At 36.4% G+C, this 227,662-nt stretch overlaps 2 protein-coding genes across 3 annotated transcripts; both read left to right on the forward strand.

Moving 5' to 3' along the window:
* Positions 1 to 8,843: 8,843 nt before the first annotated feature.
* Positions 8,844 to 219,682, forward strand: RP1 (RP1 axonemal microtubule associated). 2 transcript variants are annotated; one of them, XM_070747755.1, is made up of 59 exons: positions 8,844 to 9,026; positions 35,327 to 35,983; positions 39,167 to 39,338; positions 55,937 to 56,100; positions 58,787 to 58,873; positions 59,964 to 60,096; positions 60,365 to 60,516; positions 64,008 to 64,086; positions 66,158 to 66,233; positions 68,094 to 68,170; positions 69,743 to 69,774; positions 71,476 to 71,605; positions 72,641 to 72,744; positions 74,123 to 74,296; positions 74,742 to 74,954; positions 77,033 to 77,210; positions 78,609 to 78,740; positions 82,304 to 82,506; positions 87,226 to 87,312; positions 88,946 to 89,078; positions 89,807 to 89,958; positions 91,103 to 91,257; positions 95,346 to 95,404; positions 98,143 to 98,187; positions 99,782 to 99,945; positions 107,386 to 107,611; positions 114,240 to 114,394; positions 116,223 to 116,301; positions 117,134 to 117,221; positions 119,501 to 119,556; positions 119,666 to 119,698; positions 126,391 to 126,557; positions 138,256 to 138,475; positions 142,617 to 142,771; positions 147,213 to 147,426; positions 148,164 to 148,354; positions 149,294 to 149,504; positions 156,736 to 156,890; positions 159,000 to 159,078; positions 162,325 to 162,456; positions 164,524 to 164,705; positions 165,188 to 165,274; positions 170,595 to 170,727; positions 178,326 to 178,477; positions 182,658 to 182,910; positions 184,185 to 184,411; positions 185,796 to 185,922; positions 189,360 to 189,508; positions 193,792 to 193,999; positions 196,162 to 196,221; positions 196,436 to 196,614; positions 198,474 to 198,690; positions 204,596 to 204,753; positions 205,475 to 205,550; positions 209,407 to 209,485; positions 211,300 to 211,543; positions 216,424 to 216,502; positions 218,766 to 218,841; positions 219,423 to 219,682. In XM_070747755.1, the coding sequence occupies exons 2-59, from the start codon at positions 35,339 to 35,341 to the stop codon at positions 219,475 to 219,477; spliced, it is 8,448 nt and encodes a 2,815-aa protein (XP_070603856.1). In that variant the 5' UTR covers positions 8,844 to 9,026; positions 35,327 to 35,338; the 3' UTR covers positions 219,478 to 219,682. The 2 variants fall into 2 exon arrangements, with proteins under 2 accessions (XP_070603856.1, XP_070603857.1); XM_070747756.1 differs by lacking the exon at positions 162,325 to 162,456.
* On the forward strand, positions 39,403 to 48,456 carry LOC139163447 (oxygen-regulated protein 1-like). The gene is made up of 2 exons (XM_070744247.1): positions 39,403 to 46,609; positions 48,223 to 48,456. Exons 1-2 carry the CDS (start codon positions 41,543 to 41,545, stop codon positions 48,454 to 48,456), a joined length of 5,301 nt encoding a protein of 1,766 aa, XP_070600348.1. The 5' UTR covers positions 39,403 to 41,542.
* Positions 219,683 to 227,662: the final 7,980 nt, after the last annotated feature.

The following is a 227,662-nucleotide window of genomic DNA, read 5'->3' on the forward strand; positions in this document are numbered from 1 at the left end:
TTTGTTTGTGAGTTGCATTAAAGATGATCAAACTTTGATTGCCACCATCTTTCTTGTTTAGAGTTTATTCCATCTTTATTATTTTATAATTAAGTTGAGCGAGAAAACATATGTAATATTTCTTCATTCTCCCATTTTCCCCATAACCCTGTGAGGTGGCTTGGTTTGAAGTCACCCAGCTGACTTTTAAGGTGGGGATAGAACTCATGGTCTCCTGGTTTCTAGGCCAGAAAAACATCCTTGTTAGCCCCTGGGTTATTTTTATCTGTAAAATAAAAGCAAAATGGGAGAGTCATATCTAATTATTTCAATTAGGTTTTTTTATAGAAAAAAGGAACGGAATTTTAATTTAGCAACATCAGAAATAGGAAAAATTAAGTTTCACATTTCTGTTAGCCCACCTGTCTTTGCTTCCTACTTTACTGACCTCTGTCTGCCCTTTAAATGATAGATTAGCTGCGAACATCCTTTAAAAAAGGAAATAGTGTTCTATAAAATTCACACCATCATTTCAAATTTAGCATCAGAATCAGGACATCCTAAAATAAAATCTGTGTCAAAAATAGATTTGTGCATGGGGAAACTGTCAGGTTGAAAGCAAGCAATTAATCTGTGAAAATATGTGAAAAAACATGTATAAAAGCAGTTACGGTATCTTCTTTCTTTGCTTTTTATTGTGCTGAGAAGAAGGAAAGCAAAACAATGGCAATAATTTTGATAAATCAAATTAATAAGAGCCGAACAAAATAAAAGCTGGAAGTTATATTAGTCAGAGCCTATAAATAGAATAGAATAGAATAGAATAGAATTTTATTGGCCAAGTGTGATTGGACTTGTGGGCGTTCCTCTCAGGGTCCCTGCTGGCATGGGGCGGTGCCAGCAGGGACCCTGGGAGGAACACCTGGAAAGCCCCCCGCCGGGCAGTTGAGGCGGGGCGCATGGCAGCAGCTTCCAAGAAGCAGGTGGGCATCCCCTCAATGTATCCAGCCAGCAGAGGAGCCCGCAGGGCAGCTTCGATCATCCGGCTGGACGGGGCTCGGCTCCATCAGCCTCCACCCTAAATTCCCACCTTTGGGAGTCCCTTTGGGAGGGTGCAGCGGTTGACAAAGGCACTCCAAGCAGAGGGCGCCAGCTGCAGAATTCAAAAGCTGAGGCAGCTTTTCCCGGAGCGCCTTCACCTACTGCTGCGCCCTCCCAAAGGGCCCCCGAAGCAGGAAATTGGGGTGGGGGCTGATGGAGCTGGGCCCCAACCCATCGGATGATCAAAGCTGCCTCATGGGCTCCTCCACCGGCTGGATGCATTGAGGTGATGCCCACCCACTTCTCCAAAGCTGCTGCCACGCGCCCACTCATCCCTGGGGCCAAGCCACCGGCCTCCAGCCGATGACTGCCAGGCACCCTAGGGGATAGCCCCCGCAGGTGCTGACCCCCGCTCCACATCCAGTGTATAAGATGCACCCATTTTTTGACACGCCCACTTAAACAATTAAAATATAATTCTAAGTGTTAATTTAATATTTTGGTTTCCTCCAAACTCTTATTTATGAATTTCTTAGAAGAAAAAATAACAGAGAGAATGCATAGAATGCATAGAACATCATGATTCTGCCTTCCCCTTCCATTAAATAATTCTGCCTTTTCAATGCATCTTGGGTTTATTTTTAAAATGAAGTTGAAGAATGTACAGTGTACGTTGTGATTTATGATGAGTGAGATACATTGAGCAAATGTTTATATATACAGTACATTGCAATATAATGGGGTTTAGATTTGTAATGGGATATGGGTTTGGACATAATGTTAATTATTCAGTAGGCATATGCATGCAGCATGACTGTTTTAAATAAATCCCAACAACATAGGCAAAACCTAGTAGAATTCCCTGAACCACTTTTCCCAGTGTGTTGCAACTCAGCATCTTTCAGTTTATAATTGAATTGGGCCTTCCAGATCTGTGCTGTAAAATTCTGGATAACCACTAGATGGATGTTTTGTGCAGCAGCGAAAACAATAAAGTTTTGTTGCTACCTAGTGCTTGTTTTCAATTTTGCAGCTGATAGCTCTAACTGTATAATGCTAGAATTCTGTTAGCTATAACAGTTTGCACTAAATATTTGACTGACAATCCTTGTTCCTTGGAACATCTGTTGCATTTCTCAATAACACAGAGAAAGTGCCAGGGTTACAAACCTAGAACTAGACTTTTTATATTTTTAATTGTCTGGCAGTTTTACTCAATTTATACACACACCCACACCCCTACACAGAGAGAGAGACACACATCTTATTTCTAACCTGTTCTAATTTCTTAGATCTCAAGTACAGTTGTGGAAAAAAATGACCTTGTGAACTCTGTTTAATCAGATGATTAACTATCCTACTTTATTTATTTACATAGTATACCCAGACAGGAAATCTCTCCCTTCTCCACTGCTGCCTTGTTTTTGTGATTGTGTAGGTCATAGACGTTGGCTACATCTGTTTCCTGTAGAGTAAGTTCATGCTACTTTTGCCCAGCAGGGGACAGACTTGCTGCAGTTTTGGTTATTCCTGCAATAATAACAGAATGCCAAATATTTAATTTACGGTACTTATTTAGAATAAAATATCTATATATGCAGATGTAAATCAGATATTTATAGTTACTGAGCCTATGATTGAATCTAGAAAATAATTAAATCTGGAAGATATTTCTTTAAATTGTAGACTTGGAAGAAATGCCTCAATTTTATCTCTCTGACTGTACTTTCCATATAAATAATTCAGACAATCTCATGGTATATTTGACCCTATTACTTTTATTTGCACAAATTAGTTAACCTGAACTGAACTAGTAGCAGTTTCTGAAATGTTACATTTTCAGGTCAAATGCTGAACATCTGGCTCAACATCTAGGTATAGTAGTGAGAATGAAAATTGGGAGTTCCTATTTGTTACTTCTGTGACAGGAGACTTCCTAGTTCCTTTCCTGTTCCCTTTTTGAGAATCAGAAATATACTAGATAACCTCTGCCCTGTTGGATTATTGTTTCAGAGAAACAGGGTGATCACTGGTGGGCAAAATGCCTGGGAGAGCAGAAACAACTTCAAAACTTCTTGTTGATTTCATCATTGAATTTCCTTGTGGAAAGTTGGGAGGGAGATTTTCCTCCCACCTTCTTTATTTTCTTCCCTCTGTGTTCTCCTTCCTTCCTTCCTTCCTTCCTTCCTTCCTTCCTTCCTTCCTTCCTTCCTTCCTTCCTTCCTGTTCTTTCCTTACCAGGTAAGGTGGTAAGTAGGGAAGGCAGAGAGTCATTATAAGACTAGCTGGGAAATGGCCACAGAACATTGAAAATGTGGCCAATGTGACCTCAGCAGCAGCCCATCACACCAGTAATAGGCAGTAACACTGATGTAGCCCTAATTTCTCCAAATTTCATTCCCTTCTTCAGGCAGGAGTACTGGATTTTGGACACATTTGTTTATTTGTTTGTTTGTTTAGTTAGTTAGTTAGTCCAATACACAATGAGGGTTTTAGTGGGTATATATATATTTGATACATACAGAATATAGTTGTCGGCTATGAATAAATTAACTGCCTTGAAATGGTCCTGGGTTGGGCCTAGAGGCAAAAAGGAGCTGTGACATTCCTTCAATATACCAGGGTGATCCGACATAAAAAACATATAGCTCCTCCCTGGTACAGAGCTGGAGGGATCAGGTCTGGTGGCTCAACTGTTAATTCTCTGCCTTACAAGGCAGAAGCTGCCAGATCGAATCCCAGTAAGGAAGGGTGTGGCTAGCTGATGAGGCCAGAACAAGGCCGAAATGGTACCATCCTAGTCTCCCTTAATTTTAAAATTTCAGCTAAAAACATTTATATGTATGTATGTATGTATGTATGTATGTATGTATGTATGTATGTATATATATGTCAAATGTTTTTAGCTATTCAAGGCAGTTAATTTATTTGGCTATGAATAAATTAACTGCCTTGAAATGGTCCTGGGTTGGGCCTAGAGGCAAAAAGGAGCTGTGACATTCGTTCAATATACCAGGGTGATCCGACATTAAAAAAAACAAACACACACACACACACACACAGAGTAAAATACATAATGAAGATTATAGAGGAGATACTCATAGTAAAATATATCTAAGAAATAATAGAAAAGAAGTTATAGGAATAGAACATATCAATTAAAGAATAGAAGAAGAGATATAGGAATAGAAGAAAGGTATAGGAGATATAGGAGAGCAATAGGACAGGGGATGAAAGGCACTCTAGTGCACTTGTACTCGCCCCTTACTGACCTCTTAGGAATCTGGATAGGTCAACCATAGATAATTTAAGGGTAAAGTGTTGGGGGCTTGGGGAGGACATTATGGAGTAATGAGTTCCACTCTTGGACAACTCGGTTACTGAAGTCATATTTTTTAAAGTCAAGTTTGGAGCAGTTAATTCTATGTTCTATCCCTATATAGTTTTCTGTGATCTTACCTGACAGCTCTTCAAGCTAGACTGGACTAGGAAATCAAAGTTATGAATCTGCTGCTGCTGTTATTATGCTATAGTAACAGAAAATTCCAATTATGAATGCATAATTGAATTCTGTTAGGAATTCCGAGTCTGCGGAGAGGGGCGGCATACAAATCTAATAAAACTTAAACTTAACTTAAACTTAATAAAGAGTTGGGGAATCAGAGAATCATTATATGAGATTCTTTCTCAAATTATACTTCTGTCCTCAACTCATATTTTGTTTGTCTGAGGGTTGCTTTGGGTGTATTTTTTCTACCTGTTTTTCAGAGTTACTCTTCCTTCTGATTTCATTATCTGATCTGTTTAATGGTTATGACTGCAGAAGTCAGGACATAAGAAGAAACATTTATGGAAAATGGAAAATATAATTTAAGTTTTCCTGTATCCTTTCATTGGACCTGAATCATACCAACATCAACCTTGACATAAGTACAGATCGAAAGTACTGTATTAAAGTACCATCTATAATGTATGATGATGAGAAAGCAGTAACATGAATGGTTAGTTCTGCATTCCTTTTGTACAGTGATCCCTATTTCTGATGTGTCTTTTATTAATGTAGCCTCCGGAAAGCATGATGCTCAAATTAGAAATGTTTATTATGCATCATTTCCAAGTGCAGGTGGAATTATAAAAGGATAAAACAGATGTCTGCTGCTAAATGAAAATTTCAGCAATTATTTCTGTCTTAAAATTGGTCTTAATTGGATGCATCCTTCAGAAGTCATTGAACATTCCTTATGAGCAGCATTTGAAACATACTGTTTAGATAATGAATTATTTGTGAATACCACGTATTTTACAGTTATATGATAAGTGTGAAAAGTTTAGAATACTTATGAGTGTCTTATAATTTAGGATATGCAAAGGACTTCATATTGTGGATTTTGTTATTTCTTAGTAAACCTGGTTTATGAAATGCATATAAATGAGTGTATATTTGGCAAGACCTCGAGGTTCGACTACTGTAATGCTCTCTACATGGGGCTACCTTTGAAAAGTGTTCGGAAACTTCAGATCATGCAAAATGCAGCTGCGAGAGCAGTCATGGGCTTACCTAGGTATGCCCATGTTTCATCATCACTCTGCAGTCTGCATTGGCTGCCGATCAGGTTCCGGTCACAATTCAAAGTGTTGGTTATGACCTTTAAAGCCCTTCATGGCATTGGACCAGAATATCTCCGAGACCGCTTCCTGCAGCACCAATCACAGCGACCGATTAGGTCCCACAGAGTGGGCCTTCTCCGGGTCCCGTCAACTAAACAATGTCAGTTGGCGGGCCCCAGGGGAAGAGCCTTCTCTGTGGCGGCACCGGCCCTCTGGAACCAACTCCCCCCGGAGATTAGAACTGCCCCTACTCTTCCTGCCTTCCGTAAACTCCTTAAAACCCACCTTTGCCGTCAGGCATGGGGGAACTGAAACATCTCCCCCTGGGCATGTTTAATTTATGCATGGTATGTCTGGGTGTGCGTCTGTTAGCATATGGGTTTTTTTAAATATTTAAATATTCTTAAATTTGTCTGTTCACTTATGATTTGTTTCTACATGTTGTGAGCCGCCCCGAGTCTCCGGAGAGGGGCGGCATACAAATCTAAGTAATAAATAAATAAGTAATAAATAAGACGATCCTATGATTTTAATTCCTTTCTTTCTCACTGCTAACATATATTGAAAGGTATTTTTCAGCTTCTCAGGTCACCCTTCAATATACAAGCAACCTGCTTAAGAAATTCATGCTGGGTCTGTAGCAATGGTAAGGGATAGAGAACAGATTGAGCTATAAATGCTGGGCACTTTGCTCTGTGCCTGTACTCAGGCATCCTAAAATAATATTTTAGAATAGGGCTGTCCGGCTTGTGACCCTCAGGCCAGATCCATCACACTCTGGCCATGCCCGGTTTTGTGAAAAGATAAAAAATCCTGATACACAGTGATGGGCTCCTATGGGTACGGTCAGGTACTCAGTACCGGTAGCAAAATTTTGATTCCCCCCCTTCCCCCCCCCCTTCTGGGTTCTGGGTATGTTTTTCCTATCGCAGTAAATTAGGTTGAATGTGTATAATTTTAGAAGAGCTGTGTGTGTGTGTGTGTGTGTACATACACTTTATATAGTAGATAATCAGGGGTGGGCTATTGCCCACATGGGGGGGGGAACACAGTAGGATAGCGAAAATGGAGCTCCATCCCAGAGCACCCAATTTGCACTGAAAGTTGTTGAAACAAAATGCACAAGCCACGCCCAGAGTGTGGTAGTAAAAATGTTGGTAGCCCATCACTGCTGATATGTCACGTGATGCTGTGATAAGGGTAGTTTGACATCTTGGTTTTAGAAGGCCACCACTCCTCGAGGGAGATTGGAAAAAAAAACCACTCTATGCATGTGCAAAGATGATGAAGATGATGATGATGATGATGATTATTATTATTATATTAAATTAAATTTATATGCCGCTTCTCTCTGAAGACTCGGCGTGGCTTACAACATAAAAAAACAGTATACATCGAGATATGATCAATTAAAATTAAAATTAAGAATTACATTTAAAAACTAAAAAGCCTATTAGCATACACACATGTCCATTCAAACAAAAAAAAAGCATTTGCAATCAAATAAAAGCAGAATGCCTTAACTACTACAGCAAACATGAGGAAAACCTCCTACACACCAAATCTAATAGAGCTTTCTATAACTTTGTCAACAATAAACTCAAAGACTCTAGACCCATCCCACCTCTCAAAGGACCCAACAACAAAGAAGACCATGATGATTCATCCAAAGCCAACCTCCTCAACTCTTTCTTTGGCTCTGTCTTTGTTAACAGCAATGGCTCATCCCTCAATTTCATCAATCGCACCTCAAACTCCCTCAACGACCTAATCCAACACAAACAAGCCCATTATACATTTGTTGGCCAGGGGGTATAATCTAATGACACCAAGCTTGGCGACATAAATGAGTCTTTAGACTGTTACAGAAGGTGGGCAGGGGTGGGGGCAACATGAATCTCTGGGGGAGTTGATTCCAGAGGGCTGGGGCTTTCACAGAGAAGGTTCTTCCCCTAGGTCCCGCCAAGTGACATTGTCTAGTTGATGGGACCTGGAGAAGGCCGACTCTGTGGGACCTAACTGGTCCCTGGGATTCATGCAGCAAGAGACGGTCCCGTAGACAATCTGGTCCCATGCCATGTAAGGCTTTATAGGTCATAACCAACACTTTGAATTGAGTCCAGAAACCAATTGACAGCCAGTGCAGACCGCAGAATGTTGGAGAGATGGGGACATGTCTGGGTAATCCCCTGACTGCTGGTGCAGCTGCATTCTGCACAATTTGTAGTTTCCGAACACTCTTTAAAGAGAGTGTAGAGAACATTGCAGAGAGCCCCATGTAGATATTAGATTAGATTAGATTTATTGGATTTATATGCCGGCCCTCTCCATAGACTCGGGGAGGCTCACAACAATGGTAAACAATACATAGTAAGAAATCTAATATTTAGCAATCTAAATTACAGTTTTAAGTTAAAAAATCCAAAAGAAACCCCAATATATAAAAAACAAGCACACAGTCGAATCATACACAGAAACTACATGGGCAAGGGAGAGATGTTTCAATTCCCCCCTGCCTGACGGCAGAGGTGGGTTTTAAGGAGTTTCCGAAAGGCAAGGAGGGTGGGGGCAATCCTAATCTCTGGGGGGAGCTGGTTCCAGAGGGTCGGAGCCACCACAGAGAAGGCTCTTCCCCTGGGTCCCGCCAGACAACATTGTTTAGTCGACGAGACCCGGAGAAGGCCAACCGGTCCCTGGGATTCATGCGGCAGAGCATTGCAGTAGTTGAACCTCGAGGTGATAGGGGCATAAATGACTGTGAGTAGAGTCTCCCTGTCCAAGTAGGGCCGTTAACTGGTGCACCAGGTGTGTCCATGTGCAGAGGGCTACTTCTCCAAAGTGACGTAGGGGAAATGCACTTCCGACAGGATTTGTACCAGTAGGGAAGGTAAGTGGATCCTACCTGTTGGCAGGCATTCAGCAAGCTAAATATAATTTTCAAGAATACTCTCCCTCTATGCATTTCCATTATATCTCCCTAATGGCACCTCTCTTCCAAGGTCATCACTATATCTTTTTAGAGGGTCTAAGTGGATATTATGGAACCATATTCATGCAGTGTCAACCTTCTCATGTTTTAATTCATGTACCACATGAATGTCAAGACTGCATAATCCTCAGAAAAAAAAATACACAGCTCCTTTGTTGTCAAAAGTTTGTTTGTTGTTGCTATAGTACCCATATAATAGGTAGTGCTGTGATTGGTACTAAATCAATAGCAAGACTCTTGCTCAGGAGAAGAGTGTTTGTATGTAACAGCAGCCTAATTATGTTGACAGCAGCAGACCACATCTTTAGACTTGGATTTTAGGGGAAGAGCCCTCCTACTCATTATTTTCGTCATCTGAAAGACCTCTAGGAACGTGGTTCATCCTTCAAGCGCATCCAGGAAATGCCAGGTACAATATTGTTTATCCCAGTGATTTTTTTCAACATATGAGAAGTTGGTTATTCCATAATTAATTTGGGTGACTGTGATAAATAGTATGGTAGCAGAAGTTCCAGGGATTTCTTCACAGGATCAGATTACACAATTCTTCAGCATTTAAAAGTCTTGAAATTATTGAAAACCTGAAAGATTAAAATATAGCGAACAAGCTTTCAATTATCTTAAACACCATAATTCTCATTTGACAGAAAAAAACAGTTTTGTGGCCTGACAGAGACTATGAAAAGCAAGTGTTTACAAATTTACCAAGGCATTATATGTATTTGAAATATGTATGCTTTGTTTCAGAATTACATTTTGATGGTATTGATTTTATTCAAAGTCATATGCAAAACCAGGGACCATACAGACTTAACTGATAATTAGCTAATTGGTATAACTTTTCTGTTTTTAATCCATATGATAAGATTTCTAATGAAATGGAGCTTGGATGGACTATGGACAATGAACTACCCTTAACATATTAGGAACCTGCTTTGGAGAGAGAGAGAGAGAGAGAGAGAGGGAGGGAGGGAGGGAGGGAGGGAGGGAGAGAGAGAGAGAGAGAGAGAGAGAGAGAGAGAGAGAGAATAAATCCCTGATATGTGTATTAAGTTTCTTAACTTCAATAGTTAGATTTGAAAATTAAAACTACCAAGATAATGTATAATTTTAACAACTCTCAACCACTCGTATTTTGCATACAGATCTACACTCATCCAATATAGAGAGAGGGTATAGACATAAGCAAAAGAGGCAGTGTTAACCTATAAAGACGTATTGCTTGTAGACAAGAACTGGGAAAAGTAGAGGTCACACCTCATTCAGTGATGTGATATATCTTCAAACCATAAACTTGCTGTAAAGAAACGCCTTTCCCCATCTACTGGGGAAAAGGAATCCTCAATCTGAGTATTGCATTGGTAGTTCTGTGTTAGCAAAAACTTCAGAAGAGAAGGATTTAGGGGTAGTGATTTCTGACAGTCTCAAAATGGGTGAGCAGTGTGGTCGGGCGGTAGGAAAAGCAAGTACGATGCTTGGCTGCATAGCTAGAGGTATAACAAGCAGGAAGAGGGAGATTGTGATCCCCTTATATAGATTGCTGGTGAGACCACATTTGGAATACTGTGTTCAGTTCTGGAGACCTCACCTACAAAAAGATATTGACAAAATTGAACGGGCTACAAAAATGGTGGAAGGTCTTAAGCATAAAACGTATCAGGAAAGACTTAATGAACTCAATCTGTATAGTCTGGAGGACAGAAGGAAAAGGGGGGGACATGATCAAAACATTTAAATATGTTAAAGGGTTAAATAAGGTTTAGGAGGGAAGTGTTTTTAATAGGAAAGTGAACCCAAGAACAAGGGGACACAATCTGAAGTTAGTTGGGGGAAAGATCAAAAGCAACATGAGAAAATATTATTTCACTGAAAGAGTAGTAGATCCTTGGAACAAACTTCCAGCAGACGTGGTTGGTAAATCCACAGTAACTGAATTTAAACATGCCTGGGATAAACATATATCCATTGTAAGATAAAATACAGGAAATAGTTTAAGGGCAAACTAGATGGACCATGAGGTCTTTTTCTGCCCTCAGTCTTCTAGGTTTCTATGTTTCTAAGTTGCTTTCCTCTTGGAGGCTATTAAGTAACTGCAAAAATCAAGGAGTAATTGGAGGCAGGCTCAAACAACATTTTCTTTTTTTCTCATTCTCATTTTCTCTCCCTCTCCCTCTCCCTTCCCTCCCTCCCCCCCTTTTCCTCTCCCCTGTATTTCTCTCTCTCTTGCTATCTCATAAAATAGCCTTTATTTAGGGGTAAGGTCTAAAGCCACATTGACATTGGTTTAGCATTGTCAAATTTTAAGGAGAGCTAAACACATAACAAAAAAGTGAAAAACTGCATCCACTTGAGGGTTAAACAAATTTACCCCAGAATAAATAGTGAAAATGTCTGGAATAAATAGAGTAAAAATGTCCAGAACTGAAAATTGTCACTATAAAGTTCAAACACTGGAAGAAATAAGAAGAAGAAACAAATGGGTGTCTTTTTGAAATTCCCTAATAAAATCAGCAGATGACCCAAACCAAGAGGGTGCCAGAATATAATTTTGCCTGGGGCGCCAACATGTCTAAAGTCAGCCATGCGTTTACTAGAATTTTGAGTTGATCTGCTGCTGGGAATTTTTGGATTAGGCTGAGACCACATGAAAGTAGACTAAAGGCCACCCTAATTCCAGAAAAAGACATTAAAGCAGCCAACATATTTTAGATTTTATGCTAGTATAATGACAACAGTGAAGCATTGGCTCAACTACTAATAGCAGCTATTCAGCTTAGTTCAATTCATAGTTGGACTTTGCAATAGCTTACAGTGAAGCAATTTATTTTTCAAAGAGTATCCCTTATTTACTTATGCAATGGAACATTTATGGTCCTTTTTCGTTTTCTTTGTACATGTGTCTAGGAGAGATTTCTGTTGACTTTGTGTATCATTTACACCATGGCAATACTCTTGGGTTTTGTTGATATGAATCATACTGCCTTGGTATCATACTGAGTAAATTAATAACACATAAAAATAAACAATGTCCTTAGAAACTGTAACCTGATTGTGAAATTGTTTAGGCTTCCTGGAATTTTCCTTTTTAATTGACTTTGGTATCCTGATACACCAGAAAAGTCTCTTGAGCATGATAGGGTTGATAACAGTTACATGAAAATTATTGTTCTCAGATTAAATACCCAAGGAGGGAATTAATTTTTTCTGTACTAAGGCATACCAAATTCACATTGATGCTTAGAGTTTTGCATTTACAAAGTCATTGTAACTCTTTATAATGAGATTTAAGTTTTAGGGCAATGTAGGAAAGTTCAAAGCATATTTGTAATTCTACATGGGCCTTATCTAAATCCTGTTTTTGTGCACAGGCATCTACAGATTCTAGGTGCTTTCAATCCTCTGTTATGCTCACAACTCCTGGTCAGCATAGCATAATCTATTAAAGCAGAAAAGCCATTCTGAAACATTATTCCTTGGTAACTTTAGATTTAATCATATTTAACAAAACTTCAGATCATGCAGAATGCGGCAGCGAGAGCCATTGTGGGGCTTCCAAGATTTGCCCACATCTCTGCAACACTCCATGGCCTGCATTGGCTGCCGATCAATTTCCGGTCACAATTCTAAGTGTTGGTTATGACCTTTAAAGCCAGAGTATCTCCGGAACCACCTACTACCGCACGAATCCCAGCAACCGATAAGATCCCACAGAGTTGGCCTTCTCCGGGTCCCGTCGACTAAACAATGTCATTTGGCAGGCCCCAGGGGAAGAGCCTTCTCTGTGGTGGCCCCGGCCCTCTGGAGTCAACTCCCCCTGAAGATTAGAACTGCCCCCACCCTCCTTGTCTTTTGTAAATTACTCAAGACCCATCTATACTGCTAGGCATGGGGGAGTTGAGATACCTTTCCCCCAGGCTTTTTTATATTTATGTTTGGATATGTATGTGTTGTTTGCTTTTTAAATATGATAGGGTTTTAATGTCCTTTTTAATATTAGATTTGTTTTTTCTAGAATATTGTATTTATTGTTGTTGTGAGCCGCCCCGAGTCTTCGGAGAGGGGCGGCATACAAATCTAATAAATTGAATTGAATTGAATTGAAATATTAAACAGGTTTGATTGGAGCTCAAGGCATAAAAAAAAGAATACATCAAGAAAAAGATCAGGAGCAGTTTTCTTCAAATGCTTTATAAGTTAGTAAATATGTATTTTTCTGATAACAGTATTGCAAACTGGGGGCCCTTCTTTTAAAAATAAAGGCAGGAGAAGTATAGAGAAAAATGAACACTACTGTTCTGTATTGACACGGTGCAGTATTTTGAGATATGTTTTTCGCCAACCATACATAGAAGTCATAACTGGATATTTCATGCAGAGAAGGACTAGATCAGTGAAAGGCCACACTTACCTTTCTCTACCAGATTGGTCCTGGACGCCGGCGTGGGGAAACGTGGGGGTGGCAGCAGGCTGCGCACCCTGAACAAGAATTTGCTTTCGTGCATGTGTGGAAAGAAATCTCGCATGATGATGTTCGCCCACGTCAAGATTTCGCTGATTTCTTTGCCCCGCGAATGCTCAGAAGCAAATAAAGGCTGAAAACCGCTGGTTTCTTTGCTTCTACGCATGCACAAAGGCAAATTCTTGCACGGGGGCATGCGGGGGGCATGGCGAGGATGCACAGATGTGCACGCATCTCTGTTTCTGCTAACGGATCAGCAATCCCAGGCGTACCGGAGGCAGCCCAACACTGCACTAGATGCTCTCTGGATAAAACACTTAAAGATTAGCTTGCAATATAATGATTAAAATCTTTACAAATAAATATTCTGTTCACGATACAGCACTGATTTGGCACTGCGTGGTTTATAGGTACAAATCTTTGGAAAGGGTATGTGGTTCTAGCCATATTGATTTTTCACATATAAGGGGTTACTCTATAGCCGGAAATTTGGCAGATGAACAGAGAGTTGAAAAGAGTCTCAGGAATACATTTTTCCCTTCCAGAACCAGGGATATTACACTAATAGATAAAAATTCAAACAATACAGTAATACCTCGTCTTACAAACTTAATTGGTTCCAGAAGGAGGTTCTTAAGATGAAAAGTTCATAAGACGAAACAATGTTTCCCATATGAAGGACGTCTTCATAATGTCAAAGCTCCGCCCATGGAATTCCCTATTGGGATTCCCCACCTCAGTTTCACCCTCCAGATCAGCCGAAAACGCCGCCGCTGATTGCAAAAACAGCCCTCCACCGGGCGCCGCCACCCAGCTGTAACCTTCTGAAACAGCCGGGTGCTTCTCAGCAGCCTCCGGAACCTGAACCCGAACTTTTGCCGAACTTCTGGGTTCGGCATTCAGGAGAACACCAAGAAGCCCCCCGGCTGTTTCAGAAGGTGACAGGCAGGCGGCAGCGCTTCTCGACAGTCTCCCGAACCCGAACCCGAACCCAAAAAGTTCGGCAAAAGTTCAGGTTCAGGAGAACGCCGAGAAGCCCCTCGGTTGTTTCAAAAGGCGCCCAGCGGAGCGTCATTTTGCGATCTGCGGTGGGTTCGTAAGTTGAAAAAAGTTCATAAGAGGCAAAAAATTTCCAAACCCCTGGTTCATATCTCGAAATGTTCACATCACGAGGGGTTCGTATCACGAGGTACCACTGTAATTGGAATTGGTGGGGGTTTATTGCTCATGAAGAAGCTGGTCTCTCCTCCTTTTAATTTTGGGGAGGAAATTAATCTAGGAGGATAGAATGGTGTTCAAGGAGGGCAGGGTGCTGAGTGAATCCAGCCAGTTTTGCATTAACATCCTTCTTTGCTCCCATTCAAAGAATAACCTAATCCAGGAATTTCAAACTCACATTGTCATGGTGGCATCACGTGATGTATTGTGACTTTCCCCCCCTTTGCTAAACTTTGTGGGCATGACCAGAATGTGATGCAACTGGTCCATGGCTCATGAGTTTGACAGCCCTGATCTAATCTACTCGAATCAAGTCCAAACTGGAGTTTTCTTTCTTTCTTTCTTATGTTTAATGTTTCTTTTCCCTTGACTTTGTCTCAAGAGCTAGCTGAAAATAGGGTTGCTGTGGTGATTTGTCCTACTTCTTTGGAGGAAAGTGAACCATGGACACATGACTTCAACAACTAATAATTGACTCATGCAGCCTTGGTATGGCTGTTGAGTATCAACTTTTTGGCACAAATCAACTTTTAATACCTCTAATGGCATAAACAATAAAAATACAGTGGTACCTCTACTTATGAACTTAATTCGTTCCGTGATCAGGTTCTTAAGTAGAAAAGTTTGTAAGAAGAAGCAATTTTTCCATAGGAATCAATTTAAAAACAAATAATGCGTGTAATTGGGGAAACCACAGAAAGGGTGGAGGCCCTGTTTCCTCCCAGGAGATTCCTAGAGAGGCCCCACAGGGGCTTCTCCCTGCCTTTTCCGACCCTGTTTCCTCCCAGGAGACTCCTAGAAAGGCCCCATGGAGGCTTCTCCCTGCCTTTTCCAGTTACAGTTTCGGAGGCTCGGGTTTGTAAGTGGAAAATAGTTCTTGAGAAGAGGCAAAAAAATCTTGAACACCTGGTTCTTATCTAGAAAAGTTCATAAGTAGAGGTGTTCTTAGGTAGAGGTACCATTGTATATATATTATCTTTGTGCCTAATTTAAAATTGTTTAAAAAAATTATATCCCTCAAGTCACTCTTGACTCTTAGCAAACGTATGCTCTTTCTCCAAGATGATGTCCCCATATCTAGCTTTTGAGGTCTCCCACTGGTGTTTTATCATCCTTGCTGCTAGTTGTCCTTCCTTTCCTTCCACTTTTCCAGCATTGGAGCAATATCCTGTTATTCAAGGCTTCCTGGAAGGCTACTGAAGACAGTAATATATTTAAAATTTAGAAATAAAAAAACTGAACAAAATTAGATGCATACTTTAATTATAATCAGCCATCAGGACATTAACTCTGTAGGGACATATCAACAATAAAAAATATTGACAACTGCAACAAATCCTGGTGCCTTTATTATTATTTGTGTCTGGACATCTAGATAGCTTCATCTTTAATTAAAAGGAAAAGAGTCTGCTCTTTCAGATTTAGCAGCATACCCCCAATTATCTTGTACAAGAAGCAATTAATTTACTATTTAGTTCCCATGGAAACTAAATTGCTGTTTAATAGAATCTATTCAGACTCTTTATTTTAACAGATTGTCTGGGCTGCCTTTGTCCAACACCCTTCTTTTCCAGACTCTCATTAGAATTTGATTTACTTTATTTTTACAATGCTTCTCCTGTGCATAATTTAGAGTAACATGGTTATTTTCCATTTTAACCTCATAACAACTCTGCTGGAGTAGATTGAGAATTTATAACTTAGAAGATCATAAAGCAAAACAAGAGTTCGCTTTCTCCTGTGCACATTCATTTTTTTAGGTCTTAAATAAGCCTTGAAACCAACAGAATAGATCCTGCACTCTTCATTTAATCTTACATTTATATATGGTTAGGTACTATATCTCATTAGCAATACATTAGTCACAGATTAGACTCAAGGGACTACTGCTGCAGTTAAATTAATGGTAAGTACAAGAGTATGTGTTGTATTAGTCTGCAATTTATCAGAACAGAGGCTTTCAGTATTATCAAATTGCAATAAAGCCTAATCAATAGGGATTAGTCTTGATGCATTATGTTATAGAACAGGGGTGGGCAATTAATTTTGCCATGGGGCCGCATGAGAAATTGGGATGGTTTTAGAGGGCCAGATTAATATAATTAACTCAGTTCTACTCTCTTCCTTGTTTTCTTTCTCCAAAATTACCCCTCCAACGCGCGCACACACACACACACACACACACACACACAAAGATCGCAAACCTCTCCCTGTTCCTTATTTATTTATTTGCCCCTCCGCTCTCCTCCCCTTCCTCCCTTCACTTCCGCACTTGCACTGCCCCTCCCCAGCAGCTCACACTCCCACATTATCACAATAACACTCACTTATGACACAATAACATCCAGTATGGAATGAAGTCATCCACCTGCCTTCCTCCCCTCTTTGTCGGCCCGCCGCCACCTCCCCCAGCAGCCCTCTGCCCTTGCATCCTATCCTCTGGGCTGTTGGTCCCCCCCCTCATCTCGGCTGCCCAGCCTGTTCCCGCTGCAGTTGGGCTGCTGCTGCTGCCACCCTAAGCCTCAGCAACTGCCCCCCCTCCCAACCCGCTGCCTTTTGTCTGGCACCACAAAGAGGAGAGAGCCATGAGGAAGGACGGATTGTTGCTTTCTTGCAGCAAAACAGGACTAAAAAGAGTGATCCCAATTTGTCCCGCGACGGTGGGGCTCTAAGAGAGCCTTGTTGGTGGGTGCTTTTTTGTCCTGTTCATTCGAGGCGCTTGTTTTCCCCCCCCCCACACTTCATGGCTTCCTCCTCCAGGAAACCGGTCACGGACAGCGGGCAGGCTGGATGCGGCCTGCAGGCCATCCCTTGCCCAGGTCTGTTATAGACAAAAACAGCTTCAGTAAAGATCATTTCTCGAAAGCAACAAATCAATTCAGGAAAATAAATCCATAAGCCTATTCCCTGCCATAGAATATGTGACACAATTTCTAGCTGCTTTACTCTTATTTTTCTAAAGCTGCTAAAAGATTGAATGGTGTAATTTTGTAAACATACATCTTGCAAATTGTTCTACTTTGAATTGTATTTTGTGTTTTTCAAGAATCAAATTCTTTTGGCATTTGCGTTTAAAGACCCCCGTTTATGTATAAGCAATTTCCACTTAATGGGGCATTATGGGTGTCCTAGCATATGTCAGCCCATTGTTCCTTGATGATTACTACTGGTGTTTGACAATCATTTTTGACAATCATTTTTGCATTCATAAGACACAACTTAATAAAGTTCATAGAAAGTTGTCTAGCCTGGAAAAGCTAATTTGAGGGCAGATCAATATCAAATCTCAACAGTTTTCAGAACACACATAACTTATTTATACCTTATTTAATTTATAACTTGTATTTATAAAACACATTTCTAAGGCTGCCTGGCATCAAAGTGGCTTACAAATTAAATATGACAGCTGCCCAGAGGAAACAAGTAAAACTGTCTTTTCTAAACAACAGCTAACTTAATGGAATCTGCCAACCATCGTAGTTCAAGGCCTAGAACAGGTCTGTCAAACTCTTGGTCCAGGGAGCCAGATATGTCATGTGCTGGCCATGCCCGTGCCAGGTTTAGTGAAGGTGAAAGAAATCCTGACACTTCATGTGATACCGCTGCGAATATGTGAGTTTGACACCCCTGACCTAGTGAGAGACAGAGAGAGACATATTTAAAGGCTCATTTAAAGGGAACAGGATAGAGGCATTTGGAAGCCCTTGAAGGAGGAGAAGGTGCTGCAACAGAGAAGACCCTACTTCCTAGCTTCCATTAGATGACACTGTCAGTGAGGGGCTGCAAAAGGTTTTATTACCACACTGTGGGCGTGACTTATTTTGTGGGTGTGGTTTGCCAACCATGTCACCAGGTTTGAGGATCATGTGACTGAGAGGATGCCTTAAAGGTCATGCGATTGGCTTAACGGTGGCCAACTAGACATCACTCATGTCAAGGTTTGGGTTAGGGTTAGGGTGCCTGGACTCTCCTAGCCTCAAAGAGATACAATTTCCTATCTATTTAACATTACTGAATATTCAAAATGTACTCTTTAATTCTATGTATATATGCCATATGTGTACATACATATTACACACAGGCACACAAAAATATGTATTATCTACTATATAAACTGTATGTGTACCCTATGTAGTGCAACTCTTCTAAAATTATACACATTCAACCTCATTTACTACGATAGGAAAACCATACCTGGAGGAATAAATGACATGAATAAATGACATGAATAAATGACATGAATCATCCAGCCGGCCTGAATCCTGACGTTTCCAGGAACACCCCCCCATGCCATTTATTGCTCCGGCTTTCCTGAATCCTTATGTTTCGAGGACCCTTCCCCATGCCATTTATTCCTCCACAGGCTCCCTTTCCTTGCCTCTACAAGCACTCCACTAGCGTTGCTTTATCCACCCGCCACTCCAGAGCGGAGAGCTCCTCTTCTCTGACACGCCATTTTCTAGCAGATGGGATGGGAGTAGGGGGAGATCCCATATGGGAAAGCCTGGCTCCAGTTCCGTTTCGATTATCAGAGCCTGCTAACTTAAAATTGCTTGTTTTGCGCCAACCGGGAAAGAAGCAAGGGTCCGTAAGACGAAAATGGTTCGTGAGAAGAGGCAAAAAAATCCTGAACGCCCGGTCAGGAAAAGTTCATATGAAGAGGCATTCGTAAGACGAGGTATCACTGTATATCACTTACTAATTTTGATTTACTAAAATGTTAGTTCTCAACCCCTTCAATCATCTTCTACAGAATGCTTCTCACCATTTGCCATTTTTCTTTTTCTGGTCATATAGGCATGTTGCTAAATAAAATTGCAGGTTGCTATCAATTTCAGTTTTTATTTTCTGAAAAAGCTTAAGAGACTTTAGATCAATACAAGAAAATCTGATCTTCCTTGTATTGACCAAACACAGATCAAGAATGTTCAGGTTAGTTGCAGATTTTTTTTTCATCTTGTATGATTTTTGATTTTGTTAGCCTCTTTCATTCTGCTTTTGTAAAACAACTATTTCTCCCATACTTCCCCAGTTAGTGAGATCTAAATGAACAGATAATATAATTCACGGGATTGGGAAGAATAATGTTATCCACTTTGAGAGTAGTCAGGAATAGATATTATGCTAATGAGAACAGAATTAATTGGTTATCGACATACTACATACAAGAAATAATCAAAGCTCAACAGACTAGCATAAGGAAGATTTAATACAAACATTTTTTTTAAAAAAAACCTAAACAATAGTAAAACAAAAACTACACAAAATTAAAAAATATAAAAGTACCTTAATATTCATAATTACAGTTTTTAACCAGTCTTGTACAGAACAGGGCAACATATGTAGTGGCAGGATAGGTATCTGTAAGTAGCAAAGAAATATGAAATTTTGCTGTAAGCCCTAGTTATTTATATAATAATGCTGAAAAGAGTCTAACATGAATGTAGTAAAGGTACTGGAGAAACACATGTGTAGGGATATATGTTTCTAGGGGTTTTGGGGGTCTTGACGTCTCTTTAATAGTTTTTGATAATTGAATTACATTTTTGTTCTTGTTCAACATCCTTGCATATGTAAGCGGCCACATACATTTGTTTTATTTCATTCATTCTTTTTTTTTTTTTAAAAAAACTTGCTACAATTTTAGACCAGAGATCAATTCATTCATTTCATTTATTCATTCATTCTTAGAAAATATTCATATCTGAAAGTTCAGAATATAGAATGCACACTTTTATGTGTCTGCTGTAATAAAGTAAAATGGAAAAAAAGATGAAGTCTACAAAGGAAAAAGAAAACTTATGACCTCTGTGTGAAAAGAATTAATCCCTTCCCACCATTGTTCATGAGATTTAATTTCATAGATAAAATAATAGAAGCTTTAATACAAAAGAACAAAAGCCTTCTAAAGGATAATGTTAGTAAGCTATTTTAGAACAAAAAATTGGAACATTATGTTTGTCCTGATCAGTTTATTTGATAATATTAACTTACTGCATAAAAATAAATGTTGCGAAATCATGAGAACCAGCTAGTAGAATGGTAAAATTAAGTTTGTTTCTATTATTCCGTCCAGGAAGTAGTCTCTGTGATGTCAAAGCCCCGCCCCTGGAATCCCCTCGTGGGATTCCCCACTGTCCTCCCGGGCGGCGATGTTTTGCAGTGTTCGGCCAAACAGTGAACCCGAACCTGAACTGTACCCAAACTTTTTAAAAATTCGGGTTCAGGTTCGGCATGCTGAACTTTGCAAAATTTGGCACGAATCTGAATTTTGCAAGTTTAGTTTGCCCAACACTATTAGTAAGCCAATTTATAGATGGGGTGGTGGTGTGAGCACATACTTGGTAAAGTGGCACAGTGAGGTATTTATATAGAATATTTTTTAAAAAACAATTTGTTGGAAACTTCAAACTTTTTATGCCGTATTTCTTGCACTAGGAATATTTGTCTCAATGAGTATCTTGAGTTGTCTCTAAGAATGAACTATAAATTTGGAGTAATCCAAAACTCTATATCATCATAATCATGCAGGAATTTCTGTAGTTACTGAATGTTACTTTACAATTGCAATATGAAACATTAGCTGTGTGATGGGATTATCTCCAGCAAATATTGTGTTAATGTCTGTACTACATATTTTATTAATTTATTAATTTGTTATATTTGTATGCCGCCCCTCTCCGTAGACTCGAGGCGGCTCACAACAACAATAAAACAATTCTAATAATTTAAAAACATTAAGAACCCATTATTAAAGCAGACATACCCACAAACATACCATACATAAATTGTATAGGCTCGGGGGAGATGTCTCAATTCCCCCATGTCTGACGGCAGAGGTGGGTACGAAAGGCAAGGAGGGTGGGGGCAGTTCTAATCTCTGGGGGGAGCTGGTTCCAGAGAGTCGGGGCCGCCACAGATAAGGCTCTTCCCCTGAGACCCACCAAATGACATTGTTTAGTCGATGGCACCCGGAGAAGGCCTAATCGGTCGCTGGGATTCGTACGGCAGAAGGCAGTCCCGGAGATATTCTGGTCTGATGCCATAAAGGGTTTTATAGGTCATAACCAACACTTTGAATTGTGACCGGAAATCGATCAGCAACCAATGCAGACTGCGGAGTGTTGGTGTAACATGGGCATACCTTGGGAAGCCCATAATTGCTCTCGCAGCTGCATTCTGCACGACCTGAAGTTTCTGAACACTTTTCAAAGGTAGCCCCATGTAGAGAGCATTACAGTAGTCGAATCTCGAGGTGATAAGGGCATGAGTGACTGTGAGCAGTGAGTCCCGGTCCAGATAGGGCCGCAACTGGTGCACCAGGCGAACCTGGGCAAACGTCCCCCTCGCCACAGCTGAAAGATAGTTCTCTAATGTGAGCTGTGGATCGAGGAGGATGCCCAATTTGCAGACCCTCTCTGAGTGGGTCAATAGTCCCTCCCAGAATTATGGATGGACAGATGGAATTGTCCTTGGGAGGCAAAACCCACAGCCACTCCATCTTATCCGGGTTGAGTTTGAGTCTGTTGACCCCAACAGCCTCCAGGCACCGGCACATCACTTCCACTGCATTATATACATTGCTGCAAAAGTACAGAATAATACAGAATAATATTCTGATTGAAAACAAGGCTTGGTTTAAGAGGTAGTTTTACAATCATAGAGCAATATGATTCATCCAGTAGATCATTTCATTATCAACTATATGAAGATGAAATCCACATTTGTTACATGCTGATTTTATTGCCGCTTTGATTCAATTGATAGGAATAACCTATGAATAAAATTAGCAGTAACTCATACAAATTGTCAACATCCATTCTTTTCGCAGCATCCCTAAAAGTGTTTAAATTGATTTCCCCTCCATAAATGACTTATCTAATTTTTTAAGCAAGGTTATATCCAGACTCTACTTCTTTTTAATTTATTTGACACCCTAACTGAACCATGTTGATTTTTTCAAGGAAATCTTCTCATTTATGTTAATTACTTGATTCTTTTTTCTTGCTCCCTGATTGGCCTTCATAAATAACTCTATAAAAGGAAGGCAAAGATTGAACAAAAAAATATCTTTTTTGATAGTTTTTGAAGGTTTGTCTGAAATGACCTTCGACTTCAATTTACTATCCAAGATCTCATGAAGTTAAGCTTGAGGGCTAATGTCTAGTATAGTGATGGCGAACCTTTTCTCCCTCGGGTGCTGAAAGAGCATGTGTGCGTGCTATTGTTCATGTGTGAGTGCCCACACCCATAATTCAGTGCCTGGGGAGAGTGAAAACAGTTCCCCCATCCCCCAGAGGCCCCTGGAGGCCAGAAACGGCCTGCTTCCCAACTTCTGGTGGGCCCAGTAGTCTTGTGTTTCACCCTCCCCAGGCTCCAAAGGCTTCCCTAGAGCCGAGGAAGAATGAATTGCCCCCCCCCCCCCGCAGAGGCTCTCTGAAAGCCAAAAACATCCTCCCAGAGCACTTGTGCAAGCCAAAAATCAGCTGGTCAGTACACACATGCATGTTGAAGCTGAACTTGGGCAATGGCTCGTGTGCCAGCAGATATGGCCATGCCATAGGTTCGCCATCACTAGTCTAGTAGCTTGCAACTTCAAGAACATCTAGGCATACAAGCATTATTTTATTATGACTTCAAAAGTTCAAATTTAAGCAAGTCTATTTTATTTTATTTATATTCATCCTTTATTATTTTTACAAATAACTCAAGGGAGCAAACATACCTTCTTTCTATTTTCCCTGCAACAACTCTGGAATGTGATTTGGGCTGCAAGAGAATTACTGGCTCAAGATCACCCAGCTGGCTTTCCTAGCCAAGGTAATTTTAGAGCTTACAAAACTATTTGCCGGTTCTTTTATATTTCTTGCTATGTTTGTGTTTCATGAACATTGAGGGACTATTGTGATGATTAAATATCATATGCCTGAAATACAATGTGCTAACTAAAATATTATCTGGAAGAACATTTAAAAATAACACATTTTCAGAAAGTTCTGTGAAAGGACCTAAGTAGGCTAGATATATTTAGAGAAACTTAACCTAGATTTTCGATATTATGATACTTTGCTTTCCAGTTGAATCAGTTTTTCTAGGTCCATATTTTACTGAATGATCCACTTAAAAAAACCTTACAGGGTTAAAGGTTGTCAGAATTTTGTGATGTGAGGCAAAGTACATCTATTTCTTGTACCCCACCACGTTAACCTATTTGTTTCTTCAGCTTAGTATTTTAATAGAGTAACTTACACATTAATGAAAAGCCTTACTAATTATTGTTCCCTTGGAAAACAGGAGGAGTAAATTGGAGGATTGATAGCAGGTATTTGAAAGCGTGCTATTCTATGCTCGATGGATTTCCTGAATAATAGAATGGTTCATTCAAAATGAAAATTTAGGAAATTACCATCAATGCATTTAATTTGAAGGAAACTGAATCATAACATAGAATAACAATAAAAATCCCACTGAAAGCTTTAACCCACATTTATTTAAGCAAGATCAAAGGGTTAATTGTCACTCCAGAAATGGACATTGTACAGGTAGACATGCCTGCCAAAGTCAGTTTCTTCTATTTTTCAAAGATGATACAATTTCACTATTATTATTATTATTATTATTATTATTATTATTATTATTATTATTAATTAGATTTGTATACTGCCCCTCTCCGTAGACTCGGGGCGGCTCACAACACAATAAAACAGTTCATAACAAATCTCATAATTTACAATTTAAAATATTTTAAAAACCCCATTATTAAGCAGACATACATACAAACATACCATACATAAATTGTATAGATATCTCAATTCCCCCATGCCTGACGACAAAGGTGGGTTTTGAGGAGTTTACGAAAGGCAAGGAGGGTAGGGGCAGTTCTAATCTCTGGGGGGAGCTGGTTCCAGAGAGTCGGGGCCGCCACAGAGAAGGCTCTTCCCCTGGGGCCCACCAACCGACATTGTTTAGTTGACGGGACCCGGAGAAGGCCCACTCTGTGGGACCTAATCGGTCGCTGGGATTCGTGCAGCAGAAGGCGGTCTCGGAGATATTCTGGTCCGATGCCATGAAGGGCTTTATAATTATATTAGGACTCAGGAAATCCAGTTTCAAGTTGGAATGGGACATTTAAGGCACTGACCTTTGACCATGCCCACATTGGTCACAGTTGGTGGTGGGCAGGGTGATTGTTTGGGCTGTGGGGGCAGGCAGCATGCAATGGATAGTGTAATTGCACAGCTTCCATGATTGTTCTACTCACTGCCAATTGTGTACTATACCCCCAGAACCATTCCTGTCACCCACTGTCTAATTGGCTGGTGGCTATTTCTCCAGTGCCGCAAAAGGCCTGAAGAAAATTATACCTCAGAAAATGGGCTGGGATGAAGGGTTCAGGGTGGAAGGCTGAGGACAATTGCTGGCAGGGGGCCAGTGGAAGAGGAAAGCTACTGTGGGTCAACAGCAGTGACTGCCTGGGAGCAAAGTGGGTATTGTCAAGGGTAGGCATCTCATACCTTCTCAAGTACATTCTCAGCTACAAAATTCTCTGAGTGACTTTGAGACAGTAACTTCTCTCTTTTTCTCTGAGAGGCCTGTTGAGAGGATAAATGGACAAGGCGATATCTTATATACTTATGAAGGATGTCTAACAAATAAATAAATTTGTTTATAGGAATATATCAATAACTTCTTCCCATCGCCCTGCTTTCCACAAGCTTTCCAAGCTACAGGAGGTGGACAAAACAATGGAAACACCTTGGAAAATCATCAAAATATCTTTTAATATGATATTGGTCCATCTTTTGCGGCAAATACAGCCTCGATTCTCTGAGGTATTGATTCATATAACTTGTGAATTGTTTCCAAAAGAATTTTAGACCATTCTTCAGTTAAAGCACCCTCCAGTTCTTTTAGAGATGATGGTGGTGGAAATCATCTTCTTACTTGAATCTCTAAAATCGACCATAAATGCTCAACAATGTTGAGGTCTGGTGATTGTGGTGGCCAGATGAGATGCTGAACTTCATTAGAATGTTCCTCGTGCCATTCTTTAACAATTCTTGCTCTATGGATTGGTGCATTATCATCTTGAAAGATGGCATCCCCCTCTGGAAACAGTTCTTGAACCATAGGATGAATTTGGTCGGCCAAAATTCTTAAATAGTGATGGCTGTTAATTCTTCCATGAAGGGAAATCATTGGCCCAGTGGATTTCCAAGAAATAGCACCCCAGATCATCACTGAATCCCCGCCATGTTTGACGTTTGGGAGAAGGCAGTCTGGAAATGATTCTTTTGGCTATCTCCAAACCTAAACATGGCTGAAGGTCAGAAAAAGGGTAAATGATGATTCGTCAGAGAAAATCACATTTTGCCACTGCTTGAGGGAACATTTCTGGTGGTTTCTACATCACTCTACATCACTTGAAACATTTGCAATTAGTTTTTCTAATTGCAGGTCTTCCGTGGCATCCAGATTTGTGAAGCTCCCTTTGAACAGTTCTTGTGGAAACTGGGTTCTGTACGTGTCTATTGAGCTCTGCAATGATTTTAGGAGCTGTGGTTTGCGATCCACTCTAACAATTCGCTTTAGAGTCCGACGGTCTCTCTCAGACAACTTCGACTTTCGACCAGACCTGTGCTTTGCTTCTCTTTCAAAAGCAGTCATTACTTTTGAGACATTACCTCTTGAAACGCCAAACATTCAGGCACTTTCTGTTACACTAGCGCCTGCCATTCGAGCACCAACAATTTGGCCTCTTTGAAAGTCTGAGAGCTATAACCAATTTCCTTAAATTTCTGTAAAAAAAAAACAGATAGTTTAAAAAAAAAATCAAATAACAGAATTTTTTTAAAAAACATTAAAATATGTCAAGTTTTGATTGATTTGAACATGTTCAAACATGATGATGCCAAAAAGTCAAGTGTTTCCATTTTGTTGTCCACCCTCTGTAAGTATATTCTAAGATTAAGGAATTATTTCAAGACATATATTGTTATCAGTTAAATTATGACAATATATCATATTCTTCATTCTTGAAGTGATATTGACAGATTCTACTTATTAAGGAGATAGGTGGGCATGGTGTACAAGACAGCTGAAAAAGAAAAAGAGACATTGGAAGAATATTTGAAGAATAATGAGGAAGATAAATCTAGTAAATAATGAATAAACAAACAAACATCATTTGCATTGAGAAAATCATCATCAGTTGATTGCAAAAGGCAGTTTTACTTAAAGCAGCTTATAGCCTGCAACAATATATTTAATATTATTAAACAACACCTTTTTATTCCATATCTTTGGGAAGCAGTTGATAGTAGGGATAAAATGCTACTGGTTGACAGCAGGGATGAAATGCTACTGGTTCGGGCTGGTTTGGGCATACTGGTAATGGCAGCCACTGGTGGTTTGGAGAAATGATAGCAGCTGCAGTGCGGGGCTATGCCCACCTGCCAGGACATTGCCATTTTCTTTTTTTTAACTCTTTGCGCATGCACAAAGCCTTCTGCACATGCACAAAGGGTGAAAAGGCACATGAGACAGTGGTACGCGTGTGAGCAAAGCCCGCACTTCCGAACTGGTAGAGCAGTTAAGTAGATTTCATCGCTGGTTGATGGTTAGACAAAAAATGCCAGATCCAGTCTAAACCTCTCACTGACTGTGTGACAAACCATAATTCCTTAAAATCCAGGTGACTTAACAGTTGCTATTAGTGTTAGCTTTTTCTGTATTTATTTTTCATCTCATGATTATTTGGATTTTGTATTCCCAATCTCAGTAGTCGTATTTTTTTACAAATATTTTTGCTTGTCCCAGAAAAACCTGGAATCATTGGGAGCTTCCATTCTATTAGGAGGGCTGCATAAGGATGGATAGGACATTAGAGAAACATCTTTCGGCTGTGGCGAGGGGGACGTTTGCCCAGGTTCGCCTGGTGCACCAGTTGTGGCCCTATTTGGACTGGGAGTCACTGCTCACAGTCACTCATGCCCTCATCACCTCGAGGCTCGACTACTGTAATGCTCTCTACATGGGGCCACCTTTGAAAAGTGTTCAGAAACTTCAGGTCTTGCAGAATGCAGCTGCGAGAGCAATAATGGGCTTTCCCAAATATGCCCATGTTACTCCAACACTCCGAAGTCTGCATTGGTTGCCGATCAGTTTCCAGTCACAATTCAAAGTGTTGGTTATGACCTATAAAGCCCTTCATGGCACCGGACCAGATTATCTCAGGGACCACCTTCTGCCGCACGAATCCCAGGGAACAGTTTCTCCAGGTCCTGTCGACTAAACAATGTCTCTTGGTGGGACCCAGGGGAAGAGCCTTCTCTGTGGCGGCCCCAGCCTCTGGAACCAACTCCCCCCAGAGATTAGAATTGCCCCCACCCTCCTTACCTTTCGTAAGCTTCTTAAAACCCACCTCTGCCGCCAGGCATGGGGGAACTGAGATACTCTTTCCCCCTAGGCCTTTACAATTTTATGCATGGTAGGTCTGTATGTATATTTGGTTTTATAATAAGGGTTTTTAACTGTTTTAATATTGGATTGTTTATATGCTGTTTTTATTACTGCTGTTAGCCGCCCCGAGTCTATGGAGAGGGGCGGCATACAAATCCAATAAATAAATAAATACAATAAATAAATATCTCCAACTCACTTGCTTTCTGGTAATCAGTGTTCTGCGATTGCCTTGCTCACCATAAAAACCATATTGTGAACAGGAGAAAAATCCATCCATGGCAGTCATCTTGTGGGAGCATTATTTTGTGGGAGTCTTCAGAAAAGGGTGGCATACAAATCTAATAAATAATAATAATAATAATAATAATAATAATAATAATAATAATAATAATAGCAGCATACATTCTTAAAGTTCTAAATGCACACATCTCATGAAAAAGTTTGTCTACCTTTGACTGGATTGTATGTCAACATGCAGTTAGATCTATGATGATTTTTTTTAAAAAACCGAAAACTATTTTTTTTTTAAAAAAAATCTGAATTGTTTACACTTAACCAAAATTATTCTACCAGCTAGCATTTCTCCACACAATAGTTCAAGGCACATGCAAGGCAGATATTGAATGGGTTCAAGCAATATAAAAAAACAAAGAAATCATTCTACCTGAGTAATTTTATCTAATGCTAAGATGTAAACTGTACTTTTAGTTTTTGCTAAGCCATGATGAAATTTATTGCTGGCTTAGCATTGTGTGTCCAGTGACACCAGTTTAGGAGCCTATGGTTGTTTTCAGATGATACATCAGACCCTGACCCAGCATGCTACTTCCCTGAGAAAAAAACAAAATATGAAACTGTTCTTCAAATGATATACTAGCTGGGCAAGTTAATTTAACCTGACTCCCCATTCAGGGCTTTGGATTTTACCTTCCGATTTCAGTGCTGACTGATTACAATGCTCACATGATCTGCTAATACCAACTTAACCCAATTAAGCATGTTGCACGAGCACAACAAATGGTTGTAAGGTCACTCTGGAGATTCTTGGAACCTCATTTTCTGCAAAGGAATTAAACATGATCTAAGCATAGCCCAGAAATCATCTGCTACAACACCCTTCCTGTCAACAACTTCTTCAGCTTCAACCTCAACACACAATCACACAACAGATTCAAACTTAATGTAAACCGCTCCAAATTTGACTGCAGGAAGAACAACTTTAGTAATCAAGTGGTTGATGCCTGGAACTCACTTCCAAATTCTATAATGTCATCTCCTAACTCCCAAAATTTTACCCTTAGACTGTACACTGTTGACCTCTCCAGATTCCTAAGAGGTCAGTAAGGAGCGTGCACCAGTCTGCCTTCTGTCCCCTGTCTCATTGTTTCTTTATATTTTCATATTTTTATTTATTTATTGTCTTTTTACTAGTATCATGTATATGAATATTATTATTTCTAATGTTTTTCTAATCTTTTATCTCTTCACTGGTGTCATGTATATAAATGCTATTATATCTTCACATACCTCTATTATGTACTAGACAAAGCAAATAAATAATAATATCTTCACATACCTCTATTATGTACTAGACAAAGCAATAATAATAATAATAATAATAATAATAATAATAATAATAATAATAATAATTATTATTATTATTATTATTATTATTATTATTATTATGTCCATACAACACAGCAAACAAGATCACTATGCTGGGTTTCATATTTCATCACCAGTCGGGTGCTTCCCAAGCACCTAGGACTGCGTGATGTAGCGGCAAATTATGTTTGCCGATCCCAGTAAAGCGGCCTTTTGCAATTGACAGATGGAGATTTTGTCAATTCCGATGGTTTTCAAATGTCTGCTGAGATCCTTTGGCACTGCGCCCAGCGTGCCAAGTACCACTGGGACCACTTTCACTGGCTTATGCCAGAGTCGTTGCAGCTCGATTTTCAGATCTTTGTATTTCACTAATTTGTCTAGCTGCTTCTTCTCATTATTATTATTATTATTATTATTATTATTATTATTATTATTATTAATTAGATTTGTATGCCGCCCTTTTCAGAAGACTCGGGAATGCAGGCTCCAATATTTATCAGAACTTTCAGTGCAAGAAATGTCAGATCATCTTATTGAAAAGGAAACAATTAAAATTTGAAATCGTTCAAAAGTGGCATATCTGACTTATATTTTAAAATAATTTCCAATAGCTAATAGATGTTTTGAACATACCGAACAGAACCCAAATAGTTGCATACCATTGTCTGGGCTATTTTAGATATATTGTTTTAGATGGAATACTTTAATGAAATAGTTATGAAGTTGTTATGAATTATATACGTATATAATTGCTATCATCGTGGTTTGTTGCACAGTCAGTCAGATGTTTACACAGAATTTGGTTTTTTATCTACCAACAAGTTCTTCCCAGGATAGGCAGATGACATTGTTTGATGGTGTTAAAGATACCATTGCAGGAGGTAAGCTGTTCCAAGCTTCCTTTTGCAATTGAGTTATTTCTCCCCTCCCCTCCCTTCCCCTTCCCTCCCCTCCTCTCTTTCTGGCAATTTCATCAAACAACTCTATTATTACTATCAATATATTACAAATATATTACTATCATCAGTCCTAGACATTTATTTCATTGGAAAAATGTAACTCAAAAAGAAAAAAAAATCACATCTTGAATCAAAGCAAGCTCTACAGTCAGCTTAAAAATGTGTAAAAATATATCCTAAAAAAATGAAGGCAACCGTTAAGAACCCTGATGCATATCTGTTGTGCTTTTATTATGCCTCCTGTACAGTTAGCATGGCAGGCTTGTTGTAATCCTGTCTAAGAGGAGAAGCTTCAGATCTGATTATACATTTTGGAGTAATTAGATGGAACAGTTGCCATCTGGAGATTAGCATTTTATATATATAAAGCACCATAATCCCCTGTGCCTGCAAAAATACTGATCAAATGCAATTGCCTGGTTGTCAGCCCTTCTTGATGCAGCCTTTTCATTGACTGGAAGGAATCTATGGCAAGCTGGGTAGGGCCACAAAGAAAGGAAACCATAGAATTGGATGATCTAGACTCATTTGGTCCACTAAAAGTAAGGACACCAGAAATTATCGCTCTTGGAACAATCTTTCATTATTTTGCTATCTGAATATAATTATCAAAATAATTTATTACGAAGTTGAAAATGGTCCTCAATTTATGATTTACAAACTGGAATAATGATATTAAAAGCCAAGATATTGAAGCTCACTTTGGGAAGATAATTCACAACCAGAAGAAAGTGTGAATACTAATGGGAAAAATGTAATGCAAATAATTTTTTTCTTTCAGTGATTCTGGAATTTTTTTCTACAAAAATGTATCTATTAAGAAATGTGCTAGAGTTAAACTAATATAATATGAAATGTTTTTATTTAATTTATAGAGTGCTACTTGTTTTCTGTGTAAGAAAGCCTACTCTGAGAATTAGTAGGGAACTTTCAATTATTTGATTTATTTTATATTAAGTATATTAAGTATAACCCTGAGTAAGTATTACAAAACCAGTAGTCTAGTTATTGTATGTTAAGATGGTTTTTTCCCCTGTATTAAGTGTTCAGCATATTGTTCAGGATTTCTTATTGTACACTTTTAAACTCCAAAGACCATTTCAAAGAAGAGCTACTATTTAATATTTAGAAATTATAATTGTGGATCAAAAAGTGTCAGAGCAATATATCATCATAGTACCTTTATGACCTGCAATTATATAGTTTATATACTGTACAAGTATCAAAGTGCAATCCTAAAACCACCTGCAAATATAAGTAAGTGTATAGGATTGCTCAATTGATTATAAATCGAGCATAATGCATCTGTGTTTACAACAGCCTACTGCTAAGGCTAGAAGCAACAACAACAAAAAAATCATTTTTTATTCTTTGATAGGACGTATCTAACTTCAATTCGCATTGCTTCTTACTGTAATAATATTAGAACTTTGGACTGTCCAAAGAATCTAAAAGATGGAAGATTCTGGAAAAAAAGAGATGAAATATATATATAGTACAGCTTGATCTCTAGCTATTACCATTATTGGATGAATTTATTTATTTAGCAGATGGCAATGACATAGCATACATGGATTTGCAATATTTATTTACGTTTCACCTAGATTAAAAACACAGTAAAATATGAATGTTAAAAAGATCTATCTTAGATAGCAATGTATAGGCAATCTAACAAATGAAGTGCAACTTCATTCATGTGAGAAAAAAACAGGTACTGAACTTGTATATGTCCTCAGTTTACAGCCAGTCATTATCTAATCTATTAATGTGAGAGCCTGGAGTTACATTGAGGGGAGGATGTGCTTTATGAGGTGAACATCTTGATTCAAGGTTGTCCAGTGCTGGTATGATAGTTCAAAACTTGGCACCTTTTGCGTAGGGTGATTTATATATCTACCCATGCTGGGCTTTCAACAACCCATTTGAGAATCAATGTTAAAATTGTTAAACAGATGTTGGCTTAACCAGTGGGGGCTTCTTGGATTTGAACTTTCCAATGTTTAAATGATGAAGGTTGGTACTGATGGGAGTGAGTTGTTCATAATTGCTCATATTTTTTTCTGCATTCTCTCACTAATGTATCTTCCTTTTGTAAAGCTGGCAGCGCTATATAGCTCAGAGTAGAAAACCAGCAAGTTGAAGAGGCATTAATCGATCGACTTATAACCCTCAGTGGGACATGGTGGCTCAGTGGCTAAGATGCTGAGCTTGTTGACTGAAAGATTGGCACTTCAGTGGTTCAAATCCATAGGCTACATAATAGGGTGAGATCTCGTTACTTGTCCCAGCTTCTTTCAATCTAGCAGTTTGAAAGTAAAAAATGCAAGTAGAAAAATAAGGACCACCTTTGGTGGGAAGGTAACAGTGTTCCATGCGCCTTTGGCATTTAGTCATGCTGGCCACATGATCATGGAGACATCTTTGGACAGCTTTTTGGTTTTGAAATGGACTGAGCACTGCCACCTAGAGTCAGGAATGACTAGCACATATGTGTGAGGGGAACCTTTACCTTTACCTTTTATAACCCTCATGAAGTCATTGAGTCAGGGGTCTAGCTTACTAATATGGCAGCTGTTGAGCCATACAGGAGCACTGTATTCTACTATGGAGAGAGACCAGCCCTAGTACTGATATTCTGAGGGTGGCAGCTGAAGCTCCTCATTTAGTTCTGCTTAGCTTCTGGATTATATATTGATTTTTCTGCTGCACTCTTTAGAAGTGTCTTACAGGATAGAGTCCAACCCAATGTTATTCCAATGCAGTTTGGATAGGGACTGTAAATTGTTGTTTAAGTAAACTTTCAGGATGCCATTGGCTAGTTTATTATTGAAGTGGAAGTATGCAGCTTACTCCTAGCTACCATTGGTGCTAGGAGTCAGTGAAGGTCTTTAGATCTTTTAGAGAAGGTTATCTACCACCTGCATGTGTTTTACTTGCACTGTTTATGGCAAAATCATCACCCTATCTAAATTTGTATCTCCTTGTCATTGGTATATGTGATATACATAAGTTGAATAATGTGGGTGCCATTACAGAGCCTTATAGGAAGCCATTCTTTAATCTTCTTACCTTATTTATGTTTCCCCCCATTAGGTAAATGATGGAGGATAAAACTTAGTATTGTTAATCAAGATAGGTACATATGGTCTTAGAAACATAGAAACATAGAAGTCTGACGGCAGAAAAAGACCTCATGGTCCATCTAGTCTGCCCTTATACTATTTTCTGTATTTTGTCTTAGGATGGATATATGTTTATCCCAGGCATGTTTAAATTCAGTTACTGTGGATTTATCTACCACGTCTGATGGAAGTTTGTTCCAAGGATCTACTACTCTTTCAGTAAAATAATATTTTCTCATGTTGCTTTTGATCTTTCCCCCAACTAACTTCAGATTGTGTCCCCTTGTTCTTGTGTTCACTTTCCTATTAAAAACACTTCCCTCCTGGACCTTATTTATCCCTTTAATATATTTAAATGTTTCGATCATGTCCCCGCTTTTCCTTCTGTCCTCCAGACTATACAGATTGAGTTCATTAAGTCTTCATAAGTAACTTTAAAACCCAGTTATGGGGAACGATAGTATGCAGAAAGGATTGCCCTCTTGGCTCAGAGATGGGCTTCCTAGACATATTTTCTGACTTCTAAGCGAAATAGGTTGCTGTATTAAACATATGTAGAATGTACCCATCTGTTAATTCACTGCAAACAACAATTGATCTATAAACAATATTTGTTAATTGAGTCTTTTATTTAATATTTGGTTTGATTCTGCCAAAACATCTTTTAAGCACTCAAAAAAATTTTTTTTCCATTTAGAATATAGAGGGAATCTTGGCGTTGAAAATACACTCTTAATATACTCTACTTAAGATTAATAATTTAATAAATAAAGAGGTTGGGAGGCAGAAGGAGTAGACTCAACAAGAGATTAAAGGTTAGATAGGTAAAGGTAGTTAGCAGCAGGTAAGCTTTGGGGATAAATTATATTTGAAGAATCTTGTATATTTATCAATGGAGCCCGATTTTTTGCCTCCTTTACTGGATTTCTAAAAGTGGTTTGGGAGCACAAGTCGTTTCTCCAAAGCAAGGTGGAGTTTTCCTCTTGTCGGGTACCATTCAACGATGAATCTGTGTGCATTCTGTGAAGAACTGAACAACATGTTAAGGAAGCCCAAGAAAAATTAAATAGTATGAAATATTTAATCAGATGAATCAAAAAACAATATTTGTAGAAAGTTAAATTGGGTTTTCAAATGCACAAACACATATAATTTGCAATAAATATAATAATAAAAGCTTGAAAAAGCTTGGTTATAAATTAATTGATGCAAGTACCATTCCTGAAGGAAGTTGATTCTTCTATTTTTCTATCTTTTTGTCATCAAACAATATCGAACTTGTAATCAACAGATGAGGATTAAACTCTGAGTATCCATGAGTATATTGAGAGACATATGTATAAGCTCCTACTCCCATTCCTTCTCTCTTTCTCTCTCCCTCCATCCCTCCCTCCCCTTCCTCTCTCTCTATGGAAGGCTATGGTGAAATTTACTTTCTGGGTTGTGGTCTATATTTCTTTGCAAAGCTTTGATTTGCTGGATTCATCAACCTTGAACAACATGAAAAAATAAAAGTAAAAATCTTCGCAATGTAAAAATAGGAAATGTTGCAGTTATGATTGCTGTTGAAACAAAATCCCTGTAATTGTTATTTTGGTGTGACTAAGTACCTATTGCCAAGTAGAAATATCTTTTGTACCAAAATAAATTCTGTGAAAATATGTTGGACAATTCTGTTTAAATCTGCAAGTGAAGACATCAGCTAGATCCTACCAGCCTTTGTGAAACTTGGAGATAACAGCATGGACCTATTTAAATCATTGATATTGGCAAGCATTACTGTTACTGCTTTTGTTGAAATCTCCTTTGTTGGCTATACATAAATTAGGAAAATGATTGTGAGACAAAAAAAATTGACGCCTTATCTCTTTATTTCCAGATTGTTTTTAGAATGAGTAAAACATCTTCAACCAACAACTCAGTGACCCAACCGTGCAGTTCTCAAAGTGAACAGTCTTTATCTGTGCACCCATCCAATGTCATCGAACCTAGTGTGGCCAAACGGATCTGCTTTTATAAGAGTGGAGACCCTCAGTTTAATGGAATTAAAATGGTTGTCAATAACCGCTCTTTCAGATCATTTGATGCTCTGCTTGACAACTTGTCAAAGAAAGTTCCCCTGCCTTTTGGAGTAAGGAATATTACTACACCAAGAGGAGTGCACAACATCAATAATCTGGAAGATCTTGAAGATGGAAAGTCATATATTTGCTCCCAACAAAAAAAAATCAAACCCATTAATTTGGAGGTGGCCAGAAGAAAGCCATTGCCATGGCAGATTAGTAGGCCCATCAGTGCTCGCCGTAAGGCTGTACAGTTAACCAGAGACAGCAAAAGGAGTACGTTCCAACGGGGTAGCACCATACAACTGAGAACCCCTAAAAAGTTGCTTGTTTTCAGAAATGGCAATGCAAAAAGCCGGTGTATGGTTGTCTTGGATAAGAAGAACACAGAAAATTTTGAGGCCTTTCTGGACCACATCAGTGAATTAATGCAGTATTCAGTCTTGAAATTATACACTACTGATGGGAGAAAGGTAAGATAACTATAAGATAATAATCAAATATGTTTCTTTTTGTGGAATTGGGAGAGGGACTTCTTGTGAATCACACAGTTTCTCTGATTAAATGCTCTTTAGTAGAGGAACTTTTACGGTCAAAGTAGGCCATCAAAAGAAACACTTTCACTAAAGTTTTATAGCAAATATTGAAATTGAAGCATATGGAGACGTCAACCATTTTTCTAATTTTACTACCACCTTTAATATGGTAGTGAGCTGGGTGGCAAACAAATAAAATAAATTTTACTCAGCTTTTGTTCCTAGTAGGTAAAGTTCTTACATTTCAGTGTTTATATAATAGATTTCTGCCATTTATTTATTTATTTACTTACTTGCTTACTTGCTTACTTGCTTACTTGCTTACTTGCTTACTTGCTTACTTGCTTACTTGCTTACTTGCTTACTTGCTTACTTGCTTACTTGCTTACTTGCTTACTTGCTTACTTGCTTACTTGCTTACTTGCTTACTTGCTTACTTGCTTACTTGCTTACTTGCTTACTTGCTTACTTGCTTACTTGCTTACTTGCTTATTTGCTTACTTATTTATTATCTTTGTTACAAACCAAGTGACTCTACAACAAATTTATGATTATAAAAATTTTCAAGAAAAATAATCTGGCATCTTTCCAAGTCTTTTACATTTAAAACAGCTGAGTTACATTGTGCTGTATTCCCTAGTTATTACTACGTGCTTCCGTATTAAGAACATGGAAGTCTTGGAAGCACGAAGTAAGGAGGTCGTGGTAGGTGCAAAAGCCTTGTTTTTCTCTGCATCTTCCTGTTCTACTTCATCTGTGTACTCTTGTTAAGGAGCTTTTCTAGGGCATCTCTAGGATCGTCCTCAATCTTACTACTAGCAATTAACCACATCATAATCTCTTAAAGGCTATACTATGCTTAGACTTCTCATGAGGCACTACAAAGATCTGAAGCAATTACATTTCTCCTATTCACATCTTTATTTTGCCCTAGAAAGAAAGCACAAAAATAAAGTCTCTTTGTTGATTAGCATCATTTGGACTCATCTTTTAACATAGAAAAAAGATTATTTTTCAGGACAAATTATTGTTATATGTGTTGCATTAAAATTGCATATAATTCTGTGTATTCCAGACTTCTCTGCAGGTGTTCTTTTTTTAAAAGAAAGCATTGAATTGTTCTTAAAATTAATTGGTTGGAGAAAAGTGAAGGTGTTATGCCTCCTCCCATCACTATTGCATAGAAATAACAGCTTGCCAAAGCTCATTTTAGAATTAAAACAATTGGGGGATTTGTTTATCTCTAATATTTATTAAGGCTCACATTTTATTTATTTATTTATTTTTATTTATTTATTTTGTCCAATACACAATGAGGGTTTTAGTGAGTATATATCAATATACACATAGTAAAATACATGATGAAGGTTATAGAGGAGATACTCATAGTAAAATATATCTAAGAAAGAATACAAAAGAAGATATAGGAATAGAATATATAGGAATAAAATATATAGAATATATAGAATATAGTAACAGAATATATACACACACACACATATATATATATACATACATACATATACACATGCACATACACATACATACATACATACATACATACATACATACATATATATATATATATATATATATATATATATATACATATAGGAATAGAGTATATCATGAAAGAATAGAAGAAGAGATAGAGGATATATAGGAGAGTAATAGGACAGGGGACGGAAGGCACTCTAGTGCACTTGTACTCGCCCCTTACTGACCTCTTAGGAATCTGGATAGGTCAACCGTAGATAATCTAATTGCTAAACATTACCTTTTATTTACATTTTGAAAAGTTATATTGATTGTAATGCTAAACCCTAATGAGTTCCAAAACTTGAATTTCAACTGCAAACATTTTTTTAGTACACACACACACACACACACACACACACACACTGTAAACATACAATTCCTTATGGTTTCATAGGAGTGTACTTGTGCAGGCAGAGGAGCCAACTTTCTCTAAATGTTTCCCTGCCTTCTGTCTTGCAGAAAATTTCTGCTTTTCAAAAAACACAGTTGAAATATTTTAAGTTTTTCCCCCCAAGATGTCTGTAATAAAGCTTTGATGAATATTTAATATCAATATTTCTTTGTCAAACAAGAAAAAGGCTAATACTGTGATGATAGAAAAGATGGCTTTAATTATGATTTAGGGCTGTAAAATGTCTTTTAGATGTTCATTATGATTAGGGCTGTAACATTTTATTTAAAAACTTTCATTGTTACATGAACTTCTCTTTCATATTAGGAACAGATAACATGATTTTATGATACCTACCAGCATTGCTGCGTTTATAGATAACGATAGACACATTCTTGCTGAAATATACCACAGGTTTATAAAACTTTTTAAAGTTTTCAAATGAGAATATTTCAGTTACTCAACCTAGTTTTCTATAGAATATTTTCTGGTTCCCAGGGAGATTTAAAGGAAGTAGAGATGGGCTGGAGGAAGAAAACAGAGCAACGTTGATAAAAGGAAAGAATGATAGATCAACCTAAGAAACGGAAAACCTTGAAGTCAGGCTGTGGTGTGTTGAAGATGCCTCTCAAAAGCTGATGGAATTTTGGAATTTTGTGAGCTGGCTGAGAACAGATTTCACTTGTTGTGCCAATCAGTTGTCCTGTATTTACTGAGGCTGTGGTAGTAATGGAGTCACAGTGCCCTAGTTCTTATATATTTACCAGCATACCACTGTGTAGAGGAGAGGAAGTGGAGGGTAAAAAGAAGCGTCTGACCAAATAAAGCAAAAAGACTAGGGTTGCAATAGCACAATCTTAGAATGTCCAAAAGTCCAAGGGAAGGAAGCACAAAGATTGTGGCTAACATTGGAAGGATATGGTGTGCAAGCCTAACAAATTGTTAGTTTACAATTCAGGGGTTTTGTGCCAGCTTAAAGTATGGGATAATTTGGCAACTGGTTAAATCTGCTTTTTTATTTATTTATTTAATATGCCAATCATCACACTCTACAAAGTGACTATGTAAATGAAAGCAATGTATTTTGAAGATTTTTTCTATATTTTAGAAATATATTTTCTATATATTAGGAAGAAAGGTTTGGAAAGTGGTATAAAAAGAGGGTTAATGGTCACTTGCTTCTTTTACAGGTCTTCAACCTTCAGGGTCTGATCTTGTGTTCTGGAGCTGTTGTGGCTGCAGGGAGAGAACCCTTTAAGGCAGGGAATTATGATCCTCGTAGGTATTCACTGCCTGCAAGACTTCCAGGGGTCTCCAGTCGTGTCCATCCACAAGCTAACCTCAAGTCAGAGAGCAGAAAAAGTAAGTTCCTGAAAGTATCCCCAACTTTTCCCCATTGTTTTAAATTATCAATAAGGTCGGCCTTAGCATTAGGTAAAACAAATTGGTCATCTTGAGAAACTGATTTTGGGTATCATGAAAAAGATAACAAATGATTAGTTAGTTAGTTAGTTAGTTAGTTAGTTAGTTAGTTAGTTAGTTAGTTAGTTAGTTAGTTAATATGATGCTGCTGTTGCCTGCTGCTACTGTTGCTACTCTTGATTTAGCCTGGGCATTGCAGAGAGAGAGAAAGGCAGTCAACAGTGTTATTTTATACATTAGGTGCCAAAATAATTTAACTTGCTTTCACTCTTCCCTTTCAAATTGAAAGAGCGTGAACTGTCTTTTGTTCTCTTCAGAAAACAGAGCTTCTTTGGCCTGCCTTTAAATTAAAGGGGAGGGGGAGACCCAAGGCAAATTTCAAAAACCAGACTGAAAATTAGCAGTAGTCATGTGTCAATCATTTTGTTTTATCCCAATCTACTTTGCTTGTTTGCTATAAAGTACAACTATGAATACTAATTTAAGGTGTTTGACAATTGAACAGGTGAAAAATATTGTTGTTAAACAAACAAGCAAATTAATTAATATGAGAAATAAAATACATTTACATTTTACAACCTAACTATATTCAAAAGTGAATTTAAGAATTTGAAAAGAAAACCCAGAAGAACATGAAGTGTATCTCAATGCTTGGAGATTTTACTTGGTATTCAGAATCTTTCACATGTACAAAATATGACTCTGGGCTCTTAAATGCAAAGCAATGATAACATAGGGCAGTGATGGCAAACCTTTTTTCCCTCGGGTACCAAAAGAGTATCTGCATGCACGATCGTGCATATGTGAATGCCCATACCCATAATTCAATGCTTGGGCAGGGAGAAAACAGCTTCCCCTGCGCACCCCGGAAGCCTTCTGGAAGCTGGAAACAACCTGTTTCCCAACTTCTGGTGGGCCCAGTAGGCTCGTGTTTTGCTCTCCCCAGGCTCCAAAGGCTTCCCTGGAGCCAGGAGATGGTAAAAATGCCCTTCCCCACCCCCCTGGATGCTCTCTGGGAGCCAAAACGCCCTACCAGAGCCATTGTGTGAACCAAAAATCAGCTGGCCGGCACACATGCACATTGGAGATGAGCTAGAGCAACAGCTTGTGTGGCAGCAGATATGACTCCATGTGCCATCTGTGGCACCTGTACCATAGATTCAGTATCACAGACATATCAGGCAAATTGATTTTTACAAAATTTGTAACAAACTTTTACAATTTTTTTTTGTAAAGCAAATTTTTGTTCCTGGAAATTGCATGCACAAGTCCCATAGGTTTGTTTGGCAAGTTTTGTTAGAAGGGTTTTGCTCTTGTCTGCTTCCTAGGGCTGAGAAAGACTGGCTGGCTCAAGTTCATCCACCTGGCTTTCGGTAGAAATCTCCTGATTTCTAGCCTGGTGCTTTATTAAGCACTACACCAAACTGGCTCTTTAATTTGATTTTAGCTATATTTTAATTGTTAATAGTTGCATACTACTGGCATTAAGTAATATGGCTGTGCAGTACTTTGCATGCCAAAGATGCTTTGGGGCACTTAGAGATTTCAAAGAAAGCATCTGCCAGCTCTTTAAAGCAACGAGGTGATCCCGAGAATTGGTGCAGCTGTTTTAGAGACCAGTAGGCAAGCACTATGCCTATGTTCCCACACATTCTGAGTTAGATTTTTTGGATTTTTTAAAAAAATGCCTAGCTCTATTAATTAATTAATTAATTAATTAATTAATTAGACTTTAAATACTGGTAAGTATGTGCAGCTCAGGCTATGTTAGTAAATCAAGGAAATTTTTAGGTACTTTTTCTGATTCATTGATAAAAAAGTGAAAAGATAATAAAAAGAAAAGAAATAGAGTAAGTTAATGTGTTGGCAACTTCTTTCTCCATAATTGCCTAAAATCCTAACAAAAGAAGAGTTTGCTTTAAAACTTGACAATAGATGCTGAGTGAATATTCCCATCTACTTATAAGCACTTTTTCCTGAATCACTTACAGTCATGTGTATATGCGCCTGCATATTTAAATAATCCCATATTTTGATAAATATTATACAATTAGTTATTTTATTATATCAATTTATGTAGCAATCTCACAACTACTAAATTAATAAATAGGAATTTCAGTGCATAGGTAGCTCCTTTATTAGGAATGTTTGTTTGTTTTTGTCTTAATTTAATGTTGTCTGCATGTTTTATACTAACAATGATTTTTGTGTGTGTTTTCTTTTGCCTCTTTGCTACCTGTCTGCTGCTATTTTTATGGATGCTTATTCTGGATCACTATCTTCCACACTTTAATCTAATCTTGTCATGTTGGGTGCTTTCAATAAATGGCTTGAAAGTGAGTGCGATTCAAATAGATTCAAGATCCAGAAGTCAGATGTTCTCTGCTTCTTCTTATAAGGAATACAGCAATGATAATAACTCAGATTCCTCTTTTATACCTGACAATGACCTGGGCACAGTAAAAAATTGTTTGCATGCTGATGAAGATTATCCTGCAGAACATTTCACTGATGACATTGAAAAATCTGTTCATCTTAATCAAGATGGCAGTATGACAGTTGAGATGCGAGTTCGATTCAAGATTAAAAAAAAGGAAACTATAAAATGGACCACTACTGTTACTCATGCTGGCACTTCAGCAGCCATTCCAGAAGATCAGACATCTGATTTAAATATTTTGACATACAAAAATCCTACAGAGGAGTTCAGGATTGCTGAAAATGATGTCCCAATGCAGCAAATCTGTACAAAAATGATCAATCAAAATTCTGCAAATCAATTGAAAACCAGCACTTATGACATCTGGCAGGATCAACTGATGAACACAGAGTCGAGGCAGGAGAGGAATAATGATCTTAAACTTAATTTCTGTAGACCTCCTACTCCTGGACCTAGAAAAGTCAGAGAAAAGAAAGCATTAGTTGAAAGTGTTACAGTGGTATCAGACACAACTGTCCAAAAAAAGATGGTAGGTCAATTTTCCGTCAGTGAAGAAATGGACAATGGCAAAACCAAATCTAAGCACTGTATGATTACTCATGCTAGCAGCCAAATAACAAATAATCCCCAAATTAGTGGCGTATGTAATAATCATACCCTGAATCAAACTGAGACTAACCAAGAAGAGAAACAAATGTTGAACAAAAACACAATTAAAAAAACCTCCGATCTGCTTGAAGAGGATGGATTATTATATAATATTTTGGAGAAATCGGTTGTAGAGAAAGCGTTACCTAACAGTTTAACCCTTGAAGGTTATTCTAGTATTGGACAAGGACAATCTTTGGTAAAAAGGAATAATACATCTACACCATGTTTATCTAACAAATGTGATGTAGAACAAGAACTAAATTCCTTCAACCATCACTCAGAATGGTCTCAGTTAAAAACCAAAGAAATTAAATATGACCAATGTCAAATACACCATTGTTCCTCATCATTGCCTCCTAAAAGCAATAATACAATTTGTAAATATGCTCCAATGACTCCTACACTAACAGGATCTGATTGTATTACTGCTACAGTCCTCTCTGATGAAAGCCAAGCTACGTCATCTAGTGAGAAAAAGAAAAAGAGGAAGAAAAAAAATAAATTAGATATAGTGAAACAAAATGTAAGTTCCCCAAAGGATTCACATGACATTTCCATTGAAGGTACTACAGAGAAAAATGTAAACACCTGCACAATTCACAACACAAGAGAAACAATGAATCATTCTCCTATTGAGTTAGCAATTCATAAAAGAGAGCTTGCATTTCCTGTTGGAAACTCTGACGGTGCTATTAAAACAAAAAATAGCAGAGGTGACTTACCTGGTCAGGTTTCAGTCACATCTCAGCCAAATGATTTAGAAGATAACATAAAGAAAAATCTAAATAGTCAGTTATCTTCTCAAAATAGGAAATCTATGACAGCTAAAGTTCTACCACCTGCTTCACTAAAGCCTTTGACTGATTTAGGGAATGGTCAGAAAGCAGAGGAAAAAAAGGGAAAGATTATTTCAACTAAGTTGATGAAATCATCATCAAAACACAAAGAAGTGAAAAAGAAGAAAAAATCTGAAAGTGCTTCAGGTAGTATAGACAAGGTATTGGACGAAACAAAAGTGTTGGATACTTCGGGGCATTCGGACTTTACAAGTGAGATTACAAAACAGTCTCTTGAAAACTACATTCAAACCTGGTTGCAAAATGTATATCCAAAGGCTGTGAGGACCCCCAAACACCGGGCTCCTATAAACTCAATTAACAAGAAATCACATCAACCAGCAGTAAAATCATTCTTAGATAAAGGAAGTAAAGAAACTGGGAGGAATAATATTCCTGAAGATCAACTGAAGTGCACGTTAAATAATCTCAGTGAAGTGAGAGCTTTGGAAGAATCATTTAAAGAATTATATGAAGCACACACAGATAGTTTAAGAAATGTTGATGGGATCTTGAAAGATGCAGACAAATATTTAATGCCATCAGATACCCAGGAAAAAGCAAAACTTTCCATGTATGATATCATACAGAAATATAAAAAAAAGATTCAGGAAGAAACTGATCATGCAAGATGTAATTCTGAAATAAGTGCTCAAGTTGATCCTAAATCTGACCCAGGTACTGAGGCGCAGAAATATTGCAAAAATAGTCTTCTGTTACATAAGTTGAAATCAGCAATTTTCAATCTTGAAAAAAACAAAACTGGATGCCTCCAAAATTTTAATTGTCTTTCAGATGTTTTTTCTTCTTCTCTCCTTGGATCTCCATCCAATCTCCTGCTAGTTTGGCTTCTACTAAACCTGAAAGAAAGTTTGCCCTTTATAAATAAAGATGATATGGTGGGAACTAATTGCAGTTGTTCAGAAATCTTTATGCTATCGCAATATTTGAAACAGGTTGCAACTAAAGAAGAAAATGAAAACTTAATGGCAGCTGCATCTGACGTGCAGGATTGCACAGCAAACTGCTTAATATTTTCTGGGGTGACAATAGAAAAACAGGAATTAACACGTTGCCAAGAAAATATTGCTGCGATTGAAACTAAAAATATACCAGGCACTGAAGAACAAGAAAAAACAAATGAGAATTTAATTCTGAATGACAGTATAAATTCTAAAGAAGTTTTAGATGTGAAAGAGGTAGCAGAAGAGTTACAGAGCAACTGTGAAGAACAGCAATCATGCAGCAGACCACCAGAATATTCAGATCAAATGGTTGTGATGCAAAATTTAAACTACAGCAAAGCAGAGTCAGTAAATGTTGTTTCAAATGAAGACTTTCTTGAAGAAAATGAGGCTATTCCATTGCAAGAATTAGAGGGGGAAATCCCAGATCCATCATTAACTAATGAAAAACCTGACCTATTTGAGGAATCTAATATCACTATTTTCAACAATAGTGATCATACTAATGGGCAGATTTTTGATCTAGAATCATCACAATTAGATGATGAAGAATTCAGTAGCTTAGAAGAGCAAAAATATATAGCATCAATATGCAAAACAGAACATTCTGATGAGACCCTTACTTCAGCTATTAAAAATTCTATAAAGGAGAACCATATAGAAACTTCTTCAACGGATAATATAGAGGAAAATGATTCTTCAGTGGAAACTTCAGAGCAATTATCAATAACATCACCACCACTTTTCCTTTGTGAATCTAATCAAATTCCAATTAATACTGAGTATAAGAAATCCAGAGTTAAATTAATAATAAATAAACTTGAGTGTGGATCTCATTCAAATGCTTCTTCGGAGCTGAAAAAAACCATGGCAAGTCCTGGCACATCTGATTTGTCTGATTATCGACCTGAAACTGATGAAAGTGACAACAGGTCTAGGCCTTCTAGTGACTTGTCTGATGAAAGTACAGATGAAGCAATATATGAAAAAGGCTACAACACAGGCTATGTAAAAAGAACTATTGAACGTCTTTATGGTAAAACAGAAACTGCATTTAAACCCATGTCCATGCCTGGCTCTCCATATTTGGGTCAGAGGCTATCCAAAGATACAGAAGTTCCCTTACGTGTAATGAGCGATAAAATCCCCCTATTTGATCAAGTTCATAATGGGCGGCCTGAGGACAAAGTAGCTTCTTCATTAATATCATGCAATAACCATGATTTAAATACAATCAGTGATGATTATGCTATTTTGCCAATCCCTATGTTCAGCCTTAATGGGGAAGAAACATATAATGCTGATTGTTCACTGCAAAATGCTAAACCACACAGTGAGTTTAAGGCCCAGATTGCTGAAGATGAAGGGATCCTAGTTGATAAAGGAAAATGGCTTCTTAAAGAAAACCATTTGATAAGAAAATCACCTCCTGAGAACAGCGGGATGTATGACAATATGGATACGACGTCAGCTGATACTGTTTTTGACAATCATAGTAGCGACGCTCCGTATTCTCATTTGCAGACTATGGAGTTAAGATCAACATTGAAAGAAATATCATCTTCTGATTTGGAAGATATGGCAAAGCCTTGTGGCAATGCAGGCAGTTACTTCAGCATGCCTCATAATAGTGATTCAGAGCCTTTTCCTCTCATTCCAGATATAAAATGCAAGAACAACCCAATTGAGAAGGAACACAACACTTCTTCAGAATGTTGCACAGAGCTAAACAATTATTCCCCAGCATTCTCAGTGGTTGATTTTAAATTATCTAACAATCGCATACACCCTCTAGATCAGGCTACGGATGATGCAGTAGTTCAGACCCAGCCAACTAGGAATGCTACTTCAAACAGGAATAGACCCGAGACTCAAGATTCTTTAGATAAACTCCATGCTATTTGTGGACAACATTGCCCCATATTGACAGCTCTCATAAAACCATTGAATGAGCAGATCAGAGGATGTGCTTATCAAAAAGCATCTGATATTGAGAATCTAATCTGGCTACCATACTTAATAAATAAATCCATAGGGAAAGATAAATGTTTAAGTAATCTCAGCACACCCCATGATCAGCTGAACATCAGATACATGAAAAAAATTTCAGTTAACATTTTTGGAAGACATTACACTGAGAACATCTTAGATATTACAAATTGTAATAATTTCAAGCTACTTTTATCTCTAAATTCTTTCTATGATATCACAAAGGTTACTAAAGCAATGCTATTAGAGCCAGAGGTATACAAGCATCATGAAAGTAGCACAAGAAAAGATGGTGGTCTTGATGGAATAACTGTAGAACACAGCAATAATGTATGTAACTATCAAAGCACCAGAAGCAATGCTAATCAATTTGTTGGTGGGAATTGGACTCCTTTATTAGAACATTTTATAGCAAGTAGCCAAAATGTATACTATAAAAGAAATTTCATAAAAATGAGTTACTGGGAAATCACTGTATATCTATATATAACATATATAAGTGTTCAGTCTTTGCAACTTTTATTAATATTTAAACAAAAACCACCATTCAACAAAAATTATTTTGGGTTGCTTGTTTTTCTCAGTATTCTTACCTTTTCTGTAGAAAATGCAAACCTTTTACCTAAGAGGTTCAAGTAATATTAGAATAAAGATGTGTTATTTGTGTCTATCTCAAGATTAAATTTCAAAACTCCATAATTTTTGAGCATGGAAGAAAAAGAACTGTAAATAAATATAAGGTAGATAGGTACGTAGTTAGATAGATGGATAGACAGACAGACAGACAGACAGACAGACAGACAGACAGACAGACAGACAGACAGATATCCTAGTGGTAGTTGAGAAATAGCAAGTAACAGCTGAATTGATGGCAATTGATATCTGAATAATCAAACACCAAGACAAACATTCATCTTATCATGTTAACACTGCCATTTCCAGATTAAATCAATCTTGTTGTGTCATCCAATAATATTTAATGTGATGTATGAATATATATTAGTACACATGTATTTATAATATTTATATTATTATAAATATAATATATTTAAGAATTGGGTATTTTATCAAACTGTTGACTAAAATTAACCTCTATAAAATAAAATAAAATGAATTAACCTCTTTCTGCAGATACCAACCATTCTTTTATTTACACACTGTTTTTATTCCTTCTTTGAGGGAAGAGACAGTGGAGATAGGTTGAAGGAAAGTATAGCAGCTGCTTTTTGTAAAGCAAGAAAAAACTAGATAGAGAAGAAGAGCAGAACAAGATAGAAATTAGGTGATGGCAAGAGTGATGGCAACTGAAAAGGTGAAGAAAGGTGAGAAAGAAAAAACACCCTTCTTAGGTATTGGCAGCTTCCTGAACTGAAATTAATTTCCTCCGAGTGCAAATGTAATTATCTGTAGCAGATTAATTCGCTGAAAAAGCAGTGGTACAAGTATTTTAGCAAGTGAAATAATTTTCAAATTAAAAAAATTATATAACAGTGATATTAGGGAGAAGAGTGTTTGTGTCTTTTACTCAGAAAATTACAATGCACCAGAAGGAAAGTGGTTTATTTTCCTTATAACTGGGAGTCTGCAGTTGGTTCTTTACATAACTGATTGAATTTTAGTAGTAAAGAAACAACTCTTACTGACATTAGCTGAAAAAAAGGTGAAAATCAGTGTTAAATAGCCCTTCCTGCAGATCTTCCAAAGCAATCATGCTATTTTGAAATTCTCCCTCATTCCTTTGCTTTCAAAGCTTTTCTTAACAGCAAGTTTAAGAACCCCAATTCACAAGTAATTGTTGCAAAATGTATCTGTATTTGCTATTAGTAAATATAATTTTTTTCTAATAAAGCACTACATGTTTATTTTGTGGAAATTCAAACTAAAGGGGGAAAAGTCGTTGTTAAATTGTCTCTGTCTCTACCTATGCAACTTTATTGGTAAAGGACAATGTTCTCATATATCAAATACATTTCAGAAACAAGCAACAACTTGTTGGCATCGATGTAGCAAACAAACCAAGCAAACCCCTCCAAAACATCTTAAATAAAGTAAAAGAACCAGTATCCCCACAAAAGGAGAAAAGAGGTATCATCTACAATATCCAATGCAAGACTGCAACAGCCACCATAAAAGCTTGTGACAATATCATCGTACTAACATCCATAAACACCAACTAGTAGCCAGAAAACATGGGCAGATTCAAAGACAGACAGACAGACAGACCGACATAGGCAGTAACCTCACATTCATTCATACTGATAATGTTAGTTAGGTAATGAAATGTTTACAACCAGAGTACCAACAACTCCAGAACTCTATTCCTGAATGACATATATTTTCATGTATTAAGCTGTTTGTGTTATGATATTCAAGATCAGAAACATCTGAAACACTTTGATATTTTGATGTTTATGGAAGTAGCCATTTTTGTTCTTTAGACATTAACTGCCTTTATTCGTTGGCATCTTCCTAAACTGAATGAGATGCAAATACTTAAGCCTTTGTACATATGAATCTTAAAAATAGTTCAACCCAGCATTGGACTATGAGCTGGAATGCTAAATTGCGCTCGCCGCCACGGCTCGTAAGTTTTTGCAGGGCCAGCGCAATTTTGCTGCTGCATCTGTAAAAATCGCGCACGGTGCCACAGGTGTGCCCATGTTTCGGTGAGATTTTACCTGTGGCGCCATGCACGATTTTTCTACCTTCACAGGTACAGCAGCAAAATTGTGCTGGCTCCACAAGAACATACGAGCCACAGCGGCGAGCACAATTTAGTGTTCTGGCTTGTAGCCCACCGCTGGTTCAACCCCAATATTATGTATTCTTCAGAGTTTCCTTTTAAGCATTGAAAAAATATTGAAGGGGAATGGGATGAGGTCAATTAACATTTTTGGAATAAATAATACTCTTTAAATGATTAAAAGAATTAACAAAACAGAATTTCTGAATTTCTATGAAAGCTTGGGCAACTGAAGGAGAAGTTCATTCATGATTCTCCTTCACCATGGGAAGATCTGACAAATAGCAGGACCATGGAGCTAATCTATATTTACCAACTGGTTCCCAGCTTCAATTCCCACATAAGCAACCAAAAACATGCACGCATGGTGTTTTTGTTATACCAGAAAAAATGCCATTCTTACTGATTTTTAAAAGTTAAATATATGATTCTTACTAAACATTCTTAAATAAATAAATTTCTAAAGTTGGATACTTACATACAGAGAACTAAAATAAGCTGCAAATGAGTATTCATTTTATTTGCAAATTCTGAAAATATAGAAATATTATTTTCTTCATTATTAAATATCAATGAAATACTTTGGACATTTGTGTATAGGACATCGTACTTCTATTCAATAAATTGTATATGATCTTGAAATACAGTGCTGAGAAAACAATAGACCTACTTTCACTCAATAGCTCCCTTTCTGGTCATCTCCAAGATCTGCTTCAAAAGTTTCTCAGTTGTCTGGAACAGATTTAAATGAGAAAAAGCTCAATCAAAAAGAAAGAACTGTTCCTGGTGACTAAAGCTATTTTACCAGGAGAATTGCATTATGCTAGGTTTGTATCAGATCTGCTGGATGATGCATAAGAATTGCATCATCTGGCAAACCTCATCAGTTATGGCAAACCTTCCCAATCTGAAGAAAATCAGCAATTGGCAGAGGACCTGAATGTGTTCTACTGAAGATTTGAAAGGAAACTATAGCCACCTATCTCCACAGCCTCCATCCCAGGCACATCAATAACAGCCAAATCTCCTACAACTTATCCCATCCCATTAGATTCACAAACCCTAGTGGTCACAGAAAAGAAATGCAAGATCTATTTCATAGACAGATGCCAGGAAAAGTATCAGGCCCAGACAAGATAACTCTTTCTTGTATAAAAGTCTGTGTTGACCAATTGCCCCCCATCTTCACCCAAATCTTCAACAAATCACTAGAAATATGCCATGTTCTTTCTTGCTTCAAATGCTTCCCTATCATCCCAGTGATGAAGAATCTCTCCATCAAGGAACTGAATGACCTGTGACACTAACATCTGTAGTTATGAAAACCTTTGAAAGACTAATGATGTCCAACTTGAAAACCATTCAGACCGCCTGCAATTTGTATATAGAGCAAATAGATCGACACTGCACTACATTCTACAACCTCTACACAAGGGTCCTCTTTGTAGACTTTAATTCAGCATTCAATACCATCATACGAAACATTTTTCTAACAAAACTAAATCAGCTAGGAGTACTTGAACATACTTGTAAATGTGTGTCACAAGCTTTCTAACAGACAGGAAGCAGCAGGTGAAGCTAGGCAAAATTACACAAGACACCTGTACAATTAGCACAAACTCCCTCCAAGGCTGTGTGCTCTCACCACTTCTCTTTATATACCAATGACTACATCTCAAATGAGCCATCTGTTAAAATACTGAAGTTTGCAGATGATACAACAGTGATTGGCCTTGAGACAATGGTGAAACCGCATACAGATGGGAAGTTGAACAACTAACCTCATGGTGCGACTGGAACAATCTGGAACTGAATACACTCAGAACGGTAGAAATTGTGGTAGATTTTAGGAGAAATCCTCCCATTCTATTATTTATTTATTTATTTATTCAATTTTTATGCCGCCCTTCTCCTTGGACTCAGGGCGGCTTACAACATGTTAGCAATAGCACTTTTTTTAACAGAGCTAGGCTATTGCCCCCACAATCTGGGTCCTCATTTTACCCACCTCGGAAGGATGGAAGGCTGAGTCAACCTTGAGTCGGTGATGAGATTTGAACCACTGACCTTCAGATTTACAAGTCAGCTTCAGTGGTCTGCAGTACAGCACTCTATCTGCTGCACCACCCCGGCTCATTATCTCTTATAATACTAGACAACACATTATCAACAGTAGAGAACTTCAAATGTCTAGGTTCTATCATATCTCAAGACCTAAAATGGTTCAAATTTCTAGGTTCTATCATATCTCAAGACCTAAAATGGTTACCTGACATCAAAAACATCATCAAAAAACCACAACAAATAATGTTCTTTCTGCGCCAACTCAGGAAGCTCAAACTGCCCAAAGAGCTGCTGATTTGGTTATGCAGATGAATTAATGAGTGTCATCTGCACCTCTATAACTGTCTGGTTTGGTTCTGCAACCCAACAACCCATACACAGACTTCACAGGATAATCAGAACTGCAGAAAAAACAATTGCTACCCTGCATTCTGTTGAGGAACTGTATACTGCATGAGTCAAAAAAAAGGCCTGTGAAAATATTTACAAGCACTCATATCCTGGACACAAACTGCTTCAACTCCTACCATCAAAACAATGCTATAGAGCATGCACACCAAAACAACTAGACACAGGAACAGTTTTTTTCCAAATGCCATCACTCTGCTAAGCAAATAATTCCTCAACACTGCCACACTATTTACTGTGTTCTTGTTTACATGCAACTGATAGATAGGCTGCCAAATTATGACTTTAACATAGATGTTATTTGTTATTAGCCATTATTGTATTCTAAACTTTCAATTATATATTTGAGCATTTTTAATTGTATTGGTCTTTGATTTTAATAAATATTTTGAATCTGAATATTATTAAACTTACTGTAGTGTCCTGTAAAATAAAAGTATGAACAATAATCTGAATTATTATTATGAAGTTGTGATATAACTGAATGAAGAAAAATAAAGAATTTCTGTTTAATTTGAGTCCTAATTTGCTTGTGAGGTGAACAATCTAAATTGAAGGCCAATTCCAGGCTTCATGACATTACAGATAACTGATTTTAGGAATGATTTTTGTAAACCAAAGTTGTCTTAATTATTTTCCCCAGTACCTGCTTTTACAAGATGTAAATTATTACTATTCTCAGTTTATGGAAAGAGATAATAAAATATATCCTTAGAGGCTAATCATGTAGTTGACTTTATATGTGCAAATCAATATTTACTAGACCAAAACTAGGCTTCAGTTGAGATTATTAGGGTTTTATATGATTGGTTTAATCAGATAAAAATTGTAATTGAGTTGAGGCCTGGTGTACTATGGGAGATGTCCCCATACAAATAGTCATGTAATTTGCAGAACAATCTGACCACTCATTCTTCTTGGGGTCATTAATTAAATTTCCTTTCAACATTTTTGACTCTATAATATTAGAATAGATTAATAAATTAGATACAGTATTACTTCACTGATATGTATAATAAAAGATTTATATATAACACTCTACAAGTACAAATCAAACTTAATGACTTATTGAGTATGTTCTATCCTACAGTTTTAATATGTATGGATTATGATGTCACTTTCCTTCCAGGAATTCAAGCCAATACTCATAGAATCCCCTCCCTCACTGTTTACAATATTAAACTGATGTATGTGTGTGGGGATAGTTTTGGCTAACGTAGTGCTGGTTCAAAGTTACTTGATGAACTTCATTGAATGGATTTGAATTTGGGTCACCATATTCAGAACACAAAACCTTGACAACTATATCAATTGCTGACTAATAATATTTATTATTTATTTATTAATTAGACTTCTATGCCGCCTTTCTCAATACAATACATATGCAGAAATGTAATTATTTTAAAAATATTACAAAACTAACAAAATGCAAACCCTATCTCAACACAGTCATCCACATTCATCCATTCCAATCACTCACAGCATTGGTCAATCTCACTGCTCATGGCCCCCATGCCTGCCGGCAAAGATAGGTCTTCAAAGCTTTGCGAAAGACCAGGAGAGAGGGAACGGTACGTATCTCCGGAAGGAGTTCATTCCAAAGGCTGGGGCCATCATAGAGAAGGCTCTTCCCCTAGGCCCTGCCAGATAATATTGTCTGGCTGACTGGACCAAAAGAAGGTCGGCTCTATGGGAGCTAGCCAGCCACTGGGGTATTTGAGGCAGAAGATGGTCCTGTAGGTAAACTGGTTCTCAGCCCTGTAGGGCTTTATAGGTCATAACCAACACTTTGAATGGTGCCCAGAGACCAATTGGCAATCAGTGCAGCTCACGGAGTGATGTTGAAATGTGGGCAGATCTTGGAAGCCCCACAATAGCTCACACAGCTGCATTTTGCATGATTTGCAGTCTCCGAACACTCTTCAAAGGGAGCCCTATGTAGAGAGCATTACAGTAGTCTAACCTCGAGGTGATAAGGGCATGAGTGACTGTGAGAAGTGACTCCTTATCCAAATATAGCTGCAACTGGTGCACCAGGTGCACCCGTGCGAATGGCCCCCTTGCCATGGTCTTCTAAGCTCAGCTGTGGATTGAGGAGGACACCCAAGTTGCGGACCCTTTCTGAGGGGGCAATGACTCTCCATAGGGTAATTGACAGACAGATGGGATTGTCCTTGGAAGGCAAAACCCACAGCCATTCCGTCTTGTTGGTTAATAACTGAATATGCAGAGAGATATTTTGGAGCTTAAAAAAAGAGACAGAGAAATAATAAGATGATCTGAAATCTGGAACATGAGAAATTTGTATGTGGTTTAGCTTATTTTTTCCTGAGTCTGATAAATACAATTCTTATATTACAGAGGAGCACTAGTGAGAGGCAATTAATGTATGGCTAGAGCTACAAAATCAGGGTTGCAAAATTCAAGGTGTTTTCAGAATATTTATTTTTCTGCATGTTTTGCTGTCATCTAGTGGAAGTCCATTTTTTTGCAGCATCTCTTTTTTTTTGCAGCCCAGATGTGAAAGACCATTTTCTGTATCATATTGCAAAGTACAGTTATGAGAACAAATAGGAAAAGTTGCTTATTTCGAGTGGTTTCTGAAAACACAAACAAGCAGAGGCAAATTTGGTCTTACATATCGGATGTACAGTACAGCATAGTGTAAATTTCTTATTTATTAGGATAGCAACAGTTTAGAACCACTTAATAAAATATGTGTGTCAGCTGTACACAGTATTTATATTTTTCAGGATTCTTTGTATTAAGACATATTAAGTAAGTGGTACCAGTTAAATCTCCCAATGATACAATTATTGTTCATCTTCAGATAACCCAAGGAAGTACAAACTGCTTGGAAAGTGTAACATCTGTTCCAAGAAATGAGGCAGAGTAGGCCCAGAATGATCAAACAGTTTATTAATAATACAGCAAGTAACAGCAAGCAGAACAAGAATAAGCAACCACAAAATGGCCGTGCCTGGCAGCTATTTATATCCCTGCTGACAGGCTGGGCCAACCAATCTGGTAACTGTATTTTCCCGCTCAGGAAATAAGGGGTGGGTAACTAAACCTAATTCTCTACCACAGTGTTTCCCAACCTTGGCAACTTAAAGATATCTGGACTTCAACTCCCAGAATTCCCCAGCCAGCATTTGCTGGCTGGGAAATTCTGGGAGTTGAAGTCCAAATATCTTCAAGTTGCCAAGGTTGGGAAACACTGGTCTACCAGACACAACAGAAAGAACAAAATATTCCTTTATCTTTGATATCAAAGATTCAAATTTTGAAACTAGTTTTTTTTCTTTAATAGTGCTATGTTGGATTAATAAATGAGCATAACACTGCATTTTACTAGTGAAGAAAATCCTTTATTAAAAAATTATTCTATGCAGATTTGTTGCTGTTATTCTTAGTAATGTAAGTCATTATTGAAGCACGTATCAGAACAAATGAACCAATATAAACCTCCTATGACAGATTTCTCTCCTGAATAACTAAGAGAGAAGATAAGAAGATAGGCCACAAATAAGTATGACTGTTTAAATTCCACTCAGGTTGGTGGTAAAAGAGATTTATGTAAGGAAAACTGTTTAATTTAACTGGTTTCAGATTCCTTCTCCAAAGGAGCAAAAAGGAGGATAACAAAGAAAAGATCGTGCAAATTTAGTTTACTTTTAAGCATATATTTAGATAAATGCTTTGTTGATACTCTATGCAATACCTGAATGCTGAATAAGAAGACATTGAATTTAGACTCCACACTCTGCATTTATATAGTTTGAACTGAAAATTACTTTCACTGTATCAACTTCTAAGGATTATTCGGTGTTCATTTTCAGCAGGTATTGATAAACATTTGGGATTGCCTTAATATGTATGCTTTAGAGACACATTTTATATTGTTTAATCTTATTTCCTAGTTATTGAAGGAAATATTGAATTTTTATGTTTTAAATGACACTGACCTTAATTTTCTTATTGTAAGTGCTGCCATTTTACATTAATTTATACACTGCATTAAGGGATTAATATTAATATTATAACTTATTGTTCTTGCAAATATAATTCAGATCCACAAACTCCAGGAAGTAATTTTTTTATGTACATTATTTTTACAAACACTATATTAAATTCACTTTGGTAAATATTGTTATAATTGTGTGTTTTAAACAGGTTTTTGTCCTCTAAAAGTATACCAAATAAAAGTACACCAAATAAACCAAAAGCAATTTTCAATATACACCATTGAATAAAACAGCCAATAATAAACCAGCTGCTGTAAACCAATATATGCCTAAATGTGTAGTGGAACCTTAAAGAAACATAAGTAATTTGAAGTTCAAGTCTCTTAGAACTGATTTAGGAAAGAGCTGATCTCACAGGGATGGAGATATTCCCAATGGTAACATAGTTTAAAATAACTTTTCATGTTTCTGTAGCTATAAAATGGAAGGTAGTAATTTTTACCAGTGACCAACCATCTTCAGGAACCAGCTCGCAAGTTTATATTACTTTATATGGGGAGCAAGGCAATTCAGGAGCTGTATTTCTATATGGAGAAGAGAAAAAAGTGTTTGAAAGAGGAAGCACAGATACTTTCATGGTAAGCTATTTATTATAACAAGAATTTAGAATAATGCCATTTAATTATTGATTAAACTCCTGGCAATACTGCATTCCGAACCACAGCTCATAATGATGTAGTTGCTTCAGTTGACACAACTCAAGAACAGGTGAAAAAATTAAGGTTCTACATTTAGGCAAAACCCCCAAAATGCACAGATACAGTATATGTGGTACATTGTGTAACAATAGTAACTGTGAGGAGTATCTTGGAGTCCTAATGGACAAACATTTAAATATGAATCAGCAGTGTGCAGCAGCTGCCAAAAAAGCTAACACGGTTCTAGGCTGCATCAACAGAGGGATAGAATCAAGATCACGTGAAGTGTTAATACTGCTTTATAAAGCCTTGGTAAGGCCACACTTGGAATACTGCATTCAGTTTTGGTCGCCACAATGCAAAAAGGATATTGAGACTCTAGAAAAAGTGCAGAGAAGAGCAACAAACATGATTAGGGGACTGGAGGCTAAAACCTATGAAGAATGGTTGCAGGAAGTGGTCATGGCTACTTTAATGAAAAGAAGAACCAGGGGAGACATGATAGCAATGTTCCAGTATCTCAGGGGTTACCACAAAGAAGAAGGAGTCAATCTATTCTCCAAAGCACCTGAGGGTAGAACAGGAAGCAATGGATAGAAACGAAACAAGGAGAGAAGTAACTTAGAACTAAAGAGAAATTTCCTGACAGTCAGAATGGTTGATCAGTGGAATAGCTTGCCTCCAGAAGTTGTGAATCACCTCAACACTGGAAGTTTTTAAGCAGATGTTGGATAACCACCCGTCTTAAGTAGTGTAGGCTTCCCTGTCTAAGCAGGGGGTTGGATTAGAAGACCTCCAAGGTCCCTTCCAACTCTGTTGTTATATTATATTATAACAGCTACAATGACTACAATTTTGGTTACTATCTTTCCTCTTTGATCCTTAGCATGGGATTTACTTGAGAAGAATGTATAAATAAATTGGTAGGTCTTGTTCAAATGACTGTTTTGCTTCTTTTTGTGAAAGCTAATTCTTACATGGTAAAAAAAATACAGCTTGATATCAGTCTGTTGGTCTGTTACCAAAAGAAGAAAAAGGTGGTAACTGCCCTGTGTTCAAAAGAATGGGGCCATTGCAAAGGTTGGGTTGGGGAAAGAGCAGAAACCATTTCAAATTTTTCTTTTACTGTAAATAGTAATTACATTTTATAGACAACAGTAATTGAAAATACATCATAATGCCTAATAAGTCCCCCCAAAAAAATAAGACTACTTATCTGAACTGAAGTATGCTTGAACCTCTATTTTAGCTTATTTTTTTAAGCTGAAGGAAATTTTGACTACCAGCACACAGTTCTATATCTGCCATTGTCACTTCCTGAATATAAATCTAGTGAAGATAGTAATAACGCTATAGCCTACCATATTTTTGGAGTATAAGATGTGCCTTTTTCCTCCCTAAAAGAGGCTGAAAATTTGGGTGTGTCTTATATTCTGAATCTAGCTTTTTTCAAAGCTTTTTTTCCAGTCTTAACCAGATGTTAGATGTTCCCAGGTAAAGATGTTCCCAGCTCTTACCAGCTTGCAAGCTCTTTCATTGTTACTCTTTGCAAAGAATGTTTTCCAAGCCTTAAGTTTTGCAGGGTTTTTTTCATTGCTCTACTTGCTCTGAATGTTTCTTTCCAGCCCTAACTAGATGTTAATGATTTTCCCAGCTCTTAATGGCTTGCAAGCTCTTTCATTGTTACTCTCTCCAAATAAGCTTTTTTAAAAGCCCTAACCATGGGATAAAATAATATGCTGAAACTGACCAGACTAAAGACGCTAGCCAGATGACTATCTGGTAAGCAGTTTCTTTTCCCTATTTTCCTCCCCAAAAACTAAGGTGCATCTTATACTCAGGTGTGTCTTATACTCCGAAAAATATGGAATTTATTGGTAGATATTGCAGTTTGTTGTTAAGGGACAAATAGATCAAATGGGGAGATGTCAGAACTGTTAGAAGAAAGAAGGAATCAGAAATGGAATATTTTTGGAATTCCATTGGTCAGATGGCTGTCTGCCTTTTGTCTATTCAAATGTATGGAACAAAAAAAAAGATTCAAATTGAAATACAGATCCTGGAAGCTTATAAGGCTATGAATTTATTTCTTGCTTTGTCAAAACAGTGTCATTTATGACTGCACAAATGTAATTGTGTAATTTTGAGTTTAATGAATATTAGTTCCTGAAAAATGTAGATTAAATTGAACAATAATTGCTATAATAAAAGAAATTAATCAGTAATCTTCATGCACTGAAATAATTCTGGCCTCTAAAATGATCATTTTAAATCTTTAAATAACTGTCAAATGTTATTCTAATGAACATTTTATTCCTTACAATTATGGTCTTAGAGTTTCTGTTTGATTGTCTTATATTGCGGTCTTCACAATATCTGAAGTTTATGATAATTAATATCCAAATATTTTTGAGGGCAACACAGATACATGATTATCTAGGTTTACTTTAGCATGAAGTAAAATTCAAAGTAACATAGTTTCATTTGAAAATGTAATAGTTTTTCCTCTGGAATTTCCCTAAAGATGTTTTAATTGGACCTTATATTGTTAAAGAAGTTATAGTAGCATATTTGTTTTCAAAAATATATATGATATACTATTTGGTTTGCTATATTATGTGAACAGATTGACACAGAAAATTTGGGAGCTCTACACAAAATACGGATAGGACATAATAACTCTGGAGAAACCCCTGCCTGGCACTGCAAAGAGGTGACATAATTTAATACTATTTATATAGTTAGGTCTATGTGCCACTCTAATGATAAATGAACTGCATATACTATAAAACCCTTGTTAGATTTGAAAAGCTTAGAAAAATGGAAATACCACCTGAAATATCAGTCATGAACATACTATGTGCTATATGACCAGAATGCTAAGATATAGTATGTTGTTCTCTGATTTTGTGATTGAAATAATGAAATAATAAATAATGACCATTCCATTAAGGAATGGTCAACTATCTGAAATAAATGTTTTCCGTATATTTTCAAGTAGAGGATACATAATGGGAGACAGTATATGATATCAGGAGCACTGAATGAGATATCACATTAATAATTATTGATTGTTTGCTTATATCCCACCAACTCATAGCAACCACACAAATAGTTGTTTTCCAGGAGGCTCTGTCCTGATTTGGTCTTTTAAGCACTCTGGTTGGAACATGTAGTTCAGAGACAGCATCTTAATAATAAACCTATTTCATTTGTTGGCAATTAGACCCTTATAAATTATTCTCCCCTCCTGGACAAAGAAAAATAAATCTTGATGAACATGCACAAACATATACATACATACATAAATATATTCATACGTACATGTGTCATCCAAAGCATGCTTTCAGTGTAAATTTAATATAGTTTCTTAGTGAAACGTTTTCACTGCTCTAGAATGTAATTAAGATTTATTCGGGAGTTCAGTTTATTGGGAGTTCAGCGGCATATAAATCTGAACAAACAAACAAACAGTTTTGAAATTTCTTTAGGATCTCTTGAATATTTCAGGGTATGTAATTAGAATATTTTGTTCTCTTTGTATATGCAAAATACCTTTCTTAGAATTCTAGGAATCAGGAAAGCATACATTCAAAAGCACACATCAACATGCTTATATACTACCAAATATATATGAAACCTTGGAATTTCATTCCACATGGAGAAGTCATACCTGTAAAATGCGTGTGAAAAATGAATCTCTTTTTAAACTTAAGCTCCTATCACATTGGAATGTGATAGCAAAACTACTCCATTACTGCAAAGATCATACAATAATCTAGATTCATTCATTTGTCTTTCAGCTGCAATTGCAGAATCTTGTTACACAGGAAAAATATGATTTCTCTGTTGAAAAGTGGCTGACACAAACTCAAGATGAAGGTGAAATCAGTCACGAACTTCCCATTATGCATCAGGGACACCCCATTCTTCCAGGTAAACTTCCAGAACATGGTTCTATGCCTGAGCCTAAAGTTCCAGATGTGGAATGGAACTTATCTCTTGGGTATGTTGAAGACTTATTATGGTTCTCCAATCACTATTTTAATTTATCCTTTTTAAATTGTTTTTTAATTGTGAACCACTCAGAATCATGTACTTTAAATGTTCAGCTAAATACAATGAATAAATATGATATTGATGCATGTTGAGACAGCAGTATAAAAGCGCAATGTTGGTAAATTGCTGTCTTTTTTATTTTCAGTTGCAATGTACAAGGTACATGTAGTAAATGGTGACCTCTGGAATGCCGGGACAGAAGCTGATGTTTACATAACAATCAATGGAGAAAAAGGTGACACGGGGTGCCGACGGCTGCATAGGTCAATGAAGTCTCAAAAACACATGAAAGGACAAGTGAGTGAATTAAAGTAAATACCCTCTTCCCACAGAAGAAACTGACAAACTATATTATATATAAAAATCCTTTTCCTGAAATCAGTATCTGGTTCCTACTGGTATGGATGAGGATGATGCACTGGTAGTAAAAATGGAGCTGGGCGTGGAGCTTTTAGTCGCTGGTGTGTGCACATGCACATCCCGGCAAAATTTTGCTTCTGTGCATGCGCACAGAAAGGGACATGTGTGTGGGTGAGATTTCGGGGATTTATTTTGCTTCTGTGCATGTGCAGAAGCAAAAAAATCACCAAAATCTCTCTTGTGCTGCAACGTCCTGCCTGTCGGAGACTACTTCAGCTTCAACCACAACAACACAAAGCACACAACAGATTTAAACTTAATATTAACCGCTCCAAACTTGACTGTAAAAAATATGACTTCAGTAACTGAATTGTCGAAGCGTGGAACTCATTACCGGACTCTATAGTGTCATCCCCAAACCCCCAACAGTTTACCCTTGGATTATCCATGGCTGACTTATCCAGATTCCTAAGAGGTCAGTAAGGGGCGAGTACAAGTGCACTAGAGTGCCTTCCGTCCCCTGTCCTATTGCTCTCTTATATCTCCTATTCCTTTCTTCTATTCCTATTTCTCTTCTTCTATTCTTTCATTGATATGTTCTATTACTATATCTTATTTTCTATTCTTTCTTAGATATATTTTACTATGAGTATATCATCTATAACCTTCATCATGTATTTTATTATGTGTATAGAAAAACATAGAAAAACATCCCCAAAATATGAACAAGCGGGATGATATCTCCCGCCTACCAGACATCTGGAAACCAGCCCTCAAACGTAACCCAGCCATAAAAACTGAAACCAGACTCAGAACACACATTGCAAAACAATCAAGTAGCCTGCAAGCTCCAACTACTCAGGATATCATGCCTAATCCACAACCATTAACTAATCAGCATACCTCAGTTACATCAACGACCCCAGGTGTTACCCCACTGACTCACCAGGAAGTTTCTACACAGCAGGCAATTGCTGAGCCATCAAACCACACCCAGCCACCAGTATTTATAGAAGGAAGGCAGCTCAGGTCTCGCTGTGTTGGCCCTAGAACAAGGACAGAAACACCAGCCTGAAGATGACGAGTGGAACCTCATCGAAACGTCACCAGAAATTTCCAAATTCTACACGGGAAGAAACCCGAATATACCAAGACCGGGTATATGCATACATACCTACATACATACATACATATATATATACCCACTAAAACCCTCATTGTGTATTGGACAAAATAAATAAATAAATAAAATAAATAAAGATTTTGCTTCATTCTCATGTGGAGAAGCAAAATTTCATCGGGAGGCATGCGTGCACATACTCAGTTCTAGGCATGGTGCTCATTCTTTCTTGACCAAGAGAACCAGCATTATCCGAAGACATTTCTATGCTCATGTGGATAGCATAGCTATAGGCTGAGGCTCATGGAACATTGTTACTTTCCTAGCAAAATGGTACACATTTATTTACTTGCATTTGCTTGCTTTTGAACTGCCAGGTGGATAGGAGCGGGGGCATAATGGAAGATCATCCCATTGCATGGAGCTCAGCTGGGTTGTCAGCTGACAATCTTAGCAACTTTAACTGCTGAGTCTTTGTTCCCAAAATGTATTTTTTGTCTTTTTTTTTCCTCTAGACATTTAGGTCCATTTGAATGGAGTCCCATTTTTGTTTTCTAATTCTTCCATTTGGCTCACCATTTTATTTATTGGTGTATTTGAACAACATACGGTAGCTTACCTGTTTGTCAGTGTTCTCTTGTACTCTGCCCAAAGTCACATTGTATAAGTTGGACACCATTATATATGCGCAAAATAAATAAAATGAGTTCGTGTGAATACAACACTTTTCACAATTCAGCAAAGGCTATGAATTTGTATAGATTGCATTACAAATAAAATTTATTAAAATAACTTCATAGAATTATATACGCCCACAGTCCTATATATTTTAAGAAGGAAGGTAGATTAAATATTATTATGTTCTCTTCCTCGTCTTTTAGTCGAAGAGATAAGACTCCCTTTGGTATTTTGCAGGAGTGGCTGAGTAACGACACGGACACAAATGAGCTGGATTTAAAACTGGGTCATTTTTATTAAAATAAATTTGCATAATTTATTTAATCAAATTAGCATAATCAACATAATTAACCAATGACCCTGACTTGGACCTGCAGGGTCAAACAATTGCTTCCAGGGCGGAAAATGATGTATAATAAACTTCCGGGGCAACATATGGGTGTAGCTCCATGCTAATCCAGGTGTGGGACCCCTCCCTCACCTGAGACCATGCCATGCACTTGCATGTGGGAGGTCCCGCCAGCTAACCCCTAAAAGGGGAATTAAATGGGCGGGACCCAAAGACAAGTTCCCCCCAGCTGCTCAGGTCGCCAAAACCACAAGCTTGGAGAGAACCTGTCAATCATCCCCAAAGATGCCCAACGGAGAACACGCAGTTGCTAAACCACCATCCAGTTTTCCGCCCCTAACCTGCCTACCCAAATGACCAAAGGTAAGCCAATCAACCTAAAGAGGGGGAAGCACCCCTAACCGCTCTGTCCGTCACCCCAGTGAGGAATAGGCGAAAAAACGGTCATGGCAAAGGGGCCAGACCGCCAAAAATTCCTATTCGGCCCCATAAGGCGACCCATAGTAGCTTACTGTAAGATAGGGAGGGCAGGTGGGTGTCTGGCCAGGAAACGAGTCCGGGTTCGAAGGGAGAGCCTCAGGCCTGCGCGCCCTTTTATAGGGCAGGCAGGCCCTGCCTGGAGATGTCACCGATCAGGCCACCCTGGCCGAGATCTCGTGAAGTCTAGCGAGATCTCGGCCGAATCCAAGATGGCAGCCGCCATGTGTCCCTGTCTCCCCAAGCCTCCAGCAAAAGGCACCGGTGAGTAAAGACCACCGGTGCTATTTCCAGCATAAAAGTGCTAAACATCTATTTGCACATGAATCTTACAGCAAATATACAGAACAGTTATTTGTGGGGGGGGGGGGGGGGGAGAAATTGCACCTTAAATTTTTAGCATGAAACAGAAGTACTTCCAGCCCTGCTAAGTCAATTTAGCTTTAATGTAGCAATTTTGTGACCATGCTATCTTCACTGCTTTAATTAGCCCGAGGCACTATAACCTTGTAAAAACTAAATTTAAAGAAAATTATAAACAGTTTTAGTGTGTGTTTTGGCTTTAAAAATGATTTACCATAGTTTAATTCAATTAATTGGAGTAAAATGTCTTATTGATTTTCTTAACTTGGGGCATTTAACAGTAATTGATTAAAAGTATTTTTCCCATTGCTCTTTTAATATAAATGGAAACTTGTTTAAGGTTTATGATTCACATTTACATATGTGGGTTACCTGAAAGAGAATGAGAGAAGACAAACACAAATTCTTAAAATTAAATGTGTGTTATTTGCTTGATTGCAGACTGATACATTCTCACTTGAAGCTGTGCACCTTGGACATTTATATAACATTGCTATAGGACACAATGGACTTGGTTCAGGTCAGAAATTTAAAAATATTTATATACTCCAACAACATAGATACAACATGTTTTTTTCATAGAACTATTTGAGTTTAGGAATAATGATTTTTGAAGAAAAAGTGAATCCATTTATAGACAGCAAATTATTATGGAAAATCTGGGAATCCTTCCCCAGCACTGCTTCAGATACCTGTGAAAAATAAACATTGTTTAACTTTTACACATTATATGCACATTTTGTAGATGATTTTTTTTCAGACTCTGTATAGAGAGTATTTTCTTTCTTCTTTTTTTAAAAATAATTTTTATTAATTTTCTTCATTTAAAAAAACATATAACATACAATAAAAAACAATACAGTACAGAAATATACATATACAAATAAAAAATAACAACAAAAAAAACCTTAATCACAACAAACACTTAAGAACAGTATATTAACTTATACATATTTTGTCCTTTGTGAGCAGAAAAAACTAATCTTTCTCTTTATTTTCAATAATATTATTATTTTCAATAATAAGAGAAAGAAACTAATCTTTCTCTTATTATTTTCAATAAGATATAGTTCCATTTCCTGGAATTAATATGTGTTATTTCTTTCATCTGGCATTGAATAATCGGTGTTCAGTCATTTATTTTGGTTTATTATTGATTTGTCCATAAATTAGCTATTTTCTTATCCCCTCATGTTAAATTTGTGTTAAATATTTAATAACTTAAAAATATTGTTTCTATCGATATGTTACAAATATATAAGTAATGAAATTAATTGTAAATTCCAAAAGTACAATAAAAAGAAAAGATATATTTAAAAAGTATTTTCAATAATACATGGTATGCTTGTATGTATGAGTGGTTCTTTAAATTGGGGTTTTTAAGATTATTTTTAATATTAGATTTGTTTTCATTGTCTTTTCATTGTTGTTAGCCGCCCCGAGTCTTCGGAGAGGGGCGGCATACAAATCTAATAAATAAATAAATAAATAAATAAATAAATAAATAAAATTTTATTTGTAAATAATTTCAGTCTTCAATTTAGCTTCTTCATATTATTCAATTCCTAAATTTCTTTAACATTGATTCTTAAGTATTAAAAAACATTTATTCTCTAATTTAATTTTATGCATTATACTTGTATAACAATAATAAACTGGCTTTCAATTGTAGTCAGCAGGATACTGTACATTCAACACTATAAGCATAAATAAAGGAAGAATAAAATTGCATCTTAGATAATTAACATAACAGTAATTAACAGTAGATAATTAACAGTAACAGTATTTAGAAAGTTGTATGTTTCTTCAGAAAAATGGATGGTAGGAGAGTTGAGATAGATAGTGTGACTCACATAGCCAAACACCTGAGCATGCTTTTCAATGCTTCACAAAATCTTTAAAAGTAGGTTGGTACATTTCTGGAGATAATTAGAGATAGTATTATACTCAAGCATTCTAGGACCATGTAAGTTAATATCTACCATTTCCCAGCAAAATCTATTTGTTTGTGACCCTTCTTCAAGAAAAATAGGCATGTAATTGCTCTGATCTTTTATAACCAGAAAATGAGCTTTAATATTCTATACTTTTTTGAGCATCTGGACTAAGTTGAAAGAAAGGCTTTAGCAGGATATATTATATAATATGTGATATTAAGACAGATTGGTACTGTCAGGCTACCATGACTTTTCCAACAAACCAATCACAACTATGTTATATGTTCTTGATATACAAGAGTTTAGAACCTTTCCTAAACAATCTACAATTTTATGGATCCGTTTCGATTTATCATCCTAAAGAGGTACAGACTTTATACTGCAAATTGTTCTAGGGTCATAGCTGTCTTGAATTAGAGATAAGAAATACAGTAAACAAATAAGCAAGCAAGTGAATATTGCAGCACTATGTGGATTATTTAAATGCAATACAAAAAATGACTAAATTTTGTGTGACGCTCTTTTAACTTATCAAGTATGTAAGTTTGCACTTGAGAATGATTCAGCACAGAGCTCCCTTGAGATTGTAGTAATATTAATAGATACTTGACTTGATTTCATTATTAAGAATGGAATATTTATATTCTCACCTAGGAACTGGTTGGTTTCTGGAGAAAATTGTAGTCCAGGATCCTATCACAAACTCAGATTATATCTTCCTATGTTACAGGTTTGTTCAATTTATTATTTTTAAAAATTATAATAGCCATTTCATAATGTTGACATTATATCTGATTGGGAAAACTAAGATAAGAAAAAAGCAAAGCACTAAAGAGATGACAATTGAAGGTCCTTTTGGCTGTGGGAGCTTTCCAGGACTAGCTGTCCAAGATTTGACGTTTCCAACTTTTTGACTTACAAACACAAAGGAACAAAGTTCCTTCAGCCTCAGATTCCTTGAAAATACTCTCACATGCCCATGAACCCTGCAATAATTGTCAAACTGAACTTTCAAACAGCTGATTGATAATGGGAAAAAGTATTCTCAGCTCAGTTTAGCATTCTCGTTTTCAATTCTTACTTAGAACATTACTAGTGAATTTCAGACATTTTTCACGTTTGCAATGTATATTAAACTTCAACCGCAATAGAATATCTCTTACATAGCTTCATGCATTCCAGGTTTCAATACCAAATTAAATATGTATCAATATCCAAAACATCTAAAGTACAGATATGTGTTCACAGAGATATGCAAACCAGTACTGTATTGCAGATGATAAAACTGTACATCTGTGATGGCGAACCTATGACATATGTGTCAGATGTGGTATACAGAGCCTTCTCTCATGGCACATGAGCCATCGCCCCAATTTGGCTCTGCCATGTATTCGCATGTGCCTCCTGCTGGCCAGCTAGTCTTTGGATCTCTGCTGAGCATGTGTGGGGGTGGGACTAATGCACGTAAGGTGCACACGCTTTGCATTTTGGGAGTTTGGCCACCCTCACTTTGGGCACTCAGTCCGGAAAATGTTAGCTATCACTGCTCTACATATTACATAAATAGTCAATTGTGGCAGCAGCCTTCTAAAATAAGATCTGCAATCTGATGTATCACATTGCCCTCTCTTGGCAGGCCAACAGCAGCCCTCTGTCATCCCACAGCCTTTGAAAATAAAGTTTGGCTGGTTGATTGTCCTTTGCTAGACAGAAAATCTGTTGTATATTTGAAATTATATATTTCAATTATGCCTGGTCTCAAGTATATTCCATGTTTCATGTGCCGTGATGGCAAAGCCTTGCCAAAGTATCTACTGTCCTGTAAAATAACCTGGCTTTAAATGAATTATATGGTGGCTATTCAAGGAATAATGTTTCCAAATTGTAACTCATTTAAGGTATTATACCTAATCTTAGATCATGTAGCTCAGCCATATCGATTTGTGGCTGTTTTATTTTTATGTATGCATATATTATATATGTATATATGCTTTAAAGTGTATATAAATATAATATGTATGAAAAAAATAAATATTTATTTATTCTTAGTAAGGCATAGGTGTGCTTTAATTGAGCATCTTATACTGCAGTATCATAAACTTAACAACACTTACAGAAATAAATTGTTGAAATGCAATGTAATTGTAGGAATATTTTGTGCATATCAATTATATATTTACTTTTGTTTAACTCCAATATTTTCATTTCCTGTCTCAATCCATTTCTGCTGGTGCTTTTTAAAAAGAGACTGTCCTCTTCTTTTCCCATACTAAAGACAATCAATTAAATATATTTTTTTCATATAGAAAATGATTTGTTTGTGCCTTTGTATGCATACTTGTATGTCTTCAGTTCTGCATTCTAAGATATGCATCAATTTAATGGATTTTCTGTTAAAAATTTTCAGCATCTCTGTCCTGTTCTTTATACAATCAGGTAGTCATGTTTTTCTCTATCATCAAGAAGTAGTGATAAGTATAACGCTGATATCATGCATCTAAAGTTTTTAATTAATAAAATATTAATATTTTTGGATTAAATAGTAGCATGCCACTATATTCTTATTACATAATATATTTCTTCCTAAAAGATGGCTAGATCAAGGAGAAGACGATGGCCAAATTGTCAGAGAACTTTATGCCATTGATAATTACACCATTGCAAGGAGTAAGTAAAAGGCAAAGTCCTTGGGGATGGATATTATCTGAAAAAGTCATGGCATATTTGTTATGTTGTTATGTTATGCCAGTTATGGCGAACCTTTTTTCCCTTGGGTGCCAAAAGACCATGGGCATGTACTATTGCATATGTTTGAGTGCCCACAACCATAATTCAATGCCTGGGGAGGGCGAAAATATCTTACCCCCTCCCCGGAGGCCCTCTGGAAGCCAGAAATGGCCTGTTTCCCAACTACTGGTGGGCCCAGTAGTCTCATGTTTGACCTTCCCCAGGCTCCAAAGGCTTCCCCAGAGCCAGGGGAGGGTAAAAACGCCCTACCCCATCCCTCCAGAGAACTCTTTTGAAGTCAAAAACTCCCTCCCAGAGCCTCTGGGCAAGCCAAAAACCAGCTGGCCAACACACACACATGCACATTGGAGCTGAGCTAGGGCAACAGCTTGCATGCCAGCAGACATGGCTCCACATGCCACAGGTGGCACCCATGCCATAGGTTCGCCATCACTGTGTTATGTTATGTTGGGTTGTTATTATATTATTATTATTATTATTATTATTATTATTATTATTATTATTATTATTATTTATATTTGTATGCCACCCCTCTCCAAAGACTTTATTATTATGATATGTATTGTATTGTATCATATCGTATCGTTTCGTTTTGTTTTGTTTCGTTTTGCATTGCATCGCATCGCATCGCATCGCATCATATCTTATCATATCATATCATATCATATCATATCATATCATATCATACCGTATCATTGTTATATTGCATCACACCACACCATATTATATTATTACATTATATTACATTACATGATAGTATATTTATTATATTATATCACATCACATTATATTATTACATTACATTACTTTGCATTACATTTTTCGTAGCATCTACATAACTAGATAGACTGTGGGTTTCCTAAAATCTCATGTATTATATGATAAGAATAATATCAATGGATATTTCCTTGACACACAAGGATTAGAAAAGAGCTCAGAAGCTGAATAATTCTAAATGTTTACTTCAAAAGAATATCTACTTTTAAATAAATCTGCCTAGGCTCGCAATCCTAGACTAAGTAAAGGCAGAACTCAAGTAGCAACACAACCAAATTCACAAAAGCCAAAGAAACAAGAAAGGAAGAGTTGTAACATGCAGCAACTTAGCCTTATTTTGATATTTTGAAATTTTCTTTATGTTTCAATGAGGGAAAAGTAAGTTAAGAGCCTGAGATTTAAGAGCTGTAAGAGCTTAAAAATGACAGCTTTTAATATAGCAAAGTTATGGCTATTCTTGTTGCAGACTCCTCTGCTGTTGGAAACCATTCAAATCACTAAATACAAACATTATTTTTCATAAATGCTGAGGGCTCCCGTGGTCATCATACCCACCAGTTAATGGAGTTAGTCTCTCTTTGTGGAAGACCACTTTTACACTATATGATTTATGAATTTTATTAGAATTTTGTTGGTTTTAAATGCATGAATGATTTTAATGGAGTAATTTACTTTTTCTTATATTTTACTTGTATCAATATTTGCTTTCTACAGAACAAGAACTAGAAATCAAGAGAAAGAACATGGTAATTTTTTCAAAAAGAAAATAAATAAATTCTTTTGAAATCTATAATAATCGCTCTCCTCCCCTCTCCTTCCCCCTTTAAAAGTTAATTTTAAATTGAATGGCTATCTCCTTCTTGAGAAGATAGGAATATCATGCCACTCAGTGGCCATTTCGCTGTGCTTTTGACCATTAAATTGCTTTGATAAAAATAAATGCAATGAAGTCAAGAATGGGATGGAAGGTGAGACACTGTCTGGAAAATATTCTTTATACACTTCTCTTTGGAGTGCTTATGAAGAATACGAATATTGTGACAGTAGAAATAGTGAGAAATTTTTAGGCTAGTTTGGTGTAGTGCTTAAGACATCAGGCTGCAAAACAGAAACTGCAGGTTCTAGTCCTGTCCTGGACACAAAATTATTTCAGTGACCATGAGTTAGTGACTTTTTCTCAGCCATAGGAAGGAGGCAAGGCAAGCCATTCTGAAAAAACTTGCCAATAAAATTTCAGAAAATTGTCCAGACAATCTCATAGATTCAGATGAGTGGTGTGATGACCTAGATGACCTAGATGTGAAGCTCACACCTCACAATTAGAAGCATGTGAGTTCGATCATAGGTAATGACAGATATTTGCTGTCTGGTTGCAATAAGTAATTGTCTATGAACTCCATGTAGATGTCAGGAAGGGCATCTGGCCAGTAAATTCTCAAATTCATTCAATTGTCCACCCCATTGCAAGGAATTACTAATAGATTCAGACCTGAATAAAAAGGAGAAAAAAAGTCAGGAAGTTTTGCCGATGACTCTAAAGTGTGCAATAGGGTTGATATTCCTGGAGGCATCTGTAATATGGCAAACGATTTAGCTTTACTAGATAAATGGTCAAAGCAATGGAAACTGCAGTTTAATGTTTCCAAATGTAAAATAATGCACTTGGGGAAAATGAATCCTCAATTTGAATATTGCATTGGTAGTTCTGTGTTAGCAAAAACTTTAGAAGAGAAGGATTTAGGGGTAATAATTTCTGACAGTCTCAAAATGGGTGAACAGTGCGGTCAGGTGGTAGGGAAAGCAAATAGAATGCTTGGCTGCATAGCTAGAGGTATAACAAGCAGGAAGAGGGCGATTGTGATCCCGCTCTATAGAGCACTGGTGAGACCACATTTGGGATACTGTGTTCAGTTCTGGAGAGCTCACCTACAAAAAGATATTGATAAAATTGAACAGGTCCAAAGACAGGCTACAAAAATGGTGGAAGGTCTTAAGCATAAAACTTATCAGGAAAGACTTAATGAACTCAATCTGTATAGTCTGGAAAAGGAAAAGGGGGGACATGATCGAATCATTTAAATATGTTAAAGGGTTAAATAAGGTTCAGGAGGGAAGTGTTTTTAATAGGAAAGTGAACACAAGAACAAGGGGACACAATCTGAGGTTAGTTGGATGGAAGATCAGAAGCAACATGAGAAAATATTATTTTACTGAAAGAGTAGTAGATGCTTGGAACAAACTTCCAGCAGACGTGGTTGGTAAATCCACAGTAACTGAATTTAAACGTGCCTGGGATAAACATATATCCATCCTAAGATAAAATACAGGAAATAGTATAAGGGCAGACTAGATGGACCATGAGGTCTTTTTCTGCCGTCAATCTTCTATGTTTCTATATATAGTGTCTTTTATGGAATGACAAGTTGTTTTACTTTATTTTATTCTAGTGGGCAGCTGAGAAATGGAAATTTCAGAAAGGCAATATACTTCAGTTTTACAACAAGATGACCCATGGATTTATATGTCTTAGACAAGATGGAGTGGTGGATGCTGTTGGTGACAAGAAAGACAAATATGGTAAATGTTGTCTATCTAGTGACATCACCTACCAATCCATGGCTACTGTACATATATGAAAATTACACATTTTCTTACAGAGGTGCGGTTCAAGTTGATTTCTCCACAGAGGTCAACATGCTGTGGAAAGGAAAGTTAATGTTCTTCCCACATATCATTCCATGGATAATTCCCCATGACTGCTTCAAGATAAAAATGCAAAATATTGTTATTTCAGGATAAAAATTCCAGAGGTTCACACAACTTTAAAATAAGAAACTCAAATTCAAAGATATAATGGCCATATATATTATAAATGACTTATTTATAAATACTAGTACAGATAGTCTTTGACTTATCACCACAACTGAGCCCAAAATTTCTGCTGTTAAGTGAAACATTTATTAAGTAAACTTTGCCCCATTTTACAACTTTTTTGCCACAGTTAAATGAATCATAATAGTTGATAAGTTAGTAACCTGGTTGTTAAGTGAATCTGGCTTCCCCATTGACTCTGCTTGTCAGAATCTCACAAAAGGTGATCACATGACCCATGATCTTGGGACATGGCAATGGTCATAAATATGAATTAGTTGCCAAATGACTGAATTTGGATTACAAGATCATGGGGATACTGCAAAGGTAGTAGCTATGAAAAATGACCATAAGTCACATTTTTCAGTACTGTTGTAATTTTGAATGTTCACTAAATGAACTAACTGTTGTTAGTGGAGGACTACATCTATATAAATAAATATTAGTTGGTAAATCACCTTGGCTGCTGTATGTATTACTTTGATGTTTTAACTGTTTGAATTATTTTGAATTGTCTTAGTTTTTTTTTTTTAGTTTTAGAATTGTAATTTGCCCAGTCAATTTGTCTGACATGGGCAAATACAAAAAACCCCCTGAATTAAATAAATATCAACAGGAAGGAAAAAGAAATGCCACATGAGGGAAATTTCATGCAATTTGGGGGGTTGAAAGCTATTCACTATCACATTGTTATGAACGTCTAAATAAGTTCTGTTTTTGTTGTTGTCCTGAATAAATTAGGTTTTTTTGAAGTGGCGGCGAAGAAAGGAAGTCTCTGTGTTCTTAGAAGTCATTCAAACCCACATCTGGCACTCGCACTTGCTCATGGATCAGTCATAGGGATGGTAACCTTTTCACCATGTCTCCTATCTTTTTTTCCATTGTGTTTGTGCCCAAGAAAGTTGCTAAGAACTGTGAGAGACGTCATAGCAAATATTGATGAAAAATATGCAGTCATCAAGGCCAAAAAAGCCAACATAATTCTAGGTTGCATTAACAGAGGGATAGAATCAAGATCATATGAAGTGTTAATACCACTTTATAATGCCTTGATAAGGCCATCCTTGGAATACTGCATTCAGTTTTGGTTGCTATGATGTAAAACAGATGTTGAGACTCTAGAAAGAGTGCAGAGAATAGCAACAAAGATGATTAGGGGAACTGGAGGCTAAAACATATGAAGAATGGTTGCAGGAACTGGGTATATCTAGATTAATGAAAAAAATGACCAGGGGTGACATGAAAGCAGTGTTCCAATATGTCAGAGGTTGCCACAAAGAAGAGGGAGTCAACCTATTCTCCAAAGCATCTGAGGGTAGAACAAGAAGCAATCGGTGGAAACTAAATAAGGAGAGAAGCAACTTAGAACTAAGGAGAAATTTCCTGACAGTCAAAACAATTAATCTGTGGAACAGCTTGCCTCCAGAAGTTGTGAGTGCTCCAACATGGGAAGTTTATAAGAAGATGTTGGATAACTATTTGTCCAAGTGGTGTAGGGGTTCCTGCCTAAGCAGGGGGTTGGACTACAAGGCCTCCAGGGTCCCTTCCAACTCTGTTCTTATTTATATAAGGCTTTTCTTCCTATATTTACATCCTTTGGTTTTTCTATCATACCATTTACTAATCAGTTCTATTCCTTTTAAGGAGGGAGGATGGAGGCAGGAAACTACCACCAAAAACCCTTTTGTAATTGTGCAGAAATGCTTTCATAGACTTGCCACAATCTTATAACACATCTGTTTAATACAGTAAAAATTGCAACAATCAGGAACCGATCAATACATGATGATGATAGTGAAAGGGAAAACACAGCAGCAACAGGAGTTGAGCTCGAAAAGCCCTTGTGCCATTGTTAAAGGAAAAACTGGGTGGTTTTACTGACAGCCCAAACCGATGCACTTTATGCTGAATTATTATAATATTAATGCTAATAGCTGAAGTTATAATTCAGTTAATCATATTCTTTTTAGTCAGAAGCATCACCCATAAAATTGCCGTAATGCCAGTAAATGTGGAAGAACTAATCTACTAATCCTATTTCCTGGTTTAGATCTTATAATATGCTTCATCTTCTTAAACACAACAGAAAGAAATCTGTACCGCTATAGGAGAGGCTAGGTTCATGCTATACAGTTATGCAAAACTGTAATGCTACAATCTAAAATTGTATCCATTTTCAAAGTGTCAATGAATGTGGACTAATCCCATTTTGCTCTTTACTAGAACTATGGGGATAACCACTGTGAACTGCAAGTTCACGTTCAGCCTAATCATTGCACCATTCTGGAATCATCCCAGAATCCAGGCCAAATGATTTCTTTCAATTTCCAAGGCAGGGTAGCCGATGATAACACAGGCTATGCAGGACTAACCAAGGAGTTTGTTGTCCACGTAAAGGTAAGAGAAAAGGAAAAAAAAACAATGGAATATGATACACAAACTGGTGCAAATAGTGAATGAACAGCTTTCCAAAGAGAAGCAATTTCTACCCACTAGATGGAGCCGAAGACTGCAATAACTTTGCAAAATCATTCTCCGTAACTCCCATTTCCTTAATTTGTTGTATTCTTGTATCAAATGAGATTATACTATTGCATCTAACATGATCAGATTTGATGTAATTGATTGCTTGGCCATAGATGGTTTAAATCATGGCTTATTGAACAAATCACAAGCTAAAAAAGCCAAATATGCTATCCACTCCTTAGGCCATGCTAGTAGGAAAATATCTAGAGAATGGGGATCTTGGGGAAAGGGGGATTAGATTGGATGCAAACAAATGAAAAATGGGAAATCTGAAAGCCAAAATTATTTAGAGATGGTTCTGTTTGATGATTTATAGGGTATATTCCACAACAGTGCCATAATTTTGCTCGCTACAAGCTACTGCCAGTTCCTCTGCCTGAGATCTGATGGGAGCTGCAGTGGAGCTGGAAATCAGGCTGATGATTGTTCCTGGAAAGTTCATAAAATCAGCTCTGGGGTTTGTATGTTTGAAAATGCAAAACACCCAAAAATGTATCTGAGGATCAAGGATGGCCAATGTAATGGAACGGTAAGAAGTTTGCCTTTTCTAAGCAAGTGCATAGAGGGATTTATTGAATAAGAGATACATTTTAAAGCTGGTTCTTTTATTTGTATTTTTTATTTATTTATTTGGTCCAATACATAATACACATTGGAGAGAAAGATATGTAATAATATAAGTGAAGAAAAGAATAGAAGAAAAGATATAAAAGTATAGGTGAACATATTTGAAAGGAAGAAAAGATAAATGAGATAAGGAGAGACAATTGGACAGGGGACGGAAGGCACACTGGTGCACTTATGCACACCCCTTATTAAATAGATCAAAACAGGAGGCAACTGATCTGGGCTCAGAAACTAAAAGAGTAACTGGATAGGAGATAATCAAAACTGAAGACAAAACTATGGAACTAGAAAAAGAAAACTCCATAGATGTTTTGATCAGGACTAAAGCTTGAACTTAAAGGAGACTTTATAAGGATAATATAAATTACTTCAGATACAGAGACTATAACCAAGAGAACATTTTATAATGAGTTTTTCTGAGAAAAAAATATATCACTGGGTACCTGTACAAAAATTTCAAATCTCGTTTTAGATTCACTAAAATTCTCTTATTAATTAGAACATCGTCACTAATACCCTGTTTACCCCCAAATAAGACATCCACTGCTAATAAGCCCAAATCAGGCTTTTGGGTGCATGGCAATAAGGCCAAGCACTTATTTCAGGGTTCAAAAAAAATTAACGGTCTTATTTTCAAGAAAACACAGTAGGTGTGAGAAATTTTGTAGTAATGATGGTATCACTAGATTGTAATGTTAAATTATATTATTAAGCAGAGTTTTAGTCATCTAATAAAAGGGTTTTTTAAAAGAACAATAGCTGCAAGTCATCTAATTATTTAATGAATTTTTACAGAAAGCGAATTGAAGTAGCAACAAGCTACAGGAAATACAGTATAACTAAAGCCCATTCTTTGTTTTCTGGTATTTAGATATATTAAATTTGAGGAAACATCATTTAGATTTTACTATGTAATGTTTCTTTCTCAGTTAAAATTGATCAGTCATTCATGATAGAATCTGGTGAGATTAATTTTAAATCAATCTTGTGTTCTCAGTTATACAGGAAATTATATAAGCTACAGCCAGATATATTTGAAAAATATTTGACTTAGAAAGATTGCTCTTTGATATTTTTAATATTAAGTTGTTGGAAAATCAGATATTATTAATATTGAATTGGTTTTTTGTATTTTATTATATATTATTTAATATATATATATAATTTCATGTATTTAATGTCATATATATATATAAATACATTAATACAATGTGTGTTGTGTAAGGATTCTGCTCTGGTAGCATTGCAAAATAGAGTAGAATCTGACCATTTGCCACTTAGCTACCCAATTGAAGATAAATAGTGAAAAAAGTCATATGGCCAGATAACTAGATATTTTTGATGTTGGTGTTTTGTATTTAAAATACAAAAACTACTGGTAAATATGATTGAAAGAAAGAGAGTGTTGTAACATCTTAATTAAAAAAAAACACAAACAAAGTTAAGTGATCTCATATCACAGAAAAAGTGAGAGATTATGTTGGGAAATACACCGAACTGGCAGGACAAATCCAGTTTAGCAAAATCTGGCCATGTTCAGTTTGTTTAGGCAACTGCCGGGGATCAGTAACAGCTGGGGACGGGAGAGAGGCTTACATTCTATGTCCTGTGAGCATAAGGTATACTGTGAGTCAAAAATGACTCCTGAAAACATTGTGAACAGTTCCATGTAGGAGGTTTTTATTTTTTGACAAGAAATGTTGATTATTTTTTTAAAATCCAATGTTTAGAAATTTATAATCCACATTCTAACTAGGTCCAACCATGCTAAATTTCTGAGACCAGAAAAAGTTAAAATAGTGGCGCAAAAAATAATACCAAAGAACAATTAGAATGGAATGGAATAGAATAGAATAGAATAGAATAGAATTCTTTATTGGCCAAGTGTGATTGCACACACAAGGAATTACTCTTTGGTGCATATGCTCTCAAATGGTGAAATTATTTAGTCCTTTTAATGTTGATTTATTACATTTTTAGGGCATAGGAGATGTGGACTGTCATTTCAAAGTACAAAAAAATTTAGAAACTGGGTCTGTAAGTCTTGAATCGGCACGGAGCCGAGGAATATATGTTGGCCTTCTGCCTAATGGTGAGACCAAGCCACTTGTCGATACTGGAGAAAGCAACATTTTGTTTTACCCACAAGTTGTCAAATGTATGTACAAAATGATCATTTGCTTTACAGATACATGGCTTGCAATTTCTTCTTTAATATACAAAAACTACTTGTAAAAGTATGTTTAAGATAATGATATAAATGAACATCCCAATTATTAACAATGATATGATAGACATTGCATTACCTCTACTACATAACTTATGAATCTGCTGCTACATTTTAAATTGAATGAATGAATGAATGAATGAATAAATGAATGAATGAATGAATGAATGAATATTTCTGCCAGATTGATTTAAAAAATTCACTATGTCACGATTGCAAAATTACAGGACTGGAATTTTCTAATTCAGATTTTAAGCAAAATATCTTGTCAAGTCCTATGTCTTTTCCAGAAGATTCTGGCAGAAATGCATAGTAGCTATTGAGTATTAGTGTGATTTTATTATAATCAGCTCTTTGTAGTCTGTGATATGTAGCAAGGATGATATAGAACAATGATATTTGAAACCCCACAAATTAAGCTTTTGTTTGCTTCCTGGTTTTCTGGTATTTTAGGCAGCAGATTTTGGGGGACAAGCCCAAAATTGACGCTGTAAATTATTTCAAAGTTGTTTTGCTTTGTACAGCTGTATCAGTGTGAAAATAGTGTGTACCCTTTCTTATCCAACACAGTTATGGCTGTGGATACAATTTGGTATATAATAATAATAATAAATTAAATTTATATGCTACCTGATTCCCAGTAACTCCGATGATATGATTGCTAAAGTGGTCAGAGGTTGAGATCTTTCCAACCTCACAGGCTATTTTAAACTCTTGTCATCTTCTTTCCAAATTTCTAAGGAAATTTCTCTTCATGACCATTTTGACTCAGACTTCAGGAGAGATGATAAAAGCATCTGTCCAAATAATGCATGGTATCCAGAATGTTTGACTTGTATCATGCAGGGTCCTTTATGAACATTATCCTCAACTTTTTTGAAAGATCACAATACGTGATCAATACATATTGATATTGATCACGCATTGTATAAAATACAATAAAAGATCAAGACACAGGACCGCTATCTTCTTCCTCGGATGCACAGAAGCTCCATTTTAACCAGGAAAGACAACTAGGTTCTATCAGCATTCCATTGATAACTCTGTCATCACTATGTGCCCAGAAGGATTTTCTCAGATTCTGCCAACAAGGGGCTTTACATGGCCAAACTTGTCAAGCCACGCCGTGACTAGGCTATTTTTCAACACCACTCTAACATTCTTACATAAGAACATCTTGCGTGCATTTCATAAGTAAATAAATGTACACTGAAGAACTATAAAGCCGGTTGCCCTTTGGATTCATGGAAAATTATCATAAGAACTGTTTTTAACTGCCTTTGGAAAGGTTGCCAATCCCACCCACAAATGATTTCTATTAAATTTTAGTTGGCAGAAAAAAGCCAATGGGAACATCTGCAACTCTTGCCCAGCAGGAAGAAGTGTTCAGAGAATCTAAGCAGCAGTTTGCAGGTACCCAGGATCTAGTGTCTGGAAGACAACCAAATCCTTCTCCTTCAGGTAAAATTCATTCATTCATTCAATACAATTCAACTCAATGTAATTCAATTTATCTCAACTCAATATTCATTCATTCATCCATCCATCCATCCATTCATTCATATCAATCACAACATGTTGAAATGGGTTTGTTTCATTTTCAAAGTATTAACCTGATCTGCTGTTAATAATGACTAATTAACTTTTTTCACTGCTTCTTAACATTAATATGAAATGTCATACTCTCACAAAATGTATTTCATTTGAAATAGTCTGTTCAAAAGATTATCTGTCAACTTACATATTTATTTATTTATTTATTTATTTATTTATTTATTTATTTATTTATTTATTTATTTATTTATTTATTTATTTATTTATTTATTTATTTATTTATTTATTTATTTATTTATTTATTTATTTATTTATTTATTTATTTATTTATTTATTTATTTATTTATTTATTTATTAATTACTTGGATTTGTATGCCGCCCCTCTCCGAAGACTCGGGGCGGCTCACAGCATGTAAAACAAATCATAGTAATCAGACAGATTTAAGATATTTAAATATTTAAAAAAACCCAGATACTAACAGACACACACACAGACACACCATGCATAAGTTAAACGTGCCCGGGGGAGATGTTTCAGTTCCCCCATGCCTGACGGCAGAGGTGGGTTTTAAGGAGTTTACGGAAGGCAGGAAGAGTAGGGGCAGTTCTAATCTCCGGGGGGAGTTGGTTCCAGAGGGCCGGTGCCGCCACAGAGAAGGCTCTTCCCCTGGGGCCCGCCAACCAACATTGTTTAGTTGACGGGACCCGGAGTAGGCCCACTCTGTGGGACCTAATCGGTCGACCTAATGCTAGAGGAATAATAATGATGTCCCTAAAATTGATGTCGACCTAATGCTAGAGGAATAATAATGATGTCCCTAATAATGATGTCCCTAAAATTGACAGACCCCTGAGAATCTTCATTTAGGTCATGGGTAGAGTACCAAAAGCTCCTCAAATATTGCTGAACATAGCTCCTAGCAACATCAAGCATGTTGACTGGGACTGCTGACAATGGCAGGATCCCCAGACTTTTTAGATCTGCCATTCTTGGTTAATTTTAAATTGATATGTTTTTATTTATGAGATTTATTTTACTACATTACATGAACTGGAGTCTATGACCGGACAGTGTTTACATAGGAGTATAAATAATTTTCTGACTAAAATACAAAGCTAAAAATTAAAACATAAAAGTAGTATATCCAAGAGTTCTTTGAAAGACTGTTTTTATTTGCTTCAGGAAGGCCATAAGGGTAAGGACCGTAGGCACTTGCATTCTTGTACGTAGAGGATTCTCACTGCTGTAATCAAATGTATAATCAAATACTGTATTTATTTTATTTTACTTATTTATTACATTTATTCTCCACCCATCTTGGTCTGAGATTACTCTGGGGAGTTTACAGCATAAACATTACATTAATGTCTTAAAAATTATGTGAACCTGAAAAGGAGAACTTTCAGAGCAGTGGGTTTTTATTTTATTTTTATTTTACTAATGGTGAAAACAATGAACAAGCGAAATGGCTTGTTTTCAGAAGTTGTGAGAGCCCCATCGCTGGACGCTTTCAAGAAGAGATTGAATAGCCATTTGTCTTAAATGGTACAGGCTCTCCTGCTCAAACAGGGGGTTGGACTAGGTGACCTCCAAAGTCCCTTGCAACTGGGTTATTCTGTGTTAGAAACTGAAGAAGAGCCTGGTGACCTTTGAAAACTTTTGCTCTGTCACATTCCTGGCCAGATAACCTGGATGGTTGATTTTTTCACCTTTCTGAAGTTAAAGCAGGAATTATCCAATTCTCAAAGTCAGGACTTCTTAGCCATGACATTAGTCATGGCAGTGCTCTGTAAAAAGTCCCAAACATGGAATTTTCTCATTATGTTTTTCCTTTGGGTTTAATTTAAGATGTGGAGATTGCAGCACATTGGAGACGATAGTCCTGCCATGACTAATTGCAGATGATTTTGCAGAGGAAAGCAGGAAATACATGCACACAATTTTGGCCATTTTACAACCAAGTGCAAGAAAGTGGCATTCTTCCCATCCAGGCTTCTTCCCAAGTCTTCCCAAATTCTGGGAAAGAACACTGAAGATAAATTCTCTGTTATCAAACCGAATAAGGAATGAATGCAAGAGAATTTATCTTGTCATCATCTATAAAAGTAGGACTTCTTAGGTGTCTGTCACACTTTCTCACCTTCATTTGCAGAATTAAGGGATGTGAGTCTTCGAAAAGTGGAAGTGCCATCTCACAAGAGGTGGAATAATTCCAGGGGAGTTTTTACTTTTCTTTGTTTCTCTCAGTTTCATTTGCTGTTACAAACACTAACGGATTCTGAATCAGAAATTCCCACACACCCTCATTTTTTATAAGTTAATGATTCAAGTAATCCATAATCAGCCTCTACAGGATTTCGAACAACAACAACAACAAAATCATTAATTCACTGTTACCTGTCTTTGTCTGTCCTTTGTTTAACATTTAGTTTTTAAAATGTCAAGTCTCAGATTTCAGATACATGCCTATCAAGTTATTGCAAGCTTGGCTGGCAACCAACTGTTTATTGCTTCTTTGGAGGAGGGAGGGATACTTTCAGGTATCCAGTTGCAATGTTTACAATGTTTTTTCTCAGTAAGTGGCAATTATATCAAGGCATCTAATTTATAGCACATGTGGTCAACCAAAACAACCTTTCTTTACCCAGTCGCGTTCCAGGTCTATTGAGATTGCTAGATGAGATTTATTCTGAATACATCAGAGAAGGATATCAGGTTAAGAGGAACCTATGGAAAGATACATCCTTTCAAAGCTATTTTTCACTGACATCTTAGCATGTTTGATTTTTTTTCTATGAAAGCAAAAAGTGCAAAGTACAAGGTGAAACATTTCTCAAAATGCTTAAATAAATCCTTTCTTTGACGCTTTTCAAAATGGGATTTTCTATGCAGTGCACAGCCATCTTTTATAAAAGTTATCCATAAATAATTAAAAAGACTTATATGTGTAACTAAAATGTCTACGAAGGATTAAACCAGCTGTGAACAATAATTTGTTAGAATATTTGCCAAATAAAAGGAACAGAAATGTTGACACTTAATAGATTTCTGAAATGAGATGGTTCCACATTAGATGTTCAAATGGCCCTTTTAGTGATGTTGGACAATTGTGAACAGTGCCCTTTTTTCAAGTATATAGAATTTATTGACCATTTAATTTAGTTATATATTAAATTGGTTTGCGACCCATTTTGCTTCAATGTGAATTGGTGTTGCTGCACCAAGAAACTTTATAATGTGTGACAGTTACCAAATGGAAGAATAGAAAAGCAGTTCTACATTTGGTAGCCTTGATGTTGAAAGTGTTCTTCACATTTGTTGCTTAAATTTTGTTTTTTAGTTATGCCAGTTAATCAGACTACTATAGCCTTATCTTAAAAAACAAATTCCTTCCTCTTTTTATCTAGTTTTGGAAAGAGATTTCTAAATGCATATCCATATTGATCTATTAACATTTTATACTTTTCAGAGGAAATGATGACTATTCAAAATGAAAAATCCCCTTTTCCTTCAGAGGATAAATGGAAAGTATTCATACTGACAGGAAATTCAGGAACTCAAGCAAAGGTCACTCTCTGGATATATGGAGACAAAGGTTCTGTTGGACCTATTATTCTTGGCAACGACAACAGAGAACAACGGTTTCTACCTAGAACTGAAGATGCATTTCAGGTAACCAGTGAAAGCTTGACTGGATTTCCCCCCCCTACAATTCATCTTCCTTTTGATGTGGAAAATACCTTCTTCAAACTTGCTACCTGAAATAAATCTATCTAATGTATTTGTGCTCAGTATGAAATCAGTTCTAAATATAGCAAATGGCAAAGATTTCCTTTCCTTTCCTTCCCTTCCCTTCCCTTTCTTTTCCTCCATACCCCACGCTATGCCACCCCTCTCCATCCCATCCCATCCTTTCTGTTGTATATACTCCTGGTCAGTTGGAAGATTTTGAAGATTTTGCAGATTCTGATTCAGATAGTGTTTATGAATTAGTGTCAGGTCCTGGTTTACAGGTGGCAGAACAGGGGGGAAGGCCAGCCACAGGACGTTGCTATGAGCCCAGACTCCAGTGAAGAAAAGACAGATAATAGATGGTTAAATCCGCATTTCAGACAGTTGCAGAGACAGAGAGAACAAGTGTCATGGAAGAAATATTAAGGGGAGGAATGGGTTAATTACTTAAGTGATTAATTCATCACGTCCGGGTGCCAGCAGGGAAGAAGGGCGGAGTTTTCAATGTTGCAATAAATTCAATGGACGTGCCACGATGCAGCTACGAAGTAAGCTAAGTCTTTTCTGGGTATTTTAACAGCGGGTTTTATTGCTTTGGACTAAAGTTGCCTAGCCATAAATCTTAAGATAAGGGAGGAGTGCTGGAGGGATGTGTTTGTGCTTTTATCATGAAGAAATGAGATGAAAGAATTTGCCTGCATGTAATGCAGTTTGATAACGGAGGAGAGAAGAAATAAAGACGGTGTTTTTACTTTATAAATCTTTGCATTCAGTAACTTTTATTTCCAATTAACCAAAGTTCTAACCAGAATCCAGAACACTTTCCATGTTTACAAGAGCAGGGACAATCAAGAAACCAGTTTTATTCTATTCAAGTTGACTCTTGGTAACTTCATTACATTATATACTATAGAAATAACTGGTCACTGCTCTTCTCCGCCCCCGCCCCCCCACATCCTAGCCTACCCAATTGACCTGAGGTTTTTCTTTCAAACTCATAAGTACAGATGGTGATGGATGCTAAGATGTTCAGCAGATTAATTTTTGAAAATAAAATTATAGAACCAAAGGGATGAAAAGGAACATTAAAAGTCTTTGGGGTGAAATCCCTGTCCAAGATGACCACCCTTTGCTTGAAAACTTCCAGTAATGGAATGTCCACAGTTTCAGAAGGCAGGTTGTTTCACTGCTTAATAGTCAGAAAAAACTTTTTTTTTTGAACATCTACTACTCACTTGAGTGAAAGCTTCCACTTGGTTTTTATCCTGTACTTGAATGCTAAGGAAAATAACCCCATGCCCTCTTCCTTGAAACAGTCTTTCAGTTATTGGAATTTTATAATATGAGACCTATATCTTAGCTGGGTCTGGCCGTTTTCCAATATATAAGGTAAATGGCTTCATTTTATGAAATGTATACTTTATTCTATGTTTTTCTAATGGATTGCAATATCTTCCATATTACAATTTATAAATGCACTTTATTTTGAGTAATGCACTGAGATCAATGGATTTCTCCCCCCCCCCCCCCAGTGGCCTAGAATCTGAATAGATTCTGTGTTGCTGGACAATGATTAGCATGTTTTTTAAAATTATGTTATTTTAAGCCTGGTACCTTCCACATCTGTTGACTGTGGAGGCTGACAAATTCTGACAGTTATGGTCCTTTCCATAACTCTCCAAGCATCAGATGCTGATGTTGGTATACAATTTAGGACACAAAATTTTGAAATGTAAACCACAGTAGTCCTGTAAGTGGAAATGCAGACCTCATACTGCATAGGAAACATGTGAGTTGAAGTTATATTTGCCTTGAAAGCATGACATAATACAAAGTATTTAGTCATGGGGAGAAAATCCTTGCCAGCATATCTTATTATAAAATGGTAAATCATCGTATTGATGGACAAAAAGATAAAAGTTGAAATTTATCAAGAAAGGCTGATCTAGCAATTGGACTGTCATGCTGTTGATTCAAATTATTCAATCAGCCTTCTGAAGGCATATAAGTACAGAGAATTCATGTACAGAATGTAATCTTTCTCTTCTTCAACATTTCAGATCATTGATCTGGCACCTCCAAATTGTGTATTGCTATTAACCAATACAAACAATCCTGAGGTTTTCTATATCACAGTCATTATTTGTTTAACCATAGTTTATTGAATATGATATACTGAAACACAACAATCCATGGATAATGATTTACAAACTACAATGTCTGGGCCAATAGAAAGTTCAAAGCTATGGCACCCAACCTTTTTTGGTTGGTGTGAGAGTTTTGAGAACATGCTATGAAAATGACTGCCTTGTTGGAAACGAGAACGTGCTTTGAGTTTTGAGAACGTGCTATGAAAATGACTGCCTTGGTGGAAATGACTGAGTTTGACACTTTGTAGCACTTTATAATGGAGATAATTTGAATGGGGATGGACCATGATGTCTTTTTCTGCCGTTTATCTTCTATGTTTCTATGTTTCTATGTTCTGTTTTGTTCTATTCCATTCTCTTCCACTCCACTCTACTCTACTCTGTTCTACCCTACTCTATTCCATTCCTCAAATATGCAAAATACATCCTTTAAATTTTTTTACTAAACAATGTGTGTAAAGTTTAACAATCAGACAAAATCTTTCGGTTTTTAAGTTAATGGAATGAGAGATAACAATTAAATATCTCAAGGGTAAAAAAGAGATGGGAGGGGGAAGGCAAATAGGTAAGAATTAAACAAAAAGCTTCACAGATAATGGGACAACTTGCTGTGGCCAACTCACCATGGCCAACTCTCCATGGAAAAATGTACCATAGGACAAGATTTACACTAATATAAAGAAGTAGTGGAATAGAATAATCAAAGAAAGGATGTCAAAGAAGGATCAAAATGAAACATGAATGACAAAAAATATTTTTTAAAAAATATTTTAAATAATTGAATAATTGTCCCTTGGTGAGTTGGCTGCAGTAAGATTCAATTCTAATTAAAATAAGTACAGAAAGATACTGCCAAAACTTCAGAGGCATTGTGGACGAGGGTCAACTAAGGCAAGAAATGTTGCAAGCTCATTATGCCACCTTGTCTTTATAAATTTTATAAACTTATCACACTTTCTCCCCTCCTCCAAAGTGAATTAGATACTAGTACAAATAAAATCTAAGGATTACAAATATATTAACACAGTCTACATTTCAAATTAAATTTCTTACTTTGTCTGGATACATTTTAATACATTTCTTCTTTATTAGTTAATATCCTAATCAAACATTTTCTTAATTTATTCCACAGCTTTGTCTTCATAATATTAAATTGACGGATCCATGCCCATTTAATATTACATTATTACATATGTAGTGGAACATCTGTTCCCTGAATCTCAAATGATACAGAAAGCAATGACTGTACTAAATGTAAATACTTCACTTTATGGCTGATTTAATACATTAATAGATCAAGTAATCACTTATCATGACAAAGAAAATGTGTGCTTGTCACTGTATATATAACTTCATGAAAAGCAATAGTGATGATTTACTGATTATAGAAATAAATATTGGTGTGTGTATGTGTGCATACATGTGTGTGTATTATAAATACACATGCATGTCTACATCTGTATCAAATAGTACTTTATACAGTTGCATGTGTGGTTGGACTTGAGAAAGCACTTTTCTTTATAGAGAAGAGACAAATTGCTTTGATGTTAATAGAGGCACAATACTTTATTCACTATTATGACCATGGAACCACTTCATAGGGGTATTTTGCTTCCCCCCCCGCCCTATAAAGCAAAGCATCTCTTAAAAGATCAACCCAGCCCTAGTGCTCCATATATATTGCAGGATCTGCATGTGGCAATGATTGTGCCACACTATTGTTCTGTCCGGTCAGGTCAACGATCAGGAATAAAAAAGCCATACAAACTTGCAAAAGTTGATCATAGCAAAAGTCTACTGGTAAAACAAGTTCATGCAATAAATTGGTTAACTCTAAAGAATTCCATGCTAGCAGTGTTCTTGGTTAATGAGCCAGAGATAAGACAAGTCCGGGATGTGAGCCATAGAATCATTAATCAGTCCTTGAAGTGTTTCTGGCAGTTTCATCAAAACTTACAATTCAGCAAAGCTTTATAAAACATAAAACTGGCAGGGATGACAAAGATCTGGAAGCAGAAAGTCCTCTCAGCTTTCATTCTCCGACCGCCATGATACAAACTTTGTTCACCATGCCCACTTTCCCTCAGACAGTCCCTTATATAATGACAAGGTGTGGCCAAGTTTCCCATAGAGCTATTAATGCCAAGAACACCTTCTTTTCAAATATTCATGTTTAGACACCATCCTCCTAACTTTAATAGGAGGGCCTCCTCCTCTGATTCCCCATTGTCCTCCTCTGACTCATTCAATACCATAACTGGGGGTGCTACAGAAACTGTTGGGTTCCCAGTCTCTAACCCCCCCCTCACTCTCACTAACAGACTCGGGTGCCAAGAACATGGGCCTAGGATACCAATACGCAACCATTTCCTGGTCCTTGAAATCTGTGACCAGCTGAGCCAGACATGGACCACCCACAACAGCTATGTTCATATAATCTTTATATTTTTATATAACATAACTATTTCTTTGTGACCTGGTGTATCTGTTTTTATTTCTGATTATTCAGGTTGAAATGAAAGACATTGGTAGCATTTACAAAATCAGAATAGGCCACGATGGATCAAGTCAATATGCAGATTGGATGTTGGAAAAGGTCAGGTTCCTGGTACACTTTGCAATGTTTCTTATTCCTTGTCACTGAATATTATATGCTAGATCAATTTCCATCTCATGTCTTCCTATCATGTTGGGCCTGCTAGGAATCCAGGAAGTTGATGTACTACAGCTAGAAAACAATAGTTTAGCCATCAAAACAGATAAATAGATGCTGTTTCTTTTTAAACAAATGAGCATTTTTTAAAAAATAGCCCAGAATTATCTTCATGCAATATGACATATTGTCCATCAAATTATATTATCATATAGTGGCAAGTCATTTGCTGAAGACCTGGCTCTGCCAGCTGGCTTGGAGCCACAATGGAGCAATATCACACTGGAGTTGGTTCATGGATATCAGAACACCTCATCTTCCTACCTGCTCCCTTGTTCCCCATCTTTTAACTGCGATTTTATTTTTGATTGTAATTCTATTTTACTGTTTTTATATTTTAATCTTTACAGTTTCTAGTCTTATAAGCTTCCTAGAGCTGCTTTGAGGTTGAGTGACAAATAAATCTAATAAGGTGAAAAATAATAATAAATAAGTAAACAGGTGTGGGCTTTCTAAACCAAGTTCATGATTAAAATCCCATTTTCATAATACATCCATATAGATTGTCTTTTACCTCTTAACCTGGCAAAATAATGAGAAGAAAGTAATTGTTTTCTTGTAAATATATGTAGGTTGACAAAATGAGGTGCATTAAAATAATGACTAGTTTTTGATCTTCTCTAAAAGTTAGGACAGGTCACAGAACCCATGCCTTCCCAATGCTATAGTGCAGTATGTGGAGGCCCATAACTTTTCCACTTTAGTTCTAAAGAGCTTTTACTCAGTGCAACCACTACATGATCCAGTTTTATTGTCTTTTGCTCACAAGACAAAGTAAATTTATTATTTCATTAGAATACTAGTATTTGTCCTGAAATACAGCTTTTGGAGAAGTTAAAGTAGATTGGTCTCTTGCTTAGTATCCTATGCAGAGATGAGGTTTTTAATTCTGTAAGCTTAATTTACAAATAACATTTTAAATAAGAGTACTCTCATAGCAATAAATGCTACTCAAGGACTTTTACTGTTAGAAATAGAACATTCAAGGACTTGTACTATTAGAAATAGAATAGAAGTGAGAATATTTTCAGTCCAACTCTCATTATTTCAGAGATTCTGTTATTTTTCTATTTTGTTGATTCATTCTTCTTTAATATCTGAATCCCAGGTTCATAAATATGGTTTCTGGATTTGAAAAGATGACCTTCTTTTAAATAAACAAGTAACTTACTGGAACATGGGGTTTTTTCCTGGCACTGTAGCTATTTTGTGTATATCAGCAAAGGGAACTGGACTAATAAGGACAAAGCATTAGAACATAAAGTGATCAGGTTTATTTCTGCAAATGTCTTTTATATCAAATTGAAAATGTTCAGTGTTAAAATTCAGTTTAAAGAAATTAAATCAGGGACAGCTTTCTGAAGCTAACTATAAGAAAGAGGTATGAATAGTTATTGGTTGCCCTAAGTTTTAATTTTACGTTCTTTTATTAATTGGGCTGCAATTGTGGCAAGACTTGGAGGTAAAAACCAACCCCACAGATTTATGCAAGTGTTTCCTGTTCTTTCTTTGATAGATAACATTACAACATCTGAAGACTGGTAGAATTTTGAAGTTTCCCACAAACAAATGGCTGTTCTGGAATGAAGGGAATGGAAATGCTGTGTGTGAACTTTCTGTTGCAGAAAATGGGAGAAGCCTTTATCCAAGTAATCAATCTATAGCTGCATAATTCAAGTCCTGTTCCTTTTATATATTAATCGCATATACAATACAGTTTTAAAAAGATGCAAGTCCTCAGTAAAGAGATCATGGCTGCCCTCTTTATGATTTTTAAATACCCTTTCTCCTTCCATAGTCGATAAATATGTGAAATGAAGCACAGTACCTTTTCATGGTATAGACCAGTGCTTCCCAAATAGTGGGATGGGCTCACCTGGGGGGGCACAGATTGATGCCGGGGGGCATGTGTGACCCCAGGGAATATGCGTGGCCCCTCTCAATTGATTCTCCTAACCGAAAACAAGGTCCACTGAGTTCTGTGGGACTTACTCCCAGGTAAGTGGGTAGTGCAGCCTGTCATTTGTGTGATAAAACCATGGCACATTTGGTATCATTTGCCTCCTTTGATCTATGCAGTTTGTATGCCTCTAATTTCAAATAATAATCATGGGACTTTAAGAGCGGCATAAAAATCAAATAAATAAATAAATAAATAAATAAATAAATAAATACATACATACATACATACATACATACATACATACATACATAAATACATAAATACATAAATACATAAATACATAAATAAATGTTAAACAAATAGCTGTATTTGACAGCAATGAGCAATCAGTATTTAAATCTAACATGGAAATGTATTCATATCATATTCATTTAAGTCATTGGTGTATTTTGAGCTATGATTCTCTTTCTCTAGTTGTGGGTTATCAGGTTGATGTATCTACTGGGAATATGGAACATGCTGAAACCACTTCTTCCATTTATCTATGCATATATGGAGAAAGAGGAGATTCTGGCTTTAGACTTCTTGCTAAATCAGACCAACCTATAAAATTTCAGAGAGGAATGGTACGTATGCTTAAATAATACATTCATAATACATAAACTATTTATCTATAAGTTAATTATAGAGAAACCAAATGTGACTTTAATGCAGAACATTACATCAATTTTGAAGGAAATGGAATCAAACTTCAGACTTTAAGTCACCATTCAATTTACCTGTATCTTGTTACTTCTTATAATATATTCTGTTCTGTACAATATCCATATCTAAATCTATTTATATCTAAATATCCTGTTTTCATAATGAAAAATTATGCCTCCCTCCTAACTACTACTATGAATAATAAAAAACCGGATTCTAAAAATATATTGAAGAAAAGAAATGTTACAGCAATAAAAAAAGAAGGAAGCATGCAAAAATCTTTGAGCAAGGCTTTTGATTTTAGATGCTTAAAATGCAGGCATGTTGATTATGGAAATGTGTTGCATATGAAATAGCCATACTTTTGACATTAGAATAAATTGTGTTGATTATTTGGTTATTGACTACATTTTTTTTGTGGTGTTAATCTATTGGAAAATATTAGGTACAGAGACTTATCTGAATGTGACATAGTTGGCACAAGAATTACTAAAGTAATTCTAGGATATTATTCATAGTTTAAAAGGTTTGCAAAATAATGCTCCTAAGTGACAATTTACCATTTTGAGTGCACTATTTGATACTCTTTCTGATGCCCTTGGTCCTTCTTTTTCAGTCATTTCTAATCCTTATAGCAATATATTACATTATTATTGGTGTATGATTTTGGTTCTAATAAGGGTTCTAAATAGCTACTTGACAGTAAGTAGAACATTTTGTCCCACTTACAGTAACTATTGTATTGCTCATTATTAATCATCTTTACTGTTCTACCCCATTATATAAATTGCAACATTTCAAGCCAGATATGAAAGGGTATTGTCCAGCTAGAGTGCTTGAACTTCAGTTATTTTAATATATTTATCTTGAACTTCCTTGAACTAGTGATTTTAGTGGTTTGATTATGATTGGGGAACAACAAATAGTCATGGATAGGTTAACTAATTGAGGAGAGATATATAAAAATATAAAGAGGTAGGAAAGATGGATTTCCTAAACACTATTTCACCACTGAACTTATGATAATCATTTGTTTATTATTGTCTGAATTAACGTCTCTTCTAGATTGACATGTTTGAAATACAAGCTGTGTCACTTGGAAATCTAGAGAAAGTACTGCTGTGCTGCAAGAGTGATAACCAGTTGCAAGATTGGTACTGTGAGAAAATAATCATCAGAGAATCTGGGAAAAACTCAGAAAACATTTTCATCTGTGAAAGGTTGTATTTGAATTTAAAAGAAAAATGCCAAATAATTTCTTGATTCCTAAACTGGCAATATCATCTCTCTATGTGGCCAGTTATATAATTTCCTTAATTTTTACCTCTATTTCTTGCAATGACACAAGAAATAGAATTAGATAAGCAAAAAAGAAAATGTATCCAAGCATGATTTATTAGAAGGACAAAATCACTGAAGATGAGAAACACTTTGCGTCCTTGTAACAGTTACTGCAGATGGGCTAAACTCATACAAATAACAAACCACTTTTACAGAATGAATATCCAAGTTGTACTTTCAAAAGTCAAAGGAAGCTCACTCTGTTTATTTCTTCCCTCCCTTAATTCTGCCTCCCCCTGTAATTGTCTTATTTTTTGTCTCTCCCAGGTACAGTATCTAGTTGCAGGATTTCATAACTTTCTAAGCCTAGAAAACAGGGGTGACTCTAATGTCCCAAAGGGTTCCTATGCAGGGGTGGGTTACACTTACCTTCCCTACTGGTTCCCATCACGTCGGAAGTGCATGTCACATCAGGGAAATGGCCCTCTGCGCATGCGCAGAAGCTTTGCACATGCGAAAAAGGTTCTTTGCTAGCCACTTTTGAGGATTGATGACTAGAGGACCAGTTCAGGGTTGTGACCAGAAGGCCATTGCTGCTGGTTCAGTTAGCAGGGGCAAATTTCTACCCCGATGCAGGTGAACTGGTCTGAAGTTGAACTGCCAGCAACCTACCACTGTTCCAATGTCTAACAATTGTCTAATAGTGGGAATATGAACAAATATTGAAGATAATCCCCTCTTCTGCTTCCTGATATCATTTTATATTTTCATTCCAAGCCAAATACTTACAACTGTTACATTACCCAGTGCTGTTAATGTAATATCAACTTAGTTTTAATTGAGGAATAACTCATTTATTTTAGAATTAGAATGATATATAAAGTAATATTACATTTCCTATTGGTTCCCTGATTCTTTGTGTAATATTGGCCAGACGGTTCCCGGTTCAAGGGATTGTTTAAGGAGCTCAGTAAAATATTTTCTAAATGTGTATCTGGATTACGTCATGTAAACAGGTATTTTTGAATACCAGAATTGGGCAAAACACCTCTTCCTCTTTTGTGTGTGTGTTCTTTTTAAAATACAAATAACAACAAGTATTCCACTTAAAGTCCAGGGATGAACAAACCTAATGGGTTCTTAATGGTCTATCAGGATTTATCAAACTTAGAAAGAAGGGGGTGGGGTTGGTAGAAGGCAACCCAATGCCTTTCATATAACTGCAATGACTAAGCAAAACATATATAATTTTAGATGCAACCAGTTTTTCAACATGAGCTTACCATCCCCTAGTAAATGAACACCCATTTCCATTTTTCATTTCCTGCATATAGTGAAAGACCCAGTGTTTTCTCTAAAATGGAATGTGAAATGTTAGTCTTAGGTTTTTTTTCAATCTATAGATGGACAATTTTTTTCTCAGTTCAAAAATGTCTGATTTAAAAATAACAACTTCATATTTTGAACATCTATTTATTTTGCTTTATTTTAGATTCATGAGGTATTTTTATTTTGGTTCTGTTGTGAAAAGAAGTACAATATTTCTAAATCTAAATAATTGCGATAGTAGAGTAGATAGTAGAGTATAGTAGAGTAGATTGATAGTAGAGTATAGTAGAGTAGATAGTAGAGTAGATTGATCTTTATTAAGATCAATCAAACTAATATGTGTTGACAAACTCATTGTGTTGAGTTTTCAGTTCTCCAGAGCTTTTGATCAGGAAATTTAGTATTAAAAAAAAGCTTGCTAATTTAGTTTTTCCTAATAATACTTTTAAATAAACACCTTTGCAGTCTTCAATCTCTATTCTACCTTCTCTGATGTTGTTAGAAGTGGTCACTTCACCTGCTACATACTGTGACCATATCTCTAAAGCAGACACAATTCTTTGCACTTCCTACTTTCTTTTGAAATGAGTCTTGACTGGTGTTATTTTTTGTTCCTACCCTGTTCTTCCTTTTGTGAAGGTGATGCTTATATTTATTTACTTTATAGTTTGTGTTGGAAAGGACCCTGTGGGTCTTGTAGTCCAACATCCTACTGGTGCAGGGGACCTATACTATCCCAGACATATGGCAGTCCAATCTCTTCTTTAAGGTCTCCAGTGTTGGAGTGTTCACAACCTCCGCAGGCAGGTCATTTCACCGGTTGATTGCTCTCATCATCAGAAAGGTCTTCCTTATTTTTAGGTTGAATCTCTCCTTGGTCAGCTTCCATCCATTGCTCCTTGTCTGGCTCTCTGGTGCTTTGGAAACAGTGTGACCCCTTCCTTGCTGTGGCAGCCCCACATTTTTGCTAGACTGTCCACACCTAGTTCCTGCAACCTTTCCTCATATTCTGGTTTCTCTCTTCTGTACTTTTTCCACAGTTTCAATGTCTTTTTTGTAGTGTGGAGCCCAAAATTGAATGCAGTACTCTAGGTGTGCTCTGACTAGGGTGTTATAGAGTGGCATTTGTACTTCCTTAGTCCTACATTGTATTCCTCTGTTGAAGCAGCTCAAGATTGTTTTGGCTTTTTAGCCACCGCTGCACATTGCTGGTTCATGTTTGGTTGATTGTCCACCAAGACTCCTAGATCTCTCTCCTAGTCACTTGTGTTGAGTGTGGTTTTACCCAGTTTGTATGTATGTTTTGGGGTTTTCTTACTTAGGTGTAAGGAATTTACTTTTCTCTATGTTGAACTTCATTTTGTTTGTTTGGGCCCACTGTATAATTCTGTCTAGAACTTTCTGTATCCTGAGCCTATCCTCAGGAGTATTGACCACTCCCCCTCTATACCATCATCTAGGTCATTGACTAATATGTTAAAGAGTACTGGGCCTAGGATGACCCTTGTGGTCCGCTGCTTACTTCTTTCCATGTGGGCATAGATCAGTTGAGGACTACTCGCTGGGTGCGGTTAGTCAGTTAGTTTTCAATGCATCTTGTTGTGTTACTGTTTATCCCACTTTTCTTTCTTATGCAGAGTAGTAGATTTTCCTCCACCTTGTCAAATGCTTTGCTAAAGTCCAGGTTTATTAAGTCCACTGAGTTTCTCTGTCAATTGATTTGGTCACAGCATTGAAGAATGATTTGGCATGATTTGTTCCTGATGAAACCATTTTGGCTGGTGGTTATTAAATTTGTTTGCCTCAAAGTGGTGGCAGATATGTTTCTTTTCTTTTTTTTTGTATTTTCTCTCTTATAGATGTCAGGCTGATCAGTCTGTAGTTTCCTGGGTCTGGTTTTTTGCCTTTTTTGTAAATGGGGACCACGTCAGCTTGATTCCAATAATCAGTAGTTCTCTTGTGATCCAGGATTTTTGGAAGATGTGGTACAGAGGTTCAGCTATGACATCTGCTAGTTCCTTTAGGACTCTGGGATGTAATCCCCCTGCCCTGGTGATTTGAACTCATTGAGTTTCAACAGGTGATCCCTTACTCTATTTTTCTTAAAGTGGAGTTTTGTTCCAGTTCTGATTTCTGCAGCTGTGTTGCAGTTTTTTTGGTTTGTGGTTTCTTTGTGAGTGAAGATAGATGTGAAGAATGTGTTGAGTAGTTCTGCTTTGTCTCTGTGGATGTTTTACATTATAAAATACATATGAAATATCTCTGCATAGGAATCTGTATTAATCCCAGGTGTATGTACCTAAACCAGACTTTAGCAATGATGAAGAAAAACCACTTAAACCTCACATTATTATCATGATGTTCTGGGTAGAAAAAAAATCATATTTCTACTTGCCAGTTCATGTGATTAAAACATATAATTTTCCCTTTTGCAAAATTTATTATAATTTTCATTACTTTTCTTTACCTTTGTACAATTGAATGATTACATCATGATACTGTCAAATACTTTGTGTAGATTTTTTATTATCTTGTGTTAAAAGCTTTGCAGAACATGGAATAAATATCATCTTGTAAGTATTCCTACTGAAAAAGGCATTCCAGTTAGATTGTTAGATGTGGTAAGACATAATAAACACGTTATATTTTTTTATCCCTTCCGTTCTTCCATTCATTTATTCTTTCTTCTCCTTTTCAGATGGCTGCCATATATGTCTCAAGGAATAATCTGTTCAGAAATAGAGCTCTTTGTCCAAGGTAAATTACATAAACAGAATTTGGAGGGAGATTGAAATTCAAAGTACAATCTTATTATGGGCCTAGCACTATTGAATTGTTATTGAACAAATGTATTGGACTGAACTGTAAATCAGTTGCACATAAATTGGTCAACCATGAAAACCAAATACTGACATAATGATCAGGATTTGCTGAATATGTAAATCCCTATGTTCCATACTACCATAAGGCTTCCAAATATGGAAGCCTTGTGGTAGTATGGGGGTCTTACAGGGAGGCCTTCGATAAGGAATTTATTTTCTGTATAATATTTGGATATTTGCAGCTCTGATCTGGTACAATAGACCTATCTTATAATGACTTTGGGACAGATTAGTGATTATAGGCTGATCTTAATGCCATTCTGCCAGTTTCATATGAAGACGCTTCATTATTTGTATCCTCATGATGTTTCTTTTAACTTTCACTAGTTTACTGCATATATATTATATCCTGCCTTGAGTCCTTGGAGATGGGCAGCCTATAAGGCAAATAAATAAAAAAAAGGTCTCAAATTAAGCTTCTCATTGCCAGTATAACTCTGAGCCAAGCCAATATAAACAATTAGGAGGGTCTGCTCCATAGAAAAAAGAATCAGTGTGTCCAGGAATAAGTTTATCATCAATAAATATATTTTAAACATTAAAAAAAAAAAATTTAAGCTTCTCACATTTATAGCAATATTTCTCCTCTTCTTCAAAGCTATGCAATACAAAAGATCTACAATGCCTTTGTAACAATTATAGTGATAATAATAAATAATAATAATAATAATAGTAATAATAATAATAACAACAACAACAATAATAATAACAACAACAACAATAATAATAATTTATTAGATTTGTATGCCGCCCCTTTCCGCAGACTCGGGCGGCTCACAACAATAATAATAACAATGTGACAATGTAACAAATCTAATATCTAAAAAGCATCTAAAAACCCATCATTTAAAACCATACAACACAAGCATACCATACATAAAACTATATAACCCTGGGAAGATATCTCAATTCCCCCATGCCTAGCGATACAGGTGGGTCTTAAGCAATTTATGAAAGACAAGGAGGGTGGGGACAGTTCTGATCTCTGGGGGGAGTTGATTCCAGAGAGCCGGGGCCACCACAGAGAAGGCTCTTCTCCTGGGGCCTGCCAGACAACATTGTTTAGTCGATTGGACCCAGAGAAGGCCAACTCTGTGTGACCTTATCGGCCACTGGGATTCGTGTGGCAGAAGACGGTTCCGGAGGTATTCTGGTCCGATGCCATGTAGGGCTTTATAGGTCATTGCCAACACTTTGAATTGTGACTGGAAACTGATCGGCAGCCAATGCAAGCCACGGAGTTTTGGGGAGACATGGGCAAATCTAGGTAACCCCACGATAGCTCTTGCAGACGCATTCTGCACGATCTGAAGTTTCCAAACACTTTTCAAAGGTGGCCCCATGTAGAGAGCATTGCAGTAGTTGAACCTCGAGGTGATGAGGGCATGAGCGATTGTGAGCAATGACTCCCTGTCCAAATAGGGCCGCAACTGGTGCACCAGGTGAACCTGTGCAAATGCCCTCCTCCCCACAGCCGAAAGATGATGTTCCAATGTTAGCTACAATCAGGGACAGGGTTCTGTCCAGATCCCGTTGATTTCATAAGGCTGCTGTGGATATCTCAACCCTCTGGCTCCTGATATCATGATCATTCTGCTTTTGGAAGCAGGAGAGTTCAATTCTTTCAAACTCCCCTTGAACCAAATAACCATTTCCTGTCACTCCTCTTCCTCACACTGTTGCTAAACTTGGCAGTTAGTTGTTAAGGCTCAGAAGGGACGGGAGGCAGAAGAAATGGAGCAATGAGCAGCTATTTTGCCACCAGTTCTCCAATCTCATGGAGCTGTTTCCCGGATCTTTTACCAGAGGGATCTATGAGATTTGAGACTGGCAAATATATAACCATAACTTATCTTGCTTCTCTTGCCAATCTGCCAAGCCCCAGGCAGCCCTGTACTTGATCCACAGCAGATGGTGCTGCTTTGTAAAGCAGAATAGCACTTCATGCTTTAGCAGGCAAAATCATCCCTATCCCCACGTGGATATCAGTGAGGAGTGACATCTGTCTGATATAGCAGCAGCTGCATGGAATAGTATGAGATTTCTGCTCAATGAAACAGTTGAGCACATCTTTCTTCTTCCATGCATCATTTGGCTCAGGACCAGGTTCTGACAGGTAGTCTACTCATCTGTCAAAACCAGCTTCTTGCTTTGAGAGAGCAATTGGTGTTTTTTTTAACCAACATATGATGCCAGTGAAACCCACTAATCCCTTTCCTTAAGTGGTCATACTCAATTAATATTTTTATTTTCTTGGTTTGTCTCGGATGCAAATAAAATTAGTATTATTGTATTGTTGTGCATTAACTCTGCGACCATGGCAATGGGACAGCTCCACATACTGTATGTTGGTATTCTTTTCAACCATCTCATGGATTGAATGAAAGGACATGAATACAGAGATTAATACAGTCCTGCAAATTATTCAGAGAAGAATAGAAAGCTGGCTGCTTTTAGATTTTTCAAGTGTAGCAAGCTGGTTTGTGAAAGTTATTTGTTTCTTCTTCAGGAGCAAAAGAGTTAATATCAACTTAGCACCTCTTCCTTTCTTCCACATTTTATTGTAACCTGACAACTCTATTATTAACTGCACTGCTGTTTTATTTTTGGCAGAAATGCAAATAAATCATCAGTTGAAAATGCAAGAGGAAGAAAATGGTAAACTGTTCCGTTGCTTTTTCTTTTAATCAAAGTTTAGAGCTAAACTGAAATGTGTGGGGGTGTAGGTTCTGTGAACATCTTTGCCTCCTTTTAACAGACATTTTCTGAAGGGAGGAACATTATGGAGAGCAATAAAGGCATTCATATAATATCTCTTTCTTCACATTCTTGTTAAGAAAGAAATACCTGCTTTTATTTAGTTATTTCATTATCTTATATCCAAGCCTGTTAACTATTCACAAAGGCAATCTGTATTGAAGACATCTTTTCTTTATCTTGGCAATGTGACTTTGGTCTCTTCCTGATGAGATTTCTCTTTGATTGGCATTTTATCACAGATAAATGTAAAGAGGAAAAATGTGGTTTATAGCAAATTATGCACCCATCCACAGTTAAAAGAATCAGAGGGTATCAACCTATCAGATTTTGCATACAAGAGGGATGAAAATTTGTGATACAGTTAATTACTTGTATCCTTTTAACTATGATCAGTATAATATTAGTCTTGCTTAGTTCCTAAACAGAACAATATTTATTAAAAGAATATTTTGAAAATGTGTATTCCACTCAAGTATCTGATGCAAGTAGATTCTGACCGATACCTTGCTAAACATCACACCTGATATTTAGCACTTTCTAAAACATTTAGATTTTTTTTAATGTATAGAAAAATATATTCATGATGGCATTCACGATATAAACACTGGCACACATTTGAAATAGTTTTAGTAATACTTTTGGAGTGCAAGTTGTAAATGAAAGAACATATTTGAGAACAGGGAGGTTTACTTAGAAATTTGGTCTCAGTTAATTCTAGCTACAGTCATCTACTTCTGTAGTACACAGTGAGAGAATCCTGCTGAGGGTGTGCCCTGTGCTATATAAGAAAATACTCTGCTAATTTCTAGTGTTAGTTTGCTTATTATAATGGTCTGATATTATAATAGTGGTTTCATAAATGATAGATCTCCTACCCTCTATTAAAGCTACCAGTATAAGAAAATGATCAGGACATTATACTATCAACCCTAGCATGTGTATATTTATTAATAAATCATTTGTGTCCCCAATAGCCTTCAAGGTGGCTTACAATTTAAACCATTAAATAATATATTTATACACAGATACTGAAAATATGAAAGAATGTGAGATAAGCTACTAATTTTTTAATTACATGACATTTTAAAACAGATATCCTCCCCACAAAAAAATGTCCTGAATTAGATCACACAATTCTGTGCATGTTCTCTAAGAATAAAATCTATTTCCACTATTTCGTATACATTTTTTCCAGGCAAATCTACACTAGACAGCATTCTGATGTTGCATTGAAGACCATTGTGTCATCTAATTCCATAAGCTCTTAAAACATCACCAAAGCATAACCTTAGTTTACAGTATTTCACCATCCAGCCATCCCATCCCTGAGCACCTGCTTTTTCTTTTAAGCATTCGATTGTTCCCGTTTCCTAGGCTTAGTGATGCATTGTTTGCAATAAAGCTGGTACTGCACAGCTCTCCAGGCACTGGGTAGTTACTGAGATAAAACTGCTCTGTCAGTGGAACTCATTTTAATTTTGTTTACCTGCAGGAGAAGATTGGAAAATCACTATAGTCACTGGAGATTTTGAAACAGCTGGCACAACAGCAACTGTGTCCCTTTATGTTTATGGAGATAACAAGGCTTCAGGTCCTCTTATACTGGGATCTGGAAAACACCAGCTGTTTAATCCCAACAGTACAGACACATTCCAGGTACAATATGACTTTATACAAACAATGAAGAGTAGCTGAGTTATTAAAAACAGGTTTATTTTAAGGTGAATAAGTGACAGACATTTATTAATGCTTCTATTGTTGTGATTTCAATTCACATTTCATTGTCTCAGTGGTTCATTGAAATAATATGTAGCATTCCTGGAAGAACTGAGTGATTGCATATTTATGGCTCCAATTGTACTAAGATTAATTACCAAGAAGATAGTTGGCATCTGGGAAGATACTATGCTATTATCGTATACGATTACCGTATATATCAACATTTCCTTTCCTTTCTGATGCATATACTGCTGTTATTTACATGCTGTAAGGCAGAGATTTAGTTGTTGCACACAATTTGGCCTGCTTCAAACCATTGATTTCAAGGTTTAACATTTTAGCCTGCCAGATAATTTTTTAAAAAAGTTTTATTGGATTTTTATTTTTACACCAATATCAATGCATGAACAGTGTGGCCTCTGGGTATAATTCCTTTTGCTAAAAACAGCAGTGATAATAATAATAGTTGTTATATTAATCAAACTTATATAATCCTAGTATTGATATACATGATTGTTTAGAGTGGTTTTTCAATATTTCAATGTTCCATTTTAATACCAATTATATTATTAAGCATACGAGTCTGCGGAGAGGGGCAGCATACAAATCCAATAAATAAATAAATACTTAGTAATAACATATTTCAACCATTAATCTTTCCATCTACTTATTACTTATATTCTATTTTATAAAAATTATACCTGCTAATATTCCCCCCTTTTCTTATTTCTACCTCTATTCTAACTTCTTGTCAGGCCACCATTAGTAATCCTATTATTAATTTATTTGTTTTATATTAAGACATAATCTTTCATTATTTAGTTGTTCAAAGTCACAATTCAAATACCAGTCATCCTATTATTTAAGCATATCTAATAATGCCATCTTTCAGTTCCAATCTTTCCATGTATCTATTGCTTTATATAAATTTCTAGCTCTATTTTGGTTTTTAATAAGGCCATCATTATGTTAGAAAAAAGAAAAAAGTAATAATAATTCTTTTCAATCCATCATCTCTTGTCCATTTTAATATTTCACTTCTTATTCGGTTTTTGGGTTACCTCCCATACTCTTGGATCTTTGTCTCTATCAGCATTTGTGTCTTCACCATTCAGTCTGAATATTTCTCCCATCTTTATCCTCCTATGCTACCAGGTTTCCAGAGTGTCCACCCAAATCTTTATCTCCCTTTCAAAAGTATTTTCCAGGTTATCCAATTCCATTTTAAAATCTCTTATAGTACTTTTCCCTTGGTTTATGTCATTGGTCATTGTTATCTTTATCGTCCCCTCCTTCTCATCTTCTTGCTTTGTTTGCTGGTTTTTCTGTTCTGTCTTTTCCTCCATTCTTTCTATTGTCTCCTTTCTTACCTGGGCTCTTTGATCTTCAATCATTATTAGTTGGAGCATATTTTCTATTTTCCCATTTATGTCTTGCATTAGGTTTTTATCTCTCTGTGATTCTTTGATGCTTTGAACATCAACAGATAATGGAACTTGTTACCCAATAAATCCAAAAGGCACAATTGCCCACCTGATGTAAAATATAAAAGACCAACATTACATTTTACCCTCTTTCAGAAATGATTATGTTCTACTTTTAAAAAATTAAAACGGTCACCTTCTCCTAGTCCAGGTGCAGATATTGATTAGAAGAAGACCTTGAATTTGAACTTTGAATTGAGTTCCATTGATATCCGAGAAATCAATGTCTCTGGGACTAAGTGACAAGCACAAACTAATGGGATTCATTTCAAGAACGGAGAAAAACACCTCCCGTTCCCAGTATTTGTCTGTTGTTTTGATTAATTGTGCAGATTTAATTGCTCCCAAAATAAAATACCTGGCATGAAAGGTACCTTCAGTTACGATTGGTATACTTCCTTTTAGTATCGGAGATTCAGTTCTGTCATCTTTTCATAAATCTATAAACTGCCTTATACTTAGTGCATTTATGTCATGTGATCTTACACAGCTTAGTTGTACAGCTGTACAAGGCTGGCTAATCTTGAGGGCCTGATTATGCCTTTTTGCAAGTCATCTGGTATATCTTCCATAGTTTACTACTCTCTAATAGCCTGTCATGAGAAAACCTAAACAGTTTTGGTTTTCCCTTTTGAAAGATTACATGAAATTTATAAGCAAATTCTCTTACTAGATTGCAATGAAGTGCATCATGTTTTGTAAAGAATGATGCAAGGATTTTCAATCTAAGCTCTTTTCTTGAAAAGCTTTAAGATGAAATTTTCTGTAAACATTCCTTTCAGATTTCATGTATATGTTGAGCTTGTTTTATGAAAAGGAGACAGGCGAATCATAAAAAACAAGAAAAAGGGAATGCATTTCTTTGAATACATTATCATCAACTGAGCTGAATATATGTGAGATTAATTTACCAGCATACAGATTTTGGGGGAAACACTTTGCCATGAACTGAGAGGGTAATACAAAATACTAATTTATATTAATTTATAAAATACTCACTAAACCATATTAGCAAACAAATTCTATGACAAAATATATTACCAAGATGAGAAAATGTGATTGGGGTGAAACTAGTGGTTAAAAAAATGTAATCATCAAGATGTCATCATTCTTCGGCATCAGTGATTAGAGCAGTGATCACAAGGCTCAGTTTGATTTGAGGGAAGACCCATCAATCACTGATTACCCCCTCCCTCCTGCTCTACAGTATGATCCTTTGCCTCAACAACTTTTTAAAAAATTGCTGCCATTGTTCCACCCTTCAAAATTTGGAGGTTTGGGAAATTGTATCAGGAATGGAGACTTGTGGAGGTCCAGAATTTGAACAGATGTAGTTGTAGCATGTTTGCTTAGTTACAAATAAATAATGTATCCAATTGTCTGTTTCCAAGCTCAAGTTCAGTAGAATCAAATGGATGCTTATTTGTGTGAAGTTGTCCAGAAGTTCTTTAGAGGGATATTTTTGAATGCTGAACATTGAACATGAAACCATTTGCATGCAAAATCTATGTCTTCACTGTGATGACAAGACAGAGTGGCTGTGGGTATTGCCTCCCAAGGACAATTCCATCTGTCTGTCCATTACCCTGGGGGGGAACTATTGACCCCCCTCAGAGAGGGTGCGCAACTTGGGTGTCCTCCTTGATCCACAGCTGACATTGGAACATCATCTTTCGGCTGTGGCGAGGAGGGCGTTTGCCCAGGTTCGCCTGGTGAACCAGTTGCGGCCCTATTTGGACAGGGAGTCATTGCTCACAGTCACTCATGCCCTCATCACCTCGAGATTCGATTACTGCAACGCTCTCTACATGGGGCTACCTCTGAAAAGTGTTTGGAAACTCCAGATTCCAAACTGCAGAACGCAGCCGCGAGAGCCATCATGGGGCTTCCCAGATTCGCCCACGTATCTACAACACTCCGTGGCCTGCATTGGCTGCCGATCAGTTTCCGGTCACAATTCAAAGTGTTGGTCATAACCTTTAAAGCCCTACATGGCATTGGACCAGAATACCTCTGGAACTGCCTGCTACTGCACGAATCCCAGCGGCCGATAAGGTCCCACAGAGTTGGCCTCCGGGTCCCATCGACAAAACAATGTCATCTGGCGGGCCCCAGGGGAAGAGCCTTCTCTGTGGTGGCCCCGGCCCTCTGGAATCAACTCCCCCTGGAGATTAGAATTGCTCCCACCCTCCTTGTCTTCCGTAAACTACTTAAGACACACCTATACCGCCAGGCATGGGGGATTTGAGACACCTTTCCCCCAGGCTTATTATAATTTATGTTTGGTATGTATGTGCTGTTTGGTTTTTAATTATGATAGGGTTTTTAGTTTTGTTTTTTTTTAATATTAGATTTGTGCCTGTATAATACTGTTTTTATCGTGTTGTGAGCCGCCCCGAGTCTTCGGAGAGGGGCTGCATACAAATCTAATAAATTATTATTATTATTATTATTATTATTATTATTATTATTATTATTATTAGCTCCCTATGTTGTCAATTTAAGTAAACATTTGCATTAGTTATTATGAAAAACTAATTCATTGGTATATAATACAGGGAAAACCATTGCCTTAGTTCTCTGGATCTATGCAAAAATCCCCCTATATGTTGCTTCTATTTTCATCCTAAATGCACAAAATATATTAATAGTTTTTAGATTATAATGTTTTGCTAACATACTTTGGATGTTCATGATAAAGATGTGAAGTGGCTATGAATGAAAAATAATTCTGCACTATACTTTCTGCATGTTGCAGACATGTTGGAAATACATTTATATAAGGTACAAATATAAGAAATGTTGACAGTGATGGATGTGTAAGCATCCTTATTTCTTGCAATAGTGAAATAAAATAGAAGACAGAAAGGAAACCTCTTATTGCATTGTACTGGCGGTAATAGTCTTAAGGTTAGTAAATACTGGCAGAATGTCTTGAATAGGCAGTAGTTGTATAGATTTCATCTGCCCCTTCAAAACACATCACATAAGTTGGCACATATCAGCACATTTGGCAATCTGTGCTTAAAGGTAGTTTGATAACTGGAGCACTAGGTGAATTGAAGATAAAGCTTTGTCAATCGGCACGCAAATGATACCTGCCATATCCTTTGGTTGCTTTCCAATAATTTGGAAATGTGAACAAGCTAAAGATTCAGAACAGTCTATTCAGTATAGATAGATGCTTATGTACATACAGATGAATTTGTGGCTTTGTGCATTTTTAAAAATATATGGGCAGATAGTCTGTACTAGTGGATGAAAATATAATAAAAACACTCCTACGTACTCTCAAGAAGCAGAGTGAACAGCCTTGGTGTAAAGAACACTACTTCTTTACACGCAAATCTTTAAATGCGAAATTGCTGCTGAAGGATGCCTGTTTTTTTAATGATGCAAGATTTGATAGGAAATATGGTATAGTAACCAGGAAAAATTGCAGTGTGTCACTCAATTTCAAGGAAGGAAAGGGATTAGGGGATGGATGGTTGGGAGTTGGCAGGATTTGGTGGGGTGGAGGATGCTGCTGACTGTAGAAATTGGGCTGGTAGGAATGATTGAAGGGAAAAAGAGGAAGAGAGCAGATTCAGTTCCCAGGAGGCGAAAACAAAGCTATGAAAGGAGTACAGTCAGCTGTGTGTCATCAGATAGTCACATTAAGATTGTTCTTGTAGCAGCTATTGTTTGAGCCTATTTTCTTGGTGTCAGGGCTGTGGTCTATTAAAATGTTATTCTATAAAAGCTGCTTGTTTAGACCTTACCTTCAGTAAGTACCTTGATTTCTCAACTCTTATCTGCAGAATTCAGTGCTAATTCTGAATTTAAAGTTTTCCTGCAAAAACTCAATTAGAATAGATCTGGAAGGGATCTTGGAGATCTTCTAGTCCACCCCCACCCACCATCTCCGCTCAAGCAGGAGACCCTATACTAATGATGGCTAACCTTTTCTAGAGCGAGTGCCAAAGCATGCATGCACAAATGCATGTGCCCGAACCCCTAAAATGTGATGCGTGCATGACCCCGTGCATGCACCCACCCTTGTACATGCATGCATAGTCCCCATGCACCCCATGCCTTGCATGCATGTGTGCCTTCTGCATGCACCCCAGTGCATGTGCATACACACCCTGCCTCTCACACATGTGCATGCAGCCCTTCTGCACACCCCACGCCCCGCACATACGTGGTAGAGACCCCAAGACCAGCTGGCCAGTGAGAGGCGCATGCATATGCACAGCTGAACTGAACTGGGGCGGCAGCTCATGTGCCATCAGAGGGCACTGCGTGTCACCTCTGGCGTGCATGCCATAGGTTCACCATCACGGCCTTATACAATTTCAGAGAAGTGACTGTCCACCCACAACTTCTTTAAAAAACAGTACCCGTGGAAATCTATTATATTTATATTTATATTTATATTTATATTTATATTTATATTTATATTTATATTTATATTTATATTTATATTTATATTTATATTTATATTTATATTTATATTTATATTTATATTTATATTTATATTTATATTTATATTTATATTTATATTTATATTTATATTTATATTTATATTTATATTTATATTTATATTTATATTTACATTTACATTTACATTTACATTTACATTTACATTTACATTTACATTTATATATATATTTACGTTTACATTTACATTTACATTTATTTATGTTTATTTATATTTATAATTTAACTCCGTCGGTAAGCCCATATTTCGTCATCACTCCATGGACTTTGGCATAATGCATTATCAGCTAATTCATACTATCCTTCCACATTTATAGCTTCCCCACTCCAATGTTTCCCTCTGTCGTTTTTTTTTCTTCCACTCAATTGTATCTGATTCTTGGGCCCCACCGAGACATGTTCTTGCAGTTTCTTGGCAAAGCTTTGAAAAGTTGTTTGCTATTGCCTGCTGCCTAGGGATGAGAGAAGTTGACTGACCCAAGGTCACCCAGCTGGGTATGGGACCAGAAGTCATGGTCCTCCAATTTCTACCTTGATGTTTTAACCACTATGCCATCCTAGATCTTCATTTCATTTAACTGTGTTCAAATGTTACTGCTTTGACCAAGCTTAATAATATATTTGTTAAATGTATTGTTTTGGGATTAATGCAGTAAAAGCAAGAAGTCTTTGATAAATTGTCCCTAAATATTTATTTACTTACTTACTTACTTACTTACTTACTTACTTACTTACTTACTTACTTACTTACTTACTTACTTACTTACTTAGTTTTCTATGTCGCCCTTCTCCTGGGACTCAGGGAAGTTAACTCTACGAATAAATCTATTACATTTATACTTAAGCAAAATGAACTTTAAGCAGGATAGCAATGATAGAATGAAAGTATAATTAAGGCCATTAACACATTTAAACATTAATCTGTTGGCTCATCTTTGAATATAAAATCTTAGTGGAATTACGGTAGATAGGATCTTCTAATCACAAGTCCCCAATATATAGAAGAGTTTCATATCGTTATGACATTAATACAACATGTATTTAAAAAACCTCCAAAATAAGCAATTGAGCTTTTCCCCAAATGTCTTTTCAGTTTCAGTTCTTTCAAGTAGTTCCAGGGGTGAGGAAATTTTGGGTAATTGTCCTTCCACTGGACATTTCATCTCCTAAGAAAAATGTCCTAAGAAAAGTTAAGCTACCCTCCTTAGCACATTTTTCATCATTGGCCTATGACCTTCTTATTGTCCCCCAGGTGTTCTAAATAACATGCTATCTTTATTTTATGTTAATGGAGAATGTTATGTTATTGGAGAATTTATTTATTAACATTTCAGTTTCATTTGATTGAATTATTTAGATTTATCTGTATGTAACTAAAATATAATGAAAGCCTTTCTTATCTATTTTACAGTTTAACCTAAAAAATATTGGAGAACCATATAAAATCCGAATTGGCCATGACAACAGTGGAACAAATCCCAGTTGGTACCTGAATGAAATTAGATTTCAAAAGATGAATTTGCCACCTGAGCAAGAAATCTGTTTTCCTGTCAACTGTTGGTTATCTGAAGACCAAGGAGACAGAGACACATGGAAAGAAATACCAATTAAGAGGCCTAAAAAAGAACTTCTACCATGTATGTCTATAATATATAATTATTTTTAATTCAGCTATAGGTATATTGTGTATTAGTTTCAATTACGTATTTTTATTATCCATCTTATTATTCATCACAGTGTTATGAAAGTAAGGAAATAAGAATAGGAAAACTTTAGCTGCTAGGGAAGTATACTTGGCTAGTATTTTTCAAAATACTAATAGCTCAAGTGCTTACTCTCCAGAAATATATTTAAAATGCCCCAAGATCAATGTATTGTTTTAACAACTTCTACATTCTCACTCAAGCATTTCCTTTAAAAAAAATATATATATTTTATTAATTTTCAAAGGCAAACATACAAACATAACATAAAACATTTAGTGGAGCTACAGTCGCTCCGCTCAAAGTAGAAGTCATCATCATAATAATAAAAAAGAAAACATGATCTATAAAATATATGAAAATATATAAAATGAAAATATCTATTTTAACATGATAAATCTAAATCTATATAAAAGTTTATAAAGATAAAGAAAAAGATTTTTTTGAGAAGAAAGAAGAATATATGTTTATATTAGTAAAAAATTACCATCTAACACAATTTTACTACTAAATTCAAATATTCAAATTAATAGGAAAAACTTTAGATGTTAGGGAAGTATACTTGGGTAGTATTTTTCAAAATACTAAATAGCTCAAGTGCTTACTCTCCAGAAATATATTTAAAATGCCCCGAGATCAATGTATTGTTTTAACAACTTCTACATTCTCACTCAAGCATTTCCTGAACAATATAAATTAATACACTCCCTTGTATAGTCCAGAGGAAATCTAGACTGATACAGTTTCAGAATTTTTTTAATAAAGTTTATTTGACAAGACTGTGAACTTTGGCAAGTTACAATTATCTAAATATTATCTGTTAGGGAAGAATTATTTGCACAGTCTTGCACAAAATGAATGAAATAGGAATGTAAATGACTTTAGCAAATGAATTAGCATTTAATAATGGTGGAAATTAGGAGGAACTGTGCAATCAGCCAGGCCCATGTTATTTAATCTTACTTATTATATCTAAAAATATTCGCAGTCACAAGACTTTAGGTTGCTTTTTTGAAGTACTGAACCATTGATAGAATCCAAAAATGTAGTCTAAAAAGGGAAATGAAGGTACTAATGGCAAGCAACTGCATTTCCAATTTAGCATAGTAGTCCTTGTCATTTATCAATATATTATGCTTTTGGTAAAAGAGAACTTGAAATACCAGAAATAATTACAAAGTGGAATGCATAATCTGAATAATATAGTCTAAAAAGACAGAATAATGGAACTATGGAAATATATGCTTTGCAAAATATTTGGGCGATGATGTTTGGAATGTCCTTCCCAGACCAAGCACACACAAATACATTTACTTATAAGGCTTGAAAACACACACACACACACACACACACACACACACACACACACAAACACAATATAGAGATACATTTCTCCACAAAGTTCAGCAACCTAGACTTATCAATGTTCAAAATCTAAGTGGTGGAGTAATCAGATATAGCCTGGGGCGTGCATGTGTATGTGTTTCAAAGGTTACAGCAGATTCATCAGCTGGTCCAGTTTCAAAATGAGGTTTGCAAGGCTCATAATTCAAGGCACACAAAGTTGAAGCTAAGTTAATCATGATTATTATTAAAGGAGAGCCCACGCTTGCTGTCCATTTTAGAAGCAAACCTTGTGGATGGTGTTGGATAGTAATTCCACGCCCTCAACTTCAGAGAGCAATGGCAGTTGTGACTACTGCTGCTATTTGCCCTATTTTATTTATTTATTTTAATTGGATTTGTATGCCGCCCCTACCCGAGGATCGGGGCGGCTCACACCATATATAAGACATAACAATACAATAGATCCAATTAATACAGTTTAAAAAATCTTTAAAAATTCTAAAACACTTTAAAAATATTCTTTAACATTCACCCAATAAATTTACACTAAAAACACTCGTTGGTCAGGGGGAAGATCCAATGACCTCAGGCCTGGTGACAAAGATGAGTTTTAAAACTCTTTCGGAAGGCAAGGAGGGTTGGGGGCAGTGCGAATCTCCGGGGGGAGCTGATTCCAGAGGGACGGGGCCTCCACAGAGAAGGCTCTTCCCCTAGGTCCTGCCAACCAGCATTGTCCGATGGGACCCTGAGGAGACCAACTCTGTGGGACGTCACCAGATGCTGGGATTCGTGCGGCAGAAGGCGGTCTTGGAGATAATCTGATGCCATGTAGGGCTTTATAGGTTATAACCAACACTTTGAATTGTGTCCGGAAACCAATCGGCAGCCAATGCAGTCCACGGAGTGATGATGAGATATGGGCATGCCTTGGAAGGCCCATAACTGCTCATGCGACTGTATTCTGCATGATTTGAAGTTTCCGAACACTCTTCAAAGGTAGCCCCATGTAGAGAGCCTATCTGCTTTGCTTGCTAAGATGACAGTAAGCTTGCACTTCATTGGCTGTCTTTCTAAAAATGACTCTGACCATGGCTGTTTATCAGTGGTCAGTGATCTCCTCTTCTGATTCCAAATCTGATCCCAAGATTGCATTCTGGAACATAAGTGAACTCATTCAAGTAGCTGCATGTGTTATGTGATGCGTGAACTGTATACTTTTCTAGTTCATTCTGAGTCCTAATAAAGACACAGTTGTTTTAAGTTGCTGAGTTTGATTTCTCACATTTTCTATAGCATCTCCAACAGTATTGAGCTCTAAATTCCATCGCTACCAGTTCACGCATGTGCAGAAGCTTCCGGTTCGCAAAACAAGGGCGAACTGGAAGCAACCCATGCTGATCTTCTAAAAATAATTTTCAGAGCATGCACAGCCCTAAATTCCATGATGTAGTCCATTTACTGTAAGAAATGGTAAAACATGCTTTGCATCTAGAACAGGGTATACCCATTTAAAGCATTTTAAAGCATTTAAACAATTAGAGTGGCATTACTCAGAAATTTAGGATACAATTATTGATGGTCAGACTGGGTTTAACCAGTAGTGTTTCTTTTTGGAGTATGCTATATATATATTGTTTTTTTCTTTTTTGATTACTTGACTTCTGTTCCTTTTTCTTTTTAAATTATTTACAGTTTGGACATTTATTATTGTGATAAGTAATTCTATTTTATTAGTAAGCTATATTCTAATCCAAAATGAGCACACCAGAAGGTAGATTCTGACTGGAACTTATGGGAGCTATTGCCCACATAGTTGTAAGGCATTCAATCAAATATAGTTTTGTTTTTATTGAGCAATGCTTGGACATGAAAAGACAACCTGAGTGGAAACAGAATTTTTGCATATCAACATCTGTCTTTTGGATGCAGCCAAATAAAAGTGTGTGTTTTATTACAGTTGTTATATGAACTACTCTTCTTGTTGGTTATAACATTTTTTCAAGTAATATATTTGTTCAACTTTATTAATATTGGTGCTCGAATGGCATATTTATCTCTGCCATCCTTAGTACACTATGATTATTAAAATGTATTTGACAAATAAAAGTAAATGGAAACTTTTTATAGCTGTTAGATACATCTTAAATTAGTACATTAATGACTTCAAATTACTTATTGATTTTGGCTCATTTAAGTTGAATATCAATAGACACTCAACGCAACTATGGATTTTTGCTACTATCCTTTACTATCACAGAGAGAACAGTTTTGGGCCATCTGCATTTCTAGTTGTAAAAAGATAATTGTATAAAAGCTTGGAAATAGCCATTATATATAGGAGTTACATCAAAGGAGATAAATGATACAAGATATCCCATTACAATAGAAGGTAATTTATGTAGCTCGGAGTTGAACCGTGACTCCCTGGAGTTCTCTAAGCTTTGTTGTTTGCTTGCAGCATTTCATTACACAGCTAAATATCGTCAGTGCAACAGGTTATTCCCCTTTTATACACAGCAGCTTGCCCTGGCAGTGTTGGTGGAGGTATAATTTTGTCTTTAGGTAAAGGGAAAAGTTTCCCTTGCACACATGTGCTAATTGTTCCCAACTCTAGGGGGCGGTGCTCATCTCCATTTCAAAGCCAAAGAGCCAGCACTGTCTGAAGACATCTCTGTGATCATGTGGCCAGCATACCAATTTCACAGGTCTGAAGTAACAGAACAAACCATAATTTCACTTGTTTTTAAATGTGTTATGCAATAAAAGTGTGATATGCTTAAGAATGGCCATGTTAAAATTTAGCTATTCCATTCTTGAAGTTTTCAAAAGGGAAGAAAATTAAGATCCGTGTATCAACCCAGGCTATGGATTATATTGGGCAATTTGTTGGTATGTTGCCAATATGTGCTTAGGTTGAAAGGTGATACATTTCAATTGATATGGGCTCATGCATGAATAATCTCAATAGATTATTATTTATCATATTTTATGCTGTTTCCTATGTTCAGGAAATGTCACAACAAGCCTGCACTAATATGTTGGGACAATTATTTTCTAGGATTTGCATCTACAGTGATACTTTGTCTTATGAACCCCTCGTCATATGAATTTAAGATTAAGATTAAGGGGTTTAAGATTTTTTTGCCTCTTCTTCCAAACTATTTTCACCTTACGAACTTGCCGCCACCACTGGGATGCCTCGCCTCCGGACTTCCATTGCCAGGTGAAGGCTCCCCTTGTTGGGAAACTCCACCTCCGGACATTCTGTTGTCAATGAAGCACCCATTTTTGCGCTGCTGGGATTCCCCTGAGGCTCCCCTCCATGGAAAACCCCACCCCCAGACCTCCACGTTTTTGCGATGCTGCAGGGAAATCCCAGCAGGGGAATCCCAACATCTCAAAAACGGGTACTTTGCTGGCAACAGAAGTCCGGAGGTAGGGTTTCCCAGCGAGGGAAGCCTCAGCGAAATTGCAGCATTTTCCCCTGACAAACCTCGTCCTGGAACCAATTAAGTTCATAAAACAAGGTATCACTGTATTTTTTTCTTATTCAAAAGGGAAATGGAGAATGCCCCAAAATGAATGATCAAGCACAGAATCTCAATTATAGAAATCTTAGCTCTAGGTAGCTAGACTTTGTGTTAAGAATTCATTTCCTATATTCACACATATAATCAGATATATTTTAGTCTTAATGTCGAATGGATAGTCAATATAATCAGAAACTGACCTCAGAATAAACCTGTCACCACACTTATACTTACGTTTTTCAGATCAATAAATCCAGTAATCAAGATTTTCTCACAATCTTTCCCCAATGTATGGCTAGTCAGGTGGAGAGAGTGAGTGAGTGCTTTCTTCCTTCTCATTTTATTTATTATTTATCTATTAATTGGATTTCTATGCTGCCCCTCTCTAAGGACTTGGGGCAGTTCACAACATATAACAAACAATATACAATATATTGGATCTAATTAATTAATTAAAAATCTAAAAACCCCAAAACCATAAAAAGTAATCATTCCATTCCCTCAACACATTCATTGGCCAGGGGGCAAGAATATAATGGCCCCAAGCCTGGCGGCATAAATGAGTCTCCAGACTCTTACGGAAGGCGAGGAGGGTGGGGGAAGTACGAATCTTCAGGGAGAGCTGATTCCAGAGGACCGGGGCCTCCACAGAAAAGGCTTTTTTTTGTCTAACCTTTAAAGGCAATATCTATTACCCAGTATTTGTTTTTTAAGAATCATGTATTTTATTATCAACTTCACTTGACAGCTGTTGTTTACTGTATCCTGTCAGCATGTACAGAACAGACAGTAAAAGATTTAAAATTTTGCATGTTTCAAAAAATTAGCTTATAGGGCTGGGCCTCTGTGAAATAAACTTTACTGGATAGCAGCTGGCTATTTTTAGAATTACTTCCTTCTAAAAAAATGTTCTTAAATTTGTACATTGATTAAAATGTTATAGAGGTTTGGAATTTTAACACATATATTTTGATGTTTTAAAAGACTCATAATTCTATATCTGTCATTCTGAATTACAACAACATAATATATTTATTAAAGTTCCTAAATACAACCAACAGCGTGATTTTAGTTTCCATTTCACACACATGCATACATATATATTTCTGAACTAACTCTAAATCATCATAAGAGCAGCAGTATTTGTGAAACTGGGTCCCCAACATGAAACCCATGGACACTAATGTGCTTGCAGTTCCAGCTAATTCATTACTGCTTGTCTTTCTCTCTGCCTCACTGACTTTTTTGTTTTGTGATCAATAAGTTCCAGTTTAGTCTGTGGACTTTCCCTTTTTTCCTCAATTTTCCTTAAATACATGGTTTTGCCCGCTCAATTCACTTGATCACCTGATGCTTTTTATTGTGAAGTTAGAATTGCAAGCTACCAATTAATTGGTAATCTTTAGAAAATAGAATAAAATAGAATTCTTTATTGGCCAAGTGTGATTGCACATGTTCTCAGTTTACATTAAAAAACGATAAATTTATCATGAATCATAAGGTAGAACACTTAATGATAGTCTGGGTACATTATAAGCAATAAAACTAGGCAGGATGTCTTGAAAAACAATTATATATTCAATATTCAATAAGTTTCTCTAGTCATAATACTCAAATTATTATACCTGCAGAGCAATGAACAATGTACAAATGCACACAGACAATACATTTTGTCTTCATTTCAGTGGTAGACTACGAGATCAATGTATGCACCGGGACACAGACTGGTGCTGAAACTAATTCGAACGTGTACATCACTCTCTTTGGAAGTCTAGGAGATTCTGGAAAACGGAAACTTCTGAAGTCAAGCACTAATAAAGTCACATTTCAGCGTGGTCAGGTAAACAAAAATATACAAAATCTGATTGGAATCAATAATAGACAACACTTGAATTAATGATTCAGGTAATCTTAATTTGAGTTATAAAGCTTGAAAAGCATATGTTGTCTAAAATCAAACACGACACTCAAGACAGATTTTCTGAATTGTGTAGGAGCATGCACAGACTCCATCCTTTTAATCTGTGCATAAGGATATGTATAATATGTACAAAAACAAACCCAAGAAGAATTTGTGATTTTAAATAGAGAAGTTGTTTGATTGTTCTTCTTAGCACAGTTTGCACCCCCCGCCTTTTCCCTTGCTTATAAAACAGAAACAGACACAATGATGTAAGAATGAAGGCAGAGTTTATAAATAGTATTCATGTTAACTTTGATTAACCAATCTTCAATTTAATAATAATGATTGTCATGTATGCTTGTAAGTATGTTGTGTTTTTAAATGATTTTTTAAAATGTGATTTTAAAAAAAGAATGAGGGCAGAGGACAAAATACTGGCCAGCTAGAGAAAATGCTGGTCAGTAAACTGAGAACTCTGTGCATAGAAATAATGCCAATGATGAGTATGTCTGAAAAGTGAAGCAAGGCTTTTTCATAAAATTTTGAGATGGCGGTGGTGTCTGTGCCTTGAATTCAAGCGGGCAGAGCAGGCAGAAATGAAGGGACAGAATGTACTTCCTGTTTCTCCTTCCAGCGATGTCTGATATCAAATTTCAGAAAAGAAACAATTCCCACCAATTTCTATTTATCAGAAACTTTAGAAAGAGGTTTCTCGGGATATCTAGATTTGGGAACTCCAGGTTGAGGGAGGCTCATCTTTTATTTAAGTAGTGTTTGGCCTGACAAATAACTGATGTCTTTCTGTTGTGCTGTTTTCTAAATTTAATTACGGTACGTTTTTTTATTGTCTGCCATTTGTTAAAAAATAAATCTGTTCTTATTTCTTGCCTTTTAATTATGTGATATGATTTGGTTATTTCATATTGTAGGTATTCTTACTGTCAGCTGCCTTCAGCGATTGTTGTTGTTGCTATTATTGAAAGAAGAGCATATGTATGTGACTAAATAAAAAAGGGCCTGTGATTGAGATATGTTAGAATTTTTGTCTGAAATCTTCAGTTACTATAGCAAACAGGTTGTGAAGTCTTCAGACTGAGATGTTTTTTGTAAGACTGCCAAAGTACCTTCTGACTAGAACCATCACAAAGTGGTGTTGCTCCCTATTTTTAATCTGAGTTCTTAGATAGGCTTAATATTTTACTTTTTAAAAAAGTTTTAAAAACTTTTAAAAAGTTTCGGAAACTTATGCCTTAAGTCCAGCTACTGAAATATTCAAATATTTGAGTAGAAGAGGCTGTACGTTCCTCTAGGTTCTTGATTTAACCTTTGTTGCTAATAGCAATGCTAACACTACATTTCTTTTCTTCTTTTCCCCCAAAGGCTTTTTTTTTTAATATAAAACACATAGCAAGGAAAAAGCAATAGAATATTCTGGTAGGAAAAGTGCTTGTTTCTTTTGTAATAAAACAGGAGAAAAGCACTTGTCTGGAAAATGAATCTAAAGAACAAAATGACATGGTATACTAAAAAAATTAAACTATTGAAAAGCTATTATGAAAAACCTATTTAAAAATCCTTGAGATGATAGTTTGTTAAGTAATTTATACATACTTTACATTGTAGCAATTTCTAACAATACATTCGCTCAATGACTATGCATTATACAACAAATAACAATGCGTGCTTTACATCCAATCAGTCACTCCAAGGTCTGCCATTCACTGTTTGGATTGTACTGGTTTCTCCCACTTTTTGTTGTTTACAGACTGATGTCTTCTCTGTGATGGCCGTATCACTTGGAGTTCTTCATAAAATTGTCATTGGTCATGATGGAATTGGTCCAGGTAGAGCTTTTTTCCCATTGATGGATACTTTTCAGGGTTTCTTTTAAAATGAATGTTGATTTTATTATGTCTTATCCCACATTTGAAGATCAGACAGGTATATTTTTTTTCTTGCAGGAACATAGAGCTTATACCGTATGTTCTGCATAATAACGTATTGTATAAGGACGCTATGTTTATGGGAGAATATTAGCAGTAGAAAGTCTGTTCATCAGTTTTCATTCGATCTAATTTTATATCCTTATTGATTTTTTCCTAATTATTGGTTCATATAATATGCAGAACTGAGTATGCTGTTCTCTTTCATATGTCACATTAAGCCCTGTGATGACATTATTTCTACTTTCCTCTCTCCCCTGGTTAGTAACGAGCTTCTGAAATTCTCTAATTCATTATTGCTACTTGCGCCTACCATATACAAACATCAGTCTTGCTAAATCTGGTACTTTCCAGATGTTCTGGGATTTATAATTTCAGAACATCTGGACAGCTTGAAATTGGAGACGCTGCATTAATCTGCCTCTTGAAATATTGCAAATCTTCCCCAAGTATGAAAATATAAATATCACTGCTCGTAATTGCTGTTTAATTGTAACTGGAGATGTAATTCAACACATCTGTAAAATACCAAACTATAGAAGGCTGAATTGCAGGTATATTTATAGAGGTTAAGGGGCAAGCATATTTATCCCATAAAATATGTACTGCATTTTATACTTCAATAGTTATATGGAATATCAATGTTGTCACTTATAAATTAAATGACACACAGTCAAGACAGAAGTGGCTCTTCTATCCATCCTACTGTACACTTGTTATCATTGAATCTCAGGTAGCGGATGGTTCCTCCAAAGGATTGTTATCAGATTTCAGGAGAAAGCAGAGGATAAAGAAGAAGTAATTGAATTTCTTTGTAACAGGTATGTAACTGATAAATGCCAATATTTTAAATTGTGTCTATAAAAAGTCCTCAAGTTTTGAGAAGGCTGTTTCGGTCTTCTTCAAAGCACATTTGGTACTGATACATGAGGTCTCCTTTCCAATAGCATCTCTGTTATCTGACATTATTTGTCTTTTCCCACAATGTGCTGCTATAACATGTTGTACTTATTTATTGTATGTATATTCCATCTTTCATTACTAGACTCAGTATACCTTCCCCTCCTCCTACTTTTTTCTGCAGCAGCTTTTAGCAAGCTTCCAGGGCTGAAGGTAGAGTAAAGTCTCAGGAGAAGGGCAGCCTAGAAATCAATCAATCAATCAAACAAACAAACAAACAAACAAACAAACAAACAAACAAACAAACAAACAAACAAACAAAGGTTTATCATGGGTTATCCAGTCCAATGTTTTAACCAATACAATGCATTAGATATATTTATTTTTATCATGTTCTTTGTTCATGTGATGGGAACAGTCAGTATAATCAATTAGATATACAGTGGTACCTCATGATACGAACCCCTCGTGATATGAACCCCTCGTGATACGAACCCCTCGTGATACAAACCCCTCGTGATATGAACCCGGGGTTCAGAAATTTTTTGCCTCTTCTTATGAACTTTTTTCGGCTTACGAACCCACCGCAGATCGCAAAATGACGCTCCGCTGGGCGCCGCCACCCATCTGTCACCTTTTAAAACAGCCGGGGGGCTCCTTGGCATTCTTCCGAACCCGAACCTGAACCCAAACTTTTCGGGTTTGGGTTCGGGAGGCCACCGAGAAGTGCTGCCGCCCGGCTGTCACCTTCTGAAACAGCCGGAGGGCTTCTCGGCGTTCTCCTGAACGCCGAACCTGGAAGTTCAGGTTCAGGTTCCGGAGGCCGCCGAGAAGCGCCCGGCTGTTTCAGAAGATTACAGCTGGGCGGCGGCGCTTCTCGGCGGCCTCCCGAACCTGAACCCAAAAAGTCTTCGTGACGTCAAAGCTCCACCCATGGAATTCCCTATTGGGATTCCCCACCTCCGTTCTAGCCTCCAGATCGGCAGAAAATGCCGCCACCGATCGCAAAAACGGCGCTCTGCCGAGTGTCACTGCCCAGCTGTAACCTTCTGAAATAGCTGGGCGCTTCTCGGCAGCCTCTGGAACCCGAACTTCTGGGTTCGGCATTCGGGAGAACGCCGAGAAGCCCCCAGCTGTTTCAGAAGGTAACAGCTGGGCGGGCGGCACTTCTCGGCAGCCTCCCGAACCCGAAAAGTTCAGGTTCGGGTTTGGGAGAACGCCGAGAAGCCCCCCGGCTGTTTCAGAAGGTAACAGCTGGGTGGGTGGCGCTTCTCGGCAGCCTCCCGAACCCGAAAAGTTCAGGTTCGGGTTCGGGAGAATGCCGAGAAGCCCCCCGGCTGTTTTAAAAGGTGACAGCCGGGCGGTGGCGCCCAGCGGAGCACCATTTTGGGATTTATTTATTTTTTTGCACGGATTAATCGCTTTTACATTGTTTCCTATGGGAAACAATGTTTCATCTTACGAACGTTTTGCCTTACAAACCTACTTCCGGAACCAATTAGGTTCATAAGACAAGGTATTACTGTATGCCTATTTAAACTGAGTTGATATTATAGTGTCACAGACAGAGCCTACAGAGGCCACCAAGTCCAACTTCTAGGTCAGTGCATCCTTCACTACAGAATCCCCAGCAAATGATCAGTCAGCCTTGGCTGAAACATTTTCAGCAAAAGAGTGTCCCCCAATTCCAAAGGAGCATCTTTGTCATTGAGAAAATGAGTAAATTTTTCCCTAAGCTTTTAAAATTTTAATTTAGGTAACTACTAATATAATTTGATGGATTTTATAAAAATAGTTAGCTATCTTTAGTAGCCTTTTGAATAGAAAGGTGGGATATGAATAAATTGAATACAAAATTAAATTTTTCATAAGTCATACAATTCCTCCATAGTGCAGGAAAGGAAAACTTTCCCTACAACCCCATCTCATATACCTGAAGTGTAATTCCTAGCAGCAGTGGTCTACATGGAAAATGATAGGGAATACTGAGAGTTGAAGTTAATTCAATGTTTGAAGGGCCACAAATTTTTCACCCCTGAAATAAAACAAACTTTTTTGTGTCTGTGAAATAAGATTTAACAATTGATCATTTGAAAGTTTGCTAAAAGGAATAAAATATAGTGTTTATATAGCATATAATTTATATAGCATTTATTATGATTTATTTTACAATGATTGCTGTCTTTTCCCCCTATGGAAGATGGTTAGATAAGTACCAAGATGATGGGAAGACTGAAAGAGAGCTAATTGCCAGAAGTAAGTACTGAAATAAAAATCCTTTGTACAGTAAATATGTCCAAATTGCTAATTAAATATAAATAGCAACTTCTGGTAAATGATAGTGCTTATTTTTTTAAAATTTCAGAAAATAGCAATGCATCAATAGCATATCCTAGAGGTAAGTTGTACATTATGTCCTCTTCTGCAGCTCAAATCAAATCAAATCAAATCAAATCAAATCAAATCAAATCAAATCAAATCATATATTACTGACTTTAACCAGCCTTTACAGTAAAAAAGAAATAGTTTGATCTGTAAATTCATTATTGGGAAAGGGGAAAAAGACCAATAGGACATATCTAGCTAAACGTTTTGTGCCATTGTATAACTCGGTGACAAAGTTATACAAAGGACAAAGTTCCAGAAACAAATTATTACTAACATTTGATAAAATACAATTTAAAATGGAATTGGAGTAAAATGCGATTTAAAATGAACTTGGAATAAAGTTGGTGAATATATTTGTCCATCTGATAAATGAATTTGGGTTTAGTATACCTTTAAAAAGTAATAAATATAAAATCATAGTTGGAAATTATTGGGGAGAGCAGAACACACATCATAAAAAAGACACTGTATGAGGACTGTTGTAGAGGGTGAATGGAAGAGGCAGACAAAATTGGCTTCAAAACAACAGTTCTTTATTTGGCAACTATTTACAGCCAAGCAAAGTCTCTGTCTGACAGCCAGCCCTTTTATAGGAAGCTGGTTATCAGAGATATTGGCTGACAGTCTTTCCAATCAGCAGTATTTTCCCTCCAGAATGGAGGACCTAACTGAAGTCTATGTGCTTCAGTCTGATAATGTAACAAGGACATAAGCAGAGTTTTTACCTCTCTGGTTTCACAAAGGGAACCAGTAGAGCTGATAGCAGGAACTCAAAGCATCAAAGGTCTTAAGTTTAGATTATATAGCTTCCCTTCAATAGAGGACTTCTGTCTATCTAACGTTGGGCATTCAGGGGCAAAGGCAATATCATTTTGATGATCAATGTCCCTAATTCTCTCTTTCAGTATTGATTTGGCCTTCTCTAGAGTTATTTGTCCAAAATATTGTATTTAGGACTGAGGCTAAAACTGCAAAGTTCTATACAGATACGTTGCCAGTCAAATTGCTCTGTGGTTTTGCTGTTGATTTTGCTGCTTGAACTAAAATATTGTTACCATGTTAAATAGATATATAAAGAAAGCAAATTGTATTTTCATGAAAAGTTATCTGAATACTAGAGGTGCAGATTATGACTCACAAAAGGGGCATGTTAAGAGATTACAGTTTAAATATTTCACTAAATTTTCTTCCCTTCTGATCTTTACTATTCTATTCTAAAACGAGTCAGAGGTTTCTCTGAGACTAGATGCAAGACTTGCTTTGTTTATGCCAGCATCACCATCCTTCATAAATGGGGACAGCTCCCCCAGCAAGTAAATGGGAACAGATTGTGCAAGGACAGCAAAAGTAGTTTCAGACTAAGATGAACAAGATTTTCTCAGAATATTCAGAAATGTGAAGATTAAATATCTCACAGAAAGATCTTTACAATGGGAATCCATGGATAAAAAGGCTTTTCACCTGCTGCTATTTATTTATTTATTTATTTATTTATTTATTGGATTTGTATGCCGCCCCTCTTCAGAGTCTCGGGGCGGCTAACAGCGACAATAAAACAATGTACAAAGTAATTTGGTATTGATGATTAAAAATCTATTAATATAAAAACCAAACATACATACATACATACCATGCATAGAATTGTAAAGGCATAGGGGGAAAGAGGATCTCAATTCCCCCATGCCTGGCGGAAGAGGTGGGTTTTAAGTTGTTTACGAAAGGCAAGGATGGTGGGGGCAGTTCTAATCTCTGGGGGAGTTGGTTCCAGAGGGCCAGGGCTGCCACAGAGAAGGCTCTTCCCCTGGGTCCCGCCAGGCGACATTGCTTAGTTGACGGGACCCGGAGAAGATCCAATGGCATTCTCTTCTTGGATGTAAATTTCTCCTTGTTTCATCAGACTGTGCTATAACATGTGAAGTATTGTTATTGTGCTATTTTTTTCCTTTTGAAAGTATTGGGCAGCTTGCTCTAAGGCAGAAATCTTCAGCCAGCTGAAGAATTCTGTGAGTTGAAGTTCACAAGTCTTAAAGTTGCCAGGTTTGAAGACCTCTGCTGTAAGGATTTGTCACACCCTTCAAGTTTGATGACTACTGAATAGTGCCCACATTCCTAGACAGCATGCTTATTGAAAATATAGGGAGTTCCTCCACATCAGCAATTGAACTAGTCCTGGTTAGCTTTATATCCACACAATCACACTGTCATTGCTATTGAGTCTCAGAGCTGGTCAACATACTGTACTTCACAGCAGGGGGTAGAAAAGAGATTACTGCATGGACAGTACTGTGCTTGCAAAAACTGAGTGAATTACACATGTCCTGCTGAGAATTATTATTCTACTGTCTGAATCCTTGCTTTTCCCTCTTCCTGAAGGATTCAGATGCCAGCAGGCTGTAATTTCTGTGGGGTTCTTTTTCTGAAAAGAGGGTCAGCTTTCAAAATGCATCTCCATTTGGAGCCATGAATGTGTTGACAACTGGAGATGAGATAGCAGTGTAGTTGTACAAATGCTGATTTCTTTACTCGTCCTTAGTTAGATGAAGAGAATATCTTTTGGCTGAACTATAAATTTCTTTAGAATGGAAATATTGGTGGTAAAATTCTCAAATCACTGCACATCAGTTAAGGATGATAAAACTGATAGCTGGAAATAAATAGCCTGGTGTTAGAGTTCCAAATAGCATCCAGAACTAAATAAGAGTCTGAGGCAAAGTATTCTTCAAATTTCCAGTTTATTATCAGAGCCATGTTGGCACATGTGGGAGAATCCCAAATCTGAAGTCCTGGGGTTTTCTCCTAGTTGAAAGTTCATGCCTGTGCCCCATACCCCCAAGTTCATCATGTTGTCCAATCTCCAACTGGCAACTTGGCAGAATGCACCCAACTCCTTCCGTGTAGATGCAGGAGAGCAAAGACAAAGGACCTTGACTATCTAGAAATTCCCCCTCCCAAATTCCCACAGCACAGAATACCATACCTTTCAAAATAGCATAAAGTGTGGCATAATGGCTTTGGCTTGACAGGTTGTTGTAGAACTAGAGGACTATTGAACAAAAGAAAAAAAGGCATCATTTCTTTAGAACAAATACTATTTTCCAAGTGATATTCTGATGTTTGAATTTAAGCTTAGTCCTTGACTGGGATGGATGGATGGATAAATAAACAGCTACACTATGTATATCTGTGATCAAATGAACAGATATACATAGTGTAGCTGTTTATTTATCCATCCATCCATCCATCCCAGTCAAGGACTAAGCTTAAATTTTGGGCTTTCTCTAGTATGTCTGTAGTGGTCATCTAAATAATAATAAAAGTAAAGTAAAGTAAAATGAATGAATATGCATACCAGTCCAGTTCCTGTTTTCTCACTATTCTCATTCTGCATGTTTTTATAAAGGCATCATGTGTTCACACAAACATGAGTACAATTTGACTGATTGTACATGTACAAATTGAAGGGATTAGGCAGTAGAGCTTCATATGCAATCCATTCCCAACTTTAAAAGCCTTTATATGCTCAAATAAATGCCTAAACATAGGTCCCCCCCCCCGTATCTTTGGCATCATAACAAAGCTCTGGTGTGTAATTCAAATATCTGAAATAAAGCCATTTTTAGCCTATGTATTTTCTCAACACACAGCTGTTGTAGCTTTGAATCAATACTATATCAATACAATACTATACTTTGTTAAGTATAAATCTTTACATTAAATATTACAGTTATAATGTTATACCCAACTATTTGAAGCTCTATGCTGGCAGGTTTCCTACCCGCTTGTGCCAAACTGGTGCATGGTGCATGGAACCTTCCACCAAAGTGGTACCTATTAATCTACTCACATGTTCATGCTTTTGAACTGTTAGGTGGAGAGCAGCTGTTGTAGGAAAAACAATTTGTCTCGTGCAGAGCTCCATTCTGGAACCCAGGCTACCAGCTTTCCAGCTGACAAGCTCAACATGCACACACACACATGGAACAGAAAAAATATCTCCTGAAATTTCAGCTCAATTATGATGTCCTTATTTTATGTATATCTTGGCAATAAAATAAACATAAACATGTTCAGGATGTCTTCTTAATTCACCGTATTACCTGTCATTCACTGGATGTCTCCTGTGCCAGAAATATTCCAGCCTGATTCTAATTCATTTCAACAAAGTTCAGTTGCCCTCTGTTGACTTTATCAACAGGTGGGGCATGACAGTCCCATATTTAATGGGTATCATGGAATGATCTGAGCATCTAAGTCTCCTTCTTATCTTTGATACAAAAAACCCTTAAATTTCCAGTCTGTAGATTATTATTTAAATAAGTAAATTCTGGTTAGCTCTCTAAGCAAAGTATATTCTTGTTACCTTTCAAAACTTGTACAATCATACTGCTTTGGAGCTTTTATCAAGGTTATTCTTGTGCCATCATTTTAGCCACAGGGATAGGCATTTAAGTTGTATGGGATGTAAGGAAAATGACTGAATCATGAAGTGACAGAAAAGAAAAAAAGCAACAGTAGTCATTAGTGAATTTCTTGTAGAGAACAGATTCCTTGGTTGATGGATAAATCTCTAGGAATAAGCTATATATTTTGCATCAAAGGATCCCCAATTCAGTCTCGGGCATCTCTGATTAAAAGAACGATGTTTCAAAAAGCTAGAAAAAAAACCTTGTTCACTTCATGGAAATAATAATGGAGTTTTCCTGCCTTTCCTTTACTCCTGCCCACACTTTTATCACGGGTGCAGCAAAACTTTTCATAATAGTTGCCTCTTAGCTCATTCTTCTGCAATATTTTTGGGGGAAGGCACTGGCTCTTTTCAGTGTACTAAATCAGGTCAGTTCAGACCTAATAGCTGAAGTGATACAGACTGATAAACTGAGCCAGTGAGCTCCTTAGCTTGTGCTAATTAGCTAATTTTGTGGTGTAACATGTTAGGCAAAATCATCTCATTGGCTTATTATATGATGTAATGTATTATGTGAATCAAGACCAAAAAATATATATCAGTAATCAGTTTAATCATGTTGTATGGACACAGCCACCCTGTCCCATGAAAAACATTTGCACCAAGTTCAGGATTGATTATACACTTCATAAATAGGGACCAATGAAACTAAGTTACAGCAAGAGCATCATGTTTCATATCTGATTTACAGCAATAAGTCTAAATTTCTTGAGGTATATGAAATTACTGATTTGTTTTTTCCCCCACCAGGTTTGTAGTTATTGAGTCCAGTAACCTACCTGAGGAAAATATATTGGTTTCAAAGGGAAGAAAGGGGAATGAAAAAGCTTTACTGTATGTAGAAAATACAAAAATAAGTGATAGAAATGAAGAAAGGAGGGGTTGCAGGTAGTGTGTAAATAGAATCACATGTAAATATCGCCACACATATTATTCAGTCATCATCACCATGGTTTTCTTCATAGTTTTGTAATAAAATCCCCTATTAATATATAACTGGGTAGGAATACAGTAATACCTCTTCTTACGAACTTAATTGGTTCCAGGACCAGGTTCGTAAGGTGAAAAGTTCGTAAGATGAAACAATGTTTCCCATAGGAATCAATGGAAAAGCCAATAATGTGTGCAAGCCCAAAATACAAAATACAAGTATTAAGGCTTTAAAAAAAAGTGGTGGCCAGACAAAGCTCAGGCGAACCATGAGTCCCTGCCTCCCATTCTTGTCCCCCCCCCCACTCTGCTCATCACCCCCACATCCTTCTCCTCCCTTGAGCTCCATGAGTCTTTTCTTCCTGTTTTTGTCCACCCCACTCTGCTCATCTCCCCCATACCTTTCTCCTCCCTTGAGCTCCACGAGCCTTTCCCTCCCGTTTTTTCCCACCCCACTGTCCTCATCTCCCTCACATCTTTCTCCTCCCTTGAGCTCCATGAGTCTTTTCTTCCTGTTTTTGTCCCCCCCCCTACTCTGCCCAGCAGAGCACCCGTTTTTGCGATCCTGGGATGCCCCTCCTGGGATTTCCCTACAGCATTGCAAAAATGCGGAAGTCAGGAGGTGCGGTTACCCATGGAGGGGAGCCTCAGGGGATCCCAGAATCGCAAAAACCTGCGCTTGGCTTGCAACAAAAGTCCGGAGGCGGGGCATCTCAGTGGCGGCGGCAGGTTCATAAGGTGAAAAAAGTTCGTAAGAAGAGGCAAAAAAATTCCGAACCCTGGGTTCATATCTCGAAAAGTTCATATGATGAGGGGTTCGTATCACGAGGTATATGGTTTTTTTCTTCTCATCCTCTCATAGCATTATGTCATGTGAGCAGAGTTGGGTTAGCACCACTTCAGACCGGTTCTATGGAACTGGTAGCAACTTGGTGGCCTGGGTTGCTGGAACCGGTAGTGACTCAGGCCTGCCACATCTCTGAACCAGTTCTCTCAATGGGCAGCACCATCTTGGTTTTTGCTTCTGCACATGCACAGAAGCTTTTTAAAAATACTGTGCACGTGTGTACATGTCCAATGCATCCCCAGGGCACGCAATGCACATACTGCCCTATAGCATCGCCCTGAGCAAACCAGCAGTGAAAAAAACCAGAATCACCCTGCATGTTAACTATAGATGATATGATCTCCATATAGATAGCAGTGATAAAATGCCTAGTAATCAGCAATACAGACAACTGCACATTTTCTTCCCCAGTGTGAAAGATACTTTGCAGTCATGATTGTTTGCTTCCTTTCCTTCACAGGGCAATGGAGAGTGGTGGTGAAAACAGATCATGATTCTCCAGAGCCACGAACATCTAAAAGAACCCTTGTAATTTATGGCTCAAAAGGCAAAAGTGATGATCTTCTCCTGTCTTCACAAAGTTTGGGATATATGTGTTTCCAACCTGGAGCCACTGATGAATTCATTGTAAGTTATTGTTACACAGAGACTGAAGTGACAGCTTGCTTTAGGCAGAGGACTGAAATTCTCCTATAAGGGGACCAAAAAAACCCACCCCCTAAGAAGCTCTGAAATATTATTTATGTTTTTCTGCATGTTCCCCTTGTTCTTTTTTCAATGTATAAATACTTTTGAGGATACTGAGGGTATAGAAAACAGTACATGCCTAAAGTCATAAGCAATGAGATCTGTGGAGATATCTGTTGCAAGTTTATATAATTATCATATAGCCAATAATAATAACAACAACAACTCAGTGATAACATTTTGGGAAGACATAAAGAAACACTGTTTTAAGGAAGTATGGTTTGCAAGTTTTAAGTGTTATTAAGTGGCATGGCTTAGTTCAGTGCAGAATGCTCTCCCAGTCCTTCTTTATTTTCTAATGTTTCAGTCACTATAAGGGTATGTTTGGGTCTCACAGTTTAATCTCCAACAATTTAATCTCCAGCAATGCTCCAGGTTAATACTCTGTTTCTCCCAAAATAAAACATCCCCTGATAATAAGCCTAATGGGGCTTTTGAGTATATGGCAATAAGGCCAAACACTTATTTCAGGCTTCAAAAGATATAAGACAGGGTCTTATTTTCAGAAAAACATGGCACAATACCAGAAATACTGAAGAAAAAAAATAAATTGATGGCTCCCAGCCATCTAGTGTTGACCGGGACTTTGCTGCCAGTAATCAGTACTCTCCTAATAGACCAATAAATCTGTTTTGGTTTTGATTTTGGTTGTTGCTCAGTTGCTCATTTTTGAAACCAGATCACTGCATATGTATGTCTTCATCAGCTTTTTAGAAAGATTATTTCCATGTTAGTTTGTATTCACAGGTAAACATTTTGTATATTCTTCTTTTTTAAACACATGCATAACTTTGTATGAACACTGGGCTCTTTTTGTTAACTATCTCTTATGTAAGCCATCTTATTATAATAATAGTGTAGTGTAGTAATATAATATAGTATAGTATAGTATAGTATAGTATAGTATAGTATAGTATAGTATAGTATAGTAAAGTATAGTATAGTATAGTATAGTATAGTATAGTATAGTATAGTATAGTATAGTAAAGTATAGTATAGTATAGTATAGTATTATAATATAATATAATATAATATAATATAATATAATATAATATAATATAATATAATATAATATAATATAATATAATATAATATAATATAATATAATATAATATAATATAATATAATATAATATAATATAATATAATATATAAATATTATTTTTTGTAAATATATATAGAAGAAGTGTTACATAAGAGTATTGTATAAGTTCTGAATATAATTCAATTATTCTTCTTGTTGCTTAGATAGCACTGATTATGAGTCTTAAATCCTTTTATTTATGAGCAGAAAGAGACAAAGGACCCCAGTACAGGTCCAGGAGAATGTATTTCATAGCATGGAAGCAACATGGAAGAAAAACTTCTCCTCTTGCTTGAAAAACAACCTTTTGAAAGTAGTTTATAAAGCCCTCTCTTGCTTATCTGAATTTTTGAACAAGTTAATAATGAAAGGCAATTTGTCACACAGTAAAGTGTTAAGCAGAGGAAACTATATGTTTAAAATGTCTTGAGCATGGGCATAATCAAAAGTTAACTTTCATTTATTTTAGATAAAACTGCTGGATTCCTTTTGTTTTAAACCTACTGATTTGATTACAGATCAAACGTTGCACTGCTATCTAACAAGTATTGGTGGCATGTTTCACAACTGTTTTTCATAAGAAACGTATTCATTTAGCATTCATTGAGTTATCTCTTCATGTTTAGGTTTGTTATTCAAATTATTCTTGCCATTCATTGTGATTGAATTGCTAAATGCTGGTACATCTTCACTCTACAAGTTGGCACCTTTTTCCCCCCTTGTTATTTTTGATTGACTGCTTTACCTATACAGTATTATAAATACCTATTCTTGCAAATCATCATATTTAGGGCATTGAAGCAGAAAATATAGCTTGGCTTATTACCTTTGCTAGTAGATTTTCAAACAGTGAAGCAATTTAATTCAGTCCCACCTGACCTTTATGACATACTGAAAGTGGAATCTATTACAGCAAAGTCTGTGGGGAGAAGGCCTCATTTCAATAACAGAGCAATAGGCTGTTAAGAATAGCCAGTTTTTCATAAACTGGAGTTGTTTTCTTCCTTAGTTATGACTGAGCACCACATCTTTTCATAGTTGATTTCCAAATGACTCTGTCTAACTTTTTCCAGGATAAGAGAAAAGGTAGTAGAGAACTTTAATCAGTCGGCACTGTCATATGTAATTTGCTCAATCTGCATTTACTGGTACTCTGTAACTTTATATGATAAAACCTGGACTTTTCATCACTTTATAGTACAATTCATTGTACTATAAATTCATTGGCAAAAAGAATCAGAACACAAAATACAAACTTGCAGGACACAACCTTGTAGACGACCATCACTCTGTTGGAGTACTCATACCTAATGACCTAAATGCCAGAGCCCGTTGTAACAGCATTACCAAAAAGGCATTAAGAGTTGTTAAACTAATCTTGCATAGCTTCTTCTCTTGCAATATTAAACTGTAATGAATTATTTTAAATCTTATTAGAGTTTTAGTATATTAATTGGATTTTTAGTTCTGTGTATGTTATATTGTTTTTGACATGTTGTGAGTCGCCCTGGAGAGGGGTGGCATACAAATCCAATTAAACAAACAAACAAACAAACTGCTAACCAGAGAATACAAAATATTTGCCAGACCAATCCTCAAATCCACCTCAGTCGTCTAGAACCTGCACTGCATATCAGACATTAATACAATTGAGAGAGTCTAGAAATATTTCACAAGAAGAGCCCTCCACTCCTCTGCTCACAACAGAATACCTTATTCTACCAGACTTGAAATCTTGGGCTTAAAAAACCTAGAAGCTATATCACTTTTGATCTGATCTAAATGTAGTTCATAAAATTATCTACCACAATGTCCTACCAGTCAATGGATACTTCAACTTCAACCGCAACAACACACATGCGCAAAATAGATTCAAACTCAATGTAAACAGCTCGAAATTCGACTGCAGAAAATACAACTTCAGCAACAGAGTGATCAATGCATGGAATGCACTACCTGACTCTATGGTTTCTTCCCCAAACGCCAAAAACTTTAACCTTAGACTGTCTACAGTTGACCTCTCCCCATTCCTGAGAGGTCTATGAGGGATGTACATAAGTGCACCATTGTGCCTACCATCCCTGTCCTACTATCCTATTGTCCAAATTTACCTATACCTACTTGCTTTTGTTTATGTTTATACCATAACTATTATCTTGTACATGTTTTGGCAGATAGATAGATAGATAGATAGATAGATAGATAGATAGATAGATAGATAGATAGATAGATAGATAGATGATGGATGGATGGATGGATGGATGGAGGGATGGAGGGATGGAGGGAGGGAGGGATGGAGGGATGGATAGAATATAGCTTTTTCATAATTTTTGTAAACAGGACAATCTGAGAAATTCTGAAATTGACAGACTCATTGGTGATTAAGTAATTTTAGGAAATGCACAGAACCCATGAGGAACAAATGATGCTAATATTATTTATTTATTTTATTTACAGTTTGTGTTGGAAGGGACCATGGGTGTATTCTAGTCTAATCTACTAGTGGGTATTCTAGTCCAAGCCTGCTAGTGCAGGAGACACGATAGCATCCTATACATAAGGCAATCCAGTGTCCTTTTGAAGGTCTCCAGTGTTAGGGTGTTCACAACCTCCGCAGGCAGGCCATTCCACCAGTTGACCATTCTCACCATCAGAAAGCTCTTCCTTATTTTTAGGTTGAATCTCTCCTTGGTCAGCTTCCATCCGTTGCTCCTTGTCTGGCCCCTCTGGTGCTTTGGAAAACAGGGTGGGCCCCCTCCTCACTGTGACATCCCCTTAACTATTTGAAGACTGCTACCATGTCCCACCTGGATGTCCTCTTCACTAGATGATCCATGTCCAGTTCCTGCAACCTTTTCTCATATGTTTTGGTTTCTAGTCCCTTTATCCTTTTGGTTTCTCTCTTCTGTACTTTTTCCAGAGCTTCAATGCCTTTTTTGTAGTGTGGAGTCCAAAATTGAATGCAGTACTGTGTGGTCTGACAAGGGCATTATAAAGTGGTATTAGTACCTCCTTGGTCCTGGATTGTATCTGTCTATTAGGCATAGGTTACATCTAGATGATAATTTTGTAATACCTCTTTTTTGTTTGTTCAGACTCAACTCCACTTAGCTCTTGTTGGATTCAGCCACTGTCTTAGTGTTGATTCCACAATGTCTCTGACTCACTATGGCAGATTGTAGGAAATTAATAAAAGGCAGGAAAAATTTAGTTGCCTAGTATAAGTAGCCAGTTAGTTCATCTTTGATAATAATTCAACAGAGCAAGCTATGTCTTATTTTAAACATATTAAAACTCAGGATGAACATCTGCCAGATATGATTTTAAAAAGTCAATAATGTTGAAATGATGGTATGATTTAAGGCTCTATCTGGCTTTCATATACAGCATTATACTGTAAATATCAGCTGGAACTTCAATCACATCATCATGGTGGCCCACTTGACATTTTCGAACCTTCCCTGGAGAAACACCTGGACAATGTATTAGTTTCTGTTGTATGAAAACTCAGGAATAGTTGATGGGCTGCTCTTTGTGCAAGAAGTTTTATTTTTTAAAGAAACAGAGTTGAAGGCAGATTGGTTGGGAGAATAACCTTTCTGCAAAGTGGCTTGGCCCTGTCTTTCATGCTGCTGACACAGCTCTGAGATAACAGATATACCTGCTGAATAAGCAAGCAAGCTTTCTGTACATCAAGGTTTGACATGCAAAACAGATTTCTTTCCCTTAAGAGCCCATTTTGTGTTTTCATTGTCACTCTTTCTTTTCCCGTATATTTTTCCTAAACACACTACTTTACACAAAAGATAACCCATACTTTTTAGGAAGGACCAATATAATATAAACATATTTCAGAAACATTTTCCTTGCTTCAAAACTATTTAACCTACATTTAACTCTTTGTTATTCTTTATAAACAATACTTGATTGCTGAGGCTATTTGCTGAGGCTATTTTAATGAACCAAGGGGGTTTTTTTATTTCATGAATTCACATATTCCCATTAGTGGCAACACACACAACTGGTTGCCATAGGAATAGCTGTGTATCATTGCAATTAACAGAAGATTGCAAATTCAGCAAAACAATAAAATGTAGGAGAGGAAGAGTAAAAATCTTGATTAAATCAACTATGCTTAATAAAGAACAAGCTGCAAATAACTAAACACCTTGTGTTTAGATTATTTTCTTTTTTCAAAACAAAGCAAAACATTTTAAATCATAAATTTGATAATAAAAGCTCCTTTGAATTAAGTTCAGCTTCTTTTTATTCCCTCACATACAACAAAATTGCTTATTGCCTTATAAGCTTGGTATTTTCTGGCAGTGTCTTATCTAAATTCTAATCAGATCCAAACTTGCTTAGCTTTTGGAGATCAAGCAGGATAATCTCAAGCATTAGTGAATTGGATATTTCCTTTAATCCAGTGCTTTCAACAAACATCAAGTGCATGTATAAATCTCTGCAAGAGCTTTGTCACTTTTTTCTGAGATTTTGGGGTACTTTACATGTATGTGCTCATCTTTGGCGACTTTCATGTGGAGAATCCAGATTTATTTAACAACTGTGTTACTAATTTAACAACTTCAGTGATTTATTTAACATTGGTGGAAATAAAGGTTGTAAAATATGGCAAAACAACTGTCTTAGATACCAACAGAAATTTTGGGCTCAGTTGTAAATTAAGAACTAATTGTATGCTGCACACCTTCCTCCTGCTAGGTCAGTGTTTCTGGGTGTTGTCTCACTCTTCTGGGGTTAAAAAATATTTCAGTTTCCTTTTGTCCCCTTTGAAATTTTTTCATTTGCAGCTCTGGAACTTCCTCTAATATTATTGAGTTTCTTTTAAAGCTGTCTGTATAGTTTGTGTAACTACCATATAGGCTGTCCCGTTCTCAATTTACTTTTGACATCTTAAATGGAAATGCCAAAGGAACCTGCCACATTGCAAAGACAAACACCAACTGTCACAAATGTCATTATTTTTAAGTATGGCTTCAGATTTCAAATAGATCTTATGGATTATTTGTACAAAAAAAGAGAGAGAAAGATGAAGCCAAATGCATTATTCTAAATAAATTTATCTGATCAGAAAACAAAAGTATAAAGTTACCCTGGAGTGGAGACTGAATATCCTACAGAGGATTGATGCAGAGAGCATCAATCATTTTGTCCTGATAAAAGGAAGTGTTGCATCAAGCTATGCCATTTTATAGATGGACTAGGTCCCTATAGCATAGAAACCTCAGTTTCCTATGAGCAACCTTATTGTGCTCCTAAAACCTCAAATATGCTGACCAGCTGAAAAGCAGACATTAGTAACATCTTTAAGAAATAGCAAGTGAAAGGTTTAGCTTTTGTTATCTAAGACCCTCAGTGCAGGAATTTAACCCAAGCTATCCTGACTGATGCCTGTCCAGTCTCTGCCTAATCTAATCCAGTGAATCATAATCCCTTTGGATGATTAGTCTATCAGACTCTTCTTTTTCATGATACGCACATGCAAAATAATAAAAAGGTGGGATGCAGACAAAATAAAAGCAGGAAGAAGGGGGAATGGTTTGTTTGTTCTGTGTAAGATCTGAAATGAACTGGGTTTGGAATAGTGCAAAGTAGAAATGCATAAATCATCCTTTGAATATGTGGATTGGCCTATTTTAATCGTGAGACAAAATTTCTGAAAAACTGAGAGTTTGTTCTCACAGTTGGTTAAGCAGGAAGTCTGAATCACATCTATGTGACTATACATTAAATCAAAAGTGAAAAAAAATAACTGGAGTATTTGATAATTTCAGTTTATAACATGATAAAAACAGAAAGAAATGTCCCCTTCTAGAATCCAACGTACATCTATTCTATTAAATCTGAATAGACTTTAATTTTGGCTGCATTTTTTTACAAAAGGCATTTCTTTAGGCAGATCCTCATCATGACCAAGGAAAGTAATTAATATAAATCTAAAAGTATGATTGATGTGATTGCTTAAGATTAAAAACTGAAGTGAAGACCACACGAATATGAGAGATTATGAACATATGATCTGTTGTTAAACTATATTAGCTTTTTAAAAAATGGATCTGGAAACATAGGTAGAAGGTAAAAAAACTAAAATGAAAATAGGGATGCCATAGAAAAAGAAAATCTATCTATCTATCTATCCATCCATCCATCCATCCATCCATCCATCCATCCATCCATCCATCCATCCATCCATCCATTCGATATTTCTAAATTGCCAATCTCTCTCAAAGAGGGATTTTGCCCAGCAGTGGTTTGCTCCTGCTTCTCCAAGCTGTTAGCAGGAGGCTCCACCCACCCACCCACCCACCCACCCAGGATGCTTCTGCACATACACAGAAGCGCAGGTGGGAACCAGTAGGAATGGGTTTTAGAACTCACTACTGATTCTGGGTGGTAAACAATATAATTTATTTTTATTTATTTATTTTGTCCAATACACAATGAGGGTTTTAGTGGGTATATATCTATATACACATAGTAAAATACATGATGAAGGTTATAGAGGAGATACTCATAGTAAAATATATCTATGAAAGAATAGAAAAGAAGATGTAGTAATAGAACATATCAATGAAAGAATAGAAGAAGAGATATAGGAATAGAAGAAAGGTATAGGAGATATAGGAGAGCAATAGGACAGGGGACGGAAGGCACACTAGTGCACTCGCCCCTTACTGATCTCTTAGGAATCTGGATAATCTAAGGGTAAAGTGTTGGGGGTTTGGGGATGACACTATGGAGTCCGGTAATGAGTTCCACGCTTCGACAACTCGGTTACTGAACTCATATTTTTTACAGTCAAGTTTGGAGCGGTTAATATCAAGTTTAAATCTGTAGTGTGCTCTTATGTTGTTGTGGTTGAAGCTGAAGTAGTCACCGACAGGCAGGACGTTGCAGCATATGATCTTGTGGGCAATACTTAGATCTTGTTTAAGGCGTCTTAGTTCTAAACTTTCTAGGCCCAGGATTGAAAGTCTAGTCTCAGAGGTATTCTATTTCGAGTGGAGGAGTGAAGGGCTCTTCTGGTGAAGTATCTTTGGACATTTTTAAAGGTGTTAATGTCTGAGATGCGATATGGGTTCCAAACAGATGAGCTGTATTCGAGGATGGGTCTGGCAAAAGTTTTGTAAGCTCTGGTAAGTAGTGTGAGATTGCCAGAACAGAAGCTACATAGGATTAGGTTTACAACTCTTGAAGCCTTCTTGGCTATATTGTTGCAGTGGGCTTTGGCACTTAAATCTTTTGTTATTAGTATACCAAGGTCTTTAACCGAGTGGGGATTATCTGTGATAATTTGATTATTCAGTTCGTATTTGGAGTTCAGATTCTTCTTCCCAATGTGTAGGACAGAGCATTTGCTGGTTGAGATTTGGAGTTGCCATGTGTTAGACCACTCAGAAACAGCGTCAAGGTCTTTTTGGAGAGTAGTTGTGTTATCGGTGGTGTTGAAGAGTTTTACATCGTCGGCGAAGAGGGCACAGTTGCTTGTGATGTAATCACAAAGGTCATTGATGTAGAGAATGAAGAGCATTGGTCCCAGCACACTACCTTGGGGAACACCGCTTTTAACTGGGACGGGGGTGGATATGGTGTTTCCTATAATATAAAGCAATGTAATGAGTCACAGTGGTAGAGGGGTTAGAGTGCAGTACTGCAAGCTACTTCTGCTGCTTGCCACCTGCTTGCTATTTTGCAATTCAAATCCCATTAGGCTCAAGGTTGACTTAGCCTTCCATCTTTCTGAGGTCAGTAAAATGAGGACACAGATTGTTGGGGGCAATATGCTGATTGTGTAAACCAATAAAAATTAACATTAAAATTAAATTAGAACTAAATATTTTAAATTCTAGAAAAATAACAAACATTAAAAGTGAAAAAGAAAAAAAATCCTAAAATGGCCATTTATCGATGGTGGGATGTTTCATGAGACTAGCCAGGTGGGTGGCTTTTTGTGCCACTAACTCAAGGCTACATAGCTACGTTTTAACCCTTTTAAAAAGTATTAGAAGACAAACATAATCTACCAATGGAATTAATGGAAAATGGTTGTAAATTAAGAGGATATATAAGGTTTCTTATGACAAGCATTTGTTACTGATTTGTTACAGAGTACTACAGAAATATTTGCAATCATTCTAATGGAAAATAGGAAAAAGGATGTTTTTTGGAATGATGAAGTGAAAGAGACTAGATGACAAAGAAAAAAATCGTAGAAAATAATGTCTAGTGTCAAAATGAGAGCAGGCAAAAGATACGGAATAATGTATGTACATAGAAAAAGATATGTTTCAAAGAATACAACCAAAGAAAAGAAGAAAGTGCTAAAATTAAGAGAAATATAGAAAATGCAAACTGGTATTCATGAAATAAAAAGTTGTTTTGAAAATGGAGTGAAGAAATATAAATGAGGACTTTCCTGCAAGTGAATGGAACTTTTAAAAAAGAAATAAAACATTTAGAATGAAATTGAAGTGAGGGATTGCTAAAAGGGCTAGTTTGTATGTAAATGATAGTAATATGTCAAAGAGTAGAATTGAAACAAATGCTGAAAATACAGTATTAGTGTCCAAAAAACTCAATGAAAATATGTTTCAAATTCTATAAAATGTTGAGATATTCTAAGGCTGAGTGTTTAAAATAGTTGACTGAAAAACTGAAGAACCATTAAAATGTAGATGCCATTTACTTAAATAATAACTATAACTACAGTATGTGAATTGTTTGAAGTCCACATCTGTGCCTGATAACTAAAGTGAAAGGTAAAAGAATGAATGAGAAAACTGCAGGGATTTGTTTGATAATTATGTCTTGGAAAATGCTTTGTTAAATTTTGAATGGGAGAATTTAAAAAAATCCCAAAACTAGTGCAGTGGATCTTTATCACAAGCAAGGGATTTTCAGGGCATATTCTATTTTTGCTCTTTAGATGTCTTTGAAAAGTGTACAAATGTAAGAAAGAAATTTGATGTACCTTACTTGATTTAGACAAAGTGCATAAGCAACTAGAGCTGAGTGGGGTAACATTTTGTGTAAATGTTAGCAAGAATACAAGTCATGTTCCCACAAAGTTGAGGTGATATTGAGATTGTTACCCATGATTGGAAACATGTAAAAAAGATTTTTATGCCATATAGGAACTCGGTTTACAACTAGTAGTTGGATCAACATTGTGGATCAGTGATAGCCTAACAATAAGAAGTGAACGATACTCTGGTGTTTAGTATAAAAAATAACAAATAACATCAGATCATTATTTGTTAATGAATGCATTTCAGTTTTATCTGTCATTAAAACCTTTACATAGGTTTTAAAAAATAGGACAGTATGTCTCTTTTGAGGTGATATACTGTAGCAGCAAGGAAATGGAATTTTTTTTCTCTGTGTAGATCACATTATTGACAAGGATAGGAAAATAATTAGGAAGTGTATTCCTCCTATTTCTGTCCACATCTAATTTCTGCATTATTCTCAATCAGTCCTTTGTCTGCCTATGTAAATTGAAAAATCCAGGAACAAAATGAAGAGTAAAAGGCATTGCATTGATTTTCTTGGAATTTAACCATTCAAGGCAGCAGCAACAACAAAGTGACATTCATGATTGAAGTAACAAGGTCACAACAGGTTAAAACAGAGCCTTTTGATCTAGCATCAAAACACCAATAACACATAGGGACTTTTGTTTGTAAAATAAAAAGAAAATATAATTTTAAAGATATAAAGTTGGTTAAGTTGAACATTTTAAAAAAAGCACAACTGATGAGTAAACCAACCTTGTTTCACTGAATAGGTTATTTATGCAATATGTAGGAATAGGTAAGTGATTAATTTGATTGACATGTTAGTGCAATCGAAGTTTAATGTACTAATTTTATATTTTAAGACAATGTACAAATTGAATCTCTCATATCTTCAGAATAGGTAACCTTCCAAATTTTCCCGTAGAGTTTACACACACCACAAAAAGAAATGAATTATAAAAAAGCCAATATAAAATATCTTAGAGAAAATTGCTTGTAAAAATGTGGGAAGATGTAGTAAAAAATACAGATATTTTAGCACAAACATTTAAAAACAACTTCCAAAGGTACTAAAGAAATAGGATGAATCAATATAAAGATATCTGCAGAAAAATAAGATTCTGAGAGAAAATATATTTTTGTGGTTTGTGGACTTTATTTTGAAACCTTCTGGGTAAGCAGAGTATTATATATGTCATCTTGAGTCCTGAAAAAATGGAAGATATGCAATAAATAATTGTATTTTTAACCAGAAAGTCTTCACTATCTCTAAAGTCAATGATAAATTTAATTTAGTGAGAATGCTATGTATCCAAAGTGATGGGTGGCAGATTGGGGTCTGCAATACATTCTATTATAGTTTTTTTGCTTCTGGGGATTGGGGGGAATGATGGACTCCTGCATTTAATTTTTTTTTTTCTGTTGATACTTTGTGCTTCTATTTCCCTTAATTGCAGATTGAGTCTAGAGATGTTGGAGAGGTGTACAAGATTCGTCTAAACTGTGATGATTTGGGAGACTTTGAGGGCTGGCATTTGAAGTCTTTGCAAATTGAAGAGCTACATGCTGGTCAAGAGGTGAACTTTGACTGCAACTGCTGGTTCTCCCTTAGCCACAAATGCAAAGATATAGTGAAGGAATTTCCTGCATTGAATGAAAACCAGAAAACTTTACCAGGTAAAAAAAAAAGGGGGTGGGGAGGTAGGAATACCATGAATTAGATTTAGCTTTCCGGTTACTTTTGACTTCTTGATTTTATTATTTTCATATTGATATTTCAATTGTTAATATAATTACTTGGATTGATTTCCAAAGCTTAAAATATAGATTTCTTTTTCAGCATGCTTCATAAATGATATATTAGTTCACTAAATACATTGACTTATTTTTTTTTTTTTACAAACACATGTGTATGTCTATACATGTCTATTTATGTAAAGGAAAATAAATCAATGTATTTAGTTAAACGAATGAATAAAATGAAATCATAATAACGATAAAAGATATACATTGTATCAGCTATCCTAATCTATAAACATTATTGTCAGTTTTCAACAAAGATCAACAACAACAAGAAAAGCAACAACAACAACAAATTCCAGAAATATCTCATCTTTGTTTTTAACTTCCAATCACTAAAGTTCTCTCTGCCTTTCTTGACTCTGGGCAGTATGCAACAGAGCTAAAAAAATACCTGGCAAATAATAGCTGCCATATCTACTTATGTTGATGTCATATACAAAATCTAGTACAGAGACAATATATGAACAATGTCTGTGCTTGGATGAATAGAACCACAATGGAACTTAACATTTTTTTCACTTATTTTTCAACTTTCCATAAAAGTTAAAATAAAATGGAGGGGTGAAATAACAAATGTGTTGCACAAAAGCTTTAAATACATATGTGTACAAAATGCACATGGTAAATGCATTATGGTGGTTTTCTCATGGTCATTCCAATCATTTCTTTTAACTACCAGGGATGTTTTTTTGTTGACAATCTTGCTAGTTGGACAGCAAATTATTATAGCAATGATAAAACAATATAATATTGGCACCATTGTGCTGTTGTGAAGCCATTGGATTGGTTCTGGACTATGAATAGCTTTTTTTGATAGTGTTTCCATGTCTTCAATAGTGAGAACTACAGAGAAACATGGGCAGCAGGTGGTAGTTGCTAATTATGTTGAATTTATTGCCAGGCTTTTGAGACTGAACATTTTGTGAAGTATTTTGAGTATTATTTTTAAAGACACACATGCCTTTTCTTCATTGCAGATACCATATAAAGGTATTTATGAGCTTCAAAATACGATCCTCAAATTTAGAAGAAGCTCATATATTCTGATTTATCTGCTTCCATTAGCAGATAAAGTTTTGCTAAGATAATACAAAGGTTTGGTTCTCTTATTCTCCCCACAAATCTGCTCCAGAGGTTTTTCTAACTCATTATACTCAAGAGAAGAATAAATAAGATCTGCATGAGCTGTTTTCTTCTCACATTCATCAGATACTATGGACAGGACAATCAACTTGCACTTTTGAAGTTATCATTATTTCCTGATATCTACTGCAAACAGTGAACTTAAAATGGAGAGCTATTTAAAAAAAAACTGAGATGGATATCAATGGAGATTCTCAATCATCCAGGTCATGGTTGTCCCAAAGATGCTTTACAGAAGATAAATGAACTTTCTTTTCTTTTCCTTTGAAAATGTCCTGATTTTCATTCAAGAAGCTTTTTAAGTTCTGATTGAATGGTGGGGAAAGGAAGGACTTATATTATTTGCAGTCATCTGGTCTGTTAGCAGTCTGACGGTTGTTGAGGCCACTTGAGGGTTTATCTGATTCCTCAAGCAGGAATGGGTTGTTATTGATGCGGTAGGTCACTGTGGACTAGTAGTGGCCGCCAGATTGTCCAATTTGCACGCAACCACTCCGGTGCCAGTCCTTTGGGCGCCACAATTTTTTTTCTTTAATTTTTTTTGTATTGTCTGCTTCATGAACATGCACAGAAGCAAAATCTTGTTAAGGGACGCTCGCGCATGCAAGATTTCAGCAAAACCTCTCTCATTTCCTACATCCCTTCGTGAGATGTTGGTGCTTTTTTGCTTCGTGGACATGCATAGAAACAAAATCACACTGAGGACACACACACACATGCATAGCACAAGCATGCGTGTGAGGTGACCCAAGAAGCACATGCAGTGCACACCAGTAGTGTCCGGTAACAACAATCTGCCCCTGCCCTCAATGTTACCTGAATCAGCGTGCAAAAGGGTATGGTATTTTCTTGGTACTCCGGAAAGGATAGGGACAGTGTTGTAAACAGGTGATACAATGCATCATACTCCTTCCCTTTTGTTGAGAGAGGCTGTTCAGTTTGAATAAAGATGGCCTCTTTGACCCCTCTTTAACACCAATAGCCCTCTCTGCTCAGAATATAGCTATCTGGACAATTGTCCTGAATCTATGGCCATTCTGGACAGAAAAGGTAGTTAGAACACTTAATCAGTGCAATGACTTGCTTCCAGAAGTTGTGGGTGTTCCAACCCTGGAGGTTTTAAAGAATAAATTGGATAACCATTAGTTTGAAATGTCATAGGGTTTCTGTTTGAGCATAGGGTTAGACTAGAATTAGGTCCCACAGAGTTGGCCTTCTCTGGGTCCTGTTGACTAAACAATGCCGTCTGGCAGGACCCAGGGGAAGAGCCTTTTCTGTGGCAGCCTCGGCCCTCTGGAATCAACTCCCCCCCAGGGATTAGGATTGCCCCCAACCTCCTTTCCTTTCAAAAGCTCCTGAAGACTCACCTATATCGCCAGGCATGGGGAAACTGATATACCCTAGCTATTATGGTTTTATGTATGGTCTGTTAGGTTGTGTGATTGTTTTTTCTTTTTATAATAAGGGTTTTAAATTGTTTTTTTAATATTGGATTTGTACATAGTGTATTGTTGTTGTGAGCCGCTCCGAGTCCTCGGAGAGGGACGGCATACAAATCTAATAAATTATTATTATTATTATTATTATTATTATTATTATTATTATTATTATTATTAATAATAATAATATTATTATTATTATAAACATAGAAACATAGAAGACTGACAGCAGAAAAAGACCTCATGATCTATCTAGTCTGCCCTTATACTATTTTCTGTATTTTATCTTAGGATGGATATATGTTTATCGCAGGCATGTTTAAATTCAGTTACTGTGGATTTATCAACCGCGTCTGCTGGAACTTTGTTCCAAGGATCTGCTACTCTTTCAGTAAAATAAAATTTTCTCATGTTGCTTTTGATCTTTCCCCCAATATTATTATTATTATTATTATTATTATTATTATTATTATTATTATTATCATCCCTCTAAGCTCCTTTTCAGTTCTGTTATTCTGAACAGCCCTCTCTCAACAGAAGGGGAGAGATACAAAGCCACCTATCATCTGTCCTGTTACAGTCTCAAGAAGATTTTACGCTCATTTGTACTCTGATTCAGGTGACCGTGGGGGTACAAATAAACCCCCAAGAGCCTCAATGACTTTCAGAGATATAACGATTGACATTCAGAGTCCTAATGTCTAGATGACTGCAAAGAATATTAATACTTCAATTCCCCATTGTTCAGTCAAAACTGAATAAGCTTCTTAATAAGAAATGAAACATTTTCAAGGAAAAAACCTAGATGTTGGGATATCTAAAATAGATAAACAATGGGAAAAACTCAGTACCACAGATATACAGGGACAGTAATTTAGTAATAACTAAACCTTATGGTTTAGAGAAGAACAGAAAAGTTACTATGTACAATATGGGATATTTCACAGAGAAACCATAGTAAGAGTTTCATCAATCATTCAGTCTCAAAGATACCAACAACTAGGAAACTTTAAGTTACAAAAAAGACAAAATCACTAATATTTTGGATGGAGGAAAATGAGATTGTAGGATTATTTGCTTAACTTCAGATCTCTTAACCATTTGTTGGAGGGAAGCAATTTTATATTGTACAATAATTTTCTTATCATTATTTCTTCATTTCAAAATGTATGTTCTATATGTAGTTAAAGTAAGCCCTCTTATTTTGATGGCAATATTTAGCTACTATTCCAATCTGTGACACTCACAATTTTATTCAAATTATATACTATATTTGAATTAAAGATCTCTGCTTTCTTAATGTGTTTTTTTTAATTTAACAAAGCATATTTTATAAGCACATTGAAATAGATATGTTTTTTATATTTGTGCATATAGATTACAGCAGCGCAATGCAATGAGCACTGTTCATCTAACATTGCTTCTTTTTGCAGTACATAAATATATAGTCTCTGTATTTACTGGAGATCTCTGGGGATCAGAAACCTTTGCAAGTGTTTATATAACAGTTTATGGTGAACGTGGAGATACAGGTGTACGGAAACTTCAAGATTCCTTTACTGAAGGAGAAAAATTTCAAAGGAACAAGGTAAAGGAGAAAACACCAATATTATTTAAGAATAGAATAGAATAGAATAGAATTTTTATTATCCAAGTGTGATTGAACACACAAGGAATTTGTCTTGGTGCATATACTTTCAGTGTATATAAAAGAAAAGATACGTTTGTCAAGAATCATTAAGGTACAACACTTAATGACAGTCTGTGTACAAATAAGCGGTCAAATCATATTAATAGTAGTGCAGACTTTGACAGTTTTGAAAGATATCACTTGGGAAAAAACTATTATTGTGTCTAGTTTTATTTATTTATTATTTATTATTTCTATTTCTAGGCTGCCCTTCTCCAGAGACTCAGGGCGGCAAGTTATTCGTACACAGACTGTCATTTAGTGTTGTACTTTAATGATTCTTGTGCAGTGTTCTATAGCATCATTTTGAGGGTAGGAGTTGGAACAGTTTATATTCAGAATGTGAGGGTCTGCAAATATTTTCACAGCCCTCTTTTTGACTTGTGCAGTATGAGGTTCCCAATGGAAGGTAGTATGAGGCAACAATAATCAAAATATAATAACAAATATTTGAAGAAAGCATTAGCCTCTCATTTTCATGTAATTACTTTGTAGTTTGTTACATGCAGAAGAGCAAACATTTCTTTCTTCCTGTTATAGGCTGGGCAGGGTTATTACATAGCCATCAAGCATCATTTTCAAAGGAAAAGATATCATGAAGTGACAGAGCAAAAGAAAGGAAACCAATCAACTTTGTGCTGGCCATGTTGAACATGGCACCACGCAACCAAAGCTAATAATGTGTGGGGAGTTTGTCACAAGCTTTGATGAGTTTAATGAATGGATCCAACTCAAAAGAGCTCTTCAGATTACTTTCATGTCTAATTAGCCCAGCCAAGCAAAAGAAATCTTTACTTTCAATTCGAAGTAGCATTCCCTTGCAAAGGTTACTTACAACTGAGTAGCCATTTTCTGTCCTCTGTTATTTCTCTTCCAGTCTCCCTTCTCTCAAAAGGCAGCAGGGGAAATGACAGACTTGAAATGATTCCAACACTTTAGTTATTTTCCTATGAAAAACCATTGCAAAATAAAGTATTCTGTACTATCACTCTTTACTACATATAAAGGTTTTTTTTTCTTTTTTTGAAGTCTTACCTTGTTACGTGTGTGTAGATTAGCATGTCAACTAAATGCAAATGTTGCGAGTTCAATGTTATCCTTTCTTCCTATTTAAGGATTGGAAAGGAATAATTATGTTGACTGGCATATTCTCTCCTAACCTGTCAATCTTTTGCTCTGTCTGGCAGATGATTTATCACCCTTTTTCTTCAGCTTTTTGTGAAAACTGACTGTATTAGGTAGTTTTCCTCTCCCAATGTTCCCTGGTCTTCCTTCCTGAACTTTCAAGCCCCCCTTTCAACTCCCTGCTCAAAGTTCTTTGAATTGCTTCAAGCAGCTTGCCCTGGGATCTCTTAGAACTAATAACAATCCTTTCATAAGAATTCCCATAACAGCTCACTGGGCTTTCTTTGTTGCTTGTTTTAATCAACACATTACACCCACTAATATTCCCTAGATGCTTCTTCAGTTGCACACATCTATCAACTGCCTCTCAAAGTTCCTCTTCTTCTTACCTTTTTGACACTCTACCTTTTGCCAGTTCAAAAGCATCCCCTCTCTTGTCTTGTGGCAAAATACTATCCATGTAAAACTATGGTATGCTCAGTTTCTATTTGTCTGCTAATAAGAACACACTGTTTAGGTACCACCATAACAGATGGATCAAGGAACAGAAGTTTTTGCAGGCTATTACATGGGGAAAGGTTTGACTACATCAGGAAAAGCAACTTCTAGATTTGCCTTTGATGATGTCAGAAAAATCTGTCTTCCCAACCTAATGCATCCAAATTGAGTAGACTAAAATTTCTAAAATTCTTAACTGGCAAACCAGTAAATATTTATGAAACTCATCAATCTACACAGCATTGATTGAACTGTATTTCACACACTTATTTCATACACACAAAATATATATATTCACATTCATATATATTCCTTACTAAATAGTTTCATCTTTCTATGCATCCATATTTTGTTTTGGGTTTTTTTCTATTTTGCACAGAATAATCATCTCCCAAGTTCTGCCTTATTTCATACTTCCCTTTCCAACTCACATCTCTTCTCCTATAACTTTTCTTCTAGTAATGAAACAATAGGTTTGCTCTTCTATGTGTACCAGAATTATGGGTGAGATCATCCGTGCACAGGGGGTGAGCTGTAATCAGTATGCTGATGATACTCAGCTATACATCTCCACCCCATGTCCACTCAGTGAAGCAGTGGAAGTGATGTGCTAGTGTCTAGAGGCTGTTAGGGTCTGGATGGATGCTAACAGGCTCAAACTCAACTCCGACAAGATGGAATGGCTGTGGCTGCTATCTTCCAAGGACACTTCTATATGTCTGTCCATCACCTGGGGGGTGTGTGTGTGAACTTTTGACCCCCTCACAGAGGGTCCACAACTTGGGCATCCTCCTCAATCCACGGCTAACTTTAGAACATCATCTCTTGACTGTGGCGAGGGGGCGTTTGCCCAGGTTCGCCGGGTGCACGAGTTGCAGCCCTGTTTGGATAGGGAGTCTCTACTCACAATCACTCATACCCTCGAGGTTTTACTAATGCAATGCTCTCTACATGGGGCTACCTTTGAAGAGCGTTTGGAAACTGCAAATTATGCAGAACGCAGCCGCGCGAGCAGTCATGGGTTTGCCCAGACATGCACATATCTCTCCAACACTTCGCGGACTGCATTGGCTGCCAATTGGTTTCCGGATGCAATTCAAAGGGTTGGTTATGACCTATAAAGCCCTGCATGGCATCGGGTCTACTGGACCGCTTTCTGCTGCATGAATCCCAGGAACCACTCAGGTCACACAGAGTCGGCCTTCTCCAGGTTCTCAGACACCAAAAAGAGCACACAGAGTTGGCCTCCTCCAGATCCCATCGACTAAACAAGGTAGATTGGCAGGATTGCAGAGGAGTGCCTTCTCTGTGGCTGCCCTGGCTCTATTGAACCAACTACCCCTCCCCGATGTCTGTACTGCTCCCCCCTACTGGCCTTCCGCAAGGACAGAATGACCTGGCTTTGCGGCAGGCCTGGAGGCCATAAATTGTCTATCTTTCATGGCCAAATTTAATTTTATGAATGGTGTGCATGCATAAGATTTGACTGGTTTTTATATAAATGGGTTTTATTGTGGTTAGTTTTTTAGAGATTATTTTCGATTTCTTTTTATTATTTGTATTCTATTATATTATGTTGTAAGCCACACTGAGTCCTTCGGGATTGGAAAGCACAGAAGTCTAAATAGATAGATGATAGATAGATAGATAGATAGATAGATAGATAGATAGATAGATAGATAGATACGTAAGTATGTAAGTAAGTAAGTAACTTACTTGCTGTGGCGAGGGGGGCGTTTGCCCGGGTTCGCCTGGTACACCAGTTGCGGCCCTACTTGGACAGGGAGTCTTTGCTCACAGTTACTCATGCCCTTATCATCTCGAGGTTCAACTACTGCAATGCTCTCTACATGGGGCTTCCTTTGAAGATTGTTCAGAAACTTCGACTTGCCCAAAATGCAGCCGCGTGAGCAGCCTTGGTCCTTCCAAGAAATGCCCACATCTCACCATAACTCCATGGACTGCATTGGCTACCAATCTGTTTCCGGACACAATTCAAAGTGCTGGTTATGACCTATAAAGTCCTACATGGCATAGGACCAAACTATCTCCAAGACCGCCTTCTGCCGCATGAATCCCAGCGACCAGTGAGGTCCCATAGAGTTGGTCTCCTTAGGGTCCCATCGACCAAACAATGTTGGCTGGCGGGACCTAGGGGAAGAGCCTTCTCTGTGGGGGCCCCACCACTTTGGAATCAGCTCTCCCTGGAGATTTGTACTGCCCCCACCCTCCTCGACTTCTGCAAAAGTCTTAAGATTTATTTATGCCACCAGGCTTGGAGCCACTAGACTCTTGCCCCCTGGCCGATGAATGTATTGAGAGAATGAGAATAACTGTTTTTTATGGGGTTTGGGTTTTTTAGATTTTAAATTTAATTAATTGGATTTAAGATGGTAATTATTGTTCTATTCTATGTTGTAAGCTGCCCATAGTCCTTGGAGAGGGGCGACATAAAAGTCCAATAAATAAATAAATAAATGCAATCTTTCAGATTTCAGTAATTTATTTTGTTGGATTGATCTATTTTGCATAAGGAGTTACTTACCTACAATTCCTTTGAGGAGTTGCACCTAATATTAATTGTTAAGATGAAATTTCTGTCAAAGGTTTAAATGTAGAATCTTAATTGATATGATTGAAGAATCAATATTTAGAATTATATTCATATTTTTATGAGGAACACATTTTGCATGTAACTCAATTTCACTTTTTACAGGTAGATTCCTTTTTAATAGAAGCAGTCTCCTTGAGCCATTTAAAAAAGATAGTTGTAGGACATGACGGAGAAGGCTATGGTGCTGGAATATACTTAAAAATGGTAACCATTAAGAAATCAGAAAATTCTGAGAAAGAATGGGTGTTTCCATGCTGGAACTGGCTAGATACTAATATGGGAATTTGTGACACTGTTTGTGAGATTAAAACGATAGGTAGGTCCTTTTATTTGCTAATTAAATTGATTATATTTTGCCTTCTGATTTGGCTAAATATGCATACAATATTGATATCTATAGTTTATTTACAAGACTCAAAAATAACAATGGATTTTAAATAGTTAGAAATCCCAAAAATTGTACAATAACAACCTTGATTGTCAATTCTGAGATATGACTATTTTATTTTTCCATTGTGTCAAATGAGCTTTCCTTCCTTAAGTCAATGTTGGTAGCCATAATTTTATAAAGAATTGTGTCACATACAACATGTTCCTATTTATGTCCTGATTTGTTAGTGCCATCTGTCATTATTATTATACTAAATTCTGTTTGCCGATTATACAGTTTGAGAAACATGGCTTACTTGGAAGAGAACAATAAATTAGGACACTAAAGAATGGCTTAATAATTATCTTTAGGAAAGAGGCTGAGACCTAATTGACATCAATTAAAAATTCTAAATCTGAGACTTGAGCTTAATAAAATGAGAATTACATATTAAATCTTTAAAGTATCACTGTTTATTTATATTAATGAGGTGTTATTCATGAATTGTTGTCATGGTTATAGCAAAAGGAACTCATAATTGTTCTATAATTCTGGAAAAATGAAGCTCTGTGTTTAAGTTTTATTGATAACAAATTAAGAAACTGAATAATTCTTTGAGATCAGTGGAATTTATGAATTATGTAGTAATAATTGTTATTATTATTGCTTTACTTTCTATTAAGGTAAAAGAAGGATCTCCTCTTCAAGATATTCTCCAATTAATCAGCAGATATCAGGTTTATGGATAATGGATATTACTGGATCTGACATAAATACTGAAACTAATCCAATGCATTTTACTTTCAACTTCTATGGAGATAAAGGTCACAAAAAGTTGGCACTGCAACTTTTAGGAAAGACAACACAAATCAAAGTAATGTGCCTTTTATTTTAAGGAAAAATAAAGAACCAATCATGGATTAAAAAAAGAAATCATGTATAAATTTTGATATAGGTGTATTGCTTCTGCATCTGGGGCTTGATAAAGCAGAAAAATGATGGTTTAAAAAACTGAAACTGCTCTATATACTAACATTAAATCCTGCAACGATTTCTTTGGAGGTAATTCCTCTGAGAAATAATCTTTTTTAGGCAATGACCTCAAAAATGTTGGCATGTGAAATGATGAGTTATTAAAAATAACAGTGACACAGTTTCAATGAAGCCACATTTGTTTTTCACATTTCAGGATATAGTGGGATAAAGTCAAAGTTCTGGTCATTGTTTTATTGGATGCACAGGTTTCTTCTACTGTTGAATTCATGTAAATTTTCTTCTATTGCAGTGTTGAAAGCAGCACTCTGTACAATGTTAGATACTTTTATATAGCAAATTCAGAGCAATACAGATTCAGGGGCATTGTGTAAGATTAAAATAAGATCCTAAGTTAATACTCTATCTAATTTAATTCTCTTTTCCTATAGAAAAGAAAAATGAAAAGGAATGCTATGGCAGATAGGAGAAATGACAATTTTTTTCCCATTCTGACAACTATCTAAGAATGTTGGTTAATAAATATTACATTTCACCTATTTCATTTTTAATGTATACCATGGATATAATGTATATATATTAAATTTATACAGTTAATATCCATAAAATAGACATGTGAATCAATATGAAATATTTTTTCAGGATTTTAATATCTACTTCAAGTGTCTGAAAAAGTACTTTTCCCCCCCTACAGTTCTTTTTTTATATAGTTCTAGGTCTAGGCAGTAGCTTGAAATTATTGGCACCTGAAATAAACTATACTATAGATAAATCAAAGCTTTAATTGTACTATTTTGATTTTATTTCCCCAAATAAATAGGATGAATTGACAAATATTGGATCGCTTTTCAAGATTCAAATATCCACTGACCATTCTCAACTAAAGGAGTCCTGGCATATGGACATGTTGCATATGAAGCGTACAGATACCAAACAAGAGATGTGGTTAAATGTTGATTATTGGTTTAAACTCAGTGAACACACCTATGTTGAACTGCCAGCATTGTTTGCAGACCATGATCCTTTGCCTGGTAAGATAATTTTGCTTTTTTTAAACAAAAGCTTAAAACCTTTGATAATGTTGCATACTGACTGAATATATAGCAATAGCATTTAGACATATACCACTTCATAGTTCTTTTATAGGCGTCTGAGTAAAATGATGGCTGTCACAAATCCCTGAAGTTTTCTTGGAAAATTTTTCAGAAATGGTTTGTCATTGGCTTCTTCCTAGGCCTGAAAGGAATGACTGGCCCAAAGGCACCCAATTGGCTTCATGCCTAAGGCAGGACTAAAACTCACCATCTCCTGGTTTGTATTCCTGGTATTTAACCACTACATCAATCTGATTCTCTACACATATTATAATGTTATCTTTATGCCATGAATTCAAAGGCCAAGCCATAAAACAAATGTCTTGTTGTAATGCTCGTAAAAATCAGATGCTGAAAACAATGCTTTTCAAAATACAGTGATACCTCGTCTTACAAATGCCTCGTCATACAAACTTTTCGAGATACAAACACGGGGTTTAAGATTTTTTTGCCTCTTCTTACAAACTATTTTCACCTTACAAACCCACCACCACCGCCGCTGAGATGCCCCGCCTCCAGACTTCAGTTGCCTGCGAAGCACCCATTTTTGCGCTGCTGGGATTCCCCTGAGGCTCCCTTCCATGGGAAACCTCACCTCTGGACTTCAGTGTTTTTGTGATGCTGCAGGGGAATCCCAGCAGCGCAAAAATAGGCACTTCGCTGGCAACGGAAGTCCGGAGGTGGGGTTTCCCATGGAAGGGAGCTTCAGGGGAATCCCAGCAGCGCAAAAACGGGCGCTTTGGCTGGCAAAAGGGGTGAATTTTGGGCTTGCATGCATTAATCGCTTTTCCATTGATTCCTATGGAAAACATTGTTTCGTTTTACAAACTTTTCACCTTAAGAACCTCATCCCGGAACCAATTAAGTTTGTAAGACAAGGTATCACTGTAACTAACTTTTTTTTGTCTTGCAACAACCAAAATGTCATTCTGAGAACAAGACATATAGGGTATGCCCAGCCTAAACCTAAAGCATTTTAGCAGGGAAGTCATATTCTTCCAATTCAATAATGTAATATTTCATGTTACATCTATCGTAAAAGCCATAATGGCACAGTGGTTAGAATGCAGTACTGCAGGTTACTTCTGCTGACAACCGGTTGACTGCAATTTGGCTGTTCGAATCTCACCGGCTCAAGGTTGACTCAGCCTTCCATCCTTCTGAAGTCTGGGTAAAATGAAGATCCAGATTGCTGGAGGTAATATGCTGACTCTCTAAAACCACTTAGGTTGTGGGACACTATATAACTGTGAAGCGGTATATAAATCTAAGTGCTATTGCTATTGCTCTGATGATAAATCTGTCAGATCTACCTATCCAAAACATTTATTTCCTGATACAAATGTTATAAAGCTGATATTGGAAATCTCAGACTTTACTTTCAAGATTAATCTTGAAGACTATTTATTTCAACCCATATCTGGCTGCAAAAAAAAAAAATCCAGAAACATTCCCAACAGCTGTCTAATTTCTGATTGAAGATTCTAAAAGAGAAAGGGCTCATCATTCTCCAAATGCAGGTTGGAACTTTATTTTATAGACCATTTGAAGCAAGCAATCTCATAAACCAAAAGAATTTTTTTAAAAAAATCCTGGTTCCACTTCCATGAGTACATTGCCCATCCATTTTCTCCATTATGGTTCTTTTTTTTTTGCAGCCCTTAAGTCACCCCATTATCCTTTCCAAATATTTAATGCTTATACTTGCCACCTAAAAGTTCCCACTATTGTCCCGTGTGCTAAACTGCTGCTGTTCATGATATTCAGTCACAATATTTTCTCATGTAATTTATTGATAACAGGCTATGATTAACAATAATATCTTTTCATGATGTACATCATGATCAGTGGTATGTAAAAATATAACCATTAAGTTGGGTCAGACTCCATCATGTTTTAATTTTGCAGTGCCAGTGACATATTTCTTTCCCCCCAAAAAATCCACACTTACTAATAAAATGATTCACAAAATACCACAACTTTTAAACTTATCCCTCAAGGAAGAAAATCAGAAACCTTGAAAAAAGTTGTCCAAAATATAATTATTTGAAAATAAATTCTACTGTGACATAGAGAAAAAACATTTTGAATCTTCTACCCATATATTCTTATTCTACTTGTACCGCTGTTGTACCCTGAGTCCTTCGGGGTTGGTCAGCATAGAAGTCAAACAAACAAACAAATAATGAAAAGTCAGTACATTCAACTTAGTGGAATATTCCTAGATAAAAAGTCTAAATTAAAATGACCAATTTTGTTTTTACTTGTTTACCTTAGCAACTATATATATTCCACACTTGAGACATTTTGAATTGCTTTTCAAAGTTTAAATATTATGAATTTGAAATTTAAAATGTGACAAATGTAGTGTATGCTGAAGATAATCTGTAATTAGAAATAATATTGCTGTGAGCCGCCCCGAGTCTTCAGAGAGGGGCGGCATACAAATCTAATTAATAATAACAATAACAATAACAATAACAATAACAATAACAATAACAATAACAATAACAATAACAATAACAATAACAATAACAATAACAATAACAATAACAATAACAATAACAATAACAATAACAATAACAATAACAATAACAATAACAATAACAATAACAACAACAACAACAACAACAACAACAACAACAATAATAATAATAATATCGACATCGCAATCCCAGGAGACAGCAGAATTGAGGAGAAGCAGCTAGAGAAATTAGTGAAATACGAAGATCTAAAAATCGAGCTGCAACGACTCTGGCATAAGCCAGTGAAGGTGGTCCCAGTGGTACTTGGCACGCTGGGCGCAGTACCAAAGGATCTCAGGGGACATTTGAAAACCATCGGAATTGACAAAATCTCCATCTGCTACATCACGCAGTCCTAGGTGCTTGGGAAGCGCCCGACTGGTGATGAAATACGAAATCCAGCATAGTGATCTCATTTGCTGTGTTGTACTGACATAATAATAATAATAATAATAATAATAATAATAATAATAATAATAATAATAATATTCAATCCCTATTGCATTGTATTCTCCAGTTTTCCCCAAATATGTACCGTATTACAAAAAAGCAGGGAAAATGAAATGTGAAAATTAGTTTATTGAAACTGAAAAACATCTGATGACAGAGTTTAGATCTTTCACCAGAAATCTATTTTTCTACACATCCAATTAAAAAGAAATAATCTGCTGAAGAAACACACTGAAATTTGGCATGGGATATGTATGTAACAGCTTTTAATTTTGTGCACATCCTGGAGTGCATATCTCTAAAATGTGCTTTGTGCTGTGGCTTGCTTGCATAGCATTAGAAATACCAAAGTTCATATTGACTGATTTCCCGCTCCCCTCCCCTGGTAAATGGAATGGAAAACTTTCTTCTTCTCGGCCTCTGCTTTTGCAGCAGGAAAACCAGATAGTTCTTGTTACCAAGAGTGAAGTTTAATGAGAATGTCTTTGTACTATGTCTTTGTACTGGACAGAGAGAATAGATATTGCACCAGTGCACAGCAGAAATGGGTTCTTCCCAGTTTGGACCAGTTCGCCCAAGCCAATAGCAATACACTGGTGATGTCAAAGTGTTGGTTATGACCTATAAAGCCCTTCATGGCATCGGACCAGAATATCTCCAGGACCGCCTTCTGCTGCACAAATCCCAGTGACCAGTTACGTCCCACATGGTTGACCTTCTCCAGGTCCCATCGACTAAACAATGTCATCTGGCAGGACCCAAGGGAAGAGCCTTCTCTGTGGCGGCCCCGACCCTCTGGAACCAGCTCCCCCCGAGATTAGGATTGCCTGCACACTCCTTGCCTTTCGTAATCTCCTTAAAACCCACCTCTGCCGTCAGGCATGGGGGAATTGAAACATCTCCCGCAAGCCTATATAGTTTATGCATGGTATGTTTGTGCCTATGTCTTGTTTTTTAAATAAGGAGTTTTTAGATATTTTTAAATATTAGATTAGTTGTACATTGTTTTTATTATTGCTGTGAGCTGGCCAGAGTCTACGGAGAGGGGAGGAAAATAGATAGATAGATAGATAGATAGATAGATAGATAGATAGATAGATAGATAGATAGATAGATAAATAAATAAATAAATAAATAAATAAATAAATAAATAAATAAAGTCACGATGATATAACAGTACCGGTTCAGTTGTTGCTGGTCCATGGGCACCACCATATTTTTTTTGAAATTTAAAAAATTGTTTTAATTTTTTAAAAATCTTTTTCTTCTGATCAGGCATGGAAGCCAAGTTTCTGTCACTGTGCATGCGGTCGCCATCTTGGTTTTGTCTCAACTGATTAGAAAGGAAGCAAGTTTATCAATTCAAAGAAAGAAGTCCTGCAGCAGAAACATAGTTTTTAAATTTGATTTAATTTGATTTTGTTATATAAAATAATTTTTATTTACATATAGACAATACAAACACACACTACATATAGAAAAAGACAAAAATACAATATACATCCCCTCCCCCCCCTTTGGCTGACTCATCGACAGCCTCCTTTTATATTCTTATACGTTATTGTTACCCTTGGTTTTATCTGTGATATGTGATCTAAAGTTTAATTTCTTACTCTATAGCTTATATAAACATGGTAGGTAAAGAAAAAGTTGTATTTAAGTCTTTAACAATTTTTAACTTAATTTGTTCCTTATCACGCAGCACTACTAGTATTTGTTCTTTTATTCAACCATATATAGAAATCTTTCCAGATCTTGTAGTATTTTGTATTTTCTTGCTCTTTTAGCTCCAAAGTTAGTTTGCCTGCTTCTGCACAGTCTAGTATTTTTTTAATTAAATTTCAATCATTAGGCATTGATTTGTTCTTCCAAAACTGAGCTATGGTTATTCTCGTTGCTGTTATTAAGTGTTGGGTCAGGTAATATTGTTCTTTTTTCATATTTTTTTCGATAATACCAAGTAAAAATATTTCTAGTTTCATTTCTAATTTAATATTGATTATTTCTTTTATCCATTGTTGGAGTTTGTGCCAAATTTCCTTAACTTGTGGGCAGGTCCACCACATATGAAAGTAGGAGCCGTGTTTTTCTCCAACATTTCCAACAATTGGGTTTGAGGTTAGGGTACATCTTGGCTAGTCTAGCTGGGGGCATATGCCACCTATAAAACATGGAATTATGATTTGATTTGTACAAACCACCCATCTACTAAGGGAAATTCCAGGCAAAGAACGCAAATGAAACATAACCAAATTGTTCAGCTGAAATAACCTTTCTCTGGTGAACATAGAGGAGACTCTTAAAATACAGGAATATCTATTACCAAGACAATGATCAGACAAAAGTGGGTTGATCCCAGGTCATAAAAATGATTTATGAAAATACATCAGATTTCATCCTCTCTCCAAGTGGCATGAAGATAAAAGAAAGGAAAGAAGAAATACATTCAGACTTGCAAAATACTGCTAGTGTAACTTGTCTAGTCTGATCGACTTTATAGGGCTGTAACACAGTCAAACAGAAGACCAAATCCAGTGGATACGGGTAACAACTAGACATGTTTAGACAGGAATAGGAACAGTTTCAGACTTCTACAGATGAAACAATTTCAGAGAATTCAGAAAAATAAAGAAATCAACAGAGCTAGTGACAGGATGATGGATCCCTACAGGGCAACTGTGCCCTATAAAAAGTAAAGAGCCAATAATGGCATTGTAATTAGTGATTCACTTTTATGAGGAACTAAAACAAACATATGATGACTGAATCCATAGGCTCTGAAGTGATTGAGAATATGACAGAACAACTACTAAAATTATATAAAAAAACATTGACTATTGTTTGCTAAAATTATATAAAAAAACATTGACTATTCTATTAGGGCAAGGACAACAAAATATAAAATGTTGGAAGGAATTTCAAGGGTCTGAGGACTCAGGTAATACTCTTACCTGTACTATCAGTCCAGGAAGGGACATAAGAATACTACATATCAATGGCTGGCTATCAATACGACATCAAAAGAGGAACTATGATTTCAGAAATTATGAGTTCATCTAGATGAAAGACTACTACCTCAAATCAGCCTTCCCCACCCTTAATATGTTTGTCCAAAGAATGGAAAGCTTGATTATAAGGACTTCAAACTGAACTCTGTGGGAGAAAGAAATGGACACCCTGAAGTAAGGCCCTCAGGAAAAAAAATATTAAATAAAAAACGAATGTTGCTGAAATAGGCCCTCTTAAGCTATTCACTGAAAAATCATAAAGAATATTGAAGGCAATGATTCACAGCCTTCATTGCTCATGGCCATACACTATTGTTCAGAATTTGAAGATAAAAACTATGTGAGTTCCAGTTCTGAAGTACAGCAGTTACAGAATGGAATTTATTAAAAAGGACCAGAAGTCTTAGAGACTATCCATCCCTGCTCAAAAATAAAAATGAATGACAATGACAATGACGTGAAGATTTTCTGGGGTTAAATAAGTTGAAGAACAAGTAAAAACTATACTGTTGTTGGAATTTATTGTCACCCTTTCTACTCAAAAGAATGTCTTACAAAAGCAAATTGCGTATATTTCAAAAAGACATGCAGTTGTAATGATGGAAGATTTTATTTATCCAAACAATGTTTGGAGAAAAACTCTGCCAAAAAAGTCTTTCAAGAATTATGTTTTGTGTCTTTTATTTCCTTCCCTACCCCCCCCCCCCAAATTATTTATATAGGTTCACTGGATGTAGGTGAGGATGCTAATTAGATCAGCAGATTATATAAAGCAAGGGGTAGGTGAGACATATATCATGGATGTCAAACTGGTGGCCCTCAGACCAGATGTGTCACATGCAGGCCACACCTACCCCAGCTCCAAAAAGGGGGAAAATGTCATGAAACATCTCATGACAGCAATGTAATGCCGTGAGTTTGACACCCAGGGCCTAGATGGAATACCAAGGATAGAGACATAAGTGAAAGTGAAAGGCTGAAATAAAATAGAAAATGAAAAGTACTTATAAAATACATTTTGAATATATTTTAAGGGGGGAATTGGTTTAGTAATACTACTCACAAAAAAGATCTTGGTATATAATTGATTGAAAATTTATATGTATTAATAGTGCAATGTGGTTGTCAACTAATCTCAACCGTTCCTTTCAATATAGTGCTATATATTTCTTTTATTTACTTCAGTTGTTGAGTATTCTATCCATGTACATACTGGAGACAGGAAGAAAGCTGGTGCCAGTGGCAATGCTTATTTTTGTATTTGTGGAGATAGAGGTGACTCAGGAAAACGATGGCTTAATAATTCTAAAACTGGACCAATCACTTTTGATAGAGGACAGGTAATATATATGTGTGTGACTGTATGTATGTATATATTGTGTAATAGTCATGCATATGCTTTTAGTAGACATGTTTCAAGTGTAAAGAATAATTTCCTTGTCATGTAATGGCATGACATGGAATTATGTTTGACCAAGTACTAATCAACTTTGCTGTATTCACTTGTTCAGTCATCTTCCCTATTATGTTAATGCTTTCTGTACTTCTTGATTCAGATCTGTGTAGAATCAGTATAAACTAACAACCATGTGCTACACTCATAGAATGTGAACATAATTTTCATAGATGGTCTGTAGTGGTGGGTTGCTCCCGGGTCAGATGAGTTCTAAGAACCGGTAGCACCAGCAGTGGGAGACTCTGACCACCACCCAGGACACTTCTGCACATGAGCAGAAGTATTGCACGCATGCGCGAGTGAGCGCACACATGAACCGGTAGTAAAGGGTTTTAAAAACCACTATTGGTCTATAGGTGTTCTGCCGGCGTGATTCAACTGCCCGTAATTACAGGGTAATTAGTCCAGGAAGACACACACCACACGATAAAAGGAAAACCCAAAAGTTTTTATAAACAGAAAAACAGAAACAGCTCCCTTTTTAAATGTCAAAGGGATTTTCTGGTACACACAAGGCACAGGTTAAATGCAATCCAATTGCTCACCCAATAACTGGGAAATTGAGTCCAATTCTAAAGTCCAGAGAGTCCACACACAATCTTGAACAGCACAAAAACCTCGATCTTGATGAAACAATGAATCAGATAAACTGCCATGAAGCTAAAACACCAAGCTTCACTTTTATCTGTAGCACTTATAACAGCAGCCCCACCCAACCACAGGTGGCCTCATTTTCTCTTGTACCAATCCTTCAGTTGTTATCTCCTATGCATCACTCTACGCATGTGTGGATGTGTCATTAATTCTTGTTCAGAATCCAGGGATGATACAGATGATTGATCTCCTCCTGGGCTGTCTGCCAAACTCCCCTATTCCCTGTCACTCATGCTTCCTTGGTCAGAGGAGGCTTCGTCGGCAGATTTCATCGGGAGCAAAACAGGTCTGCAGCATGTGGATGTTTCCCCCACATCCACCTGCACATTCCTTGGGGCAGGAGCTGGGCCAGAGCTAACCACACCAATAGGTAGTGCTACTTAATCAACAGTTGAAAACTCTCACATGTATCCCATGAGATCAGCTACATTCAGAAGCAGAACTGATTTATTTTGGTCTTAGCCATAGAATATTTGAAACAGCACCAGAAGATGCTTTAAGGACTGCCTAGAGCTTAAGGGTGACTTATTCTTACATGGGTGGCAACGGTTGTTCTTTCCCCAAAAAAGTACAGAACACAGTAATGCTCTCAGTATTTCAAGGTCAGTCGAAGTGATGACAACCATGAGTTGGCTTCAGATTGCTTCTGAGGAACTGGAAGAGTAGAAATAGTGATTCTGAACATATTTATTGCATGACTGATGAATAAATTTTGATCAGCACAAGCTGCCATAAATAGATTCAATATGAAATATCAAAACTCATAGGCAAAACTTGTTATGATGTGACAAGGACACAAGTTATTAATGTAACGTTTTGTAGGAGATAGGAAAAGGAAAAGCAATGAGACTTTAATGGGTAATACATAATGCTATTTAAAATCAACCTTTCTCTACTATACATTATAGAAATAATATAAATTAAATGATGAGTACCTAAGTATCCTATAGTCCAATGTATAGCCTCCCAATAAGGTTAAATTTAAGATAGTTCAGAGAGAAGTAAAGTCTGTGGGTAAAAATAATAATTCATTGAATTTTATTTATTTGATTCTAGAAGCTCTGTTCAATTACTGGTACAGTGAAGAAATCCAGGAAATGCTAAATGCTTATATAAACCTATGATCTAATATTTGCAATAAAATGAAACCAGTCACTGACACTTAAGATGTCAGCTTTATTGTACAACCTTTTGCTATGACCTTGCAAAAATGATTTATACATGTTGAAATGTTCAACTGTGCAGAGAAAAGAAGTTGTGTTTACCGAATTTACCCATTAATAGCTGATAGAGTTTGCTTCATAAAAATTCAACTGTATCAACTTTTCTCAAATTATAGGTGAATGTTTACCAAATCAAAGCAGTGCACCTTGGGAAGCTGAATCAAGTCATTGTGGGGTTCAAAGGTTTGACCAAAGGTATACTTTGAGAAAGAGTGGGGGGGGGGGAGAATGGGGAATGGAGAAAAGCATTATAATCAGTCCTGGAAAGACCATTGCATTGCTTTGTATAGTAAGTAAAAAAACCAAAGTAATGCAAACATTGTATAGATGAATGAGAAAACAGAAACTCAGAATAATTAGGAAAGGGCACCAATTAATCAAAATAAAATTGGAAGGAAACTTTGAGGACTTCTAGTCCAGGCCCCTGGTCAAGCAGGAGAACCTATACCAGTGATGGCGAAACCTTTTTTCCTTGGGTGCCGAAAGAGCGTGCACGAGTGTTATTGCACATGTGCGAGTGACCCGACCCATAATTCAATGCCTGGGGAGGGTGAAAACAGCTTCCCCCACCCTTCGGAGGCCCTCTGGAGGCTGGAAATTGCCTTTTTCTCAACTTCTGGTAAGCCCAGAAGCCCAGTAGGCTGTTGTTTCACCCTTCCCAGGCTCCAAAGGCTTCCTTGTAGCAGTGGTAGGATAAAAACACTCTCCCCCATCCTTCCGGAGGCTCTCTGGAAGCCAAAAATGCCCTCACAGAGTCTCTGTGTGAGTCAAAAATCAGCTGGCCAGCACACACATGCACATGGTTCGCCTGCCAGCAGATATGGCTCTGTGTGCCTCCTGTGGCATCCATGCCATAGGTTCACCATCCCTGACTTATACCATTTTAGAGAAGTGATTTTCCAATCTCTTCTTAAAAATCCCCAGTGATCAAGCACCCACAACTTCTGATTGCAAGCTGTTCTACTGGTTAATTGTCTTCACTGTTAAGAATGTCCTCCTTGATTCCAGGTTGCTGCTCTTCTTGGTTAGTTTCCATCCATTTTTTTTTTGTCCTGCTCTCTGGTGCATTGGAAAATAAGTTCACAACACTCCTCTTAGTAGCAACTTCTCAAATACTGGAATATTGCCATCATGTCCTACCTAGTCCTTTTCTCTACACTAGCCAAACCTAAATTCTGCAATCCTCCATTCTTTATATATTTCTGTCCAGGCATTTAATATCTTAGTTGGTCTTCTTTGCACTTTTTCAAAAGTATCGAACTCTTTTTTGTAATGTGACCAAATCTGGATGCAATATTTCAGCTGTGATCTTACTAAGGCTTTCTAAAACAGTACTAATACGATTTGATTTTATGCCTTTGTTTATAAAATCAAGGATTGTATTAGCTTTTTTGGCTGCTGTCATACATTGCTGGCTTATATTTAAGTGTTCCACTTCTAGGACTCCAAGGTCCCTCTTACAGTTACTGTTTTTGAGACAGATTTCATCTAATCTGTACTTGTACCTTTGGTTTTTCCTGCCTAAGTATCAAACTTTGATTTTCTCCACATTAAATTTCATTTCATTGAATAGGGCCCATTGTTCAAATCTGTCAAGATCTTTTTGGATCCTGAGCTGATCTTCTGGGGTGTTATCCCTGTCAGCTTAGTGTCATCTGCAAATTTGATGACTTTCCTTTCTATTCCCTCATCTAAGACATTTATGAAGATATTGAAGAGAACTGGGGTTAGGGTGGATCTTTCTTGTACCCTTACTTCCCTCCATGCAGATATAGTACCATTAAGGATACCTTATTGTGTACAGTTTGTCAGCCATTTGGCACTGATGTTGTCCATATCTGCTGGCAGGTGAACCATTGCCCTAGCTCGGCTCCAACGTGCATGTGTGTGCTGACCAGCTTATTTTTGACTCACACAGAGATACTGGGAGGGCGTTTTTGGCTTCCAGAGAGCCTCCGGAAGGATGGGGGAGAGCGTTTTTATCCTACCACTGCTCCAAGGAAGCCTTTGGAGCCTGGTAAGGGTGAAACACTAGCCTACTAGGCTTCTGGGCTTACCAGAAGTTGGGAAACAGGCAATTTCCATATTTTTTTAAGCTTACCAAGAACTAGGTTGTGGTCTACTTTACAGAATGCCTTGTTAAAGTCTAGGCATACTATTTCACAGCATTTAGTTGGTCTAGTAATTTAACCACTTTGTCAAAAAATGAAATAAGTATGGCATGATCTATTTTTAACAAATCCATGCTGTCATTTAGTTATAGCTTTAGTTGTTTCTAAATGTTCACAGATCTGGTTTTGATTATCTTTTCCAGTATCATCCAAGGTATTGATGTTAGGCTGATTGATCTGTAGTTTCCTGGGCATGTTTTCCCTACCCATCCTTTTTTTTAAAAGATGGGAACAACATCAGCTGTTTTCCAATCCTTAGATAATAGCCCGATTTCCAGGATTTTTTAAATACAGTATTTAAAAGATTTGAAAGATCTTGAATCAGTGTATCCTTTGAATATTTAGATTCCCAACTATAGTTTATAATCTCAGATGCAAAAAGTGACTCAGGAAGGATTTTCAATATATGCAAATCAACTCAGTTTCTGTCATAACTAAGAAGAGAAACCAAAAAGTAGTCTCCCTTAATTTGGCACTCTCAAGATACATTTAGAATAGAATAATAACAGGATGCAGAATGAGATTGGGATGGGGAACAGCTACAACAAGTTACACAAATGTATTCAAGAATAATGGAAGATGTATAGCTGCAAATAGCCAGTAGGTATTTTTATTTGAATATCACCAGTAATCATGTATTGATTTAACACCTAGAATAGATCATACTTTAAATTCATGCAGGATATATATAGCTAGGCTGTGAAGTAAATTTATAATTCAGTTTGTCATCTTGCACATGTGTAGTACTATCCAAATTAATTTGATTATTGTTCTTTAGTTTTAAAGGTACCATGACAGAATCATTTGAAGAAATTATTGTAACAAGAAACCCCCAAATACATGAATACTGATCAATATTTTTACAATATTTGAAAATATAACTGGATTTTCACTTCAGAAAGCAATAGGACTTTTCAAGTATTCTTTTTGAAAATATGAAATCTTAAGACTATAAAAGAACAATGACACAAATTCCTTCCAATGCAGTGTTATTTAAGCTTTCATGTAGTATCATTTTTAATTAACTCATTTATACAGGGTAGTCTATATCAGTGTTTCCCAACCTTGGCCACTTGAAGGTATCTGGACTTCAACTCCCAGAATTCCCCAGCCAGCATTCGCTGGCTGGGGAATTCTGGGAATTGAAGTCCAAATATCTTCAAGTGGCCAAGGTTGGGAAACACTGGTCTATATAGTTGTAAATACTTGGGTAAATCCAACAGAAATAGAAAGTGGAATGGTAACCTTTTTCTTTTTCTTTTTCTCCTAGATGATTGGTTTCTAGAGAAGGTAGTAATAGAAGAAAGAAACTATCCTTTTACCACATATACATTTGTTCATAATAATTGGATGCATCAGCAGTCAAAAAAAGATTTTACAGAAGTTTCAATCCCACTACAAGGTGGTTTGAAAATCTTAATTTTCAAATTTAAAGTACAATGATAGAGATAGATGTACAGATGTAGGCATACAAAGGTAGATGTATGCACGCATGTGTGCATTTATCTCATATAAAATTATCACATAAATTGTCTAGCAACTTTTCAAAATATCGTAGGAATTAATAACATAAGTTATTTTATACAAATTATATATATACAGTAGTCCCTCGCTATACCGCGCTTCACCTACTGCGGCTTCACTTCATCGCGGGTTTTCAAGAAATATTAATGAGAAAAATCATCCGCAGATCTTCACTGGTTCGCGGGTTTCTGAGGAAGTCGATTGGCAGATTTAAACAGCCCGCGGAACTCGATCGGCAGATTTTTCAAAAAATATATATCTAAAATTGTAAATACTGTATTTAAATACTGTATCTAAAATAAATACTGTGTAGGAAGGGCTTATAAACACTTAAAACAATGAAAACTTACCAAACAATTACAATATAAATACTTAAATAAGTACTATCAGTCGATAAATTCCCCATCGCGGATTTCAGCTATCGCGGCCGGGTCTGGAACGTAACACCAGCGATAGGTGAGGTCTTACTGTATATATGTTAAGTCTCAAGTTGTCTTCTTATTTATAGGAAGTTTTGTCCTGCAACCTGTTCCTATATGATTCTTTTTGTTCTGTACTAAAGGCCTTTGCTGGTTCTTGAGCTGAGTGGAGGATTCAATCTTCCTACAAACTAATTCAAAGATTCTGAAGGTTGTCCTTCATTCTTTGGATATTGATTCCTCTCTGGGCATGAAAAGGCTAGGAATGTATGATAAATTAGAAACAGTTTAGGATTCAGCCTGTTTGAAACTCAGGTTACAAAAAGTGAGATGAGGCAGGAAATGGATCAAGTACAGAAATAGTAACAGAGGAAGACTGATTTGACCATCTTGCAATTTCGAAGAAAACCTTCATATTACAGCATGCAAAATATGATTGATGCTACAAATCTTTTAAAAGTTCCATTCCTGACAGAAAAATTATGGACAATTTGGCAATAAATTACTCCAATATTCCTAATTTACATTACCCAGCTTTGTGTTTGATACAACATTACTGTTTCTTACCCAGCTTTGTGTTTGGGAGCTTCATTCTATTTCAAAAGAAACCTACTTTGATTCCTGAAATCACTTCAGAATTTTGGTGAATTTAAAGCACATTTGTAATTCACACCTCAAATTATGTAGAACACGGGTGTCAAACTTCAGCAAATGCATCACATGCCATGCCCCCATTTTAGCAAAGGGGGGGAAAGACATCTCAGACATTAACACCCTTGAAAACATCCAAAGATATTTCACCAGAAGAGCCCTTCATTCCTCCACTCGAAACAGAATATCCTACGGAAATAGACTAACAATCCTGGGTCTAGAAAGCCTAGAACTACAGCACCTAAAACACAATTTAAGTATTGCCCACAAGATCATATGCTGCAATGTCCTACCGGCCAATGACGACTTCAGCTTCAACCGCAACAACACAAGAGCACGCAACCGATTCAAACTTAATACGAACCACTCCAAACTTGACTGTAAAAAATATGACTTTAACAATCGAGTTGTCGAAGCGTGGAACTCATTACCGGACTCAATAGTGTCAATCCCTAACCCCCAACATTTCTCCCCCACGATTGACCTCTCCAGGTTCCTAAGAGGCCAGTAAGGGGCGTACATAAGTGCAGTAATGTGTCTTTCGTCCCCTGTCCAATTGTCTTTCCTTTATCTCATATATCATATATATTTTCTTACTTTCATATATCTTCTCCTCTATTTTCACATTTATCTTTATATATATTACCTCATGTCTATTCTCTTCCTATGTATTTGTGTATTGGACAAATGAATAAATAAAAATAAATAAATAAAATAAATAAATTATGTGATGGCAACACAACACCACGAGTTTGACACTCCTGCTCTAGAAATATTGGCAGTGTGACAACATAACAGACTAAATATAACAAAATAATAAATGACTTCAGATTTACTTTTTAACTGAAGCCTGGATCACATTTTATTTCATTCAGAAATGACAGAAAAATCTGGCCCCATGAAAGATTTTGAAGCAAAAAGCCAAGGACAATGGAGACTGTGGATAGACTTTGTCCATATTCCAGAAAAAATGCATGAAATAAAAATTATTGTCTATGGAACCAATGGAGCATCATTTCCACAAAGAGTTCAACATTTTAAAAACGAACCCTTTCTGGTAGGTTTCTAGATGATAATATTGCAATTAGGATGCAGAATCTGGTTTTTCTACTTAGTTTCAACACACTGTTGTCATCATCTGAAACTGAGCATAAGAATGTAAAAAGCCTGAGAGTCATAATAGAGAGGATTAGTGTCTTTTGTCCTCTGCTTCTGAAGTTCCAAATGCATTCACTCATTGAATGCATTTAGATATACCGGTAAGTTCTTAAATTCCAAAGGGAAAAGTATAAAGTTCATATACTGAAGGAATGACAGACTGTGAAAACTGGAACAGACTTCCTGATGACCTAGAGTATTTCCCAACCTTTGTTGCTGATATCTTTATCTTTTAGCTTAATTACTCTTTTAAAACAGATTCAGATTTAAACACATCTAAATGCAGATATTTTAATATGAAAATTTTTAAAATAGACAGAGAGAGAATCCATATCTATTCACCATGTGAATTTATAGTTGTTGTTGTTTTTCCTTTAACAGTTGAGTATTGGTGATATTGGTCAAATAACAAAGCTTTCATTCCTGTCATCCTGCTCAAATTTGAATAAAGGGATCAAACTGCATAAGGTATTGCCTCACATTTACTTACGTTAACTTTCCTATTTTAGTATAGTTGGTATTTCAGCAATTTTGTGTCTTAAAGTATAGCTTTTTAATATAATTTTAACTGAAGAAATTTTAACAATAAGAAAACAATACAAATACTAGAAAAAAACGGAAGAAAGGTGAATAAGAAAGTAGGAATATAAAGCAAAAAGAAAGAAAGGTTATCAAAAATTTTGATTAGATATCTTTGTTAGATTGTTTTAAAGTAGCGTTCATCATTTTTACATACAGTAATTCTTGTTCAAATTCTGTCTTATATTTCAAACCAAAAGTCCTTTTATCTACTTCAAATCTTTTAGTAGTTCAGAGGTGAGTTCTAACTTATCTCACTGCCGTCACACAATGTGGTCACGGCACACTGGTGCATGTATAGTGCTGAACATTTGCAAACCCCCCCCCCAAAAGGAAACTCAGCTTCTGTGCATTTTTTCTCAAAATTAAAAAAAAAATCAAAAATAAGATGGAGGCATCCATGGACTGGCATGGACAGAACTGGGTCCATGGCATCACCAGTGTCAGTTTCGTTTGCAAATGAAGGTTTATATGAAAAAAACCCCTCATTTTTTAAAATCTCCCACTGAAACAAGTTCTTTACCCAAATTTCTGCAGATAAAACATTTTAGTCCATTTTTTAATATGGTTTTCTTGAAGACAAATTACATTTTGTTTCAGTTTTTAAACATTTCTTTCTTTCTTTTTTTCTTTCTTTCTTTCTTCTTCTTTCTTCCACATTAGAAATCTACAATTTGTACTTCATTATTAATTTTATTAATCCTTTAAGATGTCCTGTAGACTGTCCAATTTTTTAAACTTCTTTCATCTTTTCTTTAACTTCTTTCATCTGACAGATTCAGATATCTGTTTTTTTCATTTTTTCAAACAATTCTTTATAATGTTTCTAGGACAATTTATTTTTCTGTCGGTTACTCTAACAAATGTTGCCTTCACTCACCTTGATTTGCAGCTTTTCCAATGGTCACCATTCTTTTATTAGTGAAAGTAATTGGAACACAAACATGAAGGTAAAAAAGCAGGTGTTTCTCCCATCCCCCTTTTAGCTTTCTGTATACCCTTAGGGTTATAGTTTAATTTGTCCTCCCCTAGTTTAGATGACACAATCCATCTCATGTTACACTTATCTCTTTATTTTATAATTTCCACCAATTATCTTTTCCTTTAGTTGTAAAATACTGTAATCATCATTCCCAGGAAAATCTAATCTATTTGAGAATACTGAGTGTTTGAATCAAAGGTTAATGTGGAACCTAGAACAAAATGTTGTCTCAAACAATTATAATACTTGTGGTCTCAAGTATTCATTGTTGTTTAAGAATAAATAAGCTCTTAGACCAATCCCCACAAGATATAAATAAAGACATTGTTTAATGAGTTTCAACATCATTGAATAGCCTTTAATAGAATATAGTGCAATTTAGCTTCAACATTACAAAGACATGAACAATATTTATGAATCACCTATATAATTAATTCTAAGTAATGTCAAAAGAAGGAAAATGCATTTTCAAATGAAGTAGATAAACAAACAGTGATTGACACCTAGAGATAGAGAAGTATCATTTTCAAGAACTACTGGCTAGGGCAAAAAAGAGTCAGAAGTCATTATTGTCCAAATATTAAGCATAAAACATTATTAGTTGATTTATTGAACTTTGATGGAAAAGCTTCATCCTAAGCATCCAATCTGTCAGTACACAGCATGTACTTAAAAGTTATTGGGATATAGATAAAAAAGACAATGGCTTGTAAGTAGTGATGGGCGAACCCAATGGTGTTCGCGTTCAGCAAGTTCGGCCGAATTTTACGTGAAATTCAGCAGAATCCGAACCGAACCTGAACTCGAACCCGAACGGGGAATCCTTCCATGAAGAGATTCTGGGGGCGGAGTTTTGACGTCACCGCCAGGTTGCTAAGGATGCCAAGGAGATCACTTCCTGGATTCCATGGAATCCAGGAAGTGATCACCTTGGCATCCTTAGCAACCTGCCAGTGACGTCAAAGCTCCGCCTCCGGAATCTCTTTGTGGAGGGATTCCCCAGCTCTTTCAAAGGGAGGTCCTCACGTAAAAATAAACATTGTTATTTTTGCGTGAAAGGACGCCGCAGCAGTGCTGCAAGCAAAGGGTGGTCCTTTCACGTAAAAATAAACATGTTTATTTTTACGTGAAAGGACCGCCCTTTGCTTGCAGCACTGCTGCAGTGTCCTTTTTTTGTAAAAATAACAATGTTTATTTTTACGTGAAAGGACACCGCAGCATCGCTGCAAGCAAAGGGCAGTCCTTTCATGTAAAAATAAACATGTTTATTTTTACGTTAAAGGACCACCCTTTGCTTGCAGTGCTGCTGCGGTGTCCTTTTTCGTAAAAATAACAATGTTTATTTTTACATGAAGACCTCCCTTTGAAGGAGCTGGGGAATCCCTCCCACAAAGATATTCCAGGGTGGAGCTTTGACGTCACCGGAAGGTTGCTAAGGACGCCAAGGTGATCACTTCCTCGATTCCATGAAATCCAGGAAGTGATCACCTTGGCGTCCTTAGCAACCTGCCGGTGACGTCAAAGCTCCGAACACCGAACATGACCCCGAACTTTGCCCGAAGTTTGGAAAAATGTCGTGTTCGTGTTCGGCATACCAAACACTTCAAAATTCGGTACGGACTCGAATTGTGCGGGTTCAGTTCACCCATCACTACTTGTAAGGTAATTTAGATTAGAGAATCTAGTTATCATTGAATAGCATCAGTATACTTGGAATATAATTGCGTTTGAATTCATTGGAACATTGACAAAAACTGGTTGGTAGAAGATGCTCCATGTAGAATTGGTGATCATTACAGTGATGATGAATATTGAAGAAGGAAGTAAAGCACATGGATTAATAAATTAAGTGAAGGAAGAAAAATAGTTATGTCATGTGCTGCAAATTTGATTTAAAGATGTAATATGAATGATATTTAGAAGAGATGATGAATATTTACAGGGAAATTAAAGTGTAAGTTAATTTTGAATAAAAATGTTTAAAAGTCTGAAACTATGAGTTGATGTAATCTAGAATATTGTATGTATTCATGAAAGTAGAAATCCTTATGTAGGTGTGCTTATTATGTTTCAGTGAATGGTGACATTGGAAAAACCACAGAATAACCTTAAGAAAAATTGTGGAGCATTCTGAATAAGTATGACTCAGGGAGGGAGGGGGAGTAGGATGAACTGAGGGAATGAGAGACACACACCCCGCGCTATTAGGAGACTTAAGAATAATTAATAAAAATAGTGATTGGTGCCAGTTTTTTTTTAATTTAAAAAATTAAAAAATCTATACATTTGTACACAAGGTAAAGGAATATATCTAAATCTAAACACATCATTGATTTGATTTTTTTATTATGAAAGAATCAATTAAAATAGACGGTTGGTAAACATTTCTGAATGTGCAGCACACTTTCTTTGATTAGTTTTAGGAATGGATTTAAAAAAGAAATGGACATGAAATAAACTAAATGAAATCAACCTGAATGAAATTACTGCTGGATTGTTAAAAATAATAGTAAGATTGCAGGTGTTCATAGTGTGAACACTATTAAAATATAGAATTGGTTTGCTTATAAAATACCCATGTGGGTTATTTCATGTTTGTGAAGACTGCATCTGATAGCTGGAAGGGCAGTAAAATTCAATGAAAATATGGAAAATTTGGGAACTGCACTTTGGCTTTATGCCAGACACAAATTGTGCTGATTGTGTTCACAAATGCATTATTGTGAGAGAGTAAATTTATTATACATTTTCTGGTTTCGTAAAAGGATTTGATAAAATGAATAGATTTGCATTATGGAAATTTTGTGTAATATTCACTTGAAAATTGCTGAATGGCATAAATATATGACTGAAATAAAGGATACATGAAACAGTTTATCACCAAGCAGAAAATAAAACTTTGTTGCGTCCTATAGTTTATAGCATATTTATGGATAAATGTAAAAGGAATCCTTTAGTAACCATAGAGATATTTTTGTTTGGAAGGTAAATGTGTACAGAGCATTTAAGATTTATAGATATATAGAGGCATAGCGGCTGACGTTAGTATAAACTTCTCTATATCCTTTTTCTTGCCTACTTTCTTTGCGTTAATATTTTTTACTTTTTTTAATCCAAAAAACGAACAAAGTGACAGGTATAAATATTTTTTTAAAAATTCAAACACGAAAAGGAAGGAATAAAGCAATGTAAAGCTTCCTCTTTGCTGCTAGTATATTTGCTATATTTTCCCTGATAGTAGCTGTATAAAAGAATCCTCTCTCGATAATTCTAAAGCTTTATTTAAAGTTTACATTTAAAATATTAAAATAGCTGTTCTTGCACCAAATACATAATATGCTCCATCAAACTATTATTTGTCTATCATCGTGCAACATTTTAAACAAGTCAGGTATCAAACTTGTATTAGAAAAAACTGAATAAATATGTAATTCTTACAGGAACAATGTCAAATCCGGCTTTTTATATTTCAAAACATAAAAAAGGGAAATCCTCTCATTTGGATACATGGATCAGATTTGTCTTTCTCCTTCTGTCCATTAAACCTGTCCCATGATTTGAAGCAGGGTAGTTTCCAGGGAGAAGAGAGCAAAGAAAAACGAAGAAATAATTATATGAGGAAATAATTATTTTTCCTAAAATTGAAAATGGTCATTTACTGTATAATGATAAATGGAAATTTCAGAATGTAAAACTTTCTCATTTCCATTTTCACGTAGCAATTGGAAAGTGACTTCCCCCAATCTGATAGCACACTAGAAGAAAACATGGTAAAAAAGTGATATAAACCCTAAGCTGAGCCAAACGTTTACAGGGCTTCCTTTAGATTTTTTTCATCAGAACAAGGCTGATTAGAATAACTTTACACTTCATTTTTGGCAGCAGCATCCCATCTGATGGATGTCTGAAGTTTTGAATAAGCGCAAGGCAACCAACCTGTAGTTTCAACATCCAATGTCCCGTGGTCAGTTTATGTTCGTTTTACAATCGCTGCAATCACTTTACAACTATGGCATTTGCTTAATGACTGCAGCAAAAAAAGTCATAAAATCATGTGAGTGACCTGCTTTATGACCATCATAATGTATGGCTGTATTGGGCAGGTTCCATTAAGGTCATAAGTCAAGAACTACTTGCAGGTGTACCTACTTCCTTATACCTATATTCAAGACTACTTCATTAAAACAAAGGAAAACAAAAAAAAATGTGGTTGTTATTATTCTGCAGTTACGAATGAAAGACTTGGATACTAAAGAAGAATTAGGCTTTCACCCTTTAAACCAATGGCTTTTTGAAGAAGACGGGTCAGAAACTGTGACAGAACTTGCAGCAGTAAGACCAAATGAAGCTCCTCTCAAAGGTACCTTGTTCGATAACCATAGGATAGCCCTTTCTTTCAATCTTGGGCATGCAGAAATGTGACATCAAGGATAACTCTTAGGTATCAAGCACTATAGGTAATTGCACTCATACTGATGGCTGCTGGGCTAATTCTCTTCCAAACAGGCAGTTTCAATTATAAAAGTCTTTATGCTATTTTAGAGAGGGATGCAAAAAAGGTAAGTGATGAAACTGATGAAAGATGAACATATGTGAAGAGGAACAGTAGTATAGATGAGGCCAGGAAGAAATCCAGGCATGGGAAGAAGATTGTAGGGAGGCCAAAAATGTTATCTTTTTAACATTTAACAATAAGGGGTATGCATAAGTGCACCAGCGTGCCTTCCGTTTCCTTTCCTAATATTTTATCTTACTAGTATAATGTATATAAACATTGTTATATCTTTGTATAGTACCAATACATACTTGACAAAAATAAATAAATAAAAATAAATAGGGATGAAAAACAAAATAACCAGGGGGGGGGGGAGTGGTGACATATGCAAAACCAGGCTCTAGGGCAGTGGTCCCCAAACTACGGCCCGTGGGCCACATGCGGCCCACTGAGGCCATTTATCCGGCCCGCCAGTGAGTGACAAGAGCACAGGGAAAAGAGAGAGAGAAAGAAAGAAAAGGGAAAGAGAGGAAGGAGAAGTGGAGAGGAAGGAAGGAGGGAAGGAAGGAAGGAAAGAAGGAGAAATGGAGGGAACAAGGAAGGAAGGAAGGAAGAATGAAATGGAGGGACAGAGGAAGGAAGGACTATTTTGGGGGGGGGTAATTTTTTAAATTTTTTCTCTCAACATACATTCAAACAACACAGTGTGCCATCTAATTTTCCATGAATAAAATGCAGTATTTCGTTAGTAACTAATATCAATCATCAAAAAAGTTGCAAAAGGTTTTTTTTCTAATTTTGTCATCCAGTTACATTCATTTTCTTTTAATTAAATTCCCTCCTTAATGTTCCTTCAAAAAGTGCAACACCAATTATATTTCTAACTTATTACCCATTATGCCAAAGTGCTTCCTTCTTTCTTTATACATTTTTCTATAAGCCAAGAAAACCTTGTATAGCCAATCAGATGTCAACAAAAGAAAATTAAAAGCAAAACATAAACATATATGAATTTCAGACTTCTTTCCCCCCCCTCTAAATAGTACGTTCCCATTTTGTTTTTTACTTTAAAACAAGGTATGTGCAGTGTGCATAGGGATCTGTTCATTGTTTTTTTTATAGTCCGGCCCTCCAAGAGTCCGAGGGACAGTGAACTGGCCCCCTGTGTAAAACGTTTGGGGACCCCTGCTCTAGGGTGACATAGCATATCCTTTTCAAGATTGCACATCAAAGTATATATTTTAGAAAATATGTCCAAAAGTATGTATACAATCTCTTCATTGATAATTGATATAGATCAGGAAGATATGCTTCCGTTTCTGATGGTTATAATGTAGTAGTTAAGTTGCTGGCTTAGAAATCACCTTAGGTGATTTCTTAGAAAGCTAGCTGGGTAATTATTATTATTATTATTATTATTATTATTATTATTATTATTATTTATTGGATTTGTATGCCGCCCCTCTCCGCAGACTCAGGGCGGCTAACAACAGCAGTAAAACAGTACAACAAAATCCAATACAAAAAAGCAGTTAAAACCCATTATATAAAGACCAATCATACATACAAACATACCATACATAAAATTGTGAAGGCCTAGGGGGAAAGTGTATCTTAGTTCCCCCATGCCTGGCGGCAGAGGTGGGTTTTAAGCAGCTTACGAAAGTCCCAGACATTCTCCCTTAGCCCAATGTATGTCACACAGTTGTTGTGGAAAAAGCTGGAGGAGGAAGGAGTGCTGTGTATGTTTATTGCCTTGAATGAATAGAAAAATAAAATAGTTGAAATGACTTTCTTAAACACATGTTACTGATTATGTGATATTACATTTAACCAGCGGTGGACTACTAGCCGGAATGCTAAATTGCGCTCGCCGCCACGGCTCGTAAGTGCTTGCGGGGCTAGCGCGATTTTGCTTCTGCACTTGTAGAGATAATAAAATCGCACATGTAGCCGCAGGTGCGCCTGTGTTCCGGCATGCGTGGGAGCAAAACTATCTCACCAAAACATGGAGGCAGCTGCATCTCCGTACGCAATTTTGCTACCTCCACAGGTACAGAAGCAAAATCGCACTGGCCCCACAAGCACTCATGAGCTGCAGTGGTGAGCGCAATTTAGCGTTCCAGCTAGTAGTCCACCGCTGCATTTAACCATGATTTTGGGGCAATTCCATTTCTACAATATATTGATCTTTTTAAAAAAGAAAAGAAAAGAAAAACCTGAATGTTGCCTTTTTGGGGCAAAATCTTTAATTTTTATTATTTTTCAAAACCATTTAAGTTAGACAATAGTTTAATTTCACTGACATTATTAGAATATCATTTAATTAATTAATTAATTAATTAATTAATTAATTATTTATATGCCACCCCTCTCCGTAGACTCAATAAATAAGTATCAATATAATGATACTTATTTAGAAATGAGTGATTGTTTTTAAACTGCAAGTGTTTCAGGATCAAATAAATTATATTGCATGTGTTGCAGGATCTTACTTAACTGAATTGGAACGGGATTATAGAATTTTCACCAAAAAATGCCTAATGTAGAAATTTCATTACATTCCATACAATTAAAATGGAGACATAATTAAGCCCTCATGGTTTCAGACTACAAATTGCGAAAATTTCTAGAAAACATTCCATACAATTAAAATGGACACGTAATTAAGACCTCTTGGTTTCAGACTACAAATTGCTAAAATGTCTAGAATCCTTTGAAAAAAAGGGTTACATACAAACACTGACATTTCCTTCCTATTCTCAGAGCCAAATAGATTGGTAAAACTGGTTGCTTAAAGTGTAACTTCTATATACTGTTTCTTCAAGTATTATTATATTAAAAAAATAAGAATTTTGTCCTGTTGCTTAAGTGCACATTCATAACTATGAGTCCTCATTCAATCATCATTCAAAATTATTTTTCTAATGTAATAACTAATATTAATGTTGATCAACATGAAGGATTGATCCCCTTTCCTATATTAGTTTAATTGGCAGTAATGATATAATATGTTCAGAGGGAAAGTAGGAAAATTTGAATGATAATTTTCCCATGAAAATCAATTCAATGGTGATTCTAATTAAAAGTAGTATTATTAATTCCATAAACGATATAAAAAATAAAATTTGTTTCTCCGTGTATATAAATTCAAAATAATTTTTAATTGTATACCTAAATCATTAGAACCTGATTAATATGAAAAAAAAAATTAAAATCCAGAACAACAAGCTTTGGTTTAACACTATTGATATTTGAATAATTAGGTCTCTAATACGTATGTATCATATGTTCAAAATTAAATATAAAATAGCTACTACTTCTATTATAATAAATGGTAAATCACAATGTACTATACTGTATTAAAAAAGAGGCAGATGTCATAGCTACGTGTACTTTTTGTTCAAGAATCTTAGAAATATCATTAAGGCTGTAATTTTATCTAAATGTACTAGAAAGAAACCTTGAACACTTTGGAGTTTCTGAATAGAAATTATAGAATTGTATTATCAAGCACATTTTCCCCTCTTGAAAACAGGTGTGACATTCAAGCTGGTACTGAAACTTGTAGAGCTGAATTGTGTTACAAATTAAATCTCATGTCCCAGATTTCAGCTAGGCAGCTATGTTCTTTTTGCTTAAAAAATAGAATTAAAAGATACCTAGTTTCTAACAGCTACATATCAGTTATGCATAAGAAAATCATTTAATCAGATAAGGGAAATGTACTTGCAAATCTTTTTCATATTTTTTTATATTTTTATTTATTTCGTGTAATAATGAATAGACAGACACTCCCCTCCTTTTTTTTCACTTTAAATGACCTTCTTTCTAGTTAGAGGCCATAGGAAATCTGCCTGATAAAATTATAGGATAGTATTATCAGGATCTTTTTTGCATTTTTAGGGAACTGAAAGTTAAGAATAGTCACAGGGCTTCCATCTACAGACATTTAAGGCATTCCTTTGCCCATTAAATCTCACTAAAACTAGAAAAAATAGTTTATAGAATAGTTTATAGAATAATAGAGTTAGAAGGGTCTTGGAGACCTTCCTTCTCAAGCAGGAAACTCTATACCATTTCAAACAAATATTGAGTTTTAAGCAGGACAATACAAGCTTAAGATGTATGTTAAGTAGGGGGGAAAGATCAAAATTATCCCCAGTCAGACTAGTGTTTCTTTAACTTTTATCTCTTAGGATTCTTTTAAAAATTATGGATTATATCTATCAATATTTACCATGTTACAAATTAAAATTGTCACATGCTGCTACTCTCAGCCAGTCTGAGCTGAATACGTGTGGAATATATAAAAAGTCAGAAGCCGAGTTACAGTATTCACAGCAGGTTTAATCCCACTATAAATCCGGTCCTCAGTTATACAACAAGTCATAACAATATAAAGCCATTGCGGCAGACATCCGCTTATATCTATTCTATCCTTCACCTAACCACCATCTGGCATTTCCTAGCCCCCCCCCCCCCCCCCTTAGCTGTTCAGTGTTCATTTCAAATTACCCACCCAGTTCAGCATTGCACTTGGTTATTGATGATGTCATCTACCAGTGCTTTGTATCTCAGTGAGTCGTGAGGGCCACAGAGATTGCTTTCTGCCAGTCCTTATATCAGCTGCTCACACTGACATCTCTGCCATCATAGAGGCCATGTAAATCACTACCAGCCACAGCTCCCATTGCCTCTCTCCTCAGTAATGTTGTGTCTCAGTCTGGGCTCAACAGGCGGCTCCCCTCTACCATGGGTCCACTTAGAAGACATAATGAAGAGGGGTTAGTGTCATGCATACCAGTGACTGGGTCCCCTGGCTTATGCAGATACTTCTGATGGAACTGTCGTAAAAGTCTCATGGATCTGCCACCCAGAATGCCTCAATAAAGGGATATCCCTTCCATTCCACCAGGTATTGAATCTTTGCCCTAGATCATCTTGAATCCAATATTTTATCTATTTAATAGTGGTCTGTAATCTCATGTGGGGGTTCTGGGAGTGGCCTACATTTAATTGTCTCTACCAGTTTTAACAAGTTACTATGAAACACAGGATGGATTTTACCCAGTAGCGGTGGTAGCTTTAATGCAACTGTGATTAGTCCAATTATTGGTATGAGACGTAACATCTCAAATAGTGTTCCATCATAGCACTGGCTCTTTCAACAGCCCCATTGATTGTAGGGTGGAATGCTGAGCTTAACCCCTGTGAGGACCTGATTAACTGTCTAAAATTCCGCCAGAACCTGGTGGTAAACTGCACTTCCCTATCTGAGATGACATGACACCCTATGTAAGTGGTAAACATGCTGGAGAAACATGTTCACTAGCTGCCATGTGGACAGTAAGCCTTTGCATGGGATGAAATGTGCTTATTTCTAAAACAAATCTATAACCAACCATATGACTGTAGATCCATGGCTATCAGGGAGATCAACAATGAAATCCATGGCAATTTCATCCCATGGTTGAATGGGATTAGCCCAGTAATAAGTCCAGTGGTTTACCAGGCCATGGTTTAGTTGCTCTTATCTGGTGCCACTAGAATTGTGACCTTGTTAGATGTAACATCTTAAGAAACCCAAAGTGGACAGCCGGCTTGACATCATGCATCTTTTTAATACTGTAGATCTGAGGACTTTAAGAATATATATCTTGTCCCCCTTCCAAGCTAAGTTGTCTCTATGGGTTAACAGGGTTTACTGAACAGCTGAGGAGGATCCACATTGGGAAGAAGTGGATGTCTCTATTGTTCGCTTTCTTTCGGCCAGTCTGGGTTGGATCCATGTGGAATACACAGAAAGACAGAAGCTGAGTTACAGTACTCACAAGCTTTAATCACACTACAAATCTAGTCCTCAGTTCACGACAAGTTAGAGCAGTCTAAAGCCAGCACTGGAGACCTCCACTTTTCTGTGCCCTTATATCTATTCCATCTTTCACCTAACTACCATCTGGCATTTCCTAAAGCCCACTCAAATGTTCAGTGTTCATTTCAAATGTCCCGCCTACCTCATCATTGCACTTGATCATTGATGATGTCATCTATCAGCATCTTGTATTGCAATGAGTCATGACGCCCCCAGAAATTGCATGCTGACAGTCCTTATGTCAGCTGTTCACACTGGCATCTCTGCCAATGTCAGGGCCATGTAAGTTGCCACCAGCCACATCTCCATTTCCTTCCCCCCCCCCCCCCCCAGTAATGTCGAGCCTCAGTTTGGGCTTGACAGCTACTGATTCTCACAACTATTTAATGGGATTGTAATATTGTATTATTTTTCAACATTGGTTGGCAAATAATTTTAACTTCACAGTCCCCAAGGGATGTCTTGGGGGGACAATGAAACAATGTCTATAGAATTTGGAGAAGTTGTAATTGGAGCTGTAGGTGATCACAAGTAGTCCGTGAGACCATAGATTCCTATTAGACCAGTAGTGGGTTCTGAATTAGTTTGCCATGAGTTCGTGCATTTTTTTTTAAATGCACACCATTATTTGGTTAAGATGATATTCTATGTTAAGTAAATAAATACAGAATGACAATGGAAAAAGACAGAAGAGGTTATGAATGACTGAGTCATCAACAACAAGCACATTACACATTACACTATTAACATTTGTATCAAGGTTGATAGCAGTTGATTTCACTGTGTCAAGCCAGAAAAAGACTAACTTAACACAAAGTTAGTGAATTCAATAAAAACATTGTTCTCTAAACATACATATGGATTTTATTTTACTATGCTAATGCTCAAGGGAGGTACTTTGCTATAAGCAAAGGCACAACAAAAGTAGATATTTTGAATATATTTTACAGGCAGTTTTCTTTTAATTTTTAATTGTTTAAAGTCTGTCAAATATTTTCAAGTGTTACATTTTACATTTGCTTGGGGACTTCTTTAGATCTACAAGCAACTCAGAATTTAATATAGAGCTTTATTCTGTACATAGCTGTACACAGCAAGTTGGCCAAAGAATTCTAGGAGCTGAAGTCCACATATTTTAAAGTTGAAGTTGCCAAGGTTGAGACCACTGGTCAGATTTATGATGTAGCACTAAGTACTATTTATTCCTGTGATAGCGAACCTATGGCGCACCTGCCAGAGATGGTACACAGAGTCCTCTCTGCTGGCACATGCACCATTGCCCCAGGTCACATCTCCATGCCGTTTCTTTTATGAGCAAAAGATGAAACAGAAGCTCACAAAAGAAAAAGTTCTTACCTCTTACTGCACTGCTGGTGTTGGAATGCCCCACCTCCCGCCAGCCAGCTGGTCTTTGGGTCTCTTCCGAGCATGTGCACATGCCCGTGTGTGCATGCACCTTTCAATTTGGGCATGCTTACATGCCTAAAAGGTTAGCCATCGCTGATTTAGTCTATGAAAACATATGTGACGTTTTGCCTCTTTACATGGATTTTTTTCATATGTTTTTTCATCTGATGTTCTATTACAGAAATTACTTACTCAATCAGTGTTTATACAGGAACATTACCTGCATCTGAAACAGATGCAAATATATTTATTACATTATTGGGGAAGAATGGAGACTCCTACAAAAGACAACTGAAGCATTCAAAGTCATGCCCACAGTTTGAGAAGGGTCAAGTAAGTATGGAACATGTGTAGTTATGTTTCAAAAATTTTGTATATATTTCATATTTCATTGGAATGTAGAATAGCCATGTGCCAAAATACACAAAATTAGTTAGAAGACAAAAGTATGACAGCCTCAAACTTCTGTCACTCATATCATTATGTGAAAACCTGAAAAAAATCTGAAGCGCAATCCTGAACATCTGAAATCTGTTTTCCATAATTATCCCTCATTTCAAACATGAAGGAAACAAAGGCCACATACTATGACGTACAAAACATGTATTAGTAGAAAATTAGTAGAAAACTAAGTTAAAGTTAAAATATATTAGTAGAAAATTAGGACAATGCTTAAGCTGTCACAAGTAATTTATTTGATTGTTTATTAATTGGATTTGTATGCCACCCCTCTCCAAGAACTACAATCGTAGATAAAAGGATATTTGACAAAGTATTTAATATTATGAAACCAATCTTTTAATGTTCATACATTCAACATGTTGACATACACATCAAAAGATTTAGTAGCTATCATAATGTAAAAGTCAAGATCTTTTCCAGACAGATTTGCTTTCAATGAAAACTGATTCCTGTCTGCTTTCAATTCACACTAGTCCATTGCATTTACAATAGCACATGTAGTACAAATTCCTAAGTCATGAAATCCTCATTAACATTTTTTAAAAACTTAAGTCATTAAAATGCTTTATAGAAAAAGGATCTGTTAATTTATTGAAAAAGTCCCAGTGCAAGTAACTTTTTCCAGAAATTCTGATAAAACACCTATTATTGAGGAGAAGAGAGGTATCTATATTATACTGCTATGGCTTTTAGTGAATATTGATCTATCTATCAACACAGGATACCATGATTGTTATATCTATTCCCTAAATTATGACCAGCAAAGTCTGAATGCTAAACATCAGAGGTTCTAAGTAACAAATATAACATGAGATATCTGTGTTCAGATATCCCTTTTCTGGTCAGACCAAATCTAATTAACACAATGTGCTGGTGTTTGATTACAGGTTTCTGGTAATTAAAAATTAATATAAAATTAGCCAAGCAATTGATTTACTTACCCAAGAGATTACTTGAATGTCTTATATTGAAGAATTCTAAGAGGACATTTAAAAACTTTTTCAGATGCTATTTTTTACTTACCCCCTAGGACAGGACTGTTAAACTCCTGGCCAGCAGGCTGGATGCATTATGTGCTGGCCATGGACAGTTTAGCAAAGGGGGTGGGGGTAAGTCCTGATACATCATATGGCGTTGCTGTGATGACATGAGTTTGACACCCCTGCCCTAGGATAATGATAGTGTTTGCAAACTATTATTGATGCAATGCCAATTTCCAAATTTCTATTCATCCTTGCAAAAATCATTTGCATTTCCATCCCTTATTTTGGAGATGTAGGTAGTTCTCAATGAACAACTATTCATTCAGCAACCAAAGTTACAATGGCACTGAATGAGAAGGACTTATAATGGACTTCAAAGTTGCAACTATTGCAGCCTCTCTGTGATTATATGATCACTATTCAAACATCAGTGCAAGTTATTTGATAAAAGAAAAACAGAATTTAAATATGTCATAGCAAACAAAACTGGTTTCTATCACTTGAGTTATCTTTATAGGTAATTGCCTTTATTGGTTTAATGGGTTAAATCACGAATGTCAAAGTTGCAGCATCACGTTTGTTTGTTTGTTTATTTATTTATTTATTTATTTATTTATTTATTCATTCATTCATTCATTCATTCATTCATTTATCTATTTATTGGATTTATATGCCGCCGCTCTCCGAGGACCATCATATGTTTCCTGACATTTTTCTCATTTGCAGAGCTAGAGTGGGTGTGGCCCATGTGTGACACATCTGACCCATGGCTCACTACTTTGACACCTCTGGGTTAAATAAATAGGAAATGTTCTTTGCACTTAGTTGAAGCAAATTTAAATTTAAAAAATCGTTTTTAAATAATTACTTTTGTCTTTCAGCAGCTAGCATTTCCACAAAGAGAAAAATGGCATAACATAAAATTTCATTTTAAGGGCATTTTAGTAAATTGTGAAAATTAAAATTTTCTCCATGAAGAGAATCTGTTGATAACAAAGTTGTCTCTTTGACACAGTGAAGGGCTACCAAATTTTTTACTACCACATTGTGGGCGAGGCTTATGCAGGATGCCTTGAATTTTCTTTCAACATCTCTCAGTGCAAATTGGGTGTTCTGGGGTGGAGCTCCATTTTTGCTACCCCACTGCGTTCCTCCGTCCGTCCGGGCAGTAGCCCACCCCTGCTTGGACAACTGTTTCTCAAATTGATATTACTGTGATATAGGATGTGCTTATTAAGGGATCTGAAACTGAAAAAGAATAAATAAAAGGAAGATTAATATTGCCAAAATTAGTATTATGCATGAGTGTATAGATTGTCACAAACCGGATTTACAATTTCCATAACAAACTCAAAAGTGCTAAAATGTTCCAAGTTATTTTCAATATGTTTTTTCATGCCTGTTACCTATTTTGGTCTTTTTCATATACTTGCTCATTAAGAATACCATTTGCCATGGTAACTGTTTTGTATGATAATAACTAAATATATAAAGGTAAAAATATCAGTTATTCTTTTTTTCCCCAAGAAAAATGTAATATTTCCTGAAGAGTATTGTAATCATATTAATATTTAGATTTTAAAAGATGTATAAATCTGATTTTTAAACAGTTAAAATATTTTCAATTTTTTCCTTAAGGTTTTATTTAATTTGTCTTAATATACTACTATAATCATTCATTGAAGAAAAGTCTCCTTTGAGTCAAACAACATAGATACAGTATATTCATGCTACTATTTTGGCAACAACAGGAAACATTTTAAATTGCCTTTTCTTCATTTTAAAAAAAAGCCCTGGTGGTAATCCAAATACTAACTGGGTCCATTCTTTGTGTAGCTTTTTCAGACATCAGCCAGGATTGTGTCAAACTGCTTCTTATCCATTTCCTTTTCTCTTTCAAATAATATACATTCATTCTCTAACAGTTTTTCCTGATGTTCTAAATGTGACTTTAATTTTTTGGAGAAGGCAATATATTGGGTAGTCAGGGTTTGCTCTTTTTCGTGGATTAGCTACCCCAAATAGCAAGAAATCCAGATTCTGTTTTTCATAAAAACTGTTAAACTTTATAGGTTATGACCTAAAAAGCCCTACATGGCTTAGGATCAGACTACCTGCGGGACCATCTTCTGCCTCATGAATCCCAGCAGCAGGTTAGGTCCCACAGCATTGGCCTTCTCCAGGTCCCTTCGGCCAATCAATTTCACCTGGCAGGGCCTAGGGGAAGAGCCTTCTCTGTGTCGGCCCCGGCCCTCTGTAATGAACTCCGTCCGGAGATACGTACATCCCCCTCCCTCCTAGTCTTTTGTAAAGCTCTGAAGATCTACCTCTGCTGGCGAACATGGGGACCGTGAGCCACGAGATTGTCCTCAGCCGATGAGTGATTGAATTGGATGAATGTGGATGACTGCATAAGGGGTTTTAGATTTTTATTAATTTTGTATATGTTCTTTTAAAATAATTAGATTGCTCACATATATTGTTTGTATTTACAATGTACGCTGTTCTGAGTTGCTTTGAGAAGGACGGCATCGAAATCAATCAATCAATGAAATAAATAGATAAATAAGCAAACAAACAAACAAACAAACAAACAAATACGGTAAATAAATAAATAAGTAAGTAAGTAAGTAAGTAAGTAAGTAAGTAAGTAAGTAAGTAAGTAAGTAAGTAAGTAAATAAATAAATAAATAGGATGTATTGGAAGCATTCAAATGTTCCTTTAAAGGAGACGAGACATGCATAAAACTCTGGCACTGCCGCTGAACTTACAATGACTCTTTCACCCTGTTCTCTATGTGAATTATAAATGCTTTATAGTTGTCTGAAGACAAATTCTCTCATATTAAGGCCTTCAGTTTCTGCCACTATGAAATGATTATTACAACATTGGAAAGTCCCACTGCATGGATATTGCTGGATTTGTGGCTTTCAAAAGAATATCAGAAAAAATGTATATAAATAGATAAACATAGTTGAATAATTGGTTGCTATAATTATGTTGCTATTAATATGGATTTCTTCATGATTATCTATTGGTGATTCCCTTTTCTCCCATCCGAAAACAGTTAAGTACCTTTGCAATCCAAGCAGTTGATCTTGGGATGTTAAGCTCAGTATTGGTGGAACACGATAACTCTGGTTATGGAGCTGGATGGTACCTTGACCACATCTTGATACAAGAATTGGGGAAGAGCGATAGTCAGTATGTATTCCCATGCCAGCAATGGTTGGACAGTGGTGTTGGTGATGGAAAGATGAAACAAGAACTGCGGCTTCTGGGAAAAACTAATCAAGAAAGTCTGACAAAAGATGTTCATGGTAAGATATATAATAAAATGCTTTCAAGGGTTTTTTTTTTATGCATCTTTGTCTTTCCTAGTTGGATCAACTGAGAATAAAGATAGGTTTACAAGAACAATATCTTTAATGCAAAGTATATATCTTTGCCAATTAGGAAAGCTGGATAATGCAGTCATAATATTTAAATAAAAATAGATAAGCACATGGAGAGATTAAAAAGTATAATCAATGTTTTAAATGAGATGTGGGGATTGAATGCCCCATAGAGAGAGAAAAGAGAATATAGAAGTCTTGTGCGTGAGACCTAAGGCTGTTGGATTTGAGGCTATTTCCTCACCTGTTCTAGCTGAGTTTTCTTTCTTTTCCCCAGTCACTTTTGGGAATAGTGCTTTAAATTTTGATTAATTGAAATGATCATATTACTACTCCAAAGACAAGTTTAATATTCTTATTCCTTCTTAGAAGGCATAAACTCTTTGCAACATGTATACTCAAAAATACATTGTATTAAATACTAAAAAAAACATTGTATTTGTTTATCCCAAAGGTGCTTTTTTTCAAGAGGCAGCTGGACTTTCTGCTGAAAAAGCTACCCCTTTTCAAAGAAAAACAAGAAAGTTCAGTTGCGTTTTGAAAAAAGCACCTTTGGGACAACCATGACCTGGATGACTGAGAATCTTCGTAGACATTATATTTGTTTCTACTACAGTTATTATACCAATACCCACTTGTATATGAAATACTGCTTTAATTGTGATTAGCTAAAATAACGAGTGAATTCAAGTAGCAAGGAATATAGATCTGCTAGAGTATTCTCATTGGTTATATGCTCACAAAAGCACCAGATCATTAATTTGGTTACCTTACATTTCTACTTGGAGAAAATCTTTAATTCAAAGTGATGCATGGTGAGACAACTTTGAATTCAGGCATGGTGCTGTTCATAAACATAACATTGTATTTATATTCAGAGGGCACAATGACAAGGACCTCCATGACAAGGTTTTCAGTTACAAGCGAAATCCTATCTTTGAATTAAAAGTTTCTATAAAATGAAAATAGTGTCTTCCTCAGACACTTTTGTGAAGAAAAAAAGTCCCAGGACTACTGAGTAATTTGTGAGTGTTATATAAATTATAATATTGTTTGATTCTACAGGTTAATGTAATTAAACTCTCAATTATTCCATCCAGTTTAAAAATCTTCTAAATTATACTACAGAACTGATAAACAAGCATTTTTAAAATTTCAGACATAGCATCGCAAACAAATTATTTCTTTTTGTTTTCTAGGGACATGGGATGTCACTGTTGTAACTAGGGAAATGTCAGATAATTATGGAAACTCTAAATTAATTCTGACAGTATGTGATGACAAAGGTACATCAGCTTCAGTCTTCATTCCTAAAGGATCTAAAACTTACGAGACATCATTGGAACTAGATAAGAAATTTAATAAGATTTGGAAAATTCGCTTGGAAGTAGAAGACTCAGACAGAGAAACATGGCATTGTCATGAGGTAAAAATTAACTATGCATTAATATATACTTTTATACAAATGTAGTTTAATATTACAAATCTATTCATAAACATACATGATGATCTGGGGTTGGCCTTTACATAAATGGGTTTTTAATAATTCCATATCACAACAAATCTCATTGATTCCAGTAACTCTAAATATTAAGTCTTGATTCAACATATTATGATATAATAATAATAATAACAGAATTGGAAGGAACCTTGGAGGTCTTCTAATCCAACTCACTGCTTGGGTAGGAGATCCTACACTACTTCAGACAACTGGCTGTCCAACATCTTCTTTAAAACTTCCAGTATTGGAGTATTCACAACTTCTGAAGGCAAGCTGTTTCACTGATCAAGTGTTCTGTCACCAATTTTCTCCTTAGTTCTCACCTTGATTAGTTTCCACCCACTGATTCTTGTTCTACCCTCAGGTGCTTTGGAGAGTAGTGTGACTCCTTCTTTGTGGCAGCCCCTGAGATATTAGAACACTGCTGTCATGTCTTCCCTAGTTCTTCTTTTCATTAAACTAGACATACCCAGTTCCTGCAACCGTTCTTCATATGTTTTAGCCTCCAGTCCCCTAATCATCTTTGTTGCTCTTCTCTGCACTTTTTCTAAAGTTAAAGTTATTTCTTTAGATATATTTGGGGTGGAAAGATAGTAATTCTTCCTAATAAATTGCCAAACATGAATTAAGGCATTGCGAACGTAGTGTTGTTTGAAATATGATGGTATTTTGTGCAGGTCTGTTAATAAGATGACGTGCCACTCCATCAGAAGGTCATAGCCTTCTAGTGCTAATAGCCTTCTATTTTTCAGTGTTATCCATTCCCTAATTAAATTGAGAGTTGAGACTTTATAATACAACTCCATATTAGGAAGTCCAAATCCCCCTCTTGTATGGTGATCGAACATACATTTAATTTTTATCCTCGCCTTTTTCTTTGCCCAGATAAATTTACAGAATTTTTTATGTAACGACTCAAAGAAGACTTTGTTTAATTTTATCGGGGCAGTTTGGAATAAATACAAATAGCGTGGGAGAATGTTTGATTTAATTGTAGCTATTCTTCCCATTAGGGAAAGAGGAACTTTTGACCATTTATTTAAATCTTTATCTACATCATTAGTGAGTTCATCATAATTGTCTTTTTTGATTGTTGCACAATTTGCAGTAATCCATAAACCTAAATACTTAATTTTTTTTGTATATTTGAGTTTTGATAATTCTTCTAATTTATCTATCTGGTTTTGTGGCATATTGTGCATATAGTTTCTATACTATAGCAGGAAATGGAAAACAACACTATTTGGAAGGAAACATATTTTCCTTAGGTCCTGCTCTGTTTATTACTTTATTTTCTTCTTTTCTATAGGTGAAGCTTCAAAATAGAAAGAGTAAGGAAACTTTAGAAATACCTTGCTGTCGTAACTTTCCAGATAATAAAGGATGCACAGTGGCTGAATTTCCCATTCTGATAACTGGCACCAGGTTTTTAACAGGTTTGTTACTTACCAAAGAGTCAAAACAACTTCCACAAAAGCTTACAAAAGACATTTGCTCCCTATGTGCAGTTGAAAAGTCACACAAAAAGGAAAAAGAAATGAAAGAGTATAGTAAGCCAGCTCAGGCATCATTTCTTAAAATTACATACTAGATGCTGTGGCTGATGCCAAATAACAGTTAAGAAAGAAGAGTAAATGTTATATTCTACTTTTAGTTAGATATCCTGCTTTTGGGGGAGAAAGTGCTCATATTTATTTTTTATTTTTTGCAAAACTGGTGAATCATTGTTTCTTCTTTGTGTAATGCCAGCACTAACAGTAATTTCCAGAATTCTTGCTATATGCAAAGCTATTTTTCTTCAAAGAAGAAAAGTTGGAAAAGGATGGGAAAGCAGAACCACTATCAGCCTGCTGTTATAATGAGACTATTTTTTTATTGTGATTTATATTCTTTGTTGTGTTCTCTGCTCTGGTTTGTTCTTATAATGTGTTGTCTAGAATTGATCTCCATTGTTGTAATCCAATCTAAGTGATGGATAAACAATTGACAGGGCAGGACATACTTTTCATTAAAAGTTGTCTTATGAACAAAGGGGCTATGAATTGTTTTGTTTTGCTTTGGGTGTCTTGTAAGCAATTCCAATTTCTTCAACAAGGCTTATATGTATATGTCATACATATGCTGAAGCTTCTTCCTGTATATTTTAGAAGGCGAAAGGCAGGTTGTTTCGTGAATCAAAATATGTTTTGCATTAATTTTTCTACAAGCAAAGCATATCTTTGTATAACCCTAGCGCATTTATTGATTACTAAGAGAGCTTAGCAACTCAATGAAAGAAACTACAAACTATAATACACTGCTCACAGAGGCAGGCAACCATTCCCAGCCCTACCGGAAATAGCCTAAAAAAGGGTAAGTCGCCGCTTGCCGCTGCCGTTCACCCCGCTTACCACCATTCGCCCCCCATGCCCTTGTCACAGCGGGTCACTGATGCCTTTTGCTCTGCGCGTCCCCAGCACCTCTCGCAGCAGTGGCTGTCTGCAGCAACCAGCCGCCTTATGCCTTGCCCACCCCCATGCCTCTCGTGGCAGTGGCTGCCTGCAGCCACCAGCTGACTTTTGCTCTGCCCGCTCCTGGCGCCTCTCACAGTGCAGCTGCCTACAGCTGCCAGCCATCTTTTTCCCTGCCCGTCCCTGTGTCTCTTGCGGCAGTGGCTGCCTGCAGCGGCCGGCCGCCTTTTGCTCTGCCCGTCCCTGGCGCCTCTCCACCACCACCCACTCCTGCCCAGTGTGCTGTGTTGCAAGCGGCCCACCTGGTTCTTACCTTGCCTGCAGGGGTTTCGCAGGCATGGTGTGGTTGAACATGGGCAGCAGCCAGAACAGCGCGTGGGCGTCTTTCCGGCAGCAAATATTGTTGGCTTCTTTGCTTCCTTGCATGTGCAGAAGCAAAAAAGCTGGTAATTTTTTACTGAAATCGCTCTGGCTGCTTGTGCACACTCATGCACGAGCAGCTAGAACCCTAACAGACCTATGCGCTCTGCTTTCCCCAGCTGAACAACTGTTCTGGGCGTTCCGGCTGGAGCCCACCCCTGCTCAAAAAAATAAAGGGAACACTTAAACAACACAATATAACTCCCAGTAAATCAAACTTCTGTGAAATAAAACTGTCCCTTAGGAACACTGATTGACAATCAATTTCACATGTTGTTGTACACATTCAACTTTGTACTGAACAAAATATTCAATGAGAATATTTCATTCATTCAGATCTAGGATGTGTTATTTGAATGTTCCCTTTATTTTTTTGAGCAGTATATAACTACTAGCATTTAATTTGATGACAAATCCCTCCAGTATCAGCCAGCAGCACCTTTAATATATACCGGGGTATAAGACGCACCTTAGTTTTTGAGGAGGAAAATAGGGGAAAGAATATGCTTACCAGATATTCATCTGGCTAGTATCCTTGGTCTGGTCAGCTTCAGCACATTATTTTCTCCCCAATTAAGGGCTTTAAAAAAACTTTATTCTGAGATAGTAACAATGAAAGAGCTTCCAAGCCAGTAAAAGCTAGGAACATCATTAGAACCTGGAAAGAAAATCTCATCAAGTAGAGCAAGGGAAAAAAACCCTGCAAAGACTTAGAGCTTATAAAACATTCTTCTTTGCAGAGAATAACAATGAAAGAGCTTGCAAGCTGGTAAGAGCTGGGAACATTGCACCTGGTTAGGGCTGGAGCAAGTAAAACAATGGGGGGAAAAACCCTACCAAGACAGGGTTTGTAAAATATTCCTCCCAGAGAGTAACAATGAAAGAGCTTGCAAGCCAGTAAAAGCTGGGAAAATTGTTAGGACCTGGTTAGGGCTGGAAAGAAACTTCTTGGGAGCAAGTTAGAGCAATGGAAAAAACCCTGCAAAGACTTAGGGTTTGGAAAACATTCTTCACAGAAAAAATAATGAAAGAGCCTGCAAGGTAAGAGCTGGGAAGATATTAGCAGCAAGTTAGGGCTGGAGAAAAAGCTACATTCAGAGTATAAGACACACCCTAATTATCAGCCTCTTTTAGGGAGTAAAAGGGTGTGTCTTATACACGAAAAATACGGTACACATAATTCGAGTGTTATGTACTTGGTCTCTTCCAATTATTTCAGTATATTGAAACATATCAAAATCCTTTCATGAAAGTAAAAAATCTAGATATATCCAGTCCAGAAGAGACAATTTAAGTGATACTATTTTCCAGTATATAAAATACTTTTATTCAGACATTGCTCCAGAAAGCAGAATTAAAACTGATTGGCAGAAACTCCAACTCTAGACATAAAACTTAAGATAAACATTTGACAATGGAATAGATAATCTCAAGAACAGATGTGTTCAACTTTGCCTGTTGGATTTAAGAAGGGTAATCAGATCTATAAGAAATACTGTATACAGAGCCATATATTCAGCAAGAAAGTGAACAACATAGCTTTCATAATCTCTTTCATATTTATATGATCTGTTTTTACTGTTCCAATAGAAAAGGATATCTATAGCTCAAGATTGAATTGCGAAGTTCTTGGTGCTCTCTCTCTTGGTTATTTGCTTGCAGATGTTTCATATACCCAATCATCATATAGTCCCATAAATAAAAATAAATCCCATAAATAAACCATGTAACATTTAATTTACTTTAATTTCTTGTTTGCTGCTATACTTAAGATTGTTTTAATAATTTTATTAGCTGTGACTGCGAGTGCCTTTTTCGGTAAGAAAACAGGAAAATATTGTAATTAACAACTACTAATAAACATATTTGTTGCTTTACTAGACATCAGTATAAAGGATATATAATATCTGTCTGTCTGTATGTCTGTCTATCATATATCATATATTTATCTTTATAATTTAACTGATGTAGGGTGTATTGTTACTTTTGGTTTTTGTTTTTAGTTAAACAATATATTCTATATATCTCAACGGATTCAGCCCCAAAGTCAGGCACAGACTCTGATGTGTATATCACTTTAAAAGGGACAATGGGAGACACAGGCTGTAGAAAATTATTCAGGAATGAGCAGGGGTGCTTTTCTGAAGGAAAGGTAAGCTTTTCACATAAATAAACAAAAGAAGATATATATGTATGATTTGTCCTAATTAGAGATATACAATAGTACTCTTTACTAAACATCTAGAATACAATGCTAATTGAGAATGTGATGGAGCATGAGCATGGAGATGGAACTAAGGTGATGGCCTTGAAGGAAAAATATCAGAAGACATTACGACCCCCCCACACACCATTCTTTGGATTATAATATAATAAATTATAATTTAATCAAAGGTCTTTAAAGAAAAGATCTATGTTTGGCATATCAATTAAAGCCAATGATAGGCCTTCCTGCCTTTTGCCTCAGTCTGTAAAATTAAGAAAGAATAATTTCCATGTTCTTCCCCAAGTAGCTATTTATTCCTTCTGGGAGACCATATTCCCATTTGGAGAAGGCAGATTTATTCCTCACAACTAGAACTGTCTTATCTGTGATCTGTTTCACTTAAGAATCCTTTACCTTGTCCATTACTCACTGCAAGCAGTTACTCAGAGCAGAGGTGTTATACCATTTCCTGAAGATGTCATAGAGTAATAAATCTTGGTGTCAGCAATATGCCTATTTTCAGGATTGCAGATGATGAAGTAGGAACTACTTTTCTTTAACTAGACATGGCGACAATGTAAACACACAACTGCTAGGCTTCAAGACCACCAGGCACTGCACCAAATACAGTGGTACCTCGGTACTCGAACGCTTTGGTTCTCGTACATTTCGGATAACGAACAAAATTTTCGGCAAAAATTTGCTTCGGTATCTGAACAAAAATTCGGATACCAAACAGCCACAGAAAATTTTGTTCATTATCTGAAATGTTACCGCCGGGGGCTGCTGCAATCCCAGCAGCTTCAGGGGGCTGAGGAGCTATATAAGAGCTCCAAGCTGCAGAAAGGGTGGGGGCGGCTGCAATCCCGGCAGCTTCTGGGGGCTCCTTTCCTCATTGCTTCCTCTTATTACCTGTAAGCAGCTGCAAAAACTTTCTCCTTCCCGGCGGCGGCAATGGCGGCGGCTTCCCTTCGAGTAGCAACAGCACCGGGAACGTCACGTGATGAAGGGAAGTTGCCGGAGCCATCTCAGCAGTTGCCACCACTCCAGCAGCTTCCCTTCATTACGTGACGTTCCCGGCGCTGTTGCTCCTCGAAGGGAAGCTGCTGCCGTTGCCGCCGCCGCGAAGGAGAAAGTTTTTGCAGCTGCTCACAGGTAATAATACGAAGCATTGAGGAAAGGAGCCTCCCAAAGCTGCAGGGATTGCAGCCGCCCCCACCCTTCCTGAAGCTTGGAGTACCGAATTTATTTATCCCATAGGAAATAAAGAAAATAGATTTAATTGGTTCCCAGCGAGTTAACAGGGGCTGGGAACCAATTAAATCCATTTCCATTATTTCCTATGGGATTAATAGATTCGGTACTCGACCAAATCGGTTCTCGACCACACTTCTGGAACGAATTGTGATCGAGTACCGAGGTACCACTGTATTAGTTAATTTGGAATGACGGGGAAAATGTTTCAATCCCTTCATAATATTTAAAAGTCATTTATATCTTTGTACTACACTTGGTGGTCATTTATAGTGTATACAGTAACTTAATCCTAATTTAGTCAAGCCATGTCTGTGATACTTCTGACAAATTAGGCTGAAGAGTTGAGGAAGTCATATTGCATCCTGATCAGGTATGTCTGACACTGATAATATCCAGTTCTAAATCTGAGGTTCTACACCCACACTTTCATATGCAGCATTAGAGAAGGAATGGAAACTGGAGACAATCTTGTTCTGAGAACCAATAGACAGAGAAAATCCATGTGAAATCCACTTGACAGATAGAAATAATATCTCTGCAAAGACATCTCCCCCCCATTCCTAAATCTTTCTGGAAATATGGGAAATTACCCGAGTTGACAGTAATGAAACCTTGTGAGAAGTCAAGAAGAATCAACTACTGTTGATCATAAAGCATATATGAGCCATCAGGCCAACCAGACAGCGGTGGGCTACTAGACAGAATGCTAAATTGCGCTCACTGCCATAACTCGTAAGTGCTTGTGGGGCCAGCGCAATTTTTTTTCTGCACCTGTGTAGGTAGCAAAATTGCATATGGAGCCGCAGGTGTGCCTGTGTTTCAGCATGCACGGAAGCAAAAAAACCTCACTGAAACACGTGAGCACCTGCAGTTCCATGCACAATTTTTCTACCTCCACAGGTGCAGAAGCAAAATCACCCTCGCTCCGCAAGCACTTATTAGCTGCGGAGGCGAGTGCAATTTAGTGTTCCAGCTAGTAGCCAACCGCTGCCTTCAGAACTTATTTATTTTATTTATTTATTTTATTTGTTTATTTTATTTATTTATTGGATTTATATGCCGCCCCTCTCCGCAGACTCGGCTAACAACAATGATAAAAACAGCATGTAGAAATCCAATTAATAAAACATACTTAAAACTATTTTTTGATTTCTCTAGGACTACTATATTTAGGGCTATCATCCTTTGCTAAAATCCAGTTGCTAAAATCCAAATGATAATTTGGATGTTCACTAAAATGGTACAGTGTTTTGAATCTCCTTGCCACCATCTAATAGTGGCTGGTAATCTTGCAGTCTCAGACATATTAAACCTAGTTAAATTTATTGAAGAAAAAATTAAATTAAATTAAATTAAATTAAATTAAATTAAATTAAATTAAATTAAATTAAATTAAATTAAATTAAATTAAATTAAATTAAATTAAATTAAATTAAATTAAATTAAATTAAATTAAATTAAATTAAATTAAATTAAATTAAATTAAATTATTAAATTAAATTAAATTAAATTAAATTAAATTAAATTAAATTAAATTAAATTAAATTAAATTAAATTAAATTAAATTAAATTAAATTAAATTAAATTAAATTAAATTAAATTAAATTAAACTAAACTAAACTAAACTAAACTAAACTAAACTAAACTAAACTAAACTAAACTAAACTAAACTAAACTAAACTAAACTAAACTAAACTAAACTAAACTAAACTAAACTAAACTAAACTAAACTAAACTAATTAAATTAAATTAAATTAAATTAAATTAAATTAAATTAAATTAAATTAAATTAAATTAAATTAAATTAAATTAAATTAAATTAAATTAAATTAAATTAAATTAAATTAAATTAAATTAAATTAAATTAAATTAAATTAAATTAAATTTATTTAATTTCATTTATTGGGCAAATTCCTATACTGCAACAATAATCTCACCCCCTTGCATAGAATAATTAATTCAAGTTACATTACAGCAAATTGTCAGCCCTGGAGGCCACTTTTTACTTTGGATCTTCAGGGTTGCCACACTTGATAATGCTGGGAGAAATGGGAAGGGGTTGGATGGAGACATATATATAGCCATAAGAACAATTTTTTCCCGGGGAGTCAAGGATGTTTAGCCTGCACCTGGAGAGACGTTACTGAGAAACAATTCCAGTTGGATGGTGAACTGATTGGACCATGTGATGGACACGTGGGTTTCCTTTGGGTGTGGAAAACCTGCCCCCTTTAAGATTCGGGTTTTCCCAGATGTGTCAATATTACTTCTCTAATAAATTGGAACTTTGAGGCACATGCCTGCCTTGGAGTTTTATTTCTGTTGGTGATGTTACTTGGAGCCCTGACACAAACATTAGCACAGCATATCCTAGAAATGTTACACATCTCATCAGAAACTCTGAACCTCAGTACAGGTAATCTTATTGACTATCAATACCTTATTCTGGTTGGGGAATAATAGATGGACCTCTGTAGAACCTATCTTTCCTTTGAATGGTGTGGTCAGTTTTAAACAGGAGTTTAAACTGGCCAGATGTTCAAAAAATGGGGGGGAGAGATAATAAATTGATGCTAAATATATTATTTGATTTTTAAGTGTACTCCACTTTCAACTTACATTAGCAACAATTAAGTTGCTAATTATAGATTGCACAAATTGATTGTGATGATGTTGATTGGGCTGGAAAGCATATACATTCTATGGATTTGAAATTGTTCATATAGCTAAATTAATGGGTTGCAAAGCTATGCAGAGAATAATTTTGTTATAAATATAATCTAAAGATTGGCGGCACTGCTACAACATCAGGGAAGGTGGCACCGGCATGTAGATTAATGGTTGTCAAAGAAGAATAAAGCATTGAGCTTCACTTTCCTATTGCTTTTGTGTGGTTGACAATTTTATAGTGGCTGTATCAGTCTCATTCTTCTGTTTATTAAGTCGTTTATATGCTGACTATGTCCTTCTAGGTGGATGTTTTTTCCATAGAAGCAGTAGATATTGGAACTCTGTGTCAACTGATTGTGGAAAAGGGAAAAGGCTCTGCTTGGCACCTCCAGAAGATTATAGTGAAAGAACCGCAATGTGAAGGAAAAGAGACACTCTTTATGACACAGAAATGGCTGAAAGACACAACAGAAAAGAAAAAATATGCCTCACTAACACTGAATGCTACCGGTCAGTGTTACCTAAGACATTTCTCATTTGAGATTCGTTGTGAAAAGTCTCCTTCTAAATGGCAGAATATTGTTCTTTATTCTAACCTTGAATAACAGAAAGAACACTATGCAGAATCTTTGCTTACGACAGCAACAGCACAAGCCAATTTAGCAATAAGATTGTAGAGTATTAATTAAATGTTGCAAGTTGCAACCAAGTACAACATAAATTTGTGAAAGTGTCTGTTATCAACTATTTTTGTCTTCGTGACTCCTTCAAAAAGCACTGGGTGAAATGCTATAATAGCAAGAAATAGTCTCAATTGTTCTTACTGCTCGGAAGATATATTAATATGTTTTATAAATTATTATTTATTATAAACTGGAAATTTTCTTTCTTGTTGTACCTTTTGGTTTTTCAAAATTTTCTTAAGATACTTATGGAAAAACCAAAAACCTTTTAAAAAGTTTTTTTAAACGTTTCCATTTTCTTTATATATTCCAAATTAGTCATGAAATAATACGTTACATTCTGGGAATGAAGTCTAACAACAGCAACAGCAACAATAACAACAACAATGTTTCCATCCTTTCATATTTTAGGGAACCAGAGACAGGAAAAGCTGGCATGTAAATGGCAAAAATCTTGCTGATTACATCCATAAGCTTTATTCTATCAATAGCCACAAGTAGCTCAACTTCTTCCCTCTCAATTCCTCTCTTTTCTATTCTTATTCCTATAAACTTCAAGGGAGGGAAGAAGGGGGGGGGGTTGGGGAGAGAGAGAGAACTTATATATAAAAGTAACTATTCCTGCTTTCCTGATATTATATAAGCCCAAAGACATGGCTTGATACACTCAAACAGTTCTACTTTTCAATATATTAGCATATGTCCAGTCAACAAAGCAGTGGAAGTGATGTGCCAGTGCCTGGAGGCTGTTGGGGTCTGGATGGGTGTCAACAGACTCAAACTCAACCCGGATAAGACGGAGTGGCTGTGGGTTCTGCCTCCCAAGGACAATTCCATCTGTCCATCCATAACCCTGGGGGGGAAATTATTGACCCCCTCAGAGAGGGTCCACAACTTGGGCATCCTCCTCGATCCACAGCTCACATTAGAGAACCATCTTTCAGCTGTGGCGAGGGGGACGTTTGCCCAGGTTCACCTGGTGCACCAGTTGTGGCCCTATCTGGACCGGGACTCACTGCTCATAGTCACTCATGCCATCATCAACTCAAGATTTGACTACTGTAATACTCTCTACATGGGGCTACCTTTGAAAAGTGTTCGTAAACTTCAGATTGTGCAGAATGCAGCTGCGAGAGCAATCATGGGCTTCCCAAGGTATGTCCATGTTACACCAACACTCCGCAGTCTGCATTGGTTGCCGATCAATTTCCGGTCACAATTCAAAGTGTTGGTTATGACCTATAAAGCCCTTCATGGCATCGGACCAGAATATCTCCGGGACCGCCTTCTGCTGCACGAATCCCAGCAACCGATTAGGTCCCACAGAGTTGGCCTTCTCTGGGTCCCGTCAACTAAACAATGTCATTTGGAAGGTCCCAGGGGAAGAGCCTTCTGTGTGGGACCCAACCCTCTGGAACCAGCTCCCCCCTGAGATTAGAACTGCCCCCACCCTCCTTGCCTTTCATAAACTCCTTAAAACCCACCTCTGTTGTCAGGCATGGGGGAATTGAGACAATTCCCCTGGGCCTATACAATTCATGTATGGTATGTTTGTGTGTATGTCTGCTTTAATAATGGGTTTTTAAAATGTTTTTAAATTATTAGATTTGTCTTGAATTATTTTATTGTTGTTGTGAGCCGCCCTGAGTCTATGGAGAGGGGCGCCATACAAATCTAATAAATGAATGAATGAATGAATGAATGAATGAATAAAGAAAGAAAGAAAGAAAGAAAGAAAGAAAGAAAGAAAGATCCCAGCTACACACACAAAAAGTTATGGCAATGGTTTAACATTAATTGATGATGCAAACCTATATGTGTTCTGCATGGAGTGAGAAACCACAGCAGATTCCATTAATCATCCAGGAAGCTTTCTCCAATTCTCTAAGGAAAATATGAATGTCAAATATTTGAATGAAAGTTAACAAATCTCTGTATTCTTTTACAAAGAAATATTAATATCTCTCTTTTTATCTTTTTCTAAATTAGAAGTCCTGGATAAGGGAAGCACAGCTGCCTCATTGTTATCAAGCCAAAACATGAAATCAGGTATTTATGTAACAGCAATCATGATACCTTGGACTGTTGAAATAAATATTTTGTTTTAGACATACTTTGCTATTGTTGGCAATATGAGTTTTTATCATTATATTTAAATATCTTGTCTAACATTCTAATGTAACATACATACTGATTAATATATAACTAGGTTCAACCAATTTGAACATTCTTTCCATAATACTAATTTCTTTTATTTGTTTAGAAGGTCCATGGACGATATCTTGCACTACGTGTTGTGAAGATCCATCAAAAGCATGTGAAGAGTCTTGGGAAAACATTACTAAACTGATTTGGGTGTTCTATGGAAACAATGGCAAATCTGAACCAATTTCCTTGACAAACAAAACAGGAATTCAAGCTGATGACAAATTAATGCTTGATGTAAAATCAATTTTTAAATTATTCATATAGAGAGAAAACATAGACACAGTAACTTTTCAATTTAATAAATAAATCTTTCCATCTTAGTCTTAACACTAAGGTAGAGTGAAGCGACTGTCTCACAATGCAGTGTTCTAGAGTAGTGATGGTGAACCTTTTTGCCACTGAGTGTTGAAAAGGGAGCGCGGGAGACACAAAGTGTCAAAAAGGGAGCACTTTGCCTGTGTGCATGCACATGCTCAACTGGGCTGTGACCATTAAAAGGAATTGCCTAAGGGCATGCAGGTTCTGTCAGGCTCTCTGGTAGAATCCTCCCAAAAATTCACAGGTACAAATTTCAGACACACACACGTTTGAAAATTCAAAACAATGTTCTTTATAATGAAAATTCACTTAAACTAAGCCCTCTTTTGGTATAGCAAAGAGCACTCATCTCCAAACAAACTGGTAATTTGTACAAGTCCCTTATCAGTTCTGTGATACTTAGCTGCAGCTGTGAGGCAATTCACAGTCCTTCTTTCACAAAGTGAAACACACTTTGCTCTGGTTTAGTTTCAAAGCGGGGAAAAATCAGCACACAAAACGTCAAAGTCAGTAAAGCAGTCACGAAACACAACGATCAGATAATCTTCCACAATGGCCAAACCCACAGGCTGCTATTTATAGCAGCCTCACTAATCACCACAGCCCCACCCAACCACAGGTGGCCTCATTTTCTTTCATAATAATCTCTCAGTTGTTGTTGCCTATACATCGCTCTCCGCATGCGTGGCTGTATCATTAACTCTTGTTCTGAATCCAAGGAAGAGCTAGATAATTGATCTCCTTCTGAGCTGTCTGCCACACTCTCCTCCTCCCTGTCACTCATGTCTTCTTGGTCAGAGGAGCCTTCATCAGCAGATTCCACTGGGGGCAAAACAGGCCTGCAGCAGGTAGATGTCTCCCCCACATCCACAGTCCTTGGGGCAGGAGCTGGGCCAGAGCTAACTACAAAAATGCATATGCCAGAAAATGTGCTTCCGGTATCTGGAGCACACATCTGCACCAGCTGGCAACTTCCAGTTATTGCCACACATGCGCATCCTCAAATCAGCTGGCCAGCGTGCATGCTCATGCCGGAAAATGGAAGACCAGCTCTGCCAGATTCCAGTACTGTCGCACACACAAAGGCCAGCTGATCATCACATGTGCATATGTGCCAGAAACCCAAAAGAGGAACAGGTGATGCCGCACATGCCAGGCAACCTGGCTCTGCATGCCACTTCAGGCAGGCATGCCATAGGTTCGCCATCACAGATCTAGAGAATTCACAACAAGAGTGGCTATCTGTCACTCTTTCCTTTAAATCCCTTACCCTGTGGCTGGTAAGTTATGATACTGCCTATTTGAATCTTGCTTTATGCAGAAAAAAGAATAAGAATAAGCAGCAGTCCTGAATTTTTTTTTTACTCTTTTTGATCTTATTGATTATTTTATAAAATGACATTTAACTTTACTGTTGGCATATTATAATGAACACATCTAAGAAAGACCTGTAAACACAAGATAATACTAATGTGTATTATCATAGGAGTATAAAATATTTGCATTTGCACATAATTTTGTTTATTTATCAATCAATCCATGCTTTTTTTTTAAAAAAAAGGATCTGTGGACTTAGAAAATAAGATTTTTTGAACTCTCCATTTTAGCCTATGAGATCATTAAGAATAGACATTGTCTAAGAAAATGTCATTTTAAAATATTATTTAATGTAATTTTAATCATAATGTGTTAAGGAGCATGTTATCAAGGACATGCACTGTTTGTACATAGTACTAACATAATGGAAAACTACTTATTCTGCTATTCTCTTTTAGGTATATTTCCCATCTGATCTAGGAACACTTTATAAAGTGAAGATTGGCGTTCATCTCTTGGGAGAAAACATATGGCAATTGTTTCATCATTTCAAAATCCAGAACACTGTAACCCTGGATACCTTTAGTCTCTCATTAAATGCAACATTTCCTCTTCTTAATGGAGACCAGTGGCTTGAGTTCCCTATTGAATGGCCATTAAGAAAAGTCCTTTCTGGTATGTAGCCATTGGAATTTGGACATTGTATACTCCAGAAATTACAACTGGATCCCTCTTAATGTCCTTTAATTAACTATGCCATAAAATGACAAGGTCTCCATATATTGAAAAAAAAAGTTACTATTTTCAGGTCAATATTTTAAGTTAAGCCTTCCATTAAATTAGTGTGTCAGAAACTGTTGACTGACAGACACTCATACTACAGAGGAGAGGTATAATTGTTTCCATTATATTGTAGTTTAAAGGTCTAGGGCACACTCCAATGATAGCAGATGAGAATGTGTATTTTTGAAAGATACCGTATATTGGTTCCTAGGCATTACTTAAACAAGAGTCTTGTGTCATAGCAATGTGAGAGTTGTATTCCCTTCACTTTTGTGAAGAAAGACTTGAAACAGTCCTTAACCTCCATTATTGATACTTGCTACTATTTGTAGAGGTACGTCGTAATATCCAGCAAATATTCAGAATGCAGTGGCCCAAATAGTTTATTGTAAGCCTATACTTGTGTATGTGTCACCTCTTTTGTGGAAGCTCCCCTGGCTGCATCCTGTTTCAGGATACAATGGTTATCGCTTTTAATGCCCTACATGGCTTGGGGCAGTAGTGGGTTCTAAACCTCATTGCTATTGGTTTGCACATGTATGCAAGTACACGCACAACTCTTCTGTGCATGCGTGGAAGTATTCCGGGTATGTGGGTGGAGCCTTCTGCCACCGCCGCTACCAGTTTGCAGAACTGGGCCAAACCAGGAGCAACCCACCACTGGTTGGAGTATTACTTTTCCCCATTACACCCATCCAGCCCACCAGTACAGAAAGGGAAGATATGTTGTTATCCAATTCTGTTAGGGAAATACATGGGGTGAGACCATGAAAAAGATCCTTCTTGGTGGTGACCTCTTCTCTATGGAACATCATTCCTCCAGAAGTATGATTGGCTCCCATCTTTGTTGCTTTTCCAAAATGCCCTGAAGACATAGTTGTAGGCTGTAATAGGCTCTAACTTCATTTATTACATACGAACATATTCCATGATATGTCAATATTGTCACTGGAAATCAATGAAATGCTGATAAAAAGTCAGTTACCATCAGCTGTACATAGGCTGGTAATTATTATAATAAAATTATAATAAAAGCAGTGTGAAGACATTCCAACTTGTTACCATAATAGCAGAGTATTTCTTTATTCCCCATACATTTATGAGATCATATCTATAATGAGATTCAGTGTATAGACCAATATTCAACAGTTACCGAATTTCATATAAAATGATACACACGTGAAAACATATATCTATTAAATAGCGATAGAAATGGATCAGTCTGCATATTTGCCACATGACATTTTTTTATGGTGAATGTATAAGTAATATTAAATTATCAAACTGATTATTAGATGTAAACATTGGTGAGTGTTTTGGAAAAAATAAGTAGGAATGTAGGAATATAATCATTTGCAAAAATGAATTTGTATTTATAAAGCATGAAAATAATTGCCATTGAATTCAAATATTTTATTAAATTACATTAGTCATGTTAAATGAAATGCTAAATATTTTATGTAACTGAACTGAAAATTACTCAAAATAATTTAATACATTGATCATAAAAATCCTTTGTTTAAATAGAACATATTTCTTTTTTCTAGTATTTCACCAGTAATATTAAATTTGTCTGACACATTAATATTAGTAGCCGGTTGTATAAGCTAGTTGAATGATTCAAGCTAATTCTGTTTCACTAAATTTAGTGAGATCAGATCAGCTTAATTCTTTTGTAGCTGTTGATTTCTGAATGTTACTGCTTGGTATATTTATCATTGTAATGCTTATTCACTCAATATAGCTGTGTGTTTCCACTTTTCCAGCCAATCAGCCATCTGCTATTCACTGCCTACAGATAGTGAAAAAACATTGTCCAGATGTTGGCAAAGAGTTCTTTTCTCAAGAAACCACTTAGTTTATTATTATTAATACCAGAGAGCCAATTTGGTTGAGTGGCTGCAATACTCTAGATTTATACTGATTGGTGAAGGACTGTAAGACTGTAGAATAGAATGGGTAGATTTATTTAACTTTGGTGGTGAAATATGTACTGAGCTACCTTTTCTACTTCCATTCAGACTTGAAATATACAAATACAGATGATGTAAAACTAGAAAGAATAACCAACACTAACAAAACAATCAGAATAAAAAGGTTCTGAACAGCTGAATTATTGTATCAGAATAAATATATTAAAATTCTGCATGATTATTTCTAAAATTTGCATTTACAGCAAAGAAACCTAATTAAAACTATAAAATGGAAGTCATCTATATGGTATCTATGCTATAAGTTACTTAGATCAATATCTTACTATGTCATCCCAGGTAACTATAGGGTAAAGTTACACATGTGCCTTCAGGGTAGCCATGCATGTTCAGGTTACCTTCCAGTTGGACCAGGGGTGAGATCCAACAGGTTCTGGCAGGTTCTGAAGAACCAGTAGTGGAAAGTTTGTGTAGTTCAGAGAACTGGTAGTGGAAATTTTGAGTAATTCTGAGAATTGGCAAATCCCGCCTCTGTATGGTCCCAGAAGGGGGTGGGAATGGAGATTTTGCAAATCCTTCCCCCAGTAGTGGGGAAGAGTGGGGATTTTGCAGTATTCTTCTCCTGCCACGGCTACCAAGCCATACCACACCACACCTAAAGAACCACACCCACAGAACTTGTAGTTTAAAAAAAAAAGGATTTCACCACTGGGTTTAAACTCAAGCTTATGTTGTCCTTCATTGAAGTAAATCCAGCTACAGGCAGTCCTCGACTTACAATTATAATTGGGACCAGAATTTCCATTGCTAAGCAAGGTGGCTATTGTCTGATTTTATGATCTTTTTGTCATAGTTGTTAATCAAATTGCTGCAGTTGTTAAATGAATCATGCAGCCATTACTCCTAAAGAGGGACTCTGGACAATGTACAATAAAACATCAAAATGTAACAATTTAGAAGTTAAAGTTAATATTTAAAAATTATAAAAAAATAAAATAAAAAATTATAAAAGAACAATTTTAAATTTTAAAAAATAAAAGTATATTTTAAAAAATAATAAAAAGTGTTAAATTAAAAAAAATAAAAATTATAAAAATAAAAATTTAAAGATGAAATAAAAATTTAAAAAATATAAAAATTATATAAATAAAAAAAATTAGGAAGAAGGAATAATTAAACACTTCAACACTTCAAAATTAGTTGATTAAGGCAAAGGGAGGGCTCTCATGGCACTAACCAATCCCATGACTGTGTCCAGATCCATTAAGCAAATACAACTTCCTCCATTGACTTTGTTAGTCAGAAGCTGATGGGAAGGTCACAAATGGCAATCACACAACCCTGGGATGCTACAACTGTCATAAATACATGCATAATAATAATAATAATAATAATAATAATAATAATAATAATAATAATAATAATAATAATAATAATAATAATAATAATTATTATTATTATTATTATTATTATTATTATTATTATTATTATTATTTATTAGATTTGTATGCTGCCCCTCTCCGAGGACTCGGAGCGTATTCAGTTGCCAGGCATCTGAATTTATAACATGTGAATGTGGCAGTGTTGTGATGGTTGTATAAGTGTGAGTCCTAGTTATAAATCCTTTTTTTCCAGTGACATTTTAACTTCAAACAGTCAATAAACAAATAGTTGTAAGCTGAGGACTCCCTATTCTGTAGGTAGTGCAGAACATGATAACACAATTGTTCCAAAGGTTTCCAGTGTTCTCTTATTCCTATGCTCCAGGAGCTTTATTAGTTGTCTATGGCCTGTTTTTCATGATTTTACTAAAGATATATATAAAACCTTTTATGATTAAGGTCTGCTTACCTGGCAGAGCATTTCAAACCTATTTCCTTTCCCAGATATTTATTTTATTTATTTATTTTGTCCAATACACAATGAGGGTTTTAGTGGGTACATATCTATATACACATAGTAAAATACATGATGAAGATTATAGAGGAGATACTCATAGTAAAATATATCTAAGAAATAATAGAAAAGAAGATATAGTAATAGAACATATCAATGAAAGAATAGAAGAAGAGATATAGGAATAGAAGAAAGGTATAGGAGATATAGGAGAGTAATAGGACAGGGGACGGAAGGCACTCTAGTGCACTTGTACTCGCCCCTTACTGAGCTCTTAGGAATCTGGATAGGTCAAACGTAGATAATCTAAGGGTAAAGTGTTGGGGGTTTGGGGATGACACTATGGAGTTCGGTAATGAGTTCCACGCTTCGACAACTCGGTTACTGAAGTCATATTTTTTTACAGTCAAGTTTGGAGCAGTTAATATTAAGTTTAAATCTGTTGTGTGCTCTTGTGTTGTTGTGGTTGAAGCTGAAGTAGTCGCTGACAGGCAGGACGTTGCAGCATATGATCTTGTAGCCATAATCACAAGGAGGAAATTCTCTGGTCATTCTACATTCTTGGCTATGGTATGCAAATGGTAGGGTCTTCTTGGATGGATTTAGATTACAGATAGTCCTTGATTTACAACAGTTCACTTAGTGACTTTTCAAAGTTACAATGACACAGAAAAAAGTGATTTACAATGATTTTCACACTTATGACCATTGCAGCAGTCCCATGGTCACATGATCAAAATTAGATCAGAGGCAAATTCATATTTATGATGGTTGCAGTGTCCCATGGCTTGTGACTTTCTGACAAGCAAAGTCAACAGGGAAGCCAGATTCACTTAACAACCATGTTACCAACTTGACAACTGCAATGTTCACTGAATAATGGTGGCAAGAAAAGTCATAAAATGGGACGAACACATTTAACAAATCTTTCACTTAGCAACATAAATTTCGGAATCAATTGTGGTGGTAAGTGGAAGACTATCACTACAGGAATTCTTTCCTGCTCCAATTGGTCAACCTCTGCTAGTCAGATACCATATCCTCCCACAAATATTTGAACTGATTAGTAGAATAATGTGGTTGCTACAAAAAATGCACTTTCAAATTACATTATCAGAAAGGTAGAAATCAGATTACGAGGAGTAATTGGTTAACTGCACAGAGCATTGAGCCCAGTTTTGATTGTCATATTTTAAGAAAGGTTTTAAGAAAGGTACAAAGAAGGCTTCTCCAAAGAAGAATAACTAGGATAGTGAGATTGCTGGACCTATGAAGTATAGTAAAAATATCCAGTTTTACCATGCTAAAAAGGAGTGGCTCAAGCAACCTTTGAATCTCACTCCACCTTCAAAAATAGGATGTCACAGGGAAAATGGAATGTGATTTCTCTGAGCCCTGCCTATATTTGGTTCCTCAGGACTTGAAACCTGATGCCAATCTATTAAAGCATTGATTAAAGCATTGATTATTCTATCTGAATTGTTCATTTGACATACTACTTACTCCCCAAACTTACCCTAAAATTATTTTTTTACTCAATGTTTCGATTCCTCCAAAATTTTACAGTGATCATTTTGCATAATTGCAATTTTCATGTACTGAATAAAGTGTGCTTCAGGTTTGGAATACAAAATTCTTTGATTGTGGAATTGGTTCAATATTTGGCTCTATGGATGACAAAATGAGATACCTAGATGGATTACTGGAGCAAATAGACTGAAGTATCTGCTTTAACCAATGCTTTCATCAGTGCCAAGGGGAGAGAAAGGAGCGAAAGCACCTTGGGAATATAAAAATATACAGTATGTGTTTTTAGTTATATCATTTGCTTAACTAATGATGAATTCATGCAGAGAAAATATTGCATCATGTAACTACTGCAGATAGCAGGAAAGATTATTAAAGTAACGAATTATGGAATAATGATGCCATTTGTTACATCAGATTTGACATTTGTTTTTATTTTACAGTGATTACATATGATATAAAAATATTCTGCAGTGATATTGTGAGCAAAATAAGCATGGTTCCTATCTCTCTATCTGTATATGGAACCAATGGAGATACTGAAGACCGAAGACTTTTGTTGTCACCATCATCTACAATTGAGAAAGGAGAAACTGGGGAGGTAATTCAGTTTTTTACTTTTATTTGAAAATTCAGAATAAAAATATATTTAGTTCCAAATGTGCATCGTATACTGCTCAAAAAATAAAGGGAACACTTAAAAAGAAGAATATAACTTCAAGTAAATCAAACTTCTGTGAAATCAAACTGTCCACTTAAGAAGCAACACTGATTGACAATCAATTTCACATGCTGTTGTGCACATTCAACATTGTACAGAGCAAAGTATTCAATGAGAATATTTCATTCATTCAGATCTATGATGTGTTATTTGAGTGTTCCCTTTATTTTTGGAGCAGTATATTTTTGGATTGGATTGGATTGGATTGGATTGGAGCGGAGCGGAGCAGAGTAGAGTAGAGTAGAGTAGAGTAGAGTAGACTAGATTAAATTAGATTAGATTAGATTAGATTAGATTAGATTCCAGCTCAATGTTGACTCCTAGTGACTGCCTGCAGTACTTCCTGTAGTTTTCTTGGCAAGCTAGAACTAGAATTTTTAGCCACTTCACCAAATTGGAGATAGATAGATAGATAGATAGATAGATAGATAGATAGATGGATGGATGGATGGATGGATGGATGGATGGATGGATGGATGGATGGATGGATGGATGGATAGACGGATGATAGATGGAAAGATACAAGAGGATTATACACATACACACATATTGAATATATCACAAATTTCTGTCTTATTGAAATATCTCCTGATATGTTTAGTCATTTACAGGTCACATAGATGCTGTGGATTTGGGGAAATTGCAGAAAATTGTCCTTCTCGTTGGAAGTACATTGTGTAAGTTTTTTCACTGTGAAAATATTGATAAGAGAACCTTGCAGTTTACATTGATGCTGCATATGTAAAATCAATGGTATATAGTACAATAGTATACTATATAACCTAACATAACCTTTTTGAGGTTTCATTAAATGGTTTAAAAATAGGAAATAGTATTATGCTGAGTAAGATCATTGTTCCATCTAGAACAATATAATTCATGGTGACAGACAGCATTTTTTAACAGTTTCAAACAGTTCCCCAGCTTAATTTAGAAATGCCAGGAATTGAGTCGTAAACATTCTGGAAATGGAGACTCCATGTTCTGTCACTGAACTTAGAGGAAATGTAAATTTTTAAATGACATTTATTTGAAAATAAATCGTAAAGACCTCTCCTTCTATTTATTTATTTTGTCAAACAATTATAGGGTGGTAATTTGTACAAATAAAACATTAGATAAGTAATGATAAAAAGTAACAAAAGAAAACAATAGGACAGAGATGGTAGGCACAGTGGTGCACTTATGCACGCCCCTTACAGACCTCTTAGAAACGGGGAGACGTTGACTGTAGATAATCTAAGGTTAAAGGTTTTGGGGTTAGGAGTAGAAACCACAGAATCCGGTAGTGCATTCCAGGCATTGATTACTCTGTTGCTGAAGTCATCTTTTTTGCAGTCAAGTTTGGAGCGGTTGACATTTAGTTTAAATCGATTTCATGCTCGTGTGTTGTTGCGGTTGAAGGTGAAGTAGTCATTAACAGGTAGGACATTTTGGTATATGATTTTATGAACTATAATTAAGTCGGAACGGAGACGATGGAGTTGTAAGTTGTCTAAACCAAGAATTTCAAGTCTGGCGGAGTAAGGTATTTTGTTGCGAGAAGAGGAGTGAAGGATTCTTGTTGTGAAATAGTTCTGGACTCTCTCAATTTTGTTGATGTCAGATATACAATGTGGGTTCCATACAGGTGAGCTGTATTCTAGGATCGGTCTGACAAATGTTTTTTAAGCTCTTGTTAGCAGTTCAAAATTACCAGAGAAGAAGCTGCGAAGGATTCGGTTAACAACTCTTAAAGCCTTTTTGGCAATGTTGTTGCAGTGGGCTCTAGGACTTAGGTCATTGGATATGAGTACTCCAAGGTCTTTGACAGATTGAGGGTTATCAATAAGTTCAGTTCATTCAAGTTTATATTTCGTATTCTAATTCCTTTTACCAATGTGTAAGACAGAGCATTTAGTGGTGGAGATTTGAAGTTGTCAGGTTTTAGACCATTCTGCTACATGGGCAAGATCTTTTTGAAGGGTAGCAGTATTGTTGGTGGTATTAAATAGTTTGACATAATCTGCAAAGAGAACGCAATTGCTAGTGATGCAATCGCAAAGATCGTTTATGTATAGTATGAATAGTGTGGGTCCTAAAACACTACCTTAAGGGACACCACTGTTAACAGGAGCAGGAAGAGAAATGGCACTTCCTATTTTGATCACTTGTTGTCTGTTAGATAGGAATGCTGTTAACCAGTAGGATTTGAGTTTCAGAAGAAGTTTGTCATGGACAGCTGAGTCAAAGGCTTTGCAAAAGTCGATATAGATTGCATCAATTGGATTACCTTTGTCAAATTGAGTGGTCCAAATGTTTTTACAGTGTAAGAGTTGTAGATTACAGGATAATTTTTTTCTGAAACCAAATTATTTATTGGAAAGTAGGTTATTAGCTTCAAGGTGGAGTGTAATGGATTGGTTTATGATTGATTCCCTAACTTTGCAGGTGACACAACACAAAGAGATAGGTCTGTAATTTTCAACGTTGCTTGGATCTCCTTTCTTGAAGGTAGGGATGACCGTGGCAAGTGACCATAGTGTGGGTAAGGAGCTAGTTCTGAAAGATTTATTAAAAATTATGCTCAGAGTTTCACCCAAGGTGGAGGAGAGCTTTTTTAAGAAGCACATAGTCCATCTGGTCCAATAGATAAAGATGGTTTTAGGTTGTGTAATGCCTTTCTAACATTATCTTCTGTAAAATCAATTTGTGTAAGATCATTGAGGTTATTTGTGGTGCGGTTAGGAAATGTTGGGCATGAGCCATTGTTGTTAACAAAGACTGAGATGAAGAAGGTGTTAAAGAGGTTGGCTTTGACTGACTCATCATTATGGTCTGTGTTGTTTGGTCATTTAAGACAGTGATTTTCAACCTTTTTTGAGCCGCGGCACATTTTTTACATTTACAAAATCCTGGGGCACACCACCAATCAAAATGACACAAATCTAATAAATAAACAAACAAACAAACAAACAAACAAACATACATACATACATACATACATACATACATACATACATACATACATAATCCCCTCATATATACAATCCCATGTAACATCCCCTTATAAATACAGTCAATCATCAATCATCCCTCCTCAAATTTATACCACTGTCTCATTTCTGGGTACTTCTCCTGTCTTTCCCCCTTTTCTCTCTCTTGTTTCTCATTTCTCTCTCTTCCTCCCTTTTCCCCTCATTCCTTCTCCCTCTTACTTCTACTCTTTTTCCATCCCTGTCTCTCTCCCCCCCCTTATGTGTGTGTGTGTATACACACTCGAACCATTTCTAAAACCAGTTGAGGGCTGGGGTTTTTTTCTCTTTTATTCTTTCCAAAAACAGGTGTGGGCTGGGGGGGGCGTTCTTATTATTTGGGTGCTTTTTACCATATGCTTCAAGAATCACCTCTCTCTCTCTCTTTTGTTTCTCTCTCCTCTCATTCTCTTCCTCAATCATTTTCTCATTTCTCCTTTTTTCTCCCCTTTTTGTTCTCATTTCTCTCTCTCCTTACCTCTCCCTATCTGTCTCTCTTGCTTTCTCTCTCTCTTGCTATCTCTTTTTCTCTCTTGCTTTCCTTCTCTCTCTCTCTCTCGTTCTCTCTTATTTTCTTTCTTTCTCTCTTGTTCTTTCTCTCTCTCTCATGCTTTCTCTCTCTTGTTCTTTCTTTCTCTCTCTCTTTCTCTGTTGCTCTCTCTCTCTCTCATTCTCTCTCTTCCTTTCTTCTCTGTGGAGGCCTGCGAAGGTTTTCCTTAGTTTGAATGTTCTGAGCAAGCTGGCAGGGGGATGGGAAGCAGCCCCTTTACTGACAGCCCAGGACGGGACTGTGAGGGGGGTGGGCGTTCCCACAGCGCTCGGAGCAGCTAGCGGCCGGATTGCCAGCGCTGCTGCAGCCACAGCTGTGAGAGGAGCCGCGCCCCAAGAAAGCCGGAGAGAAGGACGGATCGGGCGGGTGGGGACAGCCACAAGCGGAAGCCTCAGCCCTGGAGCTCCCACTTGCAGAAGCCGCCCCTCCCTCGGCTATTGCCCGCTGCCGCTATTAGGGACGAGAAGCCATGGGCGTGAGGGGGCCGACTTTCAAAGCAACCTTTGCCGGGGGAGGGTGCTTTCAAAGACTTTCAGAGACTTTCAAAGCACCCGCAGGAGAGTGCCAATAGTGGCGGCGGCGGGCAATAGCCAGGGGACGGCTTCTGCAAGTGGGAGCTCCAGGGCTGAAGCCTCAGCCCTGGAGCTCCCACTTGCAGGAGCCACCTCGCGGCACACCTGACCATGTCTCACACCGGTTGAAAAACACTGATTTAAGATGTGGGATGGGTCTAGAGTCTTTGAGTTTATTGTTAACAAAGTCTGTAAGAAATATGGGAATTGCAGTAGGTATGATAATGATAGCTGCAGCTATATTAAATAGAAAAGCTCTCCAGTTTGTGATTTAAGTGTAACTAGTTAAGTTAAGTAGGGATAGACTTGTAATGCTATTATTTACTGATACTTAATATAATTTGATAGTAGTGTTGGCATGAAAAAATGTTTTAATTATCTATTGCTTCTAATGCAGCCTGCAAATTGGCAATCAAAGCCCTGCACTTAAAGGAAAATTTAAAACAAGAGCCTGTGTACATATTTGAAGTGAACGAGTGAGTATGAAAAATATGAATCACCAGGGGCAAATTTGGGGTATTAAGAAAGGGAAGCTGATCAATACTTTACTTTGTTATTATGTATGGTATACTTACTGCCAAGGAGAAAGGAGGGAATACCTTGGATTTTTCTAACTTGCATGCCAAGTTCTCATTGGCTATTGATACCATAGGCCTTAGGGGGGAAAGGAGATTAAATATTTGGTCTTCTTGTCAGATAGCAAACTACGTAGAAAAAAGTTAATTTGTATTGCTATGATTCCTTAAAAACAAACAAACCTGAGATCACTGGAGATTGCACATATATCCATTTGAGAGAGAAAATATGCAATCCAAAAGGGATGTTGCTTGTCCCAAAAGATACAGTGGTAATTATATAGAAAAGGCATTTGTTCACAATTGGCCTTGTAAGATTCAGAACCAAGGCTTGTAAATGAGGTCTAGTCAACCCCCCTGAAGCTCCAGTTCGTATCAAATTAATCTGTACTCTGAAAGAGTTATAGGAAGAACAGCAGAGAAAAAGGTAAGTCCAACTGAAGGCAAAAAAAGAGGGGGGGTGTTATAGGAGGTACCAATAAAAAAATCACAGCAAACAGAGTGATTTGAAAAAAAGTGTCATGCAGGATAAGCTTACCTGCCAGGGAGATTTTTTGGAAAAGTTTCACCAGCATGAGTAAAACAAACTATCCTTCTTCCAGCAGCTATCTAACTCTTTCTTCTGCTGCCCACTGTTGGATGTTATAGAAATTCCATCCTTAACAGTTGTGGCAACGATAGTTCAAAACCAGGAGACCCTGTCAAAACTCACACCCGAGACAGTGAAAAAGTCACGAACTTCATGTTACCATTCAGAAAGTGCATTCAGAGACATCATATTAATATTAATTGTACTCTTCTTTATATTATGGGCATTTTTAAAAAAATCTCTGCCTTCAAGTCATTTTTAATTCCTGGTAATTGCCCTGCATTCTCTTGACAGCATTTTCAGAACTTCATCCCAGAGCTGAAAGACACTAACTGGCCCACAGGCATTTGCTGGCTTTGTGTCTAAGTTCTGCCATGAGCTGTTCCATCAGTGCAACAAGTCCCACCTTATAAAGCCAGACATGGGTGGGGATTAATTAGGGCTTATTTGGGGGGTAGGATTTATATCAGGCACACATGTAAAAATCAAGCTACAACTTAGTTGGGGGAAAGATCAAAGGCAACATGAGAAAATATTATTTTACTGAAAGAGTAGTAGATCCTTGGAACAAATTTCCAGCAGACGTGGTTGGTAAATCCACAGTAACTGAATTTAAACATGCCTGGGATAAACATATATCCACTGTAAGATAAAATACAGGAAATAGTATAAGGGCAGACTAGATGGACCATGAGGTCTTTTTCTGCCGTCAGTCTTCTATGTTTCTATGTTTCTAACTTATTTTCAGGACAGGTCTTATTTTTAGGAAAACGCAATCACTCTCTCTCACACACATATATCTTGAAGTTACCAGGGTTAAGAAAGGTGCAAAAGACAAAACTGGATCTCAAGGAAAGGATTTTTTTTAAAAAAAGGAATTAAAAAAAAATTTCCTTGAGATCCAGTTTTGTCTTTTGCACCTTTCTTAACCCTGGTAACTTCAAGATATGTGTGTGTGAGAGAGTGTGTGTGTGTGAGTGAGTGAGTGAGTGTGTGTGTGTTTCCCTAAAAATAAAACCTATCCTGAAATTAAGCTGTAGCTTGATTTTTACATGTTTTTCTTTGTTAAATGTCATATCAAATTCTGTACATGGCTTTTTTTTTTTTTTGAAAAAAAAAATTCTAGAACATTCCATCTGGACATTGATAAACCTGAAATAAGGAGAGAAATCCCTCTCTCTTTGGCTACTAAAGAAGATAACAGACCAGAAAATCTGACAGAACACATTGTTAAAGTGTACACTGGTGATAAAAGAGGGGCAGGAACTGACGCCAATGTTCATATCATTTTATTTGGAGACATGGATACATCTCATTTAATTCCACTCAAAACCTCTCTCGATCATCGAGATCCCTTTGAAAAAGGAAAGGTAAGTAATATTGTCCATGTGAAAATATATATATATTTAAATTGGCCACATCAAATATTACAAGTTTTAGATGTGTGTGTGTGTGTGTGTGTGTGTATCACATATATTTGCTGAATTTGAAAATTAATAGAATAGATCTATTTCGGTCTTTTTCTGGCCTTATCAGTTAGCCATTCGACAGAAAAACATTCCTATATGTATGTATATGTAAATGTGTGTGTATGGGTTTTGACATCAAACTGGACTTTACCATAGCACAACTTGATGTATTCTGCAAATGTAGTCAGTAAGGCAAATATGAATATGGCAACTTTTTCTTTGGTAGGATTAATTGCCATTGGCTGTTAAATGTATACTTATTGTAAACCTAGTATCCTATCACATAATAGGTATAAATAACTTGTTTTATTCTGCTAGAGAAACAGATTTCAGAAACTACTTAATTTTCCTTTATCACTCTGACCCTGAACAAATTCATTTTTGTCTTTAGAGAATTAACTTAACATGAAAGAAACAGTTTTGTAAAGGTCAAACAGTTGTTCCCCTTGGGGGGAAAAATGCCAGCTTTGCCAGAAATAATACTGGAAATGAAAAAAAATATATTTTAAACCAAATTAGTAGCCTATTTGAAAGATTTTATTATAATTAGAGTCAAATGATTTCTCTTTATGCCTTCAAAGGAATATTTATATATCATTAAAATGATACATATACAAATGGAAAACACAAGGTTTTTTTCCTAAACTAGTGGGAAGTTCATTATTTTTTAAAACTATTTCCGGACATTAATAAGAATTGTATTAGCATAAGTCTACTTATTATTTTTTGTTGATAATCCAGCCACATTTTTGAATTGTCAAAGGTAGGCTAAAGTAGATGTCATACAAATATGTAATAAATGAAATTTTAAAAATGGGATGTTTTAAAAAATGGAAATTCTTTTTTTTTTAAATGCAGAATAGTATTTCAACCAAGGTAATAGTATCAAGATATGGTATTTCTCAATCCATCTATATAATCTACACATGTACATATTTGAGCAATTTCCATAGCTGATTCAATTAACGGTACCCACAGTAGAACAATTTATTTATTAAATTTGCATGCTACCCATCTTGCAGTTTAATGTGATTCTGAGTTTGGAAGAATAAAGAGATGGTGATGTGGGTACATATTAAACTTTCTGGAGCAGAATAATTGAGAAAGCTGAATAGAGATCTGAATTTGAAGGGGGACATTCAAGAAGAAAATTCAGGAGACAGAGCCCATACCCGAAATACGACACTGCAATAAATCATCTTTATTAACATTTGTAACGGCAGTAGCTTAGAATCTTATTAGGATGTCAGCGACCTCTTTTTCTAGACCTTGGGTTCATGCTTTTATTTATCAACCACCTACCAACCTATAAAAAACATTTTCCTTTTTAAGCAGGACTATTTATGATAAAGAGACCTCCTTTGTCCCTCTTTAATTATAGGAGTGAGGACATCCTTTGGAATTGGAGACTTTTAAGAACATTGTTCACCCCTTCATTAGAAGGGAGGGGACACTCCATGGCAGGAGAGGGGAGGGGAGATATCTTCCACACCAGGATCTTATATTTTACATGGGTTTTTTTTATTACTGTTCTTAATTAACTTATTGGGGGGTTGGAGTAATTTTAAGGATGGACAATTATTGAATGTGTGTGAATTGTGTGCTTAAATTTTTAGATAGATGATTGGGAATGAATGGATGGAGAGCATGATTGGGATGAGTATTGTGAATGGAAGGGCCAGCCTGTCTGGTGCTGTAGAGGTGGGAGGAATGGGGGAGGCAGAGGGCTGGAATATATTGGTTTTGCTGGGGAGAGGCAGATATGGTGGGAGCTGTGGGGTATGCCACTCTCGGGAAACAAGAGCTCACTGCCTAAAAGTGATCATTTGCTCCGGCCCCATGAGCTCAACCTGGAGTACTGGTGATAGGTGAAAACCAGACCCTGGGCACAGACTGTTGCTGCTCAATGCCAGGCTGGTTGTAAACAAAGGTCCCCTCATCCAGGATTTACTCTTGGAAGAGGAGGCCAACCTGGCATATGTGACTAAGACCTAGTTGGACCCAGAGGGATGAGTTCCTCTCTCTGAAATGTGCCTAGCCGGGTTCCAGGTGTGACACCAGCCACGGCCCCAAGGAAAGGGGGAGAAGAGTGGCTATTATAGCCAGGAAAACCCTCAGCCTCCGCAGGCTCTCTGCTCCAGAGATACCAGGTTGTGAATCCCTCTTTGTGAAGCTGGACCTAGGGGTTCAGGTGGACTTGTTGCTCACATATCTGCCTCTCAGCTGTGTGTCAACAGCCCTGCCTGTGCTACTCAAGGAGGTGGCTGGGTTAGTGGTGGAGTTCCCCCGACTCATAGTCTTGTGGGACTTCAATACACCATCACTCAGCGAATCCTCTGGGTTGGCATGGGAGTTCATGGCTTCTATGGCAACCATGGTCTTGACTCAAGTAATTCAGGGTCTGACTCACGAGGGGGGGGCACACTCCTGATATGGTATTCCTCTTGGAGCAGCTGAGAAATGATCTGAATTTAACAGCAGCATAGAAATCTAATAAATAAATAAATAAATAAATAAATGTGACAGGACCTATTGAGCATTTAGTTTGATTGAAAACTCCAGAAATCACCTTTGGTTTAAGGGGTTCTCAAGAGGTGCTATGTATTTGTGGGTTCCTGTATATACTGTGGACATCTGCACTCAGTGCAAATAACATTTTGACAAAAATACTGTTCTTGCTGATATCTTCAGTCTTAATATATATAAACCCCCCAAATATATCCTAGACCTTACCAACCACTGCCTGACCAATACATACTTCATCTATAATGAACAAAGATATAAACAAATAGAGGGAGCCCCCATGGGATCACCTCTATCACCTGTCATAGCCAACCTCTATATGGAATATTTCGAAAATAATGCTTTAGAGCAAGCCAAATACAAACCCAAACTTTGGCTGAGATATGTTGATGATACCTTTGTAATTTGGCCACATGGTAAAGAAAAACTAGACAATTTCCTCACTCATCTCAACAGCCTACACCCCAAAATACAGTTTACTATGGAAACAGAAATCAATGATCAACTTCCCTTTCTAGATGTACTGGTCTATAAAAAACCCAATGGCAGCCTAGGACATACTATCTACCAAAAGAAAACCCATACCAACCGTTATCTAAATGCACACTCACACCACCACCCCGCACAAATCACCTCAGTGGCCAAAACTCTCATCACCAGAACCAAACGCTTAGCTGACCATGAGCACTTAAAAACTGAATTGAACAAACTCAAAGATGTACTAATTTCTAATGGATTCAAAGAGAAAACAATAACAAACCTAATCAATAAAGAGACACCCCCCAAAAAACAAGATCAAGAACAGGACAATGGCACCACCATCCTTCCTTACATCAAAGGCACCACGGATAAAATTAGTAAAATTCTACAAAAACATAACATCAAAACCTCATTTTGCACTAACCAAAAAATATCTAATATCCTAAGGAGCCCCAAAGATAAAATCCAATTAGAATACCAAGGTATCTATGAAATCCCTTGCAAAACATGTGCAGCCACATACATTGGACAAACTAACCGAAGAGTGAGCCAGCGCATGGCAGAACATATGAATGCAGTCAAGAAACAGGAGAAGACCTCCTCCCTTGTCCAGCACATTAAAAAAACAGGGCACGAAATTGACTTTGAAAAAACTAAATTACTCCACAAAACAGAGAATTTATATAAAAGAATCTCTCTAGAAGCTATTGAAATTGAAAAGAGGTCCTTTTGTTTAAATAAAAGGGATGATACCTCGCGCCTGCCAGAGATTTGGAAACCAGCCTTAAACAAAATAAACACTTCATTATAATCAATATGTCAATCCTTTAATTATTATGATTTTAGAATTTTATATTTGGAAATCAGACTTAAACAAAACACTTCATAATCTTCATGCCATTCCTTCTATAACCATGATTACACCAACCAATCAGATCACGGAAGCATAGTCACCCAATCTATTTGCTACATTCAAAGCAAATCTCCACCCCCACACTACATGCTAAGAAGAAATGTCAGTTGCTAATATTCATTTGCAAAAACACAAAGATTGGAACTCCAGCCTGATGATGGTGAATGTGATTTCACCGAAACGTCGCATAGACATGCAAAACATTACACAGGGCAAAACCCGAACTCAGAACAATCTACATATATATATATATATATATATATATATATATATATATATATATATATATATATATATATATATATATGTCACATGTTTAAGCTGAATTTGAAAATTAAGGGAGACTAGGATAGATCTATTTTGGCCTTATTTTGGCCTCATCAGCTAGCCATACCCACTGGGACTTGAACCTGCAACCTTTGCCTTGTAATATATATATATATATATATATATCTCAAGGGTCTCCAAACTCAGCCACTTTAATACTTGTATACTTCAAGTCCCATAATTCTGTGAGTTGAAGCCCACAAGTCTTAAAGTGACTGAGTTTGGAGACCCCTGTTATATATCCTTGACCTTGCTTTAATTTAGACTAGTGCTTGATTGAAAAACTTGAGAGAAACCAAGAAGTTGGCAGATGTATAGATATTGGAAAAATCTCCAGGCTACTTGGCACTTCTGGTTTCAGTTGCTTGTTCCTGGCAGAGGGACATAGAACTTCATATGCAATGACTGTGGCATATATTTTTCTGCAAAGGATGCAGCTGAACTATATTTAGGGAAGTATTCGCACCAAGTAAACATAGCATTTTCTAAGGTTTGACCTATTATAATTGAAAAATTAATTCTATTATTCATTTTAAAGTCTGACACATTCAAAATTAAGACAAAGAATATTGGAAGGCTGCAGAAGATTGAAATCGGGCATGATGGGAAAGGGTTTGGTAAGTTGTATTTGCATTACTTGACTAAATTGTGTTTCATAGGTGCTAAAAGATCTATATAGGTAGCCTTCACTTAAGAGGGGTTTTTTTGGGACTGGACTCTGTTGTTAAGCAATGTGGGTAAAAGTAAAAAGAATATGATGAGAAACCATGCCACATATATTAAATAAATCCACTTCAATTTTATGATTTATCTAATAAATCTACTTTTTTGGGGGGGAGGGTACTTTTAGAGAGCTTGGTCTTTAATCCTAAATAATGTCCCACAAGCTGATTTCTTACCATTTTCTCTTTGTCTCCTCTTAGGAACTTCTTCACTAATTTAACATCTTTTTTGTACATCCAAGATAAAAAAGCTTTCCAAGTCATTCTTCTGATATAATAATAATAATAATAATAATAATAATAATAATAGTAATAATAATAATAATAATAATAATAATTTATTAGATTTGTGTGCCACCTTTCTCCGAAGACTTTGTATGATTTATTATTTGTATGTCTTATTTAATTATTAAGATATTATCCAGTTTTGTTTGTAAATCCATTGTGGCATCTTTTTCCATATGTCTTATAGTCTGGCCTTTTTTTATCCATTTGCAGATCACCCTTAGTCTATTTTGTCTACTAAACTTCGTTCCTCTGTAGCCTCTATAAAATCTGATTTTATAAGTGCAAACTATCTTAAGACTAATTTCTGGACACATTGATTCATAGCTATTTGATTGAGTGCAGGGGTCAGGAGTACTGGTAGCGGACATGTCACCTGGTTTCTCGAACCAGTAGTGACAGCTGGCTGACCACACATCCAAACTGACTCTCGGACGCTCACCCCTAACCTTCCATGCAGTCTTCCCAGTGGTCCCTCATGCCTGCTTGCCTTCTGAGGCAAAAATTCTCCACAATACCTTTGCCTGAAATGCCTCTTGTGACTTTTGGAAGTGATTGGGGGGAGCAGGAGGGGACAGAATACCCAGAAAAGATCAGGAAGACCCAGCCGTTCCCTCCCACACTCCCTTCCACCCCCCCTTCCTCCTGGCTGGCTGGCAAGAAACAGGCATGGACATCTGCTATGGCGCTATTCTATCTTCTATGCAAAACTGGTCTGTGGCTCTGCTTGTCTCCAGTGGCCCAAAGCAACACTACATTCATATCCAGTGGCCTGATGGAACACCTGTGGCTTGTGCGGTGGCTGCAAGGTTGAGATACTGCCCATGAAGGAGGGACAGGGGGAAGGATGCAGTCATCACACTAAACAGCAGCCCCCATAAAAAAAACTCCCAGCAGCTGTGTTGTCCGCCCCTCTCCCAGCCCCATTCAAGTATCCCTTTTTTTTTTTGAGCCAGCAGGTGGGGGTTTCAGAGGTAAGCTGAGTGTTGGCTTGTACTACATGGGCTCCTGACTGCCCCTCGCTCCACCTGTGTCCTAAGAAATTTGTGGTAAGTGGTAAGTGGAGCTGGACAGGGCGGAGCCACCAGTGCAGTGCTTGGCGAGGAAGGCTGTGGGCCTTGGTGGTCCAGGCACCCTCCCCTTTCTCTGGCCCCCACTGGCATGTTTGGAAATTCCATGGTGTTTCTCAAGGTTAGGGGCTAACAGCCTCACGAGAAGGTAACCCCCTGCCCATAAGCCTTACAGGTGGGCACTTTTTATTCTTCTTCTTTACCTTTTATATTATTTATTTATTTGTAAAATGTATTAGCTGTCCATCTTACCACAAGGCAACTCTGGATTTATCCTTGATTTGCATTATTTAATATTTATATTTGAAATCCTTAAAAAAATAATATTTAACAAAATGTGACCATTGTATTTAGCAATGGCAGCTCCAGCAGGCCCAATTGTCATTAAACAAAGACAGTGCAGGTTTTTAACAAGTAGCTCACATGACCGTGAATTGTGATTTCCTGGTGGTTGACTTCCTGCCAGCTTTTGTCACTTAGCTGAATTTATCTCACCGGATAATTCTGCTTAATGATACTGTAGAGAGTAGAAAAGTCACCTCTCATATTTTGTCATTAGGTGGGTAAAAAATAATCTCTTGTCACTGTTTAGTTGACTTGATTGACATTTGGAAACTGAGTCTAGACAGCCTTGCTGACAGAGTTCAGCATGTGATAGCCACCCCTTACTCAATTAGACACCTGATCCTGTTTCTGAAATGATTTGGGTAACTTTTTGTTTGCATGAAAAGTAGCTGCAGCCCTTATTTGAAAATGGCCTGATTTAGGCCAATCAGATCTTTATTCTCTCTCTTTTTTTACAGCAAGTGGCTGGTTTCTTGAAAAGGTAGAAATTACAGATATGTCTACAAATGAACTCTACAGCTTTAATTGCAACAGGTATGTTTTGCTTTGTTTAAATTTTTATTTTTACAACATCCAACAGAAATATTAACTAACCAATATGGCTGGTAGCACAGTGGTTAGAATGCAACATTGCAAACTAATTCTGCTCGCAGCCTGGAGTTTGATCCTGGCCATCTCAAGGTTGATTCAGTCATCCTTCTGGGGTCGGTAAAATGAGGAACCAGATTGTTTAGGAAAATATGCTGAATCTGTAAATAACTCAGAGAGTAAAAGCACCGTGAAGCAATATAAAAGTGCCACTGCTAATATTACACACCAGGAAATATTTTTTTCGCTTTCCAAAGAGAAGGAAAATCACAGATATAAGGGAAATTGAGAATCAGTATATCTGATTCAGGCTTTGAAACAGAAGGATTAGTAAGTGGCCAACAGCATGTTCACTCAATGCAAATAAAATCCACAAAATCCCTATGGATCTTCCCTAAACTGTGCCTTCCAGATATGTTGGATTACAACTCCTATAGCTCCCAGTTGGCATGATCAGTGGAATTAGGATAGGAAAGTCTGATCAAATGTACCTTCTCTTTCAATAATATATATTTTTTCTTTATCAGATGGCTGGCTAAAGACGAAAATGATGGACAAACAGTAGTGCAGCTTTACATATAATTTTCTGAAATGTATTTGAATGTGCTTCCTCCTTCACTTCAAGCTGATTCAATTTATTTGTATATCCTAATTATGAAAGGACTATAATTATCATGAAGCAATATCAAAACAATTTATCACGTTTTAATAATTCCATTGAGAATGATTGTAAGCATTCTAAACATCTTTATTCAATTATAGAATAAAAGAAATTCATTGTTCTGTATTTCTTAGCATTACTGACACTTTCACAACATTTAAAATTGACAGGGTTTTTTTTAACTTAGGAAAAAGAAAAAACAATTTATATTAGTCATGAGAAAGCACATAATGAAATCTTTTATTATATTGTAGTAGGCAAAATGTTTTCAAAATGATTATGGAAAACTCTGTGCAAGATGTCATAAGCAAGAATACTTTTGAAGCCATATCCCAAGAAAACTCACTGAACTGTGTGTTCTCATTCTCATTCCAATTACTTATATTGCATGCATATCAGAAGGAAGGAAGGGGGTAACTATTTCTTATGTCTATAAATAATCTTATTAATTGTGAAAATGGCATATCACTTTTTTAGGAAATGGTAAGTTTATAATGATAGTTAGAAGGAACTAAGAAGCATTGTACACAGCTCAAATAACCAAATAATAATAAATCAATCAAAGAAAAATGTATAGGTTTTATAAAAAGCTATAAAAATGTATGCTTTATTTTAATGTATATTCACTTTAAAAATTAAGAATTTTGTCAAAATGGGAATCAATAATATACTGAAAGAGTAGTAGATCCTTGGAACAAACTTCCAGCAGACGTGGTTGGTAAATCCATAGTAACTGAATTTAAACATGCCTGGGATAAACATATATCCATTGTAAGATAAAATACAGGAAATAGTATAAGGGCAGACTAGATGGATCATGAGGTCTTTTTCTGCCGTCAGTCTTCTATGTTTCTATGTTTCTTATATATAAGATTAAATGTTACTAGGTTAAAAATAACAACAATTTAATATTGTCTGATTGAACAAGGAAATGTTTTACTAAAAGTCTATATATTTCTGCTTGCATTGAGTGCAGACATGAGTTTAGTCAGTATCCGTATTCATTATACAGAATTACTTTACATTTTTCTTCTACTGCAGTGATGGCTAAGCTCTTCCGGACCGAGTGCCAAAAACGGGTGCGCGTAAATTTCAAAAATGCAATGTGCATGCAGCCCCTGCATGTGCCAAACCCTCGCACATTCACTCAGGGGCCCCATGCACCCCTGAACCCCAGGCATGTGCAGCAGAAAGACCACCAGCTGACCAGTGGGAGGCGCATGTGCATGTGTGCTAGAGCTGAACTGGGACGATGGCTCACATGCTCACAGAGAGGGCATTGCATGCCATGGGTTCACCAGAGAAGGAACTACAACCATAGGTTCACCATCAAGGTTCTAGTATCTCTTTCATTAATCGTTTGCAATATGAACTTACCCTAATGCCATTTCTAGTATATCAAGTGTAAACAGTAATGGGCAGCCAAAATTTTTACTGCCACACTGTGGGTGTGGCTTATTTTGTGGGTGTGACTTAATGGTCACATGAATGGGTAGGAGTGGCTTACCAGCCGTGTGATCAGGTGGGAGTGGCTTGAACGTTCATCATCGTTCAAGTGAACTGTTAAGTCCTAGACTTACAACCTTACCAGTGTTGCTCGCAGGGGTGTCCCAGGCCAGGAATGAGGAAAGAGGAAAATAGCAAGGAGCGCAGTTGTAGACGCAGCATCAGGGGGGAAAAGGAGAGCTAAGCCGAGACCAGTAATCCAGGAAATGACAGCCGACGATCATCTGGAGCTGCGCATGCATCTTCATTTCCGCCGGTGGAACTGCGTTCCACCCCGTCCTGCACACCCCTCAGTGTAAATAACACGGTCTTACTTCATTTACCTCAATAATACTCAGTAACATCTTTTAGCAGTTTATTTAGTTCTTTCGTCCTATTTTACACTATTTAAAATGAGACCCTGGGAATACATAACATACCGTTGAATGGTTTTTTAAAAAGCAGTTCAAATAGTATTTGCAAAATCCACAGGGGAAATTTCAACGGGAGTTCCATTTTGCTGACCTAAAGCAAAGGATTCCTCGAAATTGAGCAGCTGAGGTCAGTTTCAATAGAAGACAGGTCAGTTTATATACAAGTTTATAGTCATTATTTTCTTAATTTCCATTTAAAGCCATAACATTGTACCATATTTTGGTAAATATATACCAGATATTGAGATCTTTCTGAGAAATAGGGCAACAAACTCAAATTTATCCAGGTGTTTTAAGATTAGTGTCTCAATAAAACTACTGTGATAGTAATTTCCCATGAAATGGCTTATTATGTGAAAACTGCAATCTACAACTTAAATTGCTCAATGAGATGGACATAATTGCAAACAAGAACAGCTATGTTATCATACAGGTGATTTGGTTACATATTCTTGGTTACGTATTTCTGAACCGAGATTCAGATTTTCCAAAAGTAAAGTATTCAGACTGAGTTTTAATTTATTAGTTCAGTTAATAAATTTTGGCAACAAGTACTACAGATTATGTGACATCCATTGATTTCTTTTAGGGAAATTACATATTGTTAGGATAGCTTTAAATGTAGCAAACATGTGTCTATTTGCTGTTGGGCTCATGCAGCCAATAAAAACCCATTACCTCATAGCAGTGTTCCCTCTAATTTTTTTGGGGGGGTGGGCGGAAAAGTATAGTGTCTGAGCGGCAGTCCCTTCGGGACTGGGCGGCACAGAAATAATAAATAAATAAATAAATAAATAAATAAATAAATAAATAAATAAATAAATACTGTGTGTCTATAACAGTGAGCTCATAATAGGGCAACTCTATCAATATCAAAATGCCACTTAAATAGTTGAGCTAGTTTCAAACTAGATTTTGATTTTCTTTCTCTCTTCCTTACTCCCATTCTTTTTCCTTTCTCTTTTCCTTCCTCTTTTTTCTATCTGTTTCTCTCTCTTCCTCTCTCTCTCCTTCCCTCTCACGCTTTCCCTCTCGGCTTCTGGGCAGGTTTGGAAAACTCTGAGTTGATGATAATTTTTAAGTGAGCGATTGCTCACTGCTCAGCTTAGAGGGAACTATGCCTCATAGCAAAGAGTACCGATCAGTCATGCTACGACTCATAACAAATAAATGTATGGAAAAGTAATCCCAATATTTACTTTAAACAAAGGATAGGTTTACTATTGAAGTAGCAACATGACCAGTGAGCAGTGCATTGTTTCTGTCAGAAATGGTTGTCTCTACTTCACCAAGGTGCATGCTGACTCATGTAATTTTGTTATATTGAATGTAAAAAAAGCACTCTAGCTAAGGTCTACATCTAAATCATGAATACAAAATTTGGCTATCCAGATATTGTTGATTCACAACTTTCAGCATTGTTATTGTGGCCAAGATATATCTGAAACTGCACATTTTTGTTCCTATAAAACTCTGATATTGGAGAATATTGAAAGATAATATGAAAAAGGAAAAAAAAACAAACCACCTGAACCACAAGATGGGGAGCAAATAAGTTTGATAACAAACAAACACATTTTAAAAATCAAATATTTATTCCAATAGTTTCCATGGCTTCCTGTGCAAACTTGTAAAAACAAACTCAACTTCATTTTGGATTTATTTATTTTTTGCAAATGTTGGTTATATTCACAATATTGACTGGTGTTTGAAATAACTCTGATGTTAGACATTACCTATATGACAAAATCAGCCTTGAATTATGAAATTCTTGTATTGATCTTCAATATTCAGTCAATTTATAAAATAAGGATAACTCTTGAAATAAAGTAGTGTATTTAATAAGATTGGAATAAAAAAATGTTTTAGTGTATTAGTGATGTTTGTGGAGGCTTCATTGTGAAAAATTTAAGGCTAAAATCTAACCTACTCTTAATTGGAAATAAATTGCTTTGATATTAACAAAAGTTTTAAATTAATTTGTTTAACACATCAATTAAATATGAAAAAATTGTCAGTAGATTTCTAAATACTGTATTCAATCATGTCAAAATATATTTTGGATATCATAGATATGTGAAAGAAGTGAATTTTATAACAGAAAACTCTAAAGTCTAGCCTTCAACTAGTTTCTATAGAGACAGATTTTTTAAAATGTTTACATCTATCCATAAATAACTCTGACAATGGTGTACAGAAATGGTACTCAGTTACAGCTTCTATTCCCTTTACAGAGGATAACAGCCTTGAACTACTGATGGGCTAAAATAATATTCACTAAGGATTTAATGCAATTTTATTAGAGAAGTAAAATGAGAAAATAGGATTTTTCTCTTTCACAGAACAGTGTTTTGTTATTTTTTGACAAATGTTTACATACCTTTGGTACTGTACTAAATGATCTGAATTATACAAAATTTGTATTTTAGTAGGGAATAATATCTCAAGCAGCTTAAGGGTAGAAATGAGAAATGGGATACTTTGGCATAATTTCAGGAATGTGTAGCATGAAACAAAAACACTGCAAAATTGTTTTGGAAATTATAGCTCATATAAACTATATTTCATGCAACTCTAAAGCTGTAAAACAGCAAGAAAGCATACACATTACAGTATACCAGTGTTTCTCAACCTTGCAATTTTAAGATAGGCGAACTTCAACTCCCAGAATTCCTTAGTCAACCATGCTAGTTGGGGAATTCTGAAAGCTGAAGTCCACTCATCTTTAAATTGTTAAGAAATGCTGCACTAGACAGAAGTATACACATGTACACATGCAGACAAAACAAGCTAATAGTTATTATGGATAAGCAATGTAAATATGAATGATTGTTGCACATGTACATCTTAAATCAGTCCGGCATCTAAATTGGTTCAAATGGTTGTGTTTTCAGAGGCAGGAATAAACAAGGAATCTCACAGAAATTCCCCTATTTATAGGATTCTACCCTTCAAATCTTGACTTCTATAGTTTTATATTCAATTTTTTTTAAAAAAAAACAACACTTCTGTTAGCTGCTTCTGTATTAGGAGAAACTTAAAATACTTTGTATTTGTAAAAAAAAAAATTCTGTGTCATGACAGGAAAAAATTTCTTCTTTTTTTCTATATATGGAAAAAGTGTGGGAAACTTCAAATTTTATTAATATTTGTTTCCTTAAGAAAAAATTAACCTGTTCTCTATGGAACAAAGATATTTTTACTCATACTCTACTGGGAAGGGGTTGATCTTTAACATAACGTTTAGTTCTTGATTCTGAGATTACATACAAAAATGTGAAAGGATTTATATAAATGTTATCAATATTCTAACTTTTAGATCATAATAGAATAAACACTATGGACATCTTTGGGCATAATTTCTTGCATTTTTAACTAATGATTTTTTTAATAGAATGCAACTACAAAAACTGGTACAATAATGCTATTCCAAAGTGTTCTGTTATAGTAATAAAGATTCTCTAAAGTGCAGCATGTTTTTATTTTGAATAGACACATGTGGGATTATACTCTAATGTCATTGTCATATTATTTGCTTACAACACTTGTCCTTTTTGTCTTGGCTTTTTCTCCTTTTCCTCTGTTCTCTATTCACTGTCAAAACATAGATTGAATATTTTTCTATAAGTCTCACATGGATTGTGAAATTGATAGAAACATATAAAGGACAGTGTTAAACAAGTGTCTAAGCATGCTAATTATGTTTGCATTATGTTAAATAAGAATATTTTGTACACAAATGTATCTTTTAATGAGCTTAATTGAGAAATTTAGCAACCATAAAATAAGTGGACTGTATTTGCAATTCCTCATTTAATAAAAGGGTTTTATTTTGTTCTTTGTAATCATTATGTGAAAGTTTAAAACCATAGTCATTATTTCATGTAAATAGAAATGATTCCATGGAGACAGTAATTTTGAATATTATTGTATAATAATTCATAAATCTAACAATGTTTTTGATTTTTTTAAAAGTTTGGGGTTTTTTTCAATTTGAAGAAAATAAATACAATACTGTATACTAAAGCTAATACTTTACTACAAGAATCATTGACTGTGGAAATATCAGTGTTATTGAAGTGGGAAGAAAATGTATTACTGATATAATTTCTTTCTTTCTACATTTGATTTTACTAAATTAAGGAAATTCAGTAGGCACTCTCTTAAATTTTTTATCGTTACTTTAGAAAATTATTATTTTTATTTCTTAACTAAGGAAAACATGATCTATAAACTAAATAGAGCAACAGCACCTATGTTATGGCTTGAGAATGAGAAATGTCTATGGAAGTTCTGTCATCCAGGTCGTGATTATTGCTTTTTTCAAAAGGCAACTGGATTTTCTGGGTTATTTTTTAAAGATGTTTCACTTCTCATCCAGGAAGCTTCTTCAGCTCTGTCATTCAGAAGTTGGAGTAGTGCTTTCTGCAGATATTTTCTGCGCTGTGTCTTTTCATTGTTGTGCACAGTGCAAACTGTTTTGCTGTTTGTATCTCAAACTGAAGCACAAATGGTTCCTTTTCTGTAAATCTATTCATACCCCTGCATCATTCAAAGAGTGTTCGTCCCAAAGTGCACAGCTAAATGTCTATGGAGATTCGCAATCATCCAGGTCATGGTTGTCCCCAAAACCATGAAAACTTTTGAAAATGTTTTCAAGAAGCAACTGGGCTTTCTGGTTTTTCTTTGAAGATATTTCCTGAGTTGAAGAAGCATCATGGATGAGAAGTGAAACATCTTCAAAGAAAAAACAGAAAGTCCAGTCACCTTTGAGAATGAGAAGTGCGATTATAGTAATTTTAATACAGTAAAACTATTCATAGTAGTTTATTATTCTTGCATCACTCGTGGAAGACATTTTGCAGAATTTCAGAGTGTCATAAATTGCACTACAGCAGGGATACAAACTCACAGCAGATGGCTACATCCGGCCCATGGGGTTGTCCTGGAAAATGTAAAGGACCAGCCCGTGTTGCTTTGACCCAGTCTACCCAATGCAAAAAGGAAACATGCCAGTTTAGGGAGTGGCGTCAAGCTGGCCATGCCCACTCAGCTGGTCACATCTACCTAGTCAGCCATGCCCAGTGACATCAAGCTGGCCATACCTACTCATTTGACCATGGCCGAATGGTCCCCCCTGAGGTCACCTACAGCCCTCAATTAAATTGAGTTTAACAACCCAGCATAGATTTGATATTCAAAATCATTCAAGTTATTTGGTATCAGAAGCCTACGATTTCTCCAAAAATTTCCTCTCCCCTTAAACTTAAAAAAATAAGAAAACAACAAAATAATTAAGAAACCCCCCCTCCTTTTTGGGAGAACTAAAATCAGCAGCCTTAGACAGCATCTTCAATGTTTGAGATCTATGTTGTGGCAAGATCAAATTATTATATGGAAAGAAGAATGTAAAGGAAATGAAATCCTAAATTATAGCATTATGTTCATTTGTGTGTGCCTACTTACACATAGGCAAAGAGGAAGTTTTGAAAGAGATTAATTGGTCTGCTAATGGTTATACTAATATGGCTTAAGTAAAAGGTGCTTAAAAAGGACAATTTAAAATTGTCCTTTTAAAGCATCACTCTTATGTAGAGATAGTGTCCACAATCCCCAAATGACAAAAAAGATTAGGTATTTATGGTGGTCATTATGTCAAGAGATTAGAGTTAAAAGTCATTTTTAAAATTTCTCCTTTTTCAAAAGTGGCTTTCAAGAATGTCTTGTTGCTAAAATCAATTGTGAGAATAACTTCTCGTATTGGTAAGACCAGTAACAAATATCAAAATGTGAACAGACAGACTGTCAGAAACATGACAGGCATTCAGCATCTCTTCACTGTAAATACACAGAGACATATACACACAAAGAGACAAGAGTTTTGTCCCCAAACATTGTTTATGTTACTTCATTCAATAAGAATTTACTGGAATTTTTTTAGTCTTCTTTCCTATAAATATTGCTAATTGGAACTCTAAGAAATTGTCCAAATTGAAGCAGAGCTTTTATTGCAGTTAAATATTTTATTTGACTTTTATTTTGTATTTATTATTTTATAAGTAACTCCAGACAGCGAATATACTTAATATTCCTTCTTCCCATTTTCCCACAACAACCCTATTAGTGTGATTTAGTGTGACTGCCTAGTCACCCAACTGGCTTTTATGTCTAAGGCAGGATTAGAACT

This window comes from Erythrolamprus reginae, chromosome 3 (assembly GCF_031021105.1).
Source record: "Erythrolamprus reginae isolate rEryReg1 chromosome 3, rEryReg1.hap1, whole genome shotgun sequence".
Classification (NCBI taxonomy): domain Eukaryota; kingdom Metazoa; phylum Chordata; class Lepidosauria; order Squamata; family Dipsadidae; genus Erythrolamprus; species Erythrolamprus reginae.

Coding starts and splice junctions, on each gene's coding strand:
- LOC139163447 (XM_070744247.1), top strand. CDS start 41,543: ATGTTTGTTTGTTTTTGTCTTAATTTAATGTTGTCTGCATGTTTTATA. Junction 46,610..48,222: donor CTGTAGAACACAGCAATAAT/GTATGTAACTAT, acceptor TTATTGGTAAAG/GACAATGTTCTCATATATCA.
- RP1 (XM_070747755.1), top strand. CDS start 35,339: ATGAGTAAAACATCTTCAACCAACAACTCAGTGACCCAACCGTGCAGT. Junction 60,517..64,007: donor AAAAACACATGAAAGGACAA/GTGAGTGAATTA, acceptor GCTTGATTGCAG/ACTGATACATTCTCACTTGA. Junction 82,507..87,225: donor GAACTGAAGATGCATTTCAG/GTAACCAGTGAA, acceptor CTGATTATTCAG/GTTGAAATGAAAGACATTGG.